At 39.9% G+C, this 288,358-nt stretch overlaps 5 protein-coding genes, 2 non-coding genes and 1 pseudogene across 12 annotated transcripts; 3 read left to right on the top strand and 5 right to left on the bottom strand.

Moving 5' to 3' along the window:
• The first annotated feature begins 37,878 nt into the window (after positions 1 to 37,878).
• Positions 37,879 to 44,700, top strand: CHST4 (carbohydrate sulfotransferase 4). 2 transcript variants are annotated; one of them, XM_043899011.1, is made up of 2 exons: positions 37,879 to 38,080; positions 43,045 to 44,700. In XM_043899011.1, the coding sequence occupies exon 2, from the start codon at positions 43,083 to 43,085 to the stop codon at positions 44,037 to 44,039; it is 957 nt and encodes a 318-aa protein (XP_043754946.1). In that variant the 5' UTR covers positions 37,879 to 38,080; positions 43,045 to 43,082; the 3' UTR covers positions 44,040 to 44,700. The 2 variants fall into 2 exon arrangements, with proteins under 2 accessions (XP_043754946.1, XP_043754945.1); XM_043899010.1 differs by having other exon boundaries at positions 42,863 to 44,700.
• A 31,852-nt stretch (positions 44,701 to 76,552) lies between these two features.
• TAT (tyrosine aminotransferase) lies at positions 76,553 to 86,512 on the bottom strand. Of its 3 annotated transcripts, XM_043899008.1 has the most exons (13): positions 86,365 to 86,470; positions 85,526 to 85,772; positions 85,281 to 85,385; positions 83,486 to 83,553; positions 82,482 to 82,640; positions 82,121 to 82,259; positions 81,651 to 81,703; positions 81,202 to 81,354; positions 80,408 to 80,536; positions 80,003 to 80,086; positions 79,198 to 79,296; positions 78,292 to 78,452; positions 76,553 to 76,902 (listed from the first exon to the last, which is right to left on the bottom strand). In XM_043899008.1, the coding sequence occupies exons 2-12, from the start codon at positions 85,758 to 85,760 to the stop codon at positions 78,312 to 78,314; spliced, it is 1,365 nt and encodes a 454-aa protein (XP_043754943.1). In that variant the 5' UTR covers positions 85,761 to 85,772; positions 86,365 to 86,470; the 3' UTR covers positions 76,553 to 76,902; positions 78,292 to 78,311. The 3 variants fall into 3 exon arrangements, with proteins under 3 accessions (XP_043754943.1, XP_043754944.1, XP_043754942.1); XM_043899009.1 differs by lacking the exon at positions 76,553 to 76,902 and having other exon boundaries at positions 77,405 to 78,452; positions 85,526 to 85,739; positions 86,365 to 86,512; XM_043899007.1 differs by lacking the exon at positions 76,553 to 76,902 and having other exon boundaries at positions 77,405 to 78,452.
• A 13,046-nt stretch (positions 86,513 to 99,558) lies between these two features.
• LOC122692942 lies at positions 99,559 to 99,662 on the top strand. The gene has a single exon (XR_006340754.1). It is a non-coding gene; the product is annotated as a U6 spliceosomal RNA (small nuclear RNA).
• A 24,881-nt stretch (positions 99,663 to 124,543) lies between these two features.
• MARVELD3 (MARVEL domain containing 3) lies at positions 124,544 to 137,962 on the top strand. Of its 2 annotated transcripts, none has more exons than XM_043899005.1 (3): positions 124,544 to 125,023; positions 127,547 to 127,674; positions 136,333 to 137,962. In XM_043899005.1, the coding sequence occupies exons 1-3, from the start codon at positions 124,638 to 124,640 to the stop codon at positions 136,968 to 136,970; spliced, it is 1,152 nt and encodes a 383-aa protein (XP_043754940.1). In that variant the 5' UTR covers positions 124,544 to 124,637; the 3' UTR covers positions 136,971 to 137,962. The 2 variants fall into 2 exon arrangements, with proteins under 2 accessions (XP_043754940.1, XP_043754941.1); XM_043899006.1 differs by lacking the exon at positions 136,333 to 137,962 and adding an exon at positions 132,875 to 134,381.
• A 1,760-nt stretch (positions 137,963 to 139,722) lies between these two features.
• PHLPP2 (PH domain and leucine rich repeat protein phosphatase 2) lies at positions 139,723 to 199,342 on the bottom strand. Its single transcript, XM_043899004.1, has 19 exons — positions 199,161 to 199,342; positions 192,249 to 192,526; positions 182,710 to 182,843; positions 174,752 to 174,942; positions 169,178 to 169,303; positions 167,841 to 167,995; positions 165,926 to 166,072; positions 165,308 to 165,538; positions 163,541 to 163,743; positions 161,654 to 161,714; positions 158,097 to 158,192; positions 156,631 to 156,786; positions 154,396 to 154,596; positions 151,645 to 151,807; positions 151,332 to 151,462; positions 150,103 to 150,213; positions 148,777 to 148,971; positions 147,167 to 147,398; positions 139,723 to 144,682 (listed from the first exon to the last, which is right to left on the bottom strand). The coding sequence occupies exons 1-19, from the start codon at positions 199,257 to 199,259 to the stop codon at positions 143,528 to 143,530; spliced, it is 4,065 nt and encodes a 1,354-aa protein (XP_043754939.1). The 5' UTR covers positions 199,260 to 199,342; the 3' UTR covers positions 139,723 to 143,527.
• A 3,829-nt stretch (positions 199,343 to 203,171) lies between these two features.
• Positions 203,172 to 287,849, bottom strand: AP1G1 (adaptor related protein complex 1 subunit gamma 1). 2 transcript variants are annotated; one of them, XM_043899001.1, is made up of 24 exons: positions 287,523 to 287,849; positions 261,648 to 261,851; positions 250,024 to 250,148; positions 245,874 to 246,015; positions 244,192 to 244,288; positions 242,991 to 243,067; positions 242,135 to 242,143; positions 239,787 to 239,882; positions 239,256 to 239,336; positions 238,959 to 239,057; positions 225,805 to 225,860; positions 224,642 to 224,755; positions 221,635 to 221,775; positions 220,350 to 220,404; positions 217,907 to 218,029; positions 217,646 to 217,735; positions 217,229 to 217,356; positions 216,186 to 216,290; positions 215,371 to 215,512; positions 215,064 to 215,190; positions 212,020 to 212,127; positions 211,739 to 211,899; positions 208,753 to 208,851; positions 203,172 to 207,357 (listed from the first exon to the last, which is right to left on the bottom strand). In XM_043899001.1, the coding sequence occupies exons 2-24, from the start codon at positions 261,846 to 261,848 to the stop codon at positions 207,256 to 207,258; spliced, it is 2,478 nt and encodes an 825-aa protein (XP_043754936.1). In that variant the 5' UTR covers positions 261,849 to 261,851; positions 287,523 to 287,849; the 3' UTR covers positions 203,172 to 207,255. The 2 variants fall into 2 exon arrangements, with proteins under 2 accessions (XP_043754936.1, XP_043754938.1); XM_043899003.1 differs by lacking the exon at positions 242,135 to 242,143 and having other exon boundaries at positions 287,523 to 287,848.
• Positions 224,279 to 224,364, bottom strand: LOC122692990. The gene has a single exon (XR_006340796.1). It is a non-coding gene; the product is annotated as a small nucleolar RNA SNORD71 (small nucleolar RNA).
• On the bottom strand, positions 263,109 to 265,204 carry LOC122692741 (annotated as a pseudogene).
• Positions 287,850 to 288,358: the final 509 nt, after the last annotated feature.

Below are 288,358 nucleotides of genomic sequence, written 5' to 3'. Positions count from 1 at the left end.
TCCTTTCAGTGAATATTCATGGTTGATTTCCTTTAGGATTGACTGATTTGATCTCCTTGCTGTCCAAGGGACTCTCAAGTGTCTTCTCCAGCACAAACAGAAAGCATCAATTCTTTAGCACTCTGCATTCTTTATGGTCCAACTCTCACATCTGTATATGACTACTGGAAAAACCATAGCTTCCCCAGTGGCTCAGACGGCAAACAATCTGCCTGCAATGCAAGAGACGTGGGTTCCTGGGTTGGGAAGATTTCCCTGATGAAGGGAATGACTACCCACTCCAGTATTCTTGCCTGGAGAATTTAATAGACAGAGGAGCCTGTCAGGCTACAGTCCATGTGGAAAGAGTCACACACGACTGAGCCACTAACACTTTCAAATTCACTATTTGTGCATTAAATCTCTGGGACTTATTCACTACTTGTTGCAAATTTGTAGCTTTAAACAACATCTGTCATCCTCCCACCAAACTGGACATTTTTAGGGTATACAATTTGATGAGTTTTGACCAACAGAGAATGAAAGAGACAAAAATCCCTGCCATCATAGTCTTGCATTCTTAACAGCCAAAATTATGTCACATGGCTGCTTCCAACAGCAGAGGAATTGGGAAGGCAAGATTTTAGCTTTTTGGCTTCCATAACAGAAAGAAAATGGAAAGGGTTTGCTTTGAGCCAACCTACAGTTCCTGCCACAGTAGAAGCACACTTGAAATGTGTAAATGCTTAGGTACACCAGTTAGGTTTAAAATATGTTTCAAAAGTATTAACATACCTACTCCTTCAGTCAGTCTCTTTCATTACGATTAACATTAACTTAGATTTCTTCTTATTTGATGACATGTAAATAGAGTTCCCTCGACTTCCCGATGGCTCAGCAATATAGAATCCACCTGTAATGCAGGAGAAACAGGAGATGAGGGTTCTATCCCTGGGTTGGGAAGCTCCCCTGGAGGTGGGTATGGCAATCCACTCCAGTACTCTTGCCTGGAAAATCCCATGGAGGGAGGAGCCTGGTAGGCTGCAGTCCATCGGGTTGCTACGAGTCAGACACAACTGAGCAACTTCACTTTCACATATTGGAGAAGGAAATGGCAACCCACTCCAGTGTTCTTGCCTTGAGAATCCCAGGGACGGGGGAGCCTGGTGGGCTGCCGTCTATGGGGTCGCCCAGGGTCAGACACGGCTGAAGTGACTTAGCAGCTCAGCAGCAGCAGAAGTGACTAAGCACACATACATACACAAATAGATCCCCTAACACAAATCCTTGCCCACAGGGCTCCTCCGCTCAGTGGTAGATACCATCTTGGCACCAATAAGGTACACATCCCAATGGGCCACAAGTGTTGCTCAGGTCCCTTTCATTAGCTCACTGTAAAGATTCCCTGTTAATTTATGGGCTCAGCTGGCTTTGCTGACATCTCACCATACTCACAGCCTCTTTGCTTTCCGAAGTCCCCTTAACTGAAAGAAACAGATGCTTACTACATAGAATGAAAGGAACTGCTCATGTGACTCAGAATATATCCATCCTTACTGCATCAATATTAAATCAGTTTATAAAAACCCATTCCAAAAGTCCCGGGACTTTCCACCAGGATACACTTTGCAAAGGAAATTCCATCAACACAGCTCTTAAACTGGGATGCATGCTGGACTCACCTGGGAAGATTTTTTAAAACTGTGATGCCTGGGTCTTGCCCCCAGTGCAGTGATCTTTCTTCTGCCTGACACAGAAATGTCTCTCCCTTAGCACTCCCACTCAGTCTATAAGAAGCACAGTTCAGCACAGTCAGAGGTCTCTTCCGGTTGTCATGTCAAACTAACAAATCAGCACGGAGAAAGGTCACTATGTGCAAGGGGCTAACTAACTTTGGCATTCCAATTTCATCATACAGGCTTCGAAGCTTAGCATTTATAAGGATGTCATCAAAACAGAAAAGGGCTAATCTAGTAAGCAGCAGAGAAAGAAAATTTTGTTTTCTTTGCTTTTTTTTTTTTTGGCTCTGCCGTGATGCATGTAGGATCTTAGTTCCCCAACCAGGGGTTGAACTCATGCCCACCACAGTAGAAGCAGAGTCTTAACCACTGAACCACCAGGGAAGTCCCTAGATTTTGTTTTCTAATTGTAGTTTAAACAGAATTCTCAGCAACTTCACTCCTAGGTATAGAACCAAAAGAACTGAAAATAAGTAATCAAACAAATATTTGTACAACTATGTTCATAACAGCAGCACTGTTCATAATAGTCAAAAGGTAGAAACGACCCAAATGTCCATCAGCTGATGAATGAATAGGCACAATGTGATATATCCACTCAGTGGAATATTATTCAGCCATAAAAAGGGAATGAAGTATTGATACATGCTACAACTTAGATAAACATTGCAAACATTACAGTAAGTGAAAGAAGCTAGTCAGGGTTATGGGTTGTATGATTCCACTTATATGAAGAGTATTAAATCAACAGAAACAGAAAACATGTTAGTGGTTGCCAGGAGGAACGACTGCTTAATGGGTCTAGAGTTTCCTTTTGAGATGATGAAAATGATGTGATGGAAATAGATGTGATGTTTGTACAACAATGTAAACATACTAAATGTTACTGAATTGCATACTTTAACATGGTTAATGGTTAATTTTATGTTTTATGAATTTTATTCAATAAGAAATAAATAAAAGGAAAAAAGACCTAAGTAGTCTCCCTACTCATTTTTGAAAGTGAAAATGAAAGTTGCTAAGTCATGTCTGATTCTTTGAGACCCCATGAACTATACAGTCCATGGAATTCTCTAGGCCAGAAAACTGGAGTGGGTAGCCTTTCCCTTCTCCAGTGGATCTTCCCAACCCAGCAATCAAACGGGGTCCCCTGCATTGCAGGCAGATTCTTTACCAACTGAGCTATCAGGGAAGCCCTGAAGTGAAAGTGAAAGTCGTTCAGTCATATCCGACTCTTTATGATCCCATGGACTATACAGTCCATGGAATTCTTCAGGCCAGAATACTGGAGTGGGTAACCTTTCCCTTCTCCAGGGGATCTTCCCCACCCAGGGATCAAAGCCAGGTTTCCCGCCTTGCAGGCAGATTCTTTACCAGCTGAGCCACAAGGGAAGCCATTTTACTCATTTTTAGCTAACATTTAACATTTCTGAATTTTAAAGAGTTACAAAAGATGTAACTTCTGGTGTGTTATATTTCACTGATGCTCTGCTGGCTGTGCTAAAACAGCAGCTCTCTGGTATACTATAAATAATGATAATTTAGAATAAAACTGTTACATCATTCTTTTAAATAAATCTATACAATCTTAATGCTCTAACTTGATACCCCATCATCTATTTGTCAAAATACATAAACTCTTCTTTAACTCTCAAATATTTTATTTATTTTTCCAGAGTTGCTACATTATTTTACTTAAAATATTCAGTTTTCAATAACAAAAAGCCACTTATGATATATACGAAGAAACCAGAATGTATGGCTCATACACATAAGAAAAAAGAACTATCAATATTTTGCATGATTCCTATTCTTCCTTAAAATGATACTGCCATTAAATTCCCCATGTATTTTTATCCTTGTGAGTTTTTTAAGGTTTTTGTTTTTGTTTTAATTTCCTGATACCAAGGGCTCCAAATATTAAAAATTTCTTCTGGATTGGATTATAATAATTGGTATTAGTATACATTTGTCAAAACAGCACAAGTATTATACATTTTGATATATAATACAATGATTAAACACAAAAAATTGTTGACAATACAGATCTCTTAATAGAATGGATAGGGTTTTTTTTTTTCCTGTTTATTCATGAATTCATGGGTAACTATTACCTCTTGCCAAATGAAAGAGTTCAGCACAAACTCCTATTTCTTGATTTTGCTTCTATATGTTCAAGCACTGTTCATATAAACAAGTGGATGGGAATACAGAGTTTTGTTATATCAGTGTCAGTCACTCAGCCCTTTCAAGGTATGTGCCAAAAGCCGCCCAGTAGTTAATCATCAAAAAATTGGTTTCAGTGATCTATCTGCTGACAGCTAAATTAGGTATTCCTTCAGTGAGTTTATTTTTTTAGACTCACTTTTTTAATCATCTTGTCATTTTTGTTATTGAAAAGTTCGTGTATATAAATGTGGAAGAATGATAAAATGAACCTCGATGTGACCACTATCAAGCTTTACACAATTTTGTCAACCTATGGCCAGTCCTGTTTGATCTCTCCACGCTCCCCTCCCCAACTCCCACCCTTCACCACTGCTGGATTATTCTGAAGTAAATCCCAAGTATCATGCCATTTCATATGTAAATACCTCTATATATAGCTCTAAGAAATCAGGACACATTTAGAAACAAACTAGTATCCCTAAAAACTGAGTAATCCAGTATTCAGCCAACATTCAGATCCCTGGTTGTCTCATATCTGCTCTTGTTTTTTGTTTTGGTTTGGATTTTAGTATTGTTTTTTCAACGCAAGATACTAACAATGCCCACGAATTGCTTTTGGCTAATATTTCCCTAGTCTCTTTTAATGGTAGATTCTTCTTCCTGTTTTTCTTTCCTCTTGTAAATGGTTTGTTGAAAAACCAATATTTGGATCATTTTTCGTGTATGGTTTTCCACATTCTGGATTTTACTGTTATATCTCTCTGGCCTCTGTATTTCCTGAAAATTGATATTTAGGCTTGGTCAGATTCTGAGTTGATACTTTAGCAAGAGTCCTTCACTGAGCAATTTTTCACTGCAAGTACATAAAGTCTGGATGTATCTTTTTTTTCATGACAGTACTAATCAGTGGGCTCAGTGTATCCACTCATTATCAAGGTACCCATCAGCTTTTCATCTAATGGTTTTAGCAGTCACTAGTGATCATTTCTTGGGGCTTCCCTGGTGACTCAGAGGTTAAAGCGTCTGCCTGCAATGCAGGAGACCTGGGTTCGATCCCTGGGTCGGGAAGATCCCCTGGAGAAGGAAATGGCAACCCATTCCAGTATTCCTGCCTGGAGAATCCCATGGACAGGGGAACCTGGTGGGTTATAGTCCACGGGGTCGCAAAGAGTCGGACACGGGAAGCCTGGTGGGCTATAGTCCACAGGGTCGCAAAGAGTTGGACACAACTGAGCGACTTCACTTTCACTTTCAGTGATCATTTCTTAGATTCATCATTTCATTACAAGTTCCTCCATTGATTTTGATGAAAACAAACCATTAACTTGCAAAAGAATTTATTGCTTTCTTATTAGGTTCATTCACTTTTTAAATTCCTGTAAACTAGCATAACTTTAAAAAATTTCAAGAATTATTATACATAATTATTAATGTTGAGGATATATAATCATAATGAATTATATGTTACTCCTTCACTTAAGAGATACCTTAATTTGATAAACTCAGAAGATATTGAGAAAATAAAAATATTAACTCTAATGTATCACAACCAACTCAACATTTTTCCAATAAAAATAATTTTATCTCACCCCACATTTAAAATACATTTTTTGTCAAAAAAATCTTAAGAGATTTATGTCATCCTATTTATGGAAAATACTCATCATAAAACCTAACTGGCAACTCTGATCCTCATTTTCAAATCAATAAACTAAATCAGAGATAATTTCTCTGACTTTTAATATCCCAGTAAATGTGTTAATAGGCATTTTGGGGGAATATATAAAAATTACTGAAAAATAAAATGTTCAAGCTGGTTTTAGAAAAGGCAGAAGAACCAGAAATCAAATTGCCAACATCTGCTGGATCATCAAAAAAGCAAGAGAGTTCCAGAAAAACATCTATTTCTGCTTTATTGACTGCCAAAGCCTTTGACTGTGTGGATCACAACAAACTGTGGAAAATTCTGAAAGAGATGGGAATACCAGACCATCTGACCTGTCTCTTGAGAAACCTGTATGCAGGTCAGGAAGCAACAGTTAGAACTGGACATGGAACAACTGACTGAGTCCAAATAGGAAAAGGAGTACATCAAGGCTGAATATTGTCACCCTGCTTACTTAACTTATATGCAGAGTACATCATGAGAAACGCTGGGCTGGAGGAAGCACAAGCTGGAATCAAGATTGCTAGGAGAAATATCAATAACCTCAGATATGCAGATGACACCACCCTTATGGCTGAAAGTGAAGAGGAACTAAAAAGCCTCTTGATGAAAGTGAAGGAGGAAAGTGAAAAAGTTGGCTTAAAGCTCAACATTCAGAAAATAAAGATCATGACATCTGGTCCCATCACCTCATGGGAAATAGATGGGGAAACAGTGGAAACAGTGTCAGACTTAATTTGGGGGGGGTGCTCCAAAATCACTGCAGATGGTGATTGCAGCCATGAAATTAAAAGACGCTTACTCCTTGGAAGAAAAGTTATGCCCAACCTAGACAGCACATTAAAAAGCAGAGACATTACTTTGCCAACAAAGGTGCGTCTAGTCAAGGCTATGGTTTTTCCAGTAGTCATGTATGGATGTGAGAGTTGGATGGTGAAGAAAGCTGAGCGCCGAAGAATTGATGCTTTTGAACTGAGGTGTTGGAGAAGACTCTTGAGAGTCCCTTGGACTGCAAGGAGATCCAACCAGTCCATCCTAAAGGAGATCAGTCCTGGGTGTTCATTGGAAGGACTGATTTGAAGTTGAAACTCCAATATTTTGGCCACCTCATGTGAAGAGTTGACTCATTGGAAAAGACCCTGATGCTGGGAAGGATTGGGGGCAGAAGGAGAAGGGGACAACAGAGGATGAGATGGCTGGATGGCATCACCTACACGATGGACATCAGTTTGGGTAGATTCCAGGAGTTGGTGATGGACAGGGAGGCCTGGTATTCTGCGATTCATGGGGTCGCAAAGAGTCGGGCACGACTGAGCGACTGAACTGAACTGAACTGAAATCATGAAATAGATTTTGTAAGATACATTACTAAACACTAAGATTTAAAAATTATTCTAAATGTGAATAAATTATATGAGCCCCTCAATAATGTAACTCATATAATTTATTCACATTTAGAATAATTTATAAAAACAACATAATCATGCATTTGTCATCAATTATACTTTAAGGTAATGTGCAGTTAATGATGTAAGTTGTTTGTAAAGCAAAAAATATAAGGGAAAATATGGCCTTTCTTTGATGTTTGCATGTTTGTATATCAATGCTAGGTGTTCAACTTTTGAAAATAATTAAATAAAATGATATATAAATATCACAATTAACTTTACTAATTTTGCTTCATATCATGATTGAACTTTTTGTATGAAAAGAGAAATGTATATATTGCACTAATTTGTCCAGCCTTTGTATCATTAACATTTTATAAGAGAAAATAAGATGAGGATTGACTGCTATTGGAATAAATATTTCATGATATGTTTTGATAAAATTGCCTTCATGAACTACCAGACTGATGTGCAAAAAATCTGGGAGAAATCACATAAAACTTTTGTTTAAGTTTAACCAGTATATCTTGAATAATTTATTAGTTCCAGAACACATGTCTCGTTGAAAAAAATCAGCATTTTAACTTGTACCAATCCTTTCCATAAAGGACATGTCCTGGATTGAGGATTCAATGGAATCCTTAAAAACAGGAAAGGCATTCTGAGGAACTGATGTTTGCTTTGCTTCCATGAGTTTGTTGTTAGGAGTGAGGCTTTCTTCAATAATAAACTAGAGACAAAAGAGATGAAGTCATTCCTACCCTATTATCACACTCCATAATATGTGAATTCAGACTATTCCAATGCAGGCTAATTCCTTCCAATAAAAAAAATACAAGACAATGGAAGACATATTGTGGGTAGTTTGTTTTTGCTCTTGGACTAATTATTCAAGGAGCCTTTTCAGAAATCCGTGTTTTCAAGTGTCCCATTGTGTGGTGCCTCAGAGGTTTTCCTGGGGGCAGTCCAGGGCAGAGTAAGAGTATTTAAGAAAAGGTCAGATTATGAAAGAGACTTTGGAAAGGGAAAAGCCAGGACAAGTCTTGCCAAAGATCTCATGACGGGAAGGGATACATGTATATGTATGGCTGAGTCCCTCGGCAGTCCACCTGAAATTATCACAATATCGCTAATTGGCTATACTCCCATAAAAAAATTAAAAGTTTTTTTTAAAAAAAGATGTCATAGCCAATAAGTGACCTCTTTGGGAATAGCACCTCCTTTCTACAAATGCATCAGCATGAGAAAATACTGAGAAAACAACAAAAGCAGAGCCCAAGGAAACCATCAATTTAACTAAATAAACTAAATTTAACTAATTTAACTAACTAAACCATCAATTGAACACACACAAAGTATGAAGCATATCTAGCATGTATATTCTAGACAACACATAGGATACCTACATAGATCTAAGTTTATAGTACACTCAAATTGTTTTTAAATCATTTTCTTAACAGTAACAGATGCCAAGAAATATTTTCTGAGTCTACTCCACCAAAGCATGAATTAACATGATTTAACTGACAAGGAAAAGAAACAAAAACCTGAAGCCAGGAAAAGGTAGTCTCTGTCCTCAAATGCACATTCATTCTTGACTGTACAGTGATCTATGACGTATTTCCTATTTCTGTAACCACCCTGCAAGGTGATGCCCCTGCTGCAAGGAATGCCGCTGACCAAACAAGGAAATTTGCAGAAATAATTACATTTCAGGAGATTTTGCAGGTGGGGTTTGTTTTTATTTTTGCTTCACTTGAAACAAAGTTTTCATTTATTTTTTGACTAGTAATGCAAAAGGTATTACAAAAGAGGTTTCTTGTCCACTCTTTTTCTCTTCCACCCTGTTTCTTTTGCCAGAAGTAATCAATGAGAAATAATTGAAAACATGAAATCCACTGTAATTCTGAAGCCCAGGAAGTGTTTGGGTACTGTAAAACCTTAGTTATGGAAGACTAAGTAAAGAAAGTTGGAAGCAGGGTTGAGATAAAAAATGCCAGGGCACACAACTCTTAAATTCTAGAGCTGAGAAAAGCCTTAGAAATTATCTAACACATCTAATCTCAAAGAATTTGGCCTCAGGGCTCCATAATACTTTATTATTATTATTATTTATTTATTTTTGGCTGTGCTAGGTCTTCGTTTCTGCATGGGGGCTTTCTCTAGTTGTGGGAAGCGAGGGTTACTCTCTAGTTGCAGTGCACAGGCTTCTCATTGCAGTGGCTTCTCTTGTTGCAAAGCATGGGCTCTAGGGTGCATGGGCTTCAGAGCTGTGGTACATGGGCTCAGTGGTTGGGGTTCCCAGGCCCTAGAGCACAGGCTTAGTAGCTGTGGCACATGGGCTTAGTTGCTCCCCCATAGCATGTGGATCTTCCTGGGCCGGGGGTCAATTCCTGTGTCTTGTGCTTTGGCAGGTGGATTCTTTACCACTGAGCAACCAGGCCCATAATACTCTTAAAGATATTGAGAACTCCAAAGAGTTTTTGACTATGTGGGCTGTATCTATGGACATTTACCATATTAAAAATGGACACTGATGGATTTTTAAGAAAATTTATCAATATAATTTTTAAATGATAATAAGCACATTGCATGTTAACATAAGTATGACTTTCTAGGTTAAAAAAAAAACAACTATATTTTCCAAAACAGAAAAAAATAAGTGAAATGATTGGCATTATTTTTGAAAATCTTTTGAGTGCCTGACTTAACAAGAGATAGCGGGATTCACACCTCTGCTTCTGCATTCAAGGTGTTTGCTATCACATGGCATGGAGTCTCAGGGAAAACTCTATATAAGAGTGGGTTTTTTTTCCATTTATTTTTATTAGTTGGAGGCTAATTACCTTACAATATTGTAGTGGTTTCTGTCATACATTGACCTGAATCAGCCATGGATTTACATGTATTCCCCATCCCGATCCCCCCTCCAACCTCCCTCTCTACCCGCTCCCTCTGGGTCATCGCAGTGCACCAGGCCCGAGCACTTGTCTCATGCATCCAACCTGGGCTGGTGATCTATTTCACCCTAGATAATATACACGTTTCTATGCTGTTCTCTTGAAACATCCCACCCTCGCCTTCTCCCACAGAGTCCAAAAGTCTGTTCTGTACATCTGTGTCTCTTTTTCTGTTTTGCGTATAGGGTTATTGTTACCATCTTTCTAAATTCCATATATATGTGTCAGTATACTGTAATGGTCTTTATCTTTCTGGCTTACTTCACTCTGTATAATGGGCTCCAGTTTCATCCATCTCATTAGAACTGATTCAAATGAATTCTTTTTAATGGCTGAGTAATATTCCATGGTGTATATGTACCACAGCTTCCTTATCTGTTCGTCTGAAGAGCGGTTTTGAATGTACAGACTCAACTGTCTTGGGAACCTCAGAGGTTCCTGCATCACAGTTTGAGAACTACCAGTCTGATGTAATTTAGGATTACACTTTCTGTTAACACCAGTTATTAGCAATGTGAGCTTCAGTAAGTTACCTGATCTCTCTACACCTCATCTTCCTTAGCTATGAAGTCAGACCAAAATAGTCTTTTTTATGACTATGTGGATTCCTATAAATGTGTTTCCTCATAGTCATTTAAAATATATAAATGAGGAGGCGGTCCTAAGATGGCGGAGGAATAGGATGGGGGGACCACTTTCTCCCCCACAAATTCATCAAAAGATCATTTGAACGCTGAGCAAATACCACAAAACAATTTCTGAACACTGGCAGAGGACACCAGGCACCCAGAAAGGCAGCCCATTGTCTTCGAAAGGAGGTAGGACAAAATATAAAAGATAAAAAGAGAGACAAAAGAGTTAGGGATGGAGACCTGTCCCGGGGACGGAGTCTTAAAAGAGAAGTTTCCAAACACCAGGAGACCCTCTCACAGGCGGGTCTGTGGGGAGTTTTGGCATCTCAGAGGGCAACATAACCGGGAGGAAAAAATAAATAAATAAAACCCACAGATTATGGGTCTAACTACAACTTCCAGAGGAGAAGTAGCCCAGACACTCGCATCTGCCACCACCAAGTGGGGGCTGAACAGGGAGGCACAGGCTGCACTGCTTAGGGTAAGGACCGGGCCTGAATGCCTTGAGGGCAATCTGAGGGAGCTAACATGACATAGCAACCCAAACCATGGGATAGCCAAAAATGAAAAAAAAAAAAAAGAGGAAAGAGAGAGAGAGAACTTTCCTGGGAAACGTTCTAACCTAAGGCACTGCCAGCCCGCTCACAGAACAAAGAACTGAGCAAATATCAGAGGAGAGCTAGCCGGCTGTGGACAGGCCCATCCCCCGCCAGAGGCAGGGAGGCAGGCGGGTGCCAGCCAGAGCTGGAAGGAAAGGGGCAAACTCGGCCCCAGAGATGGCATCCCCTACCAAACTGCACTCAGGTTCTCAGTCGCTAACCAAGTCTTCCTGGGATCTTGGACGGTTGACATCTGTCAGGGGAGTCGCAGCCAGAGATCAGCTCCCCAGAAGACACATGGCACACCACCCAGGAAACTGAGCAGCTGGGACCAGGGAGGTGGTCAGATGCACCTCACCTGGGGGTGTGTACTCGACAAGCACCTGGTCGCCTGAGCTGCTCGGACCTGGGAAGGGCACAAAACGCGGGCCCAACCAAGTCTGCGCCCCTGTGGAGCACCCGAGAACCTGATCCTGAGCGGCGTAGATCCGGGAAGTGCATGCAACCCAGGGCCCGCCCCAGAAAGTTCCCCAGCAGAGCAGCCTGGAGCCTGAGCAGTGTAGACCAGGAAAGCACACACCCGTGAGCGGGGGCAAACCCAGTGTGGCCCAGGCACTGCGAGCACTCCCCACACATGCCAGTGATATTTTGTTTGCAGTGTTCCTCCCTCCCCGCAGCACAGTTGAACAAGTGAGCCTAAATAAATGACCACCTTCGCCCCCTTGTGTCAGGGCAGAAGTTAGATACTGAACAGACTTGCAAACAGAGGAAGCCAAAATAAACCAAGAAAAGGGAACGGCTCTGGAAGTGACAAGTGCAACAGATTAAAAGCCTGTAGTTAACAGTGACTACAGTGGAAGGGACCTATAGACTTTGAGAAGAAGTATAAGGCGGGACAAGGAACTATCTGAAACTGAACTGACCACCCACTGCCCTCAACAGCTCCAGAGAAATTCCTAGATATATTTTACTATTATCCTTTTTAAATTTCTTTTTAATTTTTTTTATTTTTAAGTTTTTTATTAATCCTTTACTTTTCATTTTTAAAACCATTACCTTGGGAAAAAAAGACCCTATTTTTAAAGCAAATTTCCTATTTTTTTATATAACTTTGGTGATTTTGTTTTGTTTTTTTAATATTGTATTTTGGAGAGTCTAACCTCTACTTTAGATTTTTAATCTTTGCCTTTTGGTAATTGTTATCAATTTTGTACCTTTAAGAATCCAATCTTCAGTACCCATTTTTACTTAGGAGTGTGATTACTGGCTTGATTGCTCTCTCCCCTTTTGACTCTCCTTTCTCTCCCCCAGGTCACCTCTATCTCCTCCCTCCCCCTTCTCTTCTCTCCTTAACTCTGTGAATCTCTTTGTGTGTTCTGGGCTGTGGAGAAAACTCAGGGAACTGATCACACGCTAGACTGGTCTCTCTCCTTTTGACTCCCCTTTCTCTCCTCCTGGTCACCCCTATCCCTTCCTCCCTTTTCTCTTCTCTATGGAACTCCGTGAACCTCTCTGAGTGTTCCAGACTGTGGAGAGCAAATAGGAAATTGATTACTGGCTAGACTGCTCTCTTCCCTTTTGATTCCCTCTTCTCCTCCTAGTCACCTCTATCTCCCTCCTCCCTCTTCTCTTCTTCATGTAACTCTGTGAACCTCTCTGGGTGTCCCTCACTGTGGAGAATCTTTTCACCATTAATCTAGACGTTTTGTCATTGGTGCCGTATGGATGGAGATGTCTTGAGGCTACTACAAGAATAAGACTGAAAGCCAGAGGCAGGAGGCCTAAATTCAAAACTTGAGATCACCAGAAATCTCCTGACTCCAGGGACCATTAATTAACAAAAGCTCATCCAAAAGCCTCCATACCTACAATGAAACCAAGCTCCACCCAAGAGCCAACAAGTTTCAGAGCAAGACATACCAAGCTAATTCTCCAACAAAGCAGGAACATAACCCCGAGCACAAAAATATAGGCGGCCAAAAGTCACACCAAACCCATAGACACCTCAAAACTCACTATTGGACACTTCATTGCACTCCAGAGAGAAGAGATCCAGCTCCCCCCACCAGAACACCAATGCAAGCTTCCCTAACCAGGAAACGTTGACAAGCCACTCGTCCAACCCTACCCACAGGGAGGAACCTCCACGATAAAGAGGAACCACGGACTTCCAGCACACAGAAAGGCCACCCCCAAACACAGCAACGTAAACAAGATGAAAAGGCAGAGAATATTGAGCAGGTAAAGGAACATTATAAAAGCCCACCAAACCAAACAAAAGAGGAGGAGATAGGGAGTCTAACTGAAAAAGAATTCAGAATAATGATAGTAAAAATGATCCAAAATATTGAAAACAAAATGGAGTTACAGATAAGTAGTCTGGAGACAAGGATTGAGAAGATTCAAGAAAAGTTTAACAAGGACCTAGAAGAAATAAAAAAGAATCAATCAATAATGAATAATGCAATAGCTGAGATCAAAAGCACTCTGAAGGAAAACAATAGTAGAATAACTGAAGCAGAAGATAGGATAAGTGAAGTGGAAGCTAGAATGGTGGAAATAAATGAAGCAGAGAGGAAAAAAGAATTAAAAGAAATGAGGACAACCTCAGAGACCTCTGGGACAATGTGAAACGCCCCAACATTCAAATCATAGGAGTCCCAGAAGAAGAAGACAAAAAGAAAGGCCATGAGAAAAATATTTGAAGAGATAATAGTTGAAAACTTCCCTAAAATGGGGAAGTAAATAGCCACCCAAGTCTAAGAAACCCAGAGAGTCATAAACAGGATAAACCCAAGGCGAAACACCCCAAGACACATATTAATCAAATTAACAAAGATCAAACACAAAGAACAAATATTAAAAGCAGCAAGGGAAAAACAACAATTAACCCACAAGGGGGTCCCCATAAGGATAACAGCTGATCTTTCAATAGAAACTCTTCAAGCCAGAAGGGAATGGCAGGACATACTTAAAGTGACGAAAGAGGAAAACCTACAACCCAGATTACTGTACCCAGCAAGGATCTCATTCAAATATGAAGGAGAAATCAAAAGCTTTACAGACAAGCGAAAGCTCAGAGAATTCAGCACCACCAAACCAACTCTTCAACAAATCCTAAAGGATCTTCTCTAGACAGGAAACACAGAAAAGGTTTATAAACCTGAACCCAAAACAACAAAATAAATGGCAATGGGATCATACTTATCAATAATTACCTTAAATGTAAATGGGTCAAATGCCCCAACCAAAAGACAAAGACTGGCTGAATGGATACAAAAACAAGACCCCTATATATATGCTATCTACAAGAGACCCACCTCAAACCTAGGGACACATACAGACTGAAAGTGAAGGGCTGGAAAAAGATATTTCACACAAATGGAGATCAAAAGAAAGCAGGAGTAGCATTACTCATATCAGATAAAATAGACTTTGAAACAAAGGCCGTGAAAAGAGACAGAGAAGGACACTACATAATGATCAAAGGATCAATCCAAGAAGAAGATATAATAATTACAGGAGCACTGCAATATGTAAGACAAATGCTAACAAATATGAAAGGGGAAAGTAACAGTAACACAATAATAGTGGGAGACTTTAATACCCCACTCACACCTATGAATAGATCAACAAAACAGAAAATTAGCAAGGAAACACAAACTTAAAATGATACAATGGACCAATTAGACCTAATTGATATCTATAGGACATTTCACCCTAAAACAATGTATTTCACCTTTTTCTCATGTGCACATGGAACCGTCTCCAGGACAGATGACATCCTGGGCCATAAATCTAATCTTGGTAAATTCAAAAAAACTGAAATCATTTCAAGCATCTTTTTTGATCACAATGAGGTAAGATCAGATGTCAACTACAGGAAAAAAAAACTATGAAAAATACAAATATATGGAGGCTAAACAACACACTTCTGAATAACCAACAAATCACAGAAGAAATCAAAAAAGAAATCAAAATATGGATAGAAACAAATTAAAATGAAAACACAACAATCCAAAACCTATGGGATTCAGTAAAAGCAGTGCTAAGGGGAAGGTTCATAGCAATACAGACTACCTCAAGAAACATGAGAGAAATCAAATAAATAACCTAACTCAACTAAAGCAACTAGAAAATGAAGAAATGAAGAACCCTAGGGTTAGTAGAAGGAAAGAAATCACAAAAATTAGGGCAGAAATAAATGCAAAAGAAACAAAAGAGACCATAGCAAAAATCAACAAAGCTAAAAGCTGGTTTGTCAAGAGGATAAATAAAATAGACAAATCAGTAGCCAGACTCATCAAGAAACAAAGGGAGAAGAATTAAATCAACAAAATTAGAAATGAAAATGGAGAGATCATAACAGACAACTCTGAAATACAAAGGATCATAAGAGACTACTATCAGCAACTATATGCCAATAAAATGGACAACTTGGAAGAAATGGACAAATCCTTAGAAAAGTATAACTTTCCAAAACTGAACCAGGAATAAATAGAAAATCTTAACAGACCCATCACAAGCACAGAAATCAAAACTGTAATCAGAAATCTTCCAACAAACAAAAGCCCAGGACCAGATGGCTTCACAGCTGAATTCTACCAAAAATTTAGAGAAGAGCTAACACCTATCCTACTCAAACTCTTCCAGAAAATTGCAGGGAAAGGTAAACTTCCAAACTCATTCTATGAGGCCACCATCACCCTAATACCAAAACCAAACAAAGATGCCACAAAAAAAGAAAACTACAGGCCAATATCACTGATGAACACAGATGCAAAAATTCTTAATAAAATTCTAGCAAACAGAATCCAGCAACATATTAAAAAGATCATACATCATGACCAAGTGGGCTTTATCACAGGGATGCAAGGATTCTTCAATATTCACAAATCAATCAATGTGATACACCACATTAACAAACGAAAAGATAAAAACCATATGATTATCTCAATAGATGCAGAGAAAGCCTTTGATAAAATTCAACATCCACTTATGATAAAAAAAAAAACCCCTCCAGAAAGTAGGCATAGAAGGAACAAACTTCAACATAATAAAAGCCATACATGATAAACCCACAGCAAACATTATCCTCAATGATGAAAAATTGAAAGCATTTCCCCTAGAGTCAGGAACAAGGCAAGGATGCCCACTCTCACCACTACTATTCAACATAGTTTTGGAAGTTTTGGCCACAGCAATCAGAGCAGAAAAAGGAATAAAAGGAATCCAGATTGGAAAAGAAGTAAAACTCTCACTGTTTGCAGATGACATGATCCTCTACATAGAAAACCCTAAAGACTCTACCAGAAAATTACTAGAGCTAATCAATGAATACAATAAAGTTGCAGGATATAAAATTAACACACAGAAATCCCTTGCATTCCTATACACTAACAGAAAGAGAAATTAAGGAAACAATTCCATTCACCATTGCAATGAAAAGAATAAAATACTTAGGAATAAATCCACCTAAAGAAACAAAAGACCTATAGATAGAAAACTATAAAACATTGATGAAGGAAATCAAAGAGGACACAAATAGATGGAGAAATATACCATGTTCACGGATCGGAAGAATAAATATTGCGAAAATGAGTGTACTACCCAAAGCAATCTATAGATTCAATGCAATCCCTATCAAGCCACCAACAGTATTCTTCAGAGAATTAGAACTAATAATTTCACAGTTTGTATGGAAATACAAAAAACCTCAAATAGCCAAAGCAACCTTGAGAAAGAAGAATGGAACTGGAGGAATCAACCTGCCTGACTTCAGGCTATACTACATAGCAACAGTCATCAAGACAGTATGGTACTGGCACAAAGACAGAAATATAGATCAATGGAACAAAATAGAAAGCCCAGAGGTAAACCCACGCACCTATAGACACCTTATCTTTGACAAGGGAGGCAAGAATATACAATGGAGAAAAGACAACCTCTTTAACAAGTGGTGCTGGGAAAACTGGTCAACCACTTGTAAAAGAATGAAACTAGAACACTTCTAACACCATACACAAAAATAAACTCAAAATGGATTAAAGATCTAAATGTAAGATCAGAAACCATAAAACTCCTAGAGGAAAATATAGGCAAAACACTCTCCAACATAAATCACAGCAGGATCCTCTATGACCCACCTCCCAGAGTAATGGAAGTAAAAGCAAAAATAAACAAATGGGACCTAATTAAAAGCTTTTACACAATGAAGGAAACTATAAGCAAGATGAGAAGACAGCCTTCAGAATGGGAGAAAATAATAGCAAACGAAGCAACTGACAAAGAATTAATCTCAAAAATATACAAGCAACTCCTGAAGCTCAATTCCAGAAAAGTAAATGACCCAATCAAAAAGTGGGCCAAAGAACTAAACAGAAAATTCTCCAAAGAAGACATACAGATGGCTAACAAACACATGAAAAGATGCATAACAGCACTTATTATCAGAGAAATGCAAATCAAAACCACATTGAGGTACCATCTCATGCTGGTCAGAATGGCTGTTATCAAAAAATCTACAAACAATAAATGCTGGAGAGGGCGAGGAGAAAAAGGAACCCTCTTACACTGTTGGTAGGAATGCGAACTAGTACAGCCACTATGGAGAACAGTGTGGAGATTCCTTAAAAAGCTGGAAATAGAACTGCCATATGACCCAACAATCCCACTGCTAGGCATACACACAGAGGAAACCAGAATTGAAAGAGACACGTGTACCCCAATGTTCATCACAGCACTGTTTACAATAGCCAGGACATGGAAGCAACCTAGATGTCCATCAGCAGACGAATGGATAAGAAAGCGGTGGTACATATACACAATGGAATATTACTCAGCTATTAAAAAGAATGCATTTGAATCAGCTCTAATGAGGTGGATGAAACTGGAGCCTATTATACAGAGCAAAGTAAGTCAGAAAGAAAACCATCAATACGGTATATTAATGCATGTATGTGGAATTTAGAATGATGGTAACGATGACCCTATATACGAGATAGCAAAAGAGACACAGATGTAAAGAACAGACTGTTGGATTCTGTGGGTGAAGCCGAGGGTGGGATGATTTGAGAGAATAGCATTGAAACATGTATATTAACATATGTGAAATAGATCACCAGTCCAGGTTCAATGGATGAGGCAGGGTGCTCAGGGCTGGTGCACTGGGATGACCCTGAGAGATGGGATGGGCAGGGAGGTGGGAGGGAGGGTCAGGATGGGGAGCACATGTACACCCATGGCTGATTCATGTGAATGCATGGCAAAACCACCACAATATTGTAAAGTAATTAGCCTCCAATTAAAATAAAAAAGTTAAAAAGAAAACAAAACAAACAAACTCTTGGGAAAAGAAAAAAAATAGATAACTAATAAAAACCTATTATATGGACAGAGAACTCTGTAATCACAGTACTCTGTAATCACCTATACAGGAAAACAATCTGAAAGAAAAGTGAATGTGAACTGATATCACTGACTCACTTTGCTGTACACCTGAAACTAACACAACATTGTAAATCAACTACACTCCAATGATTTTTTTTTTTAAAGGAAAAAAAAACTCGAGGTTAAACACAAAAAAATAAATAAATAAATAAAATATATAAGTGAGATGATACTCCTATGTGTTTAATACAGTGCTTGAGAAATCACTCAAATGATGGCTCTTCTACTACTGTTGTTAATATTTGATATCAACAACATGCCAAGCACTGTACCAGGCACCAAGAATCATATCAAAGTAAGATAGCCTGAGTCATTTAAGAATAGGGGAGATAAAATAAATATATAACTGTAGAACAAAAAGTTATGTCAAGAATGATAGAAAGAGGGAGTGGTCCCACTCATTCTCAACACATATTAATGAATTGCCTCCTGTGTTCCAGGAGCAATAGCTAGTAGGAGGCCAGTATATTGGAGAAGAAGGATAGCAGGAGGTAAGCAGAGGTATGGAGAGATAGGGGTGGCCCATGGGCATATGGTGTAGGTCTTGGTAGGCCAGTGTGATCTGGGATATAAGGAAATGTTTTATCAGAAAGTGGCATTGAGTTAGAATCTGAGAAGAGGTAGGGTTTGAGAACAGAGTTGACAATGAGGATGAAAAAGGAGAGCAAAAAAAAAGCTGGCCTGAAAGTCAACATTCAAAAAACTAAGATCATGTCATCCAGCCCCATTACTTCATGGCAAGTAGACAGGGAAAAAAATGGAAGCAGTGACAGATTTTTGTTTTCTTGAGCTCCAAAATCACTGTGGATGGTGACTGAAGCCATGAAATTAAGAGATGCTTGCTCCTTGGAAGAAGAGCTATGACAAACCTAGACAGCATATTAAAAAGCAGAGACATCACTTTGCTGACAAAGGTCCTTACAGTCAAAGCTATGGTTTTTCTAGTAGTCATGTATGGATGTGAGAGTTGGACCATAAAGAAGGATAACAGCTGAAGAACTGATGCTTTTGAATTGTGGTGATTGGAGAAGACTCTTGAGAGTCCCTTGAACTGCAAGGAGATCAAACCAGTCCATCCTAAAGGAAATCAATCCTGAATATTCATTGTAAGCTGTTGCTGAAGCTGAAGCTCCACTACTTTGGCCATCTGATGTGAAGAGCCAACTAACTAGAAAATCCCTGATGCTGGGAATGATTGAAGGCAAAGGGAGAAGGGGGTGGCGGAGGATAAGATGGTTAGAGAGCATCACTGACTCAGTGGACATGAATCTGAGCAAACTCTGGGAGGTAGTGAAGGACAGAGGAGTCTGGCATGCTGCAGTCCATGGGGTCACAAAGAGTAGGACATGATTCAGGGACTGAACAACAACACACATCCTTTCCTCATCCAACAAACATTTGATTTTTCTACCAAGTTTCCCACGTTGTACAAACTAAGGACCCCTTCTTTCAAAGAAGATATCTTGCATTTGACTGTTTTAATAAAAAAATATATGATTCAGACTTCCCTGGTGGTACAGCGGATATGGACAGCCAATGCAGGGGAGGCAGGTTCGATCCCTAGTCTAGAAGAATTCCCACATGCCACCAAGCAACAAAACCCGTGCACTATAACTGCTGAGTCTGCTCTCTAGAGCCCAGAGCCACAACTACTGAGCCTGTATACTGCAACTACTGAAGCCCATGAACCTAGAGCCCATGCTCCACAATAAGAGAAGCCACCACAATGAGCAGTGCACTCACTGCAACTAGAGAACGTCCATGTGCAGCAATGAAGACCCAGTGCAAACAAAAATAAACATAAATTAATTAATTAAAAAATAAATAGATGATCACTTAAAAAAAAACCCAGAATATACTAAAACTAGGTGCACAAAAATGAGAAAATAAGAACCTAAATAATACCCCTCATCCAGAGAGCACCATTTCAGGGCCAGGATTAAGGTGAGGTGAATTTTGCCTCAGGTGCAAAATTTAAGAGGAAGGGGAGGCGCTAAAAAAAAAAAATCAGTAATATCCTAATTTAAAAAAAAAACAAAATTATTGTAAAGAAAGTCCAGGATGATATAATACCTAAGTTTTAAATAAAGGCAGGCTCCACCCCTGTGCATGCCCCACTCAGCCTCACTGACTGTGCACAGTTATTCCCTGTATGTTCCCTCTTCCCAGCAGATCCATTCTCTGCCCTCCTCTGCCCAGTTCTGGTTCCCCCTGGGCAGGCTGGTCCCTAAGGACTGCATCGATGGGCTTCTTTGCCTTCTGGCTTCCAGTTGGGCTCAGCCATTAGGAGGCACCTATTAGAAACTGGAGGGTGGGAGGAGACAAAGGTTGTCATATATCTCTCCCCACTCCATCCATCCCCATCATCTACTAGAAGGAGACCCTGGAGTTGGAGCAGCTGTGGCTACTTGGGCCCAGCTTTGTTACAGATCTGAGGAGTTCAAGTGGGGAGCTGCACACCTGCGCGGGTTCTTTCGGCATCCTGAGGACAGGATGTGTGTGAAGCTTCGGGACTCAGCTTTCCCAAGGTCCACCTGCTCGTTTTGGCCCTAAACCAGCTGACCAGTGGTTCTGTCCACAGGGAACTTGAAGAAGCTGGAAGAGCAGGCCCACCAGGGGAGACTTCCTCCTCACCCCCTAAGTAAATTGTGCTCTTTCATTCAGTCCTCACCACCTGCTGATTACATTTCATGCCTGTCTGACTGCAGATTTGAGAAGTTGGAAGGAACATTCACCATTAAAAGAAACCACATCCTGGGGCCCAGAGGACTTAGCCCTCTCCGCCCCACTCTCCTGGGGGGCCTGCTCAGGAGGCAGTGGGTGGAGGAGGATATGGTGGCGGGGGAGACAGACAGACCTCCTCAGAAAAAGGAAAGTTCTCACAGGAATGTGAGAAAACAAGGGCAAAGTGAAGTGAGGAGTGAGCATCCACACTGGAAAAACAGGAAGGCAGAAAAAGCAACTGTGCCCTGAGGGACACCCAGGAGGGGTCCAGGTGGCAGGAGGAGAGAAAAGCAGGCGAGAAGCAAGCAACACAGCAAGTCGGCAGGGGAGCTCCTGTAGTGAACACCATTCCCCTGATGGCTACTGGAGGGCTGTGAAAACTCCTTCTCAAATGGTTTAAAGCAGGAAGAAAATGAATCTAACTGGAGATGGTTTTAGGTGTTGCCCCTTTATCTTGTGCTTAGCCTGTTAGCTGGATTTAGAATTCTCTTCCTGGCCTTTAGATTCTCTCCCCATAGATTCCACAACACCCTCAACACTCTTGTGGTCCAACAGGGCAGAAAGACATGTAAAACAATGTGCATAATTACAGAAATTCGTACAACCCAGAGAATGATCATTTCAGTGGGGGAGGGGGAGGAGACTGAACTGAGTGTGGATAAGGAAACGTTGCATAGACAGTGCATGTCTGAACAGGGTTTAGAAGGCTTAACAGGAGCTTCTTTCGTGACTCAGACAGTAAAGTATTTGCCTGCAATGCTGATGACCTGGGTTCGATCCCTGGGTTGGGAAGACCCCCTGGTGAAGGGAAAGGCTACCCACTCCAGTATTCTGGCCTGGAGAATCTCATGGATAGAGGAGCCTGGCAGGCTACAGTTCACGGAGTCACAAAGTGTCTGACATGACTGAGAAGCGAACACACATCACTAACATAAGATTTTTTATATTTTTCCTTCCTGACTCTAAGTTCTGCTTAAATAAACAGTGACACATACCTGGTAATACAATCAATGGATTATGAAACATCTTTTGAGGACAAAATGACACCCTCACACCTGAAAGGTAAATACAACCACGACACAGGTGGAGATGTACTCTTAAGACACAGGGGAGATGTACTCTTAAGAGCTTAGAATAGTTTATTCCAATGTTGATTTTGGTTTTGGTTACAAGGAGTCTCATTCATCCTTCCAACTGACCTCTACACCAGGCTCTCATTAGTTTTTCACAGAACTAGACTAGCAGGGGCCAGGGGAGTGTATCAAAGGCAAAATAGAATAAAATGAGACAACCCAATGGTTGATGGGTGGGGTGGGGTGGGGAGGACCAATGGACAAAGGCTAAGACAGTGAGGGAGAGAACAGCAAACTTTCTGATCTCAAAATAATTCCTTGGTCATTTGCATCCAGCAGAAATCCAGACTTATTCAAGACATGGGATTTAACAATAAACGGGAACAGGGACTAACCTGGTGTTACACTGGATAAGAATCTGCCTGCCAATGCAGGGGACACAGGTGTGATCCCTGGTCTGGGAAGATTCCACATGTTGCAGAACAACTAAGCCCATGAGCCACAACTACTGAGCCCATGTGCCACAACTACTGAAGCTTGTGTGCCTTGAGCCTGTGCTCTGCAACAAGAGAAACCACCACAATGAGAAGCCCGAGCACTGCAACTAAAAAGTAGCCCCCACTCTCCACAACTAGAGAAAGCCCATGTAAATTAATTAATTAAAAAATGGGAACCAAATCTGAATAACATAACTTTGTATTAAATTATTTGATATGACTATTAGCCATATGTCTGCAAAAACCATCCGTACACCATGCTGCTAGAATCCAGCAGCTAGGACTCACCCAATCCTTCATTATGTCACTCCCTTGCTCAAAAATTAACTATTGCCTGATGAGAAAAAGATAATGTGAAAATGCCTCTAGCCTTATATTCAGGGATTTCCACAACTGGGCTCCATCCTGCTCTACTACTCTCAGACTTTTTGTTTGTTTTTAGTTTTGTTGTTTTACTATTTCTTTGCAAAAAACTCTCTTCTTCGGCAAAACTAGTTTGCTCAGTGTCCCTAAAACATGCAATTGTTGCTGACCTTTCATAACAATAATATTCTTGCCTTCCCACCCCCATACTTGACTAGGCTATTAGATAAGATATTTTCCCTCTGTAGACTCCTAGCAGAAGTTCTCTCTCTTTTCTATACTCATACAATTTTTTTTTAAGAAATGCAAGTTTCTTGACATGATTTCGGAAATGTCTGTAGTTAACAATGGTTTAGCATTATGTACTGAAGATAACAGGCAAGGATCTCTAAACCAAGTCATATCCACTTACTTACACTCTAACCTTTAAAGTATACTTGCAGGATTTAGATTATCTTTAGATTGATCTATAAAACATAATAAATTATAAAATCAATTGCCCAATGTTTAAGAAACTGCCATTGTACTTGAGGTGGAAAAGTGCTTTTATCTGTGATGAGAGTTTATTACGTACTGTAGCTTCACATATCTTGTTGAACCAGGTTTTCCGTGGGTGTGTCTGTTTGATTATGTTGTTTAATTTGGGGGAATTTTGCAACTGTTGTGCATAAAGCAGCGAGGCCCTTTGTGAAGGCTGAACAAAGGTTCATTCACTCATGCCTTTACAAGCTTTCACTGAGCACCTTCTATGTGCCAGGCACCATGCTAAGTGCCAGATGTATACAGATAAAGGTGTCCTGTACTAAATGAGTTCCTTAACATTAGTTCAGGAGACAGGGTTAAGGCTTGTGACAGAGCTACACCCAAGGGGCTCCGTGTCAGTGATCCAATGCCATAATAATGCTGAGTACCAACCAAGCCCATAATTTTAGTGGATGAAACAGTAACTGTTAATTTCTTATGCATCTGGAGTGGTTGCCTAGGCAGTCTTGCCCATTTTGGTTGGGTTCAATGAAGTGTCCAGGGGTTAATTACTGTTGGTTGATCTAGGATGGCCTCACCATGTTGATTCATCTCTGTTTCAAGGGTCTCATCCTTCAGCAGGTTTGTTCTCATGGCACTGGCTTAGACATAAGAGGAAGAGCATGCTCAACTAACTGCACAAATGATTTTTAAGCTTCTGCTTTAAACTATCCCATTGGTCAAAGCAAGCTGCATGGCTGAAACTGGAATCAGAGTTATACAACACAGGGCATAGATCAGAGATGGGAGAATTGGGTTTGTCACTGCAAAGTACTGCAGGTTCTGAATACACATACCAGAGGCACCTAACTCCGCCTAGGGAGACAAGGAATGGCTTCTCCAAGAAGGTGGTGCTGACTTGAGCAGAATTTTGAAAGAGAAGATGGAAGTTAGCTAGGGAATAAAGAAGATTCTTTAAACAGAGTGACCCACATAAGCTAGTATAAGTACTTCCACATGTTTGCCTCACAGACACATATACCTTTTGCCTGTGAACCTTTTCCTCCTTTCCCATTTGAAATTTAGATGTGCATTCTAGACATGTGGCAACCTTCTTATGACCATGAGGCCATAAGTGTCAGGTTGAAGATCTGCAGAAAGATGACACTTAACAGCAACATCAAGTCACTGTAACAGCCCTAACTGACTATGCCCCAACTTCTTTGTCAACTGTGTCAGCTGAACATAGATGCAAAAATACTTAACAAAATCCTAGCAAACAGAATCCAACAACATATTAAAAAGGTCATACATCATGACCAAGTGGGCCTTACCCCAGGAATGCAAGGATTCTTTAATATCCACAAATCAATCAATGTAATACACGACATTAACAAATTGAAAGATAAAAACCATACGATTATCTCAACAGATGCAGAAAAAGTCTTTGACAAAATTCAACATCCATTTATGATAAAAACTTTCCAGAAAGAAGGCATAGAAGGAACATACCTCGATAACCCTATATGCAAAACAGAAAAAGAGACACAGAAGTACTGAACAGACTTTTGGACTCTGTGGGAGAAGGTGAGGGTGGGATGTTTCGAAAGAACAGCATGTATATTATCTATGGTGAAACAGATCACCAGCCTAGGTGGGATGCATGAGACAAGTGCTCAGGCCTGGTGCACTGGGAAGACCCAGGGGAATCGGGTGGAGAGGGAGGTGTGGGGGGGATCGGGATGGGGAATACGTGTAAATCTATGGCTGATTCATATCAATGTATGACAAAACCCACTGAAATGTTGTGAAGTAATTAGCCTCCAACTAATAAAATAAATAAATAAATAAACAAAATTAAATTAAAAAGAAGGAACATACCTCAACATAATAAAAGCTATATATGACAAACCCACAGCAAACATTATCCTCAATGATGAAAAATTGAAAGCATTTCCCCTAAAGTCAGGAACAAGGCAAGGATGCCCACTCTCACCACTACTATTCAACATAGTTTTGGAAGTTTTGGCCACAGCAATCAGAGCAGAAAAAGGAATAAAAGGAATCCAGATTGGAAAAGAAGAAGTAAAACTCTCATTGTTTGCAGATGACATTATCCTCTACACAGAAAACCCTAAAGACTCTACCAGAAAATTACTAGAGCTAATCAATGAATATAGTAAAGATGCAGGATATAAAATTAACACACAGAAATCCCTTGCTTTCCTATACACTAACAATGAGAAACAGAAAGAGAAATTAAGGAAACAATTCCATTCACCATTGCAATGAAAAGAATAAAATACTTAGGAATAAATCTACCTAAAGAAACAAAAGACCTATAGGTAAAAAAACTATAAAACATTGATGAAGGAAATCAAAGAGGACACAAATAGATGGAGAAATATACCATGTTCATGGATTGGAAGAAGCAATGCAGTGAAAATGAGTGTACTATCCAAAGCAATCTATAGATTCAATGCAATCCCTATCAAGCTACTAATGGTATCTTTCACAAAACTAGAACAAATAATTTCACAATTTGTATGGAATACAAAAAACCTTGAATAGTCAAAGCAACCTTGAGAAAGAAGAATGGAACTGGAGGAATCAACCTGCCTGACTTCAGGCTATACTACATAGCAACAGTCATCAAGACAGTATGGTACTGGCACAAAGACAGAAATATAGATCAATGGAACAAAATAGAAAGCCCAGAGGTAAATCCATGCACCTATGGACACCTTATCTTTGACAAAGGAAGCAAGAATATACAATGGAGAAAAGACAACCTCTTTAACAAGTGGTGCTGGGAAAACTGGTCAACCACTTGTAAATGAACGAAACTAGAACACTTTCTAACACCATACACAAAAATAAACTCAAAATGGATTAAAGATCTAAATGTAAGACCAAAAACCATAAAACTCCCAGGGGAAAACATAGGCAAAACACTCTCCAACATAAATCACAGCAGGATCCTCTATGACCCACCTCCCAGAGTAATGGAAGTAAAAGCAAAAATAAACAAATGGGACCTAATTAAACTTAAAAGCTTTTGCACAATGAAGGAAACTATAAGCAAGGTGAAAAGACAGCCTTCAGAATGGGAGAAAATAATAGCAAATGAAGCAACTGACAAAGGATTAATCTCAAAAATATACAAGCAACTCCTGAAGCTCAATTCCAGAAAAATAAATGACCCAATCAAAAAATGGACCAAAGAATTAAATAGTCAGCTCTCCAAAGAAGACATATGTCATCAAGACAGTATGGTACTGGCACAAAGACAGAAATATAGATCAATGGAACAAAACAGAAAGCCCAGAGATAAATCCATGCACCTATAGATTTTGTTTGTTAGCCATAGATGGCTATAGATGGCTATAGATAGCCATAGATGGCTAACAAACACATGAAAAAATGCTCAACATCACTCATTATCAGAGAAATGCAAATCAAAACCACAATGAGGTACTATCTCACACACATCAGAATGGCTGCTATCCAAAAATCTACAAACAATAAATGCTGCAGAGGGTGTGGAGAAAAGGGAACCCTCTTACACTGTTGGTAGGAATGCGAACTAGTACAGCCACTATGGAAAAGAGTGTGGAGACTCCTTAAAAAACTGGAAATAGAACTGCCATATGACCCAGCAATCCCACTGCTGGGCATACACACCAAGGAAACCAGAATTGAAAGAGACACGTGTACCCCAATATTCATCACAGCACTGTTTTTAACAGCCATGACATGGAAGCAACCTAGATGTCCATCAGCAGACGAATGGATAAGAAAGCAGTGGTACATATACACAATGGAATATTACCCAGCCATTAAAAAGAATACATTTGAATCAGCTCTAATGAGGTGGATGAAACTGGAGCCTATTATACAGAGTGAAGTAATCCAGGAAGAAAAACACCAATACAGTATACTAACACATATATATGGGATTTAGAAAGATGGTAATGATAACCCTATATGCAAGACAGCAAAAGAGACACGGATGTATAGAACAGTGTTTTGGACTCTGTGGGAGAAGGCAAGGGTGGGATGATCTGAGAGAATAGCATTGAAACATGTATATTATCATATATGAAACAGATCACCAGTCCAGGCTCAATACATGAGGCAGGGTGCTCAGGGCCAGTGCACTGGGATGACCCAGAGTGATGGGATGGGGAGGGCTGTGGGTGGGGGGTTCAGGATGGGGAACACATGTAAACCCATGGCTGATTCATATCAAAGTATGGCAAAAACCACCACAATATTGTAAAGTAATTAGCCTCCAACTAAAATAAATACATTAAAAAAAAAAAAAAACTGTGTCAGCAAAAGGAACTTGATAAAATCCCCTGAAGAATTACCTTGTACTTCAGTATTTTACACCCCACCATGACTTCCCTTTCTTCCTTCAATCAGAGCCCCCATTCCTTTGGTCAAGTCAACTCCAGAAGCTTTGCATCATTTGCAGCAGTGGTGGCATTTTTCTCCAGAGAAACTATTTATTCCCAGAATGATGTTTCTAAATTTCTAGAATGTCAGGTGCTCTGGATAAGACAACATCCCTCCCCAGGCCTCATCACCAACAAGAGTAAAGATGGGTGAACCTTGTATTCTCCTGGCAGGTCCTTCACACTTCCCTTTCCTCAGTACCCAAAGTCTGGCCAGCGTTACCTGCCTTGAAATCATCATTATCTGTCATCATGATTCTCTTTATGCTGGTTTATTCTAGTCACACAAGAAGCCCAGGTTTCTAGGTCATTCCTTTTCCCTTGCATTACATTTAATCCCAAATGGTCTTTTACATCCTGTTTTCTAATCTGATTTCATACCGTCTCTATCTCCTGAAACTCTTCAGGAATTGGTTGTTGGGATCAGTAAAATCCTTCTTTCCTCAAAGTCTCTGAATTTTCCCTTCTCCTTGCTCTAAAGGAAATCTGGCTCCTCTTTGAGGGTAATGCTTCCTCTGTAGCCCTCTCATGGGGTGGCTGTGTTTCTCCTACACCCTGCAGTGGAAGAGGTGTCCACTTTGTCCTTATTGCTACTTCCAGGCCATTCTGCTTTCCTCCTTCCCAAACATGCCCAGCTTTGATTCTGACATTAACCAGACTATGCTACCCACTGGAGTGGGTTGCCATGCCCTCCGCCAGGGGATCTTCCTGACCCAAGGATCAAACCTACATCTCCTAATGTCTCCTGTACTGGCAGGCAGGTTCTATACCACTAGCATGCCACCCGGGAAGCCCCCATTGCTGTCATGTAGCCACTATCACTCTCCAACCCTGCTCCTACATGATCTCAATACCCTTACAGACAATCCTTCCAAAACACTAATTTCTAAAATCTTTGACCTCCTCTCCTCCAAACATCTGTCCTCCATTTTAGCCCATTTATTCCCTTTGTATCCTTGATTCTCCTCCTATCTCACTTAGATTCTGTGTCTGTTATTATAATCAATCCTTCAAATACAACCTTGGTTTTCTTTCCAAGTACAATTCACTGTATTTTGCTGATAGAACATAAGTCTTTTAATTAAATCTGACCTTCTTCCCCTATACATGCACAAGTGTAGCAGCTGAACATGACTGGAAAATTCACATCTCTCTGCTGACTGCTCTCACTTTCAGTTTATGACTGCTCACCTTAAAAAGGCCTTCAATGTCACTCATCAACTCTACTTACATTATCCTGGCATGGTTATTAAACCATTCTCACAGACAGCCATTCCACAACTCCCCCTCTCTTCAAAATTTCCATAACATCTTCCTTATCCTAAGATGACAACCTTGTCTCTTAGTTGACCAGAAAAAAACAACAAAAAGAAGAGAAAGTCCAGAAGGTCTCCACCTCCCTGCATCCATGCTCATGCATTCTGCCTTCCCTCCTATTAATAATGATTAACATTTGCTGTTGTTGTTGTTTAGTTGCTAAGTCGTGTCTGACTCTTTTTGACCCATGAACTGCAGCAATGATGAACAGTATGTGCTCCTAACTTGGGCCAACTCCTCCACCTGTGTACACCTGGTTCTATCATTCCAACCATCCTCTCTCTCCTGGACCATTTTCCATCAGTAAATAAACAAGCGGTTACTTATCTCATCTTTAAAAACAACAACTGACTCTTGACCTCACTTCTCTAACTACAATCCCATTTCTCCTCCCTTTCAGACAATAAGAATTGGCATCTCCAACCCTTTCCTCTATCAGATTTTCATGCTTGGACTCCACAGAATGTCCTCTTGTCAAGGTCATTAATGACATCCACATTACTATATCTAATGGTCAGTATCTATCCTTAATCTTTCTGAAGGTTTAAATACAATTGATTACTCCTTTCTCCCTGAAACAGTCTCTTCTCTTGGCTACCAGGGCACCACACATACTCCATGGCATTATATGTGTGTGTGTGTATATATATATATATATATCTCCAACTTCCTGATCAACATTCCCACTTGGTTGTCCAATAGGCATCTTGAACTTAACACATCCAAAATAAAATTCCTGATTTCTATCCCCAAACCTAATTCATTTTTTTTTATGGCAACCATACCCTTGAGTCAGCCTTGACTCCTCTTTTGCTTTCACTCCCATATCTGATCCATCAGTGAATTGGTTGATTCTACTTTTAAAAATATATGTTTTAATAGATATTTTAGGATCTACTAACTCCACTGCTTTTACCCTGATCTGAGACACTGGTCTCTTGATTCGCCTCCTAGCTGACCTCTCAGTTCTGCCCTTGATCCTCTTATGGTTTATTCCCCTCCCTGTAACCCAAATGATCCCGTTAGAATATGTTATTCTTAAACTTATACCCTCAAGTAGCTTCCCATTTCACCCTAAGTGAGAGTCAAACTCCAACTAACAGGGACTCCTACACAATTTGTTCCATCCTGCCCTGTTACCTCTCAACTCCTCTTTCATACCGTCCTGCTTCCTCACTGTGATCAGTCACACAGATTTCCTTGTGATTCCTGGCTTAGCACCTCTGCACTTGCCTGTTCCTTTTGCCCAGAATGGTCTTTCCTCAGGTATTTTTCTTACCTCCTTTAGGTCCCCACCAAAATGCTACTTTCCCTGACCTTTCTATTAAAATCTGGGACTTCCCTGGTGGTCAAGTGGTTAAGAATCCACCTGGCAATGCAGGGGACACGGGTTCGATCCTTGATCCAGGAAGATCCTACATGCCGCGGAATAACTAAGCCCATGCACTACAACTAATGAGCCTGAGCACTAGAGCCTGTGAGCTGCAATGAAAACCCCCAATCACCACAACGAGAGAAATCCCGTGCACAGCAACAAAGACCCAGTGCAGTCAAAAATAAACAAATAAATAAACCTTTTTTTAAAATAAAAGTTGGTCACAATCTCTTTTTTCCTTATTTTTCGCCATAGCACTTATCACGAGTTGATACATTACACATTTTATTTGTGTTTGTCTCCCACGCAACAGACTTCAAACTCAATAGACACGGAGCATTTTTTCTGATTTGTTTCCTGCTGTTTTCAGGGACTAGAGTAGTGCCTGGAGTGTTAGAGATGCCCAAAAAGTATTTTTGGAATATATCACATGAAAGAGATTATGATGGAGCGCTGAAAGGCAACAGCACTTTTTAGAAAATGCTTAATGGCACACCGAGTCTTCTTCTCGTCCATAATGAGCTCCACTGCAGCGTTTCCATCAGAAGAGTGACAGGGATCAGACCTGGACAAAGAAAGATCAGTCTAGCCACAGGGTGGAGCAGAGACTGGAGGGGTAGGATTGGAGGTGGAAGGAATACTTGAGAGGATGTTGCCAGAAATTCAAGTTAGAAAAATTGAGAGCCTGAGCAAAGACAGAGGCTATGGACATAAAGAGAAAGGAAGTGAATTTGACAGTTACTTAGGGGCAGAAGAGACAGACCCTGGTGATCAATGTGATATGTGGAAGACAGCCCACCAGAAGACACCCTTTTATTCTCCCCAGATTTCACCCCCAGAAACACCTAGACTGGGCCATTATGGATTACCTGTAGCAGTCTCTGCAGATTTTTGAAAGCCTGGAGCTAGAATTCTTAAATCCCACCCTGTCCTAATTCCAGGTAAGGCACAGTCTAACAACATCAAGCTCCTGAACCACTAAGAATTTACAGGTTTGGGCTTTACCAGGAACTCCTGGCTCTATTTCCCATTTTCTCACCCACTCTGTCTTCCCTGTTAAGGAAACTCAAGAAAGCAAGAACCACCAAGAAACTTAAAACCATATTTACTTTTTTTTTTTCCTTTTCCTTTATTTATTTATTTATTTTTTTCCAGTGGGTTTTGTCATACATTGATATGAATCAGCCATAGATGTACACGTATTCCCCATCCCGATCCCCACTCCCACCTCCCTCTCCACCCGATTCCTCTGGGCCTTCCCAGTGCACCAGGCCCGAGCACTTGTCTCATGCATCCAGCCTGGGCTGGTGATCTGTTTCACCATAGATAATATACATGCTGTTCTTTTGAAACATCCCACCCTCACCTTCTCCCACAGAGTTCAAAAGTCTGTTCTGTACTTCTGTGTCTCTTTTTCTGTTTTGCATATAGGGTTGTCATTACCATCTTTCTAAATTCCATATATATGTGTTAGTATGCTGTAATGTTCTTTATCTTTCTGGCTTACTTCACTCTGTATAATGGGCTCCAGTTTCATCCATCTCATTAGAACTGGTTCAAATGAATTCTCATGTTTACTTTTTACCTTCTACTGACCTACCTTAATTCAGCTTGTTCTCACACTGTTGACATAGATAACTTCACAGATGCAGAGAGATAAGGGCTATCCTATTGCCAGGGAACCCCCCACTCAGGGCCCAGTTCAAGGAAGCAAGTGCTATTGATGGCAGTTGTCCATTTGATAATAGGATTTACAGTAACAAAGACTCCCTTCCTGGCATACTTCTTCAGAAGGTCTTGGCTTCCCAGGATGCTAAGGTCCAACTACTATAGTCTATAAATGCTAGGCCACAACAGAAAGCTCTAGTCCTCCAGAAATCATTCTTTAAGCCCAACCCCTTAGCCAATATCCTAATTGGGACTGACATCAGGCTTTGTTATGCCACACAGGGCAGTCAACCAATGGAGGGAGTTTAATGTCACTTAAGTTTCAGACCTTAACATCCACATTGCAGGCTGCTACATACTGCGTGAAAAGAGGCGAGCTGGAGCCCCCACATGAAAAGGAACACAAGGAAAACTGGACTGTCCTTCCAGTGTTACCATGGACAGGAAAAACAAGTAGCCAAGTACATCAGTGAAGAAACTCCAACCCTAGTACACAAGGAGTGATGGTCTGGGTGAAGGTAGCAGGTACGGGTAGTGTAACTGGCACAGGGCTTTCTCCTTGATCTCTGAGAAAATCAGACTTTGTTTCAGGGGCTGACCCAGGATCTCTTCACCATTCAGGTGGGTCCCCAGACTGTAAAAATCTAAGAGCAACTGTTAGAGCTCAGAGCTCTGCTGTATATGGTCCATGGGAGACAACTGGCCCCACAAATCACAGTTTGAGAAGCACCTGAAGGGCATGCAGGCTTCTGTAGAGATCCTTAACTTGGGACCTCCTTGAACCTGAATATGATTTTGTGTTTGTATGATGAGCACATGTGTACTTTATTTAGAGAGAAGGTCATAACCAGATTCTCTGAGACTTAAGAAAGAGACTGGATCTGTACAACCTTAACTCCATTTTCCAAAATGGTAAAATTAGCCACACTTCAAGTGTTCAATGTCCACATGTGGTAGTGGTCACCATATCTGTGCAAAAACATTTCCTCACCACAGAAAGTTCTACTGGACAGTGCTGTCTTAAAGAAATGGTCCATGGGATAATAGGAAGGTAATATTACCTGATGAATAAGCCTGGGCTTTGAACTCAGACCTGAGGTGGAGTCCAGACTCTGCCACGATAAACCATGTAACTGTGGATACATTGTTTAGCTTCTCCAAACCTCTATTCATCACCTGGAAATTATGGAATTTACCTCCCAAGGCCATGGCAAAGACTAAAGGTGAAAACCCAAATAAGTGTGAAGTACAGTACCTGGTTTGTAGCAAGATCTCAATGAGTGATAGCTATGATGGTCTTCATAGTCTTCATGCTCCATAATTCCTGATTGGGAATGCCCTCTGTTTTGGATACCCTAAGTTTTTTATTAATTACTGTGAATACCTATTTCTTAACTACTGCTTCCAGCCTGCCTTTCTAGAAGTTATTCCTAACAGATTTCTGAGTCACAAATGAAAGAGGCCAAGATCTGTGTATCGACACATGTAAGGAAGGAGGTGAGAATGGCTACTTGTACCCAGGACTACGTGAGGTGCTTCATTAGTCGTTAAAATCAGTGCGACTTCCCTAGTGGTCCAATGGCTAAGACGCTGTGTTCCCAATGCAGGGGGCCTGGGTTTGATCCCGAGTCAGGGAAATAGACCCCATATGCCCATATAAGATCTTGCATGCTGCAACAAAGATCAAAGATCCCACGTGTCGCAGCTAAGACCTGGCATGGTCAAATATTAATAAAGAAAAATTTTTTAAAAAATCATTAAGATCACCATATTTGCCACAGTGTTATATGTAATAATGAAAAACTGGATACATTACACAGGAGTAAAAAACAAACCAAAAAAAATCCATAATTGCATGTAACAATGTGATGAATCTTACAAGGATAACATGAAATGAAAAAAGCAAATCTCAAAAGAATACATGTGGTATAATTCTACCTAGAAAGAGGTCAAACTGGGGAAAATTCAATTGTGCTGCTTAAGGTGATAAACTGTAAGGAAGAACAAGGAACTGCCTACCATGGAAGTGGTCACCCCTGAGTGATGAGGGGAGGGATACTGAGACAGCTTTGGCAATGTTCTGTTTCTTGTTGTTTTTTTTTTCTCCTAGAGTGGTAGTTCCTTTATACTATTTGTTAAATTGTACCTTTATGTCCTAATTTTAATTCATAATTTAAAATATTTTAAAATAAAGACAAAAGGAAAATAAACATAAAACTACATTTTCAGTGTGATCTCAATTATACAGATGTCTGCAGGCACGGGAAAAATGATCAACAGTGCTCTTCTCTGGGCAGCAAAATGTAAAGAGATTTATGCTGTCTTCTTTATACATTTAGCACTTTTCAGATTTTTTATAATTAACTAGTATTACTTTTACAATAAGAATAAAAGCAGAACTACCGACCGCCAGTTTTGCTCTTCAATTTGTATCTCTGCAGTGGTAGAGTCACTTTGAAGAAGAGAAATTTCTCTTCCATCTGCTAGAGAGAAACACGAAGGATGCGAGGGCCACACAACTGAAATCAATACAAGGCACCACCACAGGTCTGCTTATTCGTATTGATGATAGGCCTTCAGGGGCTCAGCTGATGGAAACCAGAAAAGATACTACTGCTTATCTTATCCCAGAACCCACACAACTCTGACTATTCTCTCTCTTTCAAGGCCTTGGAAAATGAGCCAACAGCTGAGAAAGAAAAAAGAAACATTATTATGATTCAATAATAACTACCACTTTTAAACATTATTGTCATAACAGGGGCTTCCCTGGTAACAGGGGCTTCCTTGGTAGTTCAAACAGTAAAGAATCTGCCTGCAATGTGGGAGACACAGGTATGAACCCTGAGTCAGGAAGATCCCCTGGAGAAGGGAATGGTGTAATATTGTGTTAGGGTTGTTACATGCATTAATTCAATGCTAACATTCACAAGCATTCTATTAGGTGACTATATATTTCGTGCTGATATTCTAAGGTTAGAGAGGTGGAATGACTTGTCCAGATGTCTGACTCCAAACCAGTTGCTCTCACTCCACCACGATTTATCTTTACTCCTGTACATGTTGTAAAGAGCTTCCTCATCTTTTTCTCCCCTACTCCTAGCCAAGATGAGCCAAGTGAAATGTAGGTTCCATTTCCCCAGAGAGTGACAGCTCATTTAATTCCACAACAAACTCACCACCAGGAAGAAGGGACTATATAAAGGTCTGTGTCAATTACACAGTGATTGTGGAATTCATAACGTGACAAATCCAGTGGCTGAACCTATGATTATGACAAAGAATATACAGTGGAAGAGGCCCTTTGCCTGCCAAGAAAGAGAAGTCAGTCTGTGCCAGTGCTGCACTACCTGCGACTTCTCTCCTGGATCTCCCTTCTCCACGACAGGGAGCAGATGTCTGTCAGATGGATTCTGAATTAAATTCCTGGAAACTATACAGGCTATTTTTCATGGCTGACTCAAGGCTTGGGAAATCTGGTGTGTTGCTTTATATAATTCGGCCTTTAACCTGAAGACTTCCCTTTAGTGATCTGCATTTTCTCACCTGTACAATCATCTCTTCCTCTATATCCACAGGTGAACTGTTCCAGGACTCTCACTGAAGCCATGCTCTAGTCCCCTTAGAGAGAATGGTGTAGTCTCTGCTTATAACCTATACACATCCTCCTGTGTACTTTAAAATAATCTCAAGTTTACTTGTAATAGAATAGAATGTAAATAGCTGTAAATACACTGTAAATGCTATAAAAATAGTTGCCTGTGCCTGGCAAATTTAAGTTTTACTATGTGCTATGTAGAAGGCAATGGCACCCCACTCCAGTACTCTTGCCTGGGAAATCCCATGGACGGAGGAACCTAGTAGGCTACAGTCCATGGGGTCGCTAAGAGTCGGACACAACTAAGCGACTTCACTTTCACTCTTCACTTTCATGCACTGGAGAAGGAACTGGCTGCCCACTCCAGTATTCTTGCCTGGAGAATCCCAGGGATGGGAGCCTGGTGGGCTGCCCTCTATGGGGTCGCACAGAGTCAGACATGACTGACGCGACTTAGCAGCAGCATGTAGAACTTATTGGCAAAAAAATAATTTTCTGCACATTTTTAACCAAGGTTGTTTGATCCCGCAGATGGAGAAGCTAAGGACAAGGTGAGCTGACTGTACTTAGTGTCTGTGATTAGATAATAGGCCATCATGACAAGCCTGTAATTTCCTGAGGCATTTTTTATTTAGTTACTTTGGGACATTTTATAATTCACTTTCTCTTTAGAATATTTTGTAAATGGCAACTAAAACCCATTTTTAACAAATACCTATAAACAACCCAGTGTTAAAAATAAGGAAGCAAAAAAAATTGCCCAAACTCTGAGGTCACTGACACTGTTTTTGGAGAGAAGTCTACCAACCACTGAATGCGCGCCCCCTCCCAGCCCCTTTCAGACAGAAAGGTCTGCAGTTCCTATGCACTGTGGTGGGGGGGAGGTAGTAGTCATTTTTTAAAATAACTTTTATTCAATTTACTTAGTAAATTGAATTATTTGTAATTAACTAATTAAAATTAATTCAGATTAATTTATTTAATAATTTGGGTGACTGAGTTTTTCACGTTTAAGTTAACTGAATAAAAAAATTCAGCTAAACTGAGTCACTTTGCTGTAGAGATCAGCACAACACTGTAAATCCAACTATACTTCAATTAAAAAAATTTTTTTCAACTTGGCTATTGCTTTATACTCACAACAACCATGTAAATTAGTTCAAAGTAGTTGCATGATTTGCCCAAGTACACACAGCTAGTTAGAAGCTATAATCTTTTACAATAACATTTTTTTTTTCTTTGAGGGGGAAATTTCCCATACCCCAACTAAAGGCCATTACATCTACCTCCTCCCATAGAATGAGTTACTACATCTAGGCAGGACATCTAGTTATTGCCTCGCACAAGAAGGGTGAAGATGTTGAAAAAACACAGAGGCCAAAAAAAACTTATCCCCATAAATACAGTGGGGTGAGCAGGAAGGTACAACCCAGAAATACCTTCTAGGTTTTCTCTCCTCTTTTTGCAACAGAGATTAAGAGTAAGGTATCACACTGGGTCATTTTGGCTGTCATTGTCCTGTGACTTCCCTATCAACCTCAAGTACTTCTGGAGTCCCCTTCCTTTCTCCACTTCACCTTAAGAGAGTTAACCTTTCCGCCGCCTTCAAGGAATTTAGCATCCAGCATCACCTTCCAGTTGTGGGAGAGAATACTTCCTCCTTTGCTTCTCCAGGCCCGGCCCATTCAAGCAGCATCTCCCCACCCCTCGAGTCTCTTAGAGTTAAAGCTGCTGGGATCACACCTCCCTGGCAGCCAGTGCGTTCTTAACCCTGTCTTGGAAGGTGGGTGATTTCGGGCCAGAGGAAGAAGACAGTGAAATGTGCTCTGAGTAGGGATGGTTATGCAAGATTCGAGGAGGAGAAGGAAGCTGAGAGAGGAGCTGGTGAGTCAGAGGAAAAAAGCTGCACAACTTGGCTGGCAGAGCCTTCAGAGTGGTGGAGAAGCCCAAGCCGTTAACAAGGTAAGGAGAAAATTTCCCGTGTACACCTCCAGAGCAGGGCCATTATTCCTAGGTCCTTGGAGTGGAGTTTCAGATAACATGGGGCAACTAAGCTGGGCATTTCTTTGTGAATGGCAGATAGGAGGTGTTGGAGAGGGGCTGGATCAGAATCACCTGGATAATCTTCCCCAAAAGCACAGGTTGCCTGCCAGCAGCTCTCCTAACCCCACCCACCCCCATCCCTAAGAAAGAGCCTAGAAAGTGAGTGGGGCTATTCTGATGTATACTTTACAGCTGGTTCGTCTTACTTATTCCGATGCTGGCTTCTGTGTTTCCTGTAGCTTCTCCTCTGCTCAGGTGCTGGGAAGTGAGGACCAAAGGTGCTAATAGCTACAGATTTTCTCTAGCTCAGCTGAGATTTAGTGTGATAACTGAATTCTCAGATCTGGAACACAAAATATCCAGGTCTAATCAGGCGGGGCTGTTTTTATCACTGAGAATTAAAGTTCACTTATTCGGAAATATGGAGGTGTGGCTCATCACTGTTCTACGTGATGTATTTAATTGGACTGTTGTCATTACTGTGGCTAGAAGGGCTTTCAAAGTTGTGGAGCTCCATTCCAATGTAAAATAAGATTAAATTATGAGGCCAGTGAGTTAGCCAAGGTAGGAGAGACTTCTGTCTTGTAAGGCTGCGGACGAGTCTGGAACTTCTAACTGGAAGTAAAATACCTTTTTAAAAAAAAAAAAATTATATATTTTGGGTCTTCTGGCTACTCACTAGTTGTGGTGCTTAGGCTTCTCACTGTGGTGGCTTCTCTTGTGGCAGAGCACAGACTCTAGCAGCACGGGCTTCAGCAGTTGCGGCACAGGGGCTCATCAGTCACGGCTCATGGGCTCTAGAGCACAGGTTCGGTAGTTGCAGCACCCTGGCTTAGTTGCTCTAATGCCTATGGGATCTTCCCAGATCAGGGGATCCAACCCGCGTCTCCTGCATTGGCGGGTGGATTCTTTACCACTGGGCCATCAAGGAAGCCCCATGTGGACTGTTTTTAAAGTCTTTATTGAATGTGTTACAACACTGCTTCTGTGTTATGTTTTGGTTTTCTGGCCACAAGGCATATTGGATCTTAGCTGCCCGAACAGGGATCGAACCTGATCCCCTGCCTAGGAAGGCAAAGTCTTTACCACAGGACTGCCAAGGAAGTCCCAATATAGTGTTTATTTTTTCTTTTATTTATTTATTTTTGGTTGCACAGGGTCTTTGTTGCTGCACTTGGGCTATCTCTACTTGCGTGAGTGGGGGCTACTCTTTGTTGTGGTACTCAGGCTTCCTCATTGCGGTGGCTTCTTTTGACGCAAAGCACAGGCTCTGGGCATGCTGGCTTCAATAGTTGAGGCACACAGGCTTGGTTGCTCTGCAGCATGTGGAATCTTCCCAGATCAGGGGTCAAACCCATGTCCTGTGAACTGGCAGGCTGATTCTCATCCACTGCACCACCAGGAAAGACTCCAATATGTTTTTAAATTACGTTTTTTGGAAGGAGATGATAGGTTGTGCTGAGTGTTTTTTTTCCTTCTATTTTCTTCTCTTACTAACAAACCCAGGGAAGTTTTGTGAGTAGTCTATTGCCCTTCGACGGGGCTTTAATTTCTTATTAATAAATATTTTTTTAATGATGCTCGTGGTTTTTACCCCCTTAGTTCTAAGTAATACATGCTCTGTACAGAACCTATTTTTTTGGAGTTAGGTTCATTGTGCCATATTGCTTCTAAACTAAGGTTCTGACTTAATATCTTGCTGCATGCAGTTGAGATAGTATTGGTTTTGTGCTCAATATTCAATAAAATCATCTAAATTTTAGTAACTAATATGCGTTCGATCCCTGGGCCAGGAAGATCCTCTGGAGGAGGAAATGACAACCCACTCCAGTGTCCTTGCCTGGAGAATCCCATGGACAGTGGAGCCTGGCAGGCTACAGTCCATGGGGGCGCAAAGAGTGGACATGACTGAAGTGACTCAGCATGTGTGCACACATGCCACTTCTCACGCTCATTTATTTAGTTATTTGTTCAACAAGTATTTAATGAGCCCTAATCAGCTGTGTGTTTTATGTGCCAGTAAACAAGATAAGACACAGCATTTACCTTTAAGTAATAGCAGCCCAGTGAGAGATATTCATCCTCCCCTGTACTACAGGTGCTTCCCCTGTGGCTCAGCTGGTAAAGAATCTGCCTGCAATGCGGGAGACCTGGGTTCAATCCCTAGGTTAGGAAGATCCCCTGGAGGAGGAAAAGGCTACTCACTCCAGTATTCTGGCCTAGAGAATTCCATGGACTCTATAGTCCATGGGGTCGCAAAGAGTCGGACATGACTGAGCAACTTTCACTTCACTTAACTGTGCTACAGAGAAAGAGAGAGATGGATGGGAATGGAAAGTTCGGGAGAAAACTAAATCTTGGGAGGAAATAAGATACCTTTCAGGGAGAAAGCTGAGAGGTGGGTAGAATCTTGAGGAAAGAGTGGTTGTCTTGCAAATGTCTCAGAGCTTGTAAACAATGGGACAGGGGCTTCCCTGGTGGCTCAGTGGTAAAGAATCCACCTGCCAATGCAGAAGACACAGGGTTCCATCCCTGGTCTGGGAAGATCCCACTTGCTGCGGAGCAACTAAGTCCATGTGCCAAAACTACTAAGCCAGTGCTTTAAAATCCGGGAGCCACAACTACAGAAGCCCATCAGCCCTCGAGCCCATGCTCCACAACAAGAGAAGCCACCACAATAAGAAACCTGTGCACCACAATTAGAGAGTAGCCTCTACTCACTGCAACTAGAGAAAAGCCCTTGCAGCAACGAAGACCCAGCACAGCCAAAGATAAATTAAATTACTAACAATAAATCACAGGGTAAGTTGGAAGAACTGGAAGTAAAATCCAGAACCTAAGGTGTCAGAAAGGGAAGGGAGTGACAGGAGATCTAAGATCGAATTATGTAGGGCCCCCAAACATGAGAAATGGGGATTTAATCCTATATGTGTCAGAAAGCTATTGAAGGACTTTAAGAGAGGGAGCGACAGGCTTGTGCTTTAAAAAGATAGATTTTGGTAGCAGTGAATGAGGTGGAGAGCTGAGGGAGAGAACTGAGAGACAGAAGTGAGAGGTTACTTACTATAAAAGCCAGGCTAGAGATGAGCAGACTCAGGATTAGATAACAGGGAGGGCAGGGTTCAAGCATGCATCAAATAGCCAGAAAACAACACTCAGGAAGGTGCACTAGGGACCTCTCATACATGCTTCCCAACCTCAAGGAGGGTCTACAGTGGAGGTTAGTGTAGGACAGCCGGGGAGGGGTGATGGTTAGATGAGAGGAGATTGCCATGAAAAGCCTTCAGTTTCCTGTTCTTTCTGGGCCGCCTCTACACTGATTCCAGTGACTGCAGAGATGATCTTTCCCTGAGACACACCTTCAAGGGTCTCTGGCTGAGCTCATCAGCCCCATTATGGGTTGCTTAGATCCAGGTTGTATCCAGATCCCAGTGACAAGAGATGGGATTCACTTTACAAAAGCATACTTTCCTGCTGGCCAGGGAAATTGCTCATGGAAAGAAAAAACAGAGAAAGAAAGTGAGAGGGTTCCCTTGGCAGTCCCTGAAAACTGTGGCCAATTAAAGCCTGAGGACAACTGGAGACGAGTCTGAAGGCCAGGCTCCTGCTCTGGGTAAGAACGGGCATGAGGTCAGGAGCCACAGGCAGGCAAGGAGTGCTCAGAGCATGTAGCCCACTCTGGACCCTGAGCTGGCCCGAAGCCACATGGGGGCAGGAGGTGGACTTTTGAAAGGTCCATGTTACCAGTCTCTAGGAAATGTTAGCTTTTTCCTGAGCTGATTATAGGCCCTGCCTATAAAATTCTAGCCTTATATTTCTACACAGGTCAAGTTCTTTCCTTTCTCTTTCACTCCATTAATTCCTATCTTTGTTCCAAACTTTTCCTCATACTCATATTGTCTTTGGGAGAAGGTCACTTCCTCAATGCTTGGCTCAATTCTTGAGTCATTATCAAACATGGCTTAGTTTCTAATCATTTCCTCTTGGGCTCAAGTTCAAAAGAACTAGGTCCTGTTCTTCTTAGCTGGTCCTGTTCTAACCTTCAGGGCCAAGACAGGAATTACTATTCATTGACATGTTCCTGGCATATAACAATGTGCTTTTTTTGGCACCTGGGAGAGATGATCCTCACTGGATCTGTTGGCACATGTGGAGGAAATGCATTGTTGTCATGAATGGAAGAGAAAGATTTCTGGGCCACTGCCACTTAACGTTTGGTTGAGGTCATCACACACTTCCCAGAAGGTTCAGGGGACTTCCAAGGGAAGCCCATGGGCTGGCAAAGCATGTTCTACCTCTTCAGGAAGCAAGCCATAAACTCCAAGAGTCATATCTGTGGCTGTCCAATTCCTCCTCTAAAATCTGCTCCCTAAAATCTCTGGAGCTCTAGACACAGACAATGGCTTATAACCAGTATGAAGCCTAACTGGACAACAGATACCAAAGGTACACATACCCATACTCGCTGACTTGGCAATTCTGCTTCTTGGGAGTTAGCTTACATGCTTGGATAATGATGTGTGAACATAAAGGTCATTACTGAAAGCTCTGAAATGGCCAAAGACTGGAAACAACCCCAAGCTCACCAATAAGGACACTGGTTAAATACTGATAAATTGTGGTACATCTGTACAATACAATTCTATGTTGTGATAGCCTAAAATACCACTCTGTTTGTTCTTCCATGGTCTATCACTTCAGCATGATACCGCTCAAAAGAATGAAGCTCCTGCTGTTCCTGGCTTCCCAGATGGCCATTTTCATTCTGTTCATCCTTGTGTACTCCCACGACGACAACTCCCTGCAGGTGAAGGAGGAACCCAAGCCCCCTCACGTGCATGTGCTGGTCCTATCTTCATGGCGCTCTGGCTCCTCTTTTGTAGGGCAGCTTTTTGGACAGCACCCAGATGTCTTCTACCTGATGGAGCCCGCCTGGCATGTGTGGATGACCTTCACACAAAGCACAGCCCAGAGGCTGCATATGGCTGTGCGGGACCTCATTCGGGCTGTCTTTCTGTGTGACATGAGCGTCTTTGATGCCTACATGAATCCTGGCCCCCGGAAACAGTCCAGCCTATTCCAGTGGGACGGCAGCCGGGCCCTGTGTTCCCCACCGGCCTGCAACCTCTTCCCGCGAGATAAGATCATACCCCAGGCCCACTGCAGGATTCTGTGCCACCAGCAGCCCTTCGAGGTGGTGGAGGAGGCCTGCCGCAGCTACAGCCACGTGGTGCTCAAGGAGGTGCGCTTCTTCAACCTGCAGGTGCTCTACCCGCTGCTGAGAGACCCTTCCCTCAACCTGCACATTGTGCACCTGGTCCGGGACCCCCGCGCAGTGTTCCGGTCCCGAGAACACACCACGAATGAACTTAAGATTGACAGCCACATTGTGATGGGGCAGCATTGGCAGAAACTCAAGAAGGAGGATCAACCTTACTATGCAATGCAAGTCATCTGCCAAAGCCAGCTGGAGATCTTCAAAGCCGTGCAGTCCTTGCCCAAAGCCCTAAGGCAGCGCTACCTGCTCGTGCGCTATGAGGACTTGGTCCGGGACCCCCTGGCCCAAACTGCCCGAATGTATGAATACGTAGGGCTGAAATTCTTGCCCCGGCTCCAGACTTGGGTACATAATATCACTCGAGGCAAGGGCATGGGTAAGCACGCCTTCCACACAAATGCCAGGAATGCCCTCAATGTCTCTCAGGCCTGGCGCTGGTCCCTGCCTTATCAAAAGGTTTTTCGACTTCAGAAAGTCTGCAGGAATACCATGAACCTGCTGGGCTACCACCTTGTCACATCAGACCAAGAGCAGAAAAACCTGTCACTGGATCTTCTGTCTACCTGGAGCCCCTACGAGCTGGTCTACCAAGAGGATTAAGGAGGCTCCTTCTCCACCCAGCACCAGCTTCAGTCACGTTAACTGAAGGCTGTTTCTGAGCTTTGACAGTATGTGTCAGTGTATGCGTGAGAATGGGTTTGCCCACACGTGTTCAAGTCGAGAGATCTTTGTGTCTCTGCTCATTTCTAGAAAAGAGACTTGTGAATCTTATGTGAGAAGCACATACCAACCAACAAAACAGAAGTGATGCCTTTCTTCTCTTTTTGGGCTTCCTACCTGTGTATACCTCAGAGATTCTGTGACCTGGGTCCTACGTGGTACAAGCAATATCACTGGAGGAAATCCATAAACTCCTCTGTCCACATCTTGCCCAATGGGAAAGGAGAGAAACAGGAAAAAATAGGAAAATGGGTCTTCTGCCAAAGAGCCCACCAACAGGTTCAAGAGGCATGTGAACACTGAGACCTCAGAGCTCCCAGTGGATTCAAAAAGAGAGCAGAGATAAGGGTTGGACGCTTACCTGTGAGACTGGCCATAACAACTGTCAATTATCACAAATATGGAAGAAAATCTCTGCACAACAGAGCAAGCTTTTAAGTTCATGGGGTGGCTGGACCCAATTTGGACATCAGTTCCCCTCAGTGTTTTCCTATTTTAAGCTGTGAAATTGCCATCTGTTAACACTAAAATTTCAAAATAAGATTCTGTTTGGAGTGTACCTTTTTATGCTTTCTAATTAGTTAGTAGTAAATATTTGTTCTTATGGGATCTTAACTAACAGCTTAATCATCTTTATATATTTCTTTTACTGGAATATTTTACTTTTTAAATTAAGAAAAATTTTTTTTACTGAAATATAGTTGATTTACAATGTTGTATTAATTTCAGGTGTATAGCACAGTGATTAGGTTTTTTATATATATATATTCTCATATTTATAGATTCTTTATAAATACTTTTGCTATTATCTATCACCCACACATAAAACAAAATTGTTAAGACAATGTTTGGTTCAGACGATGGACTAAGTATAACTTGGTCAATACTGATCTATACACTGCCCTCTCAAGAATTTGTAGAAAGTAGACAACCACAGCTAAGCCCACTCGAATGTGAGATGTAAGCTGTAATAATACAGGATGCATCACTCTAGGTTCTAGAGTTCTTTTAGTCTCGTACCTCAGCCAGAGGACCTCAGTTATAACATAATTGGTGCCATTCAGCTCTTCCTGGTCACCTCCCCTAACAAGAAAGGTTGTTTCCTTCAGTCTTTGCAGGATTCCCCACATCTAGTTGTGTATCAAAATCCTTGTTAAAGATGTGTTTTGTCACGTCCGACTTCAGATCTGCTGAAGAGGCTGGGATTCTGTATGTTTATCACATGACTCTGTAGCTCTTCCACAGCCAGTCTGACAGTGGTACCCCCTGCCCTGGGCAGCAGCACTCTTTGCCTTCTTGCCCCAAGACAGATGACTTCTCCAGTGCCTGCCAAGTATCTAAGCACTTACTCATGACACAGGTGCTATCCTCAGGTTGGAAGGAATAGGAAGAAGGTCCCTGTGTATCTGAAACTCTGTGTCTGAGTCCTGACTCTATAAACATTTCTCTTTGTTCACAGCTGAGAGGTACAATCACTTCACCGTTCCTTTTGTTCCCACATCCACTTTTGGCATGCTCCTCACTTCATGAAGCTCCCTCCACGTCAGATGGGAATTTTCCCACTCCATTTTGCTCCTGGGCTGTGCCACCCCTGAGGTGCTTGAGTGGATACCTTTGCCATCTGGGTCTTTGAAGTTAATTTATATGGGTTTTAAATGAGTGAATTTATTCTAATATCTAAACCCATGCCACCCTAGACCCTCCTCAAGAGCCTAGAATCTCTCAGGCATGTGCTTCTTGCCACTACAAACCTTTCAAAACTATAAAAAATTTCCCCAACATTGAAAATAAGGCCGCTGCAGTAGGTGATGGTGGAAACAGAGTGAAGACGGTCAGTCAGAGGAAGAGATAGTGATAGACTTGACCATCTCTGATTTTCCCTCTGAAATTCCAGCCTCTACACTGTCTTAAAGTTAGCAACTTCCTTACGAACCATCTCTATGGAATGCCAGAGTACAGAGCAGCTTGCTTTTCCATCTCCAAGAGTCACCCCATCTCCAGGAGAGAGTGAAATCTCAGGATCTTATTTAAAATTAAGATCTACTTTAAAATAGTTTTAAGTTTCCTATATTCCAAGTCCTGATGTCAGATGAAGTCCATCTTCTTGAAGGACAGTCTTATACATGACCCTATATAGCAGAGGTCCCCAACCTCCAGGCCACAGACTGGTACATCCTATCAGATCAGCAGTAGCATTTGGTTAGAAATAAAGAGCACAATAAATGTAATGCACTTGACTCATCCCAAAACCATGCACCCCCACCCCAGTCCATGAAACTCTTCCATGAAATTGGTGCCAAAATCCCTGGTGCCAAAAAGGTTGAGGACCACTGCTATACTGGAGCCATTGGTGGATGTTTAGATTTAAACAAGTTAAAATTAAAATGAAATTCAGTTCCTCAGTTGCATTAGCCACGTTTCAAGTATTTAATAGCAACGTGTGGCTAATGGCTACTGTACTGGACAGCATAGATATAGGTCATTTCCATCACTGTAAAAGTTCTATCAGATATCTCTGGTCTAAATTAATTTATATTTGTTTGCAGTATCATATTCTTAACCTCAAACCACAACCCCCCAAAAAAGTTTGGAGAATATAATATTGTAATGGCATTCTTATGTAAGAATGTGTAGTATAAAATCACACTATATTACCTCTAAAACTGTGACCCAGTGCTGAGCAATATTTAGAGAGCAATGGAATGTTTCCTACTGAAGTGTTCAGGAAGCTGGCACTGGAGTTCAGGGGCGCCAGGGGCAGTACAGTCAATTATGAGACATGGGGAATTTGGGAAGCTGAGAACCCATGATGAGTACAGAGGACTGTGTTCTGCAGAAGAGCTTTATTACTCTGGAGGCATCTGTTCCAGCCCTCCACCCCCGCTAAACAGGGAGGCATTTGTTTGCTTGCCAAGCCTATTTGAGCTGCACAGGATCCAAGGATGAGTTTGAACACATATGACATTTGAATTTGATTTAAATTTCTTAGGGCTAGTAATCAGGCTTGGGGAATGAGCTATTTCATGTCTAGAGAAACATAATGGCCTGAAATGCCTAATTGCAGGAAAGCAATTGATGATTTTTATAAAACAGCCATACTGGGCAAGTGCCCTAAGCCCACCACTTTGGGGAGAGAAGGGAGCCCCAAAATTTTGAATATGTGTTTGGAGGGTGAGAAAAGGTTAGCTTGGAAACAAAGTGGTGTTGACTGTGGCTTCATTTTCTATATAATGAGAGCAATTGCTAAGTTTTTAAATTACTTTTAATTAAAATTATATTCTTTTCAGCTTATGAATAGTAGGTATAGGGAGAAATGAGAAGGTAGAATCAGATTTTTGTGCAAAATCTGTCACTGAATAGTATGTAACATCTTTCTTAAAAGAATAGCTTATAATTGTTCTATGTAAATATAAAGCAAAACATAAGTTATTTTCTCTGAGTATGCATATTGTAATGACTCTATTGGATTACTTTCACAGACCAGCAAAGCAAAATTAAAAACAAACATATGTAAGTGACATAGGCCACTAGTATACGTCTGGTCAGTACTAGTGGGGGATCCCCAATTCCCTGGCATTTCTATTGAGGGCTGGGCCCCTCTCCTGCATAAATGTTCCTGTTCATTCAGAGAAAGATTATTTGTTAAAGGCAGTACTGAGGAAAAAGTAAGGACAGATAATCAAAGCAAGGATATTGGATATAGGATTAAGTTAAAGGATTTCTTCATTCATCTCATACATTTGATGGCATGCCAAGGAATGTTCAAGGTGCTGTGGATATAGCAGCAAACACCATAGGCAAAGCCCCTCCTTTCAAAATAGACCAAAAGCTTCTATTTTGGTCTGTTGGGGAGTGGAGGAATAAACAATAAATAAATGTCAGATGGTGATAAGTACTGTGGGGAAGAATAAAGCTGGGTAAGTGTTTGGGAGATGAGGGAGAGTAATGTTTTAAAAGAGGGCAATAAGGAATATCTTTACTGAGAAAATGATATTTGAGCAGAAGCATTTTTGGAGCAGAGATCTGGGACAAAGTGCCCCAGTAAATGCCAATGTCAATATGGACAGGACCCATCAAGGTCCAGTGAGAACTTGTTATATGCTTGGTAGTATGCTGAGTATTGCGGAGGTTAAAGAAGTACAGATGTTACAGAAAGAACAGTATGACCAAGAGGTTATGTGCTCATAAACATGTGGGCCCTAGAACTGGGTTGTCTGGGTGACTTAGCTGTTACCAGTTGGGTGACCTCAGCAAGTCTCTCAACCTCTCATGTCTCAGCTCCCTTAACTGTAGGGTGGGTATAATAATAGCAGTACCGACTCCTTGGAGTTGCCAGGGTAGCTAATGAGTTGATATACAGAACCTGCTTAGAAAGCATCTGGTGCTCATTACTGCTAGCTGTGAATATCTTGGTAACTGGTCTCAGCTCTCAAAGACTGTCTTCCATCATTTCTGGTAACATCCTTATTAAGGTGAAGTTTAACAGCAGATCACAAACCCTTTATTTAAGGCATTTCTGATCATGATACCATTAGGAAATTTATAATTTTCTGACATTCTAGTTTCTCAATATCAGTAGCTCTCAACCAGAGGTGACTGCCCCACAAGGGACATGTGGCAATGTTCAAAGACATATCTGGTTGTCACACTTTGCAGAGGGGACATTTCTGGCACCTAGTGGGGAAGGGCCTGGAATGCTGCTAAACCTACAATGACCAGAAAAGCCCTCCCTTAACTAATACATGAAGGACAAAGAGCTGAAGATTCAAATAAATTTCTCTTACGTCTTCATTCAATTACATTTAGCCTCACTCAAATGGGACACCAGCAGGCCAAGTGTTATAACTGCAGTGATGTTATAACCTGGTCTCCTTTGAGACCCACTCAAGTTATCTCAAAGGGAGAAGTGGTAGACACATCATAACAACAAGAATAGCACCACAGAAGTCTGACATGAGGAAGTGACCGCAGCCAGGCTCCCCAAGACCAGCCAATCATTCACCAGCCAATCTATGCCTTAACTGATCTTTGCTCATGTCCACCCTAATTCAGTTAACTGTGGCTTGAAGAGAGGGTTTAAAGGCGCAAAACAAGGTCACATAGGGCCTTGGGCAAGACGGGCAGACGAATGAAGCCAGATGCAGACTCTGTGCTAGACAAATTAATTGTCTAATGTGTCTGGGAACAGAAGAAACACTGACAGTTGTCAAAAACTTGAATAGGCACCATGGAATTTAAACCACAAAATCTCACCACCATCACCACCCCCAACCAACAAGCCTTCTGAGATTTTTTTTCCCTAATTGCCACCCGCACCAAGAAATGTTAATACCACTAACACATGGCATGTCTGTTTTTTTATGGTGGCCCTTTGGAGGGTCCCAAGTTCCATAATGTTTACTCATTTTTCTGCCTCCCCTAAACCGCTTTTTACACCCATGGTAATTTTGACCTTCACTGAGAATGCATGCTTTAGACCACTGTCCCCAATATTTTTTAAGCTCCATTCCATATAGCTCCTCTCTTTTTTTCCTCATCATATCTTTTCATTTGTCATCTCCCCAAACTATGCTCCTTGTGCTCACCAATGATAGCTGTTCCTTGCTCAATAATGACCAAATGTGGTTTTGAAAAATAACACATATGAGAACAATTTGTAAACTGTAAAGACCATGAAAATTCTGATTAGTAGTAGTAGTAAAATAATAATACAAGTAACTCTGACTGTTGTCCTCCCTGCCAGCCTTAATCCTAATCATTTGAGATGGTCCGGCTTTCCTTGCCAGTTCTCACATCGACTTCTTATGGTCCTGGGAAAACAATAAGGAAGCCAGTTTACAGTCTGTTTGTTTTTTAAGTTTATTTGGTAATAAATGGAACAGGCACATGAAATAGGTTCATAAAGAATGAGGAGTGTTTCAGAAAACAGTAGGTATTGCTCTGCCCTAAATTAATGTGACTCTAAATGGCTAACTGCAGATCATTTAAACATGTTGAATGAAAAGAAAAGCTCCTACCATTTTATGTGGCAGTGAGGTGAATGACCCAACCTAAACCAAACTGTAAGACCTTAGCAGATGCAACACACACATACTACTCGAGATGCAAATAAGCTTGAAAAAGTTGACTACACTAAATTTAACTGAGTATTCAAACGTGAGACCCTCAGAGCTTCAAATATGTTAATATGCATATTAAGAAGGGATTGGAGTATACAGCAGTTCTCCCAAACTTCTCTGACCAAGGAAGTTTTCTGCTGTTAACATCTGTCAGGAGAATATTTTGAGAAAGACCAGTCAGACAAATGCTGAATTGTCTTCTGCCACCATAACTCTGGATGGCCCCAACACTCTGGCTTCAACTTGTCTCCTGCCAAGCCCAAGCACACAAAAGCTGAATGGAGAAAATCACATGAGGGCAGCTTAGTTCACAAAGACTTAGAATCATCTCCATCAGTTTATGGTCACTTCAACACTCACCTGCAACCTTGCAACCCTCCCCTCCTCTCCAGAAGAACTTTCCACAACCATCTTCTGACCACATGCCTTTCCTTCCTTCCCAAGAGAAAAGAAAACCATCAGATACCAATTTCTCAACCACTCTGTACAAATAACCAAACCTCCCTTAGCATTCTGTCTTCCTTCTTATCTTGGGTTACAATACAGATGATAGTCTATCTCCTGTTAAGACCATCATAGTTTTGTATTTCAGCCCCTTCTCACCTCTTTAAGAACTATATATTTTTATTATTCACTGCCTCTCTTCTGAACTCAGCTTGTCTTCAACTGAATCCTTCTCTCTGGCTTTTAACTTACTCAAGTCTCTACCATCTTGGAAAAACTCTCCCTCATTCCCACATCCTTAACCAAACACTGGCCTCTCCCTCAGCACCTTCACAGCCAAACTTCTCTAAAGAATTATCTGCATTCATTGGCTTTATTTTCTTACCTTCTACTTCCCCCTCAACTTACTTCAATCTGGATTTTCCCCCTTCTCTAAACAGCTCTAACAACAAAAATTAAATTCTGTGTTGCTCACTCAACCCTATGAACACTTCCCAATTCTCATTTGATTTGAACTCTCAGCAACAATTGAGTTTATTGACCATTTCATCCCCTGGAGAAGGGAAAGGCAACCCACTCCAGTATTCTAACCTGGAAAATTCCATAGGCTGTATAGTCCCTAGGGTCGCAAAGAGTCGGACATGACTGAGGGATTTTCACTTTTACTTTGCTTGAAATCAGTCAGTTCAGTCATTCAGTCATGTCCAACTCTTTACAACCCCATGGACTGCAGCATGCCAGGCTTCCCTGTCCATCACCAACTCCCGGAGCTTGCTCAAACTCATGTCCGTCGAGTTGATGATGCCATCTAACCATCTCATCCTCTGTCGTCCCCTTCTCCTCCTGCCTTCAATATCTCCCAGCATCAGGGTCTTTTCCAATGAGTCAGTTCTTCTCATCAAGTGGCCAAAGTGTTGGAGCTTCAGTTTCAGCATCAGTCCTTCCAATGAGTATTCAGGACTAATTTCCTTTAGGATTGACTGGTTTGATCTTCCTGAAGTCCAAGGAACTCTCAAGAGTCTTCTCCAACACCACAGTTCAAAAGCATCAATTCTTCAGTGCTCAGCTTTCAATTCTCACATCCATACATGACTATTGGAAAAAACATAGCTTTGACTAGACGGACCTTTGCTGGCAAAGTAATGTCTCTGCTTTTCAGTATGCTGTCTAGGTTGGTCATAGCTTTTCCTCCAAAGAGCAAGTGTCTTTTAATTTCATGGCTATACTCACCATCTGCAGTGATTTTGGAGCCCAAGAAAATAAAGTCTGTCACTGTTTCCATTGTTTCCCCATCTATTTGCATGAAGTGATGGGACCAGATGCCATGATCCTTGTTTTTTGAATGTTGAGCTTTAAGCAAGCATTTTCACTCTCCTCTTTGACTTTCATCAAGAGGCTCTTTAGTTCTTCTTTGCTTTCTACCATAAGGATGGTGTCATCTGCATATCTGAGGTTATTGATATTTCTCCCAGCAATCTTGATTCCAGCTTGTGCTTCATCCAGCCCAGCATTTCACATGATGAACTCTGCATATAAGTTAAATAACCAGGGTGACAATATACAGCCTTGATGTACTCCTTTCCTGATTTGGAACCAGTCCGTTGTTCCATGTCCAGTTCTAACTGTTGTTTCTTGACCTGCATACAGATTTCTCAGGAGGCAGGTAAGGTGGTCTGGTATTCCCATCTCTTTCAGAATTTTCCAGTTTGTTGTGATCCACACAGTCAAAGGCTTTGGCATAGTCAATAAAGCAGAAAAAGTGAAAATGAAAGTCGTTCAGTTGTATCTGACTCTTTGCGACCCCATGGACTATACAGTCCATGGAATTTTCCAGGCCAGAATACTGGAGTGGGTAGCTGTTCCCTTCTCCAGGAGATCTTCCCAACCCAGAAATCAAACCTAGGTCTCCCACATTGCAGGCAGATTCTTTACCAGTAAAGCGGAAGTAGATGTTTTTCTGGAATGCTTTTGCTTTTTCTATGATCCAATGGATGTTGGTAATTTGATCTCTGGTTTCTCTGCCTTTTCCAAACCCAACTTGAACATCTGGAAGTTCTCGGATCATGTACTATTGAAGCCTAGCTTGGAGAATTTTGAGCATCACTTTGCTAGTTTGTGAGATGACTACAATTGTGTGGTAGTTTGAACATTCTTTGGCATTGCCTTTCTTTGGGATTGGAATGAAAACTGACCTTTTCCAGTCCTGTGGCCACTGCTGAGTTTTCCAAATTTGCTGGCATACTGAGTACAGCACTTTCACAGCATCATCTTTTAGGATTTGAAACAGCTCACCTGTAGTTCTATCACCTCCACTAGCTTTGTTCATAATGATGCTTCCTAAGGCCAACTTGACTTCACACTCCAGGATGTCTGGCTCTAGGTGAGTGATCACACCATCGTGGTCATCTGGGTCATGAAGATCTTTTTTGTATAGTTCTTCTGTGAATTCTTGCCACCTCTTCTTAATATCTTCTGCTTCTATTAGGTCCATACCGTTTCTGTCCTGTATTGTGTCCATCTTTGCATGAAATGTTCCTTTGGTAGCTCTAATTTTCTTGAAGAGATCTCTAGTCTTTCCCATTCTATCATTTTCCTCTATTTTTTTGCATTGATCACTTAGGAAGGCTTTCTAATCTCTGCTTGCTATTCTTTGGAACTCTGAAATATATATCTCCTTGAAATACTATGCTGGTTTTCCTCTGGCCCCTTCTCGGTTTTTCGTAGAATTTTTCTCTTCTATCTAGCTGTTAAATGTTGCAGTTACTTAAATTAACAGAGACTCAGCACAGAGTCTCTTCTCTCTTCACTGTATGCTTTCTCTTTAGACTATCTCATCCATGCCCATAATTTTAAAAAATACATACATACAGATGACCCACAAATGTATATTCTCCAGTGGAGACTTCTCTGAGTTCTATATCTGTAAGTCCAACCACCAATTCAATATATCTTGAACATCTCTGAAGACACCTCAGACTCAACATGTCCACTGTGTTCATGAGTTTCCCTTCTACCTTCAACCACGGCACATATCATCTCTCCTGGGTCTCCTTCTCACATTTTCAACTTGCTACCATATCAAAAACCTGGACTTTGCCCTTGACTTCTTCTGCTGATCCATGCTACCTCATCAATATGTCTTTAAGTTCATGTATTTCTCCTCCCCCTCAAAGCTTCTCCACACTACTTTGTTCATGCCACCATCATCTCCTTCCTGAACCACTGACTGGTCTGCCTGCTTCCAATGCTGCACACATCAATCCAATACCTACACTGTTTTTGAAAACTCAGAAAGTCCAGATTCCTTAGTAGAGTTTAGGAAGCCCTCATGATCTGTCCCCTCACATCCCTCTCTAATAACCCCCTCTTAGACTTGACTTCCCCCATCTCATATTTGAAGTTCTACCAGTTTACCACATACATGTCTGGATTTTCAATCATGCTGCTTCTCCCACCTGGAATATCCTGTTCTGCTCCACCTTCAACTTCTCTGACTCTTTTTTTTTTTTTCGGTCCCTCAGTCCTAAACTGAAATAGATCCTCTGGAAGTTTTTCCTGGCTTGAACCTTAAGCCTCTGAGTGCAACTTTTACAGGCTTTCTTTCTGTTACAGTATTTATCACATTGTAATAAAACCTCCCAATTTGAACTCTTTTAGGGTAACGTCTATCTTATTTACCATGGTATAACCAATGTCTAGTACAGTTCCCAGGATCTAGAAGGCACTCAATAAATGCTTGTTTATTTAATGAAACCTGGATCTCAGCCTCATTACATGTAAAGGGATCATTCTTTACATGATACTTTTTAAAAGGCCAATCATGAAACACAGCGACATATTTAAAGATTCAGATAAGCAATAACCAACATTTAAGAGTTTCCTGTCAGAGAGAAATAAGGGAAGTTGAATCTTAAAGTCAACAGCTCTTAAGTGTTAGGTCAAGTGAGGTGGCAGGTGGTAGGGTGGATGAAACAGAGATTCAAAAATTAAGTTGACTTGTATTTCTAATAGTGATATTATCATAGGAAGAGAAGCTGAAAATTATGCTGGTTGTCTAACAAGCCGCATGTGTTCACAGAATGTAGCATATGAACTAATCGATTGCCCCCTGGAAGCATTTGGCAAATACTTGCTTAGCGATTACCTTCCAACTGTTTTTTAGCCAAATCTCTATGCAGAAAGTTCATGGCTTGTTTTTTATTGCTTCTCCACCCTCACAATGGCAAAGTTTGGTTTTAGGAATGGATTGGAGGAATAGAGTCCTCTTTGATTCTTTCTTTTCTTTCACTTTCCACATCCTGTCCATCAGGAAAATCCTATTAGCTTGACTTCCAAAATATAACCTGAATCAGGTCACCTCTCATCATCTCCAATGACAATGTTCATCCAAACCAACCTCAAATCTCACCTGAACTGCTGCAAGAACCCCCTACCAGGTCTCTTCCTGCCTGCCCTCATGGTTTGCCTCCAATTTACTAACCAGAATGACCTATCTTAAGAGCAAATTAATGTCAATTCTCTGCCTAAAGTCCTCTAGTAAATTATAGCCCAGGTGACTGTAAAAACAGAATGATAAATAAGTTGTTGAATTCATACCATGTAATACTACTCAGTAATAAAAAGGAATAAACTACTGATACATGTAACATGGATGCCTCGCAAAAGCATCAGGTCAAATGAAAGAAGTTTTACATGAAAGAGTTCATGTAATATATAATGTCCTAATTTGTACATACTATATAACATCTTAATATGTAGAGTTCTAGACCAGGAAAAAAACTAATAAACGGTAGGAAAAAATCATTATGGCGGTTGCCTCTGGGGGCAGGGAGGTGGTAGTGACTGACTGGGAAGAGACATGAGGGAACTTTGTTGGGTGATGGAAATATTTCATATCAGGACAGAGGAGTCTGGGTTGCACAGGTGCATGAATATATCAAAACTCAGTGATTATACTCTTAAGATTTATATACTTCATTGTATGCAAATTTAATCTCACAAGAAAAAAACTGCAAACAAATACTATATTCTAGTTAATGATATACATGCTGGAGAATTTAGAAGTTACTAATGTCAGTAACTTACTCTGCACTGCATCCAAAAATACAGTGATTGATAGACAAAAATTCAGAGTGACTGATAGACAAATGGGGCAGATATATGATACAACAGCTATAACAAAATGTTAATGGTAGAATCTTGGTAAGGAGAGTATGGGTATTCACTGTCAAAATTCTTTCAACTCTGCTGTTTAGAATTTTTCACACTAAAAAGTGATGGGGAGATAAAACTTCCTAACGTGACCACACTTCTGGAATGGCAGTGTGAGAAGCTCATCTCCCCACTGAAACAAACACTTAACTAGTGAAAATCATTTTTTAAAAAAACAATCAAACCAGATCTGAAAGAGACACGTGCACCCCAATGTTCATCGCAGCACTGTTTCCCCACTGAAACAAACACTTAACTAGTGAAAATCATTTTTTAAAAAAACAATCAAACCAGATCTGAAAGAGACACGTGCACCCCAATGTTCATCGCAGCACTGTTTATAACAGCCAGGACATGGAAGCAACCTAGATGCCCATCAGCAGACGAATGGATAAGGAAGCTGTGGTACATATACACCATGGAATATTACTCAGCCATTAAAAAGAATTCATTTGAATCAGTTCTAATGAGATGGAAGAAACTGGAGCCCATTATACAGAGTAAAGTAAGCCAGAAAGATAAAGACCAATACAGTATACTAACACATATATATGGAATTTAGAAAGATGGTAACGATAACCCTATGTGCAAAACAGAAAAAGAGACACAGATGTACAGAACAGACTTTTGGACTCTGGGGGAGAAGGCGAGGGTGGGATGTTTTGAGAGAACAGCATCAAAACATGTATATTATCTAGGGTGAAACAGATCACCAGCCCAGGCTGGATGCATGAGACAAGTGCTCGGGCCTGGTGCACTGGGAAGACCCAGAGGGATTGGGTGGAGAGGGAGGTGGGAGGGGGGATCGGGATGGGGATTACATGTAAATCCATGGCTAATTCATGTCAATGTATGACAAAAACCACTACAATATTGTAAAGTAATTAGCCTCCAACTAATAAAAATAAATGGAAAAAAAACAATCATTTATAATTTCTGGATATTGTCCTAAGAGTATACAGAAAATGAAGAAATATTTATTCAAGAAAGTTTGGTAAATCTTGATAAGAACAGGAGGAGTCTATGGTATTTGAGCCACTCTCTGATCCTATCTTCTCTCAGCTCAGTATGACAGAAGTTCTACTTCAAGCAGGGAGGTCAAAGAAGACAGGGCTCCCTTTCCCCTCAGCTCCTAGTCTGTGACTATGGATTCCACCCAAGGAAGGGCAGGTGGCCAGCATATCATCCCTGTTTCAGGTAGGAGCCTGGACTGGGACTCCCTTTCAAATCCCAGGTCCCACTCATAGGGTGGAAGCTAGCCAATAAAAGCTGAGAATATTGGGTCCCAACTTCCCCCAACTAGCCCAACTCACTCAAAGGTTCTGTGGCAGGAGGGCAAGCCAAAAAGACTAGGGGCTACCATACACATCCAATGACCTTCTCATGAAGCAAGACAGGTTTATCATTTAGAAGTGGACCACGGTCCCCACCCCCACATTACTCTGATGTGATAGTACAGAGATTCTACTTACGGGGTTGGGGAGAGGAAGGCCATAAGAACAGAGAATTCAGCAGCTCTCCCTAAGAGGACATAACTTTACTGGGAAGACAACATGGGATGTTGTCAAAAACAATGGAGATTTTGGTAGTAAACAGTTAAGAGGAGTCTCTAAGATGCTTAAAACCAGTAGCAGCAAACAAAATGGTAGTAGAGGCTCTTCTACTCTCTAGAAGTTTAAGAGAGTAAAGCGGGGAAAGAGACAGGTAAGAAGAGCCCTTCTGAGCTCAGAGCAGTAAACAAAGGGGCCTGACTTTAGTTAGATTAAACTGTGGAACAATTTATGCCCCAGACTTTGCCAAAAACAATACAGTAATGAGTTAGCAACTACTGGAGGCTTAAGGCTGGGAGTGTTACAGTCAAGTCAGATCAACTAGTAGCTTAACAGGGAGACCAGGGAAACAGACAGAATACTGCTAAAACTAATATAATCCCTGGTGGTCAGAGAGACTTTGCACATGGTCGAAACTTCATTCTTTGAGGAGTAACATCAGAGATTGCACACTGGGGAAAACAGATTTCAGTGAACTATTTCAGCCAAGTCTCTGAAGAAATAAATAAGAAAATAAGCCCCAGGTAAGAGAGGGATCAAAATCCAGAGTTGCTACAATATGTTATTGTAGCAGTGTCCAGTTTTCAACAAAAAAATTCATGAGACATACAAAGAAACAGGAAGTATCACCCATGACAAGAAGAAAACAAAGAGTAGGCTCTAGAAACTGCTTTGGTGGGGGCCTAGATATCGAACTTAACAAAATTTCAGAGCCCCCCTATTGTAAATATGTTCAAAGAATTAAAGGACATCATATTTAAGGAATTAAAGGAAAGTGTAAAAGAGATCAATCCTGAGTGTTCATTGGAAGGACTGACTGATGTTGAAGCTGAAATTCCAATACTTTGGCCACCTGATGCGAAGAGCTGACTCATCTGAAAAGACCCTGATGCTGGAAAACATTGAGGGCAGGAGGAGAAGGGAACAACAGAGAATGAGATGGTTGGATGGCATCACCGACTCAATGGACATGAGTTTGGGTAAATTTTGGGAGCTGGTGATGGACAGGGAGGCCCGGCGTGCTGCGGTCCCTGGGGTCACAAAGAGTCGGACACGACTGAGTGACTGAGCTGAACTGAACTGAACTGATGCTGAAAATATCCTGTCCAACAGAGAATACCAATAGGGAAATAGAAAATGTTAAAAAAAAAAAAAAAACAGAACAAATAAATATGAAGACACAGAAAAAAACTAAACTTACAGGATGGAGATAGAACAGTGCCTAGAGGAAAATTTTTAGCTATAAATGCCAATACACACACAAAAAAATCAAATCTATAAACTAAATCTCCACCTTAAGTAACAGGGAGGGGGTGAGGAGGGAAAGCACACAAAACTCAGAGCAAGCAGAAAGAAGAAAACAATAACAATGAGAGTGGAAATTGTGGACATGGAGAATGGGGAGCAGGGGGAGAAAATAAAACCAAATTCCATTCTTTGAAAAGATCAACAAAGTTGACAAAGTTTTAGCTAGACTGATTGGGAAGAGAGAAGATTAAAATCACTAAAATCAGAAATGAAAGAAGGAACATTTTTCTATGTATAGGTCTTTTGTTTCTTTAGGTAGATATACTCCTAAGTATTTTATTCTTTTTGTTGCAATGGTGAATGGTATTGTTTCTTTAATTTCTCTTTCTGTTTTTTCATTGTTAGTATATAGGAATGCAAGGGATTTCTGTGTGTTAATTTTATATCCTGCAACTTTACTATATTCATTGATTAGCTCTAGTAATTTTCTGGAAGAGTCTTTAGGGTTTTCTATGTAGAGGATCATGTCATCTGCAAACAGTGAGAGTTTCACTTCTTCTTTTCCTATTTGGATTCCTTTTACTTCTTTTTCTGCTCTGATTGCTGTGGCCAAAACTTCCAACACTATGTTGAATAGTAGTGGTGAGAGTGGGCACCCTTGTCTTGTTCCTGATTTCAGGGGAAATGCTTTCAATTTTTCACCATTGAGGGTGATGCTTGCTGTGGGTTTGTCATATATAGCTTTTATTATGTTGAGGTATGTTCCTTCTATTCCTGCTTTTTGGAGAGTTTTAATCATAAATGAGTGTTGAATTTTGTCAAAGGCTTTCATATAATAGCCAGGACATGGAAGCAACCTAGATGCCCATCAGCAGATGAATGGATAAGGAAGCTGTGGTACATATACACCATGGAATATTACTCAGCCGTTAAAAAGAATTCATTTGAATCAGTCCTAATGAGATGGATGAAACTGGAGCCCCTTATACAGAGTGAAGTAAGCCAGAAAGATAAAGAACATTACAGCATACTAACACATATATATGGAATTTAGAAAGATGGTAACGATAACCCTATATGCAAAACAGAAAAAGAGACACAGAAATACAGAACAGACTTTTGAACTCTGTGGGAGAATGTGAGGGTGGGATATTTCAAAAGAACAGCATGTATACTATCTATGGTGAAACAGATCACCAGCCCAGGTGGGATGCATGAGACAAGTGCTCGGGCCTGGTGCACTGGGAAGACCCAGAGGAATCGGGTGGAGAGGGAGGTGGGAGCGGGGATCGGGATGGGGAATACGTGTACATCTATGGCTGATTCATATCAATGTATGACAAAAAAAAAAAAAACAAATAAGGTAGATAGACTTATGAAAATAAAAATTCACAAGACCCTTTATAAGAGAAGGATCTTGGTTTTTAAAAGGATCAGAAAAAAAAAAAAAAAGGAACATTACTACTGAGCTTATAAGAAAAAAAGAATTATAAGAGAATATCATGAACAACCATATGCCAACAAATTACATAACAAAACAAACTATCAGAACCAACTAAAGAAGAAACAGAAGATCCCAAAAGGCCTAAGACAAGAGACTGGATTAGTAAATTAAAACTTCCACCAAAGAAAATCCCAAGCCCAAATGGCTCAACTGGTGAATTTCACAAAACATTTAAAGAATTAATATGAATGCTCTCAAACTCTTTCAAAATACAGGAGAGAAGGAAACACTTCTCAATTTTTTTCTATGAGACCAGTATTATTCTAATACAAAAACCAGAAAGACATGTTTACCAAAAAACCCTACATACCAATATCACTTATGAATATAGATACAAAAGCCTCAACTAGCCAACTGAATGCAGTAACATATAAAAAGAATTATACATTAAAACCAAGTGGGAATTATCCTAGGAATGCAAGGTTCACTTTACATTGGGAAATCAATTAATTTAATGCACTGTATTAATAGAATAAAAATAATCATTCGATCACCTCAATAGGTACAAGGGGAAAAAAAGCACTTGACAAAAATCTGAAAACCTTTCATGATTAAAAATACTTAGTAACCTAAAAGTAGAAGGAAACTTCCTTAAACTGAAACAAAGAGCATGGATGAAAAACCCACAGCTAATTATAATGGTGAAGGAATGAATACTTTCCCCACCAAGACCAGGAACAAGATAAGGATGTCCATTCTTACCCTTTTATTTAATAATATATTGAAAGTTCTATCCAGGTCAATTGAGCAAGAAAGAAATGGCATAGAGATTGAAAGTAAGTAAGTGTTAGTCACTCAGTTGTGTCCGACTCTTTGCGACTACATGGACTGTATCTTGCCAGGCTCCTCTGTCCATGGAATTTCCCAGGCAAGACTACTGGAGTGGGTAGCCATTCCCTTCTCCACGGGATCTTCCCAACCCAGGGATCAAACCCGTGTCTCCTGCATTGCAGGCAGATTTTTTACCGTCTGAGCCACCAGGAAGCCAAAAAGATCGAAAAGGAAGAAGCACAATGATCTCTATTTGAAGATAACATGGTCTTATATAGGGAAAACCCTAAGGAATTCACTAAAAAAATATCAGAACAATAACGGAGTTTAGCAAGGTTGTAGGATACAAATGAATAAACAAATACCACATCTATTCCTATACATTAGCGAACAATCCAAAAGCGAAATTCAAAAAACAATCTAATTTACAATAGCATCAGAAATAAAGTACTTAGTAATAAATTTAACAAAGGTATAAAATCTATTCATTGAAAAGCGTAAAAATATTGAAAGAATTAAAAATCTAAATAAATGGAAAAATAGCTATGCTTATTGATCAGAAGACTTAATATTGTTAAAAGGGTAATACTCCCCAAGCTGATTTACAGATTCAAAGTAATTCCTATCAAAATCCCAGGTGGCTTTTTTTTTTTTTTGCATAAATTGACAAGCTGATGCTAAAATAGTATGAGAAAAAACAACAGTTCTGATTTCAAAATTTACTGGAGCTACAAAAATTAAGACAATGTTGTAGTGGTATGAAGACAGACAACTAGATCAATGGAATAGACAGCCCCCTAAAAAACCTACACATAAATGGTGAAATGATCTTTGAAATGGTGCAAAGACCATTCAATAAGGAAAGAGTAGTTTTTTCAATAAATTGTGCTAGGATAATTCGACATCAATATATAAAAGAATGAAGTTGGACCTCTACCTCACACCACATACAGAACAAAAATGAACTCAAATAGATCATAGGCCTTTATGTAAGAGCTGAGAGTATAAAACTCTTAGAAGAAAGCAAAGAAGCAAGTCTTCATGACTTTTGGTTAGGCAATGGTTTCTTAGGTATGACATTAAAAGCACATGCAACTAGAGAAAGAAAGAGATGTCAAGCTTAATTAAAATTAAACACTTGTGTTTCAAAGGACACCATCCCAACAAAAACCTGAAAAGACAGAGTAAAAGGTGGTGCTGGCCCTCACTGATGGAAGATTTGTCACCAGACTTGTCAGGAGGTGCCAATTCCTTCTCCCCACAGGACAGAGGCCCATGGCTCATCTGGGCATATCGGGATGTATTTCAGAGTGTTACCACGTTACGGCTCTGTTCAGAAGTGGTCTTGACACTGAAATCCTGAAAGAGGAGTGCGAGACCTCACACCTAGGTGTGTGTCAGCGAGCGAGTCCTCTTCACAAGGCGGAGTTCTCTGGTTGTCTCGTTCACTGCTGTGTCCCCAGCACCAGGTGCACACGGGCACCCACTCAAGGCTGGCAGAGTTTTTACCTTTGGCTGAGTCACTGAACTCGGAACAGATCCTGGCTCTGCCTAATGCTATCTGGGTGACCAGGGGCTGGTCATTTCACCTCTTTGAACCTCACCATCTCACTGACCTTCAGGAGTTTTGAGGACTCCTGAAGCCAGAGATCAAGCCCTGAGCCTTTGGAGTGGGAGAACTGACTCCAAGACCCTAGACTACCAGAGAACTAACCCTGCAAACTGCGAAGTCGCTTCAGTCGTGTCCGACTCTGTGCGACCCCATAGACGGTAGCCCACCAGGCTCCCCCATCCCTGGGATTCTCCAGGCCTAGGTGGTATCAAATAGTGAGAATTCACACAAAGGAAACCACTTGAATACAAGACCCAGCATCACCCAACCATCAGTAGCACCCTGTGCCTCATCTAGACAACAAACAAAACAAAAACACAAACCCAATCATGAGCAGACAGGATTACCACCTCACTCAGCCTTGCCCATTAGAGGAAAGACAAACAAACAAACAAACAAACAAAAACACAGCACAAATTTCACCCTATAAGAAGCTTACACAAAGCATTGGACCAACCTTAGAGGGCAGAAATCAAAAGGAAGAAAGAATTCAACCTTGAAGCGTGGGAAAAGAAGACCTCAAACACAATAAGTTAAAAAAAAATAATGAAAAGGCAGAGAAATACTACACAAATGAAGGAACAAATTAGAAACACAGACGTCCAAATAAATGAAGAGGAAATAGGCAAACTACCTGAAAAAGAATTCAGAATAATGATAGTAAAGATGATCAAAAACCTTGAAAGCAAAATGGAGAAAATGCAAGAATCAATTAACAAAGACCTAGAAGAATTAAAGAATAAACATTCAGAGACAAACAACACAATTACTGAAATTAAAATAACTCTAGAAGGGATCAATAGCAGAATATCTGAAGCAGAAGAACAAATCAGTGAGCTGGAAGATAAAATGGTGGAAATAACTTCTGAAGAGTAGAATAAAGTAAAAAGACTGAAAAGAACTGAGGATAGTCTCAGAGACCTCTGGGACAATATTAAATGCACCAACATTTGAATAATAGGGGTCCCAGAAGAAGAAAAGAAAATCAAAAAGTATGAGAAATTTTTGAAGAGATTATAGTCGAAAATTTCCCCAACATGGAAATGGAAAATAGTCAATCAAGTCCAAGAGGCACAAAGAGTCTCATACAGGATAAACCCAAGGAGAAACATGCCAAGACACATACTAATCAAACTAACAAAGACTAAATACAAAGAAAGAATATTAAAAGCAGCAAGGGAGAATCTGCAAGTAACATACAGGGAAACCCCATAAGCTTAACAGCTGATCTTTCAGCAGAAACTCTGCAGGCCAGAAGGGGATGGCAGGATATATTTAAAGTACTGAAAGGGGAAAATCTACAACCAAGATTACTGCATCTAGCAAGGACTTCCTTCAAAACTAATGCAGAAATCAAAAGTTTTTCAGACAAGCAAAAGTTAAGAGAATTCAGTACCACCAAATCAGCTTTACAACAAATGTTAAAGGGACTTATATAGTCAAGAAATACAAGAGAAGAAAAAAGATCTACAAAATCAACCCCAAACAATTAAGAGAATGACAACAGGAACATATATATTAATAATTACTTTAAATGTAAATGGATTAAATGCTCCAACCAAAAGACACAGACTGGCTGAATGGATACAAAAACAAGACCCATATATATGCTGTCTACAAGAAACCCACATTAGACCTCAAGACACATATAGACTGAAAGTGAGAGGGTGGAAAAATATATTCCATGCAAATGGGAAGCAAAAGAAAGGTGGAATAGCAATCCTCATATCAGACAAAATAGACCTTAAAATAAAGAAGATTACAAGAGATAAGGAAGGACACTACAATAATGATCAAGGGATCAATGCAAGAGGAAGACATAACAATTGTAAATATCTATGCACCCAACATAGGAGCCCTCAATACATAAGACAAACACTAATAGATATAAAAGGAGAAACTGACAGTAACACAATAATAGTAGGAGACTTTAACACCCCACTCACACCAACGGACAGATCATCAAAACAAAAAATTAATAAAGAAACACAAGTCTTAAAATGATACATTAGATGAGATGGATCTCTTTGATATCTTCAGGACATTTCATCCAAATGCAGAAGAATACACTTTCTTCTCAAGTGCACATGGAACATTCTCCAGGATAGACCGCATCTTGGGTCACAAATCAAACCTCAGTAAATTTAAGAAAACTGAAATCCTATGAAGCATCTTCTCCGACCACAACGCTATGAAACTAGATATCAATTACAAGAAAAAAAAACTGTAAGAAACACAAACACATGGAGATTAAACAACTCGTTTCTAAATAATCAACAGGTTACTGAAGAAATCAAAAGGGAAATAAAAAAATTTCTAGAAACAAATGACAATGACAACACAACTCAAAACCTATGGGATGCAGCAAAAGCAATCCTAAAAGGGAAGTTTACAGCAATACAATCCTACCTCAAGAAACAAGAAAAGAAAAACATCGAATAGACAGCCTAACTTTACACTTAAAACAACTGGAAAAAGATGAACAAAAAACCCCAAAATTAGTAGAAGGAAAGAAATCATAAAGATCTGAGCTAAAATAAATGAAAAAGAAATGAAAGAAACAACAGTAAGGATTAATAAAACTAAAAGCTGGTTCTTTGAGAAGATAAACAAAATTGACAAACCTTTAGCCAGACTCATCAAGAAAAAAAGAAGGATCAAATCAACAAAATTAGAAATGAAAAAGAAGAGGTTACAACAGACAATGCAGAAATACGAAGGATTATAAGAGACTATTATGAACAACTATATGGCAATAAAATGGATAACCTGGAAGAAATGGATAGATTCTTAGAAAAGTTCAACCTTCCATGACTGAACCAGGAAGAAATAGAAATTATGAACAACCCAACTACAAGCACTGAAATTGAAGCTGTGATCAAAAATCTCCAAAAAAAACAAAAGCCCAGGGTAATGAATATGCTATGCATAGGCCTGTACTATAATTAACAGGGCCTATTTGAAAAATAAGAATGACTTTCTCATCACCCCCAGGCAAAGGGCTGGGAGCAGTAAAAAGAACATCATGAAAAGACATCTTGAAAACAAGATGTTGAAGTCCTGATGTGACTGATGGAAAACTATTAGTGACTATTATTCAACATAGTTCTGGAAGTCCTAGCTACAGCAATCAGAGAAGAAAAAGAAATAAAAGGAATTCAGATTGGAAAAGAAGAAGTAAAACTCTCACTGTTTGCAGATGACACAATATTGTACATAGAAAACCCTACAGATAGTACCAGAAAATTACTAGAACTAATCAGTGAATTTTTAAAAGTTGCAGGATACAAAATCAATACACAGAAATCACTTTCATTTCTATATCTAACAATGAAAAATCAGAAAGAGAAATTAAAGAATCAATCCCATTCACCATTGCAACAAAAAGAATTAAATATCTAGGAATAAACTTACCTAAGGAGACAAAAGAACTGTACACAGAAAATTATAAGACACTGATGAAAGAAATCAAAGATGACATAAACAGATGGAGAGCTATTTCATGTTCCTAGGTAGGAAGAAGCAATATTGTGAAAATGACTATACTACCAAATGCAATCTACAGATTCAATGTGATCCCTATCAAATTACCAAAGGCATTTTTTCACAGAACTAGAACAAAATATTTCATAATTCATATGGAAACACAAAAGACCCCAAATAGCCAAAGCAGTCTTGAGAAAGAAGAATGGAGCTGGAGGAATCAACCTTCCTGACCTCAGACTATACTATAAAGCTACAGTCATCAAGACAGTATGGTACTGGTACAAAAACAGAAATATAGACCAATGGAACAAGATAGAAAGCCCAGAAATAAACCCATGCACCTATGGGCACCTTATTTTTGACAAAGGAGACAAGAATATACAATGGGGCAAAGACAGCCTCTTCAATAAATGGTGCTGGGGAAACTGGACAGATACATGTAAAAGAATGAAATTAGAACACTTCCTAAAACCATATACAAAGATAAACTCCAAATGGATTAAAGACCTAAATGTAAGATCAGAAACTATAAAACTCTTAGAGGAACACTAATAGGCAGAACACTCGATGACATAAACCAAAGCAAGATCCTCTATGACCCACCTCCTACAGTAACCAAAATAAAAACAAAAGTAAACAAGTGGGACCTGATTAAACTTAAAAGCTTTTGCACAGCAAAGGAAACTATAAGCAAGGTGAAAAGACAGCCCTCAGAATGGGAGAATAACAGCAAATGAAACAACTGACAAAGGATTAATTTCCAAAATATACAAGCAGCTCAAACAACTCAATGCCAAAAAAACAAACAACCCAATCAAAAAGTGGGTAAAAGACCTAAACAGACATTTCTCCAAAGAAGACATACAGATGGCTAACAAACACATGAAAAGGTGCTCAACATCACTCATTGTTAGAGAAACGCAAATCAAAACCACAATGAGATATCACTTCACACTGGTCAGAATGGTCATGATCAAATAGTCTACAAACAATAAATGCTGGAGAGGGTGTGGAGAAAAGGGAATGCTCTTGCACTGTTGGTGGGAATGTAAACTGATTCAGCCACTATGGAAGACCGTATGGAGATTCCTTAAAAAACTAGGAATAAAACCACCATACGACACAGCAATCCCACTCCCAGGCATATACCCTGAGGAAACCAAAATTGAAAAAGACACATGTATCCCATTGTTCATTGCAGCACCTATTTACAATAGCTAGAACATGGAAGCAACCTAGATGTCCATTGACAGATGAATGGATAAAGAAGTTGTGGTACATATACACAATGGCATATTACTCAGGCATAAAAAGAAACACATTTGAGTCAGTTCTGATGAGGTGGATGAACCTAGAACCTATTATACAGAGTCAAGTGAGTCAGAATAGAAAGATAAATACTGTATTCTAATGCATATATATGGAATCTAGAAAAATGATAGTGAAGAATTTATTTACAGGGCAGCAGTGGAGACACAGACATAGAGAATAGACTTATGGACATGGGAAGAGGGGAGGAGAGGGTGAGTAACATGGAAACTTACATTACCATATGTAGAATAGATCGTCAACGGGAATTTGCTGTATGGTTCAGGAAACTCAAAGAGGGGCTCTGTATCAATCTAGAGGGGTGGGATGGGGTAGGAGATGGGAAAGAAGTTCAAAAGGGAGGGGGATATATGTATACCTATGGCTGATTCATGTTGAGGTTTGACAGAAAACAACAAAATTCTGTTAAACAATTATCCTTCAATTAAAAAATAAATTAATTAAAAAAACTGAAAAGACAACTCACAGAATGGAAGAAAATATGTGCAAATCATATATCTGATAAGGAACCTGTATCTGGAATATATGAAGAACTGTTACATTTCAACAGTAAAAAGATAAATATTCTACTTTAAGTATGCATGTATAACTGAATCACTTTTCTGTACACCTGAAACTAACACAATTCTGTAAATCAACTATATTTCAATTTTTTTAAAGTTATACAGTGTTGTATGTCAATTATATCTCAATAATACTATAAAAAAAAAGAAAACAGTAAAATAAACACAGGGATTTTCCTGGTGATCCAGTGTCTAAGACTTAGTACTCCCAACACAGGGGGCCCAGGTTTGATTTCTGGTCAGGGAATTAGAATTCATATGCTGCAACTAAGACCTGGCACAGCCAAATAAATAAATAATATTAAACACACACACACACAATGAGATATCCACTAAGATTGCTGAAATACAAAGATGATAAATGTTTGACAGTTCCTCTAAACGTTAAACACAGAGTCACCACATGAAATAGCAATTTCACTCCTAGTTACAGGCCCAAGAGAAATAAAGCCATTTACCCACACTTTTATATGAAATCTTATATGTAAATATTCATAGAAACATAATTCATAATAGCCAAAAGGTGGAAACAACCCAGATATTCCTCAACTGATGAATGAATAAACACAAGTAGTATATTTATACAATGTAATACTATTCTGCAAAAAAGAGGAATGAAGTACTGATACATGCTACAACATGGATGAACCTTGCAAATGTTATGCTAAGTGAAAAGTTATTTACAAAAAACTATATATTGTATTATTCCATTTATATGAAATGGCAAGAGTAGGCATATTCATACTCACAGAAAATAAACTGGACTTCCCTTGTGGCTCAGCTGGTAAAGAATCTGCCTGCAATACAGGAGACCTGGTTCGATTCCTGGGTTGGGAAGATTCCCTGGAGAAGGGATAGGCTACCCACACCAGTATTCTTGGGCTTCCCTGGTAGCTCAGATGGTAAAGAATCCGCCTACAATGTGGGAGACCTGGGTTCGATCCCTGGATTGGGAAGATCCCCCAGAGGAGGGCATGGCAAACCATTCCAGTATTCTTGCCTGAAGAACCCCCATAGACAGAAGAGCCTGGTGGGCCACAGTCCATGGGGTCACAAAGAGTCGAACATGACTGAGTGACTGAGCAGAGGGCTTGCAGTGAGAGTGGGCAGCCACACGGCTCACTGGGTTCCTAGTTCCCTGACCAGTCCCTTGGCAATGAAAGCACAGAATCCTGACCACTGGACCACCAGGGAATTCCCTGAATTATGTCTTAATAAAGCCATTTAAAAAAACGAAACATAAATCTCCAGGTTTCTAACTCACATGGCCCTTCTTTCCTCACTCACTCACCTGAATCCATGTTCTCTTCTTTCTGTCAAATTTCCTATACTTTGTAAGTATGGTTCCTACTTTGAACATTCTACCCCAAATTATCTGAAGCTGAATTATTATTATGTACTCTCAATTCAAGTGAATCCTCCTCAGAGACATTTTCCCTGACCACCCCAATTAAAGCAGTCTCTCCCCCTGAAAATGGTCTCTTTTATATTCTGTTCAGGAACAAAAAATAAAAGTAATTCAGCAATTCAGCTGATGCATGTCAGGTGGCACCTCAAAATTAGTTAACTCCCTGAGCTGAAGCAGAACAGGAGTTTTTATAGGGCAGGGGAAGAGAGGGGTATATGGTTATGGTATTGTCCTAAGTTGCAATTTTCTTTATCTGTAAATGCTGAAAAACACTGCAATTTAAAAGGGTGGGATATGTTGGGGTATTCATGTCTCTTTCTCATAAATGACAGTACTTTGGTAGCAGTTCAAAGGATTCGTTTGAGAGCTACCTTTGTAAACCATGTTGAAGATCTAATGTCAATTAAGATTCAAGGGAAGGACTGACAGAAGGGGGGAAAAAAAGGAAAGAAAGAAGGGAAAAAAGGAGGCAAAGGGACTTCTCTGGCAGTCCAGTGGTTAAGACCCCAAGCATCCAATGCAGGGGATTTGGCTTCAATGCCTGGTCAGGGAACTGAGATCCCACATGCTTTGCAGCCAAAAGTAAAATTTTAAATTTTTTTTAATTAAAACAAAAGGAGGTAAAGACTGAAACAAGGAAAAGCAGGATCTGTTTCAATTCTTTAGTACACATCTCAGTACCTGAAATTGTCTTAGCTATTTGTTTGCATGCTTATTTTCTGTCTCCCCTATCACTAGGACATTTCTGTCTTGTTTGTCCACATAGTAGATGCTTAATATGTCGTGGCTGATTGACCAAATTCCACACCAACATGATAATCAAAGATGAAATCAAGAGCAAATATTTTGGAACTTTCCAGCCACTCCTCTCATTTCTCATGACTATAACAAACTCTGCCTAGTCTCCATCACCTGGGTGTTTAAAAGAATTAAAAATTTGGGGGCCACACCTCCACAGACTGGTTCATCTGTGCTTTAACTACATCTGCCTGCCTACAGAAACAAATATTTTAAAAGGTAAGGAAAAGTCTGTGTGACAGTCTGAGCCGTGCTTCAGTAGAACTAGACACTAGGCCTTGAACTAGACACTAGGACTATTAATTGTACAGAAGAAACTGGATCAAACTTACTGCAGTTTTTTTCAGGGCTCTTAAGTCCTTAATTCAAGCATGCTTTTCTTCTTCCCAGAAGTAGCGGGGGCCATTGTGCTTAGTTACTTCTGCAATTGCTAGAAGATAAAAGCAAAGACTCAATTTAAGTGGTGGAAGGAACTTCTGGGCACTACTTAACTTGTTTCCTTCTTATCAGATGTTTCTTTCTTATCGTTTGTACCCCACATATCAGGATTTCACCTTCTAAGAACACTTCCCAACTCAACGCATTTTCTCAGACCAGCATCACTGGCAGTACCTAGACGTGTGTTTGGAAATGCCAGGATTTCAGGCTTCATTCCAGAGCCATGGAATGTGTCACATCACAAGACCCCCAGGTGATGAATGCACAGTTTGAGAAGTATGTAGCATTTCTGGACATGCTGAACCAGTGCTACTATCTCCAACAGCGTGCACTTATCATTAGCACTTACCTACAAGCTGGACTAATGGAACAAGGAGAATTCACAAGTGAAGTTTTCCCAAATGCCCCCTGTAGAATTCAGGACCTGTGAATTAGGGAAAGAAAAGACAGGCTCAAAGGATAAAACTCAAAAGTAATTACAAAACTTATTGGCAAAATGGTGATCTTTTTTTTTTAATGAATACACTGAGATTCATTAAACTACTCTACTTTAAAAGTTTTTTAAGAGAATATTTTTTAAATTATATTTTATTTACACTTGCATATTTGTTTGGTTGCACTGTGTAGCATGTGGGATCTTAGTTCCCCAACCAGGGATCGAACCTGTGCCCCTGCATTGGGAGTCTTAGCCATTAGAACACCAGGGAAGTCCCCTGAAAGTTTCATAATAAAATTTTTTTTTAAGTAATAGCATGTTTTAATAAACATTTAAATTAAAACATAAATGTTTTAATAAACATTTTTTTAAGTAATTTCTGACTCAAGTTAGTGATAACTACCAGTCCCACCAAGAGGCACTTGTGGTGGGAAAGTGTAGTCAAGAACGTGTATCTGCCCAAAGTGAAGACTGACAGGGAATGGGGAAAAAGTAAGGTTTATGAACCAGGCCCCCTGGGTCTTTCATTTAATCCCCCATCACAGCTCTGTTAGGTAACACCACTTTAACTAAGTGATTGAATTTAGCATCAACAATCCTGGGACAAACTAGTATTGTATGCCCCCTGGTGAAGCATATGGGGGAAGTAAACATCCTCATTGATGTGGTCCTCCCCTCTAAGTAATAATTCAGGCACTTGGGCTCCTTCCATTCTGTGCTCTGCCATCTTCAACTGAAGGCTTCTAAAGCAGCACTAGTAAAAGGATTTTCAAAGTGAGGCTGGAGACCATGTACCAATAGCACCAATTTACCCTTTTTTTGGCAGGGAGTGGGGTATAGAAATGGAGAGGGTTCAGGGTTAGATTAATTTCTGATAAAGACTGCCCACAGCAGATGCTACACAAAGTTAAGGAAGCTGAGAAGTTCAAGTGGCTAGCAAGAATGTGGCTGAGTACTGCATCAGGGGTAAATGTTGGAAAAAAACTAGAATAACAACAATGCAGGGGAGTTGATGGACTTGGGAGAAAAGTGTGGAGAGATCAGAATATTGAATAATGTCTAAGTATAAACTGTGATCAAGCTGGAGGGCAAGCAAATTGTAGGGAGTTACTTATACATCAAGGTTTAAGATTCCTAAAATAGTCTAGTTCAAGATCACCTTAAGGAACAAAGGTGTGGCTGTGGGAGTGGGTGGCCATAATAGGGGTAGGATTTACAGCCAGATAGGCAGGAGGCCTTAATAGGTGTTGGTTGGATTATCCACAGAAATACTGAAATTTCCCACATGTCAAGGTCCTAAGTAAACAGAGTATACAGAAAGGTTATAAAGTAATATAGCCTATATTTTATTTTTTTAAATTTTTATTGGAGTATAATTGATTTACAATGTTGTGTTATAGCCTATATGTTAAAGCATAGTTATTGTGTGACTCAGAGAACAGAGATCCTGAGAGGACAATCAATATGTTAGACTTCTCAGTTCAGTTCAGTTCAGTCACTCGTGTCCAACTCTTTGCGACCCCATGGACTGTAGTACGCCAGGCACCCTGTCCATCACCAACTCCCGGAGCTTACTCAAGCTCATGTCCATTGAGTTGGTGATGCCATCCAACCATCTCATCCTCTGTTGTCCCCTTCTCCTCCTGCCTTCAATCATTCCCAGCATCAGGGTCTTTTCAAATGAGACTTCTAGACTGAGAAAAAAAGCAATTTCAAACAGGCTGAAAGGATGGCACTCTCTTTCAGGAAACAGCCAAGTTACACTTAAGGGAAAAAGGTGAAGGAAATATTCTCAACAATTTGGGAATGGCACAAAATTTTATCTGCCATGGAAGAAGAATTCCAGGGGAAAATAATGGAAGGAGGAAGCAAGAGGTGGGAGGGACCAAAAAGTATGGGAATTTCTATAACAATATCACAAACCAGATAACGTGAAAATAAATATGTGGGCTTCAAAACACCTAGATATGTTAAATCAAATATAAAAGACATACTTTCAGATTCAGAGCTAATTTTGCAAGAAGGTAAGGTTACCTCTCAAGGATCACAAAGAGAGAACTAAAAACTAGAAGGAAAAAAAAAAAAAGAGTATGGTTGGGACTTCCCTGAAGATCCAGTGGTTGATAATCTGCCTTCCAAAACAGGGGACGAGGGTTTGATCCCTGGTCCAGGAACTAAGCCTGCTCATGCCACAACTACTGAAACTAGTTTCCACAAGTACTAAAGCTCTCTTGCTCTAGAGCCTGTGCTCTGCAACAAGAGAAGCCTGCCCACCTCAACTAGAGAGAAGCCCCTGCATGCCACAACAAACACTCAATGCAGTCAAAACTAATTTTTTTTTTTTTTTGAAAAGAGTATGGTTATGCTGGTGCTATCTCAGTAACCAGGCTTCCCAAGTGACTCAGTGGTAAAGAATCCGCCTTCCAATGCAAGAGACACCAGTTTGATCCCTGGGTGGGGAAGATCCCCTGGTGGAGGAAATGGCAACCCATTCCAGTATTCTTGCCAGACAAATCCCATGGACAGAGGAGCCTGGTGGGCTACAGTCCGTGGGATCATAAAGAATCAGACACAACTGAGCAACTGAACCCAGCACACATCTCAGTAATCAAGAGGTTTGGATTTTAAGATGAGGAGAGGAGGCCTTCGGCTCAAGTAAGGCAGGGAGTCGGAATTTAAACTCTGCGTGAAATCAGGACCCTCCAAATGCTAAGCTTGAACAAAAGGATGAATTAAAAATTAACCTCTCTTGGTCTGCCTTTTGGAATATAAAAAAACCTCTCCCATGAGAATCTGTAACCATAGGCATTCCTTCAGATGGATTTGGTGTTCAATTGCATTCTACCTACCTGAATGGTCTGGAACCCCAAGCTGAGAAATTCACATGAGAAGTGATCCTAATCCAGGAGTTTTAATAACAGAAAAGACAAATAGAAGGGGCATTGGGGGATATTCTAAAATTGTGTTGACTGTGGTATGATTGTCCTTCATTCTATTATTGTGCTTTATTGCATTGACTGATTTTTTTCAGTCAGTGTAGAACCATTCTCATATTCCAGGAATAAATCCCACTTGGTCAAATCTGCTGTTGAATTCGGATTGCTGGTCCTATGCTCATCTTCTCTATCTTGTTCCAATTTTAGTACATGTGCTGCTAAAGCAAGAAGTCCCTGTGGTTTTATTTTTTAAACAGTGGATAATGTACTTTTGCATTTCAATTTTCAAATGAGTAAATGTCTCAAGGAGCAAGAATTACTTTCTATGTCTGAAACGTTGACAAAAATTAAGACCCGCATGCTCATTCGCAGACTCTTTTCTTCCCAGAACTGGCATCACCTCCTTCCTACCTAAGACACCTCAACTGGAATATCAGAAAGCGACCCTTTCTTCAGAAGGTGCTGTGCAATAATCTAACCCACAGAGAGAATCCAGATTTGAGGTTTCTATATCACCACATGAAACCCATCTGCAAATTGTTTAAAGTAAGAGTATGAACATCATGTCCATGGAAGCAACCTAGATGCCCATCAGCGGACGAATGGATAAGAAAGCTATGGTACATATACACAATGGAATATTACTCAGCCATTAAAAAGAATACATTTGAATCAATTCTAATGAGATGGATGAAACTGGAGCCCATTATACAGAGTGAAGTAAGCCAGAAAGATAAACACCAATACAGTATACTAACGCATATATATGGAATTTTAAAAGATGGTAATGATAACCCTATACGCAAAACAGAAAAAGAGACACAGATGTATAGAACAGACTTTCGGACTCTGTGGGAGAAGGTGAGGGTGGGATGATCTGAGAGAATAGCATTGAAACAAGTATACTATCAAGTGTGAAACAGATTGCCAGTCCAGGTTGGATGCATGAGACAAGGGCTCAGGGCTGGTGCACTGGGAAGACCCAGAGGGATGGGATGGGGAGGGAGGTGGGAGAGGGGATCAGGATGGGGAACACATGTAAATCCATGGCTGATTCATGTCAATGTATGGCAAAAACCACTACAATATTGTAAAGTAATTAGCCTCCAACTAATAAAAATAAATGGGAAAAAAAAATGAACATCATGTCCCTGAAACTCACTTCTCCAAAGAATTCGATAATTCAACCTTTAGGGTACTTAAAATTTGGCCCCCCAAGCACAGTAATGTGTGGTGTGCGTGGAGTTCAGCGGAGGATTCATCTTTCTGGCTCAGTAGAAATCCAAACACGTATGTCAGGTACTCGGGACCGTGAAAAGCAAGATTCTTTGAAGAAAAGTTCCAGGGACCATACTTCTGAAAACTGACAACAGCTACTAGGAATTTCTTTTTCCGTTTCACAACTCAGGGAATTTACTGGCACCTGCCTAGAGCTAGGACTGGTTAATAGGTGTTCACAATACCTAGGGATAACTTGTCGACTTGCAGGAAGCCTCCCGCCTGGCGGGGCCCGAAAGGGAGGGGGGAGAGCGGGGAGGAAGGGACTCTCTCAAGGCGTGCGGTCAGGAAACAGACTAAAGAGGAAACAATACAGAAGACTGAGGAGAAATAACCGCCTCACCTACAGAGGCAAATTATGGCCGCCGTCTGCTTTCAGAGTACGCACCCTAGCGCCAGATTGCGCATGCGCCCTGAGCAGTATGGCGCGCACCACCCCTCCCCCTTCCCCCCGAATCTGCGCCTGCGCAGGCGTGGGTTCTTTCCCCACGGTCCACAACATCCACTTCACTCCCCAACCCCGGTCTTCGAAAGCCGCCAACCCAGTGCGTACCCGGGCGTTCGTGGTTGCTAGGGACTAGAGTGGGATTGTGGTATCGGGTCAGTGATAACTCGCCAGTTACCAGGTAAACGATGCTTTGGTTAGACTTCACAGTCGCGAGCCCTTGTCTGCGAACTGTTAAAACGCATCCTTCGTTTTATCCTCGCATAGTCGGACGCCCTGCTGTCGCCATCCGCAAAGCGGCTGGAAATTGTCTTTTGAGAATTTTAATCTTGTTTGGAAGCAGCCCCGACCAATGGTTCCCCGTTTTTTTTTTAAGTCTAGGATCACCCATGATGTGATGGACACCTCAGAAATGTCATCCTCCTTTTATTTCCATAGGAAGCTGAATTAGAAAGTTGTGCTTAGTCGTGTCCGACTCTTTGCGACCCCACGGACTGTAGCCCACCAGGCTCTTCTGTCCATGGGGATTCTCCAGGCAAGAATACTGGAGTGGGTTGCCATGCCCTCCTCCAGGGGAATCTTCCCAACCCAGGGATCAAACCTAGGTCTCCCGCATTGCAGGCAGATTGTTTACCGTCTGAGCCACCAGGGAAGACCAAGTAATAGTTAACTTTGAAGGAAAAAAAAAGAGAAGAAGGAAAAATTAATGTAAACATTTACGTGTACACAGAATAATCTCGAAGAACCGGACAGCAACTGCCACTGTGATTACCTCAGGAGAGAAATGGGTGGCTGAAGGATGGGCATGAATGTTTTGGGTTTTTTGTGGTTTTTTGCATTGTTTGAAATTTGTCCAATACGTGTGTGTATTTTAATCTTTGAATGTTCATTTGACTCCCTTACCAAAATGTAGATATCAAGGAAATTTGGAAACTTAAGACGTCTATCTAGATGCCGTAATGCTGGATAGAATTATACATTATGTATGAAGATAAAACGTTTTGTGTAAACCACTAAGTTTTCCTGTTTATTTCTGGACAAACATCCTTGGGAATTGGGGCGGGAAGTACAGGAAAAGAGCCAGGAATTTTCAAAAAGTCGGCAGGGTTGGCATACAGGAAACAAATTTTTATCCTCTCAATCACTTGTATATTCCTTTTGGATTTGCTGAGGAAAATTGAAGGGTAAATTTTAGTTGATTTCACTAAAGTCCAGCTAGATTGGAAGGGGACATTTGATGTTTATTTTTGTAAAGGAAGTTAATTGAGTGTGGCTGGCAGGGTTGGGACTCGAAGTTCCTATTCTAGACAAGGAAAACATCCCTTAGTAAGGAATCTCCAGGATGATTATGATACATTCCTTCCCCTAACCTTGTAAGATAACTTCAGGTTCCCTCCTCCAAGGGAATGGTGAGGAAAAAAAAACTAGGCAACTGTGCCTAAGAGGATTTGCAGACAAAAAGCTCATATTGAAAAAATATCCTGGACACACCTCATTCTCTTGGTTAGCTGAACCAGTTCAGCTTGTTACCCAGTAAGTGGTTAGTGGATCTAGGCAACAAAGAAATAAATGAAACCTAGTGGGTAATACATCAACCAGGTTGAGCAATAAGCAGCACCTGGGGATAGAAATTCCCCACAGAGGAGAAAAATGGCATCACAGAACAGAATACTTAGTAAAATTTATTAAAATAAAAAAAGAAAAACAATAATTTATGCCCTTGGCAAAATAAAAGATCTTGTCAATATAAATGTGTCTTAGAAAACATATGAAAAGATAATATATATCAATCAGTATCAATGTTACAGCAAAAGTAATGATTGTATAACACTGACAAGTGAGGATAATTCTGGCCCTTACACAGCAGCATTTCTGGAAGGTCCTGTGATTCCTCCTTTTTTTTAGTACATATATGCCTTCATTTTAAGAAAGCCTGATATACATATATCTATATTTAGAAACTCTATCAATTAAATTTATTTGTGTCACAAAATAATTCTCTACCAAAAAATCAAGTTTCTGTAATGTATCCTTCAAATTGGCAAATTTTCTTAAATTTAACCAAATTAAAATTAACCAAATACATGTATCCCCAACTTCTTTCCTTCTAGCACTACTACATACAGTGAGGTATACCTGAAGTGAGCCAGAAAAGTTGGGCTTCAAACCTGACTAGAGAGAGTGTGTTCTTACTTAGAGTAAGAGGAAATAGTTGGGGGCACGAGTTCCCTCAATCTTTTGTTTCTCAAATCCTAAGCTCTTGATTTTCTTGTCCCTGCTGTTTCCTGGGCAACTTTGTTCACCTGGTACTCTCAAGATAAAAGGAGGAAGTCAAATGGGAGAGGGGCGGGTTAATGAATTAGTAACTCCAGCAGAGCACAGTGAGATGAAATCTGGGGTTTAGAGTGTGTGTGTGCGGCTATAGCTGGGGAAAAGCCAGAGCAATTCTCTGCCCTTGACATGGTGTTTGTGAGGCTCCTCTCCCAGCAGGAGCACCTGATTCCTGGACGGGCAGCAGGGCTTAGTCCAGTTTCCCCAGCCAGACGGAACACGTACTCAGGAGAATGGACTCCATCCTATTTGTCACATTCCTCCTGGCTCCCTTCAGCACAATGGTAGTGCTGTTCACAGAACTCCTGGATCCGGCTACAGGCCTCCAGCATCATCACTTCAGGGACTGTGATTACCACTCGGAAGAAATTTGGATACTCAAAGCACTGCAAAAATAAAAGCCTATTATTCTCAGAGCAGTTGAATCAGTGACTAGACCACCCTAGTATGGCCAGGGCCCTAATCAGCAAGAGGCAGCAACACCATTTACCCAGGGCTAACAGTTCCCACCACTGAGAAGCTGAACCAGTAACTGAGTTAATTTATCTTAAAAGGAATTTGTGGGACAAGCTTGATTTCCTGTCATTTAGAATGTCCAACTACAATTTTTCTTCCTGAATCATATGGGATAATGATGAGGAAGAAACAAATTTTAAATAGAGGTCATGACACCCACCAGTAAGAATCTTTTCAAAAAAGAGTACAGTAGTCCTTTAGTATCCATACGGGGGTTGGTTCCATAACCTCCGAGAGTACTAAAATCCGAGGATGCTCAAGTTCTGTATATAAAATGGCATAGTACTTGCATAACCTACATACATCCTCCTGTGTACTTTAAATAATCTCTGGGTTATGTATAATACCTAATACAATGTAAATGCTATGTACATAGTTGTCAGGCCGCAGCAGATTCAAGTTTTGCTTTGGGGCACTTTCTGGAATTTTTTTTCTTCTAATATTTTTCCATCCCCAGTTGGTTGAATACTTGGATGTAGAACCTGCACATATAAAGGCCAACTGTACACTTTGTTGGGGGAGGAAAAGGCTAAAGACCAGCTCAGGGAGAGCTCCCAAGGCACTATACACCATTGAGAGTTTCTAGAGAAACCTGAGAGGGATGTAAGCACTCACCGTTGCTGGGAGGCAGTGGACGGATTGCTCAGCAACTAAACGCTCTGTGAACTCCACATCATTCTCAAATTCTGGGAAATGTTCCATCTCAATTCCAACCTATACCAATAACAGGGAAAGGCAAACTGATCATAAGAAGGGAAAACAGGCCATCTCCCTATGCCAGAAATCAGGGCAGGGACTGCTCTAAAAAATATCTTGGAATTCCACTACTGATAACGAAGAGTTCTTGCTCTTATGGCTTGTGGAATTTCTCATAGGGAAGACAGGATATATTCATATTAATATTTTATTTTATTGAAGGGTTCTTTCTTGGATGCTGATAAGTGAAAGCTGAAAATAGGATGCTAGTGTTCCTTAAAAAAGGCACTATTGGTACTATGGGCCAGGCTAGTCTTAATTGCATGGAACTAACCTGCCCGTTGAAAAATATTCAGCATTGCTGGCCTACAAGATGCCAAGAGCACTTTTCAGTCCTTCTGAAAACAACATTCCTATATATCCCCAAACACTCTGAGGGAACCAGATCTCTCCTGGTTGAGAACTACAGTAGTGTGGAAAGCCTCTTATTTGTGTCCTATCATCTCTGTATCTACATATAAAATAATTCTCTGTATTGAAAAGTTGTCATTTTAAGAGGTTTTTTTTTCCTTTCTTTTTTTAGCACTGAGTTTAAACCATGTCAGTGGGACAATTCAGAACAAGGCAGTTCCTAAACTGGCTCGGGGGCCCATCTGGTTGTCCTTGGAGCGCTGCAGACTGGCTTCCCTCACCTGCCACCAGGTGCCTGCCACCACATACTCACCATGAGGTACATGGCCCCAGAAGGGCGAATGGGCCGGAGTCCGGGGATGGTAGCCAATGCCCCATAGCAGAGATCTGCATTGGACTATGAAAAGAGGCAGAGACATCAAGGATGAAAACTTAAGCTAAAGAAAAACTGGGTCATTAAAAAGACAGCCCACATCAAAGGCAGGGAAAATGCCTTTGCTCTGCTGGCATAAGGAGTTAACAATAAAAAAAAACTCTGCCCACTCACAGCTTTAGGCCAGGAGCAGAGTGGATTGCCAGAAGTTAGAGAAATGTATAGATGAATGTTGACAATGATGCCACCTTCTGGCTTGGAAGCCAGAAGGAAGCCATAATGGCTCAAAATTCCACTGGAGGCATTCCCTGACTCCCAGAGTGGAAGGCCACAGGCTGCCCTTACCTTGAGGAAGCTTAGAGTGTTGTGGTAGAACTCTTGAGGGGTGCGACACAGGATGCTTTTCAGAGCTCCCTGGACAAGGGTGCAGGGGCCCAGGATCCGTTGACTTAGCTTCGTCAGCCCATCTCGGATCTAAAAGCCCCCCAGCAAACACATTATTTAGCCTTTCTTAAGCATCCCTGCTGTGGAGATTCTTGCTCTGACCATTCTTTCTATAAAATATTTATTTTTATTTATTTTTAATTTTTTTTTGTTGTTGTTATCTTCTATCTAGGCAGAGTTAGGGTTAGTTTTTGATATCTGGAGACGTGGTGGTGCCTTGTGTCATTCTTAAATCAGACCACCTGGGATTGTAGCCCAGCTCTGCCACACACTGACTGGGTGTGTGACTGAGAAAACTGTACAACCTATCTGAGTTCATTTTTATCAGCTATAACATGGAGATAATACTAATACTGGCCTCACAGGGTTGTTGGGAGAATTACATTGAAATAAAGTACATAAAGCACTGGCACCTTGCACAAATAGTATTAGGGATCATTACTGCTTGTCACTTCTTTTTTTGTGGTAATAAAATTGGAGGTAGATGGAACTTCCTCACCAACACAGAAAAACTGAGTTCTGGAGAGAAATAACTAGTACTATCTTTATCCAGTGTCTTTCCAGGCACACAGAACCACAGGGCCAAGGAAGGAAAATCTCACATCTATACCACCACAGTGAGATAAAGTAAGCAAGTAATAAGTAAACAAATAAATAAATGTTTAAAATATATATATATATATATATATTCTTACCTCATTGCCAAAAATATCTCTTCGGTCATGGATAAGGATCCAGCCCATCCTCCAGCCAGGAACCAGCCAGCGCTTGGCCAGCCCTCCACAGGATAGGATGGGGACATTGCTGCTGAGGGTGGCCAGAGGCTCAAATTTGGAATCTGAAAACACCTGAGGAGAAGAGGTGCTTCTTACAGTTGTTTTTTGGCTTCCCTCCAAATCCCATGCCTCCCCAAATTTTCCTTATATCATTAAGCACAGAGCCTCAGATTTACAGGCTCTTTCTACCCTGAAGCATGACTGGGATCTCAAGAAGCTTCAAAGGGAACTATCCAGAAACATTTAACCTAGTGTCTTGTCTGGGTTAAAAGAAGCCTAAAATGAGGAAGCTGGTCCCAGCCCAGTAATATGTACAACCCCTGACTCTAGGGAATGAATGAAATAATTAGATTCTGCCCAAGACTCACCATGTCTCCATAGATCTCATCAGCTAAGATGGGGACACACTGCCTTGCAGCCACTGAAAATAAGAGAAACATGCTGATGTCATTTTTAATGTGAATTGCCTTAGCACTTAAATGTTTATCTGGGCTTATACTTTACACTTCATGTTTGTGGGTTTTGTCTTCCTCTTTAAGAACTACAAATTCTTCTCATGGTACAGAGCCTTCCAGGGTACAGAGCCTGAATTTGCTGTTTAATTAACTAGATATTTCAAATCCTTTCTTCCATATGAGGGGAGTGATAAAGAGGCAAGTCTTTTTCTCCTTCTTTCTACCTTTGCAGGGGCACACCACTCACTAGGGACCCCAGTGGAGCCCTCCAACCTCTATCCTAGTCTTGGAACTTAGTAAAGGACTTCTTTCTCACTCCAGGAAACAGCTAAAGGATTCCATCCCCAACTTCTTTCCTGTCAAGTGAAATCTGTTGGACTTACCTGCCAAAATTTTCTGGAGATGACGTCTACTGAACACTGACCCACAAGGGTTTGATGGATTGTTGACAATAAGACAAACTGTCTTTTCATCAATCAGAGATTCTAGTTGTTTCAGGTCAATTTCCCAATTCTTCTCTGGCTGGGGAGGGAAAAAAAAGTGAGACCAAGATGATTCTGAAAAATTTAGGAAGACTACTCACTTCTCTCAAAGGTATAATATAAGTCACAAAACGTGTCTGTGGCCTCAGACTTTCCAAATCTTTTTCTGCTAAGATAATGGTCATGTATTTTTATGAAGTAGTAATTGAGCATTTGTATCTAAAATTATATAATTTGTATCTAAAATTAAAAAGTCATTTACCAATAAATTGTAGAGCTTGACCTCAATTCCCATAGATTCAGCCAGAGTCCTGTAGAGAGAGAAGCCGGGTCTTGGAACTAAGATGTTTTGCCCTGGGTTGGCCAACACAGCCAAACATAGTTCAATAGCCTGACTGCAGCCACTTGTCAGAATGACATCCTATGAAGAAAAGTTTTGTTTTGTTAGGGGTTCCAACAGCAACAGGAGAAAAGGGATTATCAGATGAGTGAGTGGGAAGCAAAAATTAGCTTACTTTTAAAAATCCTATGTAAAGTAGTGGGGACTGTACTAGGCCAAAATTGAAAGAAACGGATATGTTTATATATGTCCATATCTAGAGGTTGTTGAAAATGCTGGCCACTTAAATAAATCACTTTAAAAAGGACAGGTTGGCTGTGACTCAGCAGACCTCCATGAGAGGTCATTATGACCTTGGACTTTTTCACCTGGTTATTTATTTACTTTTGACCAGAGATTTGAAGCATGGCTGTCTTCTGAACTACAAAGGGCTCCCCTTAAGGTTAAGAAATGTTGACCTCCACCCTATAAACAACAGAGTGGAGGGCATTTAAACTTGACCCTGCCATCAGTCCAATATGCCATGGAAACTCGATCGTCCCATCTAAGTGACCTTAGGTAAGTGAAGGGAACTACAGATTAATAAAAGACCCTATTGGTAAAATTAAATTTTTCGATTATTTGGTATATATGAATTACTGTTTTTCAATTATCTTTTGCAGAGAATCACATATAGGGTGACCTCTGAGTCCTTTGAGCCTCCTTGAGACAGACATCACATAAGTTGTATGCAATGTTATTATCATACTATAATTACATTAAACATGCTGACTAGTGGCCTCCCTGTATAAAAAGTCCTGGAATTGCCAAAGGGAAATTATCCTTAGTTTTTGTTTCCCTTGAAACCCTTATTCCTCACGGAACAGAAACAAAGGGTAGAGTTTGCCTGGTATTGCTTCAGAGCAGGCACCTTGTCTAGGGCTCACCTTAGCTTCCAGGGGTGCCTCGGGACAGTGGTAATAAGAAGCAACTTCCTCCCGGCTGGATAAGTGGCCTGAGAGAAAAGAGCAGAAGGAGAAAGCTGGAAGTTTTCATCCCATAGCTGACAGCGATGCCCTTAAGTCACAGGTCTTCAAGGCTACCTTCTGTCCCAGACCAGAGCACATAGCATTCGGTTAAGCTCTCAGTCACTATAGTTAAAGGAGATTAACTTTATACCTTATAATTTTATAATAAGCACACAAATGTATAAATAATAACAAAAAGAGTTCACCAAACTATAAAATACTCTGCAGCATCTCGGTTACTGTGATTATGTTTTATTTTCTTCTAGATTATTTAATCTAAAATACAGGATTTAGATTATTCTTAAATCCCTTTCAGGGATTATATTTGAAAACTTGTAATTAATGAGTGTGTTACACTGGGTTCATTTTAACTTTTTCACATTGTGTTGTATACCTATTAGTATTTTCCTTTTATATTTAAATTAAAATATTTTCCTTTTAAATTATATTCTCATGCAATGTTTCCAAATGTTGGCTTGCAAGCTTGAAGTATAGACAGTTTCATACCAATTATAATGTTTTACAGAATTGCTGTCCAAAAAGATTATCTTCAGTTACCAAAGCTAGAGGCAATATTTCCTAATGTTTGTTAACTTAATAGGTACAGATAATTCTCTTGAAATTAATCAGCATTTCCTTAATTGTTAATAAAAAACACAGATAAATATTATCTGTGTTTCCTTTGGCATGAAGTGTTCATTTCCTTTGAGTATTTGTCAAATGCAGACTTGGTTTTAGGTTTCAGGTTAAATCAGTTTCTTAATACTTTGAACATAAAAGTCATAATAAACATTTTAAAAAACTGTATTGAAGAATAGTTGATTTACAATGTGGTGTTAATTTCTGCTCTACAGCAAGGTGATTCAGTTATATATATTCTTTTTCATATTCCCTTTCATTATGTATAAACTCTTTTTATAACTAAATTTTAGTCTTATTTTGTTTTGATTTTTATTTATGAAGCTGTATAAAATGTAAATAATCAACCTAAAAATCATGTCCCTCATATCTCTTTAAAGTGTTTTTAAATTCTATTTTAGCATGAAGCTGATTTTTATTTTGCACATACACACAGTGGGGGAGTGTGTGACACCGAAACAAAGGAGTCACTTATTTTACCAAAACGCTTAGGGTAGGAATGTTCAATACATGGAGAGAGTTACACCTAAATAAATTTATTCCTGTCTTAAACAACCTTCTGTCCTCTAATAGAACAACTCATTCTTTGCTGTTGTTTTTGTTTGTTTCTGCCTTGAAACAAGCACATTGAGAGTGTGACCAGAACCATAATTAAAATAAATCTTGAATGTGCAGAGGAGGAGAAATAACATCAAGAAGTATTTACCTAGGGCAGTAAGTAAATTGATTTAGGAGCTAGACAGCTCTGTCAAGAAGCCCCTGCAGCCAAACTCAAGGCCTCCATGGAGAATGAGCAATGATAGGATAGGAGCGTTATTTGAGCAGAGTGCATAATGGGAACCCAGAGCAGGGAGGTGCCACAGTGCCAGAGGAAGCCAGCAAAGAAGTTGGACCTTGGTGGCTTGAGGTTAAACATTCTGAGACTCCTTTCCCCAAATTCAACAGCCATATTATCTTAGCCTCTCCTTAGGAATTATGCATCGGGAAAGCAAAGAGAACTTCTAGAAATTTATTACTGTCAGAAGAGCACAGAAGATTTGGGAACTGCCAGATTAGCGTCTCAGAGGGAACTTACCAATGGAGGGGACATAGCCATTAAACTTCCCTGAGTCAAGGGCATCTTTCATTGCTTGGGTAACTTCAGGATCTGTCGGCAGGTTTCCAAATACAGTAGGGTCCCCTTTTCAAGAACCACCAAGAGGTTATTCTTCCACGCCCAGTACCCAAACCCACCCTCCACTTCCATCCTCTCTGCCCAACCCATGAGGATAGGGGTGAGAGGAACAATGCCTGGCTCTTGGTTAAGTGTACTCAACTCACCAATCGATAAAGCAATCATGGTCTTGTTTGGATTTGGCTTCACCTTCATGTTGTCCACAATGGCCCGGATGGGATTGAAAGTTTTGTTGGACATGTCCGAAGGCCTCACGGACCATCTGGCCTTCCTGCTTTTCACTTTTCCCAGCACGGAGCTTCTCCCAGTGATGTTGACATGCACATCCAGAACTGAGGGGAGGCTGCCATGGTCCTGCATCTGAATCACATATGGGTCCATGACTAGCAAAGACTATGGGGAAAAGAAGGGGTCACTGTGACTCTAAGAACAGATACAGTCCAGTGGGGCAGCTACAGTTGGACCTAAACACTGGGGTGACTTGGCCGGACATCTCTTTTCAAACTCCTTTCACATGTAAAGCAGCTTTGAATGAATGAGGGCAATTTTAAGACTTTTCACTCAGATGGAAAATAAGCAAAATAACCATTCTACAATATTAGCAGAGTGTTCCACTGAATGCTTATCTACTGTGAGATTCACTATGTGCTACATCATCACCATGAAAATTTAACCATGCTCTCAGCAAAACCAAGGAAGAATGACATGAAAACTAATGTTAAATAAGGAAAGCGTAGGTATCCCTTCCATTCCATGCAAGAAAGAGTCTCCTTACACTTCAACAGACTGTGTCTTGTCCTATGCAAAGAATAATCAGGAAGAACTATTCCATATTGTTAGAAATTTACTGTTAACATTATCATTAGTAAAAATAAAGCCCTATTCTATAAGCAGCTTACTGCCCTGTGGAAAAAGAAATCAATACACCACAAAGAAAGAAACATGCATCCCAAATCACAAGGTTAGCTGAGGCTTGAGATTTTACCTTCCCAGTAAAGGAGAAGCAGCCTCCAAGCAGCCAAACCAGGAAGTTGCCTAAGTTCTTTGACAAGTGGCAGGGACGGTGAATTCAGATGCAACCTCTGATGCCTGAAATAGTCCCACAAATGGGCGTTGAGCCTGAGACTCTCATGCTATTGGTTCAGGTAAGAACGCAGCAACCAGCCCTCTTCTTTTCTCCCCTCCTCACTTTTTGGTGCTTTTTCTCTCTAACCCTGCCTCCCACCTCCACCACCAAATCAGGAATTTGAACACTTCAGCCTTCTGGAATTGTCTGTGTTAACTCTTTCCAGGTAATCTGTGAGATGTTTGAAAGGATTGTCAGAGAGGTAGTCAGGATTACAGTTGATAATTTTTATTAAATCTTTTTTTGTGTGACAAAATGACCTATTAAAATGTTAATAGTACAGAAATGTATAGAGTAAAAAGTGAGAGTCTTGCAAGGACCAGGCAGTGGTAATGATCTGGCCATTTCTATCCATTCATCAAGATAGATAGATGATAGTAGATCAATAGATCTACAGATGATAAATAGGTGATAGACAGAAGATAGATTAGATGATGGATACATAGATACAGAATTGTATATATTTTCAAAACACAGCTGAGATCATGCTCTACAACTTGTTCAGCAGCATTGCTTATTTATTTCCTACATCTAGGGCTCCTTTCTTTGTTAGTCCACAAAGTTCTACTCCAGTTAGAACAAACTGTGCAGCTAGAGTAAATGAAGGCCCACTCCATAAACATTTAAAAAGTACAGAGTATCTAAGGCAACCAAAACCTGTGCAATTTTATCCTTATGCTGTGAATTCTTAATTTTCCTGTTATGGAGTTATTGGAAAAATAAGATGTCAGGTGAGATCTAAACAAAAACCTTTGCTAAGCCAGCACAGCAGACAACTCAGAATTCCTGTGAGCCTATGAAAAGTATCATCCACCCAAGGGTTAAGAGAAACCTCAGTCACCCCATGGCTCAAATCCTATCCGTTTACTTATTGAGAGACAGAGAGTTGTTTCATAAGCTCTGTCTGCTTCAGCTGTTTATTGATGATTTGAGTCTCCACTGGGGTTGAATAACCTTTTATTTCTCTGGTCCTTCCATCTTCTTCTTTTCCCTCCATTTATTTATGTCTTTATTTTTTAAATTGGAGGCTAATTGCTTTACAATGTTTTGTTGCCTTCTGCCACACAATGATGAGAATCAGCCTTATGTATACATATGTCCCTTCCAACTCTTAGTACTTTGAAAAATTCACCTAGTGTAGTTACTTCCCCACTCCACTGAAGCAAGCATTTACCATTTCATCTCACCAGTGGAGAAGCAGAAGCACCAAGCCGGTGCAGGAAGCCAGCCAGGTCAAAGAAAATGTAGGTTAATTATGAAGCCCTGAGCCCTGAGCCAGACAAGCTAGACTGCTTTGTTTCAAAAAGCTATGTCTAACACATCTAAAAGACAGAAAAGGAAAGGTTTAGGTCTGCTACTTGGCACCCTATACACAGGTAAATGGCCCGTTTTACTAAATACAGTTAACCATTTTACAGATAGACATATGCTTCGCAGGCTGAATCTAGTACCCTTGGTGAGGTTGCCAAGTGAGAACATGGTGCTGTTTCCAAAACACATAGATCTTGTCAAGAGAGGAGACCACCCTTTCCTAAACCTATTTATTCCACCACCACCTCCATTTAAAATATATGTGTGCTGGAGAAAATCAGAAAAATTTAAAAGCATTTATAATCTACCACCACTCTTAACACATTAGTTTTACTTTTTCCCTACAAAGTTGGGGTCTTGCTCTATGTACATATTTTTTAAATTGAGAAAAAAATTATATAACATAAAATTCACCATCTCAAAGTGTAAGATCCAGTGATTTTTAGTTCATTCACAACATTGTGCGACAATCGCCGCCATCTAATTCCAAGACTTTTTTTTTTCCATTGTTCCAGAGAGAAACTCCATACCTATTAACTAGCCCCTCTCAATTTTCCTCTTCTTAGCCCCCAGCAACCACGAATTTACTTTCTGTCTCCATGGATTTGCCTATTCCTGATGTTTCACACAAATGGCATCATACAATATGTCGTCTTTCATGTCTGACATCTTTCACTTAGCAAATGTTTTTCCAAGTTGTAGCATGTTTCAGTACTTCATTCCTTGTTATGGCTGAATAGTAGTCCATTATGTGAATATTTTGATTTGTTCACCTGTTCATCAGCTGCTGGACATTTGGGTTGTTTCCACTTTTTGGCTATCAGAAATAATGCTGCTATTAACACTTACATGCAGGTTTTCGTATGAACATATGTTTTCAATTCTCTTGAATATATACCTTGGTGTAGAGCTGCTGGACCATATTATGGGTAGTTTTGCTTTGTGAACTTTTAAATTATATCATGAATATTTTCTCATGTTCTGAAAAACATTCCATCATAGAGAATTATCAGAATTTATTGAATAATTTTCCTATTGTTGGACATGATGTGGAGTCTAGCTTTTACTATTGTAAGAAATGCTGCCAAGAGCATCACTGTATATAAATATCAGTTCATACATGTTATTATCTCCTTAATGTAAATTTTACTATACATGGACTTACCGCATTGAAGACAGCAAACGTTTTGCTTTCACTCATCTAGTAATTAAAGTATAACATGTAATCATATAATAAATTCAAATTCGGATGTTTATGAACTAAAAGTCTTAAAAACTTCTTTCCCCATAATCCAGTTTCATAGAGACAGCCAGTTTGGCCATTTCTTGGTTATCTTTCCAAGTGTTTTCTATGTCTACACAGTTCTGGTACAGCTGGTTTTGGAGTTGCTCAAAATGATGTATATACTATATGTTCATTCTGCAGCTTCACTGTCTCTTATTGTAACCACTATTCTTTAGTGGCAATTGAGTACTTGAAATGTGCTTTATCTGAATTGAGATGTGTCACTGGTGCGAAATACACAACAGGTTTCAAAGACTTATATAAATAATGTAAAATATCTCACCAATAATTGTATATTGACTACATGCTTAAATAATACTTGAATCTATTGGGTGAAATAAAGTATATTACTGAAATTAGTTTCATCTATTTCTATCTTTTTGACATTTAAAAATATTCCTATTAGAAAATTTGAAATTACTATGTGGTTTGCATTCCATTTCTATTGAACAATGTTGTTCTTTAGCTTGCTTTTTAAAAACTCAGTAATATGTTGTATGGACATCCTTTTCATTTTCATACATGGAGAGCAACTTAATTCCTTTTAATGGCTACATTATGTTCAGTTAGCCAGTCCACTCTTTTTGGACATGGGGCAGCTTCCAATTTTTATTTCTATTAGAAATAAATCATATTGCATACACTTATTATTTATGATTGGGAATTTTTATGAGCATCCTGCAATTTGTGGGATAATTTCCTTGAGGTAGGATCATATTTCAAACACTGATAGAACTGACAAATTGATCAAATAATGGACTATAGGAAGAAGAGAGAACACAAATATATCTTATCATGACAACTTCTTGGAGTTCAGACCAGCTATTAGAACTTGAAGGCTGATACAGGGAATCAACTGAGTGTTACGGCAGGGGTTTTCCAGGTGGAGAGAATCTCAGAGGTTAAGGCCCTTCCTCTTGATAGTGGCCTTTCCAAGAGTTAAGTCAAGCAAGGATGAGGCTGTCTCAAAGTTAAAAGCTACTGTGACTATTCTGCCACTCCAGGTTTAAACTTTCAAAGATCCCAACTACACTGGAGACTCAGGTTCAACTCGCTCTTCCACACACCCACACAGCCAACAGGCTTAGTCTCCTGTCCCCACCTCAACATTAAACCAGGGGTCTTAGATTATTCAAATTGATAATCTCGGTGGGGCATCAGCGGTGTCAGCTCATCTGTGCCTCTGCTTTTCAGTCATTCTCATTGCTTGGCCTCTGGGCATTCCATTTTTATCTTTGGAGATCAGTTAGGCATTTTGTTACATTTAACCCAACATTTCTAGATATTTTTATAACTGGAGATCTTCCAGGTCCTTCAGACTTCAATATCACCAAAAATGAAAGTCTCTTTTTGTTAATTTGAAATGTCACCTTTATCTCGTACTAAATTCTTCTATCTTCCTAACCCTTTATGGAAAATTATATTCTAGAATGAAAAATTGTACAGTTCTTGACACACATTGCCAGCTTCCTTTCAGAATGGCTATTTACCTTCCTATCAGCGATTGCTTGCAAACCCTGAGAGTTATTTTCTGAAAAAATCTTTGCTCAGTTGATCAATAGGAAAAAAAAAGTGTATTAAAGGTTGTTGTTATTTCTGTTCCTTTTTATTTTAGTGAGGGTGGTCATTTTTCATGTAGTCAGAACTGGACATGGAACAAAAAACTGGTTCCAAATCGGGAAAGGAGTACGTCAAGGCTGTATATTGTCACCCTGCTTATTTAACTTATATGCAGAGTACATCATGTGAAAAGCCAGGCTGGATGAAGCACAAGCTGGAATCAAGACTGCCGGGAGAAATATCAATAACCTCAGATATACAGATGACACCACCCTTATGGCAGAAAGCCAAGAAGAACTAGAGTCTCTTGATGAAAGTGAAAGAGAGGAGTGAAAAGATTGGCTTAAAACTCAACATTCAGAAAACTAAGATCATGGCATCTGGTCCCATCACTTCATGGCAAATAGATGGGGAAACAAGGGAAACAGTGACAGACTATTTTCTTGAGTTCCAAAATCACTGTAGATGGTGACTGCAGCCATGAAATTAAAAGATGCTTCTTCCTTGGAAGAAAAGCTATGACCAACCTAGACAGCATATTAAAAAGCAGAGACATTACTTTGCCAACAAAGGTCCATCTAGTCAAAACTATGGGGATGTGAGAGTTGGACTATAAAGCTGAGCACCAAAGAATTGATGCTTTTGAATTGTGGTGTTGGAGAAGACTCTTGAGAGTCCCTTGGACTGCAAAGAGATCAAACCAGTCAATCCTAAAGGAAATCAGTCCTGAATATTCATTGGAAGGACTGATGATGAAGCTGAAACTTCAATACTTTGGCCACCTGATGCAAAGAACTGACTCACTGGAAAAGACCCTGATGCTGGGAAAGATTGAAGGCAGGAGGAGAAGGGGACGACAGAGGATGAGATGGTTGGATGGCATCACCAACACGATGGACATGAGTTTGAGCAAGCTCCGAAAGTTGGTAACGGACAGGAAATCCTGGCATGCTGCAGTCCATGGGGTCACAAAGAGTTGGACACGACTGAGCGACTGAACTGAATAGCTCTTCACATTTTGTGAATTACCTGTTTGCAATCCCTCACCTGTCTTGCTCGGGGGCTGGATTTTTTCTTAGGTGAGACCTGGGCCAAATAAGGTACTGCAAGGCAACAAAACAGCAGTTCTGAGATCACTGGCCTAGCCTCCTCTGTCTCAATCCAGCTGGCTCAGACTCAGGTTTACAGATCAAAGAACAGCCAGCAGCACGGGGTCTTTGAGGGTGGTCCTGCAAATAGTGCAGCTGACGCAGAACCAGCAGGGCTTGAGGGTGTGTGAAAGGAGCAGGGGCCGCTGGGTCAGAAGGCCATCCCCTGGGCACGCCCTCATTCAGTAGCTGACAAGCAAACCCAGATGAGAAGGGAAAATAGACAAAGCAAACAAGTTTCAGTAACACCCCTCTTCTGTAGTTCACATTTTCTCTCCATAGAAAGCGGAGCAGGGAGAATAAAAGAGAAGGTCCAACCACGCTTATGGAGCCCAATGGCCACCAGCTAACCTTCACCGGGCAGTCAGGGCCCAGTAAACTGTAGAAACACTCACTAAAAGGCATACCAACCAACCATTCAGGCTTTCACTTAAAAATCAAACAATTTGCACTGAGTTTGTTCTTAAATATGACACTATTGTATTTGCCATAGAAAAGTGTTTGTGTGTGTGTGTGTGGCAAAAAAAAAAAGTAACATTAAATTTGCCATCTTCATCATTTTTAAGAATAAAGTTCAGCAGTGTTAGGTATATTCACTTTGTGCAACAGTTCTCCAGAACTTTTTCATCTTGCAAATCTAAAACTCTATACCCATTAAACACCAATTCTCCCTCTCCCCTCCCCCCAGCCCTTGGCAACCACCTTTCTACTTTCCACCTTTTCATTTTCCAATAAGAAAGTATTTTAAAAATAGCCCCAGCCATCCAGAGATAAGCACTGTTAACTATTTTGCCCACAATTAATATTCTGAAATATTTTTCCCTAGGGGTACATCCATAGGCCTTATATATCAGAATTTGGTATTCCATATGATACTGTGGTCTTACTAAGACTGTAAAAAAAATTTTTGAACCTGGTTTTTAGGAATCACCTATAACCCTGTGTCCCCCCATTTTTATACATCTCTTGCCACACCCTTCTTTTCTTGACCCAGGCATAAGAGTTTATGCTCATGGCTATTTATCCTGTAACCAGCACCATTTGATACACTCTATTCAAATCAACTCATAATCCTCACCTCCCTCCCAGAAGTAAGGCCTGTTTCATTTTCATTTTAAAGATGAAAACAAGTCCCATAGTAGTGAATGGTGAGTTGCAGTTCCAATCTTACCATCTGGTTCTAGATTCCACTACACAAGTCTGCCCCACTTTACTGGACCAAGTGAGTTGAGAAATACAGTCCTTTCTCTCTCAAATAGAAAAAAAAATCAAAAAAGAAAGAAAGAAAAGAAAAAAAAAACCATGGAGAGTCACTGGGGATAACCTTAAGAAAATAATGAATCAATTATGTGGCTTAAGCATGGAGGATTCACCTTTTTTTACTTATTACTTGTTATTTTCTAACTTTCCATCCTGAATCATTCCCAGTGATCACTCATCTGTTGGGTACAGAGGAATGCATAAGTTTTAACTCCCCTGGTGGACTGTAAGCTCCCTGAGGAAGTACAAGGTCAAGAGCATTCCTTACACTTCTTTACAACCTCATTCAGGTCTGGCCTGATACCTTCTATCAACCATACCCAATGCTTGCTCACCAGCTGGCAGTGAATAGTACATAAACCAGAGGGAGAGGAATGGCAGAAGGGGTGATCAATAAGAGGAAACTCAAGTCTTTGCCCAGTTATAGACGATGAGGTGAGGGATTCAGGAGGGGATAGGTGGCTAGGTTGAGCTTTGTTCATTCATGGTGCCATCTTACATTTACAGAGAGGGTTTCACAGTTTGTTCCCACATTCACTATCAAGTAATTAAAAACCAACCCACATACAAACCACAGACCTGTGAGCTAGATAAAGAGAAGGCTGTCAGAACAGAGGTTACTTTGCTTGAACTTTTAAAATTTAAAGTAAATGTTTAATTTTAGAATAGACTTAGATTTACAGAAAAGGTATGGAGATGGTACAAAGAGTTCCCACATTCCCTCACCCAGTTTTCCCCTTATTTTTAATATCTTACATGGAATATTATTAATCAGAACTAAGAAATAAATGTTGCTCCATTAATATTCACCAAACTCCACATTTTATTTAGATTTCACTAGGTTTTCCCACTAAAATCCTTTGTCTGCTCCAGAAGACCACTTTATATGTAATGGTCATGTCCCCTGAGTCTAATCTAATCCGAAAAAGTTTCCTCTAATCTGGAACAGTTTCTCAGACTTCGTTTTTCATGACCTTGACTATTTTGTATAAAATGTTCCTCAACTTGGATTTGTCTGATGTTTTTCTCATTGTGAAAGGGGAAGGCAAGTTGAGCTTTTAACGTTATGGCCATTCACTTCCCGTCAGGACTCTAAAAGCTAAAGAGGAAATAAAGCTTTCATTTGTTTGTGGGTTGAAGCACCTGCTGGCTACTTCTTTCATGGAGCTCAGCAAATAAATAAATACCAACCTGCTTATTTTGCACTTTGCATAATCATTTCAACCATTCTCACATTAACTCAGTCATTTTCCCTTATTCAGAACTTAGGGTTCTTTCATTTGAGAATGTCTAGGACCTCAGTCCAACTCCAATTCTTAGCATTCATCAAGAAAGAGTGTCATTTGTACCTACAGAGGGAGTCACCAGGCAAATAAGCTTAGATGCTTGAGAAATGAGTCTGTGTTCTCGCCATTCTGGTGTTGAGAATAACTGAGTGTCTAAACTATGCTCCAATCCATCAGCCTGTTTCAAGACTACAATTTCTCATTGTTTTTCTAATAGTAAAAATATTATTTGGGGCTGTTTTTAAAAATTGAGATATAATTCGTACTCTGCAAAATCCATTCTTTCCAAGTATACGATTTACTGGGTTTTAGTATATTCATAAGGTTGTACAATCATCACCACCATCCAATTCCAAGACACTGCCATCATTCCAAAAAGAAATCCTGTACCTATTAGCAGTCACTCTCTACTGCTCAATCTTAGCCTTGCCTCTAGCAACCTTTAATCTACTTGCCCATTCTGAACATTTCTTATAAGTGGGAACTGTATAATAAGTAGTCTTTCATGTCTGACTTCTTCCACTTAACATAATGTCCTCAAGTTTCACCCATTTGTAGCAAGTATCAGGATTTCATTCCTTGCATGGCTGAGTAGTTTTCATTGGATGAATATAGCACATTTTGTTAATCCATTCATCTGCTGATAGACATTAAAATTATTCTGTAATTGATTGTGTTTTGATAGCTGTTCAATATTTACCAGCTGACTCAGCTCCTGGCGTCATACCTTATCTTCCTAATTCTTAATCCCCATTCATGTCTTACCTCCAGCTGCCATGAAAATGTAGCCAACAGTGGCTATTGCTGAAAACAAATATGTTTTAAAAAACACGAAAATAACCACTTCTATAGAAATCAGAGAAGATTTTTCTACCATATTCATTCAGTAATTGACTCATCTCTGCTTACGGAGTACCCACCATTGGTTAAGCACTATTCTAAGTTCTACAGATACAGGATTCGAGAAGATGGATACAAACCCTGCTCTCAGAGTACTATTATTAAAGTCTAGTGAGAGACTTTAAGCAAATCATTATACAGACATTTAAATAGCTATTAGAAATTTTTGAAGCTGTTCTACGTTAGGTAGTTTTTCTTCCAGTTCTATGACGCACAATGTCAGTCCCGAATCTCATTCTTGCCCATGGGTCACGTATTCTTGACATTCGGTCATCCACTGGGATGCTGGATATCTGTGAACGTTTTAGAAAGTCTCAAGAATTTTTTTTTTAATATTTATCTATTTGGCTGCACCAGGTCTTAGTTGTGGCACATGGGATCACTGATCTTCACTGCAGCATGTGGGACCTTTTTAATTGCAGCACACGGGATCTAATTCCCTGATCAGGGATCGAACCTGGTACCCCTGCATTGGGTACTGCATTGCACTGGGAGAGTCTTAACCACTGAACCACCAGGGAAGTCCCACTCCCAAGTACATTTTCATGGGCCTGAAGTTCTGAAGAACTCTCTCAGCCAAGAAGCACAGAAATGTCCCAAAGTTTAAAGGGTTTGCTGCTCTCATCCCCCAGTGAGGCCTCAAGGACACTCCTTTGCTCTTCTGCCTGGAAACAAGTGCTAGAGGTGATGCAACCCAGCAAATTTTATCTGGATTCACTGCTCAGATCCATGAAAGGGAGGAGACCATCGATAGGGGCCAAACTACAGAGAATTACCCAAGTCTGGGAACATCAGGTTCCCGTGAGACTCTGATGAAACAAAGACATGACGGGGGTCTCTAGTGATTGAGAACAGCACCACAGGGTACACATCACTCTCCGTGGGAGGACTGGGAGGGAGAGAATAAAAAAGAACAATATGGTTACCAAAGGTGAAAGAGGGTGGGGTGGGGTAAACTAGGAGCTTGGGATTAGCTGATACAAACTACTATACATAAAATAGATAAACAACAAGGTCCTAATGTATAGCACAGGGAGCTGTATTCAATATTCTGTAATAAACCATAACAGAAAAAAATATATATGTATAACTGAATCACTTTTCTGTATACCAGAAACTAACACTAGCATTGCAAATCAACTACACTTCAATTTAAAAAAAAGAACAAGTCAGGATAATAGGACTTCAGGTTTGAACCAAAACATGGAGAGAGGTGGGGCATTGTGCCTACTTGTCACTTAAAGCCCTTCTACAGCAAGAGCTCTGCAACCAATTTTAATTAATAAATTCACTCCATAAGTATCTATGAGACACGCACACACCTAATACTGGGGAGACTGAAGGAACAAGGCAAGCCCTGCCCCTACATTCTTGGAATTGACATTCCTGTGGGGCAAGAGAAGCGATGAACAAAGAAACATGTCAGGAGGCATCAATATCACTGATAAGAATGAAGCAGAGTGTGAGACTAGACTAGTGGTATTTTGTGTAAGATCATTAGAACAGCTCCCCACCCCCTACACCCTCCCTGAGGCAGTGACATTTAATGGAGAAAGGAAAGAAGAGAGAGAATGAGTGCAGTGGATGACAGGAGAACAGGCATTCCAGGCAGAAAGAACAGCAAGGGCAAAGCATTGAGGTGGGCTGGCACCTGGTGTGTTCGGGGTGTGGCCAGGCCAGTGGGCTGAGTGAGCCAAGTGAAGGGTGGCAGCAGATGGAGTAAGAGAGAAAGTGCTTTAGCCTTGCTTCCGAGAGGACTAACTAGGGACACTGGTTTAAGACAGGAAGATTTGTTTCACCACCCCAGACTGTTCCTCTAGCTCCAACTCACTGTCGATAGATGCCTTTAGACATGAGGAGTTAGGAGTGTCAACTGCATCAGTGCTGACCCCACGCAAACTAAAATAAAACCTGCAAAGGACACATGCTGTTGCTGGTAGGTCAGCAGGATCACCTCATTCTGTAGTTGCCGGGCAAAGGCCAGAGGACCAGACAGAGATGCAGGGGGAATTAGGATATCCTTGTGGTTGAGTCTGTAGAGAACTGGGGCTCTGCTGGGGAAATCCCCGCAGTCTCCCCCAGGAAGTGAGTCCACCCCAAAGGGACTTTACACACAACCTGCTCCATTTCACCCAAGGCACTTCCAACCGAGCTGTTCCCTTGGCTGTCACCTGAGAGTTCTGCAATGTGCTGGTTTGAGGGAACAATGATATCAGTGGTTATGGTGGTAGGACTCTGACCCTAGGTTTTATAAAGGGAATGGAAAAGCTGTTAATTTATTTTTAAATATCCCACTCTGATTCTAGAAATTATTAGGCAGTCATAGACTGTCACAGCATGGAAGGACACCACCCAGGAGACTGGACTGCATGGCTCCCAAGTGCTGGGGCTGGGCTCCTCCCACCCATGCTGAAGCAGCCTCCAGCCTTCCTCCTCCCCTCTCCCTGCCCCAGGTAATAGGCCCACCTCTCATATCCAGGGTTTAGTGAGTATCCCAGGCACTTCATGGCAATAGAAGAGGAAAAAGTGGAAACAATGATAGATTTTCTTTTCTTGGGCTCTAAAATCACTGCAGTGACTGCAGCCATGAAATTCAGAAAACACTTGCTTCTCGGAAGAGAAGCTATGACAAACCTAGACAGCACATTAAAAAGCAGAGACATCACTTTGCTGAAAAAGGTCCACAGAGTCAAAGCTATGGTTTTTCCAGTAGTCATGTATGGATGTGAGAGTTGAAACATAAAGGAGGCTAAGTGCTGAAGAATTGATGCTTTTGAACTGTGGTGCTGGAGAAGACTCTTGAGAGTCCCTTGGACTGCAAGGAGATCAAACCAGTCAATCCTAAATGAAATCAACCCTGAATATTCATTGGAAGGACTAATGCTGGAGCTGACGCTCCAACACTTTGGCCACCTGATGCGAAGAACTGACTCACTGGAAAAGACCCTGATGCTGGGGAAGATTGAAGGCAGGAGGAAAACAGGACGATAGAGGATGAGATGGTTAAATGGCATCAGTTAGTCAATGGACATGAATTTGAGCAAACTCCAGGAGATGGTGGAGGACAGGGGAGCCTGCCATACTGTATGTAGTCCATGGGGTCACAAAGAGTTGGACATGACTCCGTGACTGAGCAACAATAACTGGCAGCTGAAGGCTGGGCCTCCAAGTTCAGTCTCTATGTGGGAAGTCTTCTGCAGGAAAGTTAGGGAAAGGCAAAGAAAACCAGAGTTCCCGGCTCCTTGACCCCTCACCCCCACTCACCTCCCACTCTTACCCCCTTCTCAGGGAAAGGCAGCTTACTTTTTCTTCTTGTCTCTCTTTTCAATCCACTGCATAGAGATAAACCCTGACCTTTCATTTGATTTGCCAAAAGCCTTTTCCCTTTCTGTCATAAAGTAAAGAGGATCAAAAACTCTGGTTCTCACAGCTAATGTCTTTAAAATAAACTTTGAGAATCCTTTTTAGAAGTCAGAGCTGAGCTTAGATTCTCCCTCTGCTGTAACACTTCCTGGTCTTCCCTGTGAGATGGGCATCTCTGAGTAAAAGGCAAATGAAGGTCACATATGATGAAGAAAAAAGAAAAGCACCTCAACACTCTTTCAGGATAATATTTAATGTTCCATTAACCCTACTACATTTATCATTGTGATACTAACAGAAACTTTATTCTATAAAGAAAACTGATATTCTTTTTTAAGGATGAGTACTCTGGATTGGAAAACAATGCTTTTTCATAAAGTTCCACATACTTAACCATACAACACTAAAAGTCATCCTACTGTATTACAGGAAAAGATTTTTTTTAAGTTATATCACACAAAACTCTGGATGTGAATGTTTATAGTATATTTGTAATTGTCAAAAATGGGAAACAGCATAAATGTCCTTAAGCTAGTGAATTAGTAAACAAATATTAGTACATCCAAATAAAGGGAAACTACAGAGCAAAAAAAGGTAAGAACTGCTAATACACCCATCACCAGGAATGAATCTCAAATGCATTAGGATAAGTTAAAGAAGCCAGACTGAAAAAGTGATAGTATGATTTCATTTGTAGGATATTCTTGTAAAGGTTGAATTACAGGGAGAGAAAACAGCTCAGTGGTTTCCCAGGGGCTGGAAGTGGGGGAAGGGGTGGCTACCAGTAGGAATTTTGGAGGATTCTGTCCATATCTTTTTTGTGGTGCTGGCTATATGACTGTACACATTTGACAAAGACTGCAGAACTGTACATACACACACATACACACACACACACACGAGTGAATTTTCTACTCCAATTAAAAAAAAAAATAACCCAGAGCTCACTTAGGCAGCACATATACTAAAATTCAGATGAAGCAGAGATGAGCATGGCCCCTGCACAAGGATGACACGCAAATTTGTGAAGCATTCCATATTAAAAAAAAAATAATAATAATCCATAGGTTTGTTTGAGATTTTCCAGTTGTTTCCCCTGCACTATACTAAAAAATCTTTTAAAAAAAAAGTTCTTGATTACAAAAATCTTTTTTTAAAAAAGTGAATTTTCCTGCTTGTAAAGTACACCTTAATTTTTTCTTAAGGAAGAATAATAACAGGTTACCTCCAAAAAAAAAAAATAAAAAGCTAAAACCAACCCAAACCAAAACACCTGTGCTAAGAAGGATGCCGCTGACAGTAATTTTGCAGAAACAGATGGGATGACATCACCTGAAGGGTGGTTTGTTGTTCTTTTAGGAAGCAGAAGTATCCTTCGTGGACAAAACACTATATCCTACCATACAGGCCCCACCCCCCAACTTCTCCAAACTTGGCCACACTGGCTCTTTGGGTCCTTGAACAAGCGAAGCTCATCCCCATCTGAGGGCCACTGCCCCAGCTAGGTTTGGACCACAGTTTCATCATTTCCTAAATTGAGCAAATTACTTAATCCTTGTTCCTCAGTTTCTTCATTGGTAAAAATGGGAATAATGATAGTACCAACATCATAGGGTTGCAGTGAGATCTGGTCAATTAACACATATAAAGGACTTTAACCAATGCTGGAGCCATGTAAATATTTGATCATTGTCAGCTGTTATTACTTCTGGTTCCCGAAACTCTTGTCTTTTCTACCTTTCAGCCTTGTAATCCAGAACTGTTTGCATGAATGAATGTGCCTATTGGGTAAAATATCTTACAAAGAAACTGTGTCCAAAAAAATCGGTTATTTTTTGGTAAACAGAGTGGCTTCAAGTTCACTAATAACATTTTTTGTTAAAGTTTTTATTTGACAATAAAAGTAAATATACAAAAAAGTTGTAAAGAAGGTACAGATTTTTCTTATACCCTTACCCAGTTCCTGCTAATGTTATTACATATAACCACAGTATAATCATCAAAATTAAGAAATTATCATTGATTCAGCCCTTAATTATACTTGCAAACTTCATTTGGATTTCACTCTTTTTCCACCAAAGTCCTATCTCTGTTCTAGGGTCCCATTCAGGATACTACATTGCATTTGGCACAAACAAGGTTTTTAAACTATTATTTGACTTAATAATTGTGGTTTTGACTTCTAAATTATGTGAATATAAAAAGACACAAGAGTATATGCCATATTTAAGTTGCAAAGCTTCCCAAGTTCCCTACCCCCATCCTGCCTTATTTTTTCTATATTATTGATTATATCTAACATGCTCTCGTGCATGTGTGTGTGCTAAGTCACTTAGGTCACATCTGACTCTTTGCGACCCTATGGACTTAGCCCACCAGGATCCTCTGTCCATGGGGTTCTCCAGGCAAGAATACTGGAATGGGTTGCCATTCCTTTTTCCAGGGGATCTTCCTGACCAAGGGATTGAACCTGTGTCTCCTGCTGTTCCAGCATCACAGATGGACTCGTTACCACTGAGCCACTGAGGAAGCCTAACATGCTCTCATATAACATCAAATTTAAGATGCCATTGCATGAAACATGTATTACCATTTTATGTACGAAAGAAAAAAACACCAGCAATTAGAAGTGCAAAATGCCATCAGTTACAAGATGCTCCCAAGTTCTAAGATATTAAGACATGAAAACGTGTGTCCTAAAATCTATGAAATATGATATGAATTTTACATGTTCTATTTATTGTCCTTTTGTCTCATTGGAATGTTGATTTCATGAGAGCAGCATTTTTGTCTGTTTTGTTCCCCAGTGTATCCCTGGTTCCTAGCACATAATGAAAAGAAAGTGAAAGTCACTCAGTCATGTCCAACTCTTTGGGACCCCATGGACTATACAGTCCATGGAATTCTCCAGACCAGTGGAATGGGTAACCTTTCCCTTCTCCAGGGGATCTTCCCAACCCAGGGATCGAACCCAGGTCTCCCACATTGCAGGCAGATTCTTTACCAGCTGAGCCATCAGAGAAGCCCAAGAATACTAGAGTAGGTATCCTATCCCATAGCTATGAGGGTCCCTCACAGCTCAGTTTCAGGAGACCTGGGCTGTATTCCTGGGTTGGGAAGATCCCCTGGAGAAGGAAATGGCAACCCACTCCAGTATTCTTGCCTGGAGAATCCCATGGGCAGAAAAGCCTGGCAGGCTACAGTCCATGAGGTTGCAAGAGTCGGACATGACCTGGCGACTAAACCACCATCAGCCTATCCCTCTCCAGTGGATCTTCCCCACCCAGGAATCAAACTGGGGTCTCTTGCATTGCAGGTGGATTTTTTTTTTCATTTATTTTTATTAGTTGGAGGCTAATTACTTCACAACATTTCAGTGGGTTTTGTCATACATTGACATGCATCAGCCATGGAGTTACATGTATTCCCCATCCCGATCCCCCCTCCCACCTCCCTCTCCACCCGATTCCTCTGGGTCTTCCCAGTGCACCAGGCCCGAGCACTTGTCTCATGCATCCCACCTGGGCTGGTGATCTGTTTCACTATAGATAATATACATGCTGTTCTTTCGAAACATCCCACCCTCGCCTTCTCCCACATGCAGGTGGATTACTTACCAACTGAGCTAAAGCACATAATAGTCACTCAGAAAATATTTGTTGAATGAACAAATTAATAATATAATGCCAGCTAAAATGGAGCCCTTGTGTCAGGCACCATTCAAAACTCTTTGCTTATATTAACTCTGTTCATTGTTTAGATGCCTGGTCAGCTATAGTTCAAAGGGTTGCAAACAGTCGGACGTCACTGAAGCAATTTAGCACACGCTCATGCAGCAATAACCCAGAGAGTGGTATTTTCAATACCTAAGCTAACCAGAACATAAAATTAGGCAACTGGGAAATTCCCCGGCATTCCAGTGTTTAAGCCTCCACACCTCCACTGCAGGGGACTCGGGTTTGATCCCTACTCGGGGAACTAAGATATGACGTGCCACATGGTACAGCCAAAATATAATCATATAATAATAAATAAATTAATAAAATTAAGCAGCTGAAAGAAAAACCAAAAAAAAAAAAAGAGTATGAGTATCTTCTTTAACAATGTACTGAGAATTTAAAAATAATAATTTTACTCATGAACAAATATCAATTGAGTACTTGTACAGTATCAGCCCTTTTGCCAGGCAATCCACTCCAGTATTCTCGCCTGGAGTAGCCCCATGGACAGAGGAACCTGGCAGTCTACAGTCCATCAGGTCGAAAAGAGTCGGACATGACTGAAGCGAGCAAGCACACAAACACTTTACAACTGTTAACTCATCTGATTTTCACAACAACAACATGAGGTATGTACTCTTACAAATGAGAAAACCCAGGTGCCTAAACGTTAAGGAATTTGCTCAAGGTCACACAGCTACTAATGGCAAAGTCAAAACTCACACCAAGGCAGCTTATTCTAGCTTATTCAATCTGCATTCTTACCCGCTAGGCCACACTGCTTCATACCAACTAGAATAGCCCATATTTATGGTACTTAAGTGGTAGTCTGAGCTTCTCTGGTAGCTCAGATGGTAAAGAATCCGCCTGCAGTGTGGGAGACCTGGGTTCAATCCCTGGGTTGGAAGATCCTCTGGCAGAGGACACAGCAACCCACTCCAGTATTCTTGCCTGGAGAATCCCCATGGACAGAGGAGCCTGGCGCGCTACAGCCAACGGGGTCGCAAAGAGTCGGACATGACTGAGCGACTAAGCACACACACGCAAGTGGTAGGTAGTTCAGTTCAGCTCAGTCGGGCCTGACTCTTTGTGACGCCATGGACTGCAGCACGCCAGGCTTCCCTGCCCACCACCAGTGAAGCTGCTCAGTCGTGTCCGACCCTTTGCGATCCCACGGACTGTAGCCTACCAGGCTCTTCCATCCATGGAATTTTCCAGACAAGAGTACTGGAGTGGGTAGCCAGTAAAATAATAAAAATCATGAGCTTCTGTGACCAAAGTGACCCCCTTACTCTCTGGTAAATTAGGCCATTGCGTTTTCTGGCCAATGATTATCAAGTGAAAAAACCTACTTTGGTTGACTTTTGTCCTATTGACATTTGTTGAATGCCCTTGATGTGACTAGTACTGTGGTATGGGATGGGGATAGACTGGTAAGACACAGGCTGGGAAACCGATGATTGCCACCATGGAGGTCTGTAAGGAGTTTCAGGATGAGCCCAGAGGAAAGGAGAGGGCTTTATGAAACCTTGAGTGGAAGCTTTAGGGAGGGGTCAGTTTGCCAAGTGAGAGCAAAGGAAGGCTGGACTCACTGCCAGGCAAACCTCCTAGCCTCCAGACCTGAGGCTGGGTGGACTCCTTCCTCTCTCTTTACAAAACGGTTTTCACTGCCTTGGAAAAAGAGATCGGCTCTGGCTGCCTGTCTCTGACAGAGCAAATATTGAGAAATACCAGACTCGGTGACTCCAGTGTTGCACCTTATTGCATGTGCCACAGAGGACATCTCTTCTCCTGCCCCTGACCCCTCAAATGAGCATTAGGTAGTCGAGGCTGAGCTAGTAAATGAGATGGCATAATTAGAGGCTGCCAAGGGACCCAGGGAGTGAGGAAAGAACCAAAAAAGAGTGACTGGAGATTGATCCTGCATTTTCCCACCCACAGGGACCCTGGGCTTGTGGAGTTGATGATGAATATTGCCTGACATCAAAGGAATAATCCATAACTACAAGGCATGTGAATGTTAGCTGTTCTGGGGTCTCCCAGGAACCGCTGTCTCCTTTCTTTAAAATAAATTTAAAAAAATAAAGTTTTAGTTTTAAGTACACACACATATATACAGTAGTGTTTTCTCAGATTTTATGTATGACCAATCTGTCAAAGTGACCAATAAAATTGCTTATAGAAGTTCCTGATATTTACTGTTCTATTGATTTTTAACTACCACTAAGTTCTCACTTAGATGTCAGTGTGACCTGACATGAAAATTATTAACTGTAATGGTTATGTGTCTTGTAAATATTTGATCAACGTGTTCCTGGCCTGTGGTTTTGCTAAAGTGTGGACTCTAGGAAAGGGTATATATCCCTGTTTCTTTTCATGTTTGTGCATTTCTGAGGGCAGGGGCCATATTTGTTTAACTTTTTTTTTATACAGTTCTAGATAGTTCCATGTGCAAGGGAGTACTTAAACAACCCAGTTTAATCAAGAGGTGAATGTTCATTTCCAAGAGGAAGTAAGATATGAACACATTCACACATTTTGATGTTTTAAAACTCATAAAAAATGTGATTTACAAGTACCAAATAAATCAGACCAAAATACACATACTCATTAATAAAAATGACAATTTGGACAAGTTTGTATATTTTGGTTTTTCATCATGGAGTGACAGTCCGAAAATGGCAGCCACAATTTTTGTCTGATGTAGGCAGAATTGAAAGAACATTCCAGCACAATGATAATATTCCAACTTCCAACTGTCCTCTTCCATGCAACTTCAAGTCATGTCTACCATGATTTTTCTCTCTTTTTAAAAAAAAAATTACTTATTTATTTGTTTTTGGCTACTGGGTCTTCATTGCTGCTCAGGCTTTCTCTACTTGTGGAGAAGTGGGGGCTACTCTCTAGTTGTGGTGTGCCGGCTTCTCACTGCAGTGCTTCTTTAGGGCCCAAGGGCTTCAGTAGTGGGCTCAGTAGTTGCAGGTCCCGGGCTCTAGAGCACAGGCTCAATAGTTGTGGCCCATAGGCTTAGTGGCTCCACAGCATGTGGGGGCTTCCAGATCAGGGATTGAACTCATATTTCCTGCATTGGCAGGTGGATTCTTTACTACCGAGCCACCAGGGAAGCCCTACCTGTCTTTAAAAAAAAAATTCTAACTTGTGCTTTCCCATCTGTACAAACTATGGGAAGGTTCAGGTGTGAAGCGACACAGAGAAAATAAATATGACAGCTAATACTTACACAGAACCTATTATATGTCAATCCCAATTCTAGGTGTTTTGCATGTTAATCTGTTTAATTCTTACAACAATCCTATGAGGTCAGTTTTAATATTATGCTCATTTTCATGAAGGAAAACTTTTCATTTCTTTGAAGGAAACGGGTCCAGAAAGATTAAATATCTTGCTCAAGTTCAAAAATTTATCAGGTAGTGGATCTGGGATTCAAACTTAGGTAGTCTGACTCACAGATCTATCTTTTTTTTAATTTTTAAAAATATGTATTTGACTGTACTGGGTCTTAGTTGTGGCATACAAGATCCTTTAGTTGCAGCATGCAGGATCTACTTCTATGACCAGGGATCAAACCTGGACCCCTTGCCTTGGCAGCACAGAATCGTAGCCACTGGACCACCAGGAAGTCCCTCACAGATCTATCTTAACCACTAATATATGACCAGAAAAAAGCCCTTCAAGAATTTGCCAGTCACCTTTATCTTTACCATGAGTGGATCTGACCTGTGTGCTAAGTAAGTGGCACAATAACTCTCAAACTTCTTAAAAGTCATGGCCAAACCACACGTGGAGAAAGGAAACAGCAATGAAAATTTCAAAGTATATAAAACTTACTTTAAGTTATTTGATATGTTGACATATATGTCATGTGAATTTTGGTAACATGATACCTTAGAATGGAAGCTCCCAAAAGCTTAGGGACCTGCGATGATACTCAAGCTATTTCTCCAGCTTCTTCCAATCATCTTGTATTTACATTTGCCTCCTCTATGTCCTCTCAGACATAACAGAGTTCACATGTCCCTAGTAGTCAGGCCAGATGGCAGCAGCTGCTGGACACTTCATATGATATGTCGTAGCAACTCTAAACTCTGATTTTTTACCTCACAGGTTGTTGCTATTGCTGTTCTTTTGGTTGTTTATAGTGACTTGACTGGACTAATTCTGTAGAGTCTGTTTACCCTACAAAATGCAGCCCCAGATATCTATGGATGGTTTGTTTTTTTTCCCATTACTTTAAAAGTCTGGCTTCCTAGGAGTTGTCCCTTGATCAGGATAACTTAACACTCCGTATTAATCTAGAAACAACTGAATAGCTGTTCACGTACATGGCCTTCTGGATCACCAGACGTCTGTGGGAGCTCATCAAGACCCACTATGCCTGTCTCAGTTCTTGATTTCACTATCAACTTTCTGGCCAATCTACTGCCCTGTTGCTTGCCCAAACCCTCAGGATAGCTATGGTATTTGCCTTCCTTATTTGTTTGCCACCAAGATCTTTCCCTGGTGGCTCAGAGAGTAAAGAATCTACTTGCAATGCAGGAGACCCAGTTTCGATCCCTGGCTTGGGAAGATCCCCTGGAGGAGGGCATGGCAACCCACTCCAACATTCTTGCCTGGGATAGCCCATGAGAATCCTGAAGGGCTATAGAGTCACAAAGGATCAGACACAACCGAGGGACTAACAGAGAAAGAGAAGATCGTTGCTGTTTTTTTAACAAACCCTTGGGCATTGGGTTTCCTCTGTGTCCTGCTCCAAATCCAATTGGTCCCCTCTGGCAATGAGGGTGCTATTTTATAGCTTAGTCCAGCTGTAGTCCATGGGGGTCTCGAAGAGTCAGACAGGACTGGGTGACTGAACAACAACAACTCTGGTGGAACTACCAGCCAGAAGAACTGGGTCCCAGGGTGGGAGCTGTCCCAGACAAGAAGTTATAAACTCTCACTGCTCATACCTGATGCTGAGTAGTTTTTCCTGAATAAACACTTCTCAATTTGTTGTACCCCTTTGCTCAATTTCCAGAATCCCTAAGTGGTTGTTTTTGATCATTTTTTTTTCAGGTTTGTTATTGCTTTGGGGGGAGAGGATCTGTCATGTTCCTCGCTCTGCCATTCCGAAGTCCAACTCCCCTCACTCTCAAGTACAATCACCCAGTTCTAGCAAATTTACTTGTCATAGATCTCTGGAATCCATTTCCTTCTCTTTATTTCCACTACCTCCTCCTAATCCCAGCTACCATCACTTCTTGAGTGAACTATTTGTAATCATCTCTTTGGAAATCTACTCTCATTCTAACTGTTCTCCATGTTGTAACCACTCATATTGTTCAAAGGTATTTTCTGATCATGTCACACTTATCTCCTTCACCCTAGCTTAAAATCTTTGACTGACTTCCCACTGCTCTCAAGATAAAAAGTCCCTAGCACTCTCTCAGAAGACCTGAGTTCTCTAACTGCCCATGGTAGGGCTTCTTTTTCCTAGACCCACTTATCTTCCCATCATTCTGGGATTATCCCCATCTCCTTGCTATCTTAGGGCTTTTGCACATGCATTTTCATCCACCTTGAACTCCCCGGTCCTTCTTCATCTAGCTAAGGCTCACTCTTACCCCAAAGATGATACTGCAAACATCACTTCCTTGGGGAAATCTTTCCTAATATGCTCTATGTCTGCTCCCACTATAGTTTACTTCTTGGCACTAACTGCAAGTGTGATGTTACATTTATGGTGTGATTGTTTCTTTGTTTTCCATTGCCTCCTCTACTGAATTGTAAACTCATGAAAGTAGGAACCATATTTACCTCTACATCTCCAACACTGAGCTCATAGGATGTGCTCAATCAGAATGAATGCATGTATCACCCAAAATACATCATTTCATGGCAATTCAATCTAAATATCAAAGGAGATATAAAAGCAAAGTTCTAAACTTGATGTTATCGAGAAAAAAAGATTTAATATATATATTATAAAGGAAATTTGTAGAGAAAAAGGACCTGATGAACAAGAAATCCAACTATTTTTATCACACAAAAATCACTCCTCATATTTTAATATAACTTTTTTAACCTTTTGGCCGCACTGTATACCATGAGGGATTTTAGTTCCCTGACCAGGTATCGAAACCTCCACCCCTGGCAATGGAAGCACAAAGTCTTAACCACTGGACTGCCAGGTAAGTGCCTGGATATATTTTTAATAGATTAAATTTTTTTAGAGATGTTCTAGATTCACAGCAAAATTGACCATAAGGTATGGAGATTTTTCATATATCCTCTGCCCCTACATATGCATAGCTTCCTTCATTATTAACATCACTCACCAGTGACACAGTTTTTTCTTTTACCAAGAATGAACCTACATGGACACATCATCATCATCCAAAGTCCATAGTTTACACTATGGTTCACTTTTGTTGTACATTCTATGGGCTTGGACAAACATATAATGACATGCATCCACCATTATAGTATTATAAAAAGAAGTTCCACTGACCAGAAAATTCTTTGTGCTTCACCTATTCATCCCTCTCCACCTAACCCCTGGCAACCACTGATCTTTTCACTGCCTCCATAGGTTTGCCTTTTCCAGAATGCCATATAGTTGGAATCATACAGAAAGCAGCCTTTTCAGATTAGCTTCTTTCACTTAGAAATAGGCATTTATGTTTCCTGTCTGTCTTTTCATGGCTTGATGGCTCATTTCCTTTTAGTGCTGAATACAATGCCATTGTCTAGATATATCCCCTGATTTATTTATCCATTCACCTAGTGAAGAACATCTTGGTTGCTTCCAGGTTTCAGAATTACTGACAAAATTGCTACATGAAAGTGAAAGGCGCTCAGTCACATCCAGCTCTTTGAGGACCCCATGGATTATACAGTCCATGAAATTCTCCAGGCCAGAATACTGGAGTGGGTAGTCATTCTGTTCTCCAGGGAATCTTCCCAACCCAGGGATCGAACCCAGGTCCCCTGCATTGCAGGCGGATTCTTTACCATCTGAGCCATCAGAGAAGCCCAAAATTGCTATAAACAATTGTATTTAAGATCTCTGTGCAGGTTTTGCTTTGTTGTTGTTGTCTGGCCACTAAGTCATGTCTGACTCTTTACAACCCCATGGACTGTAGCCCACCAGGCTCCTCTGTCCATGAATTTCCTAGGCAAGAATACTGGAGTGGGTTGCCGTTTCCTTCTCCAGGGGATCTTTCCAAGCCGGGGTCGAACCCATCTCTTGTGGCTCCTGCATTGGCAGGCAGATTCTTCACCACCAAGTCACCAGGGATGCCCTCAGGCTTTGGTGGGGCCTAAGTTTTCAGCCCCTTCGAGCAAATACTGAAGAAGGTGAGTGATTGCTGGATCATATGAAAAAGTAAGTTTAGTTTTGTAAAAAACTGCCAAGAAAATCTTTCTAATGGCTTACCATTTGCATTCTCTCCAGCAATGAATGAGGTTTCTGTTATTCCTCATCCTCATCAGTAGTTGGTGCTCAATGTTCTGGATTTTGGTCATTATAGCAGGGATGGCATGGGTCTACTTCACTTTGAATTTCCATTTTCCTGATGACATATGATATGGACATCTTTTCATGTGCTTATTTGCCATTTGTATATCTTCTTTCATGAGATAACCTGTTAAGCTCTTTGGCCCATTTTTTAATCTGGTTGTTCATTTTCTTATTGTTGAGTTTTAAGAGTTCTTCATATGTTTTGGATAACAATACTTTATCATATGCATTTTTTGCAAATACTTTATCCCAGTCTGTGATTTTTTTCATTCTCTTCATATTTCGCAAAGATTTTTAATTCTAACGAAGTCCAACTATCAATTATTTCCTTCATGGATCATGCCTCTGATGATAAAAAGTCATCACCACACCCAACGACATCTAGATTTTCTCCTGCTATCTACTAGGAGTATAAAACTATAAAGTTTTGAATTTTGCATTTAGGTCTGTGGTCTGTTTTGAGTTAATTTTTGTGAAGAGTGTAAGTTCTGTGTCTAGGTTCATTTTTGTCTGTGTGTGTTGTTTTGTTGTCCAGTTGTTTCAGCACCTTTTGCTGAAAAGACTATCTTTGTCCCATGGTACTGCTTTTGCTTCTTTGTCAAAGATCAGTTGCCTATATTTATGTGGGTTATTTTTGAGCTCTCTATTCTGTCCCATTGATCTATTTGTCTATTCTGTCACCAGTATCACACTGTCTAACTGCTGTTGATTTATACTAAGTCATGAAGTCAGGTAGTGTCATTCCTTAAGTTTGTTCTCTTTCAATATTGCACTGGCTATTCTCGGTCTTTCCCCTCCAGGTAAACTTTAGGTTTGTCGATATCTACAAAATGACCTCCTGGGATTGCACTGAATCTACTACATCAATTTGGGAGGAACTGACAATTTGACAGTAATGACTCTTCCTTCCCATGAATATGGAATATCCCTCCATTTATTTAGTTCTTTTTTGATATTTTTCATCAGAATTTTGTATTTTCTTCATATAAATCTTGTACATACTTTGTTAGATTTGTATCTTTTCATTTTTTTTGCAGTACTAATGTAAACTGTATTATGCTTAAATTTTAAATTCTACTTATTCACTATTTGCATATAGGAAACAGTTGATTTTTGTAAATTAACCTTGTATCCTGTAACCTTACCATAACTGCTGCCTTAATTGCTTATTAATTGCAGAAGTTTTTTTGTTTCATATTTTCTACATAAATAATCATGTCATCTTGTGAACAAAGGTAGTTTAATTTCTTCTTTCCTAATATGTATACCCTTTATTTATTTTCCTTGTCTTACTGCATTAGCTAGAATTTTCAGTATGATATTGAAAAGCAGTAGTCAGGGGTAAAATACTTGCCTTGGTTCTAATCTGCAGGATTACAGAAATGTAGTGGTGACAGGGGGCTTCTGAGTGGGAATGCTTCTAGCTTCTCACCATTAAGTATGATATGAGCTATAATTTTTTATAGATATGCTCTAAATTCAGGAAATTCCCCTTTATTCCTAGTTTACTGAGAGTTTTTAATCACAAATGGGTGTTGGAGTTTCTCAAATCCTTTTTCTGCATCTAAGGATATGATCATGTGGTTTTTCTTCTTTAGCCTACTGATGTGATGAAGTGAAACTGTTAGTTGCTCAGTCATATCTGACTCTTTGAGATCCCGTGGACTGTAACCCACCAAGCTCCTCTGTCCATGGAATTCTCCAGGCATGAATACTAGAGTGGGTTGCCATTCCCTTCTCCAGCAGACCTTCCTGACCCAGGGATCAAACCTGTGTCTCCTACATTACAGGCAGATTCTTTAACATCTGAGCCACCAGGGACTTGTCTGATGAATTACACTGATGTGATGGATTATATTATCTGATTTTCCAAGTGTTGAACCAGCCTTGCCTACCTGAGAAAATTCCCTCTTGATCATGGCACATAATTCTTTTGATTTGCTAATATTTTGTTGAGGATTCTGACATCTGTGCCTATGAAAGAGATTTGTCTGTAGTTTTCCTGTAATCTTTTTATCAGAGTTTGGTATTAGAGTAATGTTGGCCTCATAGAATGTGTGAGGAAGTACTCCCTCTGCTTCCATCCTCTGAAAACAACTAGAGAGACTCAATACAATTTTCTTCAACAAATGTTTGGTAGAATTCAACATTGAATCCATCTGGGCCTGGTACTTTCTGTTATATCAATTTGATTTATCTTTTCAGAGAACCAGATTTAACAATACTAATAATAACAATCCACCAATATCTAAAATAATAGTGATATTATTAATGAACAATGATAATGATATCAATAATAATGATTGATTTTAAAGATGAAGATGTTTCTTTGTCTATTCAGCAAATGTTTGTTGAGCACTTAACTCCATGCCAGACACGGTCATAATGTAAAAACAACAGCTCCTATGAAGATTCCATGCAGAAGTGAAGTGAGTGAAAGTCATTCAGTTGTGTCCCACTCTTTGCAACCCCATGGACTGTCCATGGAATTCTCTAGGCCAGAATACTGGAGTGGGTAGCCTTTCCCTTCTCCAGGGGATTGTCCCAACCGAGGAATCGAATCCAGGTCTCCCACATTGCAGGCAGACAGATTCTTTACCAGCTGAGCCACCAGGGAAGCTCAAGAATACTGGAGTGGGTAGCCTATCCCTTCTCCAGGGGATCTTCCTGACCCAGGAATCAAACTGGGGTCTCCTGCATTGCAGGTGGATTCTTTACTAACTGAGCTATGAGGGAAGCCCTTTCCATGTGGAGGAGAGGTGATATTATCAGGCAGAGGTCATTCATCCCTCTGTGCAAAAGCTTACTTTGGGAAGATTATGGGGTGCAGGTGATGTGGCAGAAGAGACTGCCACCTGCTGGAGGGAACGTGGGCCCCAAAGAAGAAAGGATGCTGTGTAGAGTGGTCTGAAGGTAGTCATCAGTGTGCTTCCTCTGTGGAACTTCCTCAGAGTTCCACCCTCCCTGGCCCAAGGCTGCCCTTTGCACTCAGCCAGCAACCCTGAGACATTATGAATCACCTGCACCCGGTACTACTGACCAAGATGGGGCTGATGACAGGACGTCAGCGCACAGAAAGCCTCAAACATGGGTCAGCTGATGCAGGTGCCATTTCCTGGCAAGGCAGTGGTTTCTTTCTGAGTTACTTTTGGAGGCAACATACTGAATGTTTAATGAGATGAAAAGGTTGGAGGAACCTGTTTTTGATTAGTGTACACATTACTGACATCCTATGGTTTAGTGAATGGCTAGGTTTTGCTAGTGCCTGGTGGACTTCTTCACTGCATGCTAAAATGGAAACTATGTCCAGTGATGCTCAGAGGGCATGACAAAGAGCATGAAGGGAGAAGCCTGGAACAGAGAAAAACAACTGCACAGGACTTTGGCCTGCCACGGCTATGTTACAAGAATGTCTCTTTGAGAAAAGAAAATGGCAAGACACAAAGGACACAAAAGATCCATATTCTTGAACCCCAGGAATTCCTCTTCAGAGAATTTATCCCAAAGAAGTCATTTATTTCTGCCTCAGCTCTAATACTGAAGCATTGAAGACATCCTAAATTCCCACAACTGGGGAACAACCAAGTGAACTATGATGATACAAACTGAAAGTATAGTTGCCCCTCAGTACCCAAGGGGTCCTGGTACCAGAACCCCCACGGACACCAAAATCCAAAGATGCCCAAGTCTCTTACATAGAATGGTGTAGTATTTGCATATAACCCATAGGCATCCTCCTGTAAACTGTAAATCATCTCTAATTACTGATAATACCTAATACAATGTAAATAGCTGTAAATACCCATGCAAATGCCAGGTAAAGAGTGCCAGCATGTGGCAAATTCAAGTTTTGTGTTTTGGAACTTCCTGGAATTTTTTTCCCAATATTTTTGATTTGTGGTTGGTTAAATCTGAGGATGCAGAACTCTGCTGATACCAAGGGCCAACTGTACCATAGACGGAGTGGCTTCAACAACCAAAATACATAGAAGGGTCTGTTCTGGGCCTCTCTCACTGGTCATCTTCTCCCTGTCTCTTCACATTGTTGTCCCTTTATACACATCTATCTCTGTGTCCAAATTCCCCCCTTTTATATAAGGACAACAGTCTTCTTGGATCAGGTCACACCCTAATGATTGCATTTTAAATTGATTATTTTTGTAAAGTGTCTCCAAATAAGGTCACAGTCTGAGGTACTAGGGGTTAAGACATACACACACACACACAAATATATATATATATATATATAGGCCATACTACGCATAGCTTGCAGGACATTAGCTCCCAACTAGGAATTGAACTCATGCCCTTGGCAGTGAAAGCACGAAGTCCCAACCACTGGACCACCAGGGCATTCCCCTGTTTTTCTTTCTGAGGGGAAAGACAGCTTAACTCATCATAGCGTTTATGGCACAACACTAAGGGCAATAATAACAATAGCAAATTCTCGTTCAGTCCTTTCCATGTATCAGGGTTATAAATGCTTTAGATATGCTAATTCATTCAGTCCTCAAGACATCCCCATGAGGTATCACTATCCTCATTTTGTGCATAAGAAAATGAAGGTATAAAAATGTTAAATTATTTTCTCAAGGTCACATGAGTCAATAATGGTGGAATCAGGCTTTGAACCCAGGACACCCAGCTCCAGAGACCATATACTTAACCTTGTCACCATACTGCAAAATTTCATGTATGTTAGGATGCCAACAATACTTAAACATGTAAAAAATATTTCTGCAAGCAAAGCCTTAATAAAATATGCAAAAGTAAGAGCAATTTTTAGTCAGGAGCCAGGTTATTTTTATGTAACATTACTTTTACAATTATGCACATGCCTCTATAGACTTTTCCTAAAAACCAGAGACTGCTGTGAAAAAAGTCTGCACAATCTGGGAAAATTCTTACAGAAACTATACACCAAAAGATGAGTGATGAAAACCATTAGGATAGCCAGTCTCCAAGATGGCCCCAGTGATGCTTGCCTGCTGGTAGCCAAGCCTTGGTGTGGTCCTTCTACATTCAATAAGCGCTGACTTGTGTGACCAATAGAATACTGTATGACTTCCAAGGGAAAGGTCAAAAAAGACACTGCAGCTTCCACCTTTGTCTCTTGGATCTCTAGCTCTGGGAAAAGTCAGCTGCCATGTCATGGTGACACCCAAGCAGTTTGGTGGAGAGCCTCACTTAGGGATGAACTGATACCTTCTGACAACAGCACCATCAACTTGCCACCCTGTGAGTAATCAACCTTTGGGACAGATGGATTAAAACCTGGCTAACTATAGACTCAGCCACAACCTCAGGGAGGACCCATGAGCCATTCAGCCCAGTCATTGCTGAGTTATGACCCACAGTGTGGTAAACAGAATAATGTCCCTCCCCAAAAATGTCTACATCCTACTCCCTGGATCCTGTGAATACGTCAGCAATACATGGCAAAAGTGACTTTGCAGATTTAATTAAGGATCTTAAAATAAGGAAACTAGTCTCAATTATCTGGGTGGGCCCACATTCAGGGCTCAAACTCTAACCTGCCTGGAATTACAGCCTTTGCAACCTTAGGAAATGGTGGATATTATGGGAGAGATAAATCTTAATTATGCAAGTGGACAACTTACATCAAGAGGAGTCCCCCCAGGTTCAAAACGACCAGGCTTGCCCTTGACAACTCTTCTTTCCTCTAGAGACATGGGTATTTGTGGATGAGGTATAGAAAAATGACTTAACATTTGGAAGTAAAAAAAAAAATAATTGTATGTCTTCAATATCACATGGCACATTGTTTAACAGGTCTGCCCAAAACTATTGATTCTCAGGACTTCCCTGATGGTCCAAGTGCACTGATAACTTTTATTCTGTGTCACTGAAAACAAACAAAAAGCAAAAAAACACACTTAAGGGACTGCCCTGGTGGTCCACTAGCTAAGACTCCATGCTCCCAATGCAGAAGCCCCAGGTTCAATCCCTGGTCAGGGAACTAGATCCTACGTGTTGCAACTAAAGATCGTGCAAGCCAATGAAGACTGAAGATTGCATGTGCCGCAGCTAAGACCCAGCACCGACAAATAAATGCATACTTTTAAAACTAAAAAAAAAAAAAAAATTTTTTTTAAGATGAGTATTTTTGACAAGAGAAGGAATTTCTCTGGTGAAGGGGGAAAAGGGGAGGTGCTTCTAGGAGAACAGGTTCTGAATTTCTATATAAGAGACATCATTTCTGTTTTTCATGCCTCTATTGATCCCCTTTCTCTTCAATCCATACGTATGATTAAGTCTCTCCCTTCTAGAAAATAGCTTCCCTTTCTTCTGGCTGTGGTGCTGTCTCCTACTCTTCTCACCTCAGAATGCAATCTGGTTCCTCCTTAGCAACCCTCTCATGATCTAGCCAAACTCACTGTTGTTGTTTAGTCACTAAGTCATGTACAACTCGCTGTGACTCCATGGACTGTAGTCTGCCAGGCTCTTCTGTCCAAGGGATTCTCCAGGCAAGAATACTAGAGTGGGTTACCATTTTCTTCCTCACGGGTTCTTCCCAACCCAGGGATAGCAGACATATTCTTTACCACTGAGCCACCAGGGAAGCCCAGCCAAACTCACCAACACTGTCCAAATACAATGGACACTTTCCAATCTTGAATTCACTTAGCTTTCTGTAATAAAAAATATTCATAGCTACCAATATCTGACATTTATTGAGCACCTGACACTCTTTTGAGTATTTGTCTTTCATTGGGCGACCATGCTCTTGGTCACTTGGCACTTACTGATTGGTTGCTCCTTCTCATTTACCATATAATTCCTTCCAACAGTGTTCGTTGCTCAGTCACGTCCCACTCTTTGTGACCCCATGGACAGCAGCCTGCACCAGGCTCCTCCGTCCATGGGATTTTCTAGGCAAGAGTACTGGAGTGAGTTGCCATTTCCTTCTCCAGGGAATCTTCCCGACCCAGGGATCAAATCCAGGTCTCCCACATTGTAGACGGACGCTGTACCCTCTGAGCCACCAGGGCTCACGAGAGGGTGTATAGTAAATGTGGGCAGCCCTAGCCTGGGCCTCTGCTGTCCCCTGCTGGCCAGATCTGCCCTCACGGCAGGCTTAACCAGTTCCCAAGTCCCCTCTGCCACCTGAGCTTGAGCCTGGGTTCTGACAAGCACAGGATCTTTTCCAAGGGGGAGAGGGACCCATAAGATCACGCGGATAATATGCACAGATGTCCCCTGATCCACACACATAAAGGCCATCTCCCTGATGGGGAGCCGAATGAAACCTCCCTGAGTTAGAACTGGGCAAGCAAACTCTCTGCCACCAAACACCATAGAATTTACTGAAAACCAACACAAACGTTTATTTTTTAAGAAAAAAATTAGGTAACTATTTGGATTATTCTTATGTTAAACTTTTTTTGGATGGATAATTGAATGCTAATTTGTATTAACAGATTGGCTTACCAATGGGTTGCCCCATGGAACAGCTGAAAATTACTAATACCCAGGATCCATCTCAAGCCTTAGAACCACTGGTGTTTTACTATGTCTCCATATTCTACATTTTCCCAAACCCCCAGATCTCTAAGACCCTTCAGCATTCTACTTTTCCAGTTCAAGCAAAGGCAATGTATTTACATCTGTGCTTCACTAGAAAACTAAGCTATTTTTTAGAACTCTGTGTATTGCGGGTAACTGATGAAAAGAAAATTCTTGTCTGTAGACATACAAATTCTATCCTGTCTGATGGAGGTTCAATTGATTTTCCTCTCCCTCTCTGGAAGAAATCATTTTTTCCTCCTTTGTACATTGATTTCCTTATTCATGATCTATAATGAGTCTGTTCTTCAGATTTTCTCCTGAACCTACTGTAACATTGGCTGATTCCCTCAGTGATTATTGAGTTAAATAAAATCTTTAGCATATGGTCATTTTATATCTGAATAAGACTTGTGATTTTACCTCTTTTGGAATATCATCTCTATACCCCAATGGCAAGTATTTTCCTTCTCCCTTCTCTTCAGCCACCTGCTACTGTGCTCTTTGCTTTAGGTGAAAACTCAGAGGGTTTCCTCAGAAAAGGGCCCCTGCCTTTAAACCTTCTACCGTATGCATAATGTCTAACCAAGCATTCCTGAAATAATAGTGGAGTGACCAAAGTATGTTACATTTTTAAGACAAAAGTGAGGTCAGGGCACTGGTTCCAAGTCTTCTACAAAAACTAAAATAAAAGGACATAAATTTTAAATTAAATAATGAGCATCATATTTTTAACTCTCAAATACCTTACTTATTTACTTATTTCTTCCTTACCTGTGTTGTTGATGGATTTAAGAAAAATTATATACATTAGAATTGTTTTAATGCACTTTATGCCGCCTTATACCTTATTCCAGATGCCATGGAAAATATAAGGTCCTTGTCATCTTCCTGAGTAGACAAATTCACATAAGAACTAATATTATTTACTCAACAATTACTGGGACTTCCCTTGCGGTCCAGTGGCTAAAACTCCGAGTTTCCAATGCAGGAGGCCCGGGTTTTGTCCTTGGTCAGGAAATTAGATCCCACATGCTGAAACTAAAGATTTTGTGTGCCACCCGGTGCAGCCAAATAAATAAGTAAATAAATATTTAACAATTACTTATTGAGCACCAGCTGTGTGCCATGCATAATGGCAAAGGCATTGTCCCAGGCAGCTGACAGAGTAGAGAGAGGAATAGACAACATAAACAAAAGAATTGTTTCAAATTCTGAGACCAACAGATGAAATTCCTGTTTTCCATTCTTCCCTCACTCTCACAGTTTTATGCCCCAATTTTTAGTTGGGTACATAGCTACACTTGCCAGCTTTCTTTGCAGTTACCTATAGTCATGTGATTATCTTTTGGCCAACAAGATGTGAACAGAAAGTGATGTCTCCAACTTGTGGGTCTCCCTCTTAAAGAAATGAGAAGAGCCCTTACTAATCCCTAATTCTCTTTCCTTCCTGTGGGCTAAAGTGTCCCTGGTTGACATTTTGGAGCTTGTAGAAGAGGGCAGCATCTGGAAGGGTAAAAGAACAACATAGAAGGAGCCTAGACTTCCAAGAACTTCACAGAGCAGCGCCACCAAATAGGCTCAGATTTTTCCAAGAGAAAAATAACTTTCTATCATGTTTAAGATACTGTTACGTTGGGTCACTGGCCCATCCAGCCCATCTTATAATCTAACTCTGACAAGCCTCTAAGGAACAGAGGATATTCTGTGGACGTTAACAGAACATTCCTACGGGGATGCGGGGCTCAGGAGTGAGCATTCTCCAAATGAGGGAACATCAAGAGAAGTGAGCTCAAAAAAAAAAAAAAAAAGAGAGAGAGAGAGAAAGAAAGAGAAGTGAGTGCTTCAGGAAAGAGGCAAATCAGGCAAAGAAGCACAAGATGAAACCACAAACACTGATGAGCATATCAGCATATTTCTCCTGATGTCAAAAGCACACTTAAAAGGATTCCCACTAGCCAAATTTGGGCAATGTTAAGTATCAAAAAATTAATACATTATGACACATTGTCAGGGAAAAAATAAGTCTATCAAGTTAATATAATAGTCTGACACCATTTTTGACTCTGACTACTGACATTTTTCAAGTCCCACCAGTCCCCTGCCCCTTCTGCCCCACATCTGAGAAAGCTGATAAGAAAGCTTAGGTAAGCCCTTGACACTGGCAGAAGTTCACATCAGGCAGGTTCTTGATGTGAATACACAAGAATCTTCACCCCAGATGTATTCCCTAATCACAATAAAACTCCAGGCCAGTCACCCCTTCCTGTTTTCTCAAGTCGTTCTCAAGTCTACTTGGGAATCTGTTCTGCTCTCACCAGAAAGCCTCATTATGTAAGCAACAAATATACCCAACTGGTGCACTTTTGGGATCATCAGTCTTGACATGAGAACTAAATTTGGGGTGGGGTACAGAAACTACTTCTGCGGGTTGATCACAGTAGGTGGAAGGGAAAGTTCTGCATTATTAGAAAATGCCAATAAATCAACAAATATAAAAGCATTGATAAAATTAAAAAACACAACTTTGCAACCATCATTGTAATAGTTCATTCAAGCAAGAAAGGTTAAGAAGGAACGTAAAGTCTCAAAGCTATTAAATACAAATGGAATTGTATTTAAAGGAATTTGTATTCCTTTAAAATGAAAAATCTGATGGATACTACCTTATCCGAGTAATCAAATTTAACATCACCAATCGTGGGACAAACTGACATCTTGTGCCTCCTGATAGAACATAGCAAGAATGATACAGCATCACCTATTTTAATATTCCTGCCAAAATGTTAAACTAGAAGTTAATCATAAGGAAATGACCACCAATACAGTATACTAACGCATATATATGGAATTTAAAAAGATGGTAACGATAACCCTATATGCAAAACAGGAAAAGAGACACAGATGTACAGAACAGACTTTGGGACTCTGTGGGAGAAGGCGAGGGTGGGATGTTTCGAGAGAACAGCATTGAAACAAGTATACTATCAAGGGTGAAACAGATCACCAGCCCAGGTTGGATGCATGAGACAAGTGCTCAGGGCTGGTGCACTGGGAAGACCCAGAGGGATGGGATGGAGAGGGAGGTGGGAGGGGGGATCGGGATGGGGAACACATGTAAATCCATGGCTGATTGATGTCAATGTATGGCAAAAACCACTACAATATTGTAAAGTAATTAGCCTCCAACTAATAAAAATAAGTGAAAAACAAAAAAAAAGGAAATGACCAGTAAACTCAAGTTGAGTATAAGCAAGTATTTAGTGGGGACATTCATGTGTCTGGAACTTATATGTTTCATCAAACAGATTTTATAGCTATATATAAAATTGTAGAACAAATGAGGCAAAATAACAATTAGCTTATTAAGGTAAAGATATGAAATAAAACAAAAACAAATGAAACAAAAGGGTAAGCTGGCATGGAAGTCTGTTTACTCCAAAAGAAGCTTCCAGAGGGAAGGTTTGAAAGAGAAAGGACCATGACACTTCACAAACCATCCTGTGTCTGCTTGTTCACAAAACTCCTCTATAGCCATAGCAGTCCCAGACTCAGAACAGGGTTTGTTCAAATAAATATTTGTAGATAGTCCTAGAATTTGGCCCATCTTCTCTACTCTGGGAAGCAAGGCTGGTGGAGCTCACAGGAGCCCATCTGTGGGGTGGGGGATGATGTCTGTGCAGATAGGCCTGGTGCCCCCACCCTCCTGGATTTTCTACCTCACTCCTCACTTCTTAAATCTTCTTGCTTTTTAAGTCTAAATGTTAGTTTTTCCTTCAGCTCTGCCCAAGCCCTTCTCTATTCTAACTCCCTCTCTCCTTAGAGGAGTCCTTTTACTTCCCCCACCACCCAACTCCAGACTCATTCATATATTTCATTGTACCTGGGCACGCGGGTGAAGCATACCATCTCAAATTTAACACTGAGACAGGAGGGAAGGAGGCAAGCCAAAACCTTTAAAAGAATGAATGACATAGCTGTTGAGGATATGACAAAAACTAGTTAGAACCTACCGGGCCCAAGATGGCAGAAGATTCTCTTTCCTATAGACCTTGAATCTCTTTATATGCTTCTTGTACTACATTCAGTTCAGTTCAGTCGCTCAGTCGTGTCCGACTCTTTGCGACCCCATGAATCGCAGCATGCCAGGCCTCCCTGTCCATCACCAACTCCTGGAGTTTACTCAAACTCATGTCCATCGAGTCGGTGATGCCATCCAGCCATCTCATCCTCTGTCGTCCCCTTCTCCTCCTGCCCCCTATCCCTCCCAGCATCAGGGTCTTTTCCAATGAGTCAACTCTTCTCATGAGGTGGCCAAAGTATTGGAGTTTCAGCCTCAGCATCAGTCCTTCCAATGAACACCCAGGACTGATCTCCTTTAGGATGGACTGGTTGGATCTCCTTGCAGTCCAAGGGACTCTCAAGAGTCTTCTCCAACACCTCAGTTCAAAAGCATCAATTTTTCGGCACTCAGCTTTCTTCACAGTCCAACTCTCACAACCATACATGACCACTGGAAAAACCATAGCCTTGACTAGACAGAACTTTGTTGGCAAAGTAATGTCTCTGCTTTTTAATACGCTATCTAGGTTGGTCATAACTTTCCTTCCAAGGAGTAAGCGTCTTTTAATTTCATGGCTGCACCAGGTGGGATGCATGAGACGGGTGCTCGGGCCTGGTGCACTGGGAAGACCCAGAGGAGTCGGGTGGGGAGGAAGGTGGGAGGGGGGATCGGGATGGGGAATACGTGTGGATCTATGGCTGATTCATGTCAATGTATGACAAAACCCACTGGAAAAAAATAAATAAATAAATAAAGGAGAAAAAATAAATAAATAATAATTTCATGGCTGCAATCACCATCTGCAGTGATTTTGGAGCCCAAAAAAATAGTCTGACACTGCTTCCACTGTTTCCCCATCTATTTCCCATAAAGTGATGGGACCAGATGCCATGATCTTAGTTTTCTGAATGTTAAGCTTTAAGCCAACTTTTTCACTCTCCTCTTTCACTTTCATCAAGAGGCTTCTTAGTTCCTCTTCACTTTCGGCCACAAGGGTGGTGTCATCTGCATATCTGAGGTTATTGATATGTTTCCCGGCAATCTTGATTCCAGCTTGTGCTTCTTCCAGCCCAGCGTTTCTCATGATGTACTCTGCATGTAAGTTAAATAAGCAGGGTGACAATATACAGCCTTGACGTACTCCTTTTCCTATTTGGAACCAGTCTGTTGTTCCATGTCCAGATCTAACTGTTGCTTTCTGACCTGGATATAGGTTTCTCAAGAGGTGGGTCAGGTGGTCTGGTATTCCCGTCTCTTTTAACATACGTTAAGTGACACACGCACATGCACCATGACAGTTCATAAAAGGCAAAAAAGTGGGCAGTAGCCCAATTCCTGGAAATCCCCAGCTCTTCCCCCCAAAGAGTTTGAACAATCCTCCTGCTCCTAAGCCTATGAAATTACCCTGCCCATAAAAACTAACCACCCCATGGGGTGCTGCTCTCTCCTTCTGAGATGAAGTGCATTCTGCCTGTGGAATGTGTGTCTCTCTCAATTACCTGCTTTCATTTTACTATGGCTTGCTGTTGAATTGAATTCTTTCCTGTGCAAAGCCAAGGACCACTATCTGGTGGCCCATCCGAGGAACTCATCTTGGACCTGATCATACTTTAGTGTCCTATTTTCCTGCAACATCTTTACAAAGGAAGAGGAAGAAGGTAGTCTTCTCTTCTTCCCTACTTTTCCTTTGATTATAAAAATGTAGTCCACTTATTTCCTGAAGCAGCACCCTCTTGCCTGCTCACCTGTATCCTTCACAAGCATTCTATATTAACAAACCTAATTCTTACCTATCACTCTGCCTCTCACTCACTGAATTCCCTCTGACTTGAGACATAAAGAATCTGAGCTTCATTAAGTCCTGAGTGGAGTCCTGTGGTTTCAACATGTCCAAAATGGAACCTTCCAATTTTCTCCAAACCTGGTTCTCTCCAGTCTTCCCATCTCAGTAAACGATTCCTCCACCCACTCATCTTTTAAGTTCTTCCTCCAAACTGCAACCTATATCTGTCCACTTGTCACCATCAGCTCAGCCACCATCACTCCTTACCTGGAATGCTTCAGTAGCTTCCTAACTCATCTCTTGACACTGTTCTTGGGCCCACGGAGTCCATCTTCCTCACAGAAGCCCAAGCAATCTATTTTTTTTTTTAAACACGTAAGTCAGAGCAAATCAGAAGTCACTCTCCTGGCTCAAAACATGTCAAAGTTTCCCCGCTGCTCTTTGAAAATGAGTCTTGACCATGAAGGCCCTATACCAGCTCCTGCCCCATTTCTCAGCCTCATCTCATCCCTACACTACACTCACAGTGACCTTCTTGTTCAGCCCTCTGCATAACGCAGGCTTTTTCTCTTTCTGGAACGTTCTCTCAGCTGTTCCCAAGGCTGCCTCCTTCTCTTCCAGAACTCAAGTGTCCCCTTCCCAGATCTATATAAAGAAACCTGCTCCGTCCAAGTTTGTCTTCTCTTCTGATTGCCTGTTCTCCTTACACAGTGAAGTGGAAGTGCCGTACGAGGAGAGTTCACCGCTGGATCTCTCAAGCCCACTAAGCCAGATGCTCACACATATTTGTTGAACAATAATTCATTAACAGACAGCAATTTTATGTTTTAAAATACCCTGATTTGACAAAAAAGTTGTCAATTCTGTGTGGGTCATCATTGAAAAAAAAAAACTTTATAAGTCCTGGACTCATAAATGGTTGAACTGGCCTCAAGTCCCCTACAGCACAGTTGTAAGGACAGCGGAAGAGGGAGGAAGAGGACAACCGCTGGGTGGCTGGCTGAGTGGCTGAGGGAGAAAGCAGATGGGAACACTCTGGGAAAGCAAACCCAAGGTGCTAAGTTGAGCACAGTCCCCCTGGCCGCCATCTTGAGGGGTCACGGTGCAGATACCTCAGGGCTGACGAGGTACGGTGGGTAGGCGGTAGTCGCGTCCTCAGTGTGTAAGGCTGCACGACGCTCTAGGCTCGCACCCAATCTGGGCTCACGCGCGCCCAGACCCCGGGCCGCGCTCACCTGCTCCCCCTGACGGCGCGGGTCCTCAGGTGAATGCTCTCCTGGGCCGCAGCGGGATTAGTGCGCGTGCGCGCAGGTGAGCGTCCCGCCCCCAGGCTTGGCCACCTGCCGTCGAAACTTGTGGATTGTTGCCCTCGGGTCGTTCCGGGGCGGGGACGCGAAACCGAGCCATGGAACAGACGTCGGGGACTCGCGAGTCCCGGGCCCGGCCGAGAGAACGGGACCCAGACCGGCATCCCCGCCCGGAACGAGACCGCCACCCCGAGAGACAGCGGGACAGAGCCGGGGACCGGCATAGGGAGAGAAACGGGGGCGGGCGGAGGGACGGGGACCGGGACAGGGAGAGGAACCGGGAACCTCGCCAGGACAGGCCCAGGGCCGGGGACCATCGCGGCGGCGAACAAAGAGTTTGGGAAAACTCCCGTCAGAGTCGGACGCGGGACGGACCCCGGCGACCGACCTGGGACGCGGCCCCGCCCCCCTGGCCCGCGACGAGGGAAACCCCGGAGCCGCCGCCCCTGCGGAAGGAGGGCCTCGGACGCCGAGGACCAGAAAGGTGAGGTGGGGCGGCGGGGGCCCTCGATCTCGGCCCTGAGGAAGCCTGGGGCTGAGGCCCGCCTGGGGTCCCGACTACTTGTCCTAGGAAGCGGGTTTAGAGAAAGTGCCATTCTTCCCTTTTGAGCTTTTAGAGGTGACCTAAGGAGGGAAGGAAGACCTTACAGTGCCCACCACCACATGCTCTCCCCTCCCCCGCACACACACTTCTTGACCTGAACCCGGTTAACAAAGCAGAGACCCACTACCCCTCTCCACTCCTCCCCGCCACTCCCCGTTGAAAGTGACAGGGCCGGGGTTCCAGGTAGAGAAGACGAAAGGACTGCAGGACCAGAAGGGGAAGGAGTAGGAAGGAGATTGAGTGGGTGGGGTGAATCTGAGGCTCCTCCCTGAATACAACCTCCCCACCCCCTCCCCAGCACACATACCCACACCCATGTGGTCACAGGACTGCCCCCTTGAGGCTTCAGACCCTTGTCCTGTTTTCCAAAACCAGCCCTCCCCGAAGTCCCGTTCCCCGGAGGTCCAGGCCTAATAAAGTCAGCCCAGTGAAAAGTTAATACATTAATGTGTAACCCCTTCCAGGGCTATATGCATTTCAAAACCAGACAGCTGGGAGAAGCTAGACTTTTAGCCAAAGAACTGAATGAACCTAAAACTCTGCACAGAAGGGCAGAGATTTCCCCCATCTTTGTCAGTGAGGTCCTTCTGGTCAGCTTCATTCAAATCCCATGGTTGGCTCAGACCTCACCCTCCTGAATGAACACATTTTGCCATCCCTATCTTTAGAACTGAGTTCCCACAAGGCCTGTGGAGTGACAGCATCATCATGTTTTAGAAGACTTGGTGAGCTGGGAGAGAGGGTAAGGATGGAAGGAAGGAAGGAGAGGCAGTATTCCCAGGTCCCACTCTTTCTCTAGGGAAGTGGTCCTTTTCCCATTGCATGTTCTATCTAACTCCACAAGAATTACTGAATGCCCAGATTAGATGCCAGGAGACAGGCAGGTACTAGAGTGATGATTATCTTCTGGCTTTTGCCCTCATTACTAGGAGGAGTCCAGACTCCTGTCTGCTATGGGACTTGGAGGCTTTAGCCCAGTCTCTCTCCCTGTTGTGTCCACAAAGCGGGAAAGCTACTATCCTGAGTTTATGTTAAATTATCTAGAACTAACTAGCCAAGGTGTAACAAAGGGAGTGCCCAGTTACAGTCACAGGCACTGGCCATTGTTCCCCTACCTAAAGCCACACTGCGTTGTAACTGCCTGACCTAGGAGAAGCCACAACTTCTTTTTTAGATTTCCTTTTAAAATGGTGTCCTGGGCTCCCTGACCACCACAACCACCACTACCCCTACTAGCCCCAAAGCTAGTGAAGGGAATACTTTTGCTTCTTTCGTTCACAGATAGTTGGTGGTTTAAAATCAAAAGTCATTTATTTGACTCTCCTCCACATAACAAGCATGTATTTAATGGATGGGAGGCAGGGTCAGGGACTACAGAGGTCTACTCTGGATGTCCATAGAACACTGATAAGTAAACAGGCCAATTTGCAGCACATTTGAAATATGCTGCTCCAGGGGAAACCGATTCAGAGAGAACTGAGTTGGGGCCCTGATTGGGCTCTGGAATGTTTGCCGGAGGAGACAGACTCAAAGCTGAGTTCTGGAGAAGAAGCTCCAGGCTGTCTCTCATGGTGACCTAGAGGCATGGGAATGCAGATCATCTGTTGGGGCAGGGAGAGGGGCAGTTCACTATGGCTGGGTCTGTAAAAGTGAGATTGTGAGTGGAGAGTGATGAACAAGGGCCCTCCTGCACTGTGCTTAAAGTTTGGACTTTATGGATTTTTAACCCAAAAGGTACATGATGAGATCTGTGTTCTATAAGAATCCCTGGAACCCAGGTAGTAGAATGCAGCCCGCACCATTCACCACAGAATCTTGTACAAAAGCCCAGGGTATGCTGGATAAAGTGATGGGGAAGGTTGGGAGTGGGGCATGAGGAGAAGGAGCAGAATAGAATATGCCAGGGCTGTCAGAAGAAGAGGGAGAGCAATGATGTCCAAAGTTGTCTGTACCACCAGAGCCTAGAAAATTACTGCTGATTCACCTGTTTCCAAAGTAACAAGGGAAGGAAGAGAATGCCAGTCTGGACATCAGTCTTGTGAATGCAAACTAGTTTTGAAGAGAGCCCATCCTCAATGAACTGAAAAGCTCCCCCAAGTGGTTCCCAGCTACCTGTTCAATAGCCACCCTCCCCGCTTCCCCAGCAGGCCAACAAGCCAGCATGAGAGGTAGGGCTCAGAATTACTAGGATAAGTGACGTACTTAGTGGAATTGGGCCAAGTGTTTGAACACCCTGTGAAGCCACTAAGCCAAAAAATTCTCTGGAGTATGAAAACTGTGGCAGATTTTTTGTTCTGTGCATTCTTTAACCTCTGGGCCCAGCATGAGGTGTTCAGAATTCTAATACTGAACAAGCTATTGAATTTGAAGCCTGCTAATGGCCATGTATGTGTTTGGTTATAGTGAACCCACTTCAGGGAGATACCCACCCTCGAACCCCCGGCCTGGACTACAGGAAGCGGTATATTACCAGTCAGAGGCTGAAGGGCTCCTGGAATGCCACAAGTGCAGATACCTGTGCACTGGGAGAGGTGAGCCATTTTGAAGGCAGACCATTTACTTACCTTTGCTGGTGGTCCTGGGAGGGGTCCAAGCTGGTGGGGTAAAAATTCAAGCAGGCTTCCCTTTTGGTTTCCTAGCATTTTTGTTTTCATACCCACATGAGGATCACATTTTCTAAAAAAACAAAAAATAGGTGGCCAGGTTTCCCATGTTTCTTCTCGGACATGCCTAGGGGTGGTGAGGCAGCTATGCCTGCAGTGTTCAGGCTGCAGATGGACCTCCAGGCAGAGCCAGCTCTGAGCTATCAGGTGTCAGAGTGGGGCTCATCAGGCAAGGTGGTCAGAACTAGAGAGGGAAGATGACCTGGAGATGGCAGACAGGTTGAGCTCATGCCACAGGACAGGAGATCTGATGCCCAAGCATGCCATCATGGCTTTTAAATGTTGTTGACTGAAGCCCACAGTAAGAAATACACACACATCATGAACCAACTTCTGTCCTGTTCTGTGTCATTAAAAACAAAAAGCCACACTTAAGGGGCTTCCCTGGTGGTCCACTGGCTAAGACTTCTAATCCCAGTACAAGGGACCTGGGTTCGAACCCTGGTCAGGAAACTAGATCCCATATGCTGCAACTAAGAGTTTGCATGCTGCAACAAAGATTGAAGGTCCTGCGTGCCGCAACTAAGACCCGGCACAGTCAAATAAATAAAGGTAAAATAAAATTAAATATTAAAAAAAAATACTTCTTAGGATCCACAGTTTGAAGAACTGTGATTTTAAATAATATTATGTGTCAGCTCCAAATGTGGTTTTCCAGAGTTCCCATCCTAGCACCAGGCCTGGCCTTGCCAACAATGAAGAAAATCAGGTTTGTCAGGGTGAGTCCTTATGGCTCACATGATTTGGTGAGAAACTTACCTCAGCTGCCTATGACTAAGAGGGGAAAACTTCTCAACCAGCGGGGGAGAAATCATGAAATTTATACCTGAAAGTGTCCCTTAGAATGATTACAGTGAAATATGTTGTTATAGGATTACGTAGAACTCTTACTGAAGAGCTCTAGGTAATCTGGGTACAAGAATCCTCACTCTAGTTTACGTATGGTGGCACACCCCATTGCTTTTAATTATCTCAACAACTCCTGAGGCTCAGAGAGGTACAGTAAGTTATACAAAGTCACACAGCTGTGAAGTGGAAGAGCTAGAATTGAAACTTAGAGCTAACGCTAAGGCCTGATATGGTTTATGTGCTTGACCTTCTTTTCTTGATGAGATATAAACAGTAGGAACAAGCCAGAGGCTGTTTAACAGGTTTTTCTCTAGAGGTATTCTTCTTCGGTGATTGATTTACCACGAGAGAGGAGAGGGCCGAGCTTGAGGCCCCTGATTTAGCTTTGATTGCTTCCAGTTATTTGGCTTTGGGCCTAGAGGTTGGTTTTCTGAGTCAAGATAGTGAAAGGATGGCTCAGCAGTCAGAAGCTAACAAATGAGGGCTCATAAAGATCTCTGGACACACAGGGACCCGTATAGAAACAGTGTTGTATTGTTTTGAGAGCAGCAGTCATTGAACACCAGGAACTTGTCTCAGCAGGAAAGGCACACCTGTGTAAAGGTCACCTGAAGAATTTCAGCCTTGTCTTAGATCTTCTGTGACTTCTTTTCCTTGTCGGTGAAATCACGTCCTCCTCCTCCAGCAAACGGGCAAAGAGGGGAGGCAGCTATGGCTCTGACTTCTTAAGGAGACCCTGCAGTTTGGGCTGAATCACCCTTAGGAAATTCAGTGGAACACTGACAAAAAGAGATAAGCCCTGAATCCACGGTTTTGGGCAAGACTCCTCAGCTACCAAAATCTTTAAAGGCTGAGGATAAAGATCAGCTAATAAGCAAGTACAAATGTTACATGTTTATATGAGATCACTAGGAATCCTGTGTGTGTATAGGTTGTGCTATGGGTTTATTATTTGGAGGGATGGTGAGGAGTTACAGGTTCCCTGGGAAGGAGATACATCGCCTGCTCTTCTCCTGGCTCCCTCTGATTTGCATTTGGGGCAGCTTCTCCTTTCCCTTTTTGTCCTTTTCCTCTTCCTTTAGACCTTTGTTGCTCAAATCATAATGGAAAAGATCATAAGAGGAGAATTAGGCCAGTGTAACAAGGAAAGTGTGTGTGGTTTTTTAAAAAGTAATGTTTGCATTTACCTTGCAGCCTTACTTGCAAACCATCCTTAAAAATTTAGTTTCTCTCTCCATACATTATAATCTCTATAGTCAGTGGTGGTATCTGTCATTCAGAGCCTAGAGGTTTAGTTCTGAGATGGCTTCTCACTGCCTATGGCATTGACTTGTGACCATGCTGAAAAGGTTCAGGGGGACAATTGTGGAGATTTTGCCCCTTAACTTGCATTCTCAATACCCCAGTACCCTTGCATTCTCAGTATCCTTACCCAGTGCTTATGGGACTGAGCCTATGTCAAGATTTCAAACCATGGCTGACTTTAAGGGTGTTAACTCATTAACAGGTCTGAAATATTCAGCCAGAATCAGAGGAATGAATGACCTGAAATGCATAACTGCTTCTGAAGAGAGAGGTGCTGACTCAGTGAACCAGATCCTTTAAGGGGCGAGTAAAACCTAGAGACACTCTGGGCTTTTATTTTTAAAAATGTGCTACCAGACATCTCCCCCATCCCTGGTGATTGTTTTCTGGTTCTATTTAAAGCTACAACAGGAATAAGGAGTTTGTGGAGGCTCTGTCCTTTCCAAACTCTACTAGGAAATACATAGCATATATCTGCTCCCATATAGCAAAACACTGGGAAAAGCCTAAATATCCTTTACATTGAAATTATTTAAATTCATTGTGGCATCCTATAATCCTTTAAAAATATAAATAGATTTATATTTGCTATGGTAGAAAAACTGTTCACACCATATTAAGTGAAAAAATGGGTTATATAATATTAGAGAGAAGAGAACCCTGTTCTTACTTAAAAACAAATAAACAGCAAAAATTATGCACATGTAGCAGAAAAGTCCAAAAGAAAAAAAAATGGTAACAGTGGCTTCTCCAGTTTTATTGACTGGACTTTAGATCATTTTTATATTATATGTTTGTTTCATCTAGATTTTCTTCTCTTTTTTTTTTTTTACTATCAGTGTGTGTTACTTTTATGATTAAATAAAACAGTAATGCCATTTACATTTTGGAGGGGGAATGGCAGAGTGTAAACATAATACTTGAGAGAGGTTGGTTTCAATTAGCGAACGTGCAAGTGTAACACACCTTCATGCTTAGACCACCTGGTGGTTGCTGTTTAGCTGACTCTTTGGGACCCCATGGACTATAGGCCGGCAGGCTCCTCTGTCCATGGGATTTTCCAGGCAAGAATATTGGAGTGGGTCGCCATGTCCTTCTCCAGGGAATCTTCCCAACTTCCAGGGATTGAACTCGTGTCTCCTGCATTCGCAGGCAGATTCTTTACCACTGAGCCACCAGGGAAACCCTAGACCAACTGGACCCAGGCCCAAAATCTGGTTCTGTAAAAGCCAGGGAGATGCAACAGCCTGATCCTACAGTCAGCTGACCCACTAGAACCGTGCCAGCACATACAACTCCCAGCTTTGTATTATGAAGAGAAGAAGAAGCCATACACAAAAGAGCACATAACTGTGTGATTCCATCTGCATGAAATGCGAGAAAGACAAACCTAGTTTCTAATGGCAGAGAGCAGATCGATGGTGGCCTGAGGAGGAGGGCGAGCGGTTGACCCCAAAGGGTTTTAGAGAACTTTCTGGGAGGATGAAAACAGTCTATATCTTGATTATGATTACATAATCACATTTGTAATACTCTTTTGTATTTTGTATCTTTGCATTCACATTTGTCATACTCTTACCAAGCTGTGTGCTTAATGCAGGTCATTTTGTTGTGGATAAGGCATATCACAATAAAACTGACTTTAAGGAAAGCAGCCAGCTTTGGTAGAAAGCTGGGGCTCTTTGATTGTCCAGGATAATGCAGCCAAGGATCCTGAAAAAATCCAGCTCTGGGAAAGTATCACAGCCCAGATTTGCTCTGTGAAAGTGAAAGTGCTAGTGGCTCAGTCGTGTCTGACTCTTTGCGATGCCATGGACTGTAGCCCACCAGGCTCCTCTGTCCATGGGATTCTCCAGGCAAGAATACTGGAGTGGGTTGCCATGTCCTCCTCCAGGGGATCTTCCCAACTCAGGGATCAAACCCAGGTCTCCTGAATTGCAGGCAGATTCTTTACCATCTGAGCCACTACTTCTTGAGTTAAAGTCTAAGAACAGTAAATTATGTTTTACTGTTTAATTATATTTAATTCAGTAATTAATTAACTTAATCTTTCCTATCTCTGGTACTTGTGAACCATGATTAATATTTTGATGGATAACTTCCATGCTTTTTTCTGACTTCATTATAATTTTTAAGCACTATGTTACAATCTTTTTCAAACTTGGAGAAGTTTCCTCTTCCAAACTGAAAGAAAATGAAAGTTGCTCAGTTGTGTCCAACTCTTTGCAACCTTATGGACTATACAGTCCGTGGAATTCTCCAGGCCAGAATACTAGAGTGGGTAGCCTTTGCCTTCTCCAGGGGATCTTCCCAACCCAGGGATCGAATACCCAGGTCTCCCGCATTGCAAGTGTATTCTTTACCAGCTAAGCACAAGGGAAGCCCAAAAATACTGGAGTGGGTAGCCTATCCCTTCTCCAGTGGATCTTCCTAACCCAGGAATCAAACCGAGATCTGCTGCATTGCAGGTGGATTCTTTACCAGCTGAGCCACAAGGGAAGCAAACTGAAGATAGCCACAAAGCATCTAAAGAGGACGCAACTATTGTTTCAGTCTTTGTGACAGGGCAGGGCTAGGGCAAAGAATCTTCTTGCCTTCCATAAACAACACCTTTCTTCCTGCTCCCTGGCCTGACTTCGTCCCTCGTCATCCTGCAGCCACCTGGACCGGCTGCTCTGCTGTTTTTAGAGTTATCCTTTTCAGTCCAAAGTATCTCTGACATCATTTCTGGAGGCCATGCTTCCCTGCTGCCATCTAGTGCTAATCCTGCAGCTTTGGCTGCTCAGGCCTTCCCAGGGCAAGAAGAAAGAGTTGGCTGTGGCATGAGCTGCCACGGGGAAGATAAGCCTTTAGGTGGAAGTCTTCAAGTGTGAAACAGCATCTCTCAAAATGGTAACACGCCCTTCTTTTGCAGCCTGCTGCCAAATGCTGGAGGTTCTCCTGAACTTGCTGATCCTGGCCTGCAGCTCTGTGTCTTACAATTCCACGGGGGGCTACACGGGCATCACCAGCCTGGGGGGCGTTTACTACTACCAGTATGGAGGGGCTTACAGTGGTTTCAGTGGTGCTGATGGGGAGAAAGCGCAGCAGTTGGACATTCAGTTCTACCAGCTAAAGCTGCCCACGGTCACTGTGGTGATGGCCTGCAGCGGAGCCTTCATGGCCTTCTGCTGCCTACTCCTCACCCTGGGCGTTCTGCGGGTGCCGTGGCACTGCCCCCCATTGCTGGTGATTGAAGGTGTGCTGCACGTGCTCATTGCCGGGGCATACATTCCGGCCTTGTACTTCTATTTCCACAACCTCTCGGCTGCCTACGCCTCTCCCGTGTGCAAGGAGAGGGAGGCCCTGTACCAGAGCAAAGGATACAGTGGCTTCAGCTGCAGTTTCCATGGGGGAGACATTGGTGCTGGAATCTTTGCTGCCCTGGGCATTGGGGTCTTTGCAGTGGGGGCCGTGCTGGCCATCAGGGGTTACCAAAAGGTCAGGAAGCTGAAGGAGAAGCCTGCAAAAATGTTGGAGTTTTAGGCCTTTTAAAACATTCCACCAAACTTGAGTGATGGAAGTTACTGTGAACTACCGTCTTTCGTGGAATGCTTTGTTGTAGAATTTGCCAGCCCTCAGGAGGTAAACAGTCCAGCTTTGGTTTGCTGGGCCGAATTCCAGGGTACTTGGAACAGCACCACCAGATGTAATAAACCCTGGTTCTGGAGCCCTCTGTTGGTGAGGGACTGACCAAAATGACTTTAAAAAACAAAATGAAAATAAAACAATAAAAACACACCAAAACCAGAGCCCAGGAGCCACAAGGAAAAGGCATGTGCTTTGGCAAAATGCATTCTTGATTGAATAAAGGGAGATAACCAAGGGTACTTGAAGAACCTTATCCTCAGTGTGCATGAAAAGCCACATAGACATGAAAAAACATTTCAGCCTTAAGTCCTCTAAACACAGCTGTCTCAAGCAGATTAGCCTCACATTTTTTCCTCACTGAACTCTAGGTTCTTCACTTCCTTAATGCTTTGGGTGAGGGCGGGTGGGGATGCTGGGGAGACCACTTCTGTGAGATTTAAGTTGGAGGAGACGTGGGTTGAGGAAAGAGGAATCAGATTATTTCACTGGGTTGCAAAAGAGGTTTTCTAACAAGCCCCCTTACAATGGCCTTGAAAGCTCAATACGTTTTTTGTACCTCTTGTAAATGTACCATTGTACGACAGATTCAACTCAACAACCAGAATTCAGGATCCATCCAGAATCAAAGAATGTAAAATCTTTCCCAGCAGAAGAATGCTACTTTTGGCCAGACAACCTCGTGGGTTCTTAATGCATGTTAAATTAGGACTTATGGCCCATTATAATACATTCTTGGTACAAGTGAATATGTTCTTTGCTTTATGTAACACCAATAAAAATCCAAAGAAAAATTTTTGATTTGGAGGTGATGGTTCTCTTTACATTTATAATATTATTTCCTTACTTGGCACATTTAAAAGGTGAGTTCCATTTGGGTTTACAAGAGGAAATACATATATTTACTTGGATATGATTAGAAAACTTCTTGAAGAATATATAAGAAAGTATTAACAGAGGAGTTTTAATTTGATTAGCCACAAAAGCAGCCTCACCCAAAAAAGATGTTATTTTACAACAAAAATCTATTTGCTTCAGTTTTCATTTTCCTCTACAGCTTATCCCTAACTGCTAGCTCTAGTGGTAGCTGTGGTTTAGTTGCTAAATCCTGTCCAACTCATGGCTACTCCATGGACTGTAGCCCACCAGGCTCCTAGTAGGCCACTCTTTTCTTTTCTCCTGATGTCTGTGTATCTTCCTGCATTAACCGCATGCTTGGAAATACTTGAACCTGTTCATTGTTTTCAGCAAAGCCAGGTAGGTCTGGCTGGTGCTCTGAGTAATACCCAGTGGCCATATTTCTTCATCATTGGACCCGGCAACAGACCGTTAATTCCTCTTGCTTGTTGCAGTCAATGGAGTGGTTGACAAGATCTAGATGTGTTCCATTCCAGGCTGGCAGATATGTGCTCCGTGTATTATGACTCTGCTGTTCTGGCAGAATCTGTCCCAGAAGGAGAGGTTCAGGCTGCCCCCATCTCGTATCAGCACAGCATTCCTGCTTCCCTTCAGAGGGTGAGAGGTTAATTGCATGCAGAAGGGAAACCAAGGCAGAGAAAGGTATGGTTAGGGGAGGTAGCTACTCCCCGTGAATTAGAATGATCTCTCGGTCAATTCGCTGTAGGGAGAGAGTAGCCAGTAGTTTATGGTGCCTGGGATAGGAGTATGCAGTTCTGGTCTGATGTTATTTTCAGATTTAAATTAGAGGAATGTAGCTTCTCAATCTCAGAGTCCTTAATTATTGCTACTTCTGTCCTGTGGACCTCCTTGGAATTTGTGTGGGCCCAGCAGGAGATGCAATCAGCAAGCCCAGTAGCTGTTGCCTAAGTACTTTAGACACACTGGTCTTTAGCTGCTCAGTTTATAAACATTGTGTTACTCCTTTGTGTACTAGAGAGTTTTTCTGATTTCTGGGGATTCATGCTTTTCGTAAACTTGTCCCATTTCCTAAATCTCTTACTAATCCTCTTTCATTTTATAAATGTTACTAGGTAGCATCACCATCCAGTTGCATAACATTTTATGATTTTCCAGGTATTTTCACATACTTGCTTTCATCTGGGCCTCACCCCAGCCCTGTGGGATAAGACAGACAAAAGAAGGCATTACCTTCATTTATTTGTCAGATGAGGTATCTGAGGCTTAGAGCCAATGACTTGGGCATGGTCACAAGGCAGCAAAGAGCGGGGGAGTGAGCCTGTGCTCCCGCTCTAAGTTCTTATGCTTTCCTCTTTGTTCTCATCCCTGACACCTGAGGGAACCACAGGAGACCTTCTCCCAGGAATATGCCTCCTGAGAGGCTGAGGTCCCCTTCAGGGAGAAATAAAGGGTGAAGGGTGACTCTGGACAAGATGACATTTATCTCCATTCACCTCCTGGTGTCTCCTGCCTCATGGCATTTGGGGGTTCCTTAAACTTGTAAGAATCCCCCAGGTAACAGGCTGGGTATCCAGCATTAGGATCCTGGCTGAGTAGACTGGTCCACCCACAGGTGGGGTTGGAGGCCACGTCACAGGGCGTGGGGACCCTGTCGGAGCTGATCTGAGAACATCTGTAGGAAGAGTCAATGAAAAAAGCACGATGCAGAGCAGTGTGTGTGGTGTGCTCCCTATGACACTAGCAGGGGAAGGGGGCGGTGAAATTCAGCCTTGACTATTTTTATTTGCATGTTATTTCTCTTGTCTGACCTAGGGAGCTTTCCTGGGTGAGTGATCAGTGTTAAATCCCCCATCTCTCTCCTCCTAGGTGTGATACAGATAGTGGAGGTGATACTGAATGGGATGGTTCTCATGTGTATCGTGGCCTCCTACTTTGTCCTGGCCGGATTCAGCGCCAGCTTTGCCAGTGGCGGCGGCTTTGGGAACAACTATTACTCACCATTTGAGGGCACCGAGCTGGAGCAGGTTCGGCAGCTGGACCAGCAGTACACAATCCTCCGGGCACCCCTGATATACGGCGGCGTGGCTGTTTCTCTGGGGCTCGGTGTCCTCACCTTGGGTGTTTTACTCCAAGGAGCCAAAAGTCTACACAAACTGCCAGGGAAGTGGCTCCTCCTGGAGGCCACCTTCAGCCTCCTGGCGGCAGTGGGCTACTGCGTGGGCATCGGCATTTACCTCCACGCAGCCTTGCAGATCAATACCACAGACACTTGCAGGACAAGAGAGAGGGTCTATGCCCGCAAGGGTCTCACCTGGATGAACTGCCAGCTGGCAGGCACTGATGGAGCGGCTGCCACCTTTGCTTGTCTTCTGGTGGTGATGTATGGTGCCAGCGTGGTGCTGGCCCTGCGGAGCTACCGAGAACAGAAGCAGTACAAGGACAGCCAGGAACAGCAGAGAAATTACAATGATGCACCAGAATACGTGTGGTCTGGAGTACTCTGAGATCCACTGGAACCTAAAGTTTCAACCCACCTTGATTCTCTCAAAAAGATGGGTCCATTATAATCGCACTTTACACATATGTGGTTTTCACATACTTGATTTCATAAATGCTCCCTCTGGAACCAATACAAAGTTAGATGATCATCTCATTTTTCTATCTGTGTCTTTGTTGGCTGAGAGCGTGCATAAAATACCTCCACCTTTGCTACTAAGAGCAACATTGGGAAGTCTGCATATATGCTTATGGTTTGGCTCTCTTGCCAAATGGTAAGGTGATAATAATAGCTTAAATAATAGCCAGAGGAATTCTGAAAGATGAAAATAACACGTCAGGCAGTAGCAGGCAGTAGAAATATCTTGCCTGTCTGAACTAAAGTCATTAAGAAAAACATGCCATTTCCCCCTGTATATGATCCCAGGGAAGTGATTTTAAAGCCTTTGTGTGGTTAGATTTCAAAGGAGTAATTCCATTCTGACTCTCTCCTAGAAGAAAACTCTCCTGCCCACTAAATACGATAGTGTGCCATGACCCCAAGAAGCATTCCTCCATTAGAGATCGGGGGCTGGATCCCTGATACCCGAAGGCAAGTGCTTTTAGCATGCATGGTCCTCCTCAGGATTCCTGCGTTAGGGTTCAGAGAAGATGGTTTTTACCAGCTTTCCAGGTTAGTTTCTTTTTAAAGTTATTTGATTGGAATTCACTTTCCTGGAAGATTTTATCATTTCCTAAAATACGAGGCCTCCAAACAGTGAGAAATAATTCATAAACCTCTTAAAACATGTTATTCAGCTGAATGCAAAGATAAAGCAGATGATTTTCTGGGAATATTCAGGTATATTGGAGGCATCTTTATTTCTGCATCCCTTCCAGTGCCCTACAGATTAGGCCTTCAAAGGTTAATTATAAATTCTTCATGATCCTGAATTGTTTCCATAATATAACAGTTCATTAACACAGAATCTCGAAAATAAAGTTCTTTTTATAATTTTAATCTAAAATTTTATAGCTGTTCTTATACATTACAACTAGTCTCAGATATTCAGTTCATGTGGGATGCAACTAGAAATATTATTATATATTTTCTAGTTGCCATCTTTTTTCAAAACTTACTTTCATGAGATTAAATAAATTCAAACTGAATTTTTAGTACATTTCTAAAAACAGAAATTTTGACATAAATCTCAGACTGTCTATATACAGTTAGTAAGAAATCAGCCAACATAAGCCTGTTTCAACGTATGCCAAAATGACAATGAAAACAACTGTCAACATCATCTCCTCTGACATGGGTTGGACATTTTTACTCCTGCAGGTTTGCTAGCTCTTCTCCCTGGAATATACTGTCTTTCCTCTCACCTCTTAAATCCTTCCTACTCTTAATTCTTATAAAACCTATCCCAGGCAAAGGATCAAAACTAAATCTTGTACAGAAAGGCGGGGGGGGGGGGGGGGGGGGTTGGCGGTTGTGGAATCTAGATGATACTTTTACAAAAATAAAGCTTGGAGAAGAACAATCAACTAGAAGTCCACGTTGTGACCTTAAAATACAAACACCTATGCCACAGAACAAAGCTTCCCCTCCACCACCTTAGCCCAAGACAGTTTTCACTGAGTGGCAAGACAGGTTTAACAGCAGCAAAAATCGAACGACCCATTTCCTACCCTAAACACCACCCCCGCCCCCCAACCCGCCAAAACTTCCAAACTGAAGTGTGTCCTAAGTAGATCTTTGCCATGTCTGGGTCAGGGGCTTGGGAAAATGAGGACTTCCGCCTCTGTGACCCCCATGTGGTGCCCAGACCCAGCTATACAGCACTGCTCCGATTCGGCTCCTCTCATCACTACAGTAACACTCCATCACATTCAAAATGCCTTAGCCAAACTTGCCTTACTACCACTTGTCGGATCAGTTGGTCAAGGTTTCTTATGTTTCACATATGAGACGAAGGCTCAGGAAGGCTAAGTGGCTCACCCAGCGGTCGGTGTTTCCTTGTCACAACTGCTCAGTGCCAGGTCCAGTGCTGAGCTAAGGAAATATTTGTTGGCATCATCTCATTTTAACTCACAGCTGATGAGACTCATTTCCATTTAACAATCAAGGAAAAAACTGTGCCTTGGGGACATGAACTTGCCTAAAGTTAAATCTTTCTAAGTAGCAGAGGCAAAACTCGGACCCCGTGGATCCCACACCGAAACATGTTCCGAGTGACTCGTGCTCTTGTGGTGGTTGATGTGCCAGGGAAATTATGTCACGTGAAGTAGTTATGCCACCCTGGAATAGGTGTGGGTGCGTGTCATGGAACCAAGGTACGAAAGCAGATGGCGGCATTGGGCCTGGCACATTGGAGGTGTGCTAAATTCCGCTAAATGAGGAGGAAACTTGCAAAATTATTTCAACTGGGCCTTTATTTGGAGTGAAAGGTAGCTAATCTTGCTTGGACATCCAGAAATTATGGAAGACAACCAATAGGGAGAGGAGAGGGGAACAATTTAGAGGCTTACCTAGATCAGAGGTATTGTGAGCCAAGACCCACTGCCTTAAAGTCTAACACCAAAGCCATTAGGGCAGACATGATGGCCAGATTATCCATTTAGTTCCTCTGTATCCTTGGTAGCTCTGTGGTTTAAGAGGAGCTGTAGATTATTCACAAGTTGAGTTCCCTTTCATCAGCTAATAACCTGCATGGAAATAAGGACCATGCTTCTTGTCTTTGGGATTTATTTAAACATATAAACCAAGTCAGAATATAATATTTCTTAATGTAAAAAATCTTTATTGCTATTTCAGCTTAAAAGGTGATCAAAAATATTTATTCTTGCCTTAACTCATAGCTTCATATTTGTCATGGAATGTGATTTCACTTATCTTCCCCTAAAGCAAGAAAAAGCAAAAAAATCCTAAAGGTGCTTTTGGTTAAGAAACTAATTCTACATACAAGTTAGAGAAAATTACAGTTTCATGCTAAAATAAAGTACTTATAAAATAACAGGTATTCCATTTTAAAACAAAGCCATGAAAAAGATATTCCATTTTATTTTATTTATTATTATTGTTATCATTATTTTTATTTTATTTTTATACAAACAATAGATTTGCTGCAACATGCTCTGGCTCATATTATTGAATTAAAAAATTTAACACATTTCAAAAATATCAAAAATACACTATAATGAGTCTTAGGACTACAATACGACAATGATTGCACAAAACCATAAGATATGAACTCACTGTCTGGATGACCTCCACTGGCAACAGTGAGAGAAAACCCTATAGCGTCTGGGAGAAGTGCATGAAATTTAGAATACAAGGAGCTTATGTGTGATTGAATCATCACCAAATGAGGGAAACAGAGCAGGATTTACTGTAGCTGCTTTTCTCAGTGTAGGAAGTGCTTACCCAACTATGGGGCAAAAGTCACTAACTGGAGAGAAAGATTAACTTGCCTCCATGAACAGGGGAGTCTGAGAGGCCCCGCCCAGAGGGAAGTAAAAAAGTGACACAAGACAGTTCTAGAGTGATGCTGCAGACATCACTGAATGGCTTGGAGACTATTTAATAATTGGTATGTTTATCGACAACCGCCAAGTGCTCCCTTGTGGAGGTCTCTTCATTAGTGATTATTGAGTAGACAGAGGAGGGGAGCCTGTGGCTTCCAAGTACCTGCTTTTGCTGAGAGCTGACATGGAAAGAATGGCATCATCTGATATTCAGCAGATCAGCCAAACCTAACTGGCTCCATCTCCTAGAAAATAGCACTCGCTACAAACAATTAAAATAGCACCCAATGATTACCAAGCTGCTCGTGTTGGCTCTTCTATACATCAGGAAAATGAATTCATCAACTTATTGCACATACACTCTACAGTAGTATAAGAAAGCCCTCACTTGAATGAGGAGTAATAATTCAATGACTCTATGGTATCACGGTAGCTTTATGGACATACTAGCATTCAAATTTTCAAATACATTTCCAATCCATCTGGATAAGAAAAATACCATGGCTGCCAAGACTTGTATAGTTTTCTTTCTTCCATGGGACTCCTGGACTGCTCCCATAAGCAGGAGTAACATTCTTTCAGAAACTCTCTTAAACAACTCCATTAAATGGGAGGTACACACAGTGACCTGAGAATCATGCAGAGGCTGGGACCTCTGGGCTAGAGATCAATGGGCCTCTGCCCACCTGGGGAACGCGTCCTCTGGGTAGTCCTAGGAAGCAGATTACATTCACCTGGAGACAGATTACTGGCTTTTACCACCTGACAACCTAATCAGCTCACACAGGAAGTGTAAATGACTTCATAGGTCAAGAGGGTTCTGTGTATTTTTGGTGATGGGCTATGGCCTTTTCATCCTCTGTTTTAACAAATAGTAATTATAGAGGGAAATGAATCAAAGGAAGTTACAAGAAAAAGAGCAATCAGTTTTGGTACAGCCTATATTTTCATACAACCTAATGTTTCCTGAACATAAACCTGGGACATAAACATAAAAGAACACTGGGAATTTGAAGGTTCTTCTGATTAAAAAGTAAATACATTTACTTTTAGTTAAGCAGTTTCATAACTGGGCTTTGTAGTGGTTCCAATTAGCGTAGGGTGGGAAACAGACAAGAAACAGTTCACAGATAAAGGACAATTTTAAAAAGACTATTAAAATGGTTTCGTCCCAAAATAATTTTCATCATTATCATCTTGGGTTTTCCCTTCATTTTTCCTTCATCCCCCCCACCCCACTTTCCCATAAAAAAATAAGGCGGCAACACACTATTGTTCCCATCTTTCTTACAGCACCTGAACTTTGTATGAACCATATTATGATCCCCACTTCAAATCAAGACCTGAGTTCTAAAATTTTTCAGTAGCTAACAAGTAGTTTGACACAGAAAAAAGTGTTCCTGACAATTTGGGGACTCAAATTCATATCTTAGAGAGGCTGAACACCAGACACTCATTGGTATGGAATCCTCCAAGAGTGTGTACCCCACTGACACATACACATGGGTACAGGCCTCTGAGAAGATGAGGATACCTAACTATCTGTGGAGAGGTCATCTGGTTTTCTACTACTGCTTCAGCAAAATAAAACCCCCAACATATGTATGTATAGATCAACCCTATCTTTAACATTTCATGTCTCATGAAACAGATTAAAAATGATTCTACTCTATTTTCTTTTTAATTGTCAAAGTATTCTAAAAATTCAAAGCACATTCCCCACTGGGTAAAATTAAGCAATGTCAAAACTTTGTAGGAAAAGGCAATGGAACAGAAATACAGAAGGAACTGCATTTTGCTAGGCTTACATGGGATGTGCAAAAAAAAAAAAAAAAAAAATCAGTAAACCAGGTTTTCTGTAAGCTTAGGATTTTCTCAATCAAGTTTTTCAGAAATTGAGCCCAGTACTGTGAAGCCATGTGAGGTGGATAAGCATTTTCAGAAGACTCTGTTAACCATTAAAAGTTGAAACTTCAGCTCACTCCTAACATTTTAGAAAACCATCTCTAGGCTCGAGAATGAGAGAAGGAACTTGTCTAACTGGAAGCTCCATCCATCCATCTGTTCTCATTCAGCCTCAGTCTGTTCAGAGTCGTCTGCTGTAACTCAAGTTTACTTGGATGTGAGCAGCAGCAGCAGCCTTGGCCCTGCGTACTAGGAGGCTGACTGCCATCTCCACCTCATGTTACGGAAAGACGCCAATCCCCAAATGCTTCTCTTGTGATCTTCTGGGAGATTCCTAGCAGTTATTCTCTTTTTGTGACTTGGGGGAAGTAGTCTTGTTCCTCACCCCTTCCCCGTCTTCATCCCCCAAAGAAGAACTACTCCCCTGTTTCTCAGGAACTTTCACAGTCTGACATCCAACAGTCCATTTCCCAGGGCCCTTCCTCGTACCCTCACAGCTGGCCCCAACTCCCGATGATCATCCTGCCTATGGACAAAGGATCTGGGCTGCCTCTAAGAAGATTGGCTCGAGTGCAGATTTGAAAATAAAAAGTTCACAGTCAGTGGAAAGTGCTCTCATTACATCACAAACATAAGTTATCTGTTTGATTGGTTCTACATTTCCAATAAACATCATTTCAATAGGCTGTATTCTCGTAGAGAAGAAGGAAAAGCCATGTGACTAGTCACATCACATCCCATCAGGTTGAGATAGAAGGTGATTTCTCTGTCGCAGAGATCCATCAGCAGCAATCAGTAAAAGGAACCAATCTTCCTCCACAGAAATAGTCCCTCTCCTGCCCAGGCAGGCAAATTCTCATAATTATCCTAGGAGAGAAAGGGTTAATGGCAGGTGGTAGGACTGATACAGAGTAATGCCTGCCTGCTCCCCAGGAACCCTGGGGATCCCGATGCAGGTTAAATGTGAAACTTAACACTGATGGTGTTGACTAGCTTATCCAGAGCAAGACCCTGACAGCTCTCACCATTTCCACCTCCGAGATCCAGCCTCTTCTCATCTGTGGTTTAGAGATACAGAGGCAGAACGCCCCTGGCAGGGTCCCCTACCCTACACCATGCAGCCTCGTGCGATGCCATGGCCCCTGGGGGAGGACTACAGCGCCGTGTCAAACTCCTCCGAGAGCTCGGTCCGATCCTCTTCACTGGGCTCAGGCTCGTGCCTGCTTTCCTGATGGTGTTTCATTTGTTCCTTCACTTCTTCTTCTAGGTCATGAGGTATGACAAACTGGTCCTCTGGCTCCAGCTGAGTAGGGGCAGCAAAATAGCCGGTCTTCTTCTTGGGTGCTTCGGTGGCCACCTCGATGAGGTTCAGGCTGTCTTCCAGGGGTACGATAGAGCCATTGGAGAGCTTCTTCCCATAGAGACAGGAAGTGGAGGGAGACTTCTGTAACTCCGTCCGGTCTTTGCTCACTGGCAGGAGGATGCCACTGTTCACACTGTTCTGTCTTCGGATCCCAAATAACGATCCTCTAGCACGGTCCTCGGGGCATGGGGCAGGAGAATTCTCTGGAAGGGTGGGTGAGTTCTCAAGATCCCTCCCCCGACAGCAGTGGATATCTACTTCTACTTCCACCTTGCTGCCGTTTGTTATGACCCCTTCTACCGGCTGGTCATCATCACTGTCCAGGCCATTGTCAGACTGGTTACTTGAGAAAGTCGCACAAGAGGGCTGGCGCTGGAACACCCCCGAGGTAGGTGCTGGGTGGAGACTGCAGCGCCTCTCTGGCCTCGGAAGTAAGCCAGCATCCAGGCCAACAGTGTTATGTTCATCAGAAGCAGTGGACCCCACCTCGCTGCTCACCTCTGAAGTGGACATCTCGCTACTGAACTCAGAGGCAATACCACTGCTGGAGGAAGGAGTGGTCGGCTTGGGCGGGTCCTTGATGATGGCGGTTGAAGCAAATCCCATAGGACCTGGCAGCGTGAGCCCATTCATTTCACAAGTACAGCCTTCCTCACCAATGTTCAAATAAACCACCATCGCCCCCACATTGTCCTGACAACCATAGCTCTGGGCTAATGTGCACAACTTCTTGGCAGCTGCTAATGGGTCTTGCACATGGCGTACTGCGTTGACCGCTTCTGTATATGACAAGTGTTCCCACAATGCTTTATTTCCCAGAATCAGCAGCTCATCCTGAATGGTGAGTGGAGTGGAAGATATGTGGGGCTTGGGGAGGATCCAAGGGTAGAGGTATGTACAGCCCAGCAGCCGGGTACAGCAAGTCACCCCATTCACTTTGTTGTCCTAGAGATAAGCAGAATGCAAACTTTGAGAAACAAGCAACAGTGACACACAATTTTATGTCTTTCTAGATCACAACACTTAGGGCTCTACAATAGAATAGAATTGACATGTCATATGGTTTTCTCCTAGGGTATGTGTAATTTTAAGTGGATTTACAAAAAATAAATGTGTAGAATTCCAAAAGGACAGAATATCAAATAGGTATTATACCACAAATAGTTGAGAGGCCTGAGTTAAAACCAATGAAAATCAAGTGGCTAAAAGGCACCTCCATCTCAAAAATATTTGCTCTAACATTAAGTATAGGCCTCAGCAGGTTCTTAAATAGAGAAACATCTGTTAGGAAAATAATAAGCAAAACTATCATTAATTCTCCATCACTAGTATTCTGGCAGGGGCCAAAACTCAGATGGGTCACTAAAAATGACTTCTCATTTAAAAGCAGAGTTGGGGGACTTTTCTGGTGGTTCAGTGGTTAAGACTCCACACTACCAATCCAGGGGGCCCAGATTCGATCCCTGGTCAGGCAATTGGATCCCATATGCTGCAACCAAGACCCAGCTCAGCCAAATAAATAAATAACAAAGGCAGAGTTGGGACTAAAAGTTGGGACTGAAGATATTAACTGGGTAAGAGAATCTTTATAGCTAAAGTACTGAATAATCCCTGAAGTTATTTGGCCTAGAAAAGGAAAGTCTGAAATCCATGGCACAATTTACTTACTCTCTAAGGGTCATATCAAGAATGATATAATTCTAAACTCAGAGGAAAAGGAATAACCCTGGTTGCAGGCTGGGCATGTTCATCTGCCAGATGCTTCATACTGATTTCTTAAGAAAAAAACAAACAAAACCACCAAAGCCCTCAATATATTAATTTCATAGCTACCGTCATTCTTTGGGTGAAAATTCTGGCACTCTTATTTATCAGAACTTGTCACAAACTCTCAAAATTTGTAATTTTATTTTCCTCATCTGTGAAATAAAAATAAAAGCACTTCTCTCATGGGGGTTATTGTGAAAGTTAAACAAAACAATGAAAATACAATGCTTAAGCAAGTAACAGGCAAACAACACATTATAAAATTGTAATTGTCTGTATTTATAAAAATGTTTCCTACTTGTTTGACTCCCTAAGAAAAATCTAAACAGCATTAATTAAATTCTGTAATAGACTAATCAAATAAAAAGTTATCTTTTATCTTCATTTGTTCTGACTGAAAGACCCTCCTTAAGATCATAGTTCCAGAATCTTCATAGCATCAACCACATTAGAAGGATAATTTTTGGTTTTGTGCTTCCTTGGATGGAATCTTTTAGACAGTACTTATTGTAAAATTCTGACAAGACAGCCCAGAAGTGGACCCACACATATAAGAGTCCACGGATCTTTGACAAAGGAGCTAAGGCAATTTGCTGCTGGGACAACTGGACATTTACATGTCCAAAAAAATAAAATCTGGACACGGAGCAACCTACACCTACTAAAAAAAAAAATTAATTCAAAATAAATCACAGATCTAAATGTAAAAGACAAAACTTATAGAAGACAACACAGAAGAAAATCTAGGTGACTTTGGGTTTGGCAATGAGTTTTTAAATACACCACCAAAAGCATGACCCATGAGGAAGAAAATTAGTAAGTGGGACTTCATTAAACTAAAAACTTCTGCTCTGCAAAAGACACTACTAAAAGAATGAAAAACAAGCCACAGACTGGGAAAATATTTGCAAAACATTTCTGATAAGGACTTGTATCCAAAATACACAAAGAACTCAACAGTCAAGAAATAAACAATTAACTATGGGCAGAAGATCTGAACAAAATTCTGCTTTGCAGTAAACAGTGTTTACATGTAATTGCTAAAGTCTCTTTGAAAGCAAAAGTCCCATGCTAACTTCTGAAAAAGGAGAAAAGTTATGAAATACTAGAAACACTGATGCTTCTTTATTTAAAAGAAAAAAAAAAACAAACAATACCAGAATATATTCAGCCATAAACAGGAAAACTACTGTGAAACTTTGCACTTCAGAACAGGGATGTCAAACCATACAACTTTTTCTTCTTGTGTTTTGGAATAAGAAACCAGATGAAAATTAACCACCAGAATATATTCAGCCATAAACAGGAAAACTACTGTGAAACTTTGCACTTCAGAACAGGGATGTCAAACCATACAACTTTTTCTTCTTGTGTTTTGGAATAAGAAACCAGATGAAAATTAACCAAGGGGGACATTTACATTTATTTTACATGCAAGGTATAAGTCTAAAGATCACAATTTAGGCTTTTTCATTTCTAATTAATTTGCTCTTTCTTTCTGCTAGTTATTAGCTGCTCATTAGATTTTCTTCTATTACTATTATCTGGATTGAATACAATTTACAAGGCTTGATAGGAAGAAAATGGACTTTCATTGTTCTATGTAGAATAGCATTCATTAGATTTGAGGAGTAGAAGTCACTGGTGGAGAGTAAGATTTACCTCTGTTATGATGGCTTTTTGGTCCTTCACCCTCTGAGCCTCCTCTGGGTCCTGTTCCAGGCTGAAGACTTTAGAGAGTGGCACTGGCTTCCCACCTCGACACAGGACTGCTTGGCATGTGCCAACATTAGCCACAGTCAAACTAAAGCTACTCGTTGGATCGGCAGTGTCAGGACGAATATAACAAAGGAGAGCCGAAGAGCCTAGTTTCTGGCCAGCCATTCCTAATTTCCTGTTTAGAAAGAAAAGAAAATGAAAACACGGCAGTTTTAGAAGAAAGCAGCGGTCCTTCATATCCAAGGCTTCCTTGTTTATCTGTTGACCATGAACCCATCTCACCCTCATCCATCTTGATATGAGTGATGATGGTGAAGACGGCTTTGCCTTCTACTCTTAGCTAAGAAATTTTACCAAAAGGGTGGCGGCAGAGAAGACAATGAAGAGGCAGCTTTCTCTGCTGCTTCTGATTGATCATAATCTGCAATAACCTAACTCAGTGGCTTCCAACTGAAGCAAATCAGAATCACCTGAAGTGCTTGTTAAGTTTCTCATTCAGTGGGGAAGGGGTTGGCCCAGTAATCTACATTCTAACAAGTTTCTGGTGATGCTGAGGCTTCTGGTCCTAGAACGACACTGAACCACTTACTTGGGTTGTAAGTTCCCAGAAGGAAGGCCCATAGTTTTCCTTGTATTTCTCCCATGCACATGGTGTCTACCCCCAACCTCCAGCACTTGGTACACAATGCTAAACACAGAGCAGATGCTATTAGAAAGATCTGGTTTCAGATTCCAGCTCTCCCATTTATGGGCTATAGATCTTCAGCAAGTTAATGCTCCAAGAAATTTTTCCGATTAAAATACTCACCTCCTTGGCTTACTTAGAAAATTAAAGATACAGTACGGAAAATGCTTGGAACTGTGCCCAGCTCTTGGGAAGTGCTTCATAAATTGAGTTTCCTTTCCCAAATGCTTTATTTTGCCAAGTCCCTAGGCTCAATTCTATTACTAAAAAATAGACTTCTTTCCCAACATCTTTGTGTTATAATGACAGGTGAAACCAGCTTGGGCTCCAGGCTGTTCCATCTGAAGCTTGATTATGCAAAGGGTCACTCTCTCAGTTGTACGAATGCTTTAAGCAGCCCATCTGCTGGGCAAGATGCTCTATTAGCTGCGAAGAGATTTTCAACAGTTTGCTTTATAGGGTGTTTGCCTTTAAGTGGCTTAGGCTTCAGCGAGGAGATTAGTTGGTAAATCCCCAATAATAAGTATTTTAAAAACAAGAATCTGATGAGTGCTTAACCTCTGTAGGTCACTGACCCTTAGGAGAATCTTATAGAGGCTTACCACCTTCCTTCCCCCAAATGTACATAACACATACACAACCTATTACACATGATGTCTGGGCTTTCCAGATTCTCAGCAGCCTTTGGTTTCAAGAGAAAAAACAGATGGCTCTTTAAAGAGCCACAGTCCCCATGTTCCATGCTGATGGACAGAACGGTCATGAGACAAAAAGCAAGATCTCACCATGTTGCTGAACTTACAATTGAGACCCAGACCTTCTGGCTTAGGCAGGGCCAGGTTAGAAATTATTCAACCCACCTGCTTACCTGTGAGATACCAAGAAGGTGTTAGCCATGAAAACTGTGTCATTTGTTGACTGCTGCACCTCTTCCAAAAGCACATCCGCCATGGTACACTGGAGGAGGCGAGGGAGCTCCTCGTTCCGGTCACCATCAAACATGCCATACACAGCTCCCACCCCCTCTGCAAAGTTATCCACAGCTAGAGCAGATACACATAACCTTTCACAGAAACAGAAGAAAGAGAAAGTCAGTGGCAAAGCATTCTTCTCCAGGGAGCCTTCTTTAAAGAAGGAAGGGAATTCCCTAGCAGTCCTAGTAGTTAGGACTCACTTCCAACACAGGGAACACAGGTTTGATCCCTGGTCAGGGAACTAAGATCTTGTATGCCATGTGGTGCAGCCAAAAAATTAAAAAATAAAAAAGTAAGTGCTGATTGAGAGTGGAGAAGAATAGTGGTAAATCCCCATCTATACATGAAAAAAGTGTTACAGAAGGTAGGTAAGCAACATCTTAAAAGAGTTGATGTCATAAGAAATGGGGGAATTCAGCCACATTCAGGAGCAGTATGTATTAGCTTTGCAATGTTACAGAAGGCTAAAAAGATGTTTTTTCTCAGTAGTGATAAAGGCCTACTATCAACACCCTTCAGTCAAAGACTTCGCCAAAGTGCACACCACACTTGTAGCTCAACAAATTGGGTTATCATGTAACAACAAGAGAAAGCACACCATGGGACTCAGGAGTAGATTCGTGGGCACTGGAAAAAACCTAGTATAGGATTTGGGTTTGGCTGGATCACTTTGGGGAAAGTCTAACAAAGTGGGGGGTCATACTAGATTGGGTGCTGTCAGAAATCAGGGCTATTCTGGGACTTCCCTATTGGTCCAATGGTTAAGAATCTGCCTTCTAAGGCAGGGCGTACAGGTTTGATCCCCAGTCAGGGACCTGCCTCACGGTGCAGCCAAAAATTTTAAAATATACATATTAATAAGAGAGAAAAAAATGTTTTAAAAAAATTAAAAAAAAAAAAAGAAAGCAGGGCTATTTTATGGTTGATAATCTCAACAAATCTTAACTACCGGGAAAGAAGGTTAGCATGGGGACAAAGCTGTGACTGATAAAGAAAGGAGCAGTCACCCATCTTAGTCATGAGGTGGGATGTGAGTGTTCTGTGCACATTCATCTTGTTCTGTCTTACTGGATCACGGTCTCAGAGGAATCTTATCTGATGTTGGCATTCTGTGATTTGTTTATGTCAAACCAAGAGAACAACACGGCCTAGCTTTCAGCATTAGATCTGTTCCCAGATGTCAGGAGAATTTTCTCAGCCTTCACAGCCATGATACTCACTTGTTTCTCTGCCCTGCCATCTCAGCCAGTCCGTGGCTCCAGAAGGTTGATGTAACTGTAGAATCAGTTGTTGGCAAAGGTTTTTGATCAATTTTCAGGGTGGTGATGTGGCTGTGGGAAGTGGAGGAAGGGAGGTTTAAACCTTACATGTGTCTCTATTTTACAAAAGCTATCCCAACAATAATTTGTTTTTACAAAATAATCTGTTGACATACTAAGACTCATTTCCAGAGAGACCTAAGAAAGTAGTATGCTGACCCACTGACCAAGAGGAAGAGAAAGAAAGAAAAGGGGTAGGAGGAAGACATGGGCCAATTTTGTAATAACTGATGCCTTTCATTTCAATGAAAAACTAAGCACAACAAAGGTATTTAAGTTTCAACCAACTGTCTACTTAGTTGAAGTATTTTGATACAGTGAAGTCTTGGTACAATGAGTGATTCTGCACTGTCTTAGATGTAACACAATATAATCTGTGCCACCTAAATTACCTATGCCTGCTATATATCAGACCACTCAAGACAGCTATTCTCTTGCTCTCTGTACCTCCCCTGCTTGACCAACTCCTGCCTCATTCACACCCCACTCACCTGACTGACCTTCCCTCTTAATCAGACAGACTAATCATAAACTCATACAAAACGCCCCACCCCACCCCCCGACCTCCCACCACTTCACCTAGCCCTAGCTAGTGACTTTTCTGATCTTTAGATGTGAACTATCTCTACTATGACAGTTTATCAAAGGCACAGTGAGGGGGCGTGCTCCTCTGCTGTTTCCCAAGTAACCGATGCCCTCCCCCTCCACAGTAGATACTACCATGTCCTGCACACCATCTGCCGCACATGGTGGACTGTTGCTCTAGGACCTTGGTTCAAACAAGCAAGAATGCCCTACCCTTTAAACCATGAAGTCTCTGTTGCCACCTCTGGGCTCTTTCTTCGGTCGTGAGGCTGGGCAAGTATAGCGTTTGCAGGCCTGTGGGATGCAGCCCCACACGTGCCCTGTAAAGGTACTGGGGTGTGGCTGAGAAGCAGTCATGATGCTGAGCTTGACTGCTGGATAGAACACCCAACACAAACTGGATCAAAGAAGAGAACCGAGGGGCTTTATGATCTAAGTCATCCTACAGCTTTAATAAACTGAGGTCCGCACAGTCATTATGAAGAACCACACAAGGCTGGTGGGAGTAAGAGCACACGTGGATTCAACTTCAGAAGTCTTCCTACCTAAATGTGTCCAGTGTCTTGTGTTCCAGAACCAGATTTGTATTTCCAGTCAGGTCCAGGTCTTGTAAAGTAGCAGGGAGAGCCTCTGGAATCAGGATTTCGGTCAAGTCATTGCAACTTAGGTCTACAAACTGAGAGGAAAAAGGAGAGATTAAGTTAATTCTTAACTCCCTAATGTTCAAACTCCTACTATATCCTCAAAGGGAATTTCATTTCTTCCCAAGAGTCAATTAAATATACTGTGATCCCAAGCTGCCACTTTATTAGGAGTCATACTCCAGCCATCACCTCAGGACACAGCACACAGAAGTACCTGGATCTGAGGCAACTGCAATATTTCTGGAAAAATACTGATGTGGTTGGAGTGGGCCACCAGAGTGTGCAGCCTTTTGCAGTTCGCAATGGTCGTGGGGATGGTTTTAAGCTTGTTACCACTTAGGTTCAGTTCCTCCAACTGCTCCAATTTATTTAGTTTGCTGAAAAAGAAACAACAAAATACCATACTGTACTTAAACAAGCAGCTGCCAAGCAAGTTCTACAGCAGCCAGAGTATAGAGGGGACCAGCCTGTGGCCTGATAACTGGCCAGAATGAACAGCCACCACGGTGAATGAATGTTCCCACCGAGCCTCAGCCTCATCTGCCTCCCTCTCAGTGCACTTTGAGGGCTGGAGTGTCCCATGGTTCTACTGCAGCTGCTGGATCTTCGGGGCAGGAACATCTTCCCAGGGTTAACTAGTCGACTAATTATGGTACTGCTTTGCCACTAACTAGTAGCAAAATACTGGGTAAATAAGTGTCAGTGGACATCAATATCCTCAGCTATAAAATAAAAAGTTGTACTAAGTTATCACTAAGATTCCTTTCAGTTTTAAATTTCCACAGTTATTCATAACATAATCCAGCTTCCATAAACATTTATCGAGTGCTGAGCATAGATACAACCCCGTGCCATGGGCTGTGATGCAGGCCATTCACACTATCCCACTGCAGTAAGCCAAGCTTTCTATGCAGTAAGCAGAATAGCTTCAGAGGGCCTAACACCTTTATCTAGATTTTAAAAAACTGTAAAGAGAATAAACTGCTGTAACAGAAAGTTGTTATTGCTGTTTACTTGCTAAGTCACGTCTGACTCTTTGTGACCGCATGGCCTGTAGTCTCCCAGGTTCCTCTCTCCATGGGATTTTGGAGGCAAGATTCACTACAGTGGGTATTCCTTCTCCAGGAGATCTTCCCGATCCAGGGATCGAACCCACGTCTCCTGCATTGCAGGTGGATTCTTCACCACTGGTCTACTAGGGAAGCCCACAACAGAAAGTTTAGAAAACAAGAAAAATAAATCCACAGAACCACCACCAATCTGAAAAAGTTATTTTCATTTTGCTGAATTTCCTGTCAAATTTTTCATATGCAGATTTTATATTAAATCTGCCCTTTTCATATATCACAGATAATTTCCATGCTAGACTACTGATAAATACTTTGTAATAATTAAGTTCCGTGAATTAAAATTGTTTTCTTACTACAAAAGTAATACTAACTGAAAAATATTAAAAAAATAAAGCTGAACATTAAAAAAACAAAAACAAAAAAACTTTCAATCCCATGACCAGATTTAATCTCTGATGACAATTTGGTGGTGAGTATTCTAGTCCTTTTTAATGCATGAAACCCTATTTTTTTTAAATTAAAACATGATGCTTATTACATGTACTGTTTTATAACTTTTAAAAAAACTTAATCATATATATTTAAGGTGTTCCCATGTCCAAACCTCATGCTTTTCTCTTACACAGAGACACAGCATCTATATCTCAATCAGACTCTTAGTGGGCACCCAGAACTGTGCTGGATTCTGAACACAGTCCAAAGGAAACAGAAGCCTTGGACTGTGCCCATGCAATTATAATGCTGTTCAGGAGATGACAGCAGACTTACAATTCAGGTTAGAACACACATTTTCCTTGAAATTCTGCTCTTGAATTCCATTTAGTTTTATTATCTGTATTCAGATTACTCTAGTCCAACAGTAAGTGTCTTCAAATTAGGGGGACTTCGTAAGTTTCAAGAGTATTACATCTGGTATTTCCCAAGAGTTTCATAAACTCGTATAACTTATCAGTGGTGCGTCATTTTCACTTTATCTGAACATACTTGAGGTCCAATGAACTAATCTGCTAGGATTTCAAGAGATCTATCACATCTTGAAATTAAGACTGCATTCACTTTAAAAGCTATTGCTCAAGTTCTTACAAGGAAGCAATCAAGTTTATTGCACTTGTCTTCTGTAAGCTCCAAATACTTTATAAACAATCACAAAAAATTACAATCTCTACGTTTTTCGTGTTTAACACATTTCTAAGAAAATTTGTAAAACAAAATAGAAAAAAAATAGTTTTCAAATTGTATCAAATATAATTTTATGATATATATATAATTTCACTCAAATTATATCAAATGTCATTTTTCTGTGTTTAGGTTTTGAAAACATGATTTTTAATAACTACCTTCATGGATTTTTCTGGCGTCAAATTTTCTAAAAAAAATTTTTAATCAAAGGTATCTTGGAAGATACTTATTTCTCCACTGATGCTGTTTAAAACGTTGACCACACCAAATGTCTCTCTTATGTCTTATAAATGTAGCCTGGCTACATACTACTCATCTCTTCAGTGCAGTTACCTGCGCATATCTTTAACACCTGCATTTATTACACTGCACTGCAACTGCCAATATACTAATACTCATCTATTTCCCTAATTTAAATGCAAGTTCCCTGAGGACAGAGACTGCAACTTAATTATCACTGTCTCCCTAGTATGTACACAGGTCTTGACATACAGCAGACATTCAACCTATATACTAAGAATTAAACACATTTTAACCACAACCTCTGTGGTTAATGATACTTACAAAAGGGTACAAACAGACCTTCTCATTCAAGTGAGGGATCGGTAAGTTGGTCAACATAAAGCAAGAGCACCCAGTAAAAGAGCTGTGATGTAGTCTGACAAATGTGGAATCACATTACATGTCTGAAATGATCAGAGTCTGCATCTGTTTACCTTGCAGGAAACGTCTGCAGCTGGTTGTTTGCAAGATGCAGGATGCGCAGGTGCGGATGCCCCACCAGGACGGGCACACACTGGTCCGTCAGGAGGTTGTTGGTCAGGTAGAGCAGCTGTAGCGCACTCAGACTCTCCTCCCCAGCACAGGCAGATGGCAGAGACTTCAGACTATTTGCGGATGCGTTCAAGTATCTGAGACTGACAGACACATGCAAACCATCATTTCCTTTAAGGCTATTTGCTGCCTTCTGATGGGGAAACCATCATGCCATCTTAGTGTGTAACAGTGCCTTTCCATGCTCCCAAACTGATGACAAAATGACTTCCTCCAGGGTGTTTTCTCTGCTTGACTCCATGCAGTTAAAGTTCCTTTTACTCAGCTCATGCCAGTTAAGTCCCTGGGCTTCTGCACTGGCTTGATTGTAACCCAGCGTCATACTTTTCTGTCTGTGTGTCCACTGAAAGGATGCTGCTGAGTATCACATTCACAAGTATGTGAACTGTGAAGTCACCCTTTGGAAGAATTTTTGTCTGATTTTAACAGAATCATTTATTTAGCCAATCCCTCTATAATCCCCTAATAATGGGCATATTGGCTATTTCCAATTGTTTGTTATTACAAACATTGTAATGAATATATTTGAGCCCATACCCAATTATTTCTTTAGGCTACATTCCCAGGAGCAGAAGCTGTGGAGTCAAAGGCTACATTTATCTTTAAGATTTTTATACATATATTGCCAAAATCAGCTCCAGAAAGGCTATAACAAACTATACTCCCACAAGAAGGATACAAAGAATGTGTTGGCTCATACCTTTGTCAACAATGAATATTATAATTCACTTTAATCTTCACACATCTTATAAGTAAAACATGGTATGATTTTAAAAATCTGCCTTAAAAAAAAAAAAAAAAATCTGCCTAGCACAGCGTTTGGTACATATAGAACATGCTCAATAAAAAGAGCTAATATATTATTAAACTTATGTGTTCTAAGTCATCCTCAAACTGTGTGATCTGTATGTCCAGTTAACTTTTAAGTTATTGAGGGTACTGTGTGTCTATATCTTTGTATGTCCCAAATTGTCTGTGCAGAGATACTAGTAAATATTATTGACAGTTTGCTACAACCTCTAGGTAACTTCCTTACTGCAGATTCTAAGGCTGTAAACTAATTTTATTCAGATTTCATCAGAATGAAATGCATTGTAATGCATTACTAACAAATACTTGCTAACTAACAAATGTTACTGCCCTAAGACTCCATGTAAACTTTTCAAAGAGAAAATATCCTTCATTTTTTAGAATTTTTTAGAATTTCCAAAGATTTTTAGGAAAATCCAACCAAATATATCATACATTAAGAGATGTATAAGCTGCCAAAAGCCTGGCATGCTGCAGTCCACAGAGTCACAAAGAGTTGGACACAACTGAGCGACTTAACAACAACAGAGCTGCCAAACAAAGAACAAGCCAGACGCTTGTGGGCTAAATGCTTTTTGTACGTGTCCTGCAGCCTTATGTTAATTACTACTGCTTCTCTCTGCTTTCTCCATGTCTAAATTGAAGACAATACTGCCTTCTCCATATTGCAGAAGACTGTAATTAAAAACTAGTTTTCATTGAATGGTGACATACGTGTTAAATAAACCTGATTATGGGTATTAAAATAGGAAGATTTACTATCTATTTATTAATTTACAATGAGAAAGCAAGTAATACTTTTGGAACAATGTTGCATTTAAATGCACAGCTTTCAAAGCAGGGAGTAAAAAAGGCCTGCAGATAAAGAGTGTAACTTAATGATACCTTGGCAACGCTAAAAGCAAAAACTAAATTAACTTCAGTGGTACGTCCTTTTCTCCTAAGGCAAAAGCTGAAAAGTGCCCAAAGAAGCTGTATCAGAACACTGCAGCCTCTCTTTGAAGATCATAACTGTATTCCTTTTCTGAGACGAAAGCCTGAACCTTCCCAAGCTCTTGAAACCTGTTTACAACATCGTAACTTCCCAAGTATTTGATGGTTATTTCACATTTTGAGTTGAAGCTTCCTGCCTCCTAAGACAGTGTCATATTTTATTCCATACAAACTGCAAATAAGTCCACCCATAGCCGGACTATGAAGTAAACACTCTGTAAAGACAGTTTCAAAGGTCACTCTGATGATAAGTCCAGGTAGTTTGCTTATTAGCCCATGGTCCTGCTCTTCTCAATAAAATCTATAGCACTTACTTTAAGGCCTTAGAGAAGAAAGTATCTGGCAGCCTGGTGAGCAGGTTATGCTGGACATCCAACACCTCCAGAGGGATGTGCTCCACCAGCGTGGGAAGGCTCTGCACGTGATTGTGTCCCACCATTAGTTTCCTAAGACTCAAGCTACTAAGGATTCTAAGGGGACAGAGCACAAAGAAACACCACCACCAACAACAACAACAAAAAAACAGGCTTAAATCTCTCTTCCTGAGTCTGCCCTTGGCTATCTAACTAAAATCAGTAAATGTACAGAAATGTGTTCTTCTAGATAGTATCATCACCGACAGGGGCCTGAGCCAAGAAAGCAGCCACGACCATATGTTTACCCACCACCCACCAGGAAGTCATTCAGGTCATTCTGGGGAAAGATGAACTAATGAAAGCACACAGCCCCAAAACAAAAAGCCTCAAACAAAAAATGCAATTTGTGCCATAAATCAATTTAGATTTTAAGTCTAGACAGCACCGAAAATTCAGTGAATTTATTAACATTAATAAAATCGATTATAATAAATTAATTAAAAAATTTATTGTAACAAAAATTATGACTTATTCAGTTCTTAAAATGTGCCAGGCCATTTAACGATTAGGTTAGAAGGGTTAAGTGACTTTGGTTTGCCAAAGATCTCACATCACACGTAGTAAATGGTACAGTCAGGATTTGGATTAAGGATTGACTCCAATGCTATGTTCATATCTACTATGTACAAAGCCTTCTGTATACTTTTAAAGATTCCACTAGGTAATGACCTCACATTACACAACTTGGTACCACCCCTCACCCCCCAATGTCTGTATATTTCCCCTCCACATACAGAAACCCCACCATCTTATAAAGGTCAATTCAAACAGGTATTCTCCACACAGCATCCCCTAATTATTCAAAGTTCTGAATTTTTAAGGCATGTTATTTATACAGCGCAGTGGCCAAAAGTGAGGCTCTGGAGTAAGAATGACTACATTTAAACGCCAGCTCCTATCACTTCCTAGTTAAGTGCAACATTGGACAAACTATCTAACCACTCTAAGCTTTAGTTTCCTTATTTGTAAGATGAAGATAACAGCACCTATAAAATAAGGTTAACACAGGATTAAATAAGATAATGAAAGTAAAGTTCTTAGAACATTGCCCAGCTCATAACAAATCACTCAATACAAATGTTCTATTATCACTAACAAGTCACTGACCTCTGCCAGCAACTCTTGTTACATTGTATCACAGTTATCTCTGCACAGGTCACCCTTACTATCTGCTTACTAAGTTCCTTGCCGGCCAAGACTAGGCCTGACGTGTTACTGTATTCCTTACAGCACTCATGCTGCCCTGCACGCAACAGATACTCAATGTTTACCAAACAGATGAATCAAAGCATCCTTGACAGGCAACCCAAATATAGGAAAATTATTTAATTACATACATAATATATTTATTAACACATGAATACCTCATGGGAACCTCTGTCAGGAGATTATAGCTCACGTCTAATATTTCTATCTTCTTTGCTTCACAGGCCCAGTCAGGGACACACTCTAGCAGGTTTCTGCAGAAAAGAAATAATTAAAGGGTATCATTTTGGATGAGGAGAAACTCGCGCCGTTTCACCAGTCTCTAACACATCCGCCCCTGTGCTCCCTGAGGGCAGAAGCACAATCCCCAGGGCACCCCTGGTGTGCTGCCTGGAATCCAGTAGATGCCCAATGAACGCCGCTGACAGAAAGGTGGAGAGAGAGAAAGCAGCACACACGTGTGTGATACTGGAGCAACTGTGCTGCTGGCTCCATGAGGATACGAAGGCCTTTAGCACTAAAAGCACACATGTGGCGGGATGGGACAGGAGAGGGGAGGAAGCCTTAAAGGAAGATGGGGCACCATAGACGTATCTTCAAAGCTGAGGAGGATATCCCCAGGTGATGACTGGGGGAGAAGAGAAGTGAATTCTGGGGGAAAAGAACGAAAGGAATAAAAGTGAGGAAGCAAGAACAAAAGGTAACGAGTCAGGGGAAAGTGCCAGATCATTTAGAATGTGAATTCAAATCTTCAGTAGAGTACTGGCCAGATCTTCAGTCACAGGAATTTTATTTTCAGATGTTACTAAACTTCCCTAAGCCTTAAAGTCTCAACTGATGGATGGATCAGTACGACGAGGCAGAGTGAAGTAAATGCTGCAAGAGAAATGCAGATGCCGCCCTGACTACACAGTGAAGGAAGCCCTGCAAGGCAAGTCCCCTAAGAAATATGACATCTGTGGTAGAATGCTGCACAATGTCCTGAGGTCTGGCGGGCATGTCAAGTAAGAGGTGACAACATGCGCTAGAGCACAGAGGCAAGAAAAGAATAATAAGTAGTTTGGTGATGCTGGAGCGGCAAATATGGAGCAGAGTGAGAAGAAATAAGGCTGGAAAGACTTAATCATGTCTGGGAGGCTGTGACCTTATCCTGCAAGTGTAGGGGGATCACTGAAGGGTTTGTGAGCAGCAAGGAGACAATGTCAGTTTTGCACTTTAAAGAGCTCACTCTGAATACACAAGAGGTCTCACTGAGGTGGCTGTATTAGTAAAAGGAAGAGTAATCAAGAAGCTGTGAGACAATTTTATCCCGAAAGGAAATGATAACAGCCTCAATGAGTAGTGATACACCTGGAAGGGAAGGGAAAGGAGCCAGAAACACTCAGGAGGCAAAAATTAAAATGACTTAGAGATGGAGTAAACATGTGAGTAGAGCAGAGAGAAGAATCAAAAGTGACATTTAGGCTTTAGCCTAGATGACCAGAGAGGAAATCCTATCCAGAGAAAGGACTGAGAAGCTCCAAATGAGGTTAAGAATCATGAATTTCAGTGGTGTCCATCTTGAGCTGATCGTCTCACGATAAAACCAAAAGCTGAAACAGAAAACAAGACAAACTAGTTAAAGTGCTGGTGGAGGGGTGGATAATAAATCTCATTTTGCAATATCTGAGGTATTTGGAGACACGCAGGAGGAAACATCTATTATGAAATTGGACACACAGGTCTGAGGCTGAAAAAAGGGAGTCTGGACTGGTGCTCTGAGTGATGCTGACACTGAAGTGTAGTGAGATCCTGGGAGTAAATGAGATTGTGTCAAATGAGAAATGCAGTGGCCAAGGACAGACCCTGAGACAAGTTACCTTTAAAGGGCTGGCTAAGGAAGAGTACAGAAGACAGAAGAAATGGTCAGAGGGGCATGAAAAAAATCAGACTGTATCAGCCAGCCAAGAAAACAGCATGTCTGAATAAAAGAGAGCAAGGTGAACAGTGTCAATACAGAAAAGTTCCACAAGAGGAGGTCTAAAGCCAGCTGTCGTGGGGTGAACAATTGGGAACAGGAAAATGTGCCAAGAAATACAGATAATTCTTGAGAAATGTGGACAAACAAAGGGATGAGCAAGATGAAGGAACAGAATAGTAGCTAGAGGGGGTGCAAGATAATGGGAATGTTTATTTGTTAAGACAAGAGATATAAATGTGCATAAAGACCAAGAAAGACACTGAACACATGTGAAAGAAGAGAAGGAGGGGTGACTAACAGAGCAAGGTTCGGGGCAGTGGGAGTGGATGTGATCAAAGGGACAGATGGCTGGGCTGGCTTGGAATAAAGGAAAGCTGAGAATGCATATGGATCTATGTGAATTTTAGCAAGGGGGTAGGAAGCTAAGGGAGATCACCCATGATGACCTCTATTTTCTCAGTCAAGTGGGAAGCTGAGCTCCAGAGCAGAGGACCTAAGAAGGGGAGGGGTCGAAAGAAGCCAAGCAATTTGGAACAGATTTGAGGACCCTGGAAAGAACTGACAAAAGAAGAAACTCCAGATGAGGCTGGAAACTGTGAATTTAGGGTGGGTCCACATGATTTTCTTCAGTAATGATCAAGTTCAGTGCGGAAGGTAAATCTTCATCCTGAACCATACAGGGGTTTTGCTGACAGGAAGATGACAGAAAGAAATGGATGGAAGAATCTAGAACAACAGCTTAATAATAATAATGATAAAGTCACAACAACAAAAGGAAACCTGGCTATCATGGCTAACATTTCTTGAGAGACTATTTTATGGAGGTACTAGGCTACATATGTTGCATTTATTGTCTCATTTAAACTTTGCGGCAACTCTGACAATACAGGACTCCATCCACTGCCCATTCCACATGCTGCTACCACTCTATACTCACTGCCCTCTTACTGCTTGTCCGATTGTCAAGACAAGCTAGACTGTAAAATTAGACTGTAAAACTCAGCCACTGACTCCTGAATGCCTAACACAATGTTAAAAATGAATGAAGGAAAGAAAGCAAACCTCGTTTATGTTTATTCTTGACCACTTACAGAAGAAATAAAATCCCAAATATAATTAACATCGCTCTGCAAATCAGATTGACATGGCTCACAAGAGTAAGAGAATAACATTTTAAGTCACTCAAAACCAAGAATTATCTGATTCCAATTGGAAAAATCAATGCCCATGGAAGGGAAATAGGTCTTTGTTTGCAACTCATTATAAATCCACAAACTGTAACAATGAGTAATTCAGAGGCACCTTTCCTTTAACCAGATCAGTTCAGTTCAGTTGCTCAGTCATGTCTGACTCTTTGCCACCCCATGGACTGCAGCACGCCAGGCTTCCCTGTATATCACCAACTTCCAGAGCTTGCTCAAACTCATATCCATAGAGTCGGTGATGTCATCCAACCATCTCATCCTCTGTCATCTCATTCTCCTTCTGCCTTCAATCTTTCCTAGCTTCAGGGTCTTTTTCAATGAGTCAGTTCTTCGCATCAGGTGGCCAAAGTACTGGAGCTTCAGCTTCAGTACTTCAACTAGATAGTATGGCCATTAAACATACTCTTTTAGCGAACCTTCTGCCTTTCTCTACGTCATCTAAATATTTCAACATATTGGGATTTCCTATACCTCAAAACTGCCAGAGTGCCCACAGACATCTCTTAAGTATAGGAATCAAACAACAACCACTCTAATGAGACACACTCACCGGGAGAGTTCTAGAGACGTGAGCAGACTGGGTACTGGATAGACATTCACTGTTGTCAATCCTAATCAGAGAACAGATTGGTGTTAGTGACATTCTCCAAAGAAGAATGTAACTCAGAGGAAACATGGAGGAAAATCAATAAAAATTTGTGTCATCTACTGAGATGAACTAACGATTAAAAACTAATAAGTAGGGACTTCCCCAGCAGTCCCGTGGTTAAGACTTTGTCTTCCAATGCAGGGCACACAGGTTTGATCTGTGATTGGGAAGCAAAGATCGCACATGCCTTATAGCCAAAAAATCAAAACATAAAACAGAAGCAATACTGTAATAAATTCAATAAAAGACATCCCTGATGACCAGGGACTTCTGTGAAGCTGAAAGTTGAGTTCTTTACTCTTGAAGTGTCAAAACCTCAAGTGTTGGTATGAATTCTTCTAGGTTGTAGAATTTAAGGATTCTGTGAACAGAACAATTCTTTTGCTCTGTTCTGTGATAGAAAGGTATTACCTAAATTTGCATTTCTTTGACTGACACTTAGTGAAATTGAGTATCTTTTCCTTTCTTCTTTAAACACAGAAAAGCAGTTACAATTGACCCTTGAACAATGTGGGGGTTACAGGCACTGACCCTCTTCTGAGCAGTTGAAAATCCATACAAAACTTTATAGATAGTGTTTTATATATATACATGTACACACACACATACATATGTATGTATGTACATATATACATACATATATGTAAATACTACAATACTACACAATCTATGATTGGTTGAATCCACAGATACAGAATCATGAAAACAGAGGGCTGACTGTAAAGTTACACGCAGATTTTTGTCTAGAGGGTTTGTCTGAGGTGCCCCTAAACCCTGCATTATTCAAGAACCAATTGTATTTACTACTGAAAAAACTCCATGTTTAAGTACACCTATACAGGGAATTTTCTGGTGGTCCAGTGATTAGAATCCAGTGTTTTCACTGTCATGACCCGGGTTCAATCCCAGATCAGGGAACTAAGATCCCCCAAGCCCCATGGCATGGCCAAACAAAACAAACAAACAAAAAGCAGACCTGTGCATTTAAAACCTATGTTTTCCAAGAGTCAACTGTATAACTTCTTCAGTAAAGAATTCTCTATAAACAGAATGACCTCAACAAATAAGAGGCCTTTTACATTGAAAAATATCCCTGGGGCAAATAAATCACTATTGAAGTGAAGGGCTTCTCATTCTGGAACTAAGGCAGCACAAGGTTTTAGACTAGGGACTGGTAATCTTCTGTAAAGGGCTAAGTATTCAGTAACATTTTGGCCTTTGCAGGCCATGTGGTTTCTCTCAAAATTACTTAATCATTTTGCCACTGTAGTAGGAGAGTGGTTAATATGCAAACGAATGTGGGTGTGTTCCCATCAAACTTTATTCAATTAAATTTGAATTTCATATGACTTCCCCATGTCAAAATTATTCTTCCTTTGATTTTTTAAAAACCCAACCATTAAAAAACATAAAAACCCATTCCTCAAGGGCCACACAAAACGAGATGTAGGCCAGATTTAGCCCCTGGGCTGCAGCTGGCCAACCCATGTTGCAAGACTATTACTGATATTCTCTTTTAAACATGCTTGCCCACCCTAACATCCTGGCATTTTGCAAAATGCCTCTGATTATTATAACGTTCATTTAGTGGAGCTCAAATAATCCTGCAATGTCTTTTTATGCATATCTCAACCACTGAAGTGCTGACTGCAAACTTAAAGCCAGGTCTTCGTGAACCTCAAACTCCACTTGGAGGAGTGACTGAGGAACACCTCAGATGCCACTGTTCTTGGACAGCTCGGACAGGAGCTACAAGAGGAAACACACAAGGCTGGGTAGAGAACTCACTGTTCGAATTGGCGTAGAGAGTTCGAAGGGAGAAGCCACTGAGCGTCAGCTCCCTCAGCTGGTTCCGCTCACAATGCAGCTGCTCCAAGTTGCACAAGGAGCTAAGATCTAAGTCAGTCAGCTGATTGTCCCGCAAATCCATGTGAGTGATGTATTTATTTCCCTCCAGATTCTCAATAATCATGGTTTTTAGATGGTTCATCCTTAATATTCAGAAATAAGAAAATCATTAGAAATAAAGTCTACTAAACGTGCTTACCAAAAGAAAAAAAACAGGAGAAATATGTTCCTCTTGTCTCTTTCCTAAACAACTTAAGAATTTTACTCCTTGCCTCCTTTTGCAAGGTACTAAGTAAATAAGCACAGATAGCTGTACCTTGGGTTCTTTGTTTACAAGCTAAGTTAGAGACTGTGCAGATTGGCAAATACATGTACAAATTAAATAAAGAGAAAGGAAAGGGGACCATGTCCATAAACAGTTAGTCTAAAACCTGCATCCAAATACCTAGTAAGGTTAGGCAGGGATGAAGGAATAAAACAAAGATACGAGAAGATGAGCATAACCTTTGGGGCTGAGAGCAGCAGGATGGTCACAGAGTAAGTACCACATAAGAGCAAGAGGAAACAGCCACACTGCCTCTCACTGCTCTGCCTACTCTCCAGCGCCAAGATTCCCATTACATTAATTAAGGGAGAGGAAAACAGTCTGTATCCATACGGAATAGTTCAAGGGCAAGTAAAAGCAAATGATGACTTCTTTGGTTTTTTCTATACAGGTATAAGATTTAATGCACACAGGCCTGTTCTCATTTTCCTATTCCTCAATAAATTTTTGTTACCATGTCTTTATGAGGGATATCAATGGCTTAGTGTAAATAACAGAACATTCAGTATGTGTGTTTTACTATCTTCATTTAGGAAAAGATTACAAATAAATAAATAATTTTAAAAAGGAATAAAACTCTCATTAAAAAATATTACTGGTAAAACTGGTAACATTTCAATTCTAATACCACAGATATCAAGAAGAAACCCAATGATTCAACAGAAAAATGGTCAAGTTTATTATGGAAAAATACAAACCACCAATAAGCATACAAAAAGATACTCAACCTCATTCATAATAAATGCCAATTAAAATGATGAAATACTATTTTCTACCTACTACACTAACAAGGAAAAAAGACTCCTAAAATCCAAACATTGGTAAGGATGAAAGGAAATGGGAATTCTCATAAAAGGTTGCTAGGAGGGTAAGTCAGAACAACCTTCATCTCTACCACATGGTACACCTACCTCATTCATAAATCTCTCTGCCATTAAGTGAAAAATGAAGCTTTACTACAGCTTTAAAAATATACATTGTTCTAAAATCCTAATGGTTTCAAGAGTCTTTATTTTTAAAAAGAAAATGTAAAGGAACATCAGAGGTCAGGCAAAAAGAAAGCGCGGTGAACAATGACCAAAACAGACTTCCCCGGTGATGCAGTGGATAAGTATCTACCTGCCAATGCAGAGGGCACAAGTTCGATTCCTGTTCTGGACACATGACACAGAGCAGCTAAGCCCGTGCACCACAACTACTAAGCTGGTGCTCTAGGGCCCACGGGCCACAACTACTGAACCCGCATGCTGCAACTACTGAAGCCCATGTGCCTAAAGCTTGTGCTCTGCAACAACAGGAGCCTCTGCTTGCCGCAACTAGAGAAAGCCCACAAGCAGCAGTGAAGACTCAGTGCAATCAAACATGAAAAAGAATGACCTCACCTCAAATCCACATGTTTGACATGGCTCATCCGGTTCAGCACCCCCAGGTTTAGCACTTCCACTCGGTTTCCGGCCATAAACACTTTATCTAACATAGTGAGTTTCTCATAAACCTCGGGAATTTGACTAAAGTTGTTGAAGGAAATTCCCAGGGAGGAAAGCTGTTGCAGATTTCCCAGTTCTTCAGGTAAAGTGGTCAGGAAGTTGCCATCAAGACAGAGGGTCTGAAGACTGCAAGAAGAGAACAACACAAAACAAAACTCCTTGATGAAACGTTTCAATTGGGATGGATAGAACTAGAATTATGGAATTTTACTTGTCACTAATTTATTATGAGTCCAATATGATTAAGTGCCCTCAGTCTATCTATAGAGACTTACTAAGATGACTTAAATACAGATGGTCCCTCTAACATCAAAGGTAGTCAGAGCCTCTGCAGTTAAAACAAGGGACTAGTCTCTTCTGTAGGCAAGTAACTGCTGCTGACTAGAATTCTCATAATTACATTATCTATTTCACTGCAAGAGCTCACGGAACTACCTTCATTCCAAATGCCAGACAAGTTCCTTACACTGCAAACAAAAGAAAACACAAACCCAGTAAAAATCAGGTACTTACTTTAGCAGACTGCCAATCTGACTCGGCAGGTCGTGGAATCCATTACAGGAAAGGTTGAGCTCAGTGAGGGTAGGAATTTCACATAACAATACAGGAAATGACCCAAGCTTATTATGGGACAAGTTCAGGCCCTTCAGCTGAGAAAATCTAAAAAGCAAAGGCACATTATACTACTGAATGAAAAAGTGATGTCATAAATGTCCATCAAAGAATTTGTTCTGCATATATTTACTGAACACTCAGTATGTGTCAGTGTGTGTGGCACAGACACTAGGATGACTAATGCCCAGTCTGAGCTACCAAGGAAACCAGGTCTGGTGAGATGGGAGTTGTTCTCTCTTCTCCTCAGAAAGGCAGAAACTCTTGAAAAACTCGCAATGGTACAATTATTTTCTATCAAGTTAAATCAATACCATTATTGATATGCTTCAAATAATTTCCTTTATGAAATTTCTACATGCAAAATACAAAAGCCTTACAATTAATCAATTCATGGACACAGGACTAGCTAGCAAACCTGTGGATCAAATCTCATTACAAGCAATTTCTCTTTTTGTAGATGACTGAGCCAGTTAGTTAAAAAATACATAGGTGACATGCAGTTTTACTGTAATGTGATGATACATAACATAAAATAGTAATTTTTAACACTTCAAATTTTTATAGAAGTATCTACATGATATCTCACTGAGAGACAGTATCATCATAAATTGGATCCTAAAGAGTCACTCCTATAATTCTACTTAAGAGTATTATACTTCATTATTATACTACTGCAAGATGGTAAGGCTAAGGTGGTGATCTCCACAATGATGAACCATAACATCTGCTTCTAGACTTGAATCTATGGTACCCCTCTCTAACATTTCTCTTTGAAAATTTCAACTTTTGACTTCCAAATATCCTGACTTTGAGTACTGATTGTTCCTTTGGTTTGGCACCTTGACTTCCAATTTCCTAAGCCAGCCCTCAAATAAGACTAATCCTATTTTCATAGAAATTCAGAAGGAAACATTAGAAGTCCGCTTCCTTAAAATTATAGCTTGTTTTTATCCACTTCCTTAAAATTATAGCTTGTTTTTATTTATAAACATCAATATTATTAAAATAACTATCTCATTACTACACAGAGGCTTATGTTTGAAAACTTTGCAAAACATTTCAGATGAGGTAAAAATCATACATTTTTTGAAAATTATGAAATACTAGTTACTAAGTATGTAAAATATGTCATTTCAATGTACATTTAGCTTTTTGATTACCATGTAGTTTGAACGCTTTAACTTTCAACTTCTCCCCTCCCCACAAGAAGCCAAATTACTTACACTTCTACCCATTTTTTAAAGAAAGGAAAGAGGTGAAGTTGGTGGAGGGTGGGAATGGGGAATATATTCTAACAAAGGAGATGGAAAAAAATATATGGGTCATTGTCCCTTAGGACTGAAATGGTTCCTTTATTAGGAGAGAGAGGTTTCATCGCTGACAAAAGGCTTGTGAGTTAGCAGTAGCAGATGCAAAGGAAAGATAAAAGCCCTAACCTGGGAGTGGAATTCTTGAAATTTGGCCTATTTCCTTTAAGTTATTTAAGTCTGAAACTTTTGATTTAAAAACTTCTCAAATATGGACTCTCTCTATTTACCCTGGCTGCAGATCACGCTCCACCGTCAATGACTTATAGAAAAAGAATATCCAGATCAAGGGCAGCTCGATGCTGCCTCCATGTCAGAAACTTTTCATCTATCATACCTTGTACAGAGGGGGGAGGGGGAGTGGGAAAACTGAACAAAAATTCTTACTTCTTTAAAAGGGAGGGGAAATTTTCTAATATGTACACAATGGGTAAACATGCTTATCTACAGATATTGACTACAATTAGATTTTAGTAAGTTGGTCTGGAAACCTGTGCCCCACATACTTGTAGAAAGTGTCAAGGCCCCCTGGTCTTTCTAACTGCATGAAGTTGTGTCGCAAGTTGAGGTAGGTGATATCTTGACTGTAGAAGAGATGCTCAGGAACCTCCTCAAGGCTGTGACACGAGAGGTCGACGGTACTGATGCGCTGGGACACCACCTGGACGAGGTCACAGAGAAGAGCCATCTGAGCCAGTGCTGAATGTCTCCCACCCAGCGGAGGATGGAACAGCACTGACACAAGAAGGAATCGATTAAAAAGATGGGGAAGACAAGAAAGGTCACAAGATCTGAGTATTCATTTATAAGCAGCAGTGAATTTTAACTTTTTCCCCAAAACCATAAGATGCTTGAAAAACAGAAAGGTATAAGCTAGTAAAGTGTAAAGTGTCTACAAGTTAAAAAAAAAAAATAAAGATGGAAAGTTAGTAACAGCTCATGCAGGAAGTAAAGTTAAGATGATTCCAAGTTCAAAACATCAGGAGGGAATGTGGTATTAAAAGACCTTTTAATATGGCCTTTTGCAGCCACACAAGCTCCTAACTTGCTCAGTTTCTTCATCTGTCGTGAGGAAAATTAAAAAACCAAGTATGCAGCACTGCTGCTTAGCATGCAAAAGATGCTCAAAAAAATATTAATTTCTCTTCACAAGGGCAGAAGAATGGAGAAGCTGTTTAAAATTGAAACTAGATTTATTCATAGCAGATTTTATTACTATCACAAATACAGAAATAACACTGAAACAAGGTTTATATTGCTATAATAGTATACTAACAAAACATGGGCTATGAAAACGGATCTTAAAAAAAACAACAAAAGTCATTCATGTTTTGGTGGCATGTCATTATACTGAAACAATCTTTAATGCAACTACCTAGCCCCATAAAGAAAACTGTGTTTAAATCCTGAAAAGATGGCTAAGAAGACAAGAGAATTTGGAAAATGAAATATAATTTAAGAGCAATTCATCTTTAAAGGCTGGGCTAAATACAGACAGAAGCATCAGACTATGAGTTAGGGGACAGCTCCATCTATCACGGACCACCACAGTGGGGGGAGAGTCATTTGAACCTCATTGTGTCTCTATTCCTTCAAGCCCCTACCTTCCTCACAGAGTTGGTACCTAAAAACACTTTTGTAAGTGGTCTGCACTGTGCCAATATAAATAAAAAGTTAAGGACCTGGGAGAATTCCATTTCATTCACTATGTATTCAGAAAAGCCTGGAGTGATGTACATAAGAATTATAATTCAATCTCTTGGGAGTAAGTTCAGTTTCAAAATATCTTTCTGTTGGTTTCTCTGTTCTCATCTCCCCATGAGGACGTCTGACAGCTTTTCACCTTGGAAGCTTGCCGCTGCCACCTCTGGTACTCAGCCAAAGTCTCAAAGCTGACAAGATAGGTCTGCGCTTGGGCTCCAGCTGAGCTGAATGCAAGGGAGTACTGACGTCGCTTCACTTCTTCTACCTGAAGCAGCGGGGAGAAAACCAGAACCAATTAAAAATAACAATCCCAATCTAAAAAATCACAGGACAACAACAAAGACAAATAACTCAAGTTTTTTAAGTAGGCAAAAGATCTGAAAAGATATTTCTCCAAAGACAGAGGAATGACCAATAAGCACATGATACAATGTTCTACATCATTGAGTGTGTGCTCAGTCGTGTCTGACTCTTTGTGACCCTGTGGACTGTAGCCCGCCAGGCTCCTCTGTCCTTGGAATTTTCTAGGCAAGAATACTGGAGTGGGTTGCCATTTCCTACGCTAGGGGATCTTCCCAACCCAGGGATCGAACCTGCCTCTCTTGTGTCTCCTGCATTGGTAGGCAGATTCTTTACCACTGCACCACCTGGGAAGCCCTCTATGTCATTATTTATTAGATAAATGCTAATCAAAACCACAAGGTACCACCTCACATCCGCTAGGATGGTTAAAATAAAAAACACAGATAATAACAAGTGTTGGGTAACAAGCATTAGCAGGGATGCAGGGAAACTGAATCTGGGAATGTAATATGGTACAGTCACACATGAAAAATAGTTGGGGAGTTCCTCAAAAGGTTAAACATACAGTAACACGTAACCCAGCAATTCCATTCCTAGGTACATACCCAAGAAAAAAATGCATCCACACAGAAAGTTTCTGTGAATTACAGCAGCATTATTCATAATAGGAAAAAGTAGAAACAGCCTCCATGTTCATCAACAGGTAAATGTATAAACAAAATGTAGTACATCATACAATACTATTCAGCCATAAATGAGAATAAAACACTGATACACACTACAACCCACACGAACCCTGAAAACATTACACTAAGTGAAAGAAGCCAGTCACAAAGAACCATACGTTGTATGATTCCATTTATATGAACGGTCCAGAATGAGCAAATCTACAGAGACAGAAAGTAGATTAATGGATGCCTGGGGCTAGAGAAGGAATGGGGAGATGAAGGCTAAGTAGCACAGGGTTTCTTTTCAAAGGGTCATGGACATATTCTAAAATCGATTATGGTGACGGTTGCCCAACTCTGTGAATTTACTAAAAGCCACTGAGTTGCATACTTTAAATGGGTTAACCATACAGTATATGAATTTCATCTCAATAAAGCTGTTTAGAAAAAAAACAAAGGGGGAATTCTCTGGTGGTGCAGTGGTTAGGATTCTGTGCTTCCACTGCAGGGGGTTTCAGAACAGGAGAGTCTGCAGGCCCACAAGGTAAGAGCCAAAGTTTCCACTTCAAAGGTAAGACTGCTCCAAACCTTTCCACCTCCACTGTGGTACACTGGAGATAGCTGTCCGCCTGCCTGCAAGGAGTACCCTGGCCTCCTTTTTGGACTCACCCCTTCTCATACTTTCGAGGTGATGGGCTAGAAGCCATTTCTGACCCTGTCCAGCACAAACGTGGGGCAGAATGAAGAACAGGGAACATGCAAACCTAAAGGTTATTACTAAACTAGCAGAGTCATAACCTGACTTCACACTCTCTGGACCTACTAGATTTTAAAGGAGATGATCTTCCTCAAGAGGTCCTTTTGAAGGTTCTTTGGATATCAGCCCCCTAATTCAACCAATAGTGGCTTCTCACCTACAGATTCCTTGACCAGGCTAATGCATACTATTCCAGTAGGTGACCCCTTCCTCCCCAGACGAGAAGGAACCTGGTGGTCCGCTGACAGCCCATCCTCTAGTGACGTCTGTTGGCCTCTCCAGGTGGCCCCACCAGACATGAGAATCCACCCACCCACCCAATGGCTCATGTTCTCTCTCAACCCAATTGGGTCACATACTAACAAACCCAAGGAATACACAAGAATCCCAACACATGAGTTAGGCTCAATCACCAAAGCAGCCTATCTCATCCTCAAGACTTCTGGTCAGAAGGCAGGATACCAGTGTACTATGTCCCCCTTTCTGCAGGGAATGTGAATCAGGATTCCGTGGGTTCTTTTGAAACCTCTTTCACTAGGCTTGAGGAAACAGTCAGAACTTCCTCCAGTCCCATTTGGGGTGATGGTAGGGATTCATAGCACAACAACAGCTTTCTTCAACAACCCAGCCTATATACCATTGATGAAGATGAAGTCTTTTTATAGTTATGGAACCACTTACATCTTTCTCTGACATCTCACTTCTGTATGTCATAGCTACTGAATCTCGGTGAGTCAGCTGGAAACTTCCAAGTTATAAATCATTAGACTTCTGGTGCCAAGTAAAGACTGAACCAAATGGCAGAAACACAAAATACTTTTAAACAAATAAGAATCATATTACAAAGATCCAATAAAATTAAATAATATTCACAACATTCAATTGTGATGCTTACAACTAGGCTATTTTTATTAGTAATAAATCACCACAATTCAATGAGTCTGTGTCAAAATAAAGGACTTTGTTGAAATGAAGAACAGGCATTACTGATTGCTTTAGAATAACCTTTTCCTCTAAATATTTTTTATGGGATGTTTGACACAGAAAAATAGTCATATAATGTCAAATTCTGAGAAAGGCTTGTAAATCTTCCACTAGAAGTTAATTTGTCAACTTCTGTGTAATTTTGTTAAGTTTTGCAATATGTATCTTGAGACTACATGGTAATACATGTAAAATGTTCCTCTCATCAGTTTGCAGTGAGCCTCCTTATCCCTATTAATGCTTTTGCACATTAATATCTTTCTCAGGAGGCAAGTTTTACTGGGTTATAATTTACATTAAATTTGTGATTTCTTTTTAATTCATAAACTGTAAGTGAACAATCTGACGAGATGGAACAAATATAGTTGGACAACCCCATCACCCACAAAACATCCCTCATGCTGTTTTGCGGCCAATCCCCTTCTTCCATATCATGGCACAACAACTGGTCTCTTTTCTATGACTACAGTTTTTTCTTTTTTTTTTAATTTCACGTAAATTGAATCATACAATAAATAGACTTTTACATCTGGCTTTTTCCACTGAATGTTTTGAGACGCACCCTTTTTCCTGTGTGTATCAGCAGCTCATGCCTTTTCACTGCTCAGTGGCGCAGTGAATACAGCACATGTGGATACAGCACATCTGTTTTATCAATTCACCACTCAGTGAACATTGAGTTGCTTCCAGTTTGAGTCAATTATAACCAAAGTTGCTATGAACATTCACTTACACTTTTTGTAAATATTTGTGTTCATTTCTCAGTATCTAAGAGAAATGCTCAGCTTTCTGATAAGCAGATTTTTAACTATAAGAAACAAAAAAAACAGGTTTTCCAAAGTGACTGTGTTCCTAGTCGCTTCCCAACTTTGCCAAAATAGGTTGTCTATTACCAAGTTGTAAATGTTCTTTATGTAGTCTTGACACAAGTCCTATGTTGCATACAAACTTTCATGTACTTTGTATGCTGTTAATATAACCACACCAATTTTCTTTTGGTTGCTATTTGACTAGTGTGATTTTTCTATCATTTCATATTCAGCCTTCTATTAGGTGTGTCTCCTATAGACAGTAAGTAGTACAAAATATTTGGATTTATAACTTACCATGCTAATTATTTTGCTCCTTTTTCTCAATCCTTTACCTGCCTTCTTTTAGCATTACAGAATTTATATTCTCTTTTCCCACTCTACTTTTAGTAGTGATCCTTAAAATTTTTAAGTTTGTACTTGACCATTTTTCTAACAAAACGTAAAGCTATTTGGTGGTGGCTCAGAGGGTAAAGCGTCTGCCTGCAATGCAGGAGACCTGGATTCGATCCCTGGGTTGGGAAGATCCCCTGGAGAACGAAATGGCAACCCATTCTGGTACTCTTGCCTGGAAAATCCCATGGACGGAGAAGCCTGGTAGGCTACAGTCCATGGGGGTCGCAAAGAGTCGACACAACTGAGCGAATTCACTTTCACTTTCTTTCTTTCCTCTTATCCAAAGACTGCGTCACATGTTCCTCATTGAACACATCACCACATTCTGACTGCTGTTCAGGTGTTTGAGCTTTAGTTGTTGAAATTTATATTTAAAATATAAAAAAATTTAAATCTTTTTACAATCAGTATTAAATTTACTACCATATTTTATCAGTGTTTGCACTCATCATCTATTCTTATATCTTATACCTTCCTTTTGAATTTACTTTCCTTTGTTCCTTTGTTGTTTTCTTCTTTTTTTCCCTGTTTATTTGGAGAGGTGTTGTTTTTTAGACATACATCTTTAGTAGTTCTTTCAGTGAGGATATATGCCAGCTCATTAGTTTTATGTTGTTTTTTTTCCCCTTCAGCTGTGCAGCATGGCTTGCAGGACCTTAGTTCCCTGACCAGGGACTGAACCCAGTGAAAGCACAAAGTCCTAGCTACTGGACCACCAGGTAAGACCCTCATTAGTTTTTAAATGTCTGAAAATGTTCTATTTTGCCTTGATTCTCACAAAGTAATTCAACTGGATATAAAATACAGGTTGACATTTATTTTCTCTCAGTAATTTTGCAAATACTCTTCTGTACATATTGTTGATGAAAAGAAAGCTGTTGTCAGCCTGTCAATTATTTGCAGGTTCTTTTCTCTCTTATAACTTCCAATAAACAGTAGCATTATCTGTTTCCAATCATCTATCACTCTGATGACTTCGAACTGCTTTTCCTATCATGGGGAATTCTCTCGTACAGATGCAAAAAATGCAGGTCTCTCTAGTTGCCTGATAGGAGTTTATGAGCACTCCAGACTCAATTTCAGTCTAACGGGGGAAAAGGAGAAATAGGAAAGAATCTGTTTTGGTGGAAGATGCTAAGTTTCCAAAGGCAGGCCTCTCTGGCTGCTTGATAGGAGTTTATGAGCACTCCAGACTCAATTTCAGTCTAATGGGAGAAAAGGAGAAATAGGAAAGAATCAGTTTTGGTGCTGGATGCTAAGTTTCCAAAGGCAGCCTAGTTTCCAAAAGGAGCCACTACTTCTAGTTTCCAAAGGCAGCTGCTACTGGCAGCAGCCCCTGGCTACTCTTGGTGGTACTACTGACAGCATTTAGTGCCTAGCAGTGGAAGCAGGGGTTTCTTCAACAGACGGGTTCTGTGGCAGAACCTGGGGCATGGATAAGTCTCCATGAACATGAATTTGAGCAAACTACAAGAGATGGTGGAGGACACAGGAGCCTGACATGCTGCAGTCCATGGGGTCACAAACGGTCCAACACGACTTAGCAACTGATCAACAACATAGTCTTTGGACCTCCAAGGGAGTCTGTGATGTAAAAAACTTGTTTTATGTGTAAATTAGCCTGAGTCCGTTTCTTTTAAACCTAAGAATGCAAAAACTTTGTGATGTAATCTTTAATAATGTTCAGAATAGCTTCTTTGAAAAGATGTGGAAAAAACTCTGAAAGGCATATGTGATTTTTTATTTTTTTAATTAAGATGACCAAAGAAAGAATAATTTATCTTTGTGGGTCTTACCTTTCCCCCAACCAGAGGCAATATGTGCATCTTCCCAGTCTGACAATCCTTCACTGAGGACACGATGAGGCAGGTGCCACAGAGGACAACCAGGCGTTCAGCCCACTTATGCAGCTGGGTCTTTCCCTTGCGTACATTATAGATGCCAGACAGAAGGATTCGATCCAGATGATCCATCTGGCATGGTTTTTCTGAAAAGAAAAGAGTATATCAGAAGCCACCATTAAGGTGGTACAAAAATAATGAAAGGGAAAAAGAAAGCATTACATGTTAACATTCAGCAACCCTAATACAGATTTAAGTAACCAAGCAATGTAAGTACTACAAAATAAGCTCTCAGTCTTAAAATGTTGTCCAGCCCTGAAGTTATACAATGGGAAGCACTATGAATTTCAGATGCCACTGTCAATCCTTCTTCCAGTCACAGCCCCCATGTACACAAAGAAAGGCAGTATGACAGAGTGGTTAAGATCATGGACTTGGGAGTCAGACATTCAAACTTGAGTCCTGCTACTTACTTTGATTCCTTGAAGTACATAACCTCCCTGACCTTGACATCCCCCGTTTACACAGCTCAGATCTTAACACTACCTACCTTTGGAAGGTTCTCATAAAAAATCAAGGTGATGAATATAAAGCAGTAAGCAGGGTTTCAGATACAAAAGAAGTATGGACTAAGAGGCAGCCACTATTGTTGTGCCTAGTCTACTGCAGAAGGAGGAAATTAATAACTACTTCTGTACACAATCCTCCATCTTCCCGCTCTGTGTGTGGAAAAGCTTTTGGCTGATATTTCAATCAATTATCCCAATCACGGTAGCAGAAGCTGATACAGACATGCAAGAGCATCTCTCTCTTTTACCACCCTTTAGAAAACTTTATATGACAGGTAATGGTGAACAAAACAGAGCATTATAACAGAAGAAATGTTCTTGGTTAAAGTACTATTGGAAACAGACAGTAACTCTACACAAAAATGAACAGAAGCAGCAACAGTATGAGGCTGAGCAAACAGCAACAGACTGGGAAGTGAAAAAACTGGGTTTTACCCAATACTATTACATAATTGATTAAACCCTGGGCATCATGGTACCCTTTTGACTGTATGTTTCCTGTATAAAAAATGAGGAAATGGGCTGGCTTACTTCAAAGCTTTAAACTTTGTATGTTAACACCACCATTTCTCCTTCTAGTCTAGGCCAACCCTTTCATCTATATTCTAAATTCCACATTCCTTGGGGAGTTTGGTTCTTCTTCCTTCTCACTCTTTATCTCCACCCTCCCTATTGTTTCCATCAAAGCTACAAAAGCACTCAAGTTTTCTCCAATTCCCTCTCAGTCTCAACTGTAGAATTCCTTTAGATCAGGGATTCTCCAATTTCTATGTGCCCAAGAATTATCTAAGAATTAGTTTACAATGCAGAACACTAAGACCTACCCACAGAGAGTTTAATTCAGAGGATCTGGGATGGAACAAAGGAAAGTATGTTTTAACACGTATCTCAAGTAATTTAAATGCAGATGGCCCACAAATCATATTTTAAGAAACTCTATAAGTTTATCCTTTTAAGGCTCTTTCCTTCTCATCTGTGTTTCTATAGTAGCTATCTGTAGCTACTCTCAGAAAGGAATATTCAATTTTGGGGGGAATAAGTTATTTATACATAAAATAGTATGCTGTCTTTTTATTATTTTTGGAGAGTTTGCTAGATATTCAGAGTGCCTCAAGTCTCTGATCTTCTGAAAGTGGTAAAAAACAGAATGAGGAAGTTCTAATAAATGTTTGGAATGACTAATAGTTCTAGTTAAAAACAGACTTACAATCTCAAAAGTCAAGATTCTAAGTGGAAAATTACGGATAATTTTACTTTCCCTATATATTTATACTTTGAAATGTTCTATAAAGAAAATAGAAAATAGGGGCTTCCCAGGTGGCGCTAGTGGTAAAGAACCCACCTGCCAATGCAGGAGTCGTAAGAGACACAGGTTTGTTCCCTGGGTCAGGAAGATCCCCTGGAGAAGGGCCTGGCAACCCACTCCAGTATTTTTGCCTGGAGAATCCGATGGACAGAGAAGCCTGGTGGGCTATAGTCTGAGCAACTGACACTTTCATTTTCATAAAGAACATGGATTGTTTTATAATTTTTTTTTTTAAAGTTTCTAAAAAATCAAGGAGAATTCTCTAACAATGAGTACTTCTACTGCCCATAGTATAATCTCTAAACATTATGTTTCATTAAAATGAACCAGGAGTCCTTAGAAAAATCACCTATTCCTGGTGTGAGTTAGATGATGAAAAGATCAGCTTAGGACATCTTTTTGTGTAAGAACTTAATGGAAAAATCTAGAATGTTACCAAAGACTGCTGGGCTAGGCTCAGTCACTCAGTGACTCTTTGTGATCCCATGGACTATATCCCCTCAGTCTCCTCCATCCATGGGATTTTCCCAGCAGGAATACTGGAATGGGTTGCCATTTCCTCCTCTGGGGGATCTTCCTGATCCAGGGATCGAACCTGCATCTCCTGTGGCTCCTGCATTGACAGGCAGATTCTTTACCACTGAGCCACCTGGGTGGCCCTACTGCAGTCATGTTGGAAGGACACAGAAGGCAACCTGAAAGAGCTCCCAGGAACTGAGAAGCAACAAATTAAGCATCAGAAAGAAAAATGGCTGCAATGAATTGAAACAAATATACATAAGTTCATGAGATCATGATACTCAAAACAGACAATAAAAAATGAAGTCACACAGACCTTGAGAATATAAACTGAAAGGTAAAGCAATATAGTTTCTAGAAAATAATAAAGGGAAGGACTACTAAATTGGACTCCATCAAAATGAAATACTTCTTTTAATCAAAAGATACCATTAAGGTTCTGGTTCTGAGTTAGAGAAAGCACACTCGGCCCTGTCTCTCCCACTGAATTCACCTATAAAACCTGGACAGAACATCTGGAATGCTGGAGAACCCCAAATAGGATGAACACAAAGTCAAGCCCAGACAGTTCATAATCAAACTGCTGAAAATTAAAGACAAAGGAAAAACCTTTAAAGAAGCCAGAGGAAAATGAAGCACTGTTTGTATGGGAACAACTGCTCGAGCAACTGCATGAAGGCTGTGCAGGAGCGGTCTGTGCTATCTTTCCAACTGCTCTGAAAATCTAAAGCCAGTTAAAAATAGAAAGTTAAAGGGACAAATAAATAAACACTGGCTGATATTATTGGGGATAAAAATGAAACATTTACTTACACTGCAAGAGTAAAACAGGAAACTTCAAAACAAATTTCAAACTTGGAAGCAGTGGTTGGTGAAGTAATCCCACCATCTGGTTTTGTGACCCTGAACAAGTTCTATTAACGTATTTTTGAGCCTTAATTTCCCAAGTTAAAGACCAAGGAGCTGGATTAGATGATCCCTAGTCCTGCCCAGGTCTCACATTTTATGGATCCTTCTTATTCCTCTAAACTGTTTCTCTATCAACTAAAGACTAAGGGTACCTTAGAGGTTAAGAAGATGAGATTTAGAATCAGTTGAGACCTCTCCCGAGTAATAATATCTACCTGAATGCTTGTAAGGATGAAAGGAAAAACAGTACGCAGAGTGCTCAAGCACCTGTGCTCAGCACATAGTGAAGGTATATAATAAAGACAGTCATTATTAATATAATGAAAGTCCTGCCTTAAGCCTCCTTCTTTTCCTATATTTTAAGTATTACTTTCAATCTTTAACAGCCTCTGCAGATTTAACACTCCCATGTACCTGACTCCCAGATCTGTATTTCCAAAGCTCCTGGTTCCACATATCCGACTACCTGCCAGACATCTCCAACTGGATGTCTACCACTGCTTACAGTTACGCTTGCCTGAAACCAGATCCTTCTCACAACTCAAGTCCTGTCATTCTCCCAAAGCCACCCAGGCTCAAAACCTCGGTCAGTTTTGCCTCTTAGGATCTCTTCAACTCCTTTTCTTGATCAACCACCAACACTTACTATTCCTTCAAAAAGTCTCTATATGAATGATTCCTTCCCATTCCCTAGTTCAGATCCCTAATACAAGCCTGAATTATTATCCATTCTGGTGCCAGATTCATCTTTCTCAGCCCCACTTGGATCCCATCACTTCCTCTACCATCTGCCAAATGAAGGGCAAATTTCTGATACTGCACTCAAGGCCTAGAACAATCTGGACTCAAATTATCTGATTCACAGAACATACACTGAAATTCCTAATACCCTTCCCCTGTCCTCCTTTTCCTTTGTGATCACTGAAATTGTGCCCATTTTTAAGGAACCAACTCAAAAACTACTTCTTCAGAAAGACTTCTGTTTCTAGAGACCTTCCTGATAATCTAGAACAGTAAAGGGGAACTTCCCCATCATCTATCACGTAGGTATATTAATAAAAAATACTGTTGGTATTAGCATTAGACAAAGAGATCAATGTAATAGGATAGAGTCCAAAAATAACCTCTGCCTGTACATGAACTTAATAAAGGTGATGCATCAGATCAGTAGGAAAAGGATGAGCTATTTCATAAGTATTGTTGAGACAACTGGCTATCAGTAGAGAAAAAAAAATAAAGTTAGATTCCTACCTTGTATCACATTTTAAAACTATAAAAATACTGGAAGAAAATATAGAGGATAATTATGACCTAGGACAGGAAAGGAATGTAAATGTATTAAAGGAAAATATTCACTAAATATGATTAAGTAAATCTTCTGCACCATAAAAAAACAATAAATAAAACTACAAAACAAGCTACAAGTTGGAAGAAAAATATGTCACAAATACAGCATCCAGAGGATTTATATTCAGAATATATACACAAGTCTTTCAGATAAGAAAAAAGATAAACAGAAATATATAAAGGCTAATTCAAAGAAGAAGAAAATAAGATCTAATATAACTATGAAACAATATTCCACCATTCTAGTAATCAAGGAAGCAAAATTAAAACAATGAGACCATCATTTAATCTGTCAGATTAGTAAAAACTTTAAATGCTAATAATATTAAAAGTCCCAATAATTTCATGTTTAAAGATCTACTCTGAAGAAGAACAGGTGTGCAAAGATGCAATTTTACCACAATACTATGTAAAATAGCGCATCACTAGGGAAACTGTTATATAGACTATAATACATACGTGACATTCAACAGTATGCAACGTAAAGAAATGCATATAGAAGAGTTAAGAAAAGACCTCCAAAATGCTGCTGGGAGAAAAAAAGCATGAAGACCAATACCAAATGATAGGATTTATGTAAAAAAAAAAACATATTTCTACAAATACACATTAGATAGGAATAAAAGTTAGAAAATTCTCAACAGGTATATACCAAATTGATTAGTATATCGTAATTATCACACTATATGTCATTGCTTAATAGATAGCCACTATTGGTATATACTTGTACTGACTCAAAACACTACTTGTAGGAATCACTTCCTCCCTCAATCCTAGAGGTCAGCCATTCTCTTCACTTTTAGAATAATCATTTCCTTGTTTTCTTTGTATTTTTGCTACTTATGTATTAGTTATAGCAGTTTTAACTACTGTAACAAAAAGAATGTATCTAATTCAACAGAAATCTAATTCTCTGCTAGGGTGGGCAGTATAGGTTGCCAGGAGTCAACTCTGTCGAGAAACTCTAGCTGATGGTGGCTCTGCCATTTCAACACATGACTTCAACGTTGCTCGGATGACTGCCTCCCTAGCCTACAGGAGAGGAAAAGAACAAGAAGTCTGCATGGGAAGGTTTAGGAACCAGGTGTAGAAGTGGCACACAATTTCATTCCATACCACTGATGAAAATTTTGTCACAGGTGCACATCTAACTGCATAAAAGATTGAGAATGAGGTATAGCTGAGCAGTCAATCCCTGACTTGTTATGGAAGGAGGAAAGAGCAGATCTTGATGGGCAAACAGTGGTCCTGTCACACGTCTCTACACAATATGGCTGAGTTTTGCTTGTTTTCAAATTTTAAATGAATGGAAACATAATATGTGATTCTTTTGTATCTAGTTTCTTTTGTATGTGTTTATGCCCCTTGGATGGAAGTGTCTCAGACAACCTGTGAGAGAATATGGGACATAAAGAAATGCTCAGGCTGGGTGCTATGCTACCTGAACTATTTAGTCCCAGCAAATCACACCTCCCAGACTCCACTTCCTCATACATAATAAGGAGTTGATTAATTGAACTCTCTTAATCTCTGTGATCAATCATAATACCCACTCATCTTTAGTCACACATGTTATTTCAAGGCTTTTATATCATGAATCTGCACTGAGTCACTCTACTCACTTTCCCCCAGCACCCACACCAGCAAGACTGATAACTAGCACTTGCACAACGGCCCTTGAAGTACTGAGCAACTTTTATATTCAGCAAACACAGCAAAACTAACTGGCCTCAACTTGGGCCCCTCTGGCCCTCAACTTATTAAAATTATATTCTAACCTAAGGTAACTCACCGAAGGCTCTACACATGAAATATTGAAAGCTGATTGATAAGCTATTAATATTTGCTTCAAAAAATACTTCAAATTCTTTAATACTCCTTTCTTCAAAAGGTGAGGCCTAATTCCCCACTCAACAGTGTGTGCTGTTTTTGGTGACACAATTCTAATGAACACAAAGTGGTAAAAACAATGGTGACTTATGAAACTAGGTCATAAACAACTGTGTGTGTGTTTGCATGTACATGTATGCACACACTCATGTGCATGTGTGTGTGTCTCATCACTGGGGGCAATCAGCTGCCACAACATGAAGATATTTACACAGCTCGAGAGAGGGGTCCACATAGCGAGGAACTGAGATCTCCTGCCAAAAGCTGGTGAAAAATGGGGCCTTTACCAACAGCCACATGAGTGAGCCATGTTAGAAGTGAATCTTCCAGCCCCACTCAAGCCTATACAGCTTCAGCCAATACAAAGAGTACTATATCAGGGCTTCCCTGGCGGTCTAGTGGTGAAGAATCCACCTGCCTATGGAGGTGACACAGGTTCAAGCCCTGGTCCAGGACGATCCCACATGCTGTGGGGCAACTAAGCCCATGCACCACAGCTACTGCGCCTGCACTCTAGAGCCTGTGAGCCACAACTACTGAAGCCTGCCTACCTAGAGCCTGTGCTCCACAAGAGAAACCACTGCAATGGAAACCCCCACACCACAGCTAGAAACTAACGCCTGCTCTCTGCAACTAGAGAAAGCTCGCACACAGCAACGAAAGACGCAATGCAACCAAAAATAAAAAAATAAATAAAATTTAAAAAAAAAAAAAAAAAAGTACTTAGGATAAATTTAACCAAGGAGGTGCAAGACTCATACACTGAAAGGAAAAACAACCCTAAAAAAAAAATAAAGCTTACTAAATTCAACAATATACACATCTGATGAGTCCATCAAATGTTAAGTCATATATAATAACCACCTACTTCTTAACATTCTCGAACTATCCAGAAGTTCATGAACCTTATAAGGAATTTGAAAATCTGAAACTAAAGCTATGATTTGATCGAAATGCTGGCAAAGGTACATAATAATTCAGAAGTCGGCAAAACACTAGAACAAAAAAAGCAAAAATGAGAAGACTTTTGCTGTTGTTTTCTGACTGTCTAAGTTAAGGCAGCTTTGAATAAAATGTTTTTAAAAGGCTGAAGTTACAAATAATCAATTAAAAATAGTTAATGCTTGATTTAAAATGGATAACCAACAAAGACCTTCTATAAAGCTCAGGGAATTCTGCTCAATGTTATATGGCCGCCTGGATGGGAGGAGAGATTGGGGGAAGAATGGATACACGTATATGATTGACTGAGTGCCTTTGCTGCTCACCTGAAACTATCACAACATTGTTAATTGGCTATACCTTAATACAAAACAAAAAGTTGTTTTTTTTAAGTAGTTAATATATTCACAAAGCCACTGAAAAATTCTTACCACCATAAAATCGGAGCATACAGCCAAGGTCAGGATTTGCTGCCTCCTCTTGTATTCGTGCAGGGTCATCAAACCCCAGTCTGGATAAGTAATCATAAACAATCTGAAGAGGTCGTTCAGTAGGTTCCAGTCTCCTGCTTACACAATTCAGAAGAAAAATATTTGGTAAGTTATAAACACACTTTATTTGATTTTTAAAATCTTTCAACTGCTCTTGATTTTTACTTCTATATCAATTTTCTTTAATATCTTATGATACAACTAGTGGTGCTCAAAGTTTCTGATCTCAGGATCCCTCTGTAGTCTTTGAAGCCCCCAAAGAGCTTTTGTTTACATGGGGTTTATCTATTGATAGTTACATGGGGTATACCTATCGACATTTATCTACTTATTTACTGAGAAACTAAAATTAAAAATTTCTAAATATTTATTCATGTTTAAATAACAATAAACCCATTACATGTTAACAAATATTTTCTCTAAACTGTATTTTCAAAATAGGACAAATGTAGTGATAAGACTTATACTGCTCAGCACTTTGTAAATCTCTTTAATAAAAATTAATTAAATTAATACCCCATTATTATTTTGAAATAGTTTTGACCTCATGAACCTCTTTAAAGAATCTCAGAGACCCCCAGAGGGTCCTTTGAGAATCTCTGGTTCAAACTTAAACTATGAGATGTAAAAGATTATACTCGGCCATAACTGATTTCACATAAGCTGCAACACAATTAAAAATGGAGACTTTGGGTTGCTGACCTCTAGCTTCATAGATAGATTTTTCCAAAAAAGTTAGGAAAGAACTGCCCAGTAATTAATGCAGAAATCATTCTGTTACATGGTTCTGACTGAAAGCAAGGAAAAGTCGGAATGTCAGTAATCATTTGTGGCTTCTGGGGATACTGCATATTTTAAAATCACACGAACTTAATGCCTCATTTACAATTACTTTAGGAGAAAGCAAACAGTTATAACAAATACAGCAGCTGAGAGCATGAACTCCAAAAGTCAGACTGCCTGGGTCTGAGTCTTACTTCCGCCACACACTCATGTGTGTCCTTAGACAATTTATTTAACCTCACTGACTTATTCCTCACCAGCATAATGGGAAGGACAACAGTGCCTAACTCACAGGGTTGTTACTAGAAGTATTTATTTATTTGCTTATAAGAAGATATCATACAGTACATAAAGGGCTTAGCACATTATTTCACATGTAGTCGTGTTCAATAACGTACTGACAATTATTATTCAAAAAATTCTTAGGAATGGAATAAAATTTTAATGAGAATAAAAATAGAATGTCCCCCCAACTGAAACAACAATCAAAAAACAAGTATAGGAACCACTTGCATTAACTGCAAGAAACATGATGCACCTTCCATCAAGGCATAAAGACATGAAGGATCTGTGTTCTGTGGTTCAAGAACTAGAAAATACTAGTTGGCAATAAGATTTACTTTTTAAAAACATGAAATGAGAATACTACAAAGGGAAATATAAACAACTGTAAAAAAAAAAGGATAATGTAGAAATGGAAATCACATTGATGCATATACAAAAAAAAAAAAAGATAAAAATAAAAGCCATGTTGTGGCCCCTTCTGACCCATCTGGCTCAGTTCTGACTTCCAGCTTCTGTAAACTCAGAACTATTACATGGGGAATGACCAAAGAACTAAAAGCCTACAAAGACCAGCAAATACTGAATTTAACAGAAATGGAAAATATACTTTTCAGAATAAAAACATCAGTTACAATGAATCTCTAATCAAATAAAAGAAAAGTCCACAAAGGGCTGTGACGATATTGGGCACCTTCCTCATACAATGGTAGAATCCTTCAAAGAAGGGTCCATTTTAAGAGAGACTTCTAATAAACTATCCTGGAGGGGTCAGTTAGTCGTGTGACAGGAAGACTGGCTGAAGGATTAAGCTGAAGACAGGGTGACCAAGGGCATAAACAGCTCCGTCTTTCCATGTCAAGAATGGTTATTAGATTTAGTCTAGATTGATCCAAAGAAAGGGACTATGACCAGTGAGAAGAAGTTGCACAGGTAGACTTGGATTAAAAATGAGGCAGAACCTTAATAATTAGAGATGCCCAACAATGAAACAGACTGTCCATCAATGTAGCTCAGAGAGAGCCACCTGTCACAGACAACTTAGAAGAGTCTGCTCTAGGAATCAAGTCAGGCCAGATGATCTTTAGGGTCTTTTACAACTCAGGGGTCTATGATGTATCTAAGACATCTTCCTAGTATAATACAAATTCTACCTAAACACTGCTATTATTTTTGGATACAGAGTTCAATGTATTTAACTATAATTATACATATATGGTGTATATGTATGACTACATATATACTATAACGATCACATATTCAAGACCAAGAAATTTTACTTTCAAGCTCTATCTTACCAGCTTGATTTTCTTACTTCTCTCTGGAAAACGAAGAGAATTGGAAATATCCTAACATATTTTGCATCATCAGATTTCCTGATCTAAAAAGATTCTGTAGATTTTGGAAACCCTCTTTAACTATTTCCACCAAAAGAAAGTATTTTCCCTGGGAGAGAGGGAAAAAAACTAAGAGAATCTCCACATCTGCTCTCATCAATTTAGCATAAATGAGCAAACAAGAAATATTTCAAGAAGTGCAAAAACAAGTAAAACGAGGGACTAATTCCATTTACTCATTAAACTCATCTGCTTAAGGGAGTAGAGAGTATGGGGGAGGGAAAATGCTATAATATGCTTACGGATCAATTCTGCATTTCAGAGTTCGAAAAAGTTTAACAGGCTGCTAATTAGCTATGTGTTAAATCTCTCACAAATCAAAGGAAATACATCTATTGCAAAACAGGTGTAAGACAGAATATGTTAGCAAAGAAAGGTTCCATTCATCATTTGAAATACTTCCGTTAAGGCTTTAAGAAGAGACAATAAGACTATTATTAACAGTGTGCTTCTCGGGCTTCCAGAAGCTACAACAGTCCTTGTAAATCTGAATATAAGTGCATCTGCTTGTTTTTCTCCAAACCAGCCAACCAATACAGTAATGCTATCAACAATGTTTGTAGCTCTTGTGTGCTAAGTCGCTTCAATCATGTCCAACTCTTTGCAACCCTATGGACTGTAGCCCCGTGTAGCTCTTAGCCAACAGTTATTCTGAACAGTGCCCACAGTTAAGTTACATGTAAGAGAACAGTAAGTTTCATTTCAGGGATCACTCCACATCAAGGAACATGAAACTGAGCAAACTCCAGGATACAGTGGAAGACAGAGGAACCTGGTGCGCTATACAATCCATGGGGTCCCAAAGAATAGGTCTTTAGTGACGAAACAACAACAATCACTCCACAAGAACACTAGTAAATAGTGGGAGTGCATTCTTACAACCCAAGACATTGTATCCAAGACCCTAACACAGCACAGAGCAGCATTTTATACAGCAAAGTCAGGTTAAAACTCAATCTCTGGCCAATAAGGTAAAATCTGCAAACTTTTAAGACCAACAATACATATAATGATATGGAAAACAAGGATACTTTGATGAATGTTTACGCCACATCTGACACTATGCTAGAAGTGTCTCACATTTTACAAAACTAGGAAATAACTAAAAGAGAGAGTCACATAATTAGTACATATGGCATCAGGGTTTGAACCTGTGCCAATTTCCTTACAAAGCCTTGCCTTTAGGCAAACAATATTATTTTTAAATGTAGCTAAAATAATTTATGCAGAAGAGAGCTCAAAGTACTTCCCATGTTAACTTATACCAAGAATGTAAAAAGTTATGTTTTAAAATTACTGTACATCATTAGTCTGATACATCATCATTTCAAAGATACACTATTTTTATATATCACTGTTGTATAAGAATCCTGCTAGACTTTGTAGTCCCTGGTTTCTGTGAGGGGGATTCTAAATTCTTGAAATTTCCTGAGTAATGGGAGTATCTTAATTATTCACAAGCCCCTTGGATCACCTCTCAGTTTATGCTAAGAGATGAGCTGACACAGGATGGGGGCTGGTCACAGAAAGACCAACCTCCTGAGGAGAGGCTTGGGGCTTGACATGAGCCCGACCTTGGGGGCGGAGAGGGCTGGAGATTTAAATTTGAGTTCAAGCACAAGATCAATGATTAAATCAATCAATCCTACCCTATAACTCAACAAAAATTCTGTACTGAAGCTTCCTGGTGGATGAACACACTCAAGTGCTGGGAGGGTAACACAGATGCTCCCTATGTGTGTATTCACTTGGCTCAGACAACAGAGAATCAATCCCTGGTTTGGGAAGATCCCCTCCAAAAGGGAATGGCTACCCACTCCAGTATTCTTGCCTGGAGAATCACATAGACAGAGGAACCTGGTGGGCCACAGTCCTTGGGGTTACAAAGAAATCAGACATGACTAAGCAACTAACACCTATACTTAAATAGTAATCTTAAATACTGCTTCCTTGAGTTCGGTGAGACATTCTAGTGAATTACTGAAACTGAAGGGGTGCAATAACTTAATAGTTGCAGGAGTAATGTCCTTTAACTTGTGAAGAAGTCTGTGCAAAGTCTCGGTGGTTAGTGTCAGAACTGTATCACAGTAAACCAGACGGCATTGCAATAACCATTAAGAAAAAAACACTGCCAATTAGACTATGACCTACCAACAAAATGCAAAATACACGCTGATTTCAGAAGTGAAAAACTAAAATGTAAAAACAAAAGTTTCAATAAAAGACAAATTACTTAATGTATAACACATTCTTTTATAGTTTAAAATAGTACAGAAATATGAAACAAAACAAAAAATTTTTCCTCAGAGTTAATCAGTTCAGTATGTATTCTGAAACAGGACTTTCCACTCCCCCTTTTAATGTTAAGATATGGTAAACGAAACTTCAGACACTTGTAAGAGGTCACCCAGCAAGTCAGTGATAGTAAAGGAATTACAACTCAGGATTCCAAATCGCAAGGGCATAACTTTCTGCTAGATATATCTTATCAATTATTAACTTATCTGAAAAAATGGTGTATCAGCCACCGAAATCTTAGTCATTTTGATGACTAAAAATAAAAGTAAATATATGACCAAGAGCCAAAGGGCATTTCATTTTGTTAAGGTAATGTTGTTACAACTTTTCAAAGAGAAGGCAATGATTACACTAAGCTTCACTAGTGAGTCATTTATCACTTAAACAGTCCAATAAAACAGACAGACCAAATATTAGGTAGAGAACACTGGACTGGGAGACAGGACACCTGTGTTCCAGCTATAGCTCTAGCACCAAGCAGCTGCAGGAATGTGCTGTGGACCTGACCTCTCCAGACCTCGGTTTCACATCTATAAAACGAAGGAAAATGGTTTCTGTGACTCCCATGGGGAAGTTGCTAGCCTTTTAGGCAGGACAATTTTTGCTGTACGACTTTCCCACACACTGAGGATATTAAGGCTCTCTGGTCCTTGTTCCCTAAATGCTGGTAATTCTCTCCTGTAGTTGTGATGACAAAAGCGAGGCCCCCACACATATTCCCAGATGGAAAGGGCAAGAGGTTGGTAGGGCTGTTAGGTCGGGTTCATTTTCCTAGTAGGTATCTCTCTCAGGTTCCTTCGAGGGCTAAAATTCTATAAATTCATAACCCCTCAGTTAAATTCAAGTGACAAGTCCATAACTAAAAAAGAGTAAGGAAAGAATAAAATCATGGATGATTTAGGAAAAATAATGGGGTAATTTTAGTGCCAATAATCCCATTTCTAGGACCCAGCCCCCAGATATCAACAATTTAAGATTCATGGGGAGAAAAAGAAAAGATTCATAGGCAAAGTTTAGTTATTACACTACTTCTGAGTGTTGAATGACTTGAAGTAACCTAAAGAGGTTAACACTAACTAGGTCCAGGCATCGTGTTAAGGACTTTACTTCCTCGCAACTCAAAATGTAGCACGTCATGCAGGAGCTTAACCGGACACAGCAGGCCCCAGAGCCACTGAGCCAGAGTCTGTGTGTGAACAAGCTTCCCAGGTGGACGCTGGAGTTTACGACGCCTTACAAGTAGAAATTCATTTAATCTTCATAACATGTATAATTTATTTAACCCTCAGATAACTCTATAATATAAATATCATCCTCCATTGTATAGATTAGTAAATTGAAGACAAAGCATTAGGTCACTTGCACAGTGAACAGTCTGAGCCAGGATCTGAACCCACAGGCTCTCAATCCAGAGCCCAAGCTCCTAAGTCATTACTGCATATTAGTTCTCAAGTTTTAAATAAGTTACAACATATGCATAAAATAAAGTACTCTGTAGCTATTAAAACTGGTATCTAAGGGATTTTTAACGACACAAGGAAATTAGTTGAGGTAAGCAGTAAATAAAACTGAATAAATAAATGGTATGGGTCCAACTATGTCATTTTTAAAAATTAGACACACCTACTCATTTCGAAAAAGATCTGGAAAAAAATGTGAGGGTATTGAGGGAAGGGGAAGGCAATATATGGAAGCTAGTGTCAGAATCTAGAGTTCAAATTCCAGGTCTCACTTACCAGCTGAGTGATTCTAGATGAAATGATTAACCCTTTTAAGACTCATTTTCCTCATCTATAAAATGGGGAGAGTATTTACCTCACAAAATTGTCATGAGGATTAAATGAGATAATCTACTAAAAGTCTAAGCATTGGAAATTATTATTTCTCTGTATATTTTTTCTTTTCCAAAATCTCTACAGTGATCATAAACTACACTTCAATAAACAGCAAAAAACTTATTAAAGAAGAGATAGTGCCTGACCTTGAACACACTACCAGACCTCTCAAAAAGCCTCAAATTCCCTCACTGAGAAGGAATAATCCTACCACTCTTACAGTTACTGTGAGGAGTTAAGGAGAAAAAAAATGCATAAAGCAGTAAGCCTGCTAACTAGCAAAAGAAAGCACTTAATGTTAGCTAAAATCTATCATCATCATTATCATTGTTTCTTTGGCTAGCTGAGACTTCTTTATCTCCTACTCCAGCAAAGAAAATACATTCATATCTCAAATACTGTATGATACCACTTATACATGGAATCGAAAAAAACACAACAAAAATAGTGAACGTAATAAAAAAGAAGCAGACTCATAGATACAGAGAACAAACTAGTGGTTACCTGTGAGGGGGTAGGGGGAGGTTTGGCAGGGCAATATAGGGGTGGGAGAGTAGGAGGTACAAACTATTGGGTATAAGACATGCTATAAGGATGTATCGTACAACACAGAAATACAGCTAATATTTTGTAATAACTGTAAATGGAGTACAACCTTTAAAAATTGTATAGGACATTTAAATTTTTTTTTTAATTTTAGAAAAAGGAAAAAATATATTCATATCTTCAAACCACAGTTCAATAGTGTTTTCATTATTTTGTAATCAATTCATTGTTTTGTTTCCAAAGAGCTATTTCATTACAAAATTATCAAAGCTACACTCTCCATTTTAAGAACAGTTTAGGTTCACAAAAGTAAATTGTATTGCATTTGGACTCAAGTAACAATACAATTAGTAGTAGCAAGCCAATTCTGGTGGGCTTTTCTCCACTTTTCTAATATCTCTGTATACATACACACTGGAATACAGATGAGTAAGTCTAAGGTTTAAATACTTGAACTCCCATCAGTCACTACCAGCTATAATGTAGGTCAACGCTTTCCACCTGATAAAATTAGATCGGAATCAGTGTTAAGATTTAGAAAAGCCTAAGGATCACCCAATCTGATCCTTTCGTTTTACAAATGGATTTAGGAAATGTAGTTAACTGGTGAACAAGGAAAACATTCAAGTGCTAATCTACTTTTTTCAGGAATTAGTCCAATTTCTAAAAGGAACATATAATAAACCTCAGTTTAGACTTTTAAAATGCTATCAATTTTTAGCTCAGCTAAATGTGTTACTATTATTACCACATTTTTTAGGTGGAAGTGGGAGCCTCCTTTCTCACTTTCAACAGTATTGAATCCACAGTTTTAAAATTCCATTTGGAGACATTTACTTATTACTGAGAAAGGGGAGGTTAGAAAGGCACTTAAGGAGCTCTTATCTGAGGTCTAACTCAAAGAGCTAATAGTTTTGTTTTGTTTTTTTTTAAAGCTGCATCAAAGAGTTCACACGCACAGTAGAAGACTACTGTGAGACTACTTTGTTTCTTTGCATTTATATAAGATTTTAAGGAAAACACAAATGTCTTTTTTTTTTTCACAAATGTCTTTTAAACTTATCAAAATATGTTCAACCTCACTCTATCACATAAATGAAAATTAAAATAACAAAATTTCTATAAGATTTCCAAACATCTACGTTTTTAGGCTTGAAAAAAGATTTGTCCTTGGAATGCTGAATTTACAATTCTCTAAAAACTGTTGACAATCATTTCTATTCACAATCAAGTATGTGTTCATGCGTAAGGATGTCAAAGCATGTAAAACTTAACACTAACGTGTTCTGGAGAAAGTAAGGGGGAAATAGGTATACTTTTACATTATTCATCAAAGTATAACTTCTATGAAGAGGAATTTGACAATATCTATCAAAATAAAAAATGCATATATCCTTTGAGACAGCAACTCCATTCCTAAGATGACTTCCACGTGGGAGAAATATCATAGGTACAAGGATATTCACTGCAGCAGTGCTTGTAGTAAAAAAACCTGTTAACAACCTACATGCCCACTAATAGGAGACTGGATAAATTTATGGTAGACTTGTGGAATGGAATACTATATAGCCATTAAATAAATGAAAATTATAAAATATTAATATGGAAAGGTATCTAAGATAGTAAGCTGACAAGGTGTTGCAGATAGCACCATCAGTTTTAAAAATTTATATACAAATAGTGACACATACTCATGCATGAGCATAGGTACTTGTCATTCTTTATTTCCTTTTATACCTTTTTATTTCATTCTATTTACCTGTATCACTTAAAAAAATAAAACTTCAAGGCCTTCCCTGGTGGTTCAGTGTAAGAATCTGTCTTGCAACATAGGCAACACAGGTTCTATCCCTGATCTGGGAAGATCCCACATGCTGCAGAGCAACGAAGCCCATGCACCACAACTACCGAGGCCATGTGCCGTAGAGCCCGTGATCCACGACAAGAAAAGCCACTGCAATGAGAAGCCCGTGCACCATAACTAGACAGTGGCCCTGGCTCGCCACAACTAGAGCAAGCCTGTGCACAGCAATGAAGATCCAGCACAGTCAAAAGTAATAAAAATAAACAATTTTTTAAAAAGAAAATAAAACTTAAAAAATTATTTATTGTTAGTTTAGATATTCAACCTATGATGTAACCCAAATGAAGTAACTATCAAATTTTCCTCCTCTAATACTTTTTAAATTCAAGGATTCTAATGTCAGCATTCTCAGAACAAGCCTGCGACTATAACCATCATCAGCTCCAGCATGAATAAAATCCTAAAGCCCACTTCCAAGCAGAAACACACATGACTTATACTGCAGTAGAATTAATGGTAAAATTCTGACCTCACCTGACCAGGTCTCCATGAAGCTGCAAATAAAGACTTTCCCTTCCCTCTCCAGCACAAATTTCTGATGCTGGTGTCTCTACTGTGCAAAGGACAAGATGTAGGTCGGAGGAGGAGGAGGCAGCAGAGGAAGCGGTGGTGGTCGTGGCAGTGCTCGTGTCCGCTCCATACAGGTAAACACAGCCTCTCTTCACGTCTTCTCTCAGCCAGTCTCTCTCTCGAGAACCAAACCTACTTCTCCTATTCAAGCAATTTCTGCTCCCATTGCGCTTCATATTTCTCTAAAAAAAAACGTCATGGAAAAGAAATCATTAGCCCAACTGTCCGACTGAGTTAGACATATTTGGTCCTCACCCCACCTTTCCACTCCTTATTCACCAATACTCGGCTGGGTACCATTTCCTCTCGTGGAGCCTTCTGCACCTGCCACGCCCATCCCTAAACTAGAAAATTTTATTCTCTTTACTGGCAGCTGTTCATGTCTCTGTCCATCATCTTCTGACCCTTTTTTTCTTTATGTTTTCAGAAAAATGTCAAGAACAACAGTAGTAGGCCTACTACCTAACTTTCACAAACTTTTATATTTTGCCAGATTTAGTTCAGATCATTATTCTAAAGAACATATATACGATACAACCTTACATATATAGCTAAAGCCACCCACTACCTAAAACCCCATTTCCCTTCTCCCTCCCCAGAAACAAACACTCCACTATACTTAGTGTTTATCATTCCATGCATTTTTTTACATTTGCCCTAAATGTATACATCTATAAACTCTAATATTGTTTTACACAATTTAAAACTGTATCTAAAACCTGACATACTTATGTTTCACCCTGTCATTTTTTCCCTTGATTCAACACTGCTTTAGAAATATATCTGTGATATTACACCCAGTTCATTCTTTTGAATACCATTCCACTGTATGAACACACCAAAATTTATCCCTTCTCCTGCTAAAGGCATTTAGTTTGTTTCTAATTTTTCACTGTTGGAAACAGTGAAAAACAATGCTGCAATAAACATTTTTGTATGTCTCCATCTGAAGTTTTCAGATGGAGATATACATCTTATATCCCAAATAAGCAAGTACAGAATCAACACAATGCTGAACAAATATTCTTTCCATTCTCATGTTTCAAAAAAAAAAAAAAAAAAAATTCCTGTTGCATTTGAAAACTTAGGTATGCATATACATTGTAAAATCACATCATCTCAAAGCAAAAACAACTGCTGCAGCAACATAAAAGTCTCTAAAGATCAATATTTACCTGCTCTATTTTTATAATGGGCCATTTCTATTCCCTTTAATAAAAAAAACAATTTCCACAAATAGTTACACTGTGCACCTCTCCTGGTCCACTCCCCACTGCATTTCACTCTGTTTCAGTCATATCCAACTCCCTCAAAACACCAATTATTTCGCAATTCCATGACTTATCTGAAAAGTCCTCCTCCATCTTGTCCACCTGAGTAGTTATTCCTCAAAATTACTCAAATGTCACCCTCTCTACGGAGTTTTCCATGTCTCTCATTCCCATTTTCTCCTCCTATCTAGAAAGAATTAATTACTCTCTCCTACACACTTCCACTGCTATGTAAATCACCATGTGTTTTTAATTATTTATTTGGTATTTTCTCCTCTGTTATACACTGAGAACCTATTATAGTGCCTTAGAGCCTAGGTGGCAGAGAGATGCATGCAGAACTCAGCTGATATCACAGAAATTTATCCCCGGCCCTACTGAAGCCTGACTAGCTCTGGCAAGAAGCTGAATAAACCTGGGGGGAAAAAATCTCCATTTTTTAATAGGAAACCTTATAATCTTTTCTTTGTATCAGTCACAAAGCAAATACTTTTGCTAATAGTCCTCACTGGAAAACAGAAATATCTATAATAAAGCTGATATTATTCTTGTACTTACTGACATTAAATATTTGAAGATAACTGTAGCACCTAACGGAGAAGGCAATGGCACCCCACTCCAGTCCTCTTGCCTGGAAAATCCCATGGACAGAGGAGCCTGGTAGGCTGCAGTCCATGGGGTTGCTATGAGTTGGACACGACTGAGCGACTTCACTTTCACTTTTCACTTTCATGCATTGGAGACGGAAATGGCAACCCACTCCAGTGTTCTTGCCTGGAGAATCCCAGGGACAGGGGAGCCTGCTGGGCTGCCATCTATGGGGTCACACAGAGTCGGGCACGACTGAAGTGACTTAGCAGTAGCAGTAGCAGCTAAAATTCAATCTCTGAAGATGATAAAGAAAGGGGAAGAAAAAGAACGTATTCCCCATGTAGAGAGAAAGAAAAATAAGAAATGAGAGTGGCTTCATTGCTTAAGTTTAGGATAACAGGTAAATTGATCATTTTATAGATCTTAGGGATTGCGGTATGGCTAATCAAAACCATGAGAATTATTACTGATACTAACTTTAGATAAATAGAGTAAAGCCCTGCTACAAGTGGGAACTAGGTCTCTCTATTCTCATCAAGAGCATTTTCTCAAAGCTGAACATATCACAATTAACAAAGGGCTTTCAAGCACTTATAAACACAGGGACCATCATATCTGCATGACTAAATAATCTTAACCAGTGCATAATTAACCAACTGATTTTAAGTATTTCCTATTTTTTATTCTTTGGGAAAGATCAACTGATCCTCTGAAAACAGTGTTCCATATGGTACAGCTACATTTATACAAAAAAGCCCTGCATTTTCAGTGGAGAGAAAGTCTGCTCACTTCTATTGAGAGGGCCATGGACACTACTCCACAAATCTATCAGAAGAACCCTTAAAAAAACTTAAGGTCAAACAATATCCCACTAACCTTCTCAATCTTAGAAAAGTCAAGGCAGACCCCAGGAGGTATTACCCTAAGTCACCCATGATTCTTCTTCGGTGAGAATGTTTAACAGTCATTTTTTAATGTGAATATCTATTTCTCTTAAAAGACTATACATAAATTCTTTAAGAAAGTTACGCTCTTGAAACACATGTGTTGTTGGTCAAAGAATGTATCTCCTTTTATATGACATAGTCCAACCTATGAAAATAAACTGCTGAGTTAGAACTTCAGTAGATATCTATCATTCTCTTAAACCTGTTCAATGGGCATTCAAAGGCCTAGATACCAAGGCACAGCCTTCTGGGAAAAATCTAGATTAAATGGTTAGCTATAATTATTGTTTAGTCGCTAAGTCACGTCCGATTCTTTTGCAACCCCATGGACTGTAACCCACCAGGCTCCTCTGTCCAGGGGATTTCCCAGGCAAGGATACTGGAAAGAATACTGGAATAGATTGCCATCTCCTCCTCAAGGGAATCTTCCTAACCCAGGGATTGAACCTGAGTCTCTTGCACTGTAGGCGGATTCTTTACCACTGAGTCATCAGGGAAGCCCTTAGCTATCATTAGTCACTGCTGAATTACACAGTGCTTCCTTCCCCACTACCTAAACCATCATGGAAGTATTGGAAAGGTCAGTACTCTCTTCTAAGATGCTTGCAGCTTTTTTAATCACTATTCCACTGGAATTGCTAGATTGAAAATACTTTATTTCCTCACTTACTCTTCTTATATGAGAACTACTGACAAGCTTCTCTAAAAGGGAACACAACCATAATCATCCTCCCATCAAACAAGTATATTAAGAGCACGTTTAAGATTTAAAGATATTTCTAGACAGTAGAAATCTTCAAAGTAAGCAATGAACTAAGTACTTACTTCAGTTTTACACTTTCCACCCTCTAAAAAATGAGGACAACATTGAGGGCTGGCTCTGATTAGTTCAAAGGTGATAAACTATTAAACGCTCACACACAATTAACTCTAAGATATGCATGGTAGAACAGGGTCTACTGAAGTAACTCTCCATACTCAGTGAGTTCTAAACTGTGAAATATCCTAAAGTAAGAGATTGTTCCCACATTCAAAAGTTCAGAATGATATGGGCTCATCTCGGAATACAAATGCTAAGGAATATCTTGAAATGGATGGAAGAGATAAAGAGAGGAAGAATATTTCAGTTCATTAAAATCTTTTTGGTAGTGATTGATTTTAAAAACCACATGTGCACATCATTTTGATAAAACTTGAAACTACTATTGAAAAAACAGGTCTCATAGCAGTCACTGACTTGATGAACTATAACTTCATTTATTATACAGACTCAGTAAAAAAAAAAAAGTAAAAGAGTTGGACATGATTGAGTGACTGAACTGAGTAAAAAAAAAAGCCAAACGATAGCAAACATCTGGAAATTTTTGCTTCAAGGCTACTCCTGATAATCTTAAAGAATATTAAAAATATCATACTTATATTCCAACTACAGTTATAAAGGACTATATTCTAAATAGCAATTTGCTAAATAAGATTCTGAATCCAAATTCTGAATCAAATTTTCCAATACTCTATACAGTGGTGTGTGCATGCTTAGTCACTTCAGTTGTGTCCTACTCTTTGTGACTCCATGGATCACAGTGTGCCAGGCTCCTCTGTCCATGAGATTTTTCTGGCAAGAATACCAGAGTGGGTTGCTATGTCCTCCTCCAGGGGATCTTTGTCTCCTGCATCCTGTATCGCAGGCAGAATCTTTACCGCTGAGCCACCCGGGAAGCCCTAGATCTAACCTGGCTAAGTTACACCAGCTTAGCTATAATTGATGTTCATGATTTGATATTAAGTATTAGAGAAGGGGGCAGCAGAGGAGGAGATCATTAGACGGCATCACTGACTCAATGGACAGGAATTTGAGCAAACTCCAGAAGACAGTGAAAGACAGAGGAACCTAGGGCGCTATAGTCCGTGGGGTCGAAAAGAGTTGGACACGACTTAGTGACTGAACAGCAACAGAAGAGTTAGAAAAAAGAATAAGTCTTTTTCAAAGGGTTTTTGGAGAAGAGTATGTAGGAGACGACAGATTCTGAAAGTCTTCTACTTATGTATTCCTTTCCCATTTCACCTAGCACAAAATTCAACCACTCAGCTACTGAAGTCAAGTTTTGTTTGTGAAAAACACACAGCACCTATTCTTCAGTCGATCCTGTTTATTTGCAAAGATGCAAAGACACTGTTTGGCCTCCCATACCACCAGATCAGCACTAGAATAAATATCAATTTCTGGAATCTTTCTAATAGCCTCCAGATTGGAACCCCAGTAGTAGTTTGGACCACTTCCTGGATCTGTAGGATGGTGGGAATCTTCAATAAAGATCCTTATTTCTCAATTCCTTCCCTCCCACATCTCATTCCCCATGGAAAAATAGTTGCTGTAAAAATAGCAAAGGCTGTTTACCTTCAAGGCCAGAGGGCATTTACCTATCTCTCAGACTTGCCCTTTCCTGATAAGCCAGGCAGCAGAATTTTTTTAAAGTTCATTTTAAAGTTCATTCACAATTTACATTTTTCTGACCTTACAGTTTTTTAAGTAAATATCCAAAAGCCTTTGAGTAATTAAATTTAAAACATGCTTAAATAGTTTACAATAAATATGTAAAAGGTCTATGTGGAAGTTAAGTATGAAAAGTTTATTTCAAGTTGGTGTATTAAGATTAGGAGGTAGTGGCAGAAAAACTTTTTTATTTTACAGAGTTCTAGTTTATGTCGTTTCGTGGATTCACCAGATGTTTCAAATCTACTATTTTTTTCAGTGTTGCCATCTTTGTGATGTCCTACGAATAACCTTAGTAGCGAGTATATGGTGCACACTCTCAATCCCAACGACCATTACTTAATAAATTTTTCAACATGATGTATTTTCATTGTCTTGCAAAGTATTTTCGAAACACGCCAAATCTAAATTTTCTTTGCTCTCTTCCTTTTCTCTGGCAAGTTTTAAATCCCGCTGACTCCTCTTCCAGAACTTTAGAAGGAATTCCATTCCTTCTCCAGGACCCCTAGTTTACGTATTTGACCTATGGAAAAATTTCTCTCCAACTAGATATTTCGAAAGCTAAAACTCCCTCCAGTGAATCTTCCACAATCTCTCCTTCTAACCACCTTCATTGTCCCCACCCCACCCTACATTCCTTGTGCATTTTAACTTCTCGTCATCACCTTGAAGACTCCATTCCCCCCCCCCACCCCTTGCCGGCATCTGCCTTCATTTCCTCCTACTCCCCCTAATTCCAATTTCTGCCAAAAAGCCCCGTTAGCTGCCTGTTGCATAACTGCTCCCCCATCACCTTCTCCCTGGATTGTCAGCCCCGCTCCCGCCAGCAGGAATGCCCCCCTTTTGTCCAACCCCTCCTCCCTCCTGCAACACGCCCAGAGCTTCCCCGAGATTAAGCTGCTCCGGGGATTCTCTCAGCAGGCGGGGCAGGTCGAGCTCCCAGGCCGGCGCTCTGGTGCGGGGAGCAGGTCTTAACTTCGGTGGGAAGCTCCGAGGGCAGAGGCTGCCGCGCCAGCCGGCGCAGCCCCGAACACCGCAGCGCCCGGCCAATCACCGCCGCCATCCTCCCGCTGGGGTGATGTCTTCAGGTGTCCGGGGAGAAAGCCCTGCGTACTTCCAGCTCCGCTCTCGGGCCAGGAGACGCCGGCCCCGGGGCCGCGAGCGCGGCCGGTGGAAGCACAGGCGGGCCCCCTGGTCCTGAAGGAGCCGAGTGGGCGGCGGCGGCCGGGTGGACGCCAGACCCAAGGCGTGGGCCTGTGAGGCGGGTGGCGCGCGGCCAGGGATGGGCAGCGGTGGGGACGGAGGCGGCCGCGGCCGCGGCCGCGGCCTCGGCGGGGGCCCGGCCCAGAGGCCTCAGCGGGTGCAGCGGCCCCTCCAGCCGGGTTTGGGGGCGACCGAGCCGCGAGGCTGACTGACCGACGCGAGGCGGGGGTCGCCCGCTACCTCAGCCACAGCGCAGGGCAGGGACGGCCTCCCCCTGCTCTCTCTCCCTCCCCAGCCCGCCCGAGCACCTCACCTTCAGGACCCGAATCCCGCCCGGCCGACGACTCGCGGGCGCTTCAGGCGGCTCCGGGGGCTCAAGCGGGCCCGCGGGTCCCGGCTCCACCTCCCCCATCGGCGGCTAGCGGCTGCTGCACAGGGACGCCCGGCCGGCGCGACGCCGCGCGGAGCCTCGGCGGCGCGCGCGAACACCCAGCAGCCCCGCCCCCCGCAGCCCTCTGGCCCCGCCCAGAGACCCACCCCGCCCTGGCCTGCGTAGCTGCGGGCTGGGTGCGTCCCGGGCGCTAAGGGACGCAAGCCTCCGGCAGTCGGCCGGGGACTTCACGGGCGGAGCCCGGCGCCGCCGCAGGGCTAGGCCTTTACTATCAGCTGCCCTCGGTTTGGAGGACTGAGGCGCAAGGAGAGTTATTTTCTGAGCGACTCCTAAGTAGGGGCTGGGCAAGGGGCAGGGGAGGTTTGCACCTGTCAACAGAGACTGGAGGATGCTGCCTTCTGCAGAAGGTGGCTTTCGTAACTTAACCTCTCCCAGACGTTTCCTCTCTACTCCAAAACTGGCCCGTCACCCTCACAGGTGCAAAGCCATTGAACGAATTGTTGAGAATACCCACTTTAGCAAGGCCCTTTCTCTTCTTTGTTGTAGATGGTCACAGCCTTCTTCAGAAAATTCGACCCCACCTCGTGTACGAAACTGTCATCTCACCTCCCAGCCACATTTGAATTCCCTTTCTCTTCATGTAGTAGAATTTTCAGAATATTGTTCTCTGCTTCAAGCAGTAATGTGGTCTGGTCTCTAAGCTAGTTTATTTGCAATTCTAATTCAGAAATTTTTTATTTTCTTTTAGTTGCTGCAGTGATAGTTTTGTGGCTGGCCAGTGAGACAAATCAGAGCGCCTGATTCCAAATTTCAGGTCTACCTCTCATTAGCTCTGTACCCTTGTGCAAGTTATTTGATCTAAGCCTTTGGTTCTTAGCTGTGAAATAGAAAAGTCTGTCTAGTAGTCAAGTCTGAAGATTTTGCAAATGCATACAAAGTGCTTGACACATAGTAGTGATTCATAGCAGTCACTATTATTCTGAATTTTCAAATTGAAGATACACTCAATACCTCAGAGTCCTATTCTTAATTCTGCTCTATATTTTCCTAGGAAACCTTCTAGACCTCTGAATTTTTAGGTCTTCCCCTCCTACACAGGTCTGAATTGTCAAGCAACTGCTAAGGAATGAAGCAGAAAAAAAGTTTATTACACTTTGAACGATTGGTATAAATGGTATCACCAATAATCCACTCCTTCAGCTTACCTAGCCCAGACCAACTGTATGTTAAGAATATTTTAATTACAGGTTTAGTACAAGAGAGTTTGAGGTCTAACACTGCAAACTCTTCCCCTCTCTTCTAGGAGATTGGTCCATTTATAAATTTGACTCAAAGATTCTGACTCTGTACAAATTATTTCTTCTGTGGAAGTTTGGTCACTACCCTCTCCCTTCACTTGAGTTACTTTTATACACCAAAATTCCAATCTCCAGTTATCTTCATTTGTTTCATTTTAGTGAATTTAAAATGATGTCTCTGTCAGTCTGGCATAAAGTGAAAAAAAGCTTTTATGTTGTCTGCCTCCTGAGTTTTCCTTCTATCCTGAAATTACCTTCAAGAAAGCTACTCAAAGTTATTGGGATTCCCATTTCAGTGCTTACTGAGTAATTTGTTCCAGCAAGGACACTTGTATGTAAGGGATAGGCACCAATATGAGGACAGAGGTGGACTTGACCAAGGGCAAAAAGGCAGAGGAAAGAATGAAAATGCAGCTCAGAGTGTTTCTCCCATCCAAGTACTAACCAGGCCGACCCTGCTTAGCTTCCGAGATCAGACGAGATCGGGCGCGTTCAGGGTGGTATGGCTGTAGACTAGAGTGTTTCTAAAAGCCCATTTCTTGAGGTATTACACATTACCTTTCCCACATTTCACAAGCAGAAGGTCTTTATTAGTTTATCACCTGAAGGTGAAGTATCTTGTTCCAGGACCACCAACATTAGAAGTCATGCTGGGAAACAGCAGCGGTTAGCTGATGGGTTTGCTGTTGTTGTTATGATTAATGGAATAGTGGGCTAAAGCATCAATTCAGAATACAAGCATATGCTGAGTTATGTATTTACTACTTCTTCAGTAGCAACAGTAGTACCTCTTTCAAAAGTAGAACAGCAAAAAGCTACGAGCCCAGATGTTGCAGGGGTAACTTACGATACAGCTCTCTTTAAAAGTCTCCATTGTTTAAGATCCAATCCAGTTGAGTGGTGACGACCAGTTGATTCTGAGTTTTCTTTTCAAATCATGTATTGCCATTAACATTTTATACAGTTTCAAGGGTCACATATTCATGTTCTCCCCCAGTTCAAGGCAGTGTGCATTATGTAGCCAAGGGTTATGTAACTACAGTTTCTGGAAATGGTAAACAGCTGAGACTAACCCTAAAAATAAATTCCTCTGGGATTTTTTGTGCAAAAATCCATCTGCCCTCACTGCAGGTTCATCATTATAAAAATCAGTTTGAATCAAGCCAAGAGACAGAGAAGTCATTAGACTACCTCCTTTCTGTATTCTTCCTCTAAGCAGCTATGTATAACACTCTCCACCTGAAAGGGGTTGGGGAGGGACACACACACACTTTATTCTAGGAGCCCTTCCTAATCCTCACTACAGAATGGAAAGAGAAGTCTGGGAAAGGAGAGTTCATGTCTATCAGATTTTGGTAAAGGAGTCATAAGAGCTTTCTACATGTGCTTCTTTATAGCTAGTTCCCACTCCTTCAATGATCACAAGTCATCTTCAGGCCTCAATCCTTTGTTATTTCTACCATAGGCTGAGCAGATGTAGATATTCCTTCTTTTAGTTTTGAATAAACAAGGTGGACTTAACCTGGCCTCCAGGTTTATAGGACTGTTTTTTCCTTTGAACATTTCTGTATTTTTTGAATCCAGAGACAACTGAACTAGGGCAGGAAATAGCATGAAAAATACTTAAAAGTGATAAAAATTAATTTGGTCCTGGATGGAAGTTCAAATCTGCCATTCTTCATTGTATTGTATTCATTGAAATATCTGGAGTCTATTACTGGCTAACATTTTCTATTGTAGTTCTTATATTTTCATCTCATTACACAGAGATGAAAATGTCAAGTAAGTTTAATATTAGAAACAAATATGAATTTTAACTAAGCCACATACAAGGAAGATTATAGAAATGTCACTTATCAATCAGCACCAAGGGGCACTTCTGCATAAACCAGATAATTGCTAAGGCGTACCTCCTTCTACTTTTCAATTAGGGGACTATCATACTCTCCCCCTATCTCAATCAAGGTCAGAGATCATGTATAAGCTCCCAACTTCCAACCACTCTCACTTCTATGGAAGAGTTTGTATAAAATAGATCAGAAAAAATAAAAAAATAAAATAGATCAGGAAACAGAATTCATTTTGGCTGGTCAAGCCTTCTTCTTCCTAGTCACAGATAAAAGAAGCCACAAACAGAAGCTTATAGCTAAAAGTCCATGACCACCTCAAATACATACTTCATCTTGACATGATTCAATATTTTTGAGAATTCACCCATGTGGAGAACATCAGCATGAAAACAGTCACTAGTTAAAATTTCCAACTGCACTTTGCACTGTTAACTACAAATTTTGTGTGTGTGTGTGTGGGGGGGTGCTTCTCTTGTGGCTCAGCTGATAAAGAATCTGCCTGCAATATGGGAGACCTGGGTTTGATCCCTGGGTTGGGAAGATCTCTTGGAGAAGGGAAAGGCTACCTACTCCAGTATTCTGGCCTGGAGAATTCAGGGTTGCAGAATCAGACACAACTGAGCAACTGAACAGAACAAAATTTTTTTAATTTGTTTAAATTCCTCTCTTGGTAAGTTTTCTGTGGAAAAGGAACATTAACTGGTTAGTGGGCTTAGCTCAAAGCTCTGGAATAAGAACCCATCCAAGGCTTCTCCAATACACTTGGAAGAAGTGAGGAAGCAAAATTTAAATCATTGAGTATTGACTTTTTATTATTAGTCACTGTTCATAATTTGTTTCAACCAAAAGACAATACACACAGCAGAATTCTAATGCATCCCATGTAAATGTTTACACCCATTTTATTCCTCACTCGCCTCGAAGACTTATCATTTAATTTTAAATTTTTTTTACATCTCAAAAATATGTCTGCAATAATTAGAACTTCATTAGCCATCCCACTTGGAAACAGCCTTTTAATATTTTTACAGTAAAGAAGATGTGATGGGGCTTAATGAAAATGTAACTTACAACATTATGAAAGAAAAGGGACTATACAGGGACACACTGGGAGTTCACAGAGGAAAGAGTTCAGAAGCTCTTTCCCATGAGGCCCCCAAAGAGAAAACAAAAACAAAAATACACAAAGCGCAACAGCAGGTTCCAAAAACAAAACAACAAGGAAAAAACCTCCAATGCTCCATCTGGAAGCCAGAATCAGCCTCGTGGAAGTTCATGAAGCAACTCTGCAAGCTGCTTCAGCCTTTTCTTCTGTTTCAATGTTTCAGGTCCTGGAACCCTGTAGATGGGACCCACTCTCTGCTATTGCTTGAAAAAAGTTATTCACTTCCAGTTCTACAAGCAGCCCCACCCTCCTGAGCAAGAGACAGTCAAAGTATTTTCAACTTCAGGACTTTCTAAGCTAGTCTCTTTAGTGATCGTCCCCGTTCCCAAACCCAAGAGCACAGACATGTACCACCTCTCCACCAACCACAGAGTACATGAATATCCACTTTTTGCTCTCTAGCTCCCTCTCTGTTTAGGACAGTGGGGATAAGATACATTCACTAGAAAAAAATCTACGCATTCAGACTTTCCTTCCCTTAGTTCTCATAGCCCGGTATTTTCCAATGCAGAAGATAATGAATTTGAGCCTCAAAAACAGTGTCCCCTCATTTCCAACCTCTTACAAGTACATAAACACAGAAAGCATGTTATATGATAGATGGAAACACTCAAACCATTAGTGCCGCCAGTTTTCTCATATCAATGGGACAGACAAGGGGTACAAACGACTCTTTAACCTAGCAAGAGGGGAGAATCCTCTCCCAAATGTTATGCTGAGGAATGTTTCTTTAAATGAGAAAGACCTTAAAATGAACAGATGATCACTATACACAGCATGAAGCATTCCATGGCTGTCCAAATCACCTCAAGGTAGAGCATCGGAGCATTGGGGAAGTTTCTTGGGTAGAGCACCCTTCCTACCATTTTTTGCGATTACTTAGACGAATTATCCCTTAGGATTCCTGTGAGGGCAGGGAGGACAGAGAATAAAAACTACTCTGGAAGAGGAAGAAAAAATGAGGTAAAAGTGCTTGTGAAATTATCCAAGTAAGTGCATGTAGGCTCAACGGCTTATCACCCTAGAGTTATTAGAACAGCCATGGAAATCACTCTTTCCTCACAATGGCTCCGAAGTTGTAAATCTATCCAAATTTGCTCCCCCTTGGATGGTTTTACTAGGGAAAGAAAGAACTAAAATGTGCAAGTATTGATAGAAAGTAAAAGATCTCTCCTTTAGCATTGAGGCCAAGTGAGAGGAGAACGAATTCTGATCCTAGAAACTAAGGCACGCTGAAGCTTTCCAAGATCCTATCATTTGAAACAGTCTTCCTAACCATCAGTGTCCTAGGCAAGTCATCTGGCTGCTAGTCCTTCAATATGGTGCTTAGGTTCACTCTCTGGAATCATTTCATATTCTACACAGCACCCTTTGTGTTAAGGCCGATTTTTACTCTGTCTGGACGAACCCATGGATGATCAAATAACTCTACCTCAAAACTACATTCACCCAAGGAGACTTTGTTCTGAGAGGAGCCCCTTTTCCAGCCCCATCAGATAGCGCTGTCTTATAGCATGATCTTCAGCAGATTTCTGAGATTCAGTTTGGTTCAACTAAAGAAACTTGAGCTGGTTAACTATAGATGTGAGAGAGAAAAATAAAGCCTCAACCACAAAAAGGAATGTTAGACAAATTCTATTCAAGAAATCCACCAATATTATGTTAATCCTATCACATTTCACAGCGTTAAATACCCATCCAATGAAATCTGTCTGCAAAGAAATTTTTAAAGGTTACTTTTCATCATACAGGCAGAGCGGTTGTCTGAAACGTACACTAGTCCACACTTACTTTACTGAAAGCCATGCACAAGATAATATTCTCTTCTTGACTCAGTCAACCATTTACCCGGTAGAGTAAGTTTCAGCAAATCTTGCTCTTATATACTAAAATAAGACCAGAAAGTTCCCCCATTGGAGCCTTTAGTGCAACTCCTGCTTGTCAAATGTTAGGAATAGTCTAGCATCTGATACAGAGCTAGATTTGACAAGTCACTGAAGATTTTCAGTAAAGGCTTGATGAAATGGAAAGGAAACAATGGATATCTGTACCCAGTTCTAGAATCAAAGCCAGAGTAGTCCTTATACTGTACTCAATACAGTAACATTTGAAAATGTTTTAAGAGCAAGGTGGGCCTGACCTTTCCTTTTCTTTAGCACATCAGAAACAGTGCCTGTGTACCTCAAGGTACAGGGTACATTCAACGTGTGCCACGGCAGCCACCTTCCCTCATGCCAGCAACTCAGTGCTAAGACCGGATACCACGAGGTCCTTTCTGAAAGCACTAGGCACTCTCACTAGCTCAAAAAGCTCCAGATCACAAGTCTTTGATGTAGATATTCATGAGACTGGCCTCTCAAGAGCAAGACCAACTTCTGAGACTCAGGAAACGATATTCCTACCCTACAGTGTCCCTGAGACTTCCTCTGACAGAGGGGACAAGGAAGCTTCAAGGCTTCGTTCCAACACCATAAAGTACAATATAGGAAAGATTTCTTTAACCGTGTGGTCTTTATTTCAGTGCCAGTGTTACAGATACAACACAAATGTTCCAGTTAGAAGAAGGAATTCAAACGGAATGCCAAGGTCCAAGCCAGGCTCAGGAAATAAAAAGGGAGGTTTGGAGTAATGGAGAAGATGACTCCAATACGCCCTAGCGTGAGTCAGATACTCACTCTTCAAATGGGCAAAGGTGCTTTTGTTGAGGAGTCTGTACTTTAGAAGTGGCAAACTCCTCTTTCCACCCATTTACCATAGTTCATCAGGCAAGTTACGGGTTTAGGAGAAACTTTAAAATTTGTGGTGGAAACAGGGGCATTAATAACTATTAATATATCTTTTAGAAGTTGTCCACTTTGCACTTTAAGGGGAATCAGTTTCGAAAATCATGGAGAGAACTCATGACTACAGCTAAAAGAATGGAGAGAAAGGGGAGCTGGAAGAGCCTTGGAAGTTTCTATTACAAATAGAGCACCATAACCTTCATGCCAAATCTCAACACAAGCTCTTCTTAACTGCATCTGTCCAGTGTTTACAAATAACCTCTCAAGGTCTGACCAATCCTTGGTAACAAACATACATATACATGTGTGTGTCTATGTATATACAGCAATGCACAAAAAAGGCTACCAGGAGCCTAATGCCTCTTTCAAACATCGGGGGAACCGGAAGAAAAAGGCATGGCTCCCTCATGTCCACTGTTACATTTCCATTCTGAATGCCAGATGTAAGAAGCGCCTGAAGATGGTAACCCTGCTAGTGAGGAGTAAGTACCCCACCTTGCCCAGTCCACAGAGAAACATGGCAGAAAGAAGGGGCAACTCTTTGCTGCAGAGACAGAGTGAGTGTTTTCTTGTCATGGATTCCAGTCCTCTCCTCCAGACCAGCTGCTTATTTCCTCGGGGGCCCAGGGAATGTTGATTCTGGCTGTAAATGTAGGAGGGATGGAGAAGTGCGGAAACTGGAGGAGAGGAGGAAGAGTGCAAAGTAGTCTCCAGAAGCAGCCGGCCTCAACAGTGGAGGAGAGGAGATTAGTCTTTAACAATGCTTCAAGGTCAGCAATAACTTTAGGAAAAATCCTCCTCAACAGTTCTCTTCAGTTCCTCATGCCCGTGGTACAGTTGGGGGGACTTGCCAGCGATCACAACCTCCTTCCCAGAGTTCCTTTGACTGAGTGGGATAAGAATGAGAATGGCGCTGGACCCTCATTGCCAGGACTGAGGGGGAAAGTTGTTCACCTCTGCTAGATCTTGCATTGCTGAGCCCTTGTGATTATATGTGAGCTTGATCCGCATTCGCAGCTGTTGCTGAAGAGAGGAAAAGAGAAAAAAAAAAATCACACACTGAAATAAAATCTCCAGAATCTGCAGCCTACAAATAAGACTTTTTCTTTTGTTCTGGCCACACTGGGTGGCACGTGGGATGTTAGTTCCCTGACTAGGGATCGAACCCACATTCTTTGCAGTAGAAGCATGGAGTCTTAACCACTGGACCACCAGGGAAGTCCTACAGACTTCTGATCACAGAAAACACAAATTATTCTGAAGCAGAATTGTCTCTTAAAAATGACACACAGGCAGACAACAACAACAACAACAAACACCTAGTACTGCAGCTACTGGCCAACGTCATGCAGTCAAGTAGAGAAAACGACCTCCAGAATGCAGTGTGGGCTTCGATCCTAGAACCACATTAACGGGACAAACCACTTGGGAGCATTTTCATAGTAACATTTGCTGAGAACTTTTCACAAGGATTCAACCCTTGTATCCAATTTTCTAGAAAAATGAGGTAAACATACTCATCTATTATACTCTACATTCAGATATACTGGATGTTTTGTCTGTAAAACTGACAGTAAATGTGAGTATCAACTTGTTTTGTTCTCAAGGCATAAAAGAAAAAAAAAAGTTAACCTATGATAACAGGTATATTTTAAGAGAATTCAATTATACGTGCTATTTGCTTTATAAGGCAGACTTCAAACATTAATACACTAAGAAAACTTTTACTCTTTGTATCAGATCATCACAAGAATTTGTACTTATGCTTTGGGCAGACAATCAAAATACAGTGGACAGCAGAGGCGAACCAAGGTGTTTTAAGAGGAGGAAATCATACTGGTATTTATGAGACACTACTAGAGATCTCTCAGAAGTCTCTAGAAATCCTCGGAACCATTTTCAAAAACTGCTGAGACCGGGTCAACTGATCAATAAGTGGAGCCGATATACTTCTCTGAGAAGATGTAATAAAATATTGCTTACTTTCAGGTGTTTGACGTTGTTTTTCATTTGGCTGCCTCATTAAAAATGTCTCCGCTTCTGCTGTGCATACTTAATAATTACCAGAGTAAATGTGAGTATCTGGTTTAACCAATGCTCTCAACTCCAGACAACTACTAGTGTAAAGACTAAAATGTGTAAGCTTTCCACCCTCACCATGCAAAAACTAGACCTTTAAGCCTCTCAATAGAGAAATATTTAAATGTGTATTTTAATAAGATGCCATTAAATCATTTCATGTGTCCAGGCTTCACTTATTGTCTACAAAAGAACAAGGAGGTTAAGACCAGACATTTTAATAGATATCTTTTCTGCTCTGAGTGAAAAAAAAAAAAAACTTAAGAGAAACAAAGTAAATTTTATTTTAGGGAAACACTTATGTCTTGCTCAGATACTATCTTTGAATGTGGTACTCACCTTCTGTGGGTTCAGAACTTTAATGACCTGTGTGATGGTCCCCGTGTTAAATGCTGGGACGATGCTGCTGCTAGGAGACAGAAGCTGCAGCTGGAATGTCTGGGAGTAGGGTAGGGGGGAGACAAAGGGCACTCTTCAGAAAATACACTTAATACTATGTCAGAGATGTTAACAAGTCTAGTCAGACACCCAGATGATGCTTCAAGTAACCAATATACCTACTACTAAATTCTATTTGTTTTCCAGATAATCAGCAATTCCCAGCATGTGGACTATCGCTTCATGATATTTATAAAACGCTATTGTTTCTAGCAACAAGCTACCTTCTCCTTTCTGGTAGAAGCAACTTTAGCCAAGCACTTTTCAAAAGGTAAATAAATCTTGTTCTAGTAGCCTCACTGAATAGTAACTGATCAACTATGTAGGTGAAAAAACAAACAAAAAACCCGGGTGCCTGTGGCTAAAAAAAAACTAGAAAGAAATGAAAAGGATTCTAAAAATAGTAAACCAGCACACTAGTCACCAAAAACAAGCCTTCATGCTTTTGTGTATTTGGACGGTTGAGGTCAGGGACTTGAACTTTGTTTTCTAAAGCCTATATAATCTGGAATGTGTCAGGGGTCACTCCTACATGACGGAGGTGCAGGAGAGGCTGAAAAGAGCCAGCTTGTTCACACGGATGTGAAACACCTTAGGGTCTCCACACTGAAACACCACAAGTTCTAGCAGAAAAATTACGTGCAGAACTAGCCTGTACAGTGAAAGACCTGAAAAAGCAAACACCGTAATTTGTTGAGTGCTGGTAGATTTGTTTGTGTGTTTACAGGGAAGAGAGATAAAAGTGCTATGAGCAAGATAGGTAAATCATAGTTAGCCCAGTAAAGTATATATGTCGATATATATCTATGTGTCGCTATTTTATAGACTAGGATTTTTTTTTTAATTTCCTAAAGTTTAGTCTCTTAAAATATTGGAAAGGAGAATGAGAGAGAGAGAAAGAGAGAGAAGAGGGGCAGAGGAAGAAGGGAAGGGAGGGAGAGAAAAGCGAGAAGGGCAAAGGGGAAAGAAAGCGTGGAGGGAGGAGAGAAAGAAGGGAGGAAGGTCCATGGTATACCTGCAATGGGACTTACAAGTCTACTGTCAAGAATTACACAAACTACCATGTTTGTTTACATTTAATTGATCAGTATTAGATGCCATCAACTATAATCCACACCATTATTTTATACACCGCTGAGAGAAAGGCTGCCAATGAAACTATGACAAGAGCATCATTCAAAATATACCCCATAGTGATGAAAACTATTTGCAGGGCAGGAATGGCGATACCAGTGTAGAGAACAAATTTGTGGACTCAGGGAGGCAAGAAGAGGGTGGGAAGGATTGAGAGAGTAGTACTGACATATACACACTGCCACATATAAAGCAGATAGCCAGTGGCAAGCTGCGGAATCGCACAGGGAGTTTCGCTTGGTGCTCTGTGATGACCCAGATGGGTGGAGTGAGGGGAGGGTGAGAGGGAAGCTCAAGACAGAGGGGATATATGTATACTTATAGCCAAAATTCACGTTGTTATACAGCGGAAACTAACACAACATTGTAAAGCAATTATACTCCAATTAAAAATTTTTTTAAAAAATAAAATATACCTCAATTTCAGAAGTAACAAAAAGCAAAATCAGTATTAGTAGAATCTATGAAATACAATGTTTTGAAGTTCCACATACATCATAATATGCAAATAGGCATTGTATAGTACAGCACCAAGAATAAGGCCATGCTTTAAACCAGAGGGGGTATGCGTTAAAGCGGCAGCCTAAAGTAATAAGTATAAAACCCTAATTTGTAGAAGCTAACAAACACATGAAAAGAGCTTAAAACAAGACAGTACCTGGCACATAAAACTCATTTATTCCTCAAAGAAACCCTATGAAGTAGATATCATGATGGCAGGCCCCCTTTGCAAATAAACAAACTGAGGCATAATGATTAAGTAAGCTGCTTAATGTCATACAACTAGTATTGAAACCACTAACTCTACTGCTTCTAAAACATCTACATTTTTCTAACTCCTAAAAATGGAAGTAAAGACAGATGCAAAGGCAGTAGTAACCACAAATAAAAGGTCTTCAATTTCCAAAACTGTGTTGTCTGAATGTCATACCTCATAAGTGACTGAAAAGATTCATTTAGCCTAATCTATCTCAGGGGTTGGTAAAATATGGTCCATGGGCCAAGAATGAACCCACACCTGTTTCTACAAGTGTTTCACTGGAACAGAGCCATGCGCCTTTATGTATCATCACAGTACTGGCACTTTGACAGCATATAGCCTGAAATACTTACTATCTCATTGTTTACAGATAAATCTTGCCCACTCTTCATTCTCAATTCTCCTTTTTCAAAACTTTTCATAATTCAACAATGAACATAAACACTCCTTAAACTAAGAACTGGTATAAACAAAACTTCAATTTACAGAAGCGAGCAGTCATTGCATCAATAGTTAGCTAGATGTTAATGAAGGAGGAATGTTTCTCCCACTTACACTATCAAGGGACAAAAGCTTTAAATCTGATCCAGTGACTAGAAGAGAATACCAAATACATGAAGTCTCTCATCTTGATTGAACTTTAATTCCATGTTAGAATTTCTGTTTCTTAGGTCTTCACCACTGTATTACTGAACCCCAATCTATCCTCAATACCCTGAGCATTAATGAACCACCTTGTAGAATTCTACTCTCTAACTACTTTTAGACTGTACTTCCTTTATAATACTAATTGTAAGAATATTTATGACTAAGCAAAAGTATTCATTAAAAATGACACGCTCCAATGGACCATAACAGTTACATTACTGTTAGTTTGAGTTGAATCTGCAAATTTAATCTCTAGGCACTAAAATATATCCCTTACCAAAAGCATAAAAAAATAATCAACAATTTTTAATTCAAGGATAAAGGCCAAGAAGACAATTATAGTACCTTTGGTACTGCAGCCTGGAAAACAAAGTCCGTCATGTCCAGCTCTGTGCTGTTGGAGGCCTGTATCGTGATCACGGTGACACTGGGGTTGGTGTTGGACCGTTCAAAGGTGAACTCAATCTTCAAGCCATTCTTACTGTACGCTGTGATGGAGGGGATGCCTGGGAGAGCACAGGAACGTCAGTCGAGTTGCAGTCAGCCCAAGGCTTGCCAAATCACTACCTCCTTTCTTCAATAACTACTTCTCATAGGTCTAATGATGATAACACCAGTAACAGTACCTGTAGCAATGTCATTGAAGAGAGGCTGTGATGAAAGCCCATCCAACAAGAAGGGGGGCTGGGATATCTGTGGGACTGAGGCAGGGGCAGGAGCAGCAGCTGGAGCACCTAAATGACACATCCCACAGTTAAGTCAATTTTAGCTGACAAATCCCACCAAGAGAACACAAGAAAATTACCATGATCTCAAATTAAGGGGAGGAGGCTTTAAACAATTTGCCTTAAGCATGAACCATAAAAATAAAGAATTAAAAATTTCAAATACTTTAAAATGAGTAACTTCTGTTCACTAAAAAATATCATCAAAAAATGGACCAAAGGCAGAAGAAAGTGTATGTATGCTACAAAATAACAAATGGACGAGTATCCAAAACTATAAATACCTTCTACAAGTCAATAAAGATAACCCAATTTAAAAGTGGTAAGAGAAATGTACAAGAAAAAAAAGAGAGAGAAATGTACAAGCAATTCACAGAAGAAATATGAATGAAAAGGGACTATTACGAAAAGAGATGCTCAAATTTATGAGTAATGAGGAAAGGGAATTTACAACCATGATGAGGTGCTACTTCACATCTCCCCAGCGTGGTGAATATTTCAGTGTCTGCTAACACCAGATACTGGTAAGACTATGGAGCAATGGGGAATTCTAATCTCTGCCATAGGGTTGTAACTGGAGAACAATTTGGCAGTAGCAGAGTTGAATACAGGCTTTCCTGGTGGATCAGCAGTAAAGAATCCTCCTGCAATGCAGGCGATGTGGGTTGGATCCCTGAGTCAGGAAGATGCTCTGGAGAAGGAAATGACAATTCACTCCAGTCTTCTTGCCTGAGAAATACTATGGACAGAGGAGCTACAGTCCATGGGGTCGCCAAAGAGTCAGACACAACTTGGCAACTAAACAACAACAGAGTTGAATACAAGTATACCCTTAAAATAAAGGTATCAAGTGCAAAACTAACAAAATTTCAGGCTGGGTAAGACTTTGCTGTGAGGGGCTGTCTTGTCCACTGTAGGATTCAGCACTACTGGCATCCTCTCAGTTCTGACAACCAAAAGTATCTTCAGACACTGCCAATCTCTGGTGGGCAAAATCTCCCCCAGTTGAGATCCACTGCCTTTCTTAGGAATGCTTTGATTCGTGCATATTTACACAGGCAGACATATACAGAAAGTGTGCAGGGCAAGGTAATTTCTAACAATGAAATTCTAGAAACAATCAAAATGTTCACCATCAAAATAATGGGTAAGTAAATTGTGGTAGACTGACAAAATAAGATACTATTCATTGTCTGTTGTTGTTTTTTAGTCATTAAGTCATGTCCAACTCTTTGCAACCCCATGAACTGTAGCCCACCAGGCTCCTCTGTCCATGGGATTTCCCAGGCAAGAATACCGGAGTGGGTTGCCATTTCCTTCTCCAATGCAGGAAAGTGAAAAGTGACAGTGAAGTCGCTCAGTCATGTCCAACTCTTAGCGACCTCGTGGACTGCAGCCTACCAGGCTTCTCCGTCCATGGGATTTCCCAGGCACGAGTACTGGAGTGGGGTGCCATTGCCTTCTCCGTTTCAACTGTTAGGGTATTCTTAAAAATATGTAATATTTATGACTATACAGTGAAATTCATAGACATTGAGGAAAAGGTTAGTAACATTTACCAAGTGCCTACTATGTGTCATGCATGCACTAAGTCACTATTCCTCACAAATACCCTATGATGATAAAAATCATTCTTATTTTAAACAGATTCAGAAAGAGTAAGCCTAACTTAACTGAGCCCAAGAATGTAAACCCAAAATAAATTTGGGCAAATATATGTAATAATAATATTTACTGAGGCATCAGTTATGATAAGAAAAATCTGGAAACAAGCAAAATGCCCAATAGTAAGGAATTAAATAAATAATGGTTAAACTTATCACAATATTAGACAACCATTCAAAATTATAATTGTGAAGATTATACACTAACATGAAAATGCTAATATGTTAATAAGTAAAGCACATAATCTATACACTGTGCTTTGGTTTTTTGTTTATTTGGCCTCGCTACACAGCCTGTGGGATCCCAGCTCCCTGACCAGGGATTGAACCCGGGCACATGGCAGTGAAACACAAGAGTCCTAACCACTGGGCTGCCAGGAAGGTCCCCACACACTGTGTTTTAAACATGGGGTTGCTCTTGCTTTTCCATATATCCAGGACAGCTTTGGTATCCCGGGATTTGAAACTGCCTGTGAATGGCCCGAAGCACATGACAAGCAATATTTTGAAATTCTGTTAAGACATAAATATAAACCATAGGTTCTGGGAGGCAGCTATGTTAGGAAAAAACCATTAAGCCTGTGATAGCCACTTTAGTTAAGCATCCAACATCCTTAAGCTATAGCCGTTTTCCACTCAAGGTCATGTATACTGTAACTCTCCATCCATTTCACTTTTAGAGAAGTCACTTAAGACAGAAATTATATGCTACAGTGATATCCTTGGATTCTCCTGATCTCCTATGTTTACAGTATCTCTGAATACACTAACTATAAATGTCTACTACATGTAAATAAAGATAAGATATCCCCAAATGAAATGTTATGTTTGAATATTATAATCCTGGATAATTTTATCCTTCCATTGCTTTAACACAAAGGGGGAGAAGGAAGGAGGAAAACAGGATCTTTCCACTCTCCACAAACGGCCACGGCTCTTGGAAACTAACCATGAGTACAAAGAAACCTAAGAAAAAGTAATGTATTTCTTGGGATATGCTTCTTTTCTAGCCTGAGACTGTCCTTTCTGTCTTAAAACACTGTGGGTAATTTACTCTCCAAAAATTAAAAATTAGACTTTGAGGAATCTCTATGAATTACCTGTATAGTATTAGTATGGCAACATAGCCCAGATGTTGTGAAGATTCTTGCTTTTTTTCTGCTTACCCTCTCCCATCTTCAACTGTCTCATGTGCTAGACAGAAAGTCTACATTCAATGTAGCTTTTCCCTAAGGCCCTTATCCCTGGAAAAGTGAGAAATTAACTCTAGTCTGGCCTCACCTGTAAGGTTGATGTCTCCCAGCAAATCAAGAAGCTCTCCACCAGCAGAAGCTGGTTTGCTTGTAGGTGCAGTTGGAATAACAGGTGTTATGTCATTTCCTCCCAACAAATCCAATAAATCATTGGCCTAAACAAAGAAATAATATCTTATTGTCACTGTCTGATCTGTTATCCAACACAAAGCCCTTTCAATACTTAAAAATAGGGAACAGAATTATCAATCAACCCAGGAAGACTGAAGGGAATCACCTAAGAGACAGGGTCTAAGCAACCAAAACATCATGAAGATAAGCAAGGGAAAAGCTACCTGGTTGGTGGGCTGTGGCCCAGAGGGCGGTGGCTTTGTCTCTAGAGGAGTTGGGTCTGTCTCTCCATTTGTCTGTACAATCTCAGTAGGGCCATTTGTGGTCACTTTCTCCATGACAGGCATTCTCTCAAGCAGGGCAGACCTGGAAGAATCTGAAGTGGTTAAATTCTAGGCAGTTAACCTAGATTCCCTACCCAAAACAATCACTGTTAACTATACTCCAGCCAAATGTGGAGAGACATCTCCCCTCCTCACATCCCAACACATATACTAAAATAGAAGCTGGATTACAAGAATACATGACCTACATTCCTGATTGGATTAAGGGCATGCAGGAAACCCTGAATGGACAAACTGTCCATCCAAATCCCGAGAGCCTGAGAATTCTCAGTGACAGAGAAAATGTAATGAAAGAAAGGTAAACAAGTACATATTAGCAGTTTCCAATCAAGAAGATACTGCACAACAGAAAGGGGAAAAAAGATATACACAATGGTAATAGTAATGATATCTCAATGAGATTCTCCTGAGATAAAACAACTCTCACTTCTTCACCAAATAAAATGGAAATGAAGAAAACTTTCCTTACCAAAAGGAAGGGGAAAAGGGCACTAAAAGAACACAGTTCGCTTATTTCTTTAGAGGCTAGGCAGAACAGAAGACGAACAAAACACAAATAGCCAAGCAGTGAGAACTCAACGGGGTTGTGAAGTCCCGCCAATAAAGCATGAGTGATGAAACTCCTTTACAGGTTACCATGACAAAGTGTTCGGGATGCTAAGAGGCACATGCACTGTTTTGTTTCTTTTACTTACCTCATATGGTCATATTTCTTAAAAAGTGCATTATATTCTACTGCCCTCTGCTGGAGTTCCACATCAATGCTGCTTCCATAGATGGAAACCACTTTCTTAATTCGGCTTTGGGATAAAATGACAAACAAATTCAAACATCCAAAAGAAAATACATAAACAAGCAGAAAGAATAGTGTTTAAAACAGAGGTTTCTGGTTAAAATTTTGAAGTGTTCATCTTTTCTTAATGTACATAATTTTTCAAAAACAAAAGACCTTTCCTTTACAGTCATCTAACAGATAGCTCAAGACATCAGAATTTATTCGAGTTCTAATGCTAGATTTTGTCTGTTGAATATCTCATAGCCTAAAATTTGATAAACAAAAGTACCAATTATTAATTTGCTACAAAACAATAAATTTATAGTGTTCATTCCCTTCTTTAATAACTTTACAGTAATAAGCTTTTATCAACAAAAGGGTCATAGCATCAGACTTTTATAAGCAAAGTGTCATTGCCTAACACCAAATTCTTATACTTCACAATTTAAACGGTAAAAATTATCATTATTCACGAGGCTTTACATTAAAAACAAAAGCAGAAGGTCTGAGAGAACCAAGTTTGTATTAAACATGCTTGGGTGGGAAACTGACCCAAGAATTGAGTTTCATTCAAAACAGTGCTTTTAAAAAAAAAGCAAAATTTAAAGATTTAAACACCAAAATGATTTTCTTCCAATTCAGATATCTCAAGATTATAATAAACCAGAACCCTTACATGGGAAAATAACGTCAGTACTTTAAAAAAGAAAACAGGCAACAGTAACCTGATTTTAAAAACATTAGTTTTTACCTTCAAATTAAGCAGTGGTGGGATGAAGGGATGACAGGGAGCAAAGTATAGATATAATAAGGATTAACCATAAAGTGATGACTGTTATTCAGGAATAACAGGTATAGGCAGTTGATTTTACTATTCTACTTTTGCCTTTGCTTGAAATTTCCCAAAATAAAAAGTTTTTAAAATGACAAAACATGTTCACCCTACTTTTTCTCCATACTCACTTTACAGTACAGGTGAATCGAGTAGAAAGCTTCATAATGGCAGTGAGGGCATAACCTCGTGTCACAGAGGTGGACATATTAGATATTAGGACACTTTCTAAAATATCCAACACTTCATCCTCTGTTACCTGGGGAGAAAAAATGGAAACATGACACTCTCACTTTTTAGCCAGAAGGCAAGAGAAACAATGTAAGTCATTATGATGGGGTGGGGAGAGAGTCCTAAAGGTGATTTTCAAATCTCACAATGGCCCAGTAGGTTCCAACTGAAAAATGAACAAGTTTTACAATGAATCTATAATTCTGCCATTGCTTCTTTAAAAGGTTTTCAAGGAATTGACTTCAGCTCATTAAACACTACTCTTAAAACCAAAAACACTGTCTTCCCTTTTCTTAACAAAGAGTGACAAAGGGTACCTGAATAGGCTCTTCCTCTTCACATTGGCCAGATACAAGAAGATCTCCATATTCACCTATACACCATGCAGCGACTTGCACCAAAGGTTGCTGTCAGAAGAAAGTCACAGTTGTCAAAGATTTTTATCCTTTAAAGGATTAATACAAATCATAGGTCATCCAACCATAAAGGTCACAACTGAAGCACCTCTAAGAGCGACAGTAATAAGAACATATCAGAAAAATAAAGGCAATTTCCCCCTTTAAAGTAAAAGTACTTACCTGAGAATAATCACCAAGAATTGCTTTGTACAAGCGCTGGACAGTATAGGCATGCATCTCCACGCTATTGGTTATTAACTGGATCAAGTTGGGAACGGCATCATCACGAACATAACTTCCTGCCTAAAAGGAAATGCAGACAGTTACCCCAAGAAACACACGGTAATAAGAAAAGTCAGCTAATGTTGTTGTTGCTCAGAGGAGACTACTACAAAACGCCCTCCCAGATAAAGTTGTTTCCAATTCTCATGTTGAGAAGCAGCTCAAATTTCAAAGTCATATTTAAATGAATATTCTAAGTTCTAAGGTTTCATAAAGAGATAAAATCTTCCCTTTGTCCAAAGTAAAATTAAAATATAAAGGTTTAGAATTTCAAGAATGGCCCTTTCTACTCAAAACAGATAGTCTACTAATGCAAAACTGTAAGAAATACATTTACTGGGAACTTAATTACAACAACAACTTCCTTCCCACAACTCCTCAACACAGGTATTAAAAGGATACAAGCTGGCTATGGTAGTCACACTACTCTGGGGGAAGGAGAAAGGGCTGTATATTAACAGTTCAAAAAGGCTTAATAAAGTAAGATAAAACTGAAATAAACAGTAACTTTCTAAAAATCAGAATTTCTTTAAAACATAACAGTCCTTCAAAAACTAGAGTTTATAAATACAGAACCAATACGTAGCCCGAGGAACGGGAAGTATTTTTTATTTCATTATCCACACCTCAAAACAAAAACAAAAACAAAAATGATTCTTTATTGTCCTGTTGACAAATGGAATCTGAGATTTACCACCATGGAGACAAAGTAAAGCTATTTAACCTATGAGGAAACTAAATTTTGGCCTCACAAGAGCATTATGGTAACCAAGCTGCACAGGATATACAAACTGTGGAAGCTGTGCCCACCTTGGTCAACCTCCCATTATTGGATAGAAGAGTGGATCTGATTTACAGGACCAAGACCTGGCCTACACACGTGTACTTTGAAAATGAAACAGAAAAAAAAAAAAGAAAAAAATCCCAGATGGGTAGGATACCCACTCCTGTTAAGAAACACAAAGATGGAGGGAGAAGTTTGGGGAAACTGGCAGAAAGGAAAGGTAAGACACTAAAAAGCAGGTAATTAGTGGTGTGACTTAGATATTTATATTCGTCCCTAATGGGAAAAAAGCAGAATGTTTTTATGAGAAAGCATCAACACAATCTAATTGACATTTACAGACCATGTCATAAACAACAGCATATATATTCTTCTCAAGCTCACATGGAGCATTCATCAAGACAGATCACATTCTGGGCCATTAAGAATATCTTAAATTTAAAAGAACAGAAATCATACAAAATTAAACTAGAAATAAGCAATACAAAGATAGCTGAAAAGTCCCCAAATATTTGGAGATTAAACAACACACTACTAAATAATACAAGAGTCAAATAAAACATCAGGAACAGAAAACTACAGACCAGTATCTCATGAACACAGGTGCAAATATCCTTAAAATTTCAACAAATCAAATCTAATAATGTATTCAAGAAAACTATACACCACAACCAATCCCATAAATCTGGGATTTATTCCAGATATGGAAGGCTGATTCAACATTCAAAATTCAATTAATGCAAGCCAACTAAACTTCAATTAAATAAATAATTTTTAAAAATCAATTAATGTAACCTAGCACATCAACAGGCTAACTAAGAAAAGGCATATAATTATATAATAAGAGAATATAAACTAACTGGAAAAATGAGAAGTTGGAGCATTTTCTTAAAGAAAGGTTTTGACTTCCCTGGTGGCCCACTCGTTAAGACTCTGCAAATCCACTGCAGAGAGCATGGGTTCGATCCCTGGTCTGGGAACTAAGATCCAGCATGCTACACAGTTCAGCCAAAACAAAACTAAACAAAGCTTCCCAATGATTTCCCATCATATTCAGAATAAAATCCTAACTCCTGTGAGGCCTATAGAACCTAGCCCCTGCCTCAAACCACTCTCTGCCGCTTTCAGTCTACTGGCTGCACCAGCCTTCTTGATGCTCTCCAAACACGTTAAGCTTGTTACCTACCCTAGTGCTTTGCAACACCAACTGTTCCTTCTGGTTTGTACACTCTTCTCCCAAATCTTTGCACAGCTCACCACTTTACCAAGTTCTCTACTCAAATATTACCTCCTCTGAGTGACCTGCCCTGACTATTCTACCCAAGAACCTGGCCCACTGCCCCATATCCCATTCTCCTCTGTCATCACTATAGTTCCTCATGATGCTCTAGCATTTTTCACAGTATTCCCCCCTGCCTGACAGGAGTATCCCTCTTTCCCCATGAATTTCCCATCTTCCCCACTAGAACATAAGCTGCATGAGAATAAGAACTTTGTCTGTCTCATTAACTGATACATCCAGCACTTAGTACACACTTACCTAAAGAAACTACTTACCGTTGTCAGAACACGCATAATCGTGTCTATGTGCCACCGTTTGGAAGGTGCATACCTGAGAAAATAATGGCACAGGTGAAAAAAACTGAACCTGTAAATTAAGCTCTGCTCAGTGACTTTCATGGAGAAGGAAATGGCAACCCACTCCAGTACTCTTGCCGGGAAAATTCCATGGATGGGAGAGCCTGTAGTCTACAGTCCATGGGGTCGCAAAGAGTCGGACACGACTGAGCGACTTCACTTTCTTTCTTTCTATAGTTCCTTTTGGAGAAGGAAATGGCAACCCACTCCAGTGTTCTTGCCTGGAGAATCCCATGGACACAGGGGTCTGGTCGGCTACAGTCTATGAGGTTGCAAAGAGTTGGACATGACTAAGCAACACACACACACACACACACACACACACACACACACACACACACTGACTTTCAAAACTCCTGTCCTATATATATTGCAAAGAGTTGGACATGACTAAGCAACACACACACACACACACACACACACAGTGACTTTCAAAACTCCTGTCCTATATATATTGCAAAGAGTTGGACATGACTAAGCAACACACACACACACACACACACACACACACAGTGACTTTCAAAACTCCTGTCCTATAGTCTTGAGGTTCACAGGTTAAGGGGCTGTGTCTGGATACATTTTACCTTCAAAACTACCAGCAATTAAACTGGCACCAATTCCCATTTCAATGGGTGGTGAAACAGTACATGGTCAAATTCAGATGTAAATACTGCAATAGAAGTTGCTGAGTTAAGAACTGAGGACTCTCTCTCCAGTTTTTTTCTTAGAAAACAAATCATAAAGTCAGGACAGGAGAGTACAGAGAAGAAACAAGAAAGAGCACTGTTTCCAGACCCAGGTAACGCCAGGACTAGGAACTTGCCTCCCCTTCAATTCACAGTGAAAAGAGAAGAAATAACCACACTATCAAAATCCTGAGGACTTCATCCCATAAAGTTTTACACAGAACCATAATTCAAATGTTATAACTTTTCTATTCTCTTCATTAAAAGGGAATCATAGAAGAGAGGTTAAAGAACAGATACAAGAGGAGATTTTATAAAAGTAGGATTATTTTGGTCTTAGTATAATGCTTAACATAAATACTGACTAGAATGACCTTCTCAAACCCAATTTCTAATGGGAAGCCTGAAATAAATGTTACATGTTTAAACATGTTTACAACATTTCCTTCATGTTTTAAAGATGCTTTCCAAAAAGTTCCAAGCATTTTTTACCAATGAATGTAAAAATTAAATCTTACTTTTCTGCAGCAAGGAAGATTCCAGATGCACAGTCTGCTTTAAATTCTGGCTCACATGAATCCAGAAAATAAAGTAACTCCTTCATCATGCCTCGAATATTATTCCCATTTACCAGAGCAAAACTCAATTCCATTGCACGCCTTCCATGGAGAGAGGGAAAAAAAGTTATGATATTTACAGTGGGAATGAAACAAAGACCCAGGTATGTTGTCCCTGAACACCAAGCACCAGTGGATGTATTGACATCGTTGCATGATCTTTGCAATCCCAATTTTTGCACACGAGATAACCGAAGTTAACAAAATTATTTTGAACTTTCATCAATGCTTTTCTTCAAAAATTCCCAAAAGATACACACTACTAAAGACAGTTTGGATTCAACAGTCTTTTGAAGCTGATATTTAGAATACCTAAAAGGCTCAAAAAGAGAGGCAAAGAAATTAATACTCAAAGATACTATCTCTCTGCATCAACAGTTAAAAATGTGATATATTGTCACCAAACTCTTTTACTACATCCACTTCAGCCCAAAGATGATGTGACATACATCGAAAGGTATACAGCTGATTAGAATAAAAACAAACCCTGCGGGCTAAGTGAAATAAGTTAGAGAAAGACAAATATTGTCTGCTATCACTTATATGTAGAAGCTAAAAAAGCTGAATGCATAGAAATACAACTAGAATGGTGGTTACCACGGTCTGTGGGGTGGGAAAAATAGGGAGATATTGGTCAAAGAGCATGAACTTCCACGTGTAAGATAAACAGGTTCTGGAGATTTAATGTACAGCATAATGGCTATTGTTAATAATGTATTAATAAACTTGAAAGCTGCTTAGAGAGTAGATTTTAAATATTTTCACCACAAAAAAGAAATGGTACTTATGTGATATGCTGCGGGAATTGACTAACGCTAGAGTGAAAATCATTTTGCAATAAGGTGTGACAAATGCAATGTGATGCACATCTTAGACTCATATAATTATATACCAATAAAGCTGGAAAGAAAAACTAAAAAAGACAGTCAGAGCCATGAAAAGGAAAAAACAATATGTGCTATGAGAGCAAACAGGAGTTTCTATAATAGCACCACCATGACTTGAGTTTTAGCAAACTCCGGGAGACAGTCCATGAGCTTGCAAAGAGTTGGACATGACTGGGCGACTGAACAGTAACAACAAATAGCTGCCTATCAAACTTGGCAACCAAGGTAAATATGGATATGCTAGTTACTACACGCATCTTTTCATATTTGGTCAATAATGTCAAACCATGGCATATAATTTACTTCCAAAAATACCAATTTAATAAGATGAAAATACTTTCATCTTAATCTACAAGCAACAAAAACTCAATCCTTACAGAAATGCAATAATAGCTCATTCTTACACAGTGCTTAAGTGCTTCACGTATGTTACTCCAGTTAATCCCGCATAACCTTTGGAAGTGGGTGCTCCTGTATCTACACTGTATATGGAGACAACCGAGCACAGAAAGACTAAGTAACCAGACCAAGCTTACTAACGGCAGAGCTAGGATTTGAAATGAGGCCTTCTGGCTCCAGAGTCTCAGCTGCTAGGCTATATAACCTGTCAAAAGACCCAGGTTTTACTTTTGAAATGCAAAGCCCAGTCAAGAGCTATAGATAAACAACACAATAGGAGTCAGAAAGTCTGATTTCTATTCCAAGGTCTGCCTTGTCAAGGAGTAAGCTTTAGAGTTAAGTCATTTGATTCCTTTGGGACTGTACTTTAATCTGTTAACTGAGGAGAGAAGTAATTGCCTAGTTTCTCTTACTGGTTTGCTCTGAGAACCAACTGAGAGGGTGCTTATAAATCCTTCACAAAGCTTTATATAAAAGTCATTATTACTGAGACCAGGTCTTATTTTTAGTTTGCCCAAGCACTTAACACCTGTTCTCTGCAAATAAAAGGAACTCAATTATCAATAAATGTTTGTTAAGTGAATAGTTTCAGAGATCAGTTCAAATTAAATTTTTTCTAGTTTGAATAGTAAACCAAAAGTTCACTGAAGCCTACTATAACTAGGCTTTACAAACACGTACAGTTATTCTAAGAAGAGGACCAGTGGAGTTAATTGATCAAGGGAAAAAATATATGCCTTTCAAAGTCCTATGATGAATCAAGTGAGACAGAAAAGGAGAAATATCATATGACATTCCTTATATGCAGAATCTAAAAAGAAATGATACAAATAAACTTATTTACAAAACAGAAACAGACTTAAGAGAATGAACTTATGGTTGCCAGCAGAGACAAAATGGGGAAAGAGATGGGGAGTTTGGGATCGACATGTACACACTGCTGTTATTTTATTATTTTTTTTTTACTGCTGTTATTTTAAAATAGTAACCAGCAAGGTCCTACTGTATGCCACATCAATGTTATGTGGCAGCCTGGATGGCAGAGAGGTTTAGGGGAGAATGGATACATGTATATACATGGCTCAGTCTCTTTGCTGCTCACCTGAAACTATCAGAACAGTGTTAATCAGCTATACTCCAATATAAAAGTTTTTTTTTTTTTTTTTTTAAAGTCCTGCATGCTGCCTAAAAGTCATTCCCAGATGCACTGTTTTAACAGGCTGCCTCTAGTATCTTGGGGCATAAGTACTGCAAGAAAATGTGTGCTGTCAGCCATTCGAGTCTCAGCATAGTGATAGAACACTCAGCCGATGGATCACTCCTTATCTTCATCCTCCAGCACACAGAACACAGTACCTCTGATGAGTAAACGTATGCCCATCCTACTTGCACCTGTTTCATTTAACAAAGAACCAAGGGTAACTTCAGGGTGCACTTAAGTATTCCTTACTGGTCTCTTTTACTGATCTAAACTTCTCCCTAACAATTCTTTTTGAAAAAAGGATTTACTTGGTCAAAATAATGACTAAATATATAAATATCAACATTCTCCCAGTCAAAATTCCATTACAAAGTTATCAAATGGAGGATGGTGGGTCACAGAACTTTCAATGATCTGTTACCGTTTTATGGAGACATCCAAATCCTTTAGACAGTCCACAATTGTGCTTCTGTGCCTCTGTACTGCATTATGATCTGTCTGCACAGTTTTCAATAAAGATGTCAAAGCTACATATCTGGATGAAACAAAGTTGCAGAAGAACAGAATTAAAATGGGAAATTCAGGATAGTTCTCTGTTTAATGACAAAGATGATGTTCAATGACTACTGAAAACTACATGGTTAAATAAAAGACACAACAGACTTAGTAAAATGGATACGCTGTAAAGCCATAAACAACACTATAATCAACAGCTGTGGCGTCCAGAAGCCTGGGATTTAGATTTGCATTCATGGTCAACTCCATTTAAACTTCTAAGTGACTGACTCAATTCTTCCAAACTCCTTCAAACAGTACAACAAAATAAGCATACACTATGCCTTTTCAGTCTGCCTGAGTCCCAAAACGCAAGAGGAAATTATTTCAATTTTACCATTTGTATTTTCTCTGCTTTTGATACCAGTACCAAAACTGCCCCTACAAAACTTTGAATTTACCATGGAAGTATAAAAAATTCTTCAGGAAGGAGAAGATGATTCAGGGTACCATAATGATTATTTTCACATTTTTTTTCAATCATAACATGATAAGAAAGAATTAAAAAAAATAACACTGATAAATTCATTCATTTTTTAAAAGTAGCTGGAGTTTACAAACATCTTCTAGGTTTGCAACTGAAATGCTCTACTCTTCTTAACTGAGAGCAGGGGTCAGCAAACTAAGCCTAGAACAGCCCTCTGCTGTCTGGTTTGGTAAACCAGTTTTTATTGCAATACAGCCATATTCATCATTTAAACAGTCTGTGGCTGCTTTCACACCAAGAGGCAGAGCTGAGTAGTTGCCAAAGAGACCCTAAGGCCCATGTAGTCTATAACACAGACCATCTGTTCCCGGACAGAAAAAGTTTGCTGATGCCTAACAGTAAAGCATAAATAGGACTAAAAGTTAACTCATTAGGCAAATCTTCAAATTCTTATCAAAACAGTTTTAAGATTAGACTAAAAATAAAAATCCTGAGTTGAAGTTCTAGATATGTCACTCTACATGTGTGATCTTGAGCAAAATCACTCAGGAATACACTGAGTTTATAATAGCCAGATACAAGATATTTTTCAGCTTACTTACCTGATATTCTTGTCATTGTTCAATAAGAAACGACCCAGGATATTTATGGCTAAGACCTACAGAAAAATAGCATAGGTTAATAATTTAAGAAAATCAAACATCTGTATTGTTTAAGGACCACTTTCTGGACTCTGATGAGTGCAAACTATTTAAAGGTGGTAGTTTAGTCAGCACTTCTACAGATTGCTAGCCAAAAAAAACCTCCGAAGGCAAATTCTTAAAACCATATTCTATCTCAACAGTAAAAGCTGCAAGATTGTTTTCAAGTTTTTATATTGCTAGCAGGAAAATATTATTGGTACAGCTTCACTGGAGGGAGTTTTGGCAATAACCATAAATAATAAAAATAAGGAATTCACTGGAGAGTTAGGTTAGGACTCCGAGCGCCCCTGCAGGGGGCACGAGTTCAATCCGTGCCTCATGACACAGTCAAAACAATTAATAAACAATTAAAAACCACAAAATGAAAAGTTATCGGAGGGAGGAGCCAAGACGGCAGAGGAATAGGACGGGAGACCACTTTCTCCCCTACAAATTCATCGAAAGAACAATTGAACACAGAGCAAACTTCACAAAACAACTTCTGATCACTAGCTGAGGTCATCAGGCGCCCAGAAAAGCAGCCCATTGTCTTCGAAAGGAGGTAGGACAAAATATAAAAGATAAAAAGAGAGACGAAAGAGCTAAGGACGGAGATCCATCCCGGGAAGGGAGTCTTAATAGAGAAAGTTTCCAAACACCAGGAAACCCTTGCACTGGCGGGTCTGGGGAAAGTTTTTGAATCTGGGAAGGCAACCTGACTGGGAGGGGAAGAATAAATAAAACCCACAGATTACCTGCCTAAAAGCAACTCCCAGCAGAAAAGTACCCCAGACGCCCGCATCTGCCACCAGCAAGTGGGGGCGGAACGGAGAGGAGCGGGCAGCATTGCTCAGGGTAAGGACCAGGCCTGAGTGCCCTGAGGATAATCGGAGGGAGCCTTTGTGAGTTACCAACTTAAACTGTGGAATAGCAAGAGAGAGAGAGAGAATTAACCGGCCCAAACACACTGCCGGCCGTTCGCAGAACAAAGGGTCTGAGCAAGTCCAGAGAAGAGCTCTCAGGCTGCGGACCGGCCCAGCTCCGCTGCAGGCAGGAGGCAGCGGGGAGGGGAAAGGGGCAGGCTCGGCCCCAAGGACCGCATCCCCCACCGCACTGCAAACATGCCTCCAGTTTCTAACCAAAGACTTCCTGAGATTCTGGATGGTCGACATCCACTGGGAGGGTCGCGCGGAGACACAGGGCGCACGCACACGACCGGCGCGGGTGGGGACTGGGGCTGGGGACGCGGAGGGGAGAAGGCGCGCCGCACACGGGGAGAGTGCGCCCGTCAACCTCCTGGGTGCCTGAGCCGCTCGGACCGGGAAGGCACAAAACGCAGGTGCAGCCGAGTCCGCGCTTTTGTGGAGTACCTAAAAACTGGAACCGCGCGGAGAACAGGGCACGCTCCATATAGAGCAGCCGGGAGCCTGAGCAGCGTAGACGGGGAAAGCAGCGCAGTCCCTCCCCGCAGCGCGACGGAATAAGCAACCTGAATAAGAGACCACCTCTGCCCGCCTGTGTCAGGGCGGAAATTAAGCACTGAACAGACCCGCAAACAGAAGCCACATAAACAAAGGGAACCGCTTCAGAAGGGACCGGTGCAACAGATTAAAATCCCTGTTAGATAACACCAACTACACCGGAAGGGGCCTGTAGATATCGAGAAGTGTAAGCTGGAACGAGGAGCTATCTGAAACTGAACCGAACCCACACTGACCGCAACAGCTCCAGAGAAATTCCTAGATATATTTTTACCTTTTTTTTTTATTTAAAAAAAAATTTTTTTTATTAAAAAAAAAATTTTTTTTCTTTTTTCTCTTTTATTTTCTTTTAACATTCCCTATTACTCCCCCATTACTCCTTAACTTTCATTTTCATAGATTTTTAAGATTTTTTTTTAATTAGGAAAAATTTTTTTTTGTTTTTTTTTCTTTTTCTCTTTTTTCTATTTTTCTTTTTCTCTTATTTCCTTTTAAAGTCCTCTATTACTCCTCTACTACTCCTTAATTTTCATTTTCATTACACTATAACCTTGCAAAAAAAAAAAAGAGAAGCCCTATTTTTAAACCAAACTTCATATATATTTCTAAAATTTTTTTGTATTTTGGTTTTTGTTTTTAATATTGTATTTTTAAGAGTCTAACCTCTACTCTAGATTTTTAATGTTTGTTTTTCAGTATATGATATAAATTGTGGACATTTAAGAATCCAATATTCAGTTCCCATTTTTATTCAGGAGTGTGTTGATTACTCTCTCCCAATCTTGACTCTCCGTTTTCTACCTCAGAACACCTCTATTTCCTCCTTTCCCCTTCTCTTCCCAATCCACTTCTGTGAATCTTTGTGGGTCTCTGGGCTACGGAGAACACTCTGGGAACAGACAACTGCGTAGATCTGTCTCTCTCCTCTTGAGTCCCCCTTTTTCTCCTCCTGCTCATCTCTATCTCCCTCCTCCCTCTCCTCTTCTTCATGTAACTCTGTGAACCTGCCTGGGTGTCCCTCACGGGGGAGAATCTTTTCACCATTAACCTAGAAGTTTTATTATCAGTGCTGTATAGTTGGAGAAGTCTTGAGACTACCGGAAGAATAAAACTGAAATCCAGAGGCAGGAGTCTTAAGCCCAAAACCTGAGAACACCAGAAAACTCCTGACTACATGGAACACTAAGAAATAAGAGACCATCCAAAAGCCTCTATACCTACACTGAAACCAACCACCACCCAAGAGCCAATAAGATTTAGAGCAAGACATACCACGCAAATTCTCCAGCAACACAGGAACATAGCCCTGAACGTCAACATACAGGCTGCCCAAGGTCACACCTAACACATAGACCCATCTCAAAACTCATTACTGGACACTCCATTGCACTCCAGAAAGAAGAAATCTAGTTCCACGCACCAGAACACCAACGCAAGCTTCCCTAACCAGGAAACCTTGACAAGCCAATTGTCCAACCCCACCCACTGGGTGACACCTCCACAATAAAAAGGAACCACAGACCTCCAGAATACAGAAAGCCCACTCCAGACACAGCAATCTAAACAAGATGAAAAGGCAGAGAAATACCCAACAGGTAAAGGAACATGAAAAATGCCCACCAAGTCAAACAAAAGAGGAGGAGATAAGGAATCTACCTGAAAAAGAATTTAGAATAATGATAATAAAAATGATCCAAAATCTTGAAAACAAAATGGAGTTACAGATAAATAGCCTGGAGACAAAGATTGAGAAGATGCAAGAAATGTTTAATAAAGACCTAGAAGAAATAAAAAAGAGTCAATTAAAAATGAATAATGCAATAAATGAGATCAAAAACACTCTGAAGGGACACAAGAGTAGAATAATGGAGACAGAAGATAGGATAAGTGAGGTAGAAGATAAAATGGTGGAAATAAATGAAGCAGAGAGGAAAAAAGAAAAAAGAATCAAAAGAAATGAGGACAACCTCAGAGACCTCTGGGACAACGTGAAATGCCCCAACATTCGAATCATAGGAGTCCCAGAAGAAGAAGACAAAAAGAAAGGCCATGAGAAAATACTCGAGGAGATAATAGCTGAAAACTTCCCTAAAACGGGGAAGGAAATAGCCACCCAAGTCCAAAAAACCCAGAGAGTCCCAAACAGGATAAACCCAAGGCGAAACACCCCAAGACACATATTAATCAAATTAACAAAGATCAAACACAAACAACAAATATTGAAAGCAGCAAGGGAGAAACAACAAATAACACACAAAGGGATTCCCATAAGGATAACAGCTGATCTATCAATAGAAACCCTCCAGGCCAGAAGGGAATGGCAGGACGTACTTCAAGTAATGAAAGAGAATAACCTACAACCTAGATTACTGTACCCAGCAAGGATCTCATTCAGATATGAAGGAGAATTCAAAAGCTTTACAGACAAGCAAAAGCTGAGAGAATTCAGCACCACCAAACCAGCTCTTCAACAAATGCTAAAGGATCTTCTCTAGACAGGAAATGCAGAAAGGTTGTATAAACATGAACCCGAAACAACAAAGTAAATGGCAACGGGACCACACCTATCAATAATTACCTTAAGTGTAAATGGGTCGAATGTCCCAACCAAAAGACAAAGACTGGCTGAATGGATACAAAAACAAGACCCCTATATATGCTGTCTACAAGAGACCTGCCTCAAAACAAGAGACACATACAGACTAAAAGTGAAGGGCTGGAAAAAAATATTTCACGCAAACGGAGAACAAAAGAAAGCAGGAGTCACAATACTCATATCAGATAAAATAGACTTTCAAATAAAGGATGTGAAAAGAGACAAAGGACACTACATAATGATCAAAGGATCAATCCAAGAAGAAGGTATAACAATAATAAATATATATGCACCCAACATAGGAGCAAAGCAATACATAAGGCAAACGCTAACGAGTATGAAAGAGGAAATTAATAGTAACACAATAACAGTGGGAGACTTTAATACCCCACTCACAACTATGGATAGATCAACTAAACAGAAAATTAACAAGGAAACACAAACCTTAAATGATGCAATGGACCAACTAGACCTAATTGATATCTATAGGACATTTCACCCCAAAACAATCAACTTCACCTTTTTCTCAAGTGCACATGGAACCTTCTCCAGAATAGATCACATCCTGGGCCATAAATCTAGTCTTGGAAAATTCAAGAAAATTGAAATCATTCCAGTCTTCTTTTCTGACCACAGTGCAGTAAGATTAGATCTCAATTACAGGGAAAAAATAGTTAAAAATTCAAACATATGGAGGCTAAATAACACACTTCTGAATAACCAACAAATCATAGAAGAAATCAAAAAAGAAATTAAAATATGCATAGAAATGAATGAAAATGAAAACACAACAACCCAAAACCTATGGGACACTGTAAAAGCAGTGCTAAGGGGAAGGTTCATAGCATTACAGGCTTACATCAAGAAACAAGAAAAAAAACAAATAAATAACCTAACTCTACACCTAAAGCAATTAGAGAAGGAAGAAATGAAGAACCCCAGGGTTAGTAGAAGGAAAGAAATCTTAAAAATTAGGGCAGAAATAAATGCAAAAGAAACTAAAGAGACCACAGCAAAAATCAAGAAAGCTAAAAGCTGGTTTTTTGAAAAAATAAAATTGACAAACCATTAGCAAGACTCATTAAGAAACAAAGAGAGAAAAACCAAATTAACAAAATTAGAAATGAAAATGTAGAGATCACAACAGACAACACTGAAATACAAAGGATCATAAGAGACTACTACCAGCAGCTCTATGCCAATAAAATGGACAACCTGGAAGAAATGGACAAATTCTTAGAAAAGTATAACTTTCCAAAACTGAACCAGGAAGAAATAGAAGATCTTAACAGAGCCATCACAAGCAAGGAAATCGAAACTGTAATCAGAAATCTTCCAGGAAACAAAAGCCCAGGACCAGATGGCTTCACAGCTGAATTCTACCAAAAATTTAGAGAAGAGCTAATACCTATCTTACTCAAACTCTTCCAGAAAATTGCAGAAGAAGGTAAACTTCCAAACTCATTCTATGAGGCCACCATCACCCTAATTCCAAAACCAGACAAAGATGCCACAAAAAAAGAAAACTACAGGCCAATATCACTGATGAACATAGATGCAAAAATCCTTAACAAAATTCTAGCAAACAGAATCCAACAACATATTAAAAAAATCATACATCATGACCAAGTGGGCTTTATCCCAGGAATGCAAGGATTCTTTAATATCCGTAAATCAATCAATGTAATACACCACATTAACAAATTGAAAGATAAAAACCATATGATTATCCCAATAGATGCAGAGAAAGCCTTTGACAAAATTCAACACTCATTTATGATTAAAACTCCCCAGAAAGCAGGAATAGAAGGAACATACCTCAACATAATAAAAGCTATATATGACAAACCCACAGCAAGCATTACCCTCAATGGTGAAAAATTGAAAGCATTTCCCCTGAAATCAGGAACAAGACAAGGGTGCCCACTCTCACCACTACTATTCAACAAAGTGTTGGAAGTTCTGGCCACAGCAATCAGAGCAGAAAAAGAAGTAAAAGGAATCCAGATAGGAAAAGAAGAAGTGAAACTCTTGCTGTCTGCAGATGACATGATCCTCTACATAGAAAACCCTAAAGACTCTACTAGAAAATTACTAGAGCTAATCAATGAATATAGTAAAGTTGCAGGATATAAAATTAACACACAGAAATCCCTTGCATTCCTATACACTAACAATGAGAAAACAGAAAGAGAAATTAAGGAAACAATACCATTCACCATTGCAACAAAAAGAATAAAATACTTAGGAGTATATCTACCTAAAGAAACAAAAGACCTATACATAGAAAACTATAAAACACTGATGAAAGTAATCAAAGAGGACACAAACAGATGGAGAAACATACCGTGTTCATGGATTGGAAGACTCAATATTGTCAAAATGGCTATACTACCCAAAGCAATCTATAGATTCAATGCAATCCCTATCAAGCTACCAACTTGATACCAACGGTATTTTTCACAGAACTAGAACAAATAATTTCACAATTTGTATGGAAATACAAAAAACCTCGAATAGCCAAAGTAATCTTGAGAAAGAAGAATGGAACTGGAGGAATCAACCTGCCTGACTTCAGGCTCTACTACAAAGCCACAGTCATCAAGACAGTATGGTACTGGCACAAAGACAGAAATATAGATCAATGGAACAAAATAGAAAGCCCAGAGATAAATCCACGAACCTATGGACACCTTATCTTCGACAAAGCAGGCAAGGATATACAATGGAAAAAAGACAACCTCTTTAACAAGTGGTGCTGGGAAAACTGGTCAACCGCTTGTAAAAGAATGAAACTAGGACACTTTCTAACACCATGCACAAAAATAAACTCAAAATGGATTAAAGATCTAAATGTAAGACCAGAAACTATAAAACTCCTAGAGGAGGACATAGGCAAAACACTCCAACATGAATCACAGCAGGATTCTCTATGACCCACCTCCCAGAATATTGGAAATAAAAGCAAAAATAAACAAATGGGACCTAATGAAACTTAAAAGCTTTTGCACTACAAAGGAAACTATAAGTAAGGTGAAAAGACAGCCCTCAGATTGGGAGAAAATAATAGCAAACGAAGCAACAGACAAAGGATTAATCTCAAAAATATACAAGCAACTCCTACAGCCCAATTCCAGAAAAATAAATGACCCAATCAAAAAGTGGGCCAAAGAACTAAACAGATATTTCTCCAAAGAAGACATACAGATGGCTAACAAACACATGAAAAGATGCTCAACATCACTCATTATCAGAGAAATGCAAATCAAAACCACAATGAGGTACCATTACATGCCAGTCAGGATGGCTGCTATCCAAAAGTCTACAAGCAATAAATGCTGGAGAGGGTGTGGAGAAAAGGAAACCCTCTTACACTGTTGGTGGGAATGCAAACTAGTACAGCTGCTATGGAGAACAGTGTGGAGATTTCTTAAAAAACTGGAAACAGAACTGCCATATGACCCAGCAATCCCACTTCTGGGCATACACACTGAGGAAACCAGATCTGAAAGAGACACGTGCACCCCAATGTTCATCACAGCACTGTTTATAATAGCCAGGACATGGAAGCAACCTAGATGCCCATCAGCAGACGAATGGATAAGGAAGCTGTGGTACATATACACAATGGAATATTACTCAGCCGTTAAAAAGAATTCATTTGAGAAAAAAAAAGAAAAAAAAAAAAAAGAATTCATTTGAATCAGTCCTAATGAGATGGATGAAACTGGAGCCCATTATACAGAGTGAAGTAAGCCAGAAAGATAAAGAATATTACAGGATACTAACACACATATGTGGAATTTAGAAAGATGGTAATGATAACCCTATATGCAAAACAGAAAAAGAGACACAGATGTACAGAACAGACTTTTGGACTCTGTGGGAGAAGGCGAGGGTGGGATGTTTCGAGAGAACAGCAAGTATACTATCTATAGTGAAACAGATCACCAGCCCAGGTGGGTTGCATGAGACAAGTGCTTGGGCCTGGTGCACGGGGAAGACCCAGAGGAATCGGGTAGAGAGGGAGGTGGGAGGGGGGATCGGGATGGGGAATACATGTAACTCCATGGCTGATTCATGTCAATGTATGACAAAACCCACTACAATGTTGTGAAGTAATTAGTCTCCAACTAATAAAAATAAATGAAAAAAAAAAATACTAACATAAAAAAAGAAAAAAAGAAAAGTTATCCCCTGCTTCAACAATTTCACTTCTAGGAATTCAGCTGACAAATATACTTGAACACATGCACAAAAATCTACTGCAACACTATCTGTAATCACAAATGATAGGAGTGTTCATTAATAGCAATTTTCCTAAATGTACTGTGGCACATTCACACAATGGAATGTTATATAACCATTAAAAAGAATGAATCGTGACACATGCTATGACAGGTATATACCTTGAGAATATTATATTAAGTAAAATAAGCCAGACACAAACACCCCATATTATATGATTCCATATATGTGAAATGTCCTGAATAGGCAAATCCATAGAGACAGAAAGTAGAATGGTGGGTGCCAGGGGTGGGGTCAGGAGATAATGGGGAATTACTGCTTAAAGGGCACAGAGTTTCAGTTTGGGAAACTAAAAAGTCCTGAAGATGAACGGAGGTTGCTGGCTGCACAACAGTGTGAATGCACTTACTTAACGCCACTAAACTAGAGTTAGAGATGGTTAAAAGGATAGAGTTTATATTATGCATATTGTACCAATCTTTTTTAAAATGAGAATGGTCTCTATATGTGAATATAAACTAGCTCCAACATAATGTTTTCATCTAACATGATAAGCATAAGGTGCAGAATCACCCAGATGACCAAAAACTGTACCCAAATACTGTAGTGCAGTTAGTAAATTTGTTCCTCACAAAGCAATGCATTAGCGATTATTATATTAATAAATGGTTGAAAGAATGAATAAACACTTGAGGGAGGGTTCTTCCTTACAGAAGAATTCCAATTATTTAAAGAAGAAAAAATGAGGGGAACAGAAAGGTATCATTAGAGCACCACCCAAAAACCTGTTAAAGACAAGATCCTCAGATGGATACTAAAATTGGTTGGCAAAAGTCTGAGAACAGGGTATCTGCATAGTGTCAAAAGTGTTTCCTCCAAAATATTTTTAATTACATAGGGGAAAATAACAATTATACAGTGGAGAGACACAGCAGACAGCACCTTAACCAAAAGATCAAGGTTCAAATCACCAGTAATGAGACAAATGGAGAGCATGTACCCCCTGATATGAAACTGTAAAGGGCACAACACTTCTGGAGCAGCCTTGCCAAAAAAGCATAATTTCAAACTAATTATTATAAGAATATATCAGACTGTCAACTTCAGGGATACTCTGCAAAATAACTGATCAGTGCTCTTCAAAACTGTCACAGAAGACAACGAAAGATGAAGGAAATGTCAAGATTGGAGGAGACTAAGGAGACATGACAATAAATGCAACATGGGATCAAGGATTGGCGCTGGAAAGGAAAAAGGACATCAGTAGAAAAACTGGTAAAGTCTGAGTAAAATCTCTAATTCAGTTAATGGTATTGAACCAATATTGGTTTCTTAGTTTTGATAATTACACTATAGGTAAACAAGATGTTAACATTAGGGGAGGCTGAGTGAATGGTATTGTGGGAACTCGGAAATATTTTTGAAACTTTTCTATAAGCCTACAATTATTTTAAATAAAAAGGTTTTAAAAGTGGAGAAGATAAGTAATACATATGTACAGATATGTTTAAATATGGATAGAATATCATCCCAAAAAGTATATTAGAAAATGGTAACCATACTTTCGACTAGAAGAATTAAGTCTAAACATAAAATCAATAGGCAGACATTTTCCTCCCTGTATATCATTTTGTTTTAAGTGGTCAAACAGGAGACAGCAAGAGTGAACATTGACATTTTAGGAATCAGTGAACTAAAATGGACTAGAACGGGCGAACTTAATTTAGATGACCATTATATCTACTACTGTGGACCAGAATCCCTTAGAAGAAATGTACTAGCCCTCATAGTCAAAAAAGAGTCTGAAATGCTTGGGTGCAATCTCAAAAATGACAGAATGATCTCTGTTTGTTTCCAAGGCAAACCATTCAATACCACAGTAATCCAAGTCTATGCCCCAACCAGTAATGCTGAAGAAGCTGAATGGTTCTATGAAGACCTACAAGACCTTCTAGAACTAACACCCAAAAAAGATGTCTTTTTAATCATAGCTGACTGGAATGCAAAAGTAGGAAGTCAAGAGATACCTGAAGTAACAGGCAAATTTGGCCTTGGAGTACAGAATGAAGCAGGGCAAAGGCGAACAGAGTTTTGCCAAGAGAACATACTGGTCATAGCAAACACCCTCTTCCAACAACACAAGAGAAGACTCTACACACAGACATCCCCAGATGGTCAATACCAAAATCTGATTGATTGTATTCTTTGCAGCAGAAAATGGAGAAGCTCTATACAGTTAGCAAAACCAAGCCCAGGAGCTGACTGTGGCTCAGATCATGAACTCCTTATTGTCAAATTCAGACTTAAATTGAAGAAAGTAGGGAAAATCACTAGACCATTCAGGTATGACCTAAATCAAATTCCTTACAATTATACACTGGAAGTGACAAACAGATTCAAGGGATTAGATCTGATAGACAGAGTGCCTGAAGAACCATGGACAAAGGTTTGTGACACTGAACGGGAGGCAGTGATCAAGACCATCCCCAAGAAAAAGAATTGCAAAAAGGCAAAATGGTTGTCTGAGGAGGCCCTACAAATAACTGAGAAAAGAAGAGAAGCTAAAGGCAAAGGAGAAAAGGAAAGATATACCCATCTGAATGAAGAGTTCCAAAGAACAGCAAGGAGAGATTAGAAAGCCTTCCTCAGTGATCAGTGCCAAGAAATAGAGGAAAACAACAGAATGGAAAAGACTAGAGATCTCTTCAAGAAATTTAGAGACACCAAGGGAACATCTAATGCAAAGATGGGCACAATAAAGGCCAGAAACGGTATGGACCTAATAGATGCAGAAGATATTAAGAAGAGATGGCAAGAATACACAGAAGAACTATACAAAAAAGATCTTCATGACCCAGATAACCACGGTGGTGTGATCACTCACCTAGAGCCAGACATCCTGGAATGTGAAGTCAAGTGGGCTTTAGGAAGCATCACTATAAAGTTAGTGGAGCTGACAGAATTCCAGTTGAGCTATTTCAGATCCTACAAGATGATGCTGTGAAAGTGTTGCACTCAACATGCCAGCAAATTTGGAAAACTCAGCAGTGGCCACAGGACTGGAAAAGGACAGTTTTCATTCCAATCCCAAAGAAAGGCAATGCCAAAGAATGCTCAAACTACCACACTATTGCACTCATCTCACATGCTAGCAAAGTAATGCTCAAATTCTCCAAGCCAGGTTTCAACAGTATATGAACCGTGAACTTCCAGATATTCAAGCTGGATTTAGAAAAAGAAGAGGAAGCAGAGATCAAATTGCCAACATCCGCTGGATCATAGAAAAAGCAAGAGAATTCCAGAAAAACATCTGCTTTATTGATTACGTCAAAGCCTTTGTGTAGATCATAACAAACTGTGGAAAATTCTTCAAGAGATGGGAATACCAGACCACCTGATCTGTCTCCTGAGAATTCTGTATGCAGGTCAAGAAGCAACAGTTAGAACCGGACATGGAACAACAGACTGGTTACAAACTGGGAAAGGAGTACATCAAGGCTGTATATTGACATGCTGCTTACTTAACTTATATGCAGAGTATAACATGTGAAATGCCAGGCTAGATGAAGCACAAGCTGGAATCAAGACTGCTGGGAGAAATATCAATAATCTCAGATACCCTAACCCTTATGGCAGAAAGTGAAGAAGAACTAAAGAGCCTCTTGATGAAAGTGAATGAGAGTGAAAAAGTTGGCTTAAAACTCAACATTCAAAAAACCAAGATCATGTCATCCGGTCCCATTATTTCATGGCAAATAGGTGCGAAAACAATGGAAACAATGAGAGATTTTATTTTTCTGGGCTCCAAAATCACTGCAGATGGTGACTGTAGCCATGAAATTAAAAGATGCTTGCTTGCTCCTTGGAAGAAGAGCTATAACCAACCTAGATAGCATATTAAAAAGTAGAGACATTACTTTGCCAACAAAGGTCTGTCTAGTCAAAGCTATGGTTTTTCCAGTAGCCACGTTTGGATGGGAGAGTTGGACTATAAAGAAAGCTGAGCGCCAAAGAATTGATGCTTTTGAACTGTGGTGTTGGAAAAGACTCCTGAGAGTCCCTTGGACAGAAGGGAGATCAAACCAGTCAATCCTAAAGGAAATCAGTCCTGAATATTCACTGGAAGGACCGATGCTGAAGCTGAAACTCCAATACTTTGACCACCTGATGCGAAGAGCTGACTCATTTGAAAAGACCTTGATGCTGGGAAAGATTGAAGGCAGGAGGAGAAGGGGACGACAGAGGATGAGATGGCTGGATGGTATTACCGGCTCAATGGACATGGGTTTGGGTGAACTCCGGGAGTTGGTGATGGACAGGGAAGCCTGGCATGCTGCAGTCCATGGCGTCGCAAAGAGTCGGACATGTCTGAGCGACTGAACTGAAACCATTTTGTATTGAATTTTTTTACTTTATGTGTTCATTTTTTTAATAAAAATAAATATTTAAGAAAAATGAATTAACTCAAATATGTTGTTGTCTTGTGTGAAGTGAATGAGCCCAACTCAAATCATGGCTCCAAATAAAGCTTATTCTGAAACGGTTCCTTCATTCAACATTGTCCATATATGTAACCATACATAAAATCTTCCAATTTCTATTATAATCAATATTAATCCTTCATTGGAGAGAATGATACTTCAGATACCAAAACATACATTCTGCATCATTCTTTCCTAAAGTTAATTTCCAAAGTCCAAATCAATTATTTTAAAATAAAATGTTTAGAGTAAAGATTAAAAACTTACTCGCAGTCCACTCTCCGACTTAATATCCATGATAGTCAAAACCGTCTCATAAAGAATCGCATTTCCTACATTTTTACTAGTCTCCGTATTAGTGGCAACCTGAAAAGACACAGAAGGTGTTACATGAGAAAACAATGCTTCCAAAAAACATCCAGAGGTAACAAGAGACATTCTGTGATTGTTTCCAGCCACCAATGAAAAAACACAAGTAAAAACTGCTTCATATAATCACAATCATTCTGCTCCCTGCTATACTAAAATGAGTGTTTACAAAAATACAAGTTTTGTTCTACTCACCTGTGCTAATATATCATTCATAGCTTCACTTGAGTCATCATCATTTCGTCCTAAAATTCTTAATAACCGCAAAATTCGTACCTAATATGCAAAACATGACAAACATCAACAAATTCTGTCTAGCACAAAGGAACTTTGCTTGATATGAAATTCAAATAACTTAAATGAAGTCTTAGATCCCAATAGAAATGGTCAAAATAAAACAGAAGAATTTTAAACATGATCTTTAGAGCAGTTATATATGGTTCAATGTCTTAATGAAGCTGTTAGACAACCTACACTTCAGTCAAAGGATACCACCACCTGCAGAGCTATATCATATTGGAAAATCATGTTTCTATGTGGTATATGATTTGACTATTACAAATATAATTTTATCCTATTAATCTAATACAGAATTGTGTCACTATTCATTTATTAGTGTAATCAGCTTAGTCAATTAACTACCAAAACTACCCAACACAAACATAAGAAGGAGGAAAAATTCACTCCAAAATATATCATTTATCCTAAACTTTCTTTCAAGCTCACCTGCAAAAAGGGGTCACTGATCCCGGAAACATCATGTTCTGGTGAATATCCGGACATGATGAGGTTCTTTAGAATACGAACTAATTGGGGCACAAGCTGCAGGGAAGAGAGATGCATCAAAAAACAGTGAACATCAAAGAATTTCTCAGGAATAGGCAGAGGTTAACTTGGCTTAGAAAAAAAAGATTCAAGAGTCTGAGTCCAAGCAAATTCTACTAATAAAACTGTATATTATTGATGTTTCATAGACATAACTTGGAAGTATTCTGGCCCAGAACTCAAAAAGGAATATGTACGTTATCTGAATTAAAACCAAACCAGACATTTTTACTCCAGAATTATAAATGCAAAGATACCACAAATAACAGTAGGTCAGAAAGCCTATGAGAACCGAGTAAAACAGATGTCTATGGGGACTTCTATGGGACTTGACAAACCTAGGTTGCACAAACATGTTCAGTTTTTAATCTATCCAACACATGTGAGTATAAAATGCTACCACATCCAAAACTCTGGTAATTTTCTGAAAATTACAGTTTTAAAACAAACTATCTCAAATAGAGAAAAAAAACTCTCTCCTCTTAATATATGTCTAGTTATATCCTTTCCCAATAAACAACAGGGAATACACGTCTCAAACACTGACCAAGTGGAAAAGACACATGAAAAACTGTCTCCTTCACCTAAGGAAGAGAGCGAGGCCACGAATGCTGTTTCTGTCCTATTCTTAACTCATAGGATACAATTTTTGGTAAAATTTAATTTCAGCACCTAATCATACATTTGTTGCCTATCTTATCTTACAAATGAAATGATACATTCCTTACAGTCAGAATGCCCTTCTTTTTTTAACTCTGTCCATTAGACTGACTGATGACACACAATAAAGGCAATTTTATTGCCAAGTTGAACTTAAAAATGCTTTAAATACTATTATTTATTGCACTTCATTGATCAATCATTTAAGATTAAAACCCTATTTCAAAATGTCTGCCACAATAAGAACCCTTCCAGTCTCCAACTACAAACTCAATTTAGCTATATAAACAACTCTAATCACCTAACATCAAGAACCGTCCAAAGCAAACTGAATCTTATCTGTCTCGGAGGCAATCAGAACAGCCCCAACTTTGCTGCAACTCAATTATCTTTTGCTCATTGAATCTGGATTCCTCTCTAAGGGGATCAAGACTGAAACAAAAGCCAAGCTGGGCCCAAGGAATGCACTCAAAACACAACACTAAGTCTACTGCTGAATATAAGACAACATAATCTGTGTGAATAGGTTTGGCCATATCACTTCAGAATTAAGCACTCTGTAAGTCACCTAAACAAAAATCTAATTTGGGCAACTCCAGGATTCAAACAAATCTAAGCTTACAATAACCTGTAAATTCTAAACAGAATCCTCATTAAATCTGTCAACTCTGGACAGATTCAGTTAGAAGTCAGAATAATGTAACTGTATAAACTGCTTTAGAATGTAATAAAACTGGGACCATCTAGTTACCAAGCTCTGCACTAAAAAGTAGCTCGCCTTGCATACTTCTCAATGGTCTACTTTTTTGTACTACACACATCCTTCATTATTTTTTTAAATCGGGTTTCTGTTTCGGAAAAGTTCTTTTTCCTTCAGCTACTAAGCTCACACCACATAAGAGCACCCTGGGACAAAAAGCACAAATATCTCTAAGTGTTCAGCATACAAATTCTTGGAACCAAGCTTTATTTTTCAGACAAAAAACAAGTTACTAAAACTGATGACAAGACAAACAAAATAAAAAGACAAAGGGAAAAGCTGCAGCCATGAAAATCAGTTGATGCCCACCCACTCTACCTCAAAAATCTTTTAACATTCCAAAACTTCAAGGCAAGATCGAGTGCAAGTCAGGAGGAAATTAAAGCTCTAAGTCTGAACTAAAAGTTCAGAAGTACGTACTGAGCTTTTTAAAGTATGAGGTTACCCAGACACGGTTTTAAAGTTTATCTACTTCAAAAAGAAGCAGTGTTTGGTGTTTTGGTTCCAAATTGATCTGGACTGCCATCACCAATGCCACTGGGAAACTGCTCAGTTTCTCAGGTGAAGATAAAGGAAAGGCAGAGAAGGAGGCTTAAAAATCAGGAAAGGCCGCAACTGAAATCCAAGGCTGACTGTGGAGTCAGGAGTTTAAGTGACAAGACAAAATCTGGACTAAGGAGTTAGCCAAAAATGCTATGACAAATAACACAGTATTAAGCACAGATTCAGCATTAGTATATTTTTTTAAGCCACACTTGTGGATGGAGACACAAAAGCTCCTAAGGACCTAATGCCAGCATGCACCATCTAAATGAGGGTTAACTCTTACCTTTTCATTCTAACACACAGCAGGATTCCAAACAGACAACAGGAACAAAACATACAAAGCAAGCATTAGGGACAGATACGGGCCTCATACTAATTTTGTAATAATTTAATCAAGACATGACCATCTAAGGGGGGAAAAAAGCTCCCCCCACCCCCACCACCAAAGAGCTGCTATTAGAGCTTAGTTAAATCTAAAGTACAAAGTAAACCCAACATATGGAGTGGTCAGCATCCTATAAAAGGAACTGAATGCATGTAATTACCCAAAAAACAGTCTTTCTCTGAGTCCTGCTTACTAGTGCCTTCTGAAAGTAAGTGGAGAAAACAAAAATTTCCATTCTAGAATGCTCTAAGAGAGGGAGGGAGGGACTCCAGAAACCTAGAGACATCCACCACTGGAGTCACCAAAGCATAAAATGAACAGTGGGGGACCCTAAGTTAGGTAAAAGTAATGTCAAATCTCGGTTTGCCGTTTTCACCTAAGGGGGAGAAAAAAAAACAAGAAATCACCTGCCTTACACACACACACACACACACACACACACACACACACAATTCCTGCTTGTAATTCAGCCTCAGATTACATTTCCTAGCTTCAGTGTGAAAACAGCAGATAAAGCACTGAGAGATCCGCGTGTCTGCCAACAAGAAGACCTCCATCATGAAGGGGAAACACTGCACTACTGCCAGTCCTTGCGTGCCTAAAGCTGACTTCCTACCACACAGGAGGGTTGGTTAAGTCCCTGACTCAGTTCCATACCTTTCTTTCAAAAGAAAATTCCTAAGTGAGAAAATCATATACTTTAGGAAAATCATTTTCAGTCAAGAGAGGCTTAGATATAAAGAATGGCACCTACCTTTCTGAAATGTGCAAGCATGTCTGGGCTTCGCTCACACATTTCTGTGAGGAGGACTACAGAAGTGTGAAGGACACCTGAAAGAAAAGAGCCAATGAAAACTAAAAATGAGGCTGTATTCTTCAGCTTCATAGCACAGGGCTTTCAGTTCTGAAGGTCAATTCCAAAAAGGTAGCTGCTACTTTTGTTTTTTAATCTCCCAAGAATCTAAGCATTGAGGTGAATACAAAGAAGGTATTAATAGATACCTGCTGATTTAACACAGATGATCTCAGTCAAATCAGAATAGTCTAAAGTTATGTGGCCAAAATAATTGCTTAAAAATGACATCCAATGTACAAGCCTCTCCATTTGAGAATAGTCATAAAGACATGCTCAGTCAACATAAACTGGCTATCACCTGCTCCAGATTTAGTAAGCTCTTAGCTGATTTTTGAAAGGTATTTCAAGAAGAAAAATCTTACTAAGGTTTTAAATTTCCAGACAAAACATAGTCATGAATAACAAAGTAAATTTGCTTGTTCAAGAGTGAGTGAAAAGAATCATATACTTTACACTAAGTATGTGCCCTAGACATTCATTTATTCAACAAGTATATTCTGAATCTTCTAGGCAGAGGACTGCATTGATCAAATTAAATACATGTTACCATTTTTTTCTCTTAGCATTTAGGACACAAGGATTTTCTTCATTCAGAATCTGTTTCATTAAATTCAAAACAAGAATAAAATGTTCAGTAAAGAACAGCCACATACATTCCATCTAATTCCTCAGAAGTTTTATATATCTGAGTACCCATTACAAATTCCTGTTACAAGTAACCTACAAAGAGTTTCACAAATTTTACACTACAATGGCAAAAAGATAAAGAAATAAGCCAAGAAGTCAAAAGGTTTCACACATGAAAATCAAGGCTAGGATCATCTGCAATTACACTGAGTTTTAGTTAATATAGTATTTTTGATACAATAAAAGGGGACCAGAAATAAAAAACAAGCTTACTATAAAGGAATCAATCTCTAATTACAAAACTAGGATTTGAGAGTAGAAGAGATTCAACCCATTGGCCCTTCCTGAAAAAGGTGTCCAAGCACAGCAGAAAGCTGAGTCTACTGTGTGAGACAGAGGCCAAGACTGCCTGAACTACTCTCTCTCTCCCCTTCTCCCTCAGTACTTCCTGAGTGCATCCAAATCACATTACCATGGTTCTTTTCATTCAACAAATTTTTTGTTGCTGGTAAAAACATCTCCATAAGTTCAGGAACCTTCCTGATGACATGAACAGCACAAAGTGCTGCCTGCAAAAAAAAACATAAAAAGGACAAAAGAAGCTTTATTTCAGTTAAAGTCAGGACAACCAATCTTACAAACAAAAGAACCTTGTCAACCAGTTCACCTACATGAAAAAGAAAGGAGTTATAGATCTGATTATTATCAGATTTATTTAGTTATTAATTGGTTAGGGCTGCGCAGTTTATACTACTGCCTTAACGAGAACTTCTAACTCACCTGTCTCTTTGGTCATATATCACCAAATAAGTGGACAACAACTTTTTCCAACCAGACCATCTGTTAACACGAGCTTACCAATTGTGCTAAATATAATTTATCTGCAGCTTTGCAAAGTTAAAAAATAAAGACTCCGTCTGTGATCATTGTTCTTCTGAGTAAGAAAACCAAAAGGTTTTATAAAAATACTATGCAGGTGAAAGATACATATATTGCAGATGCTTTAAATCTGATGCTACTTTTAATAATACCTATACTTTCTCCATTCACCCTCTACTGAAATCAAGAAAATCATTTGAAAGTTATTTAGTATCTTAGTTAAGTCTCTCTGTTAGCCAGTTTCTACTAAAGAAAAGATGGCCCTAGCTTGTTCACAGGAAAGAAAAGGACATTCAAAGACTCATTTCAGTTACTCTCCCCCGACCCCCGCAAAGGAACCATAACTACTACTTGTTGGAATTGAATATCGTAATTTAGGTACATTAATAAGCAAAGATTTCAGCTAATTCTTCCCAAGCTACAGTTGAGGAAAACAATTTTTTCCTAATCTGCAGGGATATTTTAATATTTATGTAATCTTTCTGAACAAGAGCAGCCCACACATTCTTTAAGAGAAAGGACTGGCTTTGGCCTATAGCCATCATTAGCAGCACATGATCCTGGAAAACAGCTTGGCCCTTTTAACAGCTTTGTCTCACACCATTAAATGCAGAGGCATAGTCAATGACAATCAGATGATCTTATGTCATTCACTTCTAGACTCCTAAATTTTATACCGCTTGTTTATGAAGGCTTTAAGAATAAAGCACAATAAAATAACAAAATATTTATACTAACAAAAGCAGATAAGAGAATAAGATCGCTGTCTTCCATTACTATTCCACTTAGTTATACCAATTTTAGGAAGGAGGTTCTAAATCATTTCCTAATAATTATCTAGGTCCCAAGGAACTGCACTTCCAAGATTCAAAGGCCCCAATACAAAGGCATGGGCACTAAAATAAATTTGTAACCATCTGTTCATTATCACTTTGTTTAACACTGGTTAGAATCAGGTAACTTAGGAAGTAATTAGGTATGCCATCTATTTGTTGATAAATAATTTTCTTGAAAAGTGAGGAATTAAGAAAATTAAAGTGTTCATAATCACTTACCAACTGGAGAGTTAAATAGCAATAAAAAAAAATCACCTCCAAAATTAATATAAAAAACAGACTTTGTTATGAACAACTGATTCATATACAGTCATTTAAAACACATTTAATGCACAGAGAAAGTTACATTATCGCTTGTTCTTTCAAAAATGAACAATGTGCCTTCTCTCCATAACACTCCCTAATCCAAACACAGACATTCCGTTTTATGGAAAGTTACCTTTTTTCTTAAGTAAGAGTTGGAGGTTTTCAGGAGTTTCTCTACCTCTCCTGCAAGATCTCTGCACATCTCTGAGGACCCCATGCAGCCGAGGGTACAAAGTGCTAGCCCTTGTACATACTGTGTGCTATGATTGAGATCACTGCAAAAGAAAGAAGGCGGCAGAAATGAATATGCCCTGCCCAATGCTCCCAATGAAGAAGCTTTGCAATCTAATGAGAAAGCTCTGAATGATTCATGATTTCTCTCATAAGGAAAATATTAGGATAATTAAAAAAAAAAAAAATGCTTATTCTAACCTTATTATGAATACAAATTACAACACAGTAAACTGACTGACAGTTTGTTCTACACATTTGCAACCCACCATTTCCAAACACCACGGGTAACAGAAACTGTACAACATGCTATCTGTGGGATGCCAGAAGAACTTTCTTTACTAGCAACAACAGAATATGAAGCACAACTGTATCTTTTAAGATTTTAATATGCTCTACTACTAACTACAAAAAAGTAAGATATTAACCAAAATATTAAAAAAAAAATTTAGAAAACACAATCTCTACTGCTACAGCATTTAAGATGACAAACATCACAACAGAAACACTCTAAAATCTTTGATCTTATGATATAGTATTAACCTTGATATTAATTTTTACTTTTATTTATTCAAAAGAAGAAAAACAATAACTAAAAAAACAGCTAATTAAACCATCTTAAACTAAGGTAGATGTTACAGTAGGCTCAATATCTAGTACTACAGATTCTAACAGGCATTGATTACTGCACAAAATTATTTATAACCAGCCAGGAAGTATTTTCAGAAAAGTTGAAGTATTTAAGTTTGAATAGTAAGTGCATTTATATATTATAATCAACTCTTACCATGCAGAAGCTAAATTCCTATGTTTGAGTTATGCTACTTCTACCAGCTTTAAGAGTATTTTAAAATCCTTCAGTTAAGTGGTTCTCAAAGAGTGATTAGAGAATCTCTGGAAGTTCCCAGGACTGTTTCAGGGGATCCATGAGATACAAACTACTTCCACAATACTAACTCATTATTTGTCAGCTTTATTGACATTTGCACTAATAGTGCAAATGGGGAAAAACTAAGGCACAAATCAGGAAAAAGGCACCAAACTGTATTACCAGTCACTGAATTCACGGCCACACACTTACAGTGAAAGAAGGAAGGGAGGGAGGGAGTTTCACTTAATACTCCCCATGTTGTTGTCTGCTGTTCAGTCACTCATGACAAAGCAGTAAAAATGACTAGCTTAATTATACCTTGCCTTTTTTTCTTTTTTAAGCCATGCCATGCAGCTTGTAGGATCTCAGTTCCCTGATCAGGGATTGAACCTGGGTCACTTCAGTGAAAGGCCAGAATCCTAAAGCACTAGGCCACCAAGGAACTCCCTCATACCTTGACTCTTGAGTGCACATTTTTTAATATTCTGTGTGACAAGATGGAAAGTATGCATGAAGTACTTCTGATGCATAATGAAATAAGTGACAATCTCAGAGAAAAGCACCTGTGTATGTTTCATTTGCAAGCTAAACTACAAACCAGCTGCTTTTAAAATGAACATCATTTTTATCTGAAAAATAGCAATTATAATTATTAAGATGTGGTTATTTGGCAAACATTTTCTGGAAGAAGAGCCAAGTAAGCCTATCACTTCAAGGGCAACAAGTGACAATATTTGTTGCCAATGATAAACCTAAGCTTTGAAAGTGAAAATTAGAATTTTGGAATATTTGTATTGCCTTCATGAACCTGACAGTCTATTAATACTTTAGAACTCAGTGAACCAATTTTCTCCAAATGCCTTAAGCATGATGTTTAAAAACTATGCAAAAGAGTCAAACTGTATGAATGGGTTTCAATATAACAGAAAACCAAACTTCACTGATATGGTTTCAGATTCTACACTAACCTAATGAAACTACCACTTGTGGAGTTTGGCATGGTATCATGGAAGATTATCCATAGTTATCTGAAAAGTTATTAAAGCCCTCTTCCTTTTTCAAACGACATTATCCGTGAAAGGCTAGATCTTCATATATTTCAACCAAAACATAAGAAAATGAATGCAGAAGCAAATACAAGCATCTAACCTATTCTATTAGGTTAGATATTAAAGATATTTATAAAAGTGTAAAATAATGCCATTCTTCTCCCTGAATTGTTTTTGTTCTGGAAAACAGCTTATATTTCATAACAAAAGTATTGCTGTCAATACTGTAAAGGTTTCATTAATGATAATTTTGAATGAACCAATAAATGGTTTTTATCTTTCCTGAAGAACAAAGAAAGGAAAAGAAACAAAAGGAAAGTGTCAGTCAGGTTTGACACTTTCTACTAATTTGAATATTTAAAATAAAAATTACTAATAAAGTTTAACTTAATTATGGTTCTAGTTCCCAAAAATTTCATTAGCTCTTCATTCATTTTTCAATGATTAAGAATATCTGTATAATGCAAGCTCTTAAAATACTGTGTCTGATTTTTAAAGATTTAAGTCCAAGATCACTAATGTCTTAAAAGTTTTTCTGGACCAATGAACAATGAGGTAAACATGCCATCATTAAACAGAAAAACTGCTAGTACACTATTGATGCCCTATCATACAAACAAAAAGCAAGAAACCTCACAAATAAACAAAAAACCTATTCATTAAAAGATTTAAAAAAACTGAATGATCCAAAGTCCTTTGACTGAACTTAAACTGAAGTACCAGATCAATTCTCAACTATGAGCAGCTCTCTCCTAAATTCACTTGGGGCTTGGCTGGGTCTCATTACACATCCAGATTCCTTCTTTGCCTATATGCCTCATTCTTCAATTTTAATCAAGCTACAAACCTGTTCTTAAGTTTGCTCAAAACTTGCTGCTAGGCAGAACTGCCAAATTATCAGCATGTGATTAAAGGCTTGAGTAATAAAGGCAGCAGAGCATGTAAGAACAAAAATTAAAGAAACTTTCAGAGACTTGTCCAAAATAAGAGTATAAAGTCATGTTAAACATCTAGAATGTAACCTCCATGACACCAAAGATTTCTGCCCACTTTTTTCATTCTCCATCTTCAGCACTTACAATAGCTCCTGGCATATAACAGGTATGCAATCAATGTTTGTTGAATAAATTAAGTGACTTAGTATTTTCATTATTAATATTTCAAGGCCAAAAAGAACAAAATATTCCCAAATTAAGCTGCAAAGTCAATCTATTTAAATGAGACACAATATTTTTACAAGCAAATCTTAACTCTCATTTTAAAATTTTTCATTACCGGGAAATTATAACATTTACCACAGCAAAATATATGAGTTCAATGTCTACAAACTGATCACCTATAAACCCCTGCTTCTGTCAAATACAGAAATACTGTAAATTAAACATGAAATCTAAAAAAGGAGATAAACTGGTAGACATACCAAAACCAAAACAAACCAAAAAGAACCTTAAATCAATAAGGCCGTGAGAACTTTCATAGCTTTTTAACAGAAATTTATTATAATAGGGATACTGAAAAGAAGTGTTAACTCCCTATTTGCAGGTCTTCTAATTTTTCTAGAATGGCAAGCATTCCTCAGCTTCTAAGGCAGACACACAACTGGACTAGTACATCAGTAAAGCACCTGTTAGAGAAAAAAGGACTTAGGCACAAAAGCTCACAGGCTAAATACAACTGCAGCAACTGAAACCTGGGAGGAGACTGCTGACAAGCAAGACCTCTCTTTTTACCTTTAAATGGTATTCATTTAGAATATAATGGTAATTATTTAATAAATACGATGCCTCATAACTCATGGTATTCAAAAAATCCTACGATAAGAAAGCTCAGATTTACCAATGCCTTTTCTATTCTATAAAAGTCCAAATGCTTATTCATTGATAAATAGTTGCTATGACTCAAGATATACAACAATACTTTCATTTAAATTATCCCCTACAGTTTTACTTTTTTTCTATAGAAGTTTTAATCCTTTAATTAGCCTCTTTATATATAAGCTCCAGAACCAAAAGCAACTCAATTATATTCTAGACAGCAAATATAAAATCAATAAACAGAAGCCTTTGATGTCATATTATTAAAAAGACCTAAAAGAACAAAGCAGTTACTAGAAGAAAGAAATTAAGACTCACTTCTTGATACAGTTGGTCATGAGAAGATGGACATCTTGTCTTTCGTCTAACAGCAGCATTGCCCCTAAGTAGCCAATGCGTTTGTCTGTGAACTTCTGAGAGGCGATAAGCTTGAGGCACTCCAACTACAAATTAAAAAAATCATAATAATAAAGAAATTAAGAAATTGCTACCACGATCAGGAAAGCAATGTTTTTAACCCAGAGTCAATGGATAACTAAAGTACATAGGTATAACCTATATCATCAAAGCACCTAAATAAAAGGCAAAGACTTAAGATCTTTCAATATCTTAATGATAATAATCAAGCTCTGGAACAGAGTATCTAGTCAAGGCCCTAGCGTACTTGCCATCCAAATAATCTGTTTATGTTAGATCTAAAGTTTATGTTTATGTTAGATCTAAATATTCATACAAAATAAATAAATAAATATTTGTACAGACTAGGGGAGTGTTATCCTAAGGTTTTAATAAACCTTATTCTTAATTTAACTCCTAGGGTACATTAAATGAGCACCTAGCACATGTGTGTATTTAATGTCTGGTTCCTATTCTGAATATCAAAAGCTCAGTAACAAGTGTCAAACAGTCCTAAACATCATGAAGGTACAATTAAAAAAGAAGGACAACTAACTAACTTTAACATTATGTGGAAAAGTGCTACATTTGAGGCTTGAACTATGAAGAGGAGAGGTTTTAGGAATCAAACAGAAGTAAACAACAACAAAAAGCCACAGGAAAACTCAGTAATAGAATTAACCTAAAATATTTTATACGATTTCTTCTCACATAATTCTTTCTTTACACAACCCTCAGAGCTTAAGAATCCATGAAGTTATTTACAATAGCCAAGATACAGAAACAACCCAGGTGCCCATTAACAGATGATTGGTTTAAGGTGTGTGTGGGGGGGGGGGGGGGGGGGGGGGGGGGGGTGGGTGTGTGTGGGGTGTGTGTGTGGGTGTGGGTGTGTGTCTGTAAAACAGAGTATTAAAGAATGAAGTATTGCCATTAGCAGCCACATGGATGGACCTAGACAGTATCGCATTAAGTGAAGTGAAAGGCAAATGGTACATGATATCACTTACATGTGGAATCTAAGAAGTAATACAAATCAATCTACTTACAAAATAGAAACAGATCAAGGGAGAAAACTTATGGTTACCGAGGGGAAGAGAGAGAGAGGGATAAATTAGGAGCAATTAACAGATACAAACTACTATACATAAAATAGATAAGCAGCAATCATTTACTGTACAGCAGAGTGAGCTATATTCAGTATCTTAGCATAATGAAAACAAATCTGAAATATATACTCACACACACACATACGTATAACTCAATCACTTCACTGTACACTGGAAATACAGACAATACTGTAAATCAAAAATACGTCAATAAAAAAAGTCTTTGTAATTAGTTTGCCTCTCTACTCAGACTTTCTTGAACATCATAATCACTGATACGTACTTTATCATCTCATCTTGACTAACATGGGAGAAGCCAAACATTCCCTCTAGGGCAGTGGTTTTCAAAGGGTGTACACAAGTTAAAACTCTTTAAGAGGAGTTTTTCAAACTATGCTCCCATTTAGAATCACTGCATTCCAAGGAAAGGGGCTCAGATGCAGACCAGTGTACATAGCAATGTGAGATCTCATGAGACTATCTTCCACATGAATCTGCCTGTAAGTATGAAAGTCAAATTGAGCAAAGTAAAAAGAGTTTACAAATAAATCCGTCTTGAGCTATTTAAAAACTGCTCTCTCAAAGTACCTACATTAAAAACACCAAAAGGTTGTAGGATGACTATAGCATCATGAGCCAGTCAAAGAAGCCTCTAAGAGAGAATAACCAGGATCCCAAGGAAAACTGAAATGCCTCTGAGATCAACAAAGATTATCTAACAACCCTTGCTTTCTGTCTACACAATTTAAATTTAAAGGAACAATTTCTTAAGTAGATGATTATACAGTCATTCTTAAATGTCAGCAGAAAAGTAACTGCTGAGGTGAATGAGAAAATCACAAGTTAAAATGTTGTTAGAAAAATCCTTCTCTTTTTCAAACTGAAGGCTTTTAAATCTTCTCACTTAATCATTCTATAAATAAATATTTTAACAGTGAAAGAAAATGTTTTAAGAATCAAGATATCACCGAAATATTTATCATCCTTACTGAATCACGCTTTTGACAAACACCAAGCATTAAACAAACAGACTATCCAAAATTTTTTTATTAAGATGGATTAATGAGAAGGACATTTTTAAGCATTAATATTACTTCACATTTTTAAAGGCTAAGTTTAAGAGAGAGTGTGTGGGGGTGTGTGGACGCGCATACACGTTGCGTGCTCAGTTGTGTCTGACTCCCTGCAACCCTATCGACTATAGCCCACCAGGCTTCTTTGTCCAAATAATTTTCCAGGCAACAATACAGGAGTGGGTTGCCATTTCATCCTGCAGGGGAGCTTCCCAAAACAGGAATCAAACCCGTATCTCCTGTGGCTCCTGCATTGGCAGGTGGATTCTTCACCACTGAGCCACCTGGGAAGCCTGGTTTTAAGATAGACCAAAATTCATCAATGACTACTGAGTACAATTAGCTGTTTTTTGTGACAGCTGTTAACACTACTAACTGAATACCAAAAGAAAAGGTAAAATGAAAGGGACAAATACTAAATTCTTTCTTTTAAATATTCTCCACTGGTACAGTGACTTTGCTTCATTAATGAGCTGCTTCTTTTTTTTTCTTCTTTTGAAGGTGACAAATTTGAGGGGAAAATATAAGATTATATACTGGAAACGGTCTCTGAAATACATCCTCAGGTGAAGGATTGACTCTGATCACACTTCACACTTACGTGGCAGTGGCCAGCAACTGAACTCATAATGTACCACGTGTCATTATGAAGACTGTTACAAAGTTTTCAAATATTGAAAAAGAAAATGACTGAAGCAGAACACAATGGGATGTGGGTAGTGAGGAGAGGGTATTCATTTTTGAGCAACCCTCACTAAAAACACAACTCAACACATAAGTTACAGAAGAAGAGCAGTGACCAATTAAATGTATCCATTCCTTAGACAACAATGGCAACTTCATCCCAGTACTTCTCCTCATTTACAGCTACCTAAAACTTCCACCTGAAACATAGCTAACCCACATTATCTACCTTTAAATCCACCATAAACAGTCCACCACCAAGATAAAAGAAAGCTTTTGCTTTTACCCCAAACTCCGTAAACAAAGTAAAAACAAATGACAAACTTAGAAAAACTACTTGCAACCAGACATGAAATCCTATACAACAGGATTCTATACTTTCAAAAAAGACCGACAAAGAATATAAAGACAAAGAATATGAAGAGGCAGTTCAAATTTTAAAAAAATAATTTAAGTACAAAAGAAGTTCAATCTCCTCACAAAACAAATGCAAAACCAACTAGGAAAATTTACTAAAAAAAAAAAAATGGGCCTGTAAACCTGAAAAGGGTGAGTTATATGATATATACGATTCAGTGAAGTTATTAGACAAGAAAAAGAAATGCAAATCAAAACCATACTGAGATATTACATTTTAACCTATTATATTAATAAAGATTTTTTAAAAAGTGTTATTATAACAGTGCAAGGACATTAGTAATGAGAGTATAAACTGGCACAAGACGTAGTGAGAAAGATTATATCTATCTACATTACAAACACACATATCCTTCTGACTCAACAAATCCACTTTTAGGAACTGACAAAGCATTTATATTCACACATGAGCAAGATAATGGATATTATTCCACTCTACTATTAAACAGTAAGATTGCAAATAAGCATCCATTAATAAGGCATCAGTTTAATAAATTATGACTCGTACATAAACAGAATACCATGCTGGATTTACTACCATGAACATGTCAACAAAGCTGGAAAAAAAAATATGTACAAGGAAGCTCTTTCTGTACTGGTATGGACTAATCTTCAAGACGGATCAGTAAGGGGACGGTGCAAACAGTATGTTACAATATAATTTTGGAAGAGGTAAGAATATATATGTCCATTGCCTGGAGATGTATAAAGTATCTCTGGAAACATAGTCAAAAAGTGAGTATCACAAGTCACCTGTAGGGAGGGAAACTAAGTGACTAAAAAAGGAGGGAAAGCAGAGTTTTCATCAGATATCCTTTCCTATCTTTTAAATTTTGCATCAGTGAACCATCATTGTTTATGTCAAAGATGAATAATATTGGGCTGGGAGGAAAAAAACTGCAGGACAAAGAGAACTTATGGTTAGAAAAGTTAATACAATAATATTATAATTAAACCGGGGGACAAAAAAAAAACAGATGAAATCATTTGTTCTCCCTACAAAGTTAAACAACAGATGTTTCAAAAAAGCATTTAAATCTTGGAATCATTTCATGAAAAAGCCTTCGAAAATTTAAGACCAGAACCCTATGCAAATATAACTCAGTAAATGGAAGCAATCAGCCTTTTAAAGATAACTTAAAATCATAATGAGCAATTACTGTGCTATTCTATCTATCATATCTGTGCTGCTACTGTCAGAGCCTGTTAAGTACACTTTCTTACCTCTATACTCCACGAAGGCTATGCTTTTTCTGCTGAGTTATTTTGTATTCTTCATCTACTATCAATTTCTCCCTTAACAACACTCTCAATACACCTGCTTATCCACAGCAATCTTCTCCATGTCTCCCCAACTATCATCCTAAAGGGCTGATTGTGACAACTCTTTGCTACTCACTGTTTTTTTTTTTTTATATTTACTTTCCAAGTGTTCTGAGTCACTGGCAGTTTTGCTTTAATTTGGTAAGTTCCTGCTGTGCCCAAACCAATGTGCCAGTCATTCTCACTGATACTGTTAGAAGGACACAGAAGAGAAAACCAGCATTTGAATATTTATCAGAAAATATGATACATATACCATGAGAGTCATGCACAAGCTACTATGAAAACAGGGTAGGGAGGACACCAAATTCAGGTTAGAAATTGAAAGAAAACATTCAAGAAAAGTTTCTATCTCTGTACATAACACAGAGGGGAAGAGAAAGAAAGCAATCAGAGTTAGGAGCTGAGTCTAAGACTGGTTCTAGCTAAGAGACCTAAGCCAGCTGTTTCACCAATCTGGGTCTAGTTTCTCATCACTAACGTAACAGCCACATCAAGGAAGACAGCACTCTAAAAGTTGTCCTACATGCTATGTCTTCAAGGCAAATAGCTACTAATTCTCTCCAGCTGATCCTTGAATTTTTCTCAGAATATTTTCTCAGCAGAAGCATTCCAAAACTCCAGACAGTCATTAACAACAAGCCTTAAGGGAAGGAAATTATCGGCCCCCTTTAGAACAAATACAGTATATTTGCAGGAGTAGATCAGAGGGAAAACCTAACAACTTAATTTTCTACATACTTTATTTCTAGACTCAATGCTCCAATTTTCTTGAATTTCAAAACAATTTTTAAAAGGGTAATTTTACCAAGTTTCTGGCTTTGTCACATTTTTCTGAACCAAGTAGAAATACTGCCTTTTATCAACATTTAACCTGGTTGCCCTTTTTAAAAAAAAAGCTGCACTCATTTTGTCAGCTTTTAGAATAATTTCCCAAAAGGTCAAATGCACACGTACACTTGCTTTTAATTTAACACCGAGCTTCCAGTATTCTCGCCTGGAAAATCCCAGGGATGGAGAAGCCTGGTAGGCGACAGTCCATGGGGTTGCAAAGAGTAGGACACGACTGAGAGACTTCACTTTCACTTCACTTTATGATGTGAACCCTCATCTCGATGAAAAGATGCAATTTAAAATATTGTAAATATTGATGGATCTGCAACTGATTGGTTAGGTCTTTTTAAAAGTTACTTTTATTTCATTTTAATATTCAGAAATAACTTTCTAGTTTACAAACACACACACACACACACACACACGTTTGAAGGACAAGGTTATAACTGCTTTACCACTATACAGACTGGCAACATAAAATCTATATGAACCAAAGCCTGTTTTTTCATTTTTCTGGTTGAGAGGAAAATACATATTAACATTCCTATTGTATCCCTTTTTTTTTCTCTCTTGAGAAAATTTATTATGAAATATTTCACTCAAAACTTTGACCCCCCCAAAAACAAACTCTGACCCACCAACAAGCTTCAACAAATTTTAACATTTTACCCCATTTATTTTTAAAAATTTAGTATGATGAATTCAATTAAATCCCTCTGAATATTCTGCCTCAGCCGAAGTTCCCTCTCTTCATCCCAGGAGTGACCAAAACTCAAAATTGCTGTTGATCACTGTCATGTCATATGTCCTTAGCTATAAGTGGAGAAGACAATTGTTTTTGAATGCTTTAAACTTTCCACAAAGTATCATACTGCATTCCTGCCCTTTTCACTCAACATCTTTTGAACATTACTCACATCCAGACAAGAAGCTCCAGGTCAGGCATGTTCACCTATGAATATACTACAACTTATCTACTCTTTTTGTGGACATACAGATTGTTCCCAATACTTTCCTGTTAGAAACTACCACAATGAACACTTGTAGATGTGTTATAAATGGACGAGGAGTCTTGATCAGATTCACCTTTATCAGTTTTTGTTTTGATTTAGCAAATTCACAGCTGGTGACATGAACTTTTAACAGGAGGCTTTAATTATTGCTGGTGGTTGTATCTCTGTGACATCAGCAGCACTGATGATCAGCAGGGGTTGAAAATGGTAATATTTTAATTCTTCTTCCATCCCTTCTTCATTTATTAGCTTGGCTATTCCTCTAAGGAGCAACTTTCTCTATATATACCATTGGATTACCAATAGTTCCTTCGGAAAGAACTTAGCAATAATTACTTTACAAGTAACTACTGGATAGAAAAGGCAGGATAAATGTTTCTTTCCTTTACCAGTTTTCAAAATAATGAGTCATTTCCCTAGTATTTTCCAAAAATGGCCAATAACGCTTTCAATTTTTTTTTTAATTATTATGAACTCATTGATACACATTTATTTGGTATGTTTCAACTACAATTATTACTTTTTTCTTTTTGGCTGCACCACATGCCATGTGGGATCTTAGTTCCCCAACCAGGGATCAAACCTACCTCCCCTGCAGTGGACGTATGGAGTCTTAACTGCTGGACCACTAGGGAAGTCCCCGATTATTGCTCTTTTATTAAAGCTCAAACTTTCTCATTTTGAGGCATGACAGCCTTCTCTCATGGCCACCAAATCCTTTCAGTATGACCTCTGTAGTTTCTCTTGATTCCTGGCACAGTTTAACAGTCCAAGCTTCTTTTGTACATTTCCTGATCCAGATTTGGGATCAGCCATGTTTCTAACAGGTATGGCCCTTTGAGAATAAAAGGGTAAATACCCTGGGTGTCCCAGATGAAGAGACAAGATAAAACTGTATTTAGAGACCACACTCTGAGCTTAAGGGTGCTCAAGACAAGGATGTCTACTATCACCTCCTTTTCAATATTGTTCCATATGTACAGTATACACACATGTATATTACCATAAAGTATATACACCACATGTATAGTACACATACTACATGTACAGTATATAGTATGCATATATAGTAAGGAAATAAAATGCTTAAAGGTGGAAAAGGAAGGGAACTGCCATCATTTGCAGACAACAGTGCTGACTATATGGAAATAACAGAGTCCACAGGGACTCTAAGCACTAAGTAATGTTACCAAGCACATACATAGACAAAAATCAATTATATTTCTACATACCTACAACACAATTTTTAAAAATTTTAAAGAATGCTATTTACATTAGGAATAAGAGCTCCAAGGAAACTAGGAGTAAGTTTCACCAAAGATGTATAAAACCTTATAGAGAACACTATAAAACTTCAGAGAACCTAAGGATGTGAAATGCTATACTATTCTATATTGATGGAAAGGAAGACTATCGTAGACAGGTAATTGGGTACAGTTCCAGCAGGCCAGGCTGAAACTGGGAAGAAATAAGAGCACATGACCAGCCTGGAGAAGGTCCCGAGCCTACTACTGCCACATGAAACTGGATCAATATTCCCAAATCCTCTGACTTTCTAAGAGAAACTGGAAATTCAGATTTCTATGAGAAGTTCTTTGATTTTTATATGCTAGCAGCAAATTCAAAACAATTTTAAGTACTGTACAAGACAAACAAAATACATCTGTGAAGAATTTGGGCCCTGACCCACCATTTTCTACTCTTGCAATCTATCTACTACTTCAGATATTCAACTTTATTTCTGGGTTGTATTTAAGCCAGACATGTAAAAGGTTACAAATCCTACAGGAAATCTATCACTGCTTTTGTTGTAAAAATGTTGAGGATTTTGTCTTACATTACTAAGAAACTCCTAAATAAAAGAACCACGTAAGAACATCTCTTTTAGAATTCCTGCTTTTTCTAAATTCTGTTGGCTGTCCCTTAGGAAATGGTAAAATCGGTAAGATCTGAGAGTTTTTTAAGAATAAAACCTAAATGTTTAAAATTTATTAATTAACCTTTAGAATAACCCTATAAAGCAGTATTAGGACTGTCTCCATTTTACATATGAGCGAACAAGAAAGGTTAAAGTTCTTGTTGAAAAACACACGCACGACAAAAAAGTAACAAAGCCACAGCTCACATCAAGGTAGTCTGGCTCCTGCAGCTGTGCCCGTAAATTCTAGTATCACAACCACGTAACTGAATTTTTTTTTCCTGCCTGAGCTGCCTCCCCAATAGCAACCACACAAGCCTTGTGTTCTGAATTCTTCCTTCCCCTAACTCTTTGTACTATTCTTTTTCTCTTTTAAATAGATGCTGATAATGCATGCCATCTCAAATCCCATACATAAGGCAGGGCTAAATAAGTTAATTAACTTAATGCAAATAGCCATTTATAGATTTAAACTAAACACAAAGAATGAACAAGTTTTAGAGTTATGCAAGGCTGAGTTCTAATCTTTCCCCTTATACTTACTAGCTGTGTGAATTTAAACAAGTCACTTAAACTGAATTTAAACTCAATTTCCTCATCTGTACTACGAGGATACTACCTATCTCATGGGTTTTACTATAAAATTTAAATACTTTTAAAATATGGCTTCGAGACATTTTTAAATTATATATCTGGTTCATATTTAATTTCTGTTGTACAGTATCATATTAGATACTGCAGTAAAAAATAAAAAGAAACAGGTGAAATTACCTTTAACAATGCATTTTGTTTAATTCTATATACCTAAAATATCAATTCAACATATGATCAACATAAAAATTATTAGCTATTTTACATCTTTCCTTTGTACTAATGCTTTTAAATACAGTATGTACTTTACACTTACAGCACATCTCAATTTGTACACTCCAGATCCATCAGAAATATCTGAATTGTATTTAGATTTTGTAAAATTTACAACTGATGAAATAGATTTACATATTCAAGTAGTTAAAACATATTTAAAAGGTTTCCAATAATTGCATCAAGTACCCTCCCTCATTTATTTTTCTTTAATATTCACCTTAGTTGAACTAGCTATATTTCCAAAGACCAGTGGCTACACAGCTAGTGGCTACCATGAAAAACAGTGCAGGTCTCACAGATAAAATGCAATTAAAGAGTGGTTGTTTCTACGCACCATCAAATGAAAATGGCACTGTGATTCATACATGTAGGAAAGACAATCTTAACAGGAACCTCTTTATGGGTACATGATAAAGACAATTTCAATGGGTGGGGTACCAAATTACTGATATGGATTAGGCCATGCGTGACTATTCAAAGAGAGGAACAGAATGAGGACCTTAAAATTACCATAACTATTCCCACTCAGAAAAATCTTTATTTTTTTTTATCAAAATTTTAGTAGTTTCCTTGAGTAGTTTCACTTTCCACCTAAGATTTAAATGTTTTATCTAAGTTCCATAACACCTTAAAAAATGCCACCTAGATAGACTCAGAAAACATATTTTATTTAAACATGTCATAGAAATGAATCTTAGGAATATATATAAAATTCCTTTACAAAATGAAATATCACCAAAGTCTACCCTATGATTTTAAATTCAAGAGTTTGTCTTTAAAGAACAGCCTTAAGAGTATATAATTCTACTGTTCTCATGATGTTAACAAGTAACACTCTCTGAGTGGAAGGATTAGGAGTCTTTCCTCCAGTGGACCATCTAACTTAATGTGTCTACTTAAAATCAACCAACAAGAATACATGAATAGCTATCTGCTTTGTACTAATTATGTCACATGCTACATGGATAACCACCTAGATCCATTTCTGATATGGCAAAAGCATATAATGTTTATTTATAGGAGACAGCTGTTGCTTTTGACTGCCTAGTATCTGGTCCTTTCCTCGGATATTAATACCTCAATTTTCCTTTGGGGAATTAATGCTCTCCCACTCTTAATCATAAATTTCTTGAGAGGCTGATCTCATTTCCTGCCCCAAAATGAGCATAAAAGTAACCCAAGTCAGCCTGGGAAGATTCAATCCCATTACTTTTTTTGTTTTAACTCAATGGTGAGGATATATTCTTCCACTTAATTTAGTGAGCTGAACAGAAAATAAACTGATGGCCATCTTTCCTGACAAATATATTAGAACATTAATAATATTATCTTTGAATAATGCAAATATGGGTGGTATTTTTTCTTTGTACCTAGTATTGCACATTCTTTTAATTTTGCAGTCTTTTCCTTAAAAAGATTACTCAGCATACAATTAAATTTTCAAGTAAAATAAAATTTAATAGCATTCGTAAGAACCAAAAAACAACCCACTACATCCTTCTCTGTGACTCAATCTCCCTTACCATGTATAAAAGTGGAAAGAAGAAAGTACTTATTTATCACCAAGAATATCATGCCCAGACTGGCTGTATCAAGCAATATGTGTTTAAAAAAAAAAAAAAGAAATCTGTGTTTGTGTGTGAAGTGAAACAACAGGCAGGCCTGCACAGTGGCTACAGCTATAAAGGAATGAGGCTAAGGACAAAGTCCTTAAATGCCATTGCTTGGCATCCACCGAATTTCTTTTACTTAAACACAACTGCCGGCAGTGTTGGCAGTGTTATATAGTATTACTGCACTGAGAAAATAATTAAGAAAACATTGAGTAAACTTTTCTTAAAAGTGTACTCTTCATAGTCCAGGATGTCTGACAGAACAATCACAATCTACCAGGTAATCCTGGTCAATCTTTAAACTCACTGCCACCATCAAAACATACTCTAGTCCACATAATTAGAGATTCCCAATGGAAAAGACAATTGATGGCAATATCATACCTTCCCAGGTCAGCAGTTTTCTCTCTCAATTCTACCCTCAGTTCCATAATAATAAGACTACTGGGACATCAAAAATATCCTGTCCTCCTTGACAGGAGAGACCGACAATCCCTGACCTACTGACATTAAAATAAGAGTACCCTTGTTAGCCTGGAAGAGAGCATGGCAATCCACTCCAGTAGTCTTGCCTGGAGAACCCCCATGGTCAGAGGAGCCTGGCGGGCTATAGTCCATGGGGTCACAAAGAGCTGGACTGAGTGACTAAGCACAGCACAGCACCCTTTGCTAGATGTGGTCTCACCCCAGCCTACCTGTCCAAAGTGAGCAGGGTAGCCCAGCATGTGCATATACAGTAATTTTGCCACATTCCGACACCGGTATGTATTGTCTTCTTCTCTAAAAGATGACCGAATTGCAGCACACTCTTTCTGGATCATTTCTCGTTCTTCGGCTTGGGTTCGGGCTGTCCGGATGGTCCGGATCAGCTCCCGCAATCTGATGGGGGCTGGCATCCTCTGGATATAGAAAGACATTAAATAAAGATGTTCACATTTTTTTTTTCTACCAAAACCATACACACAACTTTCCACATACATTTCTGATTTTTAAGAATTTAACACTTGTTAAGTCTGTTAATACAATGTTCCAGCAAAGCGATTACATACAAACCCCTCAATTCATTAAATTTATGTAAAGAACACTAAGAAAAATGTTAAGTGGTAACTACAGCAAAATAAGAAATAAAATACACTAACAATGAAAAGTCTATCACTAATATCAAAATATCTTAGGAACTAACTCAAGCCAAATCTTTACACAATCCTTAAATTAACGAAAGGACTATGCCTAACCTTAAAGAAGATAGGTGTTTTCTGCTCAACTGTTGTTAAACTCAACATAGTTCAACAAAGTATGAGAAGAATACTGAATATCATAATCAAAGCCCAACTCAACAAAATGAGAGATGAGGAGAAAAGATCAAATATAAAATTTAAACACCTATCTGAGAAATATAATCATCTCAGTATATACTAGGTACTCTTTGAAAACGTGGTGGAAAAGAAACAGTAAACCAATCTCAGCAGAGAAAACTGTCAACTGAAAAAAATGCACAACCTAAAAGCCAAGAATTACGTTTTACTACTGAAGACTATAGCCCAGAATACAGCCTCTCAGATAGGTCTTTCAAAGAAGTAAGGAAGGAGCCAGGATACATAGGTTTTGCTGTGAAAAAATAACAAACATGTAGTTGAACATCACAAGATGACTGCTAATCACAAAAACTGACATCTCAAAGTAATAATTTTAATGCTTTTGTATGTTTGGCAAGATTCAAGAGTCTGGGCTTACTGAAATGATTCCTTTGGTATATATCTTAACTATCTAGGGCTAGTATCCTATTTTTCTCCATCCAGAATTCCCCTCAAGGTGCACCATCAGGGGCAGCTGTACAGGCTGATGTCTTCACAGTCACAATATTCTGTGTTTACTGAAATGGCAGGCAACATTTTTTTGTCCAGAAGACTAGTAGTGTCATGAGAAAAAATAAAAATTAACCCTGCACCCTAACCTTACACAATATACAAAAATTAACTCAAAATGGGACCCAGAAGGAAATCTTTGGAAACGTGGGTTAAACAATGATTTCATATATAAGAATAAAGCACAAAAGAAAAATTAATAATCTGGATTTCATAAAAATTTTGAACTTTTACCCTTCAAAAGATGTCATTATAAAAATAAGGCAAAACAAAGAAAGAAAGGAGCCCTATATTACAAAGAAGTTGTATTTAGAATACACAGTCTTATAACTCAAAAATAAAATAATCATAGTTTAAAATGGGGAAAAGATTTGATTAGACACTTCTCAAATTAAAATATATGAATGGCAAACAAGCACATGAAAAGATGCTAACGTCATCAGTCAACAGAGAAATGTAAATTAAAACTATTAAGGAGATAACACTCTACACCATTAGAATGCCTAAAATTTTAGGCAATAATATAGAACAAATGAATTTTCACACATTGCTCACAGGAATGTAAAATAGCTCAAATACTTTATAAAACAGTTTGGCAATTTCATGTAAAGTTAAATATACACTTAGCATATGATTCAGCAAATCCACTCAGTATTTACCCAAGAGAAATGAAAATATGTGTTCTCACCAAGACATGAACAAAAATGTTCAAAGAAGTTTCATTTATAACTGCCAAAAACTGGAAACAACCCAAATGTTCATAAACAGGTGAAGCAAATCGGCCTTCCCATACAAAAGTATACTTGTCAAAATAAAACAGAACCAATACACAACCCACAAGGGTCTCAAAAATATTCTGCTGAGCAAAAGAAGTAAGAACAAGAGAGTACATACTGTATGACTTCACCTATATGAAACTTTAAAGAAAAACACGTCTCATCTACAATGATGGAAGAGAGATCAATGATTACCTGGGGGACAGGGACTGGACTGGGCAGTAAGGAAATCTTTTGGGGTGATAGAAATGTATATATACACTTCTGAAATTCACCAAACTGTATACTTAAAATAGGTGCATTTTATTTTATACATATTACACCTCCATGTTAATAAAAATTATAGAATTAGACAATCATTACAATCACCTTCAGTACATATTAGCTGTGGAATCCTAAACCAATAATCTTCTATGTTGTTCTAATCTAATAAACCTGTAGGATATCCCACTCCAATCAGTTCACTATGGTATCAATCCTCAAGGTAGGGATGGTACGTTAGGAATTTAGAAAAGTTCCCTAGGTATTGATAAGCTCTGGCATATCGGCCCCTCTTAAGACTGTGTGTCCTAAACTATGCAAAGCTACCTGTATAATACCATTTTGTCACTTTTTTTTTTGCAATTAAAGATCTGATTTATTCACGTATCTGAAAACATTCTACAATGAAAACTGTTATCAGATGCTGCCTGTACTGTGCTATGGACCATGCATACTGCCATACTGTTTTCAGAAGACTTGAAATGCCCATGACTGGTAGTTTAAAAACTGTACACCTGATGGAGAAGGAAGACAATTTAATGTTTCATCCAGATCCAGAGGTGCAGCAAATTAAAGGACAGCTCCAATCAGCAGATATCTCACAATGGTCTCCAGGAAGAAACGGTAAGCAACAGACAGTTCAATAGTGCTTCTCCAAAAAGTGGATAGCTGTCTAAAACGTTTCAGGTTGCAACCCTTGCAGAAGACACTGATGCCCAATACACTGATTGTCAGTCCAGGAAACATGGGTCTTCCCGGTTCCGCGTGGCTGGGGAGCCCCTACCAGTCATGCTTCTGTGCTGTGACTAACAGGGTCCTCTGGACCGGGCAGGGAGCAGGTGGGGCCGTGCACCGCCAGTCATGGTGGATGGCAGTGTAGAAGATGATCCAGATGGCCATGAACAAGGTAAACGATGTCATAAACCCTTCTTCTATGAGCTCCCATGTGCCGCTATATCATTCCTCGTCTATCTGCAGGTAGTTGCTGAAGTAGAGGTACACGACATCTGCGTTGATCAGGCAGAACGCAGCTATTCCCAAGAAACCTTGCAACGGTAACACTCCCCAAACGACACCTAAGACAATAGCAGGGATCTGTCAGAACCAGTAGGTCACATCTAAAAATTCATCTTTGTCTTCCCAGGCCGTGTCGCTCCTCAACACCTTGCTCCAGACAGAGACTTTGAGGGCCCCGTTGGGCTGCTGCGGCTGAGACGGCTCCACCTTCTGCTGCCCGCCTGCCGATGCGCCGCCCGGGCCGGGCCTGGGGCACCTGGGCCAGTCTAAAGGGGGTCTGGAGTCGCAGGTCACAGAACGCGGGTCGGCAGTGGAAGCAACAGGCTCAGCGGATCAGTTCAGCGGCGTCCCTTCGGCTGCCTGCACTTGGCCAAACCCATTTTGTCAGTCTTTAATAGAACTATTTGAGGGTTTAACATCTGTAGTTTACAAAGCACTTTTATGTGTCTTATCTTATTTCATTTGTCCCTTACATCATTTTAAAGTAAGGATGGAAAATCACTATCCTCACTTTGCCTTTGAGGAAATTTGGTCTCAGAGCAACTATTCAACCTGCTTAACATCACAAAGCTGGCAAGTGACAGAGCTAGCCACTTGAACCTAGTATTAAGATGCAAAAAGTTCTTCCCAGTACTTCAAAAATAAATATTGTATCTATATGAAATTATATGATTACTAGGATTTGTTTTAAAATACTCCCATGGTGGAGAAGCAAACGGCAACCCACTCCAGTATTCTTGCCTGCGTGACTGAGCACGCACACATGAGGAAGGTGGAAGGAGATGGGTTGATAGCAATAAACAAATAGAACTAAAAAAATAAATAAAAATAAAATACTCTCAGGGGAAAAAACATTGAGGAATGAGAACAGGAGGGGGAAAAATGAAACAAAATGGGCAAATGTTGATTACTGATGAAGGTATATGATGAATACATGACAATACATTATATTATTCTCTATTTTCTTGTGTATTAGAAATTGTTCACCACCAAAAGCTTTTTAAAAATCAAAAAGCTTCAACAAGACATCTAAATCCTTAAAATTTTCATAATAAAAAATATTAATAGAGGTCCATTTAAAGAACTACTACTTTCATAATAATCATAAATATCAATGGCTTTAGGACATAACAAAAGTTAAAGGTAAGCAAAACCAATGTATTATATATACTTTCAACACAGTGAAATAAACTAAGAAAAGCATAAAGGTATTACAGCTCTGAAAGATCAAGAACTAAATGTAAAATCAGGTGCTGACTATCTAAAGCCCAGTAACTGTATTTTCAAAAAGAATCTTATTTACCGTTAACCTTAACTTGGTGTGTGGGGAACAAGAGACATCTAAAACCAATCAAGGGCTTGCCTGGTGGCTCAATGGTAAAGAATCTGCCTGCCAATGCAGGAGACAGGTTCAATCCCTGATCCAGGAAGATCCCACATGCCGCGAAGCAACTATAGAGCCTGTGTTCTTGAGCCTGGGAACTGCACCTACTGACGCCCTTGCACCCTAGAGCCTGGACACAGCAACAAAGAGGCCTCTGCAAGAGAAGACTGTACACCACGACCAGAGAGTAGCCCCCATTCTCTGCAACTAGAGAAAAGCCGGTGCAGCAACAAAGACCCAGCAAAGCCAAATAAAGAAATAAATAAAACTACTTAAAAAAAAAAAAAAAGAAAGAAAAACAAAAAAAAAAGTGATATCAATGGTAATACTCTGCTAGTAAGTAACTTCTCCCTAGAAGACCTCTACAAAGCAAACAAAGCCTATCAGAACAAGCCTAAATCTAGTCCCAAAATATGGGGAAATCACAGACGTTTAAGACAGCTGAGAGAAAAACAAGTTACCTTGAGCAACTTCTCAGCTATCAGCCTCAGAGTCACAGAAATATAGTTCATGCCACTAGCTTTTTTCTTTAGTATTTTTTTTTCCTTTTTGCTGCACTGTGAGGCATATGGGATCTCAGTTCCCCAGCCAGGGATGGAACCTGTGTCCCTTGCATTATAAGTGTGGAGTCTTAACCACTGGACCACCACGGAAGTCTCAATGCCCGTAGATTTGCACAGAGCAAACGGAGGATCCAGGATGTTAACTACCTTGTACAAGGCCACAAAATTAGTCACTAGCCTTACTCATGTCTCATGATTCCCCCATTCAGCACTCTTCCTCTAATACCAGGCTGCCTCTAGCTTAGAGAAACACAAGATTTTTTTTTCCCTTGGGCTGTGACAACTTACTACTACTTGACTTCTTTCTGTATCACAAGAAAATATTTTAATAGCTGTGAACTGAAAAAATGCACAACCTAAAAAGTTGAGAATTATGTTTCATTCAGGGAATTACTGAAGACTATAGCTCAGGGCTTCCCTGGTGGCTCAGAAGGTGGAGAGTCTGCCTGCAGTGCAGGAGACCCAAGGTTCAATCCCTGGGTCGGGAAGACCCCCTGGGGAAGGAAATGGTAACCCACTCCAATGTTCTTGCCTCGAAAATCCCAGGGATGGAGGAGCCTGGCAGTCCACGGGGTCGCAAAGAGCAGACATGACTGAGCAACTTCACTTTCACTATAAGCCATGGATACAGATAGCTCAGAGGGAACCGTCCAAAGAAATAAGGGAGGAGCCAGGACATACAGTTTTGACCCGTGGGATGAGCAAAAAAACAAAAAACATGTAATCAAACAAACATCACAAGAGGACTGCTAATCACAAAAACCAGACATCTCAAGTTAATGACTTTAGTGCTTTTCTGTGTATGTGAAAATGCCAGAGTCTGGGTTTACTGAAGTCATTCCTTTGATCCACATCTTATCTGCCAGTATTCTCTCTTCTCCATCCTGAATTCGCTTTAGGGTACACCAGCAGATGGCTGCAGTAGCAGCAGTGGCTGATGGCTTGATGGCAGGCAACACTTGTTTACTGAAACTTTTTTTTTTTTTTGGTTTACACAGGCATGAATGAGAAAGTAAAGGATTTAGTATATTTCAGAACATATTCTAAGAACAAAACTAAACAAAAAGTTCTGGTTCCAGTGAAAATGGGAGGAAACAACACTCCATGGAGTCCTGCCTCTCTCTCCTTCTGAATGCAACTAAAATCCTAGAAAAAACACATGCCACAGCTACCTGAGGACTCCGCAAAGCAAATGACAGTGAGCAGACTAGAGAAAGCAAGCAGAATTTGAAGCTACATGAGACTGGCAAGAAGCCGTCATTTTCCTCCAGTGTTGCCCAGCTTGTACCCAAGGGCAGCCCCAAATCTGGAAGTGCTCAGCGGGTACAGAGAAGAAGTTCTAAGAAAAATCCTCTCCTTCTGGTCCAAGGAGCAGGAAATAAAGGACAGTGGAGGAAATTCTGCTTTGTGTTTTCCTTCCCTCTCCCCTGCCCTGGGGTAATACCGCAAATACAGCAGTGGTGGCTGCTGCAAAAAAGCAATGGCAGTCCCCTCCAGGCAGGCACCGAGAAACTGGGAAAGGCAAACTCCCCTCCAGAGGAGCTGAGACCCGAGAGCAGGCAGTCATCTCTCTCTAGCCTCTCACTGCTTGATGTGAATTCACCAAGAAAATACAGTTCCAATTGCAAACTTACTCAACAATAGTGTTACAAAATATATGAGACAAAACCTGACAGATATGAAAGGAAAAATAAACAACTCCTCAATTATAATTAAGAGACTTCACCATGTTCTCCAAGGACAGAATAGAAGACTTGAATGCCACTGTCAACTAACTGGAGCTAACGAATACCTACAAAACACCCCAACCAACAACAGAATATACATTCTTCTTAATTACAGAACATTCATCAAGACAGACCATATCCTGGACCACTGGGGAAAAAAGTTAGGGAATTCCAAGGTGGTCCAGTAGTTAATACTTGGCGCTTTCACTGGCTGGGGTTCAATCCCTGGTTGGGGAACTGAGATCCACAAGCCACACAGCCCCCCACCCCCGCCAAAAAATAAAAAATTAATAAAGTTAAACGAATGGAAATTAAAAAAAAAGAAAAAGGCCTCTGACCATAATGGAATTAAGCTAGAAATCAATAACAGAAAGCTAACTGGAAAACTCTCCATCTATCCTGAAATTAAACAATACATTCCCAAATAATCCATGGGTGAAAGAGGAAGTATCAAGGGAAATTAGTAAATATACTGAACTGAACAAAAACATAAACACACAGTAAAATCTGAGGTATACACTAAAGCAGTGGTTAATGGGAAATGTATAGCATTACGGATTTACCTGTCAACAATCTAACAACTAAGGTTCTACTTTAAAAAACTAGAGGGAATTCCCTGGCAGTCCAGTGGTTAGGACTCCTTACTTTCATTGCTGAGGGCATGGGTTCAATCCCTGGTCAACCCTGGTCAGGGAAGTGAAGTGAAAGTCGCTCAGTCGTGTCTGACTCTTTGCAATCCCATGGACTATACAGTCCATGAATTCTTCACGCCAGAATACTGGACTGGGTAGCCATTCCCTTCTCCAGGGGATCTTCCCAACCCAGGGATCGAACCCAGGTCTCCCACATTGCGGGCAGATTCTTAACCAGCTGAGCCACAAGGGAAGCCCAAGAATACTGGAGTGGGTAGCCTATCCCTTCTCCAGCCAATCTTCCCCGACCCAGGAATTGAACCGGGGTCTCCTGCATTGCAGACGTATTCTTTAATAACTGAGCTATTAGGGAAGCCAAAAAGAATATGGAACACGTCATGAATTTGCGTGTCAGGGAACTAAAAAGTAAATTAAAATAACCCAAAAGAACTAGAAAAAAGTAAACAATAAACAAATCAATGAAATTTTAAAAAAAAAGTCAATGAAGTCAAGTCAATGAAACCAAAAGCCAATGAAACCAAAAGCTTGTTGTTAGAAAAGATCAATGAAATTGATAAACCTCTGGCCAGACAATAAGAGAAACAATACAAATTAACAATATTAGGAATGAAAGGGGATATTACGACAAACGTTAAAAGGATAATTAGGTAATAGTATGAACAACTCAACGCACATTGCAACTGAACATCCACATGCAAAAAGAGAAAGAAAAAAAAAAAACTGAACCTTGATCTAACTCTCACACCTTATTAACTCAAAATGGATCCTAGATCTAAATATAAAACATACAACTATAAAACTTTTAGAAGACATAGGAGTAAACCTTCATGACCTAGGGTTAGGCAGAGTTCTTAAGACATTATACCAAAGGCACAATCCATAAAAGAAAAAAAATGATAAAATTGGACTTTTATAAAAAGTACAAACTTTTACGCTATGAAAAACACTGTTAAGAAAATGAAAAGACAAGTTACAGACTGGGATATCTGCAAATCACGTATCAATGAGGGACGTGTATTTATCTAGAACACAGACACACTTATCAAAACACAACAGTTAAACTAACCCAATTTTTTAAAACAAGCAAAAACTAAAATGGATACTTTAACAAAAAGCTAATAATAATAATAAATAAGCAAATTTAAAAGATGCTCAACTACATTAAGCGCTAGAAAAATACAAATTAAAACCACAATAAGATAACTTTCTTGCCTGGGAAATCCCATGGACAGAGGAGCCTGGCTGGCTACAGCCCATGGAGTCACAAGAGTCGGACACGACTTAACGACTAAAACACCAACAAAATACACCTATTGGAATGGCTAAAACACCAAGTGCTGGAGAGGATGCAAAGCAATTGGAACTCTCTTTCACACACTGCTGGAAGGCATGCAAAATGGTACTGCCACTCTGGAAAACAGTTTGACAGTTTCGTATAAACTTACAACATACACTTACCATATGATCCAGTAATCCTACATCTAGGAATTTATCGTAGAAAAATGGGGCTTATAAGGGACAGGGAACTAATAGGAGCTCTACTGAGCTAACCTCCATAAAGGTATCAAGCTGTCTAGAAAGCAGATCCTGAGTGCCAGGTTGAAAGGAAGTTCTTTTCAAACACAGGCAGTTCAGAAAAGGTGCCTGTCAAGCTATACCCATTTTGGACTTCTAAACAAGTGAACTGAGACTAAAAGAGAGGGTAATGCTTTAAATACATGGAGAAGGACAAAGACAAATCTTTGAGAACTTGTATTTCTCTTTATTTCTACCTTAGATATGTAAGAAGGTCTATTCTAAAAATTCTAGCCATTTCAAATCCTACAAAAGAGAAAAACAAAATGTCCTGTCTATGTTTTGGCCAAAGCACCAAAAGGAGGAAGTCACACCACAGGAACTATGCACTGGAAGCAATAGTAATTAGTCAAAGAATTACAAGTGAAGGAAAAATTACTGGGGAAGAGAATTGGGCCCAGTAAGCTAGCCTCTCCTCTTGCCTGCTCCCCAAGTCTTCTTACATTAATAAACCTTTGAGACTATGGTTTTATATTTTGAATAACAAACTCCTTAAATTGTTCAAACAAAAACTCTTAACATGTTGAATATTCCTCAGACACAGTTTCTATAAAGAAAAGAACATATTTAAAAGAAATGTTAAAAAAAAAAAAAAAAAAAAGAAATGTTAGTGCCAAAACAGTAAAACGAAGATCCTAGTACCTAACCACCCTTGTTGGCCCAACTACCTAGAGCAAGCCACTTGACTTCTCTAAGCCTCTCTTCCAGCAGTAATAAAATAAGGGTATTGAATAAATACTGAATATTGAAAAATGAAAACAAAAAATAAGAGTATTGAATCAGCTTTAAAAATCTATGAGAACAAATATTTAATGATCACACTATGTAGCATTCTATTTTCAGTCTGTCAATTTTAAAAGCATTATTCTTTACAAATCAAAGGTAGCCTCTTCATTTGACTGCTTGTACAGTCAGGCAATTCAGTACAAGGAAAAAATAGTTAAACCAAACTTTAATAATGAGCAAAATATTATATACTATACTTAACATTAAGTTTGAGAATTCTGAACTGAGAAAGCAGCAAGATCAAGGTCTTTAAACAGAAAATGATCAACAACAACAAAAGTTGAATAGCTGAAGGCCCATTTATAAAACAGAGAATACAGTATCATAAACGACATCAACACATCAACATAAGTATCATTTAAATTCGTTTCAAAATGGAAAGGGAAAATGTAAAAAATACAGAATCAGAAGTTAGCTTCATGTACCTGTTCTTTTTCCTCCTTTTTCAATTCACTTAGTCACACTACCCCAGAGATGTTTACATTAACAGGGAAACATGTTATACCAGTAAGTGCCAATCACTCATTCAACAAATATTTGCTGAGGCTTTGCTATGCCAGGCATTGTAATAGGTGCTGGGGACTGGCAAGGACATAGCCTCTATCCTTAAGATCTCAAAGTCTACTGAAGAAAACAGATTTTTAAATTCCAGCTACACAATAAAAGGCAAAAAGTGCTAATCAATGACAGAACACTGTATTTATGATAAGCCAAATATTGTCATGGCCAAACTAACACAATATATTTAGACATTTTTTTCTTTTGTGAGTGATTTCTGGATCAAACAAATCCAAAGTCCCATACATATATAGAGAGAGGTTTGTAGCACAGTTGTTTATTCACTCAGTCGTGTCCATGGACTGCAACCCTATGGACTGAAGTCTGCCAGGTTCCTTTGTCCATGGAATTTTCCAGGCAAGAATACTGGAGTGAGTTACATTTCCTGCTCCAGGGGATCTTCCTGACCCAGGGATCGAACCCTCATCTCCTGCACTGACAGGTAGATTTCTCACCACTAACCACCTGGGAAGCCCCTATGTAGCACAGTACCAGTACACAGTACCAGTACTCATTCAAAACCTTTAGGGGGAACTGAAAATTTTCTGGATTTTAGAAAGGTAATATAGTACCTACATAATACATCATAATTTGCCCATTATGTCTGGAGCATCTGTTGTTCTATTATCAAACAATATTTCTGCAGTAATACATAAGAATATTCACACCAAGAAAGGAAATAAATACTACAAACAGCCTCATATCTGGTCAGATCAGACTTTAACACAAAAAGAATTATGAAGAACATCTTTTGGCAATTTCAGAACTGATAAGAGATGATGTACCCTTGTTCAATGACCCTATCACTGTTTAAAACAATGTAAAATTACCTAGCTCCTATATCCCAGCTCCACAACTTACTAGCTGTGTCCCTGTGTAAATGTCTTAACCTCTCAGAATTCAGTTTCCTCGTCTGTAAAACAGGGACAGTATCTAACTCAATGGATTGTTACAAGAAATAAACCAGAATACACATAAAAGTCTTAGCAAAGTGCCTGGCACACAGTAATCACTAAATGAATGTTGGCTACATGAACAAATCATCCTTGCACAAAATAATCTTGAGCAAAAACAAGTTGCGGAAAGACACACAGCATTAATATTTATACAAGTTTAAAAGACATGAAAGTATGTGTTCTTTACATCTACTACAAAAATGCAGTAAGAGTATATGTGTAACTGGGGGCTTCCCTGGGGGTCCAGTGGCTAAGACTCTGTGCTCCCATTGCAGGGGCCTGGGTTCAATCCCTGGTCAGGGAACCAGATCCTATATCCTGCAACCAAGACCTGGGACAGCCAAATAAATAAATATTAAACAAAGAAAAAGAGTATATGTATAGCTGAATCACTTTGCTGTATACCTAAAACATACCTCAACTGTGAAAATGCAGTAAGAAAATAAGAATGTGTATGTGAAAGACAATCATCTGGAAAGTATCTGACTGGGGTAGTATTACACAGGAAGCTTCAGCTATATTGGTGGTATTTTACTTCCTGGACTAGGCAATAGGTAAATGAATGTTTATTATTATTTTCCATGTGCTTTATACCTGAAGTATTTCTAACAATTAGACTCAAACACATCCATGTATTAGACATATGTAATGAATGCTGTAGACCACATCACCTACTTTCAGTACAATGTAGAAGATTTCCTTATTTTTTGAAAGTGTTTACTTGCTTTTCAAAATACTCAAAAACTATGAGATTCCTCAACATATAACAGCTTAAACATCTATCATAAAAAAACAATAACTCTATCCTTGAAAATAAAAACTTGGTAAGGATATAATTTATAGTAATGACTCAACTATACAGAACATAGCTGAGAATCCAAAACACATTTTTATAATCTCATGCAGCCAACAGAAATTCACATCAACACATATCAACACGGAACATCTACTTTACTCTTTATTCAGCTTTTTCCAGAATAGAACAAATTAGAAAACTGGAGGACAAACTGAAGAGAGTGCGAGCGGGAGAAAGAAGTTGTTTTGGGAAAGGACACTGATGGTAGTTAAAATGTCACCTAACAGCAAAGGAAAAAAAAACAAAAACGGCTGCAAAACAAACAAATAAAACTTGTATCTAACAGAAGCAAGCATTCAAAAGCATAATGCAAGATTTATAAATTCTGGAGATCTGCTCTAACAATACTGTGACTATACAATATTATATTGTGCAACTGAAAATTTGTCAAGAGGACAGCTCTTGCTGTATTCTAAAAAAAACCACACAAATATTCTAAAAATTCCACAATCTAAAAAATAGCTTGTGCCCTTTACCAATTTCTATCTTATTAAAAATTGTAGATGATTAATCAAAAAGGAAAAGACCAAATTACTGATAAATCTCTACCCTTGACTTCCACAATAATTACCTTGATTTACAACTTTTTAAAAAAATCCAAAATTAAAGCATTTATCTTATACACACTTACACACACACAGAGCATAGCAGTCTGACGATACTTAGTGTGCTAGTAAAAAGTCTTCAACTCTCCCTAAAGTCCTAAGAATATTAATAAGTTAAAAATAGTACCATATTCAGTTTTTTAAAATAAGACCCTGGCTCATCAAGGAATGGCTCATAAAGATCAACATATAGCATTTAAAGCAGAAGGTAGAAAAAAACTGAATATAAAATTATATCCTAACTCATCAAATTATATACATTGTTGTTTTGTCGCTAAATTGTGTGCAACTATTCGAAACCCCATGGACTGTAATCTTCCAGGCTCTTCTGTCCATGGGATTTCACAGGCAAGAATACTAGAGTGGGTTGCCATTTCCTTCTCCAGGGGATCTTCCCAATCCAGGGATCAAACCCATCTCTCCTGCACTGGCAGGCAGATTTTTTACCACTGAGCCACAAGAGAAGCCCAAATTATACATTAAATATGTACCATTTTGTGTATATCTCAATAAAGCTGCTCTAAAAACTAAACGTAACAGTTACATGAAAATAAAACAGTATCCATGGAATAACCAATTTCTAAAAATTATATAGTTCAAATACCATCTACTCTCATTCGTTTAACTACCTGATCCGTCAAAGACTGAGAAAGATATATTTAAGTCTATCACCATGATTACGTTTTTGTCAATTTCTCCTTTTATGTCTAACACATTTAGTATTTCAATGGTTTCAGTCAATGCCTAAACATCCATATGTTTTATATGTACATGCATGTACATGTTTTCAAAATAAAATGTCCCTCTGTCACCTTTTGAAAAACTTAAAGTAAAAAGTAAAACACTTATTATTACAAGGATGAAAAGCAAACACAAAAAAATTAAGTCTGATTTGCCAAGCAACAGGAGCCATGGATAAATGTATTCTATTTAATTAATGGTTATTTGATAAATAAGGATGAAAACAGAAAAAAAAGGAAGTATGAAATTCATTTTGGAAAAATTTCTACCCAAATTGGTTAAACAAAATTGGGTTTTGAAGCTTAAAACTAAATCAATATTATTTTACATATCAAAGTAATCAAAATTATAAATGCTTCATATAGAAAAGAAAAATTTTAAATAATAGAAGAGACCAGGAAAAAAAAAAGACTGCAAATGTTCCAATTCACCTAAATCTTATCCCTGAAATGGTGAAAACAGTTACTTTCCAAAATTTCCACAAAACCCTTTGTGGGATAAAACCATCAATACCATCTCCAAGCCATGATCACCTCTTTTTTTCCTCTGAAATACCTATTTTTCCCACTCAAATATAAGCTCCCTAAAGCCTGATTCTTGATTATTTTATTAATCCTTATATTCCCCTTGCCTTAAAGACTAGGAACTGAATAAATACTGCATTTATTGAATTCTAAAGAGTAGAAGGGAACCAGGGCTTCCCTGGTGGCTCAGAGGTTAAAGCGACTGCCTGCAATGCGGGAGATGTGGGTTTGATCCCTGGGTCGGGAAGATCCCCTGGAGAAGGAAATGGCAACCCACTCTAGTATTCTTGCCTGGAGAATCCCATGGAGGGAGGAGCCTGGTAGTCTACAGTCCACAGAGTCGCAAAGAGTCAGACACGACTGAGCGACTTCACTTTCACTTTCTTTCACTTTAAAGAGTTCAGTTCAGTTCAGTTGCGTCGGACTCTCTGTGACCCCATGAATCGCAGCATGCCAGGCCTCCCTGTCCATCACCAACTCCCAGAGTCTACCCAAACCCATGCCCATCGAGTCGATGATGCCATCCAGCCATCTCATCCTCTGTTGTCCCCTTCTCCTCCTGCCCCCAATCCCTCCCAGCATCAGGGTCTTTTCCAATGAGTCAACTCTTCGCATGAGCTGGCCAAAGCATTGGAGTTTCAGCTTCAACATCAGTCCTTCCAATGAACACCCAGGATTGATCTCCTTTAGGATGGGCTGGCTGGATCTCCTTGCAGTCCAAGGGACTCTCAAGAGTCTTCTCCAACACCACAGTTCAAAAGCATCAATTCTTCGGCACTCAGCTTTCTTCACAGTCCAACTCTCACATCCATACATGACCACCGGAAAAACCACAGCCTTGACTAGCCAGACCTTTGTTGGCAAAGTAACGTCTCTGCTTTTTAATATGCTATCTAGGTTGGTCATAACTTTCCTTCCAAGGAGTAAGCGTCTTTTAATTTCATGGCTGCAATCACCATCTGCAGTGATTTTGGAGCCCAGAAAAATAAAGTCTGACACTGTTCCCCATCTATTTGCCATGAAGTGTTGGGACTAGATGCCATGATCTTAGTTTTCTGAATGTTGAGCTTAAGCCAACTTTTCACTCTCCTCTTTCACTTTCAAAGAGTAAAAGACCCTTATTTAAAGAAAATGTACTTGTCCTTTCCAGAGCATACAAAATAAAGTGCACTGGATACTCACTAACAGCCAAAGAAAAGGCATCAGAACTTAACCCAGTCCTCTATTCTAGCATACTTAGTTCTAACTTTCTTCCCACTTCTGACCTCACAGTCCCTGGCTGTGAGCTCTGAGCTGACAGTCAACAGTCAAATACATAAAGGGTGGGACTCACACTGCTATCTGATCCTGCTTCCTCTAAACTTAAAGGTATTTGAGCTCTAAATCTAAAAAGAAATCCCAAATTAAAAGTGATTTTTCAATATGAAAATTATCTCCTTTTCTAGCCACCCACTATACCTGAAATCTTTCTTGATAAACACTAAGAAAAGAAATTAAGATTTCTGTTAACTTTACCACCAATCACAGACTTCTAAGTATGGCTGAGAGTGCTCAAGGAACCCAAAGTAACACTGGGCAAAACCCTCCAAAAGAAGTTACCATGCTTTCTCTCTCACACTCTCCCTGTGATCTATACTTTCAAATTACGCTCCACATAAAACCCCAATTTCAGATTTTTATCTCGTATGTATATTTGAATTGCTTTAGTATATTTAAAACTTGCAAAAATACCAAGACCAAAATAGTAAGAAACGTAAACCAAACTAATCAACAGTATTATGCTTCAATCAGACTTTTACTTTACAACGCATCTTACAGACACTGCTGCTGCTGCTGCTAAGTCGCTTCAGTCGTGTCTGACTCTGCGTGACCCCAGAGACGGCAGCCCACCATGCTCCTCCATCCCTGGGATTCTCCGGGCAAGAACACTGGAGTGGGTTGCCATTTCCTTCTCCAATGCATGAAAGTGAAAACTGAAAGTGAAGTCATGCAGTCGTGTCCGACTCTTCGCGACCCCATGGACTGCAGCCTACCAGGCTCCTCCGTCCATGGGATTTTCCAGGCAAGAGTCCTGGAGTGGGGTGCCATTACCTTCTCCATTACAGACACTACCTGTCATTAGTCTGACTTAGATGAGTTCTCTCAATGTCTGTGTTTCTGTAGTTTTCTTTCTTTGGGGTAAAGTGGGCAGGGAGGGGGAAGCAGCACACATCTATTTCTCCTGTATGAAGAAATTTGTTCATAAAAAGGAACTCTTGTACAGAGTGAAGAAAAAGGGGTGGCCAGTGTTAATACATCACTGTTTGAATAAAAGAGATTAAATCTTGGGATAAGTATTTTGGTCTCTGGAGAGGGAAAACACCATTGTCAGACAGGGACAGTTCTTTCATCAAGTTTCACCTTGGCCTAGAATGATAAAACACTCACGCCCATCCAACTTTATAGGATCTGGTTTCAGGCTCACAATGCAACTTTCTGATTATTAATCACCTTTGGAAGTACTTTGCCTCCCAAACACCTTCATACAAGGAACAGAGGACCCCACAAACTAGATACAGGTAATTCAACAGAAAAGCATAACCTCTTATGAATTACAACACTGTTATCCTAACACATCAGTGAGTCTGATCAGGATTAATCATTCCCAGGTAATATTAAAATGGAATTTCTGGATCTTCAAGAGCAAGGCTGTGAAATGTGTGACCACATTAGGATATTACCACACCCTGTCTAAGCAATCACCTGGTATCCCTCTATGAGATCTTAAGCTCAATTGTCCTTCAACTGTCAGTGTTACAGGAATCTTCTTTTATGCTTAATTATCCATCAACAAAACTCACCAAACCTGAGATTTTAAAATTAGATATATATATAAATGTAAATATGCCTACTGAACAATTCAGTCACCTTAATTCATAGGAAAATAAAGGCCAAATAAACAATGACAGATGAGCATTATCAATTTGACACAAATAAAATAAAAAGCAATTTTTCACTCTTAACCCTAATATTAGCAAAGATATACCACAGAGGCCTCAATTATCAAAAACGGTCACAAAATGCTACAAATAAAATCTTAATTTGTTTTAAAGGTATGCCCTAAAGGGTAAGATGCACTCTCATGTGAAATGCTGGGCTGGATGAAGCACAAGCTGGAATCAAGATTGCCAGGAGAAATATCAATAACCTCAGATATGCAGATGATACCACCGTTATGGCAGAAAGTGAAGAGGAACTAAAGAGCCTCTTGATGAAAGTGAAAGAGGAGAGTGAAAACGTTGGCTTAAAACTCATTAAAAAAACTAAGATCATGGCATCTGGTCCCATCACTTCATGGCAAACAGATGGGGAAACAATGGAAACAGTGACAGACTATTTTTGGGGGCTCCAAAATCACTGCAGATGGTGACTGCAGCCAAGAAGTTAAAAGGCACTTGCTCCTTGGAAGAAAGGCTATGACCAACCTAGACAGCATATTAAAAAGCAGAGACATTACTTTGCCAACAAAGGTCCGTCTAGTCAAGGCTATGGTTTTTTCCAGTGGTCATGTATGGATGTGAGAGTTGCACTATAAAGAAAGCTGAATGCCAAAGCGCTGATGCTTTTGAATTGTGATGCTGGAGAAGACTCTTGAGAGTCCCCTGGACTGCAAGGAGATTCAACCAGCCCATCCTAAAGGAAATCAATCCTGAATATTCATTGGAAGGACTGATGGTGAAGCTGAAACTCCAATACTTTGGCCACTTGATGCAAAGAACTGACTCCCTGGAAAAGATCCTGGTGCTGGGAAAGATTGAAGGCAGGAGGAGAAGGGGACGACAGAGGATGAGACGGTTGGATGGCATCACCGACTCAATGGACATGAGTTTGAGCACCTCCGGGAGCTGGTGATGGACAGGGAGGCCTGGCGTGCTGCAGTCCATGGGGTCGCAAAGAGTCAGACACGACTGAGCTGAACTGAATTGAAAGGGAAGATAAATCTTAAAGGAAATATATGTACCTCATGTGAATACAGGTGCTTTAACTTTTGTTTTGATATCTTTCATATAATGAACATGCATAATTTGAGAATTCTTGCTTTAAAAATTCCAATTAACAAAAACCACAAGAATGGATAAATCAAGCAAAACTGAAAACTTTCAAAATAAAAAGGTGGCATTCATCCTAAAAGGACAGAGTCACAGTTATCTATGGGTACTTTTCTACAGATGACTTCAGAAAGCTATGAGAAAGTGATTTAATACTAAGACAACAAATTTTCTCTAGCATATTCTTCACGAATCCAAGTTCTGTTAATTTGAGATAGCCAAGAAGAGAGTGGGGAGGAGACGCACTGGTCTATAGGAGATGAAAGATTCATTTTTAACCTATGTTTGACATGAGCTAGAAACTGGGGGTGGGGGATTGAAGTCCCATTGATAACAGTCAAAAACTATAAGATATCCAGGAACAAATTTAGCAAGAAAGGTATATGAACTAGATGAAGACAACTATTAAATCTATGAAATCTTTACTGAAGAAACTAAAATAAGACCTCAATAAATGGAAACGTTATAATATGGAAAAGTTATCATCATTTAAAAATGTCAGGCCTTCCAAAATTAATACATGAATATAGTGTAATTCTAAACACTGACTTGGCTTTTTTGAGGCTTTCTGAACTCAACAGAATTATATTCAACCAATATAGATAAGAATAAATATTTAAGAATAGTCAAAAAAAAAACTGAAAAGTACAGTGACAGGAGCTCTTCTTAACAGAGCATAACTTTCTATATAAAGCTATGATATTCAAAACAGTAAAATAATGGTACAGGAAGAGTAAAACAGAACATCCAGAAATAGAGCAAACATATATGGGAACTTAACATACGATAAGGCAGCACTTAATTCATTGAAGAAAGGATGGTTTATTTAGTCTGGACACAGCTGGCTCTCTATACAAAAGAAAATCATATAAGACCCCTTACTTTATATCAGATAAAATTTAACTCTAGATTAATAAATTCATGTGTTATACAACAAAGAATTAATATACCATAAGACGTTCCTGCAAGATAGGAGAAAAAGAAAAATGAAGCAAGGGCACGAACAGGCAATTCACAGTAAAGGAAATTCAAAAGACCACAAAACATACTAAAAGAGGCTAGCTCCAGCAATAATCAAGGAAATTAAAATTAAGACACAACTGAGAAACCATTTAGCAACTAGCAGACAAGCAAAAATTAAATTAAGTAATGTCATCTAAAGATGTGACGTTATGGAGAACCCACTGCTAGTGGAGATGGAAATTATGACAACCTACTAAAAGAGTAATCTGGCAACAGTAACATTTAAAATATAATTCCTTTAACTCAGAAATCCCACCCAAGAGATTTTACTCTGCAGAAATAAGAGCATCAGCAAATAAAGGGACATGTAAAAGGATGTCTAGTGCACTACTTTGTAGTACAAAGACCTAGAAACAGCCTAAATGTATACAAGAAAATGACTGAATAAATTATGTAGAGTACATTCACACTGTGAGACATAATAGGGTTTTCTTTTTCTAATTTTTTAATTGGAAGATAATTACAATGCCGTGTTGGTTTCTGCTGTACAACAGCATAAATCAGCTATAAGTACACACATATCTCCTCCCTTCCACACTCCCACTCCACCCCTCTAAAAACAAGGTAGAATTATACTTACTGACCATGATGTGTTAAGCAAAGTTTCAGTTACAGAGTAACGTAAAAAGTACGATCTACCCTTTGTAAAAACGAAGCACCCCATGTATGTCCATTAATGTTGTATACACAGCACTTCACCAAGCATAGAGAAACGCTGAAGCAGACTCAAAGCCTGGCTAAATGTTGGGGGAGTAATAGCAAAGCAGCTGGGGAAATGAACAGGTGTTTTTTCAGAAGTATGTCTTTAGTTTTTTTTTTTCACTTATTACAGTGGACGTCTATTATTTTGTAAACAGATTAAGAACTTTTTTAAAATGCCTCAGCACTGTTACAGTAGATTTTTCAAAAACAGTGGGAAAGTCGATAACATATCACTAAACTATCAACATATTCCCATTTTGAGGAAAAAGACTGAAGTTCTCACCTTACTATTAGTTCCCTGAGCATAATGAATTACATAACAGGTATTCAAAAGAAAGAAAAAAGATGGCAGGCAGAGCAAATTTCTTTGCTGTCACTTGAAACTTTGGCATAACAAAGGGTCTGAGTAAATTACAAGTAGAAAATGAAAATATCCATTTTGGAATTAAATATCTAAATAATATTTCCAAAGACAGACAAATAAGGTTTTGTATATGTTCTAAATCTGAAAATAAATTTCAGTAACATCAATTCTATCAGTCACAAGTAAATGACCTGCAGTAAACTTCCATGAGTGTCCCATGTGGTTCAGTAGATAAAGAATCTGCCTGCTATATAGGAGACACAAGAGACTTGAGCCTGACCCGTTAGGAAGATCCCCTGAAAGAAGGGCATGACAACCCACTCCAGTGTTCTTGCCTGGAGAATCCCAAGGACAGAGGAGCCTGGCGGGCTACAGTCCATGGGGTCACACAGAGTCAGACACGGCTGAAGGGACTCTGCATGCACACCAGGTGCTATATACTAGGGATGCCATAAATTAGATAGTTCTTGTCCTTTGAAGATCAGGACAAGTAAACAATTCCACAAATATTAAAAAAAAAAAAAAAAATACTACAATCCTTTGCCTGGGATAGAGAGGAAGAAACAACAGATTCACTAGTTGGAAGGGAGAAAGAAAAGCATTCCAGATATAAGCAGAAGAGGTACAACGAATGAAAGAACACTTAAGGGTTCAAGGAACAACAAAAGTTCAGTGTGCGTAAATAACACAACCAAACGCTAGTGAAGTCAAATTACAAGCAACTTCCTCATTCTACTTTCTTAAGTAATGAACACCATTTATTAAACTTTCACCATGTAAAGCTTCTAAAGAAAATACAGTGCCCATGCCTTCACTGATAGAAATACACAATTTTAAAAGTCACATACATTGATTGAGTACTAACAGAAAGGAGTCCCAGGTGGCTCACTGGTAAAGAACTCGCCTGCCAACAGAGAAGACAAAACAGACAAAAGTTCAATCCCTGGGTCAGGAAGATTCCCGGGAGTAGGAAATGGCAGCTCACTCCAGTATTCTTGCCTGGAAAATTCCATGGACAGAGGAGCCTGACAGCCTTCAGTCCATGGTGTGGGAAAGAGTCGGACACAACTGAGCGACTATCAGAAAAAGAGGCTCTTCCTTCTTCTTCTATTTGTTTCTTGTTTGCTTTCTTTTTTGGCCACACCATGACGCATCCAGGATCTTGGTTCCCCGACAAGGGATCGAACCCAAGCCTCCTGCAGTGCAATCAAAGCGTTTTAACCACTGGTCCACTAGGGAAATCCCAAGGCTCTGTCTTCTTACAATAGTTTTCCTTCAATACTCAGACCCCAAAACCCCTAACAATAAATACAAAGATTCAATTAACTCTACACAGTGTACCTATTTCTTCAATTAGTTTCCCCATCCATCTCAAACCAGTATTTTCACATTTTAAAAGTATCATGTTTTCAAAAATCTCAAAAAGTGGGAAGGGAATCTCTTGTGCAGACTTTAAAAAGGAATTAAAAAAATTAACTTCCCTTCCTTCTCTTCAGCTTGAAACTGAACAATTTCCCAAGGGTGAGGTTTAGCAAGCAGAAACTAAACTGAGATGTAAAAACAGTAGTGGAACTTCTTTTGAGTTGTACAACTGTGTGATCATTTACGAAAGTTAAATCTTATGATCAAATAGTGTACACCATCTATGCTATGACAATCTTAATTTTAACCCCAAGGCTGACAAGGAGGAGATTACAAATGTTTTACATCTCCAAAGATTAATAAGTACATGTCTTTCTCATATTTGCTCTTTCCAAGAATCTACAACATTAATCTCAAAGCCAGACAAGCTGCACAGCCTAGGATGCTCAGCCCAAAACAATCAGCTAAACATGCAAACTGGAGTGAGCAAAGCAACAGATTTTCAGGTTACACTGTGACTGCTGCACTGTAACAAAGAAAGGGGGGTGAAAACTACTTGCCTTTAAGATGTCTTTAATTATTAATAAAGTACAAAGGTCACATATGTTTTCTTCATCTTTTAAAAAAAATCTTTTTTCTTTCTAAGCCTGCCTGTTTTTCACTGGCAGCATTTATAACTCATTAATTTTCTTCTCCAATAGTTTGAGTAGTGGAAAACAAAACCCCACCAAAAAAGGCAAAACTTCAAAGTACCTAGTTAAAAAAAAAGCATTTCTCATTTTAATCATATTATCCTAACCCTTGCCCTTTTTGTACAAAAGTGTTAGTTAATACTGACTCAACAAGTTTGGCAAGTGTGGGTTTTTTTTTTCCTTCCACTTTTGGACCCTTCAAACTCTGACAAGAGATTGTTCTAGTGACCAGAATTCATAGCAAATTAAGTATTTTCGATGACTCCTTCAGTGAAAAACCTTGTATGTACTTTAAATGTAGAAATGATGCCTTTACTGAAATAAAATTTTCTATACAAAAAGGCAAATGAAAGAATCCTAATACTTTTTGCCAAAAATGATTTTCAAAACCTGTAAGCCAACAAATGTAAGCGCTTACATTAATCTGTATGTTCTCTTAATTTTAAAACTGCTTACTACTTTAATGGGTTTCCCTGGTGGCTCAAGCGGATTCTTTACCACTCGCCTGCAATGCAGGAGACTTGGGTTTGGTCTCTGGGTCGGGAAGATCCCTTGAAGAAGGGAATGGCTACCCACTCCAGTATTCTTGCCTGGAGAATTCCACGGACAGAGGAGCCTGGCGGGCTAGTCCATGGGGTCGCAAAGAGTCAGAAACTACTGAGCAACAAACACATAGCTACTGTAATATCATCCTGCATGAAAGAAACTGAACAGGTAACAAAAGGATGAAAGTAAAAATCAAGAACTGAAAACAATTCATAAAGGAAGACTGAAAGACAAGCACCTAACACAGATAAAACAAGTTGCTGCAGGTGGAAGAAAGGTAATAGTTTTAGAGTTTCTGAAGCTAAACCAAATTAGTTCTAAAGTTTTGATATCAATTACTTCCTGCTGTACATACAAAATTTTTAAATCCTCATCAAATGCAAATAAGGAGATTAAGCATTTTGATAATCTGTTTTGGTATGTGTTTTCCCAATTCCATTTTCTTAATTAAAAATAATCTTTTGGAAAATATTTGTTCAACTTTTTTAATTTGCATAGAATTATTACAAATCACATAAAAACTTGTTTTTGTCTTTGCACACGACTAATCTCAAGACTACTTTAAAAAATAAATAGTATGATGAAATATCACCAAAGTATTGCTGACAATTTTTGTACTTTATAGTTTCACTCTAAAATTCATCTTCAAATTTAGAACTGCTGTCAGTGAAACAGATCAAAGAACAAGCAACTGCTCCAAAAGAAATTAAGGTTTCCTAAACAATGTTTATTTCAAGTATGGAACTCCAACAATCCCTTAGACCAAGTAGACATTCAAGTGTAATCAATCAAAGGTGCACTAAAATAAACAACACTTATCATTTGCAAGGCAAAAGGATGCTTTCTCCAACTGAACGCAAACTGCCTAAGAATGAATGACATTTAAATACCAGTACTTAATACCATGAAATGAACTAAGTTAACACCCATCTGATAGCTCTCCTAATACTTAATATTGGGAGTATTTGATAGTGTAACTCAGAAAGAACATTTCAGTAGCAACTACAAGGGGATACTCAGTATATGAGTGCTGCCTGCTTAGTTGCTCAGTAGTGTCCGACTCTGCAACCCACCAGGCTCCTCTGCCCATGGGGATTCTCCAAGGCAAGAATACTGGAGTGGGTTGCCATTTCCTCCTCCAGGGAATCTTCCCAACCCAGGGATCGAACCCAGGTCTCCCGCATCCAGGGCAGATTCTTGACCATCTGAGCACCAGGGATGCCCCAGTATATGAGAGAGGATTCCATGTATCTTGTTAGACAGCCCTTTAAACCAAAAAGAGACTCCATGGCTTTAGAGTAAATATACAAACAGTAAATAACACATTTTTGAAAAGTCTCCTGAAAACAAATACCAAGAACACTGACTATTTACAGTGAAACACTCACTCTTCTACTGAGACATCATATGACTAGTACAGGAATTTATCTACCTGATAATAATGCACTTATACATGGATTAGAAGTATTGAAAGATTTGGTCAAGTTCAAGTTATAAATTTAAGTTTCAGCAGTCACTAGGGTACCGTCTCAAATAACTTACATATCCCTTTTGCAGATGTGAAAACCCAGGCTGAGGTGAAACAGAGGTGACTCAGTCACACTCATCTAACTTGAATTATAGGAAATAATCAGTGAATTACAGTGAAATGTTTTTTATTCAAGTATACTATACTGCAAACATAACAAGAATAGAATGAAAGTGGTGAAATTACGGGTGCCTGGAGAGTCTATATTTTTAAAGCAAAAGTTAAAGCGTATAAAGTATGATAAGCATTATGGGGAAAAGTAAAAGTGAATATTTAAAATCCAACTAGTCCCAGAAAAATACCATACACGAAGTCAATCCAAGTATTTTTTCGGAGTTAGTCAACGAAGAACACTACTGTACAAACCACTTGAAAGTTAAAATCACTAAGAAATCTTCACTCCTCTCTTCCGTTAACTAATCCCCACAGTATCTTTAAAAAAAAAAAAGGTTACTTTCCCTTCTACCAATGTCAGACTAAGATTCTTTTTCACAGGCAGATTGCCCTGGGCAGGGATACACAGCATCAAGAAAATATGTTAAGTGTCCAAAAGTACCCAAAAGCTACGTGTTCAGCCCAGGAAGGGATGAGAAAACATCTGACAGCCTCTCCCTACCACCTTCCCCCAAAAGCCCTTTACTCAGCTTTATAAACATGTACTGTTGAAGCACACTCTTGAGCGAGTGGTTCGACGAGTCTCCTACACCAAACCCTAACTGAGAAACACAACCAACCGTCCCGACTCTGTCAAGCCGCCAAGAAATTCGGGAGAATTATTAATAACTGATGCCTGCAGGATCAGGACTTTGAGAGAAGGGTAACCAATGTATTCGCAGGTGAGTTTAAGAAAAAAAGAGGGGGGCAACCCCAGAAAATTGGGAAAGAAGTTGGTCGAAAGGTTAGAGAGAGGCGAGGCCGACGTCCAGTTCAAAGAGAACGGCAATGCGGGTGCAGACAACGATTAACTAACTGAGCATTTGGAAATACAGAAGAGAGTTTCACGAAAGACCTGACTAGGATGCAAGATACAAGAACACTGCTGATACGTGGCACGCAGAAGACACGCGGAGGTGGGACCCGCCCCGCTAACCCCAGGCTCTCTGAATGAGTCCTCAAAGGAGGAGTGCAGCCTGAGAAAGTCAATGGGTCCAAGGAGGTCCGCACCGGCCAGGCAACGCCATAACACAGACGCAGCCGCGTGCGGAGCCTCCGGGTCTGAGGCCTCGGGGTTGGCCCTCAAAAAGTCGGAACAACCCCTGTGCTCCCGGCCCCTCCTGGCCCAGTCTCTGTCCTCTCTTCTCACCCTCCACGATCTGGGACCGGACCCCTGGGATAGACAGGGAGCTTCCGGCCGAGCGCTCCCGGCAGGCGCAGAGTAAAACAAGAAGTATTCTCTTAGCGCCGCGACTGACACTCACCGGCCCGAAACCTCGAATGAAACCAGCAGCTCCGGGGGCGGCGGCAGCAGTGGCAGCAGGAACCGAACATCCAAAATGGCGGCTCCCTCGGCCTCACCACCGCTACTGCAGGCGGAGGGATCTTAGGTGGGAAGGAGTTTTTAACTAACTTTGCACACTATCACAGAAACTCAGGTCCCTATCTCTCTTTGCTTCTCGGTCCCGCGTCCCCAGACTGCAACTTCTTGTGCTTCCCCTCTCCTATTATCCAAGAACTCGGACCCCACCGAGGACTATTTGCCAAGGAGGAGGTGACTGCTCCTGGAAGAGCGACGCAAAGCGTAGCAAGGTTCGGGGCTGTCACTGATGACGCGAGACGCTGCTGCCGAGTCACCGCTGCGAAGAGTCTGAGCGAGAAAGATCCGGTGGACCCCAGAGCCCACGAACATAGGTTCCGCCTGCGGTGGGGTGGGAGCTGGGCTACCAGGAAGTGGCGGGGCCACCTGAAAAGGGTGGGGCTAGCAAGGTAGCGGAGGAAATGGAGAGGCGAGGCAGGTAGAGGCGGAGAATACTGAGCCTGGCCGAGCTGCTCCTAATCCAGCAGAACCCCAAATTCTTACCTATCACTTTTGAGACCTTAGCTTTCACTGTAGGTTAACTTTAGGATCATGCTCCAAGTAGTCTTGGATTCTGAAGTTTTGTCATCTTTGCAACGCATTTTATAAAAATACGAGAGGATGTCACAGAAGAATAGATTTCAAGCACACCATCACCTGCCACCCTTTGGCATTGAACAAGACATTTAGACTCTCTGGGTATCAATTTCTTCATTGTAAAATGAGAAGATGTGTTCTAGT

Source organism: Cervus elaphus, chromosome 4, assembly GCF_910594005.1.
Source record: "Cervus elaphus chromosome 4, mCerEla1.1, whole genome shotgun sequence".
In the NCBI taxonomy this organism is placed as follows: domain Eukaryota; kingdom Metazoa; phylum Chordata; class Mammalia; order Artiodactyla; family Cervidae; genus Cervus; species Cervus elaphus.
This window is presented reverse-complemented; position numbering and strand designations above follow the sequence as displayed.

What these genes read in the sequence shown, in the direction of transcription:
- TAT (XM_043899008.1), bottom strand. Translation starts at nt 85,760, where the DNA reads ATGGACCCATATGTGATTCAGATGCAGGACCATGGCAGCCTCCCCTCA. An exon ending in TCAAGCTCTACAATTTATTG is followed by an intron (nt 82,260 to 82,481) that starts GTAAATGACTTT and finishes TTCCCTCCCCAG; the next exon opens with CCAGAGAAGAATTGGGAAAT. An exon ending in ATGAGATCTATGGAGACATG is followed by an intron (nt 81,355 to 81,650) that starts GTGAGTCTTGGG and finishes TCTTCTCCTCAG; the next exon opens with GTGTTTTCAGATTCCAAATT.
- PHLPP2 (XM_043899004.1), bottom strand. Translation starts at nt 199,259, where the DNA reads ATGGGGGAGGTGGAGCCGGGACCCGCGGGCCCGCTTGAGCCCCCGGAG. An exon ending in CAGATTGGCAGTCTGCTAAA is followed by an intron (nt 165,539 to 165,925) that starts GTAAGTACCTGA and finishes CTCTTCTTGCAG; the next exon opens with TCTTCAGACCCTCTGTCTTG. An exon ending in ACCTTCTTGGTATCTCACAG is followed by an intron (nt 147,399 to 148,776) that starts GTAAGCAGGTGG and finishes CTTTCTAAACAG; the next exon opens with GAAATTAGGAATGGCTGGCC.
- MARVELD3 (XM_043899005.1), top strand. Translation starts at nt 124,638, where the DNA reads ATGGAACAGACGTCGGGGACTCGCGAGTCCCGGGCCCGGCCGAGAGAA. An exon ending in GGACGCCGAGGACCAGAAAG is followed by an intron (nt 125,024 to 127,546) that starts GTGAGGTGGGGC and finishes GTTTGGTTATAG; the next exon opens with TGAACCCACTTCAGGGAGAT. An exon ending in ATACCTGTGCACTGGGAGAG is followed by an intron (nt 127,675 to 136,332) that starts GTGAGCCATTTT and finishes CTCTCCTCCTAG; the next exon opens with GTGTGATACAGATAGTGGAG.
- CHST4 (XM_043899010.1), top strand. Translation starts at nt 42,864, where the DNA reads ATGATACCGCTCAAAAGAATGAAGCTCCTGCTGTTCCTGGCTTCCCAG.
- AP1G1 (XM_043899001.1), bottom strand. Translation starts at nt 261,848, where the DNA reads ATGCCAGCCCCCATCAGATTGCGGGAGCTGATCCGGACCATCCGGACA. An exon ending in ATCTTCCTTGCTGCAGAAAA is followed by an intron (nt 220,405 to 221,634) that starts GTAAGATTTAAT and finishes TTATTTTCTCAG; the next exon opens with GTATGCACCTTCCAAACGGT. An exon ending in CTTCAATGACATTGCTACAG is followed by an intron (nt 211,900 to 212,019) that starts GTACTGTTACTG and finishes GTGCTCTCCCAG; the next exon opens with GCATCCCCTCCATCACAGCG.